Source organism: Eupeodes corollae, chromosome 2, assembly GCF_945859685.1.
Source record: "Eupeodes corollae chromosome 2, idEupCoro1.1, whole genome shotgun sequence".
Classification (NCBI taxonomy): domain Eukaryota; kingdom Metazoa; phylum Arthropoda; class Insecta; order Diptera; family Syrphidae; genus Eupeodes; species Eupeodes corollae.
Window position 1 is genome coordinate 79,555,193 of NC_079148.1, and position 217,269 is coordinate 79,772,461.

The 217,269-nt window shown below is 32.3% G+C and overlaps 10 protein-coding genes, 1 long non-coding RNA gene and 1 other non-coding gene across 26 annotated transcripts; 5 read left to right on the plus strand and 7 right to left on the minus strand.

Annotated features, from left to right (window-relative positions):
• Positions 1-2,814: 2,814 nt before the first annotated feature.
• Positions 2,815-5,901, plus strand: LOC129946588 (mitoguardin). The gene is made up of 4 exons (XM_056056835.1): positions 2,815-3,362; positions 3,904-4,749; positions 4,802-5,110; positions 5,176-5,901. Exons 1-4 carry the CDS (start codon positions 3,291-3,293, stop codon positions 5,482-5,484), a joined length of 1,536 nt encoding a protein of 511 aa, XP_055912810.1. The 5' UTR covers positions 2,815-3,290; the 3' UTR covers positions 5,485-5,901.
• A 7,142-nt stretch (positions 5,902-13,043) lies between these two features.
• Positions 13,044-13,855, minus strand: LOC129948423 (uncharacterized). Its single transcript, XR_008781868.1, has 3 exons — positions 13,589-13,855; positions 13,344-13,526; positions 13,044-13,291 (listed from the first exon to the last, which is right to left on the minus strand). It is a non-coding gene; the product is annotated as an uncharacterized LOC129948423 (long non-coding RNA).
• Positions 13,856-14,392: 537 nt separating this feature from the next.
• LOC129947260 (uncharacterized) lies at positions 14,393-26,186 on the minus strand. The gene is made up of 4 exons (XM_056057762.1): positions 26,026-26,186; positions 15,454-15,593; positions 15,031-15,216; positions 14,393-14,884 (listed from the first exon to the last, which is right to left on the minus strand). Exons 2-4 carry the CDS (start codon positions 15,568-15,570, stop codon positions 14,687-14,689), a joined length of 501 nt encoding a protein of 166 aa, XP_055913737.1. The 5' UTR covers positions 15,571-15,593; positions 26,026-26,186; the 3' UTR covers positions 14,393-14,686.
• Positions 26,187-32,768: 6,582 nt separating this feature from the next.
• On the minus strand, positions 32,769-64,859 carry LOC129948108 (dynamin). 4 transcript variants are annotated; one of them, XM_056058943.1, is made up of 16 exons: positions 64,014-64,859; positions 54,608-54,681; positions 53,779-54,535; positions 53,598-53,714; positions 52,930-53,158; positions 52,710-52,867; positions 52,531-52,637; positions 45,841-46,028; positions 45,649-45,768; positions 44,411-44,422; positions 43,265-43,474; positions 43,093-43,186; positions 42,845-42,981; positions 42,625-42,782; positions 38,135-38,293; positions 32,769-33,139 (listed from the first exon to the last, which is right to left on the minus strand). In XM_056058943.1, the coding sequence occupies exons 1-16, from the start codon at positions 64,157-64,159 to the stop codon at positions 33,058-33,060; spliced, it is 2,748 nt and encodes a 915-aa protein (XP_055914918.1). In that variant the 5' UTR covers positions 64,160-64,859; the 3' UTR covers positions 32,769-33,057. The 4 variants fall into 4 exon arrangements, with proteins under 4 accessions (XP_055914918.1, XP_055914919.1, XP_055914920.1 ...); XM_056058944.1 differs by lacking the exon at positions 44,411-44,422; XM_056058945.1 differs by lacking the exon at positions 38,135-38,293.
• A 10,705-nt stretch (positions 64,860-75,564) lies between these two features.
• LOC129947701 (60S acidic ribosomal protein P2) lies at positions 75,565-76,643 on the plus strand. Its single transcript, XM_056058362.1, has 3 exons — positions 75,565-75,718; positions 75,948-76,328; positions 76,513-76,643. Exon 2 carries the CDS (start codon positions 75,949-75,951, stop codon positions 76,288-76,290), a length of 342 nt encoding a protein of 113 aa, XP_055914337.1. The 5' UTR covers positions 75,565-75,718; position 75,948; the 3' UTR covers positions 76,291-76,328; positions 76,513-76,643.
• On the plus strand, positions 76,368-76,442 carry LOC129948659 (small nucleolar RNA Me28S-Am982). The gene has a single exon (XR_008781945.1). It is a non-coding gene; the product is annotated as a small nucleolar RNA Me28S-Am982 (small nucleolar RNA).
• A 3,332-nt stretch (positions 76,644-79,975) lies between the features above and the next one.
• LOC129944669 (longitudinals lacking protein, isoforms H/M/V) lies at positions 79,976-92,165 on the minus strand. 7 transcript variants are annotated; one of them, XM_056054265.1, is made up of 3 exons: positions 92,024-92,165; positions 85,907-87,445; positions 81,015-81,153 (listed from the first exon to the last, which is right to left on the minus strand). In XM_056054265.1, the coding sequence occupies exon 2, from the start codon at positions 87,207-87,209 to the stop codon at positions 85,920-85,922; it is 1,290 nt and encodes a 429-aa protein (XP_055910240.1). In that variant the 5' UTR covers positions 87,210-87,445; positions 92,024-92,165; the 3' UTR covers positions 81,015-81,153; positions 85,907-85,919. The 7 variants fall into 7 exon arrangements, with proteins under 7 accessions (XP_055910241.1, XP_055910244.1, XP_055910243.1 ...); XM_056054263.1 differs by lacking the exon at positions 92,024-92,165 and adding an exon at positions 91,629-92,003; XM_056054264.1 differs by lacking the exon at positions 92,024-92,165 and adding an exon at positions 91,629-92,003 and having other exon boundaries at positions 81,030-81,166.
• Positions 92,166-100,218: 8,053 nt separating this feature from the next.
• Positions 100,219-102,227, minus strand: LOC129947243 (serine palmitoyltransferase 2-like). Of its 2 annotated transcripts, XR_008781699.1 has the most exons (4): positions 101,723-102,227; positions 101,227-101,587; positions 100,734-101,153; positions 100,219-100,505 (listed from the first exon to the last, which is right to left on the minus strand). XR_008781699.1 is itself a non-coding variant. In XM_056057742.1 (3 exons), the coding sequence occupies exons 2-3, from the start codon at positions 101,004-101,006 to the stop codon at positions 100,386-100,388; spliced, it is 393 nt and encodes a 130-aa protein (XP_055913717.1). In that variant the 5' UTR covers positions 101,007-101,153; positions 101,227-101,635; the 3' UTR covers positions 100,219-100,385. The 2 variants fall into 2 exon arrangements, 1 of the variants encoding a protein (XP_055913717.1); XM_056057742.1 differs by lacking the exon at positions 101,723-102,227 and having other exon boundaries at positions 101,227-101,635.
• An 810-nt stretch (positions 102,228-103,037) lies between these two features.
• Positions 103,038-130,535, plus strand: LOC129948171 (clathrin heavy chain). Of its 5 annotated transcripts, none has more exons than XM_056059049.1 (9): positions 103,038-103,177; positions 108,737-109,115; positions 121,799-122,006; positions 122,081-122,416; positions 123,822-127,787; positions 127,853-128,019; positions 128,114-128,200; positions 128,262-128,473; positions 130,296-130,535. In XM_056059049.1, exons 2-9 carry the CDS (start codon positions 109,074-109,076, stop codon positions 130,303-130,305), a joined length of 5,028 nt encoding a protein of 1,675 aa, XP_055915024.1. In that variant the 5' UTR covers positions 103,038-103,177; positions 108,737-109,073; the 3' UTR covers positions 130,306-130,535. The 5 variants fall into 5 exon arrangements, 4 of the variants coding, with proteins under 4 accessions (XP_055915024.1, XP_055915025.1, XP_055915023.1 ...); XM_056059050.1 differs by lacking the exon at positions 103,038-103,177 and adding an exon at positions 108,487-108,652; XM_056059051.1 differs by lacking the exon at positions 103,038-103,177 and adding an exon at positions 108,510-108,589.
• Positions 130,536-131,876: 1,341 nt separating this feature from the next.
• Positions 131,877-133,609, plus strand: LOC129948172 (odorant receptor 2a-like). Its single transcript, XM_056059052.1, has 3 exons — positions 131,877-132,677; positions 132,751-133,111; positions 133,213-133,609. Exons 1-3 carry the CDS (start codon positions 131,914-131,916, stop codon positions 133,261-133,263), a joined length of 1,176 nt encoding a protein of 391 aa, XP_055915027.1. The 5' UTR covers positions 131,877-131,913; the 3' UTR covers positions 133,264-133,609.
• A 12,825-nt stretch (positions 133,610-146,434) lies between these two features.
• LOC129946975 (putative G-protein coupled receptor F59B2.13) lies at positions 146,435-187,572 on the minus strand. Its single transcript, XM_056057361.1, has 9 exons — positions 187,371-187,572; positions 186,883-187,210; positions 154,719-154,952; positions 154,466-154,638; positions 148,853-148,969; positions 148,632-148,778; positions 148,417-148,541; positions 148,146-148,349; positions 146,435-148,091 (listed from the first exon to the last, which is right to left on the minus strand). Exons 3-9 carry the CDS (start codon positions 154,832-154,834, stop codon positions 147,732-147,734), a joined length of 1,242 nt encoding a protein of 413 aa, XP_055913336.1. The 5' UTR covers positions 154,835-154,952; positions 186,883-187,210; positions 187,371-187,572; the 3' UTR covers positions 146,435-147,731.
• Positions 187,573-196,811: 9,239 nt separating this feature from the next.
• On the minus strand, positions 196,812-206,282 carry LOC129946417 (pancreatic triacylglycerol lipase). The gene is made up of 6 exons (XM_056056598.1): positions 205,750-206,282; positions 199,550-199,815; positions 199,059-199,220; positions 198,521-198,994; positions 198,236-198,404; positions 196,812-198,165 (listed from the first exon to the last, which is right to left on the minus strand). The coding sequence occupies exons 1-6, from the start codon at positions 205,862-205,864 to the stop codon at positions 197,756-197,758; spliced, it is 1,596 nt and encodes a 531-aa protein (XP_055912573.1). The 5' UTR covers positions 205,865-206,282; the 3' UTR covers positions 196,812-197,755.
• Positions 206,283-217,269: the final 10,987 nt, after the last annotated feature.

The following is a 217,269-nucleotide window of genomic DNA, read 5'->3' on the forward strand; positions in this document are numbered from 1 at the left end:
TTCTATAATTGCATTATACTTTTTACTATCATTGAACTTACTATAGCACTTCAAAAGATTTAGTTCACCACTTATTTTATTTTGGCTTTTTATGATTTCTATCAATTCTTCACCTTTCGTTGTCGTTGTCTATGCCAATCACTACTATTTTTGGTTTGACTAGCATGGGTATGTTTACATTATATTTTCCTTTTAATTTATCATTTATGGCTGAAACACATACACACTTCAGCTTCGGTGCCGTCTGCGTTACGTTAGGCAAGCTTCGAGGTTGCTCTGAATGACATTTCTATTATTTCATCCCTCCAAAGAGTAAATATTTTGTTTGTTGACATTTTTTTACAGCTAATGAGCTGTCAGACAAAGCAAATGTTCAGATAATTGAACTAGAGCTTCCGTCTGGAGTCACATTACGTTACATTACGTTCTTTTCCTTACGATTGTCAAACGAAACGTGAGGTCGAAGCTTCATTGTAATGGCATGCATTGAATTCCTATGGCTTAACTCGTAAACGTCAGGCGAAGCCGAAGCTAAAGCGTGTTTGTGTTTCAGCCATTACTTCCTCTTCAATTCTTTTCACTGTTTCCTCATCACCACATTTTATGACGATAGATCCATCAACATTTTTAGAAATATTGTTAACCTGTAGTCCTAAATCAACTGGATTGATTTGTTCTTTTATTTCATTTTAAGTTGTTTCACTGTTTTGTTTACAATTCGGTCTAATTATTGCAGGAGGTATATTTTTTATTGCAATTTCTGCATTTTGATTTCTTTTTCTTTACATTTTTCACCTCACAAGTTACCTCTTTCTCACACATAAGCTTTACACCATTCAATAAATTTTTTATTTCCCCTTCTTGTTTATTCAGTGCTATTGCCCGAGCATTTTGAGCAGACATTTTTTTACAGAAAGCAGAGCACGATGCCGCTACTTTTTTGATGGACTTTTTGCACTCAGCACATTCGCCACTCATTTTGACTCACTAATACACCCGCTTTATATGATATCGGTGTTTGACCACTTAAACGGTGTATTTCTTTGATTTTTTTTTTAAATATTTATTTAATGACAAATTAATTTCAGTTTATTTTATACCACTTTAATTCAGTGTACACAATATAAATCAATAAATATAGTGTTTATTACTGACACTTCCCATTATATAATTTAAAACATATTGTTTCCTTCGTTTTTCTTTAAAATTCACTTAATTTTCACCAGCTAGAATTTCGCACTTGTGCCCTCAACTAGTAGGTCACACTCAAGCTTCGCAATTTGAAGAAGAAAATATCTGTAATAAAAGCAATATTGACATTTACGGCGGAATTAACAAATTCAAATCGTTTTTTTTTAGGTAGAGGCATAAGAAAAATTTTGATCAGATTTGCTGGAAGCAAAGTTTCTGGACAAACTTGTAGCAACTACCAGCGAGTTGCTTGCAACGAAGTTGACTATTGAAGTACACATTAATAGTTCGGAATTGTGTACTGCTCAGGTGAGCATAATGTTTAAATTTCTTGAACTCATATTAAATATTAAAAACTATTCTGCTCAACTATAGTTCCAAACATCGCGCGCATAATCAACTTTGAAAGTACTGAATAAAATAAACCAATACACAAGAAACATTTATTCACCTAGACTGAATTTGTTTGTGTCAAAACACAAACTAGAAGTTGATCGAATCGGCGACAGAACGGTTTCTACATGTGCGCGGACTCTCATATAAGTCTATAATGCTCATTTTACAAACCAAACATTTTCGAAACAAAAAGTTGCATGTGCGTGCCTAGCCTTAAGGTTGTATTTGAATTGTTATCGAATTGCAGTTAAGTAGTATTCACATAAGCGCGACCAACGAACGACCAATGAATTACAAAATGTGAATTTATATACGTTTGAAGACAAATTCTTAACAAAACGATAGCAATATAGTTTCTATTTGATTTATGATGCATACTTTTACTTTTCAATATCATATAGGTATAAATAAATTTAAGAAAACAAATTTATTCTTCGCGAAAAAAATTGTAATTGATACGAATTGTTAAACAGCTAGGTAGCAGTCTCAATAGTCAAGGCGAGGCGAGGAAACAACTTTAAGTCATAGAAAAAAATTTTATCTTTTAACCCTCCTTTTTTGAACCTAAACCAAGTTGTTTTTAATTGACAGCATTGCGTACTAACAGCTAGGTGTATAACCCCCCTGCTATGGGGTGACTATAGGATTTAAGGTGGGTGCAAGTTTGGATATATGCAAAGTACTTTTTGCATTTGAGCACTAAAATCAAAGAAATACCCCCCAAGTACGGCAATAGTGAACAAAAGCAGGGAAGGAATGTCAAAATCAACCATTTTTGCGTGTTTTGTATGTAAAAAAGTGAGCTTTGAACATTAATTAACAAGAAAAATAAATGTTTCCTCGCTCTAAAAATGCTATAGTTATTATTTATTTGCACATATCTATCAAATAAAAAAAAACACGAGTCGAAATTCGTGCTGCGGTAATGGAAAAATGAAGCAAACGAATTGCAAAACAAAAATTTTGAACCTTTAACTTGACGGTGCAATCGTAGCTTAAGAAGTTCTATTCAATTGAATACGCATTTCCTGATTGCAGTTTAAATAAAGGATACCCTTTTTTAGTACTATCTTATTCCTGAATCTGGATAAGACCACTATCTTAAATGCCTCAATTTATGTAACTTTTTGCTGAATATTTCGGGGTATGGCATCTCCGGTTTCAACTCTAAAATTAAGCTACTTCTACATCTGTCAAAGTGAGCAACTTACGCTTTCACTTTTTTTTGAAAAATGTCAAACTCGAAGAGTGCAGCAGGAAAATCATCAAATGAAAGTGGCTGGAATCGGAATTAGTTTGAGTTCAGAAAAATACACAAATTTAATAACCAAAATTTTGATATTCATTTAATGAAATTAACTTTTTAAATCTTCTGTTTAATATATTAAAATCAATCTAAACCATCTCCATACAGTAACATGAAATTACCCCAAAGTATTCCAAGCAATTTTAATACATAATCAATAAACTGGAGACACCACAACCTAATGTCGCAAATCTTAACCTAAAAAAAATTCTACACCCAAAGAAAATGTTCCAAATAAATAAATACATTAAATCTTCATTAACTAGAATTTGCACATAAAGAAAACAATAATCCCTTCCCCCATCACACTTAATTTCTGCATTTTGATGCATGCGTAAGTAGAAGGTAGTTCAAATAAAAATAACAAAACTCCAAGTCAACTCGAACCAGCAAAACTATGCTCAAAGCAATTCTTCCAGCTCGATGGGATGGACGAATTCTTCCTTTTCGAATGTCAACATCACAAAAGGTAATAAATTCAAATCATTTGAGAGGTTTAAAGCATTACAAATTATTATATCATCTTTATCTAGTTCAAGAGTGACACAACAAAATTAGTTGCAGAGCTCCAGTGAACGGGCAGTCATGATATTTTCCATGATACCCAACCTCATTATACAATACTTTTTTGAGCGTTGACCTTTGTCTTTTATGTACTTTTATCGCTTGTGCATCGTCTAATATAATTATTGGCATTATAAATCAAGAGTGGTTATGTTGAACTTTGCCGGCATTTCGTTCATATATCTTTGAATACGACATTTCCAGTAGTGGAGGAAAGCTATAAACTTGTTTACTGTGTCACAATGGCCCAATCTAAGCTCTAGACAATTCTAAAATTAGTTGTGCAGGCATTTGTTGAATAAATCGGCCCTTAATTGTATCATCTTTCATCCACTCTTTCATGTGCATTTACAGCTTTTTTTTAAACCTAATAAATCTAATTTCAAATCTTACAATTGTTAAAGCACTCAAAATGTATTTTTTTATTTTTTGTTTGTTTGTTTTAGATTGTTGTTGTCTCCCTGACGGCCGGAGTTGCACTGTTAGGTGTTCTCGCTCGTTATATGCGTCGCAGAAAGTCCCCTCGCCCACCAAGACGACCGCGTAAGCACGGCGGCCGTCGCACACGTAACAGCATGCGCAGTCCCAATGACCTCATGTCAGTGGCGGGATCAAAGGCATCGGCTCGTTCGGGCAGTCCTGTAGGCTCAACCGTCGCTTTCTCCGACCGCATGTCACTGGCTTCGGGTTCCATCGACTCTGCAGCCATAGCTAATCAACAACTGACCGCCCAACAACTCGGTGTTATGGGCATGGAAGCCTTGGACACAGTAATAAATCATTGGGAGGATGCCCTTGCGGCACACTATTCCCCCGGTGGTATTCCGGCTGCTCTCACAACAACCGAAGAATCGGAATTTTGTCGGGAAATTCAGAACCTCCTCGACATGGCGTACACACTACAAGATCAAAGTGAACTACTCTTCCTCGACCAGAGATCGGTGCTATTCCGTGATGAACCAGCCATTGAAGAGGAAGACGAGGAACAAGTAGTTACAGCCCGTAGTCGAAAATCGACCATGAGTCGGACAGGTTCCGATCCTAATTTTGATTCGGCCGAGAGTTTCGCTTCCGCACTGGACCAAGTCGCAGACTTGAGGGAGTTTGAAGAGTTCACCGAAGCATTTGCCGAATTTGAACAGTATCCGTTGTTTCAGAATGCACTTAAACAGTCTGAAGAACAGCCAATTCCTTGCCGCTGTGTGAGAACCGAATTGGTGCACTGTGCCACTGATTCCGAGTATTTAGCCAAGCTGCACTGTATTCGGTTAGCTTTCCAATACCTCTTCAAGGTAGGTTTTTTTCTTGTTTTGTTTTCTTATTCTAATTCAATATTTGCTACAGGATCCCAAAGTTGGGCAATGGGTAGCTGATACTGGTCGCCAAATCCTTACGGATCTTCTCTGCCTGGGCGACAAGGACACTAAAGACTTTTTAGTCGGCTATGAAGGCATGATCCACTACCTGCAAGACGAAAACAACTGGGATTACATCGAGAAAGAACTAGAAGCTCGAAATGTCAAAGCAATGACATTCTATGATATTTGTATAGATTACATCATTCTAGATGCCTTTCGCGATTTGGATGCACCTCCAGCTAGTGTAACAGCTGTAGTGCAAAATCGTTTCCTTTCCAATGGATTCAAAGAGACTGTAAGTAAAATTAGTGTAAGTTTGATTTATTAACATTAATGTATTTTTTGTTCTAATTTAACCAGGCTCTCACAACAGCGGTGTGGTCAGTTTTAAAAGCAAAAAGACGAATGTTAAAATTTCCCAACGGCTTTATGTCACATTTTTATGTTATATCAGAACAACTTTCGCCTCTGATGGCGTGGGGTTTCTTTGGACCCGATGAAAATCTTCGCAATATTTGCCATTACTTCCGGGAAGAAATACTCGGGTTCTTAACTGACATATTCAACTTCCAGAATAGTCGTTATACAACTGTGGAAGAGCTTGCGGATGATATTATGAAACACATGCGAACGCGAGTCGATAATATTGGCGTTAAATTCTGTCAATAGACTAGCGCCACAGCCACAGTTAAAAATAACAAAACAACTAAAAATAATTCCCTGTTTTTTAACTCAGTACGACAAAAAGTTAGATTCTTAGATCATAGTTTCAAAAGCTAATCTTAAAACACTCGGAATGTGTTTGTTTTATTCTTAAACATTTTTTTTCCATTTTACCTTTTGCTACAAATACAATATTGTTTGTAATTTTCATTTTCATTCATGGAAATAACATTGTTGTTGAGAGTATTCCTTATTAAATGCAATTTTTTTTTCCTAAAATTAATAGAAAAGGTATTTCTTTTAAATTGTTAATACATTTTTTCATTAATTTTATAATATAAGTTGTTATTGAGGAATGATATTCCTTATACGTTTATAAGATTCTTAAAATAAAATGGATATGAGGAGTTATGTTTACAGTAATTGTATTTCTTATTATTATATATTATTTGACTTGTAGGTACTTTGCAGAAATGGTAATACCATTTGGTTTTGATTCCCACAAATTAATTTCTGTGGTGAAGTTTAAAACTAAAGACATATTAAATTTCAAATAGATATTGGAGCATACTTTTAACAGGATTTCTAATTCCACATTGAAAAATGTCAATGAATTGAATGAATGAATTTAAAAATAAAGATTTAAAGCTGAGGGCAGAGTCTTTAGGGAAATAATTCAAGGGATTTTAAATATCAGTTAAGGGATAAATAATAAATATAATGAAAATAAGTGGAGACAAGTCTTGTTTAAACACCCAGTCTTAAAAGAACTTGTAGTAAACGATCTGAAAGGTCATTTCGTTTGAGTTTCGGCAAGCTGTGTTCTGTAAGGATTACTGCATTCAATCTTTCGACTTGCTGCAAATAACTGAGGAATGATATTAATGTTGTTGAATATGTGCGCAGAAAAGATTCTAAAGGGTGATTTTTTTGAGGTTAGGATTTTCATGCATTAGTATTTGACAGATCACGCGGGATTTCAGACATGGTGTCAAAGAGAAAGATGCTCAGTATGCTTTGACATTTCATCATGAATAGACTTACTAACGAGCAACGCTTGCAAATCATTGAACTTTTTTACCAAAATCAGTGTTCGGTTCGAAATGTGTTTCGCGCTTTACGTCCGATTTATGGTCTACATAATCGACCAAGTGAGCAAACAATTAATGCGATTGTGACCAAGTTTCTCACTCAGTTTACTTTATTGGACATTAAACCAACCACACGAATGCGTACAGTGCGTACAGAAGAGAATATTGCGTCTGTTTCTGAGAGTGTTGCTGAAGACCGTGAAATGTCGATTCGTCGCCGTTCGTAGCAATTGGGTTTGTGTTATTCGACCACATGGAAGATTTTACGCAAAGATCTTGGTGTAAAACCGTATAAAATACAGCTCGTGCAAGAACTGAAGCCGAACGATCTGCCACAACGTCGAATTTTCAGTGAATGGGCCCTAGAAAAGTTGGCAGAAAATCCGCTTTTTTATCGACAAATTTTGTTCAGCGATGAGGCTCATTTCTGGTTGAATGGCTACGTAAATAAGCAAAATTGCCGCATTTGTAGTGAGAGCAACCAGAAGCCGTTCAAGAACTGCCCATGCATCCCGAAAAATGCACTGTTTGGTGTGGTTTGTACGCTGGTGGAATCATTGGACTGTATTTTTTCAAAGATGCTGTTGGACGCAACGTTACGGTGAATGGCGATCGCTATCGTTCAATGCTAACAAACTTTTTGTTGCCAAAAATGGAACAACTGAACTTGGTTGACATGTGGTTTCAACAAAATGGCGCTACATGCCACACAGCTCGCGATTCTATGGCCATTTTGAGGGAAAACTTCGGAGAACAATTCATCTCAAGGAATGGACCGGTAAGTTGGCCACCAAGATCATGCGATTTGACGCCTTTAGACTATTTTTTGTGGGGCTACGTCAAGTCTAAAGTCTACACAAATAAGCCAGCAACTATTCCAGCTTTGGAAGACAACATTTCTGAAGAAATTCGGGCTATTCCGGCCGAAATGCTCGAAAAAGTTACCCAAAATTGGACTTTCCGAATGGACCACCTAAGACGCAGCCGCGGTCAACATTTAAATGAAATTATTTTCAAAAAGTAAATGTCATGGACCAATCTAACGTTTCAAATAAAGAAACGATGAGATTTTGCAAATTGTATGCGTTTTTTTTTTAAAGTTCTCAAGCTCTTAAAAAATCACCGTTTACAAACTTCCAGACTAATCGAATCGAATAAAAAAACACGTCCGTTTTGGATGAGAACAAGTTAAAGAGTGATTTATTACGTTACGTTATTTTATTAGTTAACAAAGAGTACTAAGAAACATAGGGTGCATGTACATTAAATAGGTATTGTATACCTATTCTATTTTAACACCCCCACTGAATATACAATCTATTTTTATTTAAGTCCAATAGTTGAAGAGCAAAACAAATGTTTTTGGTGATTAACTGCCTTCGTCAGAAAATCGGCTGACATCTCTGATGTATTGATGGAATTGAACTTCACCTTCGTGGTGCCTGACGTCTATGTGCTTCGTCCGTGAGTGATAAGCAGTAGTCAACGCCAAACAAATAGCACCTTTGTTGTCACAATTAATCGTTGTTGATGTTGAAGTACATGGAACAAGTTCCTTTTCCAAACTCTTGAGCCATATAGCTTCCTGCACGTCTGAGGATACTGCCATATACTCAGCTTCCGTTGATGACAGGGCGACAGTCGGTTGTTTCTTCGTATTCCACGAAACTGCCGCTTTTCCAGAATAGAAAACGTAGCCTGTAGTTGATCGACGGTCATCACTATAGCCCAATCTGCATCGCAAAATCCAATTACTGCACGATCCTTGGATTTACAGAACTCTAGCTTAGCATCAGCTGTTCCCTTCAAGTAGCGTAGGATTCTTTTGACAGCGGTCCAGTGTGGCTTGCCATAATTGTTGCTGAAACGAGATACATTACTTACAGAAAAACTTACACCTGCGCAGCAAACATGATGCACCCAACCGCCTCTTGGTATGGAATATTGGACAATTAATTTCTTTCTTCTTCAGATTGAGGACACATAAGTTTTGTAAGCTTCTGGTTATGGTCCATCGGGGTGTTCACAGGATTGCAGTCTGACATTTCGAAACGTGCCAATATCTCCCTGATGTAATGTTCTTGGTCTATGCTGATAGACCCCTTCACACGATTTCTTTTTATTTGAATTCCTAAAACAAAACGGGCTTCTCCCATGTCCTTCATATGGAAAGAACTGTGAAGATACAATTTTAGTTTTTTCTTTGTTTCAAAATCTTTGGAGAAAATTAAAATGTCATCGACATATACAGCTACAATAATCGGACTTGCATTCTTGTGAGAAAAATATACACACGGGTCAACTTTTGATTTCTCCAATCCAAACTGTAGAAGTGCGGTGTCTAGCTTCTCATTCCAAAGCCTACTAGCCTGCTTTAGACCATATAGAGATTTCTTCAAGCGACATACTTTACCAGTTTTATCAGAAAACCCTTCAGGTTGTAGCATGTAAATCAAGTCCGGTAAATCTCCCTGCAAGAATGCAGTCACTGCATCCATCTGGTCTATATCGAGATCATACTGAGCGGCTAACGAAATCAAAAAAACGTATTGTACTGTAGCGCACCAACGGAGAAAAGGTTTCCTCGTAGTCAATGCCTTTTCGTTGTGAACAACCTTTTACTACCAAGCGGGCTTTATAGCGACAAATTGCACCATCGGAATTGCGTTTAGTCTTGAAAACCCATTTACAGTTTATAGGTTTTTTATCAGATGGAAAATCGACAAGCTCCCAAGTATCATTCTTCTTCAATGAATCTAGCTCATCTGCCATTGCTTGTCGCCAACATTCCGAATCTGCTCTACTAAGAGCTTCATTTAAAGTAAAAGGGTCATGCAACTCACCTGTTTTTACTGCATACGATATGTTGTCGTCTCTCTTTTTCGGTTTCGGTATTCGATTGCTTCTCCTCATCTGGGGTGCCAGTACGTAACTTGATACAACCGAGTTTAGTCGATACAATCGAGCATTGGCAGCACACATTTTGGTTCAATCGAGTGTCCTCGATTGTTTCGCCAGATGCGGCAGCACACAAACTTCAAACTAACGTTTGAAACAAAAGTTTTCACTCGACAGAAAATAGTTATCGTCAGGAGTAATTTTTGTGTTACAAATATGAAAAAACAAAATAATGTCAATAAATAAAAAACAGACTGAGATTTTAACCAATTTTATGAGTTCTCACGTTGGTTTAGGGAGGAAAAATATAAGTATCTACCATCAATGCAGCCCAGTATTCCTGGTAGTTTAAATTTTTCTGTCTTCTGGAAGATCTAACGAGCTGAGTATCTTGTGAAAACATTCCTTATTGACTCTAAACTGTAAAATGTTTTACAAATGTTATACCTACATGATCTTTCTTTTTTGAATATTTGCTCATTTTTACTCAATTCCAATGGGTTGCTATTATCTCTCAAATATCTTCTTTTGATTTAAGTACTGGACACTTCATCGCCTTCACTTTCACTCTCCGAATCAATGAAAAACATTTCGGAAAGGACTTAAAATTGAAAGTAGAATGAAATAATTTCAAAATAAACTCATTTGACATTTCATTTTATAATTCACAATGACTTTTTTAAGTAAAAGTCACAATGGAACTCGTCTCAAATTACGTGCTGTCAAAAATAATTTGTTTCGAGTTGATCGACGATCGACAATCATCGATTGTATCAAGTTACGTGCTGGCACCCCGGTCTGGTGCTTCTATCGTGCTCGAAACTGAATGCGGTAGAATGTATTCGATTTCACTATTCTCACTTCTTTCAATGGTTGGCGGAAATATCTCGTCGATGTTGTTGATCTCACTTGCAGCATCACAATATTCGTCAGAATCACACTCAGAGACCTCGCTGACAACGCCTGGAACTTCACCATCTTTACCTGAAGCTGAACCAATCTCGAAAAAATAGGAACTTGAGTCATCATCCACTGGATATAGATGCTCATCTTCGAAAAATATAACGTAACGGCTAATCACTATCCTGTCTTTGTCTTTATTGTAGAGTCTATAATTTTTCGTGCCATCACAGTATCCAAGGAATACACATGCCTCTGACTTCGCATCCAACTTCTTCCTTTTCTGCTTCGGTATGTGCACCATCGCCTTGCAACCAAATGTTCGCAAGAAACTCATATCAGGCGCAACACCAGTCCACGCTTCCTCAGGGACTTTACATGTTGATGAACTACTCGGAGATCTATTGATAAGGAACACTGCTGTAGAGACTGCTTCTGCTAAAAAATGCTTTGGGAGATTAGCATCAAGGAGCATACATCGTGCCTTTTCGATGATAGTTCTATTCGTCCTTTTAATTAGACCGTTGTGTTCGGGTGTGTAAGGTGCTGTTGTAAGATGCAAGCGTGCTGGGCCCATAACCTGTTGTTGAATATGTGCGCAGAAAAAATTCTACAAACTTCCAGACTAATCGAATCGAATAAAAAAACACGTCCGTTTTGGATGAGAACAAATTAGAGAGTGGTTTATTACGTTACGTTATTTTATTAGTTAACAAATAGGTATTGTATATTCTATTTCAACAATTAAGAGATACTAGATACTTAAGAAATAAATTAAATTGGTTGGCGCAACAGTCCGTTGGGAACCTGGGCCTAGTGACTTACAACTCTCAACCATTCCTGTGTGCGAGTACTGCTGTCAGGAATGGAAGGGACCAACAATTTAAGGCCGAATACGAACGTCTAATTTGAGAAAGCAAGAATTACTTTTGAAGGATTTGTCAATTCCTCGCAAGAGGCAAGGTGGCACAGGAAGGGATTGAACCCAAGACCCCTGGCATGACAATCCAACGCACTAACCATCATACTTAAGAGCATGATATAAATTTCAGTTGCCGTTTTAACAATTTGAAATAAATTTTAAAGTTTAAAAAGGATTCTTAAAATTCGTACGCTCCCTAAGACCTAATATCGTTCCTCAGTTTTTTTGCAGTAAGTCGAAAGATTGAGGTCTTTTTGTTTATCATAAGTTTCTCATTGACAAAAATTCGGCTTAACGATATTTGCTGTAGATTTAAATATTGATGACGGCTTTTTTTAAATAAAAAGAGATATTATATATAGTACCTGTGACATGATGGGTAGTTTGATTTTGTAATTACTTAATTGTAAATAATACATAGATTTTTGTGAGCATTAAATTTAAATTTCAATACTGACCAAATTTAAGTCGCTTCCAGTTCCAATTGAGTTAAAAAAGACGTACTGAATATTTTCAAAATTAACTAAAAAAAGGATCAAAACATTAAATTAAATTTACTTGTTGAATTTGATTTATCACAAAATTTGTTCGAATATTGTGTAACGTAAAGAATGTGAAGTAAAATATTAATATTAATGTATTTATAACAAATTACACTTAAAATTTTGAAAATTCTTGTATCTTGGGCCAAAAGTGCACTAAGAGGATACCACGTTTTGACTACAAAATTCAAGTTTAATTTTCTGGATTTTGGATTGTTCAGGATTTTAAATTTTATTTAATAATACCACCCTTATTATGTGAGCATTAGAAAAGGGGAAAGAGAGGGGTTGAATGGAGGTGTCTGAATACTGGATTGTGCCCGTCTCTCATTCAAAATATTAGGCATGTATAGCAAAATATTACTAAAAAAGTGAAAATTTCTATGCATCGCAAGTAAGTTTTGCTGTCGAAACAATTTCTTTTCCAATGAATTTTTCCATAACTTCATCTTTCTGTTATGAAAAAAAGCCTAAACAAATATGTATAATTTAGCCGATTCCCCCCAGAACTTGATTTGATGTATTATTTGTTTTTGATACCTAGGGGTGGACCCGGCTAAGGTGATAGGGCACTTTCACATTTCTTATAGTCAAATTGGTTATCACCGAGCTTTCCGTCTGTGTAAGATGATACAACTCATTTCAATTGAACAATTTCGAATTTAAATTGTCAAAATTCGTTGTTGCCACTGAGGCAATTTGAAGTGGTTCCTATAAATGTATCAAAGTGGCTGTTTTAATAACATTCTAACTTGTTTTGTTTTTTTCGAATGTCGTAAGTTTTGTTAGTATAAGAACTTTTTTTCTAGCGAAAAAAGGTAACTGAGAAAATGGTTCAGTCGTTTGTGTAAGCTCCTGGTATAACATATTTACATTTACATTACATTTTTGTAGTGACAGCTTATTAGCTATAAATTTTAATTTTGTTCTATAAAAGTTTGACCACACAGAATTTTGTTCAAACAGAATTTTCTAATACAGGATTTTGACATACAGCATTTTATATACAGCATTAAGATATGACCCATACAATATTTCGAACCCATCCCATTAAGATTTCGAAAGAAAACTATCTTTCAACAGCATTTTAATATTTCTATTAGAGTCCAGAAACGCTTATTAGGTCCAAAGTTATCTCAAATTTTAATCGCCACTTCTCGAATTTCTTAATCTCTTGGCATCTCAAATTTGAATAAGAAATAAAGGTAGGTATATTATTGTTTAACATTTTATTCTGGGTTCAAATTTTTTTGAAGTGAAATTATTAAGAGCAAAAATGTAATGAGAAGTACAAAGAAAATGAAATTACCTAAAACATAACAAAAGTTGTACAAAATTAAAATGAAATTTTCCCAAAGATCCGTTTCCGAATCCATAATTGTACTTCCAAGATAAACCACAGAAAAATTGTGACTTGTTACAATCATAATGATGCTAAAGATTACAGTAACTGTAATTCCCTAAAACAAGGCAAACGTTATTGAGAAAAATAATTTTTAAAATGATTTATACAAATATCAATGAATTTCGAATCGATCGCTTGTCATAAGATTTTAAGAAGAAGATTGATTCTGAACTGAGGAGAATATTAATTAGACTCAGAGCTCCACATGCCATTTGAAAGTAAAGCACTGTCAGTTCTTGGGGATATATTCCATAAATAAAGAGGATAACAAATGTCAGTAAGGAAAGTACCTAATTGGATATTGTACTTAATTTGAATAATGTAAAAAAACTTTTAATTATTATAAACATACCGCAGTACTAAGTTGCAAGATTCCTATTGCTTGATTCAAACTCATTTTTTTCGTGAATGCCAAAATATTTGTTTGAACATTTTCAATAAAATTTTAAAAACTACTGGGATTTCATATGTTTTATAGTTGAGATTTTAGAACAGTGATAGCATACAAATACACTCCATAAAATTTACTTAACTGGTAAGAGTGAGATTAGAACAGTCTTAATGCCAAAGAGAACCAAGAACTTCAGCTACTGTAGCATTGTCTCATTAATTTACTTTAAAACTAAATCGGATCCGTAGTTCCCGTCGCGTGTAAGACTATCATGGTAGAGGTCCTGCTTTTGTCAACTTACGTTGACAAGTCCTCCAAGAGTCTCAACGGGCTGTTGCGCCACCTAATCTATTTATTTTTAAATCGGATCCACAAGATTGGGCAACCAATAAATTAAATTATCAATACCTAAGTCTTATGTGTTGCAAATACTTTCTGCGATTAGTTAGAAAAAAACGCAATAAGGGGCCCAAATAATGCAACCATATTCAGCGTATATTAATATCCTCGAATTTTTGTATAAAAAGGGAAGGTCGTTTATTAACAGAACAAAAAACAACGGGCCAAGGTGGCTACCTTGAGGAACACCAGAACTAACAATATATTAATTAAAATGGTCATAACACTATAAGATGTAAGATGATATCTTACTCTATTTGCTCTATTTTACTTAAAAATTAAAAGTAAAAATTATGGCTAAGGGTGTATGTAATAAGTTTCGAGCAATGACTTGTTTGAAAAGAGTCTTTATAAAATTAATAAACATTTTTATTTTATTTTTAGCAAAATATTTATTACAAAAAATATTAAATTAATGGAGTATTCGACATATTTTTATCATAAGTTTATGTGTTATTTTTTTTTTTATTTTCATTCTTTTGGTATTTAGAACACTTTGAAATCTCTTACATGGCTAAATAAATAGTAATTAAAGGAGCATTCAAAAATCTACTCAATTTTAATTTATGCGGTGTTCTCAAAAAACTTTTTGATTTATTGGCTCTTAAATGAAAAATAAAATGCTTTTCACCGCCTTATTAGTATCTGTAGACCTGCAGCTTATATTCCACGGTATGATTTATGTGCCAAATATGTGCTTATGAAGTACAAAATACTATTTGCAAGACCCATTACAGCTGCTGCCATGTACATATCGTGTTGTCTGTAGTTCTTATATCTCGAATCGGTCAAATCGATCAGTATCAATATGGAAGCTACCAACAGCAAAATACCAGCGATACAGTGATATATAAGTTCCTGTTAAAATATATAAGACAGGAAATTTTAGTAGGTAGAGGCTTAAGTATATGTACATGAATAAAATGACTCTTGTACAGTACTGTCGTTGATATTTTTACAACATAATTTCAAAATACTAAATAAATATAATGTACAGTGCTTACGTAGATTGTTTTCGCAATTATTCCACCTGTGCTCAGTGAAGTAAGGCACGCTAGTAAAAGACAAAACGTTCCAATCATAAACGTCGTCACCATCAGAAAGAAGAAAAGGTATATCGAAGAATTAAGGATGCCGCCGTACATGTTATAGTAATAGGCAAAAATCCCAACACATACTGCACCAATAATCTGAAAAAGAGGAGATTTGTATTTAGAAACGCCAAAGGTGCTATATACCATAATAAATAAAAGGTGTTTCCAAATGTACAAAATAAGATCTTAAATTGATGCCATTTGTGTACAAAATTGAAGTATTATTAAAAAATTGGAAGCTTAACAAAAATTTGTCTATAAACAAGGAATGCCAAGCACTTACATTTTGGAAACCCTTAGAATTGAATAAAATTGTAAAAAAAAACAACTTACGAGCTGTAAAAGTTTAAGCATTCCTGGCGCCGATTTCATGTATCCAGTGTTAAGTACAATGTATGAGGTGTTGGTGGTACTGGTTGTAGTCCTCGTAATTGTTACTGAGTGAGACATTTTTAATATTTATTTGTTTTTTCCTGAAAACATAAAAAGAAATAGCATTTTTAGTAAATAAGATGGTATTATAATCATTTACATAAAATTATCATTTAAAGAATTTGAGTCTAGTGATTTACAGCTTTTGACCACTCCTGTATGCGACTAATGTCAGAAGGGGCTTATGGTAAATCCAAACGGTTTATTATAAAAGTCATCGTAACAAAAGTTTCTTTAAAAAGATTCATAAGGAAATGCATTTCAATATTTTAATAGATTATATAGGGCAGTCTTAAACGACATAAAAGACTTAAAAGTAAGGTGAGTTTCTAACGGATGAATGGACAGCTGCCAAAAATAACCTTCTGATTAAGTCAAATTTATTTTAAAGTTCCTGGAAAGTAAGTCAATGGGCATACTATTCTAGACAATTTCAGATCTATCCCAGATGGAAGACGATGCGGTATACTTCTATACTGACGGTTCAAAGACCGATCACGGAGTTGTAAGTGGTATATTTTCAGAACAACTGAATCTCAGTCTATCCTATAGACTTCCCAATCAATGTAGTGCATTCCAGGCAGAAGTAATGGCGATTAAAGAAGCACCATTCTGGCTCAAAGAAAACGTTATATCTTGTAAGGATATACGAATCTTCTCAGACAGCCAAGCCGCTCTTAAATCTCTCGCGTCTGTCTCCACAAACTCTCAAACAGTCCAAGATTGTCAATCATCTCTGAATGAGATGACGGAACAGTTTAACATTCACCTCATTTGGGTGCCGGGCCACAGAGACATTCCGGGAAATTGCAAAGCCGATGAGTTCGCCAAAAACGGAACACTTCTGCTTTATGTTAGACAAAAACATAACATAGGAACACCACTTGCTACATGCAAATATCTTCTCAAGCAATATGCTCTAGAAACAACAAATGCTAGATGGTCACAAAGTACCACCTGCCTAGAAACCAAGCAAATATGGTCAAGTATTGACTTAAAACGGTCAAAAAGCTTAATATCACTGAGCAGACAAAGCATAAACTCTACAATTGGAGTAATAACGGGACACTGCCTCATAGGAAGACATGCTCTGAGGCTAGGGGTCTACACAAATGACTTCTGTAGAAGCTGCTTAGACGAGGAGGAAGAGGAAACAGTCCAACACCTTCTATGTACATATCCAGCACTCTCCAAAAGAAGGAATTACTTTCTGGGTAATCCCTTCTTCGATAACACCAGTGAACTGGCAACGATTGACACAAAACGTCTCTCTAACTTAATTAAAAGTACAAAATTGTTTGTTTAAATTCATTACTCTCCCATGAGTAACCTCATTAGTGGTATCACAATTGACCCTTGAGGTCTACGTGGGTCAATGACATCTGGACAGCCATTCCAACCTAACCTAACCTAAGTCAAGGGGCAGGTTCAAGCAACAAAAGAGACTTCAATTGCAGCCAACTGGTTTCTTTGAATGCAAATTTAGTTAGTTTTTCAAATGCCATATATTTTAAACTCGGAACTTTACTTCACTAACCTCTACCTCTAGTTTATCGTAAAAAACTACCAAAACCAATACTGTCTACAAAACACTCCTCAGGCAAGCTGCAAGTCCATCACGATTTGTACTTTGTATTGTAAAAAATATTACTTATTTCTTCTCCAGTTTGGAAAGGAAAACATTAAATTTAATTGTGCAGAAAATAATTAAATCATATAGATAGACTTGTAACCTATCATGTTAAAATTAATGCTGTTGTTAGTTTCTGCAACTAAAATATGGTGAATGTAAATTCTTAGCTTGAAATGAATGACATCTGAAAAATTAACTATACATATCTGGTCTTATTTTGCGTTTAAAGAATCCAGTTGTTCTCAAATGAAGTAATTTATTAGGTTTGAGCCGACCAATGCAACGTGGACACGTGCATTGTTCCATTTTCAGGAATGGTGGAGTTCATACTAGTCAAATGTCAAAATATGAAAGTTCCAAAAGTGTCAGCTGCTCAAATAGAGTACAATTCAAATCTCTTATTCAAACAATATTTGTTTTATAAAGATTTTTGAATACGTTTTCAGTTTTTCATGTTAACCCAGATCACTATCATTGTTTATTTTATGCCTTAGTATATATTGAAAGTAAGTATGTATGTATGTATATAAGGGCATTTTCAGCATTTAAATTTAAACACAAAGTCTTTAATTTACCAGATTTTTCCGAATCAAGATTTTAACAAAGCGCAGTATTTTATTTGCGAGACGTTAATTTGCTTTCAATAGTTCTAAACTTTTTTTAAATACATATGATATATGAATATTACGGTTTTCAGTGTTGTACTCTTAGCATTAATTATAAGTTAGGAATTAGTTTTAATTAATAATCAAGAATAATACAAAAAAAATAATTTGCATAGTGAGTAAGAATTCATAGCAGAAACTAAATATGACATCAGAGTCATCACCATATCTTTCCAACTGAGGGTGGATTTATATCCACTGTAGATTTATATCTATGTACATATATACTATACAACCAATAATTTCAACCTTAAGACAAAAATATATTTTCAAGCACGTTTTATTTGTGAATATTATTTTATTGAATGAATGAATGACAATTACGTAATCTTTTAAATCCATGACGGCATTTATAACGACTTTACCTATTCGACCTTCATTCATACGTTTTTATTCTGGATGTTTTGTTTACAAAAAATCAGGTATATACCTAATTTGTTACCTCAATATCAAGTAACTCTTCTTTTGCACCAACCTGTACAATGTACACATGTACATATGTATAAATAAAATATTTTATGGGTGTCATCAGCTTAAACGATAAATATTTTTAAATAATAATTTAAAAATTATTCCAAAATTCAAGTTCTGATATTAAATCTTATTTCCGGTGAAGAACTTTTAAGTATTTGTAAAAGGTATATCAAGTTTGGGCGGTAAAAATAGTTTTGACGTAATATTATCCGGAATGTTACAAATGTTGTTATGTTGACGAGACCAACAAAAACTTGATCTTAAATGAAGTAACGTAACTATTTGGTTAGTGATAAATAAATGGTATAGGGGGCAACCAAAACTTTATGAAAGCTTATGACTCATGAAGTTAATTTTATATATCAACGCACATGGATTGCTTGATTTACAATAACAAATCAGAATTTGGCTTATGAATTTAAATTGTATGTCTAATAAATAGGCAGATTCAGACGACTTAAGTGACTTGAAGGCAAGGCAAGTGTATAATATCTGATTGGCCAACTGTCGAAAAGTTGATTCTAATTAAGATTGTTCAGTTCAGACGACATAAGGAACTTAAAAGCAAGCAAGTTTCTAGTATCTGATTGATCAGCTGCCAAAACATTGCTTTCTAATCAAGGCAACTTAATTGAAAATTAGACGGGAAAGTTAGCCAAGGAAAATCTTCCTAACTATCAAGTCAATTCCACTTAATATGTCAAAATGACGGCTAATTATTAACTAAAAGCTGAACTTTATTATTCTTTGATTTATTTATATGTTGCCCAATTCCACTTTATGTACGAGTATTATATACAAGTTTTCCTTATCAAATTGTTAAAGGAATATGTAATATTTATTAAAATACAAAATAAAGTTCGAGATGGACCTGTATCTTGCCTGAGAAGTTTTGTTTAGACAATTGTATTTTTAGTAGTTTCTGCACTATCAACAGAAAGTAGTGGTTGGTAAAGTAAAGTTCCGAATTTGAAGTTTTTGAAACTTTACCAACTAACTAGTTGCCTTGAAACAAAATGTACGTTCATAGAAAGCAGTTCACTGCAAATGAAGTCCCTTATGTTTGTGAACCTGAATGGCAAGTTAGTCAAAAAAATCTTCTTAACTAAGAATTCAAGTTTGCTTATGTCAAAATGACCGCTGATAATTTTTTTTCATTCAACTAATAGTTGAATTATATTAATCTATGATTGATTTATTTTCTGAAAAATTTCATTTAATCTTTTGTGAGTAAAAGTGTTTCTTATGTCAATTTGGAAAATGAATAAGTAATATTTCTTTAAAATACAAAATACAATTGATGATGGACTTCCAGCTTGCCTAGTTTTTTGTAGACAATAATGTTTTTGGTAGTTTTTGAACGATCAACTGAAGTACTAGTACATTTCTGAGTTTGATATTATTAACATCTAAATAACAAACTCATTTTGATCAAAATTTACGTTCAAAGAATGGAGTCCAAGAAATGATGCTTATGATGTCTGAACGTTCTTAATGATACAATTTTAACAACTTAACCTTCAGTTGTTTTTATGACCCGTTAACATGGATGTTAATTTTTTTGTTACGTATCAATTTCTTATTTCCGAGGCTTGTTGGTGCTTCGCAACTAGGAGATTTGTACGTGGTGAGGAAGTCACCCCGACGGCACAACCCCCAACCTGGAGAGCCAGATCCTTAGTATAACTCCAAGACGGGTAGCTGGATAAACCGCTCCTTATAGGCCTGTGCTCCGTATAAGTCGTAGAAACCCTTTAAGGTGTTTTAACTTAGTAGTTCAGCTTTGCTGGTACTGTAGACGCCACCGTTAATTCCATCTCGGTAATTCCTCCGCTGTCGTCTGGATAAGAAGAGGTTCCTCTCTCGTTTGCTGCCCCAACAACTTTCCACTGGGGTTGGAACCCAATCTCCAGTTGAGGTACTAGGCACCCGATATTCACCACGGGAAAGTAAGAGAGGGAGTTGATAGACAGAGGTAGGTTTAGAGAAAAACCTGTGGACGCTTGTGTCCTCATGAATGCACATGTCTACCATTTGAACAGGTGGCGCGCACGAGTGGAAAGTGACCTCACCCAACTTGGAGCACGAAGCTGGAGACATCTAGCTAGCGAATGAGTTAGATGGAGAAGTTTGTTGGATGAGGCCCTAGAAGCACAACTTTAAGAAAGTAAATAAGTCAATTACAATAGTTGTTGTGGGCACGGATTTGGTTTAGTAAAATATATCTTATAGATTAACTAAATTAATTTCTCATATACTCTAGATGGCGGGTTTCAATAAGATATGTGACTTGAAATTAAGCCAAGTTTCTGTGAAAAACTTTTCTAAAAATTATCGTAGCTCGACTGAGAGCTGAACTTTCTAACTCTTTAATTTATTTATTTTTTGCATTGTCAATAAAATTGCAAAAAATGTTACTTTTCAGATTTGTTATGAAGTAAGTAATATTTCATTAATATTTGCAACTCGTTATGGATTGGAAGCTTGTTGAAGAGATTTAATTTGTAGATAAAAATGTTTTCGGTATTTAATGTACTAAGAACTAAAGGTTAGTTAAGCAACGTTTAAAATTAATTATATCTGAAAAAACTAGTTAGTTATCGTTGTCTTAATTTGATTGTGCCCCTTATCATCTGAAAAGTTCCAAATTTGGGGTACGAATGACTCTTTCACTGCCAATAGTCTGGTTGTTGTTATTCCTCTTTGTTTTTATAATTAAATTTTAAAAACTTATTGGCCAGTTTAAGATCTCAGAGAGAGAAAGTACATAACATTTCTCATGCACATATGTTTTATGATCTTGGTTTTGAATTAATCATTTTCAATAAAATTTTTCTAAAATGGTCACGAATATTAGAGTTTAAAACAGAAGTTTTTATTTATTTATCTACTCGCGCTAAATAAAAGCCAACAAATAAGAGACTATTAAAATCTCTCCATCAGTTTTGGAAATGAAAAAAAATGAAGGCAACTTCAATTTGTTTATTTATGAAGAGGCACGTGTGCTTGATATTTAAACAAAAAAACTAAATTTGTAAGGCTAATTAAAAATGTTTAAGAGCGGACAGACAATTTTCGGTTCAAAAATTAATACAACTATACCTATAAATGTGAAAGCATCTCATCCCTAAGGAGATACAAAAAATATCCTTTATTCTATAAATAACCTTGTTTTTTCTAACAAATAAGTAATAATGAGTAACTCAGAAAAATTTTAAAGTTAAACTATGTATTGAATAAATCTTGGGCAACTTCATAACAAAGTTTGATACAATAATTTAATACATACGAGCAAGTACATCTTGCACAATGTATGTTTTTATTATGGTACATTAAGCTTCAGTTTCAGTAATAAATATTGTTTTTGTTGTGTATAAAACCAAAAACTTTAATACTAATTTTTCAAAAAAAAAGCAAAATAAATTTCCACCATACAATTTAAAAAAAAATATTCAAGTGTAATATTCAGTTAATTGTTTTCCAGTTTAAAATTAGCACCCTTCCTTTTTTAAAATTGTGTTTTTAAGCTTTCAAAACTAAAGAAATGAACACATCGATATCAGTAAATAAACAACTACGTATATTTAGATTCATACACAACACATTCCGAATATAAACAAACAAAAAACTAGATATCGCTAGGCGATGATTGATGACGAATATAATCAAAAATGTTTGCCTATCCTATGTTTTAGTATATTCCTCAATTTGTTTCAGTAAAAGGAATGGCTATTTAGGTCATGACTCAAAAGAAAATTCTTTTGGTCGTTAATGAATGCAATTTGTTTCCAGTTTCAGTACACCTATTTATGTATAACAATAAATTTGGAAACCTGTCAAAAAGGGCAACATCTTTCAACTATTATCAAAAAATGAACCTTAATTTTACTTCTTCAACTGCTGATGTGAAAAGAGATACTCCTGGAGGATTTGTCAATTCTTCGCAAGTACCCGTAAATAAAATTAGATACCAGGGACATCCAGACTGAAACAGTAAGTTAAAAACTAGTTCTAAATTTGTGTGTTGATCAGTTTTTAACATCTAGCATTAGACACTTGCACAGTACCTATAGCTTAGTTTACTTTGTTATTATTGCGTCATAATAGTAACCTACATACATATTCAAATTTAAATCCAACGGATATGGAACTACCCGAGTGGCGGTTGAAAAACCAAATTGAATTGTTACAACTTGTTTGCATAATATTATTGTACTCGTATATTTGATAAGAAGTCTTATATCTCTTTTGTGCGTTGAGCTAAAAATCGAAATGCTTTTAAATTTAAATTTGTTTAAATAGAAATGTTTTTATACAAAAATAACTTCAACACAAAAATAACGTCATTCCTCCCTCGATATCCAAGAAGTTGAGATATACATTCACATGTATTTTCAACATGCGAAGTAAATTATAAGGAACTATATTCTGCTTCTTCATTCCTCACATTCCTATAGGAAATGACGTAAGCAAAAGGGTGAGGTCAAAAAGCCTTAAATAATTATGTTTAGCAAGGAAATAAAAGGAACATAAAAACTATTCCCAAATCTGTCGATTTAGTAGAACGAAACAAAAAGTATAGATACAAAATTTGCAAACACACCTTTTTTCAAAAAGTTTTGATTGTTAACAATGACTGCTTGAATATAATGTAGCTTTACTTATAAAGATTAATTGTTAAATTAGTTTTTTCAATGAATTCAGGTATGCATATTGATATGTATACTACATTATGTTGCATTTATTCTGTATCTATAAAAGTTGACCTTATTGATGAAGTTTATTTACGAATATAGAAGATGAGTCAGATTTTGAAATGATTCTTGCGAGACGGTTGTCGCTTACACAACACACATTTACTATACTATTTCAGTTGTTTTTGTTTGTTGACAACTGTAAAAAAAAAAAGCTCAGTCTCAGAATTATGGTTTTTATAGACGATATAAATACATATATTTACACGTGATTAGATTGAATTTGATTAATTTTTGCTAAACTTCAGTTGCATCTCGGTGATGTGTGACACTTTCTTTGCGTATGAATTATGATATACTTATATGTACATATACATACATGTGTACATGCAATTAAGATTAACAGAGATCAAATGTCAATGTCAAAGAATTGTAGAATTTTGAATTTCGTAAAGGCTCAGAATAATTTCTGCTTTAGTAAATTTGAATAAAATAAATAATTTGGACACATTTATCATCACAATGAAAACGCATGTCACTTAACTGAAGATTTTATCCTGGAGTGGCTTAAAAAAGGGTTAAATATCTTAAGAAACAAACTAAAAGTACTTTAAATATCAAGTTCGAAACAACTTATAGGTATCTGAAATTCAGCTTTACAACGTTCTCAAAATGTTTTCTTATCTCTTTTACGAATTGCATTCTGTTGAAAATAGCAAAAACAATACGAAGACGTTTTTTTTTAACTATTGAATCAAAACCTTTTTTGATCGGGCGTGTGTTCAGACTTATTTTACTATCGAAGGTCGTTCCTTTTTAGGTTGTATTTAAGAAACCCAAGATTTTTCAGGCAAACATCACATAACGTTGGTATGTTTTAAACTTTAAATTAAAAGTAAATGTAGACAAAGAAGACATCAAGATCCTAATAATTAATTAAGTTTTGATTTATTTTGTAAGCTTGTTTCTCAAACTATCATAGTAGATATAAAAAGGTACTTATGTAGCTATTATGCTTCTTTGTTTTGACTCACCTACATTAAACCAGTAGGACACTAGGACGTATACGTACTTTATACGTACTTTGTATGTTTTTATTTTTATAAAATTGTCTTCGATATTTGTGTACCAATCATAGACCCCCAAAAATCGGCAGAAATTTACATATGTACGCACATATGTACATACATACAGTAGGTATAAATATACTTTCAATCCCAAACATTTTGGAATTAATATGAAATGTTCTGATTCTGATATTCGAATCATTAATGTAAATTTATTGCCCACCAAATAATACTAATAATTTTTGGTTCTTACTATAGAAATGAATTTAGAGATGATTTTATATTTATGTTTCCTTGTCTGATGCTTATCAAAAAATATTAAACTTATCATGAACTTCTTTTACATAAATATGAGATTAACATTAAGCGTATTAGTCATTGCTTAATTTACAATTTCACAGTAATAATTTTTTCATAAAATTTAACTTTTGCCTCTCTTTGCTACAACAATAACCGCAACTCGTTAATTTTACTCGGATTAAAATGAGCGCTATAGGTTAACTAGGAATCAACCCTCCAAAAATCTTCCCCGAACAAATATCTTAAAACAAATAACAGCCGACAGAAATCTATAGTCAAAATATCCTTTATTTACATCGTAAGCAACAATTTCAATGAAAGATTAAATATGACATTTTTTCATTTTGACCCAGCAGCGACTTTTTCGCTTACTATACAAAATGATTTGTCGGCAATGTCTCGAAGATCTTCGTAAGAGGAAAGAAAAATATTCTCAAAATGTAGACAATATATTTTTATCGATGCATTTCAAAAAATCACCTAGCCCTCTAAGAATAGAACTGCATACCTATACACTAGCCTTATTGTATTTACTGAAGCTGATTACTAAAGTAATGAATACTGTAATACCTACAAAAACAAAAAAAAAATTTAATTAGACACACAATCTGTTTATAAAGTGCACCCACATTAATTATAAGCCTTAAAGTTTTAGTTAATAAATGCTTGTTTTACGTTTTTATTTAAACGAATTCATCCATTTACTCGTAAATTCCAAAAAAACAGTTAACTCTGGGTTTTGTATAATATAGCTACGTGCATAACATTACAACCAAACATGAATGACATCATTCAAGATCTACGGAACAGCACGTCTGTACATCTTTAACATGAATTCCATATCAACAAGAAATAAAAACATTCAATCAAAACAAAAAACACCACCAAAAAGATTGTCGTATAAAAGCTTTAAAATAACGATGGCCAAAAACGTAAACCAATTTCATACCCAAAATATACCACATAATATGTAAACAAACGTAAAATGTAAGTGAAAGTGAGAAGAAGCCAAAGCATATTAAACGTCTAGACTTGTTTGGAATATAAAACATTCACATCCCGATATGGACAGAAAGGGAAAGTTCCCCATCATCATATTCGCCCCATTATCGGACCCACCCTTTTGCAAATATTTATATGAAAAGGTAATTCGATCAAAATAAAAACACAAACAAAAAAATACCAAAAATCACGCACCACTTCTTTGTATATTGTTTAAATTTCTGAACTGAATATAATATTGTTAACCAGTTCAAGGTATATGTTGTACTCATGTTCAATGTCCATTGCAAGGAATGAGATCATTTAAGTAAATTTAAAAATGGATATTGGGGCGAATAGCAACATTTTCCCAGAATCAGAATCAGCAGCAGCGAGAGCACAAAACAGCGAAATAACGAAACAACCAGCCAGCCAGCCAGCTACCACACCCCACCCACACACTTTTTTACTTGTTCATTTCGGCATTATTCTAAATTTCAGAATTTTTATATTTTGGAGAGACTATCGAACTTAAAATAGAATTTATTACAAAATTGCTCATCATTATTGGTTTGAATGTACAGAACGAGTACTATAAAATTATAATTAAAAGAATATTGAAAACTCTTAGAAAATAACTTTAATTTTGTAGGTATTACCGTTTATGTGTCGAAGAATTTCACTACTGCTTTAACGCACTATTCAATCAAGGATGTTAGTACAAAAAAGTATTTTGAATTTTTCTGTTTAAAAATGTAAAACCGTTGGGAGTATAAATTTTAGATGCGCTATAGGAAACGTCGCAAACTAGACTGAACAAACAACTCCAATTTGATATCTTTTGAGTTGGGCAGTTTGCATCGCATATCGCCGTATTTAAACGCACATTAACGTAACCAAAAAGCGAAGATGCTTTAAGCTTTAAATATTTTAACATTTTCCTTAACATAACACAAAACTCAAGTCTTTACATTTGAATTGAACACTACTTGTAGAATTCGTAGTGGTTCGTTGCTCATAGCTCATAGGTATACTAAATGATTAAGAAGAAGAAGCTTTACCTCTTCATGTAGACGCGATGATAAGAAATTTTGTGTTTTCATTTGGAAAGTTGATAGTGGTTTATATGTACGTAAATCAATAAAAAAGAATGAGTAACTTTGTATAAACAAAAAATAATGCTTTTGATGACTCCGTGCTGTAGTTGATAGATTTTTTTTTTAAATTTTATTTTGGAACTGGTTATGTACGTAGGTATTTACTTAGTTAACTTGTTTAAAGTTCATATTAATGAATGCGTAGCTACACCAGTAATAGATCGTTTTTTATTTAGATTGTATGGTTGGTAAGACTTAAGGATGGTAATTATAGTGCATTTAAAGTTTTGGGCTATTTTAAATTTGTTTGAAATAATAACTATAGCGACTTTAATTAAATGTAACGTGATCCCGAATAAGTATAATTTTGAAAAAAAAAAATAACGTTTTCTTATAAATAAAAAAAAAAGAGACTGGGATGCGACCCACACAGATAACTTCCCATCCCGTCTGTCGATTTGTCTTGCTTAAAAGTTTTTATTTTTTATGAAAAAACGGACTGTTGGATTTTTATAAAAAAAATTACTGAATATCGAAAACAAAATTTTCTGTGAAATAAAATGAGTTTGAAGCCAATATTTTTAATTTTTGAAAAGCTATTTGGGTCGAAAGTAAATTTTTAGTTAGTTTTACTATTGTTTTTTTTTAGTGTTTTATTTTTTGTAAAAAAAAACTGTCAAAATTTTCTGTGAAATAAGATAAGTTTGAAGCCAATATTTTAAAGTTTTGAAAAGATATTTGAGTCGAAAATCAATTTTTACCAACTTTTATTAATTATTTTTAGGTTTTTAATTTTTTGTAAAAAAAACTGTCAATTGGATTTTTTTTCATAAAAGTAGTTTGAAGTCAATATCTACAATTTTGAAAAGATATTTGAGTAGAAAATCAATTTTTACCAACTATTATACATTTTTTTTAGATTTTTATTTTTTGTAAAAATTTTTCAGAATGTTGAAAACAATATTTCTTATAAAATAAAATAAGTTTGAAGACTAAATTTCAAGTTTTTGAAAAGATATTTGAATCGATATTCAATTTTTACCAACTTTGAGTAATGTTTTTTTTTAGATTTTTATTTTTTATAAAAAAAACTGTCAATTCGATTTTTCTCAAAATTTGTCCTTATGTTGAAAACAATATTTTTTATAAGTAAAATTAGTAAGAAACTATTATCTCAAATTTTTGAAAAGATATTTTTTGTAAAAAAAACTGTCAATTCGATTTTTTTCAAAATTTCACCGAATTTTGATAAACAATATTTTTTGAAAGATTGAAAGAAATTAAAGTAAAAATTTGTGTCGAAAATCAATTTTTACCTTCTTTTATTAATTTTTTTTTAGGTTTTTATTTTTTGTAAAAAAAACTGTCAATTCGATTTTTCTCAACATTTTTCAGAATGTTGAAAACAATATTTCTTATAAGATAAAATAAGTTTGAAGTCTAAATTTCAAGTTTTTGAAAAGATATTTGAATCGATATTCAATTTTTACCAACTTTAAGTAATGTTTTTTTAGATTTTTAGTTTTTATAAAAAAAAACTGTCAATTCGATTTTTCTCAAAATTTTATCAGATGTCAAACACATTATTCTTCGTTACACAAAATTGTTTTGGAGATGAAATCATATTTTAGTCTTTAAATTTTCGAGGTGACAAATTATTTTTTTCAGTTTTTTTGATTTATATAACAAAAACCGTTAGATGGATTTTTTTTTAAAAATATATTTCTTTGATATCACGTTACAATATATTATATAAAATTTAATTCAAGTCTCTAGCGCTTTGGTTCGTAATATATTTAGGGTTAAAAAAAACACTCACGCAATTTTCCTGAGAGCCCTTTCTGCATCTTTCTGGCTTATTATCTGTGTAACAAAATTTATTTGACGTACGAACGTACGTACACACGCACGCCCAGACATCTTTCTAAAAATCTTTTATTTCGACTCTAGGGACCTTGAAACGTCGAGAAATTTCATTTTCAATTTGACAAATCGGACCCATTACAATAACTTCCTATGGAAAGTTAAAAAACTAAAAAAATGATTTTACCTACAGAATAACTTTTTTTTTTTAAAAAAATAAAAACCTAAATAAAATATTAATTAAAAAATCTTGGCAAAAATAAAAGACATTGCTTTCCAGCGATGTCGTCTTAAAAAAAATTGTTTTTAATATTCTGTAAATTTTAATTTTAATAAAAATTAAACAGTCATTTTTTTTCATAGAAATTAAAATATAAAAAAACTATAACACAAAATTGATGTTGATGATGAAGATGAATTAAAACTTTCAAAAAATGCTACTTAAAGTGATAAAAATTGTGATTCGACTAAAAATATATACATAAATATCGGGAACAAAAAAAGATATTGAACGCAAACTTATTTTGTAATAGGTAAAGTATTGCTAACTTTTAGTACATTTTTAAGAAAAATTCAATTGACAACTTTTTCTTACAAATACATACAAACAAAATACTGATAAAAAATGTCCTTCGAATAAAGTATTATTAAAAAAAAAGAAATATATTCACTTCAAATTTTTGTATCTCCTGAAAATTTCTTTTATTTTCATATAGAAATGTTAATATCGAAACGGTCGAAACATATGATACAAATTAAATGACCTATAGATTTAAAATAGCTTTGCGGCTGGTATGTAAGTTTTCGGAACTCAATATAGGATATAATTTGAATTTGATGGAAGAGGTCATATAAAAGAAAATGAATTTGATAGTCCTTAATATCGCGCAAAATGAGTTCTGCATACTTGGGATCAATATTGTTTAGGGTATAAAATTCTCTCGGAATATTCCACGAATATTGCAAATCTTTGATTAGTTTAAAGTTTCTCTTGATTTATTTACATTTACAAAAATCTTAAAATAAAAAAATCAAGTGTTCTTATAATAATGGGAATTTTTGGCATTAAGAATTTCGTCAATGAGATCAATTTGAGAAGTTTTATATCCGGTAGCCGAAATGGAATCAAGTTCATATTCCACTATTGAAAATTCATTAGATGCCATTTCCTGTTATTGTCATTAAGATAAATTATAAAGAGCATTACAATGCTGACAAAGTGTTTATCACAAAAAATATAGAATTATTAAATAAAACACTGACAAAGAGTTTGTAGCGAAACACATTGGCTATCTGTGATAGTTAAGTTAGTTCTTAAGAAGCAGTAAAGAAATAAAGACATAAAGAGCTCCGCTATTTAATTAAATTTGTATGGCTGTATGGTTACATTTTTATACAAGATGGGGCTCCATGCCACACAGCCCGGTCCATAAAAACTTTTTTGAGGGAAGAAAACATCCCTCTGTTGGAATGACCGGGAAACAGCCCTAATATAAACCCAATTGAAAACATGTGGAAGCTGTTGAAGAGGGAAGTAGCTAAAGATGAGATCACTTATTGAAAGATTAATCCACGTGTGGAATCACAATCGACAAATGCAGGAAACAGTCAAATCATGCTTTGACAGTATGCCGCGCAGAATTGAGGCTCTTATTAAAGCAAAGGGAGGTTCAACAAAATATTGAAAAAAAATTACAATAATAACAACAAAACTGAAAATATTAATTTAAAAAAAAAAAAAATCTGTTGCTTTATTTCTAGAAATTGGTTTATATTCTGCATACAAAGTAATTTAAATGCATTACAAATCTTCGAAAACCTGATTAAAATAGCTGGAAATTAAGATTTTGCACAAAATCTAAACTACGTCTATTCTATTCTATGTAATGAAAAAAAAATAATATCTCTAAATATGTTTATCCATACATGGAGTGTCTTTGTAGAAAACAATCAGTTATAATTCTTATGTACACAATAACAGTATATAATAATTTAGTTCCAAAATAGTAAAGTGATGTAGTTGCTTCAATGTTCAATAGTAGGTTTTAACGTTATGTTAATTTCTTCTGGAGAGCTCTTATTTTGGATTTATACCCGCATAAATTTTGGGGTAATATCCCTCTTTTTATTGATGTATTAGTAAAGAAGTTAAAGGAAACGATTTAATGGCCCCATATCAATCTACAAGCAGGTAAAAAGTCCATTTGAACTATTGGTTGGTTATTTCAAAACTACTTTCAGGCAAATGTTGAACGAAATCTTAAAAAACTTATCTTAACTCAAATATAATTTTAAATGCTCCAACGTACAGCTTAAGACAAGAAACTTATCTTAACTCAAATATAATTTTAAATGCTCCAACGTACAGCTTAAGACAAGAAACTTATCTTAACTCAAGTATAATTTTAAATGCTCCAACGTACAGCTTAAGACAAGAAAGTGAACCTACGCGATAGTTGATTATAAATTGAACACTGCAAAAAACATAAAACATGAAATCAATAGCAATTTTAGGGGCTATCAATTACACGCAACAAAGAAAATTTCAAACTTTACGAGGGGCGTTCAATATATTCTCGGTATCGATATGAAGGAAAATGCGAATTCAATTTAAATTGTTTTTATTTTTCAATATAATCTCCCCTAACATCAATGCATTTGTTACATCTTGAGATAAGCTTTTTTAAACCCTCAAAAAAATAAGTTTCCTCTTTCCCTGCAAAATACCCATTTATTGCCGACTTGAGTTCTTCATTATCCGAAAATCTTTTTCCACGAAGACATTTTTTCAAATCCGAAAACAGGAAGTAATCACTAGGGCCAAGGTCTGGACTATAGGGTGGATGTTGAATTTCTTCAAAACCACAAGCTCGCACAGCAGCCTTGGAAACTCGCGCCGAGTGAACAGGAGCGTTGTCATGAAGGAGCAACACATCCGCTGCGAGTTTACCCCGTCTTTTCTTTTTAATTTCCTCCCGAAAATTATGCAAAGTGGAAGCGTAGGATTTGGCGTTGATGGTTTCACCTTTTTTTTATACTCAATGAGTAAGATTACCTTTGAGTCCCAAAAAACTGTGGCCATGAGCTTCCCGGCAGACGGAGTGACTTTGAACTTCTTCGGGGGGTCTGTTCCTTTTTTATGCCACTGCATGGATCCTTGTTTGCTTTCAGGGTCATAGTGGTGAACCCATGTTTCGTCCCTAGTAACAATCCGATGCATAACACCGTCCGCGTTCTCACTACACATCTCCAAAAGCTCTCTACAGCATGCGATTCTCACTTTTTTCTGAGGCGCTGTGAGCATTCGTGGCACCCACCTTGCACTGACCTTTGAAAGGTTAAGATGGTCATGAAGGATGGTGTGAATGGTACCAGTCGAAAGCTTAGTGATCTCTGCCATCATTTTCACCTTCACAAGTTTTTCGACTTCTTTGATGCTTTCTCCTGTACAAGCACTAGCCGGGGCGCCGGAGCGGGGGTCGTCTTCAATGCTCTCTCTGCCTCTCTTGAACTCACTTGACCACTTTTGCACAGTTGATAATGAAGGTGCGGAACCCTGGTAAACTGCCACCATTTCTTCATGTATAGTTTTTTGACTTTTTTCTTGCTTAGTGAGAAATTTAATTACAGCGCGATGCTCAATTTTCACCATCATCGTCTCAGTTGCCATTATGATTCTGTTTAAATAGAGATTTAATGGTAAATAATAATCACATTTATATGAAATTTTGCATGAATGCACTAAAATAATAGTATTACTTGATAAATAAGTCAATTTATATATATAACCACAGCTTCACCCCGATACCGAGAATATATTGAACGCCCCTAAACTTTATTGATAACATAATACTTAAAATAGAGGTTTTAATGTTATCCACACTTAGAACTTCCCAAACTTGCCTTGCCCATCTCTCGTCAAAGTTATAAAATAGCTACGTTTTGTTTAAATAAAAAAGTTGTAAGCCAATATCTTGATATACTTTATATTTGAGTTTAAACACGTTTTTATCCGTTTTTAGTTGTTTTTGTAGGTTTTCTTCTTTTGGTAAATTAAGTATCTAAAATAGCACATAAATAATTAAAAAAAAAATATTTTGCATATTATTAAGAAAGTCCAATTTCATGTCTGTTTTTGTTTTATTTTTTATTAAAAAAAACCCAAATTGGGTTGTTGCCTTAGTACAACAACTTTCCACTGGAAGTTAATTCCCAGAGTAAAGTCCCAGAAAAGGAAGCAGCAGAAGTTGCTGCAAAACTAAAATTAAAAATATGTGTCTATTAAACAAAGGTTATTTACCCTTAACTTAGTACACATATCCCCTTTTTAATCTATATCTTAAATGTCATTACAAACTTATAAGCTGACGTTATAGTTACCTTATAATTATACCAAAATCCACTCACTGTCCGTGATATTTTCTTCATCATTTAAGTTCCAATTTCTTTTGAATATTAATCGCTCTTGTTTTTATTTTCAATACATACATACATACATATTATCTAAAATTAAATACTAACAATAATTTTATTTCTTCACTGTCGATAATTTTAATTAATTAATTTATAAATTATTTTCTAGTTTCAATATTTTTGTTTCATGTTTTTATTTTTACAGTAAACGTATTATATTATTTTTATTTACAAAATAATGAAAGATGCTATATTCTTAAAAAAAATGTCATTTTTTATGATTTACACTTTAAATTTTGGTTTTGAGTATGATTGTACTTAATACGGTCTACCGTTGGTTTTCGCATTGCCATAATATGGTCGATCGGGTAGTTTTGGTGCGATATTTGGGCCAGGTCGACTAAAAATAAAAAAAAATAATAGAGTCAAAAATATAATAAAATAAAGAAAAAAAAGACGTCACAGATTCCAATCCCAGTCGAAATTTTCCAACGAATTTAAGCAAAGTTACTTTTTTATGCCAATGACATATCATAAAGCCTTCGATTCGAGGTAAAAATTCGATTTCGTTAGATTCTGTGAATAAAGACTTAAATAAAAAAACTTGGAATATATATTAAAATTCATGAAGCATAGTAGATCTTGTGCAGGAAAATTTAGTTCGATTTAGTCCAGCATAAAAGCAGAGTTTAAGCATTGAAAAGAGTTCTGCGATTAAAATATAGTACAAAGTATTTCAATGTTAATAGCACCGACAAATTCCCTAAGTTAGTTGTTATTAAATAACTGTAATTGTGCAGGTAAACTCAAAGTAAAGTGGATATTTTGATTTTGTGTGCACTTTTTTTATGCATTCAATGCGATATATATGCATTAATGCGATATATAAGTATTTTATGACGTTTTTTCAAAAGAGAGAAGAAAATTAGTTATTGAATTTCGTACCACTTGAAGCCATTAAATATATTGTAAAGTTACAGAAGTGGGGCTTATTCTTTATGTCCTATGCATGTAAAATCTATTGCGTTTTTAGGCAGCTGTTTTTTGTAATATTTGCCGTAGCCTTAAGGTGGCGTTGGAAGTTTATCATACAAGGTAAAGTAAAACGAAAAACTGCAGAAGCTAATGTCGCCGTAACCACTAGTCCCTGCCCCCATAAAAACCCACGAAAATAGTACTATAGGTCTTATATACAAAGATGTCACTCAGGTTTTGTTATTGGTACACGCATTCCTTTTTTTTTTGAAAAAAAAAAATATAGTTTCGAAAAATTTTACGTTTCAAACGAAATACAATGTAGCGGACCAGTAGTAAACCTATGTTTATCGCTTCTGAACTGCTTTTTTTGGCGATAAAAACAAATAACGTCTTAAAAGATTAAAATGTGATCACTTACAAAAAAACTTATTCCGTATTAATTAAGTTGAACTTTAAGATATCAAAACAATATAAGCTTAAGAGAACTAAATCCGGAATCTTTGATAATAAGAAATTTTAGATCTAGCTCAATCCTTAAAGTAGCAATAATATTTTAAAACCATAGCTTCAACTGTATTTTTTTGGTCAATACTGGCTTGTCAACACTTTCAAGAAAATCTTTAATTTTGAAAACCCCATTTTGTGTATTAAAACTGTTTGGCTCACTACATGTTTACAAAACCTTACTTTGGACTTAGCAATGATACACGACGACTCATCATCCATAATATATTATCAATTCATCATGCATTATGCATCAGATTATGTATTTATGAGTATCAACAAAAATTAACTCACCTTTTCCTTCCACCACCAATATTAAGCACTTCCAAAAATAATAATAACAAAGAAGAAAAAAGTCACAAACGGAAACAAATACATAAAATTAAAAAAAATCACAAAAATATATGTTTTGGAAGACAGAAACAATTAGTTGATTGTTTTTACAACTTAAATCAGTTAAAATTATTTATTATTTTTATTATTTCTTGTTGCTTTATTTTTGCATAACATAAATCTTAATTTCCAACATATTTCATCAGAAATTACATACATGCACGGTTTTTTCTTAAATTTTAACTTTTACTTAACTAAATAATATATTTTATTCTCATATACATTTATATAATGTATATTCTTTATATATATATATTAGGCATATTTACTGTTCTGAGTTGTTTTTAATTGCGTCGTCGTGTTTTTTATGTACTCTATGTATATTTATTTTTTAGCAAAGGTATTGGTTTTTTAGTTGTCTTTGCTGGAATGTATATACTTATACATTGTTTATAACATTATAAGTTTAATATAGTTATAATTTTTTGAGTACATATCATATATGAATATATATATGTATATATATATATATTATTAGTTGGAGTACCATCAAATGTCTTATACAAACTGTATGTATAATAACTATTCATCTTTTGTTTTTAACCTTTTCATGCTGAATATGGAGATTTTAGTAACTTGGGGAATCTTCTTAAAATCACTATTTCACTGTATATTATTTATATAATGTGTATGTAGGTATTTCATAAGTTTTCTTAAATTTAATTACATGATATTTTATTTTGTTTTTCTCTTTTATTTTTAAACAGCAATGATAGATTTAAATATTTGTATTTGAATTGATATTTTTAATAATTATTTTTCCTTTAAAATCTCATTTCATCCACAGTGAGATAGAGATAAAGAACGCAAAGAACTATAGTATGGTTTATTTATGTAACTTATTAAACCCTTTTACAGCTGGTTTATGTTATGTATATGTATGTTTGTATATAATATATAAATATTATCATATACATAAATATAGATCAAACATTTAATTTAAATTTCGTTTAACTTTATGAATACGGACATTTAGTATAATATATTGTGTTGTGGTAACTTAAAAACAATTAATATCATGGTTATACTTTAAGAGTAAAAGGCGTTTGAATTTTTATACATAAAGAGAGAAGCGATTTTTTGTTTGTCATATGGAAATGCATAAGCAAAAATTAAAGTTTCCAAAAATAAAATGTCATTATAAATCAGATACCTCAAATACAATAAGATGTCTTTTGTGTTGAACTTTCTAAGTTTTTTTATACATTGCTGCAGAGAGCAAATTGACAACCCATTAGTTCTTAACATTCAACAAAATATGCATAGAAATATCTGTAGGTAATATTTTCCACTTAAAGGTATATCATTTGAACTAAATACTAGGTGGTGAATATAAGGATAAGGCCTTGCTGGTATTTGATTTAGATCAATGAAAAAATAAAAACTTAACAAAATTTAAACACATCGGTCTTGTCATCTTGAATTGTATGTACTATCTTAAAAGCACCTTGAATTGGCACAACTCGAGTGAGTCTATTAATTTGCCTTAATTTATTGCAAACTGTACTAGCAGTAGCCACTGATAATAAATTCCTTGTTCTCAGCAGAACGGTTGTTTAAATAGACCAAAGCGTCTGTCGGAAACTGCATTTTTTTATCGATTTTAAAACACAAAGCTTAACAAAAAAAGAGCAGTCTAATCTATAGCAACACCATCCAAACGTACATATCAGCTTTCCCAAGTAAATATGCCGAGTAACACTTTAGGTATTAACTATAAGGCTTGTTCCAAACATTTTAGGTATAACACAAATTCCACAAATAATATGGATATGTTTAAACTTGAAAAGACCAAAATTAATCGATTATCATAGCTTAGCAGATTTAAAACAAGTTTTAACAACAAATAAAAGAAAAACTAATAATCGCTCATTTGCAAAGACAAGTGCAAACACATTAACATTTAGTGATTTTACACAATTGCTCAATATTATGTTTGCTTTTTTGTGTGAATATCATTACAACATACACTTTGTTTGGAATATTTTTTTTATTCATTGTGAATAAAAAAAGTCTTCATTTAAAAATATTTAGTTTTTAATTTCTGTTTAAGCAATTAGTTTGCAATAAACATGCAATTATAATGTTCTCCCTTTAAAAGCTAGGATTTTTATTTTTTTTATTTTTTCTTTAAGTTATAGAATTTTTAAAACTACTAAAAAACAACAACAAGCATTCTATATATTTTAATGAAGAAGAATTTAACTTTTAACTTGTATAATATATTAATTAATTAATAATGACAATCATACATGATAGTAATAAAACAAAATAATATAATTTTAAAGAATATGTTCATATAGGAATGTTACTTTTATTTATTTGTTTATGAATCAACAATTAGTATTCAAATATATTTCAAGGTAAGGACATTCTTGAGAAATTTTAGAAGATATGCATCCGTTAAATTATACGTATACATAAGTTTGTTTAGGTAGGACACTCAGCTTCGTTTCTTTTAAAATAGCAATAGTCTTTTAGCATAAAATCTTAAAACTTTAGCTTGAGTCATAGAAATATGAAGTTTTGCTTACAGTTATTAGAAACACTTCCAGGTTTATAATTTCAAATGAAACTGACAAAATGTTTTTCATTATAGTCCACCAAAGCTGAAGATGACAAATTTGTGAATTTACATACATTTGTATGTCTGACTTTAAGATTCACAAATTTGTGTACAGGAATGTCATTGTTTACAAAAAGAGGACTTACTACAAAAAGACAAAAATAAGTTGTTAAGGGGACATACCCCTATAGGCTCCTTCTTTTTGGGAACCCGAATTAAGATTAATCTCAGAGATAAGAGATGATATTTTAAGTTCAAGATATGACATTATTTCATTATTTATTAGAATGTAACCAAGAATGTCTTTACTATTTTTAATTGTACAAACAATATCGGTTTTATCATTATAAATATATTTGTATTCAAATTATTTTTCACTTAAAACCCTTCAACAATATTACTTTGAAAGTGAATTAAAAAAAAAAACTTACAAGTACAATTATGATTGCTTAACAGTTAATTAATCTTTTCATACTAAGTTGTGTGTATGTTGTGTATAAAAATCATTGAAAGAAATTAAGAAGAAAAAACAATTGTAAAATGCAAGCAGTGACTGGAGCAAAGGGGCTTCTTTATTTATTTTCATTTTTGTTGTAAATTTATCTATCATTGAGCCCTTCAATCTTCTTATGAATAAATATGTATGTTTTTGTATTAAATACTTATTTTGGTTTAAATTGAAAATTATAATACAATTATAAATACATTCGATTTTTTATGTACAAAAAAAGAAATTAAAATTAAAATGAAAATAAAAATATAATAAAAGAACAAAAGGCAAACAAAGTAACTTATTGATTTGTGAGATGTTAGACTTTTTTTTTAATAATACAATTCAAATAATCATGATATAAAAATGAAATCAAACACAAAAAAATCAATCAAAAAATATCAACAAAAGAAACGGACACAAACAAAATTTTATAAACAAAACAAACAAACATAAAAGTTTACTTGAATTTGCTGGCGAAGACACTAGATAACTCATTCATTGCTGCATTCGTAACAGCTTGTCCGACAGCTTGGTTAACTTGTTGTCTCATATGGGGAGGTACATATTGTTGTGCTCCAGATTGCTGTAAGACAGCGCCACCAACACTTCCAACAACACGACTATGGTATATAATACAATTATATATTTGGTTTTTAATTATAGGGATAGAACACACAATTGATTGTAAATACATATATAAAACAAAACAAAAATCGACAAAAGTACAGTCAGCCAAATTTGTACAAATAATAAAAATGATTTTATAATCATTTTTTATTTTGTATATGGATTAAAGAAAAACTAGGACAAATTAATTGATATATACATACATAAATACAAGGTCTTTAGATTCAATGAAGTCAAAAATTCTTAGGTAAAATTCAGCGTTTGAAAATAATACTTTTTGAGTTTTTTTAGTCAAAATTGTGTTGCATTCATTCCATTAGTAATATGACTTTTTTGTGTATGATCCGACGAAAAATGGTTAGTTCATGAAGTAGGTACAAACTTTTTATAGGAAAATTGTTTGGCGTAATTTAATTTAATTCTTACATACTTGAGTGATATTTATTTTTAGCAACGCCCGCTGTGATAATCAAAGGCCTAAAGCGCACACTCTTATTTAATGAACAAGATCCCAAAAATAAATTTAAAACAAAAAATGTTTAAACTGGTATACAAAAAAAGTAACAGTTACACCTTTGACTGACTGTACAAGTAGCTTAAACATAAAACAACATATATAAAACTAAAAAAAAATCGCAGTTTTTTGTTAAGATTACCAACATTCAAAGTATATAAATACCTGCCGACAGAGTCGAATTATAAATAAATTAAATTTTGAATGATGCACTCGTTTTAAATACATTTTTAATAGAACTTGACAATGATGTGGATTTATACCATAAATCAGATATAAAAAAAAGAAAACTTTATTAATTGAGTATTTGAAAACCCAACACTTCACACCCACGGATTGGACCAAACTAATCTAAAGTCACTTTCTTTTTACTTATTATTCGGAGAAATCCTCCATACTTGTTTTGAGCCAACGTTCTGTAACTCTCACTTTAATTAATTAGACTCGTTCGAAAAACGATGAAAACTATTTCTTTTTATCAAAATTTTCCTTCAAAAATTATGTTTACAAGAAGGTTGACATAACGCAAAAAGGTTTGATGCAGAAGAAGTATTATAAAACAAAATCATTTCACGTTTGAAATATAGAAAGTATTGAAAAACTTAAAATTTCTCACTCGAGACCGAAAAATTTGACAATCAAACAAAAAACTGCAATTACATATATACTTATATAATCTCTCTCAATAAATCCGCTTTTTTAAATAACATTTTAAACTACATAGTAAGACAATTTTACAAACAATAACTAATAAGAAAACCAACGAAATAACATACAAAATAAAAGTTAAAAAACAACAAAATATCACCCAGAGCCAAGTATGTTGTAATGAATTTTTTTCTTTTTTAAATGAATGATTATTTTCGATTTTTTACTATTCAATGTGAATAAATATAACATTATATTCTTTATATTTTTATTTTTCTTCTTTACTATTTCTTCGTTGCAAGTTGCGATCGTCTATTTTTGGAATAAATAAACCAATTAAACTTCTTTAGTTAAATAAAAACAAACAAAATAAATAGATATGCTTTTAAAATCAGCTAAACAAAAAAGAATCAAATAATTATGTTTAATTTGTTTATTCGTGTTTTTGGATTTTTGTATATATTTATATATATCTATATAAATGAAATTATAAATGTTTTACATTTCATTTTATTTCAATTTTTCAACAATATATTTAACATTCAAGTGCTTGTAATATTTAATAACACATTTATAAAAGGTACTTCAGTAAATTAATTTTACATTAACATTGATTAATAATAATAATAATTATAATTTAAACGACATTTGCATGATTTAATTAAACTTATAGTTTAAGCTAAAAATTTACTAGATGTTTTTAAGCGCAATACTATTTTTTTTTTAATTTTTATTGCAAAAGAAATGTAATCTTTCTTTTACAAAAAAGTATTTTTATTTATTAACATTACATATTTCTTTTTTTATTTAAGATTTTTGTAACATAATTTAGACTGATTATGAAGTTTGTTTAGTAATAGTAATTATTTTTCTATGTTTGCCGTTTGTGTTAGTTACAGTTGATGAATGGCTTAACGCCGTCTAAAAGTTGATAATTTATAAACCGACAACGTCATAGTTTAAAAAAATGTTATTTTGCAGTATAGACAGAATGGAAAGCAGAAATAATAGAAAGAGAATTTTGTTAGGACATATAATTGATATTTGTATGTTTTTTTTTTTCAATAGATTCCTTAAATAATATAAAACACAAATGAATACGGTTATGAGAAAGAACATATATTTACTTTAAAGTCAATCTAGAAAGCCTATACTTTAAATGCAATGTAAAGCCCCTACTAAACTATTAATACTAAATTTGTTCGTACCGAGTTCAATACTTCTAAGGTAACCTTTAAATCGAATAAGCGATTGAATATTATTTATTAAAATTTAGTCTTATTACTCTTAAAATAATTTAAAATCCATTAATAATCTACAAGCATTGAAAAGGTATTATGAGTGAACAAAATTTACATCACTACCTGGTTCTTAAGTACAATTGTTACAACTGAGGTACGACCAGTGTCGGCTAGATTTTTTTACTGCAAATAAAATTGCAATTTTCCAATGGGTTTGATGGCCTTAATTCAAATCCGACTTAAAAATTAATGTATCACATCAGGGTTGACAGATATTACTTTTTAAAATTCAAACAAAAAAAACTATATAATGCTTTTTGAGGCTATCTAAATTTATGAAGCGGCTTTTTTCAATAAAATCCTGATAGTTTTCTATAATCCTTTCCTTCATTAAAAAATTTAAGACTTAACTTAACTGAATTTCCAGAAACTGCTACTTTGTACTTTGCAGAATCGTCATAAATTTTTTTGTTAAAGAGACATTTTGACTTTAAACTCAGCTCTAAAAGAACCCTTTTTAAAAATCTGATGTGATAGAAAAATTTAATTTAGGGCATCTAAATAATATAAAAAAGGATTGTTTTCTTTGTGGGACAGAAAAAACGTAATTTTGTCCTCAAGTGTTCTTATTTATTTCAACATTTTAAGTACCAGTACAAAATGTGAATACTTTTTCTGGAATTGTACTGGTTGGTGTAATCGCTTCATGTCGACTTTGTTTTCAAAGATTCAACATCTTAATTGTAATCATCAAGATTCTTTGAAATTTAGGAAACATATCTAACTGCATTCTATGAAGGTCCTATCTTACGGTCCCCCTTTATGGTGAACTCATTATAGTGCGAAAATTGTGTAAAGGGGAATGAAGTTTTGAAATACCGATGTCCACGCACTGACAGAATTTAGTTGGTCTAAAAAAAGAATGCATCAAAGCTTCTAATTAATCGTAAAAAGTAAGTTTTTACATTCTTTCTTCCGGCGGGAAGAATTTTGTATTTAAATCCAAATATTAAGTTATGTATATTCAAATAATTTTTATTATTATTTGGGGCAGTTTATTTTCTAACACAACAAAACCTTTATCGTACAAATGAGGATTTAAATTCTTTAATTTCAATTAAATAATACAAATTATAAACCTAAGCTATGCTAAATCATTTAGCTGTAAAATTCGTTAAGTTTTTTAGGCTAACTTACAACAATTTATAAAAAAAGAAAAAGTAACAATAAAAGAAAACGTGTTAAAAATTATTCCAAAATGTTAAATTTTCGTGTTTAAACCCAAAAATTTAGTGTATGATAGATTTTTAAATATCACAAGATAAAAACGAAAAAATAGTTTAGTTTTTGTTTGCAAAATTGTCTTTGTGATCATATCGCTCGCTTTATCGATTCTCTAAAGGATACCTTTTGAACTCACTTAATAAAAAAACAAGTAAAAGCATAAACAACTATGTTATGTAAAATGACATTTCATTTTTCTGCAATTTTTGAACTCAAAATGCACATTTCAATTTATTAAAGTAGTTTCATTTAACTGAAAGTGATCTGTTAGGGCATTTCACTTTCAATTATTTAAAAAACTTTTGGGTTCTTATATATAAGACCAATGCTCAACAAAAAGGATTCAATATTCTGACATCAACTTGCTTAAATGGATTAACCGCGCTTTGAAGCGTGATTTAATTAAAAAAATCAAGCGTGAGAAAATAAGTGCTTACTTATAGTGCACGCGCACATCACAATAAATGAGCGTGACATTTACAATCCTTTTTGAGCTTTGTGCATAATATAAAAAAATAGATTTTTTTCGTTTTGTTCTTCTAAATACAGATATACATAATCCACCCCCATTAAGAGAGATTTGTTTAATGTAACCAATAAATATTTTTTTTAAATAAAGAATACAAAATGTACTTACGATGGAATAAGTGGGGCTGGAAGAGCTTGACCACCAGGTCGACCACCAGGCAAAGGTGGTGCACCACCGCCAGGTCTATTGGGGATAGCTGGGGCTGGTCGCCCACTTGCTGGTGGTGGTGGTGGTCCACGACCTCCAACAGAGCCTCCCAAAGAGCCCTAAGAATGGATGAAACATATTATATTATGAAAATAATACAAATTATTGTTAACTAATTTACCTGTTGCTGGGGTGCTGGTTTCCTTGGACCACCGGGACTAGGCGGTGATAATCTTGGATTATCTAAGCCACTTGGAAGCCAATCGTTTTTGACAGGTGGCGGAACTGGTGTTGAAACTGTGGCCATCGATACATCACCTAAAATAATAATCAATATTTATTATTGTAAATAGAGAAATTATTTTAGTATCAATTTATGTTACTCTGAAGTTAATTGATATTAGACAAAGTTGTAATTGTTTTACATACCAATGATTCGGAGAGCTTCTTTGCAAGCGTGGTACATTCGAAGCATTTCTTCTCGTCTCACTGCTGATTCCGCACTCTCTTCCATCATTTGTGCCTTAAGATAAGATTAAAAAAGTGATGAATTCATTAATATAAAACGGTGTTGTAGATATATTAATAATAAATATATTACTTGATCTCCAGATGCATACAAGTGTGCCAACAGTTCACCATTAATAAAGTCTTTAGCATTATTTATGATAAGCATCATAATAGCTTTTGGTACCATGTCACGTGTTGTCTTTGTGACAATTTTCATATATGAATCCACCAAATTACGAATTGTTTCCACTTGACGTTCCAATTGTGGATCCATTGATGTTGTTTCACATTCACTTGAATCCTGAATTTTAAAAATATTCATTATTATAAAGCTTACCTCATACATTTAATAACTTTTTTAATATTTGTTAACTATGTAGATACAAATTTGTAGCCGTGTGTAGTAAGAATACAATTTTTTGTTTTGTTTTGAACAACATTAACCATATCGAAAATTATTAAAAGAAATTTATAAGAGATATAATTGTATTTATATTTTCGATTAACTACAAGAAAATATCAACTAGTTATAAACTTTTTTGTAAAGATAAAGAGTTTAAGTTAGTTAACTCGAAAAAAATTGTAACATTTAAAATTGTTATTTTTTTAGAAGTAGTATGAATGTAAAAATGTTTTATTAAATGACCAACTACTAAAATCTTAGTATATACAAGAATTCTTGCAACTAGGTATACAATTTGTGAGTTTGGAAGCAGAGCGAGTGATTTCAACAAAAAAATATACTTTTTCTCAATTTAATTTTCAAAAGGAAGCCAAAAACCAAACTCATTTTTCAATGAAAAAAAAACCAATACCAACACAATATGAATGCTTTAATAAAACCCTGTTGGTGTTAGAGCAGAATTGATGATAACGATATTTCAAAAGTTTTATCTTATTGATATAAACATTTTTTAAACAAATTTTAATGATTGAAAACCTCATTTTGTATTAGTCTATTTTAATACTAACAATTTCTAATTGTTGTCTGAGGTTTTCAGTCATTAATTCAATCAAAACATTTTAATCAACAAATTCACTTTCTAACCCCAATTATTTAAGTCCAATAAATTCAATTTCCAAAAAATAAAATAAAACATAAACAATCATCCAAATTAATTCATATAAAGGATTAAAGGAGATTAAGATAAGACAATGAAATAAAAACCTTGCCAATAGTTAAAAAAAAATTAGATACACAAATGTTTGGCAAACAAAAGTTAAAAATGAAACAAACCTCTTGTCCATCCTGTATGATTATAAAAGAAACATGATTATTCACATTTTAATTGTTACATAATTCACAACTTTATATTTTTGTATTTATATTATTATTAAAAGGTTTCGGTTTTCTAGTTTTTTTTTTTTTTTTGTTTCAAGTAATATTCAATGTTGTTTTAGAAACGAAAATCAGAACTAATATCGATATGTGCGTTTATTTAATTTAACTTAGAATATTTCTGTATCAATATCATGACGTACGTAACATTAACACAAAAGTAAAAAGACTGACAAACTAAAATTTAGTACCATTAAGATTTTAATTACCAGCTCGGATCATATATTGCTTGTTTTGAAAGATTAAAGGTAAATATGAATCGATAAATTCAAAAAAAAAATATGTAAATAATCAAAGCTATGGATTATAGGAGTAAATCACTTAAGGTAAGTAAAATACTTTAAGAAAACTGTTTGTTCTAAACAAGTTATGTTATCAGCCACTGTATTTCTATAAAAAAATAAACATTAAAGTAAAAGAGAACCTTGATTGAAGAGTTTATGTATGGAGAATGGTATGGTTTCTAGGTCTTATCCACTCCAGTCTCTACCCTTAATTCCCTATCTAAATAAACTGAGATTTGAAAATGTTTAAGACAAATAATTGATATATTAATTGGCCTACTTTTTTTTAAGCTAGTTACTTATTTTTTAGAAAACTTATTAAGAAACTCAAAGAGAGTATTATTTTAAAAAATAAATAAATACGCTATGAGATTTATTATTATTATTATTAGATTTAACAAAACAATGTGGCGAGCCTAATGCATATATGCATGTATATGGATTTAACCGAGGCTGAGCCTTTCTTAAAATTACTTTGTTCGAGTTTTTTGTTGATTTTATGAAAATGTATTATTTTTAAGTCAGTAAAATATATTAATAATTTATTTAGTATTTCAATATCTCACTTAAAGCCTCCTATTTATTTGTTTTTTTCTTTGAATACACTTCTATGATTGATTATTCTAGACTATCTACTAAAACCTATATTTGTAGATTCAGCACATTCTACAAACGATTCTTTAAGACGGAGATATTCGAGTACACTAACTCAAAAAAAAAAACGTCAAAGGAAAAGGATTAGAGGACATTGAATGAACAAATAAAACAAAAATAAATAAACAATACTTTAACTTCGTACGACAATGAGTGACGAAACGAAAACAGATGCCATGAAAATTTATAAAGTCTTACCTCATCGCCATTTTCTTGTGACACATCCTTTTCTGGATAAACACCAGCACGTAAAAATGATGCTTTCCACGAATCCACTTCGTCAACATTCTCACAAGACAATTCCAATTGTTTATAATCCTTCATGAGTATAGATTCATTTGTTAAATAAATATAATACGTTTTTAACTTAGCATGAGCGATGAAAATTACCTTGTAAACATTGCGACCATCAGGACTGAACAATGCAAAAGTGTGACGTCTGGACATAAATCCTTGTTCGATGTCTCTGAGCTTTAATCCATCAAGGGGCAACATGAATTTCTTTTCTTTTTCATCTTCATCCTTAAACCAGGAAATGCTCTCCGATGTAAGGACAAACCAATATGGCCGGGAACCACCTGTATACCCATACAAACAAAAAAACAAAGCATTGGTATTGGCTGGCGGGTTCAAAATACAGATAGGGTTGGAAAACTAATCGATTTCGTTGTATATTCTAAATTACAATAACAAGGCAAGCACTTTCTATCATGCACATAAAAGATAGATTGCCACAGGCTTAGAAAACGCCAGTACAGGTGGCATGGTTTTTTTAGTTATTAATATTTTTTATAAACTTTGATGTGTGCAACCAACAGCGGTCAATGTTATCAAACTGAGATCCTTAATTCTAAATGAATGAGGAAAGGACACTCGAGTATGAGTCCTCTTTTTCAAACTTCTACTTGGGTAAGTATTTTTATTGCTATTCTAGGTCAATGGATGTGTATATTTGCATTTACGACAATTCTGGATTAGTTTTGTCATGATTTTTTTGTTCTATTCAAGGCACAATAGACTTAATTTTGGTTCACTATAAGGGTGAAATAAATGAGTTTTAAAGAGAGAGATATTTCGTTAATAATGGTTTTTGTTGTTCTTTGCCAGGTGCTCTTGATCTAAATATGAAAGTGAAGTGTGCATATTTGTGTACTTGTTTTTTATTTTAAGAGTTTTAAGAAAAATGGTAGTGCATTATTATTATGACATGTCTCCCACGTAAATTATAATGTAAATGTTTTAGTTATTCAGCTGCACGGAAGACGAAAGACGGTAACGCTTAAATCACCTTGAATATTTTATATTTTTAAAGAATAATGTATCCAGATCTTCGGATGCCTTGGCAGGGTACATCTTATCTTCTGCCTTTCCCAGGTGTATCGGCTCTGCCGGGGCTTTCCTCTTTTTTCCGACCAACTCGTGAGACCAACAATCAAAAAACTTTTACAAAATGGACGAACTAGACATGACAAACGTAGAACCATCCACAGACTTGAAGGATGAACTCTTGGCCTCCAGCCAGAAGACCTTGAATTGGAGCTCATTTAGCGCTGGTAGTTCCAGCACTTGTGACCAACCCAAAACCAAAGGAAGTATAGGTAGTGCTATTCATAGCACTCCTATACTTCCTAAACCGTATACAAAACCGAAACCATCGAGTAGCAGTGTAACTCGAGGAACCAAAAAACCATCGGAAGGCTCTCTTCTCAGTAACCGCTTCAAAACGGCCTCTCACATTCTTGCCAAGATTGCCAAAAATGAAGAGACCGGAGTGATTCATGAGAGGGACGCCCAAGATAAAATAAAGTACCAGAAGGTTGTTGATGAATACAACAACCTTCTGGCCAGCCGTTAAGCGAAACAGATCTCAGGTAGATATCTGCACGTCTCAGGAAAACAGCAAGCTTGACGACCGGACAAAGCTAGTGAAATCACCATCTTCTGGAGCAGCGCAACTGCTTACTCTTAGTGAGGTTGTTAGGGATGACCTCCATGTAGCAGTTGTGGATGAGCTCTCCACAAAAAGCAAAGGTCTGCTGAACGTGTGGAACTCTATCGAGGGCAAGCTCTCTGAGATGGTGTTTTCATACTATATCAAACAGTGAGGGCCCCAACCCTAGTTTTGACTCTGGCGAGATGCTCACGGGGTATAGGGTAATTAAGTGTGCGGACAGGTTTTCTAGGGATTTCCTTAGTGAAAGCATTGGGAGGGCTTGAAGCTCAAGCTTATCCCAGCTAAGGACATCCCTAGACAACCGAAGGCTTGCATTTGGTTGCCGCTCATGAGCATAAAGTCAAGCGGACAGAACCTGATCCGCGGTCTTCAGAGGCAAAATCCGCTAGTTCTGAGGATTAGCGAGGAGAGTCTAGGGGCTCTCGAAAAGGCCGAGTACAAACTTAGTTTTGGCATAAGGAATGCTAAGATTAAAATTCTGCAGAGTCGGGGAACAGACACCGACAAAGCTGATGACAAGGTTGACGATGTTATAAGCGCAGTCGAGATCAACAGCGAGTTGCCGGGCCCCAGCTCTGCAGCTAAAAATAATTAAAAACGCGCTGAAGGTAATCCAGATTTATCTGAAGCATTCTAAGCGTGCTTCAGATAATCTGAGAGATTTCCTTAGGGAGGAAAACTTCGACATTGGCGTTATCCAAGAACCGTGGATAAACGGCCTCAAGGTGCGAGGCCTCCAAGACAACCAATACGACCTCTTTTATAAAACCGCAGATCAAGACCAAGGTAATCCCAGAACTTGTATTTTAGCTAAAAAACATTTAAAAGGTTTTTTATGTCCAAATTTTAGCACTCCCGATCTGACAGTTGTCAGATTTGAAGATAAGAATGCACAGGGTTTGCTGTTGGCCTCTTTTTACTCTGTCCATAATGCACCATCACCTCCGGAGGAGGTATACAAAATCATAACCGAAGCTAAAATCAAAAAGGCAAACCTTCTGATCGGAGGCGATGCAAATGCTCGGCACACCCTTTGGGGAAGTTCTGAGATCAACGAACGAGGTGAGTCTCTTTTTGATTTTATTATTGAAAATAATATGACCATTTGTAAAAGAGGCAATACTCCCACTTTCGTCTCTCCGAGCTCGGAAAATTATGATGGATGGGAGGATGTGCTTGATGTTACTTTAGTAAACAACCGTAATTTATTAGTGGAGAATCGGAGAGTTTCCCCTTTGAATTCGTTTTCGAATCACATGTGGATTATTTTTCAAATTAATTTCGAGTCGAAAAACCCTCCGCATTATAAAAATCCCAAAAGAACTGACTGGACAAAATTCAGTCAAATTGATTATTCCAAACTAAGCAACTTACCGAATCTAACTGAATCGATAGGAGACCTTGAATCAAAGGTGAAAACCTTTGAAACTTCTATAAGTAAAGCTTTTAGAGTCTTTTGCCAAGTTAAATAGCCGTAAAACCCTTCCTTCTTGGTGGAATGAAGAACTGTCCAGTCTTAGAAAAATGACGAGGACAATTTTCAATATCTGCCACAAACATAAGTTTTACCAATCGTATAAAGACTCTCTTCAAATTTACAAGCAAACTCTGTCATCAGTCAAAAGACAAGGCTGGAGAGAATACTGTCAATCAATCGAAGACATAAAGGACTCCGCAAGGCTCAGCAAAATTTTATCGAAGGAACATTGTTATCCTTCATTTCTAAAAAAGCCTGATGGAACATGGACAGCCTCTCTAGCCGAATCTCTTGAGCTACTGATGAAGACGCACTTTCCGGGTTGCGAGAGTGATAACCCCGAACCGCTTGAAACCACAGAGTTAAACGTAGCTCATGTGGAGCAAGTCAATTCCGTTATAACTAGAGAAAATATTTTGTGGGCCATCAATACTTTTTCTCCATAGAAATCCCCAGGCATGGATGGCATACTGCCAGATATGCTTTAAAAGTTGCATGACGTGGCAGCTCCATGGCTGCAACAAATTTTCAAAGGATGCCTCCTTCTCAAACATATGCCCATGTCGTGGAGACAGGTCAAAGTAGTTTTGATCCCGAAAGTGGGTAGGCGAGGTCACGAATCCGCGAAGGATTTCAGACCAATAAGCTTAACATCTTTTGTGCTTAAAACCTTGGAACCCATTTTTGAATACCATATTAGAGAAATCCTAGTTGGACGACCTTTCGAAAGCTATCAGAATGCTTATCTTAAGGGCAAATCTACGGAGACTGCCCTCCATGAGGTAGTGCGTACTGTAGAACAAACAATCCATTATAAAGAATTTACTCTTGCCACCTTCCTTGACATAGAAGGTGCTTTTAACAACGTCCTTACCGAATCCATAGAGGAATTGCTAGTTAAGTTCGGTGTTGAAGACTTCATTCGAGAATGGATTATTTCCATGCTCAGTGGTAGGAAGATCGAGCCACTCTAGGCAATACAATCGCAACAAAACACGTGAGTAGGGGAACACCCTAGGGTGGTGTCCTTTCGCCTCTTCTATGGCTTCTGGTTACGGATACAATTCTCGTTAAATTAGAGAGATGTGGAGTAAAGCCGGAGCTTATGCGGATGATTTGGTGCTATTGGTATCAGGAAAGTACACCTCTGTGATTAGTGAAATCACGGAGTCAGCTTTGAAGAAAGTTAGCAGCTGGGTCACGAGTTGTGCACTAGGAGTTAACCAAAGTAAAACTGAACTGTTGCTCTTTACCACCAAAACAAAAGTACCGCCCTTCACGCTACCTCGACTCAACGGTCAAATCCTATCATTGTCTTCCAGTGCAAAATATTTGGCAGTTATACTTGACCCTAAACTAAACTGGAAACTAAATATTAAAGTACGGGTTAAGAAGGCATGTGTTGCCTTCTACGCCTGCAGCAAAACTTTCGGAAAAAAGATTTTATGGACGTACACAGCCGTAATACGTCCAATCTTAACATATGGGTCGATTGTGTGGTGGCCTGCTCTTAGCAAAGCCTTTAATATTGATAAGCTAAAGAAGGTTCAGAGAACAGCTTGCGTGGGCACCACAGGGGCCATGCGTACTTGCCCAACGGACGCCTTAAACGTTCTTTTGTATCTTCTACCAATCGACCTTTTTATTAAATACTTAGTTTCCTGCACGCTTATAATGCTGAAGGAATCAAACAGCTGGTTGTCAAAACCTTATGGTCACAGCAAACCAAACGAAATTTATTCCCTCAGATATTATCTCGGTAGACACTGACTACTGCACTCCTACTTTGAGCCTTAGTAAGGGTTTTAAGGTTATTTTCCCATCCAGAGAAGATTGGGAGGATAGGTTTCGACAGAACATCTTTACTGACGGCTCAAAGATGGAGTGCGGAGTTGGTTCTGGAATCTTTTCTGAGTCCCTAAATGTAGCTAAATCCTTTAGGCTTCCTGACTTTGGTAGCGTTTTTCAGGCTGAACTGCTGGCAATAAGGGAGGCATGTAAGATACTTTAACAAAGCCCAAACCAAAACCGAAATGCGGCCATGTCTGTAAATATGGCCGCATTTCGGTTTTGGTCAGGCAGCTGTCAAAGCCATTAACTCGGCCACATCCTCATCTAAATTGGTCCAGAAATGTCGCGATGAACTTGCGAGCCTGGATATTAACCTCGGTGTCACCCTGATCTGGGTTTCGGGCCATAGTGGTATCGTGGGAAATGAACGGGCTGACGAGCTAGCCAGGCAAGGATCGGCTCTTCATAGCTCACTTGCGGAAAGGGTTAACATTCCTCTTGGTGCTATGAAGGGTAAAATCTTTTCTATCTACCAAACTGAATCAAACCGAAGGTGGAGCAATTTACCCAACTGCATTATATCTAGGAAGATATGGCCCACCTATAATAAAACCCGTACAAACGATCGTCTTTGCAGGCTAAGGCAAGACATAGCCAGGATTGTTGCGGTTTGTACCGGACATTGGCCTATAGGAGTTCATGCGGAGAAGTTGGGTATCTCCTACAACACCTTTTGCCGTAGTTTTAGTGACCAAAGAGAAAGTGAAACGATAATCCATTTCCTATGCAAATGTCCTGCTTTGGAAAACACTAGAATAAAATACTTTGCAAAAGCATCCTTTCACGAACTTGATGAGCTATCTGAGACAAAGATTAGAAACCTAATCTTTTATCTCAATGCGACAAAATGGATCTAAAATAATCTCTATAAAGCTTCTCTATAAATCTTTCCCTTTCTATCACAGGTCAAACGAGTTTTGGGTATCAAAACGGCGGACTTCTGCGCTAATTGGATTTCAGGCTAGGTTGTCTTGAGATCGCCATTTCTACCTACCTACCTATGCAGATCTTCAAATGATGTTTTTTATTTAAGGAATTTAAATTTGTAAGTAAATTTGTGTCGAAATTATGGATTTAAACTTTTTCTTTTGCTTCCAAGACGTAATCGTGGGTACTTGTTTTTTAAGAGGCAGTACACACAAAGATGGCATGGGCTTTTAGGGCCCAACAGGCAACAGTATATGCTTCTAAAATACCGCTATTTTCAATTTTTCGTAGTCCTAATATTTTGAATCGAAATTATTTTTTTAAATAAAATTTAGATTGCGTTTTTTATTTGATCTGTTCAAAATGCAAACACATCAATTGATATTTTCCAACAAAAATCACATAAAATGAATCGTGCTTAATGCATATACAATATTTTTATGAACTGGAAAACATACAACATGCACAATTTATAAAGGGTGGACTGCACACAGTATAACAAAAAACCATGAAACCTTCGACTAGCAGGAAAATGCAAATATAGAAGACAGGACATCAATACAAACCAAGAATTCGGGGCAAAAAACTCATCAACTCTACAAAAATTAAAATAAGAAAAATAAAATAAAACATAAACAGAAAAACTCAAAAAACAAAGAGAAAAATCTATAAACTTGGAGAATAAAAAAGAAAATCATGCTTTTCTCTAAAACGACGTGAAGCAAATAAGATGGGATAAAAGTATTCTAATTTTCACAAATAAATGTCAAGTGAGTGTGCAAAAACACGTTTTAGTGTTCTAAAACCGTTTAGTAAAACGTATTCCCCGTTTTCAATATGTCTAAGAATGGACATTTATTCGAGGACTTACCTTTCATAATTCCCAAGTTCTGAATGACCATATGTCCTTTTCGAATTACTTGATTTCCAAGCGCTCGCGTGCCTGTCTTATTGGCATTTTCCGATTTACTTTGAGCACTATATGGGAAAAAAAAATAAAACAATAAACACACGCTTACAAAAACAAAAAAAAATTCCACAAATACTCACTTTGCGAATCCAATAAAATCTTCATGATTGGTGTTCATGTAAGCCAACTCAAAATCAATGAGCAAGAGTATTTGTTCTTTGCAATACTGTTCACGTTGGCGGATATGTGCGGCAATAATACTTTCAGTCACCTCACGTAATCTTGGATAGCGAGACATCTTTAAATGAAGATAAAAAGAATTTTGTTTATTGATATACAAAACAGGTGCATTAGGAATACCTTATCAGTGCACATGCGTACAACAGTTGATAGCTCAAGTACGACTAGATCAACACACTTTATCACTGGTTCCTTAAGTTGGGATATTTGGCGTTTAACAATTGCCTCAAAAGCCATGTCAGGTGTGAAAAGGCCAACACGAATACCATGAATATTCCGAATGGCAAATGATATTTCACGGCGGAGTTCCTTTTCGTCACAAGACATTTTTACAATTTCAAAACGTAGTCTGTAAAAAGTTTTAAAAGACAAATTTACTAAAATTGTAAGAAAGTGGATTAAGAAAACGTATTTCGTTCTAATGTTTTGAACATACTCCAAAAGAAGTAAGATTAAAATGGTAGTGTTAAACAGGATTTACATTTCATTTTTTTTTTAATCAGCTGTCAACTGGGGTAGACACAAAACAAGTTGACAAAACGTGATTAAAGATTTGCAATAATAATAAATAAATACATTAAATTGTTATCTCTCTGGCATAAAGGATAAAAAATAAAACAACATGCTAAAGCTTAATTATAACTCGAGGTTATCAAAATCACAACTAACTTGATCTGGACCAAAACCAAAAATACAGTTGATCAATCGTATGTTTCTTTTTTTTAATGTTCAAACAAATGTTTTAAAAAAATTCCTTGATTTGTATAGTTTTTAAAACTCAAGCATACCGTTCATGGAAGATTCGATTGATCTTAGCACCTCCAGATAGTTCATTGGTGTTAACAAGCGCCGAACCTGAACCTTCAATTGTTCTCTCAAAATCGGACTGCAACTGCTGAATCATTCTTTAATAGTTTGATAGATTATATGATTAACTTCTTATACAAAAAAAATATATATTAAACTTACTGCAGCATAGCTTTGGTTTTAATACTTGGATCATCAGGCCTAAAGTGTTTGAACTGCTCAACATCTTTCTCAAGAGTTAACATTTGTTTTTGTAATTTATCTCTCAAGCCTGGCAATGTATCTCGAATATGATTAGTCAATTGCTGATTAAGCACACGTTGAAGATATGGTGTTCCCAAACGATCGGCCATGTGTCTATAAGATGGATGACTAAGGAAAAACTTTCTTTCTCCCGATAGAGCAGCATGAATATCCTTTCGGCCATCAATATCCTTTTGAGAACGATTAACCACGCCAATGTAGCCTCGCCTTAGGGGAAGTAATTTGTTCTCCAAAATATCTCTTGCATCTGTACCTTCGTCCATCAAATCCAATTTAGTGATCACACCAATCGTACGAATACCCTGAGGATCAACCTCTTTAGCTAATTTTAAAGCATCTGAATTTGCCAAATCTGTATTGGCTGGTGTTACAGCCAAAATCAGACAGGTTTCCTTGCGAATAAATTGGAAGATCATTCCTTTGATTTGTTGTTCAATATCGGCTGGCTGATCACCGATTGGAACCTTTGTCAGACCAGGCAAATCAATCAGGGTCAAGTTGAGCACATGTGGTGAGTACACCCGCAGGTTAATGGGAATGTTTGAAATTCCCTTATTGCTTCCGGTTACACGATCAGTTTCAGCTTCAATTTCACTCCGAATTTCATTAAAGTCGGTAAATTTTTTACCCTTGCAATGTAGAAACTCTCCATATTCTGCAATTAAAAAAATATTATTTTTTGTTAATTTAAAGTGTACATTAAAAGATGTATGAATTATTTATGTACCTGCAACTCCATTGATAAGTTGAAGGATCAAAGGTCGACGAGTAACAATTCCAGAACCTCGGGGCAAGAAATCTCTAAAAAGGAGAGTAAAATTGTTTGAATTATTTAAATAAACTATATTTGAGAGATAATATGGCTTTTTTCATGATAATTCATTGTACTATTTTTTAGACCAAAGAGTATTTTTAACTGATCGTAGCAAGAAAATAATACTTATAGAATAGAACAAATATTAATTAAAAAAAAAACAATAGATACAAATATTTGAAACATTTTTAGTTGGTATTATTATTTTATTACTATTATTTTTATTCGGGGCACTAAGGGATACCAATATTGCATTTTTAATATTAAATTCTTCACAAAACATTAAGGAATAAACGACAATCTGATGAGACTCTGAACAAGGCAATCACCCCAATCTGTTAAATAGGAAATCTGTTATGAACTGGTATCCACTATCAACTGACCTCAACCCAATACAAAACCTATAAATGCCAAAAATGCAGTTAAAAACAAACTAGTAAGACAGCCAACTGGAAAAATAGACACTTTAAAATTAATTTAGCTATAAAGCTATAGAGATAAATAGTTTTCAGAACTAATAATTTCGCTTCGTGTTTTCGAAATGCACAACAATGTGTCACAATCGCAATATCTATCTGATCACTGCCTAAGAATGGAAAATAATCATAATTAATCAAAAAGAAAATAACCAAACACATGGGATTATTATCTTAAGTTTATTAATTCAAGAAGTTAAAAAGAAAAAAAACAAAATTGAAGATACATTTTATTTATAGGATCTGAATCATGAAGTTAAACGATGACCACATTCAGTCATTAGTCGTATAAAATTTCATACTGCATGCTGAAAGTGATAACTCCAGTATTTTATCATATTTAAGAAAAATCTTAACTATATCAAATTTGTAGCGTTTCCAAAGAACTAGTATTTCGATAATATTTTTTATTGATAATTTTATGTTTACATATTTCAATAATTGGTAATCAAACACTTATATTTTAATAAGGACCGTGCTGAAAGTAAATTGTAGATTTTTTCCCTATGTGTTCTGTATGAAAACATGATTCAGCACAGATCTGATCTTGGAACTCGGAGTACGGGTGGGTAAAACTATTACTGAGCCTTAAAATCGATCCACTATTCTTGTTGTGAGTATAGGTTGTATTACTTTTATTACAAAAATCTCAAAATCACATGCAAGTACAAACACTGTAACCAAATCATTAGACACAATTCTAAGAAATAAATAAAATCATAACTTGTGCTCATCATAATCTATAAAATATACAAAAAAAACATAGCTAGTAATTTACTTCAAGTATCGTTTATTGTTCACTTCATAAAATTAGAGTCCCAGCAGCGGTTACGCTTTGATGACACACGCTGCTTTTGCTAATTTCCTTTTGCATTTATTCCATATTAGCAACAGGTGAACTTATCACATAGACTAAGTTGTGAGAAACTTGTAAGAATTACCTTGAGTTAGTTACGAAGCTTTTCATCAATGTCGATGTTTTTGTTTAGGGTAATTCATTTCGTATTATCGCTTGTTAAACATTATCCATTCGATTAAAAATACATTCATACCCATGCTTATCATAACTCAACAGCAATGAGTATGTTGTACACTTAAAAACGAAAGCAACAACAAAACTAGAGCAAGAGGGTTGTTGCAGAATTAAATTGGGGTCCGTCCTGATTAGAACAAAAGAACCACTTCCCTTTCGAAATTTCTGTGTGCACCGTTCTTTTCGCAGATCGATCAACTTGTTTTGTGTGCGTATTCAGAAACTTTCTATACAATCCGTAATATTTGTAGTCAGTTTCATTTTTTCAAATCTGAGAATTAAGTTGGGCAATAATTTTCCAAGGTAGGTTAGAATTTTTCACTTTTAGCTGTTTAGCATTTATTTTGGGACACATTTAATAAGAATGGTTTGGTAATTAACTTTTAAATATGTGCTAAAATTAATTATTAGTATTATTTTTTAAGCTAAAATGCTATCCGAAGTATTCAGGTTTCTGAATTTCAACTGTGCATCAAATATCTCAACGATTGGTTTGGCACATTCATAAGTAGTTTATTTTATTTTGGTGAGAGTTCTAGAAAAGGTTTACTTTAAAATAATTAATATTGCCACTCCTTCCCATTTTCGGCTTGAAGAAAAAAATTTTTTTTTGGGTCTAACTCTAAAACTTTCTTATAGATTTAAAGGATGGTAAACCAAAAAAAAATATGTAAGACGACTTAAGTTTTTTATCGACACCCACGCTATGTCAGTATGGGATGACCTATCTATTGATTTCATTTTAAATCATAGCTCATTTTGACTTTGACACAAAATCAGTATTAAGGAAAGGTTTGGTATCAGCCATCTGTTCGATGTCAAATAGCTGGCTTCCAGCTGTGATTTGGTCAAGGTGATGCGCTGTCATGCGATTTTTTTCACATCGTGCTTGAAAGAATAGTGCAGAGTCTGTCCAATTATTAGCATATGATGACATTGACATAATCGGAAGAACTCAGTGTGATGTCAATGGGGCTTTTGTGAGTATTGAGGCAGAAGCGGCAAAAATGGGTTTAACGGTGAATGAGGGCAAAACAAAGTACATGCTGTCGTCAAGAAAGGACATATAACACCGACGTAGAAAACAACACCAGCGCTGAAGTCAAACGCAGAATAACTCTTGCTAATCGCTGTTTCTTTGGGTCAAGAAAGCAATTTAGTGGTAAAGTCACCTCTCTCTCTTATCATCCCCGTCCTGCAATACGGTGCAGAAGCATGGACAAAAGCGAATGAAAGCACCTTGGGTCGAAGGGGAGTGGAGGAGAAGATAGAACGACGACGACTTAGCGAGAAGGGTAAAAGTCCAACGACTAAGATGGCTGGGTCACGTAGTGCGCATGGAAACCAATGCTCCGGCCCGGAAAGTCTTCGAATCCACACCCGCAGGACAGCGCAGTAGAGAAATACCGCGGATCAGGTGAAGTGGAAAGTGAACTCACCCAATTTGGAGCGTGAAGCTGGAGACATCTAGCTAGGGACCGAGCTAGATGGAGAAGTTTGTTGAGTGAGGCCTTAGTTCACTCAGGACTGTAGCGCCACCTTGAGAAAGTAAGTTTATGGAAAACCGTGAAGGCCCTTAAAGCTAAAAGTTTGCTCTAAGGCGCGTTATAGCTATCATTGGTTTTCATCAAAACAAACATTAGAATTTTTTTGACAGATCGTTTATAGCTATCCTTAAAAATGTCTGTCATATACAAAAATTTCCTGATTGGAATTCACCGAAACTTTTTTTGACAGAATCTGTCATTGGAATTGTGTGAAATCGGAACCCAAATCAGTGGAACGATTAGTTTCACTTTTGAAATAATGAATGAAAAAATTCATTTTTAGAGAAAAATAAATGCGCAGCTACACTTTTTTTTGCCAAAAAAATCTTTGTGTGATTTCCAATCGATCAGTATATAATTTTCATTTCCAATCAAAGGGAAACACCGTCAAATCATCGATTCAAACATTTTTCCGGATCGATTTCAGTGATATCTATAACTGGAACATTGAAGACAAAATAAATAGACCAAAATAATTTAATTTAAAAAAAGGCTTGTATTGGGTCACCCTTTATTTGTATGAAATTTGTGTATTTTTCAAATATATGGACACAAAATATTGTTAACTTTTTAAAATACCTATGTATATGTGTTTTTATCTAAATAAAAACCAAAAAGGCACCAAAAATAGCTAATAATTTTTATCTTTTATCAAACGCTATTTTGGAAACGATAGTGCTTTTGGTCGATGAAATAAAAAAAAAACAAATACATTGAGATATGATACATTGAATGGAGAAGAATGCATTCGAACAATAAAGTATTGTAATAATTATTATTTTGAGGGTGGAACTCGCGTGTGCTTTTCCAAATTATTTTTTTTTATAAAAAAAAACGCAACAACAAAGCATAACAATAAGACAAATAAAGAAGAAATGAAAAGGAAAATAAACTAATGAATCACTCTACAATTCACAAGTAGAAGTATAAAATATATAGTGTATGAATATACATTGTGTATATTTGTATTCACGATTTAATATCTTTGTGAGAAGTTAATTAATTGAGTTAAAAAGTAAATTATAATTTGCAAATTGGAGAATTGGAGAACTACCGATGTGAATAAAACAATGTAATGAATCAGAATTGTTGTTATTCTGAGATTTGGTTTTTATTTACTTTTATGATCCAAAGTTTTTATATTTCTGAGCAGCGATTAAATTGTGAGACTTATTTATTTTTTTTTTTGGTAGAATCAGTTGATTAAATTTCATTAAATAAAATCTTAGAAAATGATAATTTAATAAGAAGCCAAAAGCTGTTAATTAGCTACGACAAAATCTCATGCTTATGAAGTATTGCACAAAAACACTTATTATCCATAGCTTTCATTTTGATATGTAATATTAAATATTACTTATCAATGAGACACAAATGAATTAAAAAAATCATTTGATGAATGTTTGAAATGTTTTATCTTCCACCTTGATCTGTTCGCTTTTGTCGGTTAAAGAAACGTGGCTCACTCAAGGTTTAAAACAACAAAAAGAAAAACAGCATCAAATGTGATTTTAAAATTATGTTTCAATGCCAAATCTGTACAACATGCACTTCCGTTCTTGTTCATATGTAAACGATAGCAAGTGCACTAGTGCAAATTTCGATTTACTTAACGAAGCCATAAAAATACCCAACTAATCAATAAGTTCGTGTGTGAGACATCACGAAAATTTAAAGTTTAAATTTTGTAGCGCCAATGCTCTTAAAGAACATGGACTTCGTGAAGTCTCAACCATTTCTATTTGCGAGGAATGTAAGGGATGGATGCACGGCTTATTTGAGAAGTAAATTTCATGATAAAAATCTCTTGGAGGATTTGTCAAAAACTATCAAGTGGCACATCCAGGTATTAAAACCATACCTCTGGCATGACAGCCCTACGCACAAACCCTCGCGCCACAGATACGACCAACACTTGCTTAATGCTCCTAAATTTATTCTTTTAATAGGTCAACAGCCAAATTTAGTTTTTCCTAAATATATTATTATATACATATACATACATACATAAGTGTAGCTTTAATTAACAATTATATTTTTTAAAATATGTAACATAACATAGAAGTAAGTAACTTCTATGTTTTTGCTATTTTATAAATTTCTTGTTTATAAAATATTTTATAATCAAAATCTAACGAAAACCTACATACATAAATACGGAATTCGAATTAATTTTCAAAGGTATATAATTATGATATAAAATACTTAAAACATGAATGGAAACTATCAATGAAAAATCACCTTTAATGATTTTTTTGTGAAGTAACAGCACAATTTTCTTGAGCTCAATTTCATATTCAATAGAAATAATGTACTTTAATGTCTTTTTATCTTCTACAAAATTATCTTTCAAAAATCCACGTTCATCAATTTTTATTATATGTATATAATAATTTTCATCAGGACATAAACTTCAATTAAAAAACAAAAATACAAATTTTAACAGGAAAACACAAAACAAGTCCGAATAGGTTAGGGGTATACACAAAATGTTATACAATTTTTCATGTGTGTAGACAGAAGAAGAAAATTGATTTTTCTCTTGGTTGTTCATTTTTAGAAACAAAAAACAAATTGAGAAGGAAGAGTAGCCCCCTAAACATTATCGCCCAGAGTTTTTTTTTTTGTTTTTGGTAAGAAGCATTTTTAATGTTTACAAAACAAAGTTTTTCTATTATAAACAAAAAGGTCGCTCTCTTGTTTTTGCGCGAGAATGGTTTTTTGTGTGTTTTGCAGAGCGCAGTCCAAATTCTATTGAAAGGTCAACTTTCACTAAAGAGACACATAATTTTACTAAATAATTTCTATAAAAAGAATTCCTACTACAAAAACAATAATTTAAATAAACAAACAAACAAAAGAAACGCATAATTGGAAAGGATACAAAAATGTGGTACAAAAGGATATATTATTCTGACGGGTTTCATTGATTTTCTTTTTGTGTTTATTCTTCATTCATAAGATACAAAAGAACAGACCCAAACAGTGTTTCCACATGGATCCAAATGAGTACAATTTTATCGCGTATTAGTTCGATTAATTTATAAAAAATATATATTTTATATATATGTAGGTTATATACCTACATACATATTTCAACTTGTTTGTAACGAGGCATTAAAGTTCGATTGTTATTATTTATCGCATACGGTTGAATACAAAACTAGAATTTACAAAAATAAACTTTTTCTCTTGTATGTAGGTAACCGTCACATACGGATTCAGTTGTATTTTCTAAGATTGTTATTGTTATAATAAAACTTGAAATTTTGCCGGAAATACAATTTTTCTGTATGGTTACATAAATGTTTCAAACCCCATACATTTTTTTAATTAAACTGTTGTATTAACAACAATTAAAATTGAAATATAAAAATATAAACTACATGGTTAAATACTTTAAGTAGAAATCTATCCTTAACAATTTCCACTTGGCTCAAAGTCAAACAAAAATTTATCATAAGAAATAGTTTTTTGAGAACAAACAAACAAACAAAATAGGAGCTAAATCAATTTTTTTAAATTTTCCGCATGATTCCCTCACAACTTTTTATGCAACACAAAATAGAAAAATTCTGGGCAAGGATTCTAAGACGTTTCAAAAACAACTTTTACCATTGTAAAGATGACGCAAACTGTCTTAGGTCATCTTCAGCAAATACAATAGAAAACACAAAAAAACATTGACATCACAGAAATATTTCCTGACTTAAAAATTCTTTATAGTAATTTACGTGCAATTCTAAATCAATGTGCTTTGCTTTCTATAATTAAATCCTCATTCATTTAGTAATATTTAATCCAAAGAAAAAAATATGTTTTTGACTTAGACGGAAGAGACTTCCTCTATTCATACAAAGTTTAGCTCATGAAATTCGTTGAGTTCATTTAATTTGTTTAATTCAGAAAATTTTGTTACTTTATTTATTTAGTCTAGTCATTATATTAAATAAATTTCCTATTCTGCAAAACCGATCGTAAAAATGCTTCTTTTAAATATTAAAATGTTTGTTTCAATACAATTTTCTTTAAAAGAAAATATAAAATTTTCAGATTGGGCAACTTAGCTGGAGCCTTTGCAAACATTCAAAACTGCATCTAACCGATAAAACTAACATATAGTAAATGGGCCATATGTAATTATGTATCCTTATAGCTCTATAGGTATACAATACAATCTGAAAACTTACTTATATTTTAGTTGTAGTCAGCGGAAATAAATTGTATGTTTATAAGCGTATAGGTAACAAACAAGTAGTTTACGTTACCCTCAACACCCAAAAATATACAGTTTGTTTTCACAGAAAAGGAGATAGGATGAAACAATTAAACCAAATTTGAACAACTTTGTGTACTGGGAGCGTTCTACTGATACAAAATATAAAAACGAGCTAAGAAAATCACAAAAGCTTGTGTTCTACTTTTTCGTTAGCTTAATGTTTAGCAATATTTATGTTGCTCTTCAGGTTGTCGAGTTAAATATTTTCTTTTTCAAATTGAACGTTTTACAATTTATAAAATATAAAACATAAAGACAATATTATATAATGAATACATTTAATAATAAAAGAACAAAAAATGAAACGATACATACAGGAAAAGTACACTCATGAGCGGATGAACTTATTAACAGATAAATCAATGTATTGCTTTCCATTAATAATAATACTTCGGAAGTATTGTTTTTCAAAGAAGAACAGTGTTATTTTGGCGAAAGGTCATAAGTTCAAAATTGGGTTTTGACCTACATATAGTGACCTCACAGGATAGTGAGTCTTAAGCACCTATCGTAGAAATGTCAGAGATCAAAATAAAAAGTACGCATAACAAAATCAATGCATTTTTAATTGTTTATCTCCTCCTGACATAATATACATATTATGTACAACAAATAAATTATGTGTACACATACATACATATGTATGTATGTATGTACATATCAAATTTAAAAGTACATAATTGTGAATCGAAATTAGATGATAGGTTTAACTGCATTGTAATTACACAATTAAGTTATGACATTCTTTCAAAATCATTGTTAATAATTTAAGGTTTATTTGAAAACCACTAAAGTAGGTCAAAATATAAGAGCCTCTTTTTTTCTTAGGTTTTTTGAGTACCTATGAATTTATTTGTAAGACATCTTTTTCTTCAACTTTAAGAAAATTGATATGTATGTAATGGTTTTTAATAAAAGAAAAGGTAGGTAGGTAATATTGCATATCCTTCGGTACCTAGGTATACAAACTTGGTAGATTGCATGAATGTATTAACAACCTAAATCACGTTGGTAGATGTATACCTAAGTACATATGAACCTACAAATAAGACACGAAGTGGTCCTAAAATTAAAGGTGCTTTTTAATTTAAAATTTGTAAACAATTTAATATAACATCTACATAAAGTACCTTACCTACATTAATACAATTTTTGCACAAAAGTCGAATTTAAAGGTCAAATAAATGCCTTTATAGATAGGGCAAATCAAGTGCTCTCATTCTTTTTATAAAATGTACACAAAATCATAATTGATTATGAAAATAACTTTTTTTCATGCTATTCAAACTAATAAGGAAGTAAAAATTTTAAATCAAGTGAATTTCAAAACTTGAAACAAAAAATACCTTCCTAACCATTTGTAAAGGAACACCCACCTACATACAATTTGCTTTATTAGTTAAGACAAATAAAAATAAGTCTAACTAAATACGTAACGTAACATATTACCCCTAAATCCCAATGCCCTTTGACCTAAAACTCCTCCAATAAAAGAAAAAAAACACTTGATACATCTTTATCGGGACAATTTATTGGATGTTTTACAGAAAAAAAAACATTTCCCCCAGAAAAATTTCCCTTAGAACACTATCAAATTGCCCAAGACCAAGAGCATGACTCAACATCTGTCCTTTTCGAGAAATACCCGCATTCTTTCTCTTTCGCACTCATCGCAATTTGGCTTATTTTGACACATTTAACAAGAAAAAATGTTTTCTTGTACAAATCGATTGTCACTTTTGTGTTTTGTCTCAGAGACAGAGAGAGCCACTGGCACCAATACGTGCACACCCATTATCCTGTATGTATACTCCTCTGCTGGTGTGTGGGGCATTGATTTTTCTTTGAGAAAATTCTTTTAAAATTTTCATTGATTGATCAGACCAGCAAAATTCTTTTCGTTTTCAGTTTTCACACCCAAAACCAAATCGAAAATGTATTTCATTTCCCATCAAATTAGAATACTTCCATATAATTCACTTACTTCCCAACAAAATTCTCCAGCACAGAAGACTTTCCAGCCGATTGTCCGCCCACCACAGCAATCTGAGGCAAATCTAACTGCATATGCACACCCAATTGGGTGAATGCATCCTGCAGCTTATTCACAATTGGAATTAACGTATCCATAATTGTTTCAGTTTCAGATCAGTGTTTTGCACACACTTTTCCAGCGGACGACGGTTGTTCTTTCCGGAAAAGTGTGGAACCCGAAAATAATTGATCTTTGAGATGTTTTTTTTTTTTAATAATGTATATAGATTTTTTCACTTCTATTTAAGCCCGTATCAGACCGTCGCGACTCGCCTTTCGATCCCAAGAGAACTTTACTTGACGAAAACACGAAGAAAACTACGCTCTACGCGATTTCGATTCGATTATCAAAATTTGTTCTGAAACTGAAAGGGAATTTTTCTTGTCAGTCAGAAAAAATTGCAAACTTATCTATCTCTATTCGATAAGAAGCAGTTGGCCTTTTCTTTGTGAGATAGGGTTATCTTCGTCTGCGACTGCGTTTATTTCACCAACTTCTCTTCAACACCAACACCAAACACATACAAAGTAGGTTGCCAACAAATTGATTTTATTTGGATTTCTTTTCTTGTTCTTTTTTAGATTCAATAAAAAGGATTTGGCCAAGATTTTAACGGTAGTAATTGATTGAGAATGAAGGATGCAATTTCTCTGTAATCACAAAACTCGGTAAAACAATTAAACAGAAGTTTTTTTTGTGTATTTTCTGACGATTTAGCAATTGCTAAGCAAGACGTAGAGACCGACCGTCGGTCTTTTATTTTTTATGAATGACTATTGATGAGAGAGTTGGGTACTTGTACTAAACGAAACGGTGGTACTGTGAAAAATACCTACAAAACTAAATGAAAGACATTTGAAAAAGAAACAACAACAATGCAAAACTTTATATTATTTCAAAAAGCTTGAGCGAGACAAATGTACTTTCATACAATAATTCAAAAATCTATTACAATATCTAGTGACAAGTGTTCCAAGACTTGCTAGATTGTTCCTTCAGTTATTAAGTGAAAATAAAAACTTCACCTTAAAATTGAGCTTGGGTTGTGTTGACTTTTTAATATATAAATATTTGCGCTGAATTTTGATTAAAAACCTGCTTGTGGAACCAATAACATTTTAGAATAAAATAAATGTTGGCTCAACTTTCCATTACGAATTTTAGGTAGGAGTCTCAATAGAACATGTTTTAAATATTAAGGCTAGGAAACAATTTTAAGACATAGAAAAAAATATTTAATTTTTCGGACTTAACTATAGGATTTGGGGTGGGTGCGAGTTTGGCAATATGCAAAGTACTTTTTGCATTTGAGCACTAAAATTAAAGAAATCCCCAACAAAAAAGCAAGTATGGCAATACTGAACAAAAAACAGGGAAGAAATGTCAAAATTAACCATTTTTGTGTGTTTTGTATGTAAAAAAATGAACTTTAAAAATTAATTAAAAATAGAAATAAATGTTTCCTCGTTCTAAAATTGCTATAGTTATTATTTATTTGCACATATCTTTCAAATAAAAAAAACATCGAGTCGAAATTTTTGCTGCGGTAATGGAAAGTTGAGCTGCTGTTAGTATGCCATGCTATCAATCAAAAAACTTGTTTATGGTTTAAAAAATGCTATACAAAAAAAGTAGGGTTAAGTCCGAAAAAGAAAATGTTTTTTTCTATTAAAGTTACTGTACAAAAAAAATCTGAAGGAAATTCATGCTGCGGTAATGGAAAGTCAGTCGTTCCTAAATGTTATTAATTTGTATTCTTCAAGTCTGCAAAATAAAGTAAATTCATCTTACAACTATCCTAAAGATGACTGCCATATAGTTAGCAAATGATATGAAAAACATTTAGAAACATTTAGAGACTCATTTTCAGAATTTGAAGAAGCCTAGGTAAAAAGTTATTAGCAATTAAAGAACCTATAATTCATAAAAAGGAAAAAATTTAACAATTTCATAAGCCATTCAAAAGTTTTTCCGTATTTTCAAATAATTGCTTCAATACCGGGGTTGGAACTCGTAGCAGCAGTCATTGGAACCAGATTCGCCGATATCATTCGTCAATCACTTTCGTCATCTCAACAAGATTGTATTGTGATCAGGCTCTGCAACTGTTTTGAGTTGGTTGAACTCCGATGCCAAAGCAGTAAAAGGCCAATTTGTAGCGTTCAGAATAGCAGAGATCCAAGAAATCTCAAACATTGCTGATTGGAAAGGGCCATCACTAGATATGAATGATCGATGAATGCATGGTCCACAATTTCTGTACATAAAGGAAGAAGATTGGCCATATCCATCTCCAGAAAATTATCATGCTATTTCCGAAGTAGTGTCAGTAATCTCAATAAGTAAATTTGAAAGCTGCAGCAAGTTGGTAAGGGTCACAGCATATGTTTGCCACTACATGGACGCATTACGTGGTATAAAAAAGAAAACCTAGCTTTGTCTTCCGAATAATTCGAACGAGCAGAGCGTGTCGTCTACAGGCATATTCAAGTAGAATCGGTATCATCGGAATTGGAATTCGCAAATCTTGGCAAAGAAGACAGCCCAGTGTTCGAGTATCATACTCTCAATGAAACCCTTTTAAGACGAAAATGGAGTAATGAGATCCATGAGTCGAATTAATAATGCAAAGTAGCTGAACATATACACAAGACGTCCAATAATACTCCCCGACAATAATCGAGCAACAATATTCTTTATACATCATTATCACGAGAAATTTCGACTTATCAACCACGAATCTGTCGTGAACGAATTAAGAAAACAATATTTTATCCGAAACTACGACAACTGCTGAAATGCGTGAGGAAACACTGTTTTCGCTGCAAGATGAATTCAGCCAAGGCTACCCATCCTGAAATGGCAATTTTACCAGAAGTTCGAGGATCAGCATTTACACCACCCTTTTCGTACACTGCAGTTGATTACGGTGGTCCATTTGACATTGTCCATGGTCGTAAGTTAGTGTCATGGATAAATGTGAAGACGAGCAGAACAAATTAGTACCGACATCGAATCTATAAACAAACAGAACAAATAGTTCCTGCAGAGAAGGAAGGTGGCGTTGCAGCTGGCGTGGCGGGAATTTCAAATCAATTTTCATTCGAAGAAGAAAAGAAGACTAAAAGGAACACTTTTTTCCACTTAAAAGTAAATTGAATTTAATGTATATTTCTTCGTTTTAAAAACAAAAAATATGTAAGCTATTAACCGAACTGTTTTGTTTTTCATTAAAACTATTTTACTCAGTGGGAAGATTCTGTCGTAGTTCACGTCATTTTTACTTTTAAACGAACTACATATGTACATATATGTATCGTTGTTACAAAAGTTTTCCCTTTGCGTGCTTCTTCAAGTACCTACATAATTTACTCAAATAAATATATGTATGAACAGAAGAAGTTCACGTAAGACAAAACGATCTACACAAATAAATTTAAAGAGTTTGTTGCTTACCAATTGAAGATGGCACAAAATTCGGAATCAGAAGAAGAAATTAACCTAGATAAGACCATAAAACCTGACGAGCGGAGAAGTAAAGCTGTGGTAGACGACTTATCAAAGAGATTGGCTGCGTTGGAAAGGACGTCCAACGAAACCCAGGCACAGTTGGTTGAGAGTGAACAGAAGTGTAAGTATCTACAGCGTCAATTTGATTCTTGCCATGACATCAAGGAATTGGGTTAGCAAAACACGTCTGTCACTCAAACTACATCAACTGCGAACGTGCCAACTTCAAATAGTTTATCTGAAACACACCAGCTCAAATACCCTTCGCCAATGCAGTTGGTTGTGTCAACTACTTTGCCACATAGTAGAGCAATGGAAACTTCCAGGCTGTGTGCTTGTACGGATTATCAAGGGGTATATAACAAACCACTAGTGTCGCAAATAACAACGAATGTGCAGCAGGTTCCATTGTTGACAATTGCGTCTGGTTTTCAAGGGGGATATGCTTTGCCCTCTCAAGCGCCATGGCCAATGATGGTAAATAACGCTTCACATAATATATATGGTTGCATGCCTGCAACCTCAGTGAGTCAAGCTACAGCAAACATTTGAAAAATTGGATGACTGCATCGAATGTGTATCCCAACAATGTCAGTCAAAGGAAACTCTACGATCTACCAGAGGTTAGCTGACGTCCTGAGGAATGGCCGCTCTTTATGTCGACCTTTGATGAATCAACAGTTGCGTATGGATATACCAACTTAGAAAACACCATTCGTCTTCAAAAATGTCTCAAGGGAGAAGCGAAAGACGTAGTTTAAGACCGGAATGCTTAGTACGAAGCCAAATACTGATAGTAAAATCACTACCAATCCAATCATAAATGAATCGGAAGTACACCAGTTAATCCCGTTTGCTATAAAGATTAAAAATTTAGTGGCTTTCTTGAAGTCAGCTGGAGCGCAACCACACCTAAACAATCCGACTCTTTTGACAGAGTTGGTGCAGAAACTTCCTCTCAGTAAAAGACTAGAATGTGCACGATATTCTTCAGGCGCTGGACCATATCCGACTGTTGAACTTTTAGCGCAGTGGGCAAATGAGAATGCCAGGCTCATTGCCACCATTTTACCAGTTACTACAAGCACAGACGTTCCAGGTTCATCGATACTTTTTACGGAAGGTAAGAACAAATCACTGTTGCATATTGCTCCTGACGATAAATGTCCAAAATGCAAAATGAATCATAGTCTAGTAGAATGTTCGCAGTTAAAAAGTATTCCCACTCAAGAAAAACGGGATTTGGCAGAAAAAATAAACTGTGTTTATCTTGCCTCCACCTTGGGCATACAACACCCCGATGCCGGAAAAGAAAGAAGTACGGCATTAATGACTGCCAACGCTTCCATCACCGTATGTTGCACGATGGACTGAAGGTAGAAGCAAGTGCTGTAAGCAGCTCGTCAACCGAGATGGCACCGACGAATTCCAAGAAACCAAACGAAGAAATTCAAGAGTTTGTCAGTTGCTGTAAGTCCAATGAATCAGTCTGTCTTTTTAGAATTGTTCCAATAAGACTCCATGGTCCAAAAGGGGAGGTCGAGACGTATGCTTTACTGGATAAGGGCTCATCCGTTACATTGTTGGAGGAAGATTCGGCGATGGAATTGGGAGCTGTTGGTACTGAAGAATCACTGACTATGGTACTGAGTATGGTACAAAACGACCTGAAAATTTGGTTGACTAAGCTGATATTGTAAGAGCTCGTGAGATCCTCGACTCGACTACTCGCCGAATCGATTCCAATAGGTTTGAAACTGGCTTATTGTGGATTGAAGATTCCGTGGTGTTGCAAAGTAGTTATTCAATGGCCCTTCGACGTCTGGAAGGTATTGCTGAAAAATATGAACGTAATTTAATGAATTATGTTGAGAAGGGCTATGCGAGAAGAATGCAGCCAGATGAAGTGAACAAAATTGGAACAAGAACTTGGTACTTACCTCACTTTGGGTTGAGAAATCCTCATAAACCGAAAAAACTTCGGACCGTCTTCGATACCGCTGCTACCGTTCAAGGGATATCATTAAATTCTGTCCTGTTGAAGGGGCCAGACTTAAATCAGCCATTGCCAGTCGTACTTTTTAAATTTCGAGAAGGTGCGGTGGCAGTCTGTGCTGACATTAAAGAGATGTTTAGCCAGATTCAGATTCGACAAGAAGACCAGCATGCTCAGCGCTTCCTCTGAAGACACGGTGACCCTTCAAAGACGACAATTGAGACCTACGTCATGCAGTTCTATGACGTTTGGTGCTTCGTGTCCTCCTTGCAGCGCCCAGTTCGCTAAGAATCAAAACGCCCTAAAGTTTGAAGAAACCCATACAATTGCAGTTAAGTACATAACCGACCAACATTACGTTGATGTTTCCGTCGCCACCTTTCGAGATGAAGATGAAGCTATTGAGGTCAGCAATGCTGTTAGGGAAATCCATCGAGGCGCTAGATTTGAACTGCCAGGATTTATGTATGTACTGGGAGACCTCTTGTGATGAATTTGTGTTCAGAATTCGACGGCATCGCAGTGATCCTGATGTTCATTCATTTAAAGGTAAGCCAACAAAAAGAGAGGTTTTGAGCATTGTGATGTCGGTGTTTGAACTTTTGGTTTACTGGCCAAATTTATAATATATTCAAAGGTGATTCAAGACTTGTGATGAAGATCTGCCAGATCACCTGCTCGTCAAGTGGAACAATTCCGAAATATCGAACACATACAGATGCCACGCAACTACTTACCAGAGAACAGAGATGTTTCACGGTTCCAGAACTTTAGAGTTGCACGTATTTGTCGACGCAAGTTAGGTGGCATACGCTGCTGTTGTTGTGGTCTCATTCGTTGCTGGAAAAGTTAAATGCCTTCCAAAAAAGCTTTCTTCAGTACCTCGATTGGAACTTACTGCCGCCGTGTTAGGAACAAGATTGAAGAACTCCATTCTGATAAGCCATTCAGTCGTGCCCGATAGATGTTTTTTGTGGACGGATTCAGTTGCCAGATGGATACAATCAGAAGCGAGAAACTATAAACCATTCGTTGCTCACCGTATAGTTGAGATCTTAAACTCGACTAAAAAGGAGGACTGGCATTAGGTACCAGCAAGCCAAAATGCCGCTGATGAAGCGACGAGAACTATTTTCAGATATGTGTCAAATCTGAAACATGTGGTGTTAAGTGAACAACTATCAACCGAAGAACTATCTTCTCGGAAACTCTACAAGGCCGAACAAATGTTATGTCGAATCGTACAAAAGACAATATATGCGGACGAGATTATTGCTTTGGAAAATGGAAAGCTATTCAGTAAATCAAGTCCAATATTTAAACTAACCCCTTTTCTTGATGAAAACACGATGCCCTATAATACTACCAGTAGACCATAGATTGACATTCCTTATAGGAGATAGATACCACCAAAATCTCCACCATCAAAATCAAGAAGTCATGAATGAAATGAAATCCGTCGACGTTTTTGGGTGACAAATATCCTGAGCTTGGCGAAGAAAATCAAGAAGCAGTGCCAACTATGTAAAATAAATAAGGCTACTCCAAGACAACCATTAATGGGACAAATGCCTATTGATCTCTTAACTCCGTTTGTCAGACCGTTTAGTTATGTTGGCCTCGATTACTTTGGGCCAATGGAAGTGACGATTGGACGTACCCGTGTGAAGAGATGGGCAGCAATCTTCACTTGTCTAACCGTACGTGCCATCCACATTGAATTGGCTGTGGATCTTTCAATGGATGCATGTTTAATATGCATCAGAAACTTTGTTAATCGAAGAGGAGTGCCTGTGCGCATTTGCAGCGACAACGGCAGAAATTTTGTGGGTGCCAATAGAGAGTTACAGAAAAATCAATACCAATTCGACTCAGATGTTATCCAAGCCGGGATGTCATCCAAGGGTATTGAGTGGTTATTTAACTGTCCCTCTAATCTTAATGCGGGTGCCAATGACCATCGTGTTGGCCTTCGTAAGCAACATCAAATATCCCTACAATTGAAAAACAGCTTCTGAAAACGGCGAATGTTAGAATATTTGCTAACTCTGACGCGCCGCACCAAGTGGTTCTGCCGAGAGGCAGCCCTTAAGGTTGGAGATTTAGTTTTGATTTGCGATACAGATCTTCCTAGAAGTAAATGGAGAAGAGGAATCATTTCTGCGACATATCCAGGAAAAGACGGCCACATTCGGGTTGCAGATGTTCGAACGAATGGCGGTATACTACGAAGACCTACATCAAAATTAGCTGTTCTCGATGTCGAAAGTGGTAAAACACCGAGGGAATTTCACGGGGGCCGGTATGTCATGGATAAATGTGAAGACGAACAAATAGTTCCTGAAGAGAAGGAAGGTGGCGTTGCACCTGGTGTGGCGGAAATTTCAAATCAATTTTCATTCGAAGAAGAAAAAGAAGTCGAAAGGGAACACTTTTTTCCACTTAAAAGTAAATTGAATTTAATATATATTTCTTCGTTTTAAAAACAAAAAACATTTAAGCTATTAATAAATAACCAATCCCGAACTGTTTTGTTTTTCATTAAAACTATTTTACTCAGTGGGAAGATTCTGTCGTATAGTTCACGACAGATAGAAAAGAGGTGGATTTGCCTTTTCAAGTGTCTGATAACCAGAGCAATCCACATTGAAATTGCCTACACCTGTAGTAGGGACTCATTCATTCTCTGTTATAGAAATTTTGTATGTCGGAATTTTTCATTGGATCGGAAAAGTTACTGAAGACAATCTTAAAATCAGTAGACCATCTGGGGTGGCACTTTAACCCTTCTGCCTCCCCACATATAAATGGATGCTGTAAGAGACTCATAAAATCAGTTAAGATAACAGTCGGAAGCACTAACTCCCAACCATTTTCTTCGACAGTTACCTGGAGGAATGGTTCCATTGGGAGATTTTAGTGATGATGCCAAGTTACTCAAGACTAACGTACTAATGTCTCAGCTCCACGAAAGACACTTTTGGAAGCGCTGGATAGTAGAATACTTACCCTACCTAACTAGAAGATAAAAATGGAATTCCCAGGTAAGGACAACCAAGTTTACAGTGCCTCAGTACAAACTATGACCGGCATATATGAAATGAAATATGAAATGCAATGAAAAGGGTAAACTTAGCAAATGTACCGAGGGGTAGAATGTAAGAAAATAACACAAACAAAACCAATTAAGACTCTTTGCCTGGCTGCTGCCATTCTTCACCAATCTAAATAAGCCATTTTTTATTTTATGTTGGCACAACATGCCGGCCGGAACCAAGAAACAGACATATTGTATTTCTATATTTTCGGACGAAAATACAGCACCAGTGCATACATACATACGGATAAAGAAATTGATTTAGTCTTTTAAGTTGTAAAATTAAACGAAAATTTAAGCCAACTAAAACACAATAAAGTTTGTTTGAGCCTAAATTGCGTTAGTATTTAATTTCGTGACACTTTCTGAAAACATTGTCCGAATATGGAGAACCCTGCATTTTAAATATCAACATTTCAAGAAAGAACTTCCCGAGTAGGTCAACTGAACTTTTATTGTTAATTACTTTTTATTTGCGCTTTTTACAAATTCTGAAACTTGTGTCCGAATATCCGTAGTAATTAAGCTATTCAGAAACTCTTCTCTGAATTAGGAGAAGCCTAGGTTTCATATTATGTGCTGGAAAATATAGGCTTTTGCAAATTTCGAAAACTATTAAATGCAGATTGAACTTTTTAAATTTAAAAAGCACAAATAAGAATTTACAAACAAAATAATTGATTATTTAAAAATAGACACATTAAGAAAATTACAAAGCAAACAGTCCTTGGATACGAAAAGTGTACTACTTACACCATAATACAAATATACAAGCTGCTGTTCCTGTCTTATTACGAAACGTATATGCGTAAATTGTTCATAGTGTATGGAACTCACTTTTTTTTACTATTTCTTGTAGTTAATTTTAGTTTAAGTTCTTCGAAGCTAGACAAATACGCTTGTCAAACCAGCAAAATACAAAAATACTTTGATTTCCATGCAGAATATTTGACAATACATGCGGTAATTTGTTCACATTTTTAAATACTAGGTAATCGAACCTCTTTTGTCAAATATATGCTTATGAATATATGAAACCATTATTCAAAAACGTTTGTACATATTTGGATATTTATTTAAGAACATTTTATAACTTTTCCCAAAAATGTATTCCCATCTTTTGCGCAATATTATAAACACAATACTCTGCTAATAAAAGTTTCTTGCCCTTCATTTTTAAATGTGAAGGATTTCATTTTCAGAAAAATTTAAAGAAATTTCAAAATAATTTCAAGACCTCAGAGGTTTACATATATTAAGAAGTCTGAGAACAATACAAAAAGGATGAATACAAAGCTATTTTCATTGATTGCTTAGTGAGTATCAATGTACTCTCCTGTTCTCTCAAGCTATCTAAAAACATTCTATGAAATAGTTTGTATTTATGTAAATATTTACTCTTTGAATATGCTATTTTCAATTTAATTTTTTTTGGACCTTAAACCAATGATACAAATTATAATATACAAATCATACCTATTACAGAATCCCACGAGTAGTCAACAGTAAATTTTGACATTTCTATTATATTTAAAATATCAACAACTTGCTTCGAATCCATTCGCAACACATACGACGGACTCTGTAATCGGCATGAATATGTATAAATTTGCAAAACTAATTAGTTATAGACTAGACGCTATAAAAATAGTGAATTGTTAGTGATTCCAAGAAGTGTATTTCCACAAAAGCAAAAAAGGACGATAGAAATGTGTATTAAAATCACAACTGCAAATTATTGGATAAAATATTGAACCTTCTAGCTCACCTAATAGTGCAGAGCAGTGAAGGGAGGCAGATGTATGTCAAAACCCGAAAGTGGGAGTGGTAAAAATATTTTCGGAGGATCAAAAAATATAACTTTCAAAGTAAAAAGGTAGCTGTATTTTGACACACATTGTTTTTCGGAAAAGTTCATTACTAATGGAAGACAAATATTTTGAACTATTTACATTAATCAAACGACTAAAAGGAAATTTTAATGAACACTTGTAACATTGTGGCAATACTGATGCAGGCACAGATTCTATGATAACCATAAACATGTTCGTCTTCACTCAAGTCTTGAACAAAATACTTTTATAAAAACATAATTTATTGGCAATATGGATTTCCCTGAAATTTAATCAAGCCAAATTGATTGTGTGGATTTCTAATTTTCTAAAATTCCTACTGCATCGTCCGAGCTATTTTACAACTGAGTTCGTCATCATTTTGACCTATAAGTATCTTCCGTGTCGAGAAATGTAAATGAAAATTTGGTGTACTCATAGAGAATTACTAAAGTCGTGACTTCTTGATCTATAGTTTAAGGCTTGTTGATTTAATAAACACAGCTCTTATTTTATTTTCTTCAATTGCGGTATCAATCGACATTTTTATCTGATATTTGATATAATATAAGCTTTTCAATTCATAAACAAAAATCAAATATGACATTTGGCTGTGATAATAACAACTTAAGCACAGCAATTGTTCAAGCCCAGCTCGGGCAAAAGTTCTTCAAAAATTAAAATTGAACAAAAAAGCGATTAAGCACCACTAAAGGAGTCTGATGATCGGGTTGGCCCCCGTGAAATAGCTATAACTCCAGCCTATGAACTTGGTGGTAGCACACACAAGTTGTTGTTGTTTCATTCTTATATTCAATAATTATAAATTCGGCAAGCAGCTGCCTTAAACTGTGAGTATAAAATTTCATACAAAAACCTCCTTAAAATTGCTAACTTAATTTTAAATTAAATCTATTTTAATGGACTTAGCAAGAGTTTGGCAAACATCTATGAATATGCCCCAATAATCTAGTGCTTTCATAATCTAGTGTGTCCATGGACTTAAATGATTCCATTCAGTACCTTATTTTCGGAACAACTTACAGAAAAAAAAATACAACCGCTCAATTTAGTTCTGTGGAATGTGGATGTACGCCAAACGGAAGTTGACGATAGTTGTCACTTTGCTGTCATCGCTCTTTTCGTCTTAAGTTTCTTTAAACGAAAGTTGTGTTTTTATTGCCGTTCACGTTTCGTGTCAAATTCAAAGGACTTAAAAGTAAGTTTTAATATAGAAATAAGCAAACTGTATCAGCATTTAATATTCTTTAGTAATATGTTAAATTAATTCAAAAACCACAATGGATTACTTTGATTTTGTAAGATTTACTTTCGATTTATATCGATTCGCGCTCGAAAACGTCCCGTCCAATAGTGTTTTTTTTTTCTTATTTTTGTTAATAGCCAATTTAACATCATTTTAATTTTGCCAATTTTATTTATTGTAGAATGCGTTACGTGGCTGCATACATGTTGGCTGTCCTCGGTGGACAAGAAAGCCCAAAGAATGCCGATATCGAGAAAATCCTCAGTTCGGTTGGTATTGAAGTTGATTCTGAGCGCCTTACCCGCGTCGTCAAGGAACTGAGCGGCAAGAGCATCGAGCAATTGATCAAGGACGGTCGTGAGAAGCTCTCCTCAATGCCAGTTGGTGGTGGCGCAGTTGCTGCTGCCGCTGCTCCAGCAGCTGCCGCCGCCGGTGCTGCTGAAGCCAAGAAGCCCGAAAAGGAGGAGAAGAAGGAAGAGTCTGAATCCGAAGACGACGATATGGGCTTCGGTCTTTTCGAATAAGTCTTCGATTCCAACCGGAACTTGCGTGGAAAAACGAGGTGAGCATTAATTCAATCCAATCCCAAGGATATTGCAAATTTACGTGATGAATAACTTTTTACCATCTTTCGACTGAAAATTGTTGATGTCAACTTAATTTACTGATTTGTCTTCCTTTAACTTTGAACTAATTTGCATTTGACTTTTTTAAAATGCTTATAACGAATTTCTTCAATTTTATAGATATTAGCAGAGGGCGACCAACACAACAAGCCAGGTCGTGATGTAGTTACAAAAACATCCGCAAACTACTACTGTACAAATTTTCTATTTCTGTGAAATAAAGCAAGAAAAAAGTTTTACACGTATAACTATTTATTTGTATTTTTTTTAAATTTCTTTGAGGCAGATTGGGCACATAATTGTGATGGGGTGGAACAAGTTTTCTTTTGATTTTAGGTAATCAGCGGAAGTTTCATATAAACTTCATAAGAAGATGACAATGAATTAATCGTATCCTTGCTGATCAAAAGACTTGTGAGCGTTCCTTCTTGATGGTACTACGGTGTTCTTTCATAAGAATGCATTATAATAAACAAAGGTAAGAATTAGTTACATTGTCCTTTCAACGTTCTTCATGATGATCACAATTTAACCATCTTTCGACTGAAAATTGTTGATGCTAACTTTATACTACTGATTTGTTTTAATTACGACTTTGAGCCTTTACTTACATAATATTGGATAGAGTTCTTATATTTGTTTTTTTTTTTTTATTTTACAGATGGCAGTTTTCATTCGATCAAGAACCTAAATAAATGTAAAGGCTGGACATGGTTATAAAGTAGTTTACACATTTAATTTATTTAAAACCTATTTTTTTTCTTTTTAAAATAAAGCACAAATTTTTTAAGTCAAATTTGTTTGATTTTGTGTTTTTTTTTTAAAGTACCTATGTACGAATGGCTTTCGAAAATATATTAGTAGGTTCTTGGACTTGTACCCAAGCGAGTGCAACGGTACAACATACTCGTTGTTTTTGGCAAACGAAACATTTTGGAACACCTCGGCTTAAAGTGCTAAATAATCGGTTATGACATCGTCGACAGCGGAGTTGCTAACGTTTTAAAAAATGGTTTCCACTTGTAAATGCTGCAGAGTGGAGGGAACTATGAATTGCTCGGATGACGCTTAAGGCTGTGTACAATTTCTCAACGAACCATAGCACGATAAAAATGCAATAAGTATGCTATTGTTGTATGCATGCATTGACCGTCATAGAATTTATCATTACTGTAAAAACTGTTTACCACTTTTTGTTGTTGCGATATTGAACTGGGTAATTGTTAATGGCTTGGTCATGAAGGCCAAGGTCAACGCCTCCCAATTTTGAATTGTTCACTGCTTACATTTGCTTTTTCCTTCGAACACCATCGATCGGTTGACGAAATTGATTAAAATGTAATCTGAAGGATGGGTAACTGTCCAAAATATCAACCAACAACCATCAGAATTTGTATCGTTTTTGCTTCCACGATTGGTTTCATATCGTACATATGTACATACTTATTCAAACTGGCAACATTGTTCGTTTAGAAGGAATAGTTATGGACCTTTAATGGGTTTTTAGAACATTTTGAAAAATATTCTATTCACAATGTTTTGTGATTGCATTCCACTACTCTAGAAGCGATAAATCGTCGCTGCTACAAACTATCTCTACTTCGTTTGGAACATCTTGTGGCATAGTGCAAGTAACAAGATCTTTAGCACCACTCTCCTCCCATTTGTATTAGCTATATGAAAACACAAACTGTTAAAGTTCTAAATTCAGTTTTATTGCTTTCAATTACAATAGCAATTTTCTTTGACGTTGAAATTGCCCAAAACTTGCTCACACAAAGTAAAAAAAAACAATCTAGAATATAACAGTTTTCGCTTTGGTTGTATTGTGTAAGACGAAGTTGTAAAGCACAGTTGACAAAAATATCTGTTTTTGCTTAGGCTTGACGGTTGCTTGAAAATTACTATTTTTTGTTACCACTTGGGTACAATACCTAGTTATTAATGGTATACACTAGCATTTGGTGGAATTTTGTTAGTTTAAACTTATTTCGGATAGTAAGTCCTTTACAAAACCGGATTCCTATATAATACAAAAAAATAACTATTGTTATGCGGCATATACATTGTTCAAATGCTTGTCAAGCATATGAGAGAGTATTCGTTAAAATGAAACACGTATACAATGAGTGTATGCTTGAAGCAAAATCATGTTTTGATTTTTCTTCAATCAGATACTAGATACCTAGTCAGCATTGACATAATGTATATTCGAAATTGATTGCTTGATCAAGAAAGCTTATTTTTTAATATTTGTCGAAGACGAAACATCGGGTATCGGAAAAAATTCCTCAATTCGATCAAATTCGCAACAAATTTTTTTCCGGATAAAACAACCGCACCTCGAAATTAAAATAAATATAAAAGCTTAATAAAAGTATAGGTATATGACATGTCAAACAAAATTTACTTGAACAATGTATATGCCGCTTTAGACTCAAAGTTACCGTTACTTCAACCAGCCTGCTTCATGCCACGAGAGAAGAGAATTAAGAGGGCAATCAAATTATACTTTAAACAAGTATCTGTTTGATTTTCGAACATTTAGTGTTTTGACGGCATGTAAAATGTGACCATATCAATCGAACTAAATAGAATTCAATGCAAGAGTCTGGGCAAAATGTATTTATTTATTTAAACATTTAGAGATTTTAAATCTATAGTTCGACTACCGAATTCGAATACATTACACTATTAGCGTAATACAATCAAATTTTTTTAATAAAATAAAAATAAACATTAAAAATTTGACAACAGTAAAATTATATTGTAAAATTAAAAATCAATTAATGAAAATACAATAACAATCTATTTTTTAAAGAAGATCTACTCGGATGAAAGTCAAATTCAATATGAGACACAATAAGAAGTTTCACTGACACAGCGGGTTATAGGTTAATTTTTTGCACGGTTAACTCTATGATGAGTTGTCCCGATGGAGCATATAAATTAATTAAGGACAAAAGAAATGGGCACTTAATATGGTACGGTAAAATATCACTTATAAACATAACTGAATACAATTTTCGTCCATTTACAAGTGATTGCATACCTAAAAGTTGACATCTGTTAGTATATGATGGAGTTTCGATGTTCAAACGTAATTTCCGAATTGAGAACATAGTAAATTTATTTGTACTCTTTTCAAGGTGCTCTTAAATCTTTTAGTTTTTTCCTAACGCTTTCACTATGTAAACAAATTTTAAACACTTTAAGGGCAGTCATAAACCTTTTTATGTGCGCAAAATGTATATTAACAAAAATTGTACGTTTATATCTTGCATTAAAAACATACGAAACCTGTTTTAATTGTTTTAGTTTAGTGTAGAAAAGTTTTGGGTACATTTTAGGGTTCTAAATTGAATTAGTAATGAAAATATGAATAAATAAAATTTGTTCCTGATTTGTTTTAAGCACTTCTTGATTAAGAGGTACAATTATTTTGTAAAACTAGTTTTTTTTTTTTTAAATTAAGAAACTCAGAAATTGACTCAAATTATTTTCACAATGCAATGAATGCAAACCAAACTAAGTCTTATACAATAATTTAATACATTCAAAATTTAAATCGCACTTTTCTGCATTCATTTTAAAACATTTATTTCAAACATTAAAACTTTAAAAATTTGTACCTATGCAAATTTACTTTTTCTTCTCATCAAAGTCTTCTTCAATATAATCTCCATCATCAAGTTCATCGTAATCATCTTCGCCAACTCTCCGGTAATATTTTTCGTTAGGTGTGCGATACCTTCTCTTGTTCTTTTGGCGTACTTCAGCCTTCTTAGCCTGTATAAATTTACTAAACGACTCATCGCTTTTCAACAGCTCTAATTTCTCATTTATTGCATCTTGTTTTTCTGTGCACATATGTTCTGGCTCTAATACTGTTGATTGAGTTTCACCCATTTCAGCTTGCTTGTGTTGCTGCCAAGCTTGTTCGGATTTTTTTAATTTGGCTAGAACTCTTAGCATAATTGCTCGTCGATCTACACCGAAAACATCGTGACGCATTTCCGGCAATGGTTCCTCATCTTCGTCCTTAGCTGCAACTGTTAGTTTACTATCAACTTTCTCCGGCACTCGATATAAATCATTCTTCACTTCAAAGCTGGGATCCATTTGTCTGTGGTCATCACCGAAGTCGGCAGTTTTTAAAACTGTTTCCACAGTTGCAAGGTTGGCGAATGTCTTATCCTTTACGAAATGAATTCGTGGAACTTCCCCCATGAGCCGCAGTTGCGATAGTTCATGTCTCAAAATCCCACCACATTTTTGTAGCTCATCCTCCAGTTCAATTTCGTTCACGTCACCCTTAGCCATCCAGTACACATTGCAAAACTGAAAATTAGGCGTCACCTTAACTCGGGTTATTTGCAAACCTTTACCAAGAATCTTTTCTGATGCTTGACCCGTGGCTAGAAGATCTGTTATGTGTGTCATAAATAGTTTGTTGAGTACATTAACACGCCTTAAACTTCCTTGGTCACTTTTCTTTGGATTGTTGAAATTGAACGGAGAATCCAAAGTCGGTTGGCCAGTCGAATTCATGGGATTTTCAAACCACCGTCTCTTACTTCCTGAGACACGATTTCCGAAGAGTTTGCCTAAAATTTTACCTTGACGATTGTTGGTTGCTTTGTCATTGAAATAAGTAGTTGTAGAAAAGTTGTTAGTAGAATTTGTTGTTGGGATTATCCTGATGGCGGATTTTAGTTGAACAGGAAGGCGATTCATTTTGTTCTTTAAACAGATGATTGTCTGAAAGAAAAAGCTTTTTAAGAAATTAATTGCAGCCAGTTTTTGTTTACATCTTTATGAGAAAGTTCAAGAAGTATTTTGTAGCGTCAGTATGTCTTTTGTCTATACGACTTGAAAATTTCATAACGCATGCGCTAAGATTCATATGTACTCATAAATGGTGAATTTCTTCAATTGTAAAAATGATTTGTATTTATTTATTCATTCCTTTAAACCATCTTTAGATATGAAAGCTAAAGATGACCAATATTCTGTAAAGATATATCCTGAATCGAGCAAAAGATCACGTAATAGCTTACCTGGTTATTCAAATGACCGAATATAAACCTAGCACAATTGCAGTTTCAATTTCATGATAAAGTAAGGATCAAGCCCTTGGCGATTGTTGTTTTTTAAAACTTATCAATTTGAAATTTTCTTTCTTGGAAGGTTATGGGTTTAGGTTAAAATTAATATATTCATGGGGTTTAATATTGCCCTTTAGAAAGAGAAACAAAGAAACGTATTTCAAATAAAGATAAAGATGTACAAAGATTTTCAAACAATAATGGTTCACGCCAGACAAACGGATAGTATATTCCATCCACTATTCCATAACTTTTCACTGCAAAGCAAACTTGGCTTCCTCCTACATGGTACGGAAATGTTTAAAGTTTTGTTTTATATTGTTATAGGTAGTCATCAAACCAAACAAAAAATTTAAAAAAAAAATCGAAAACTACGAAATAATTAATTGCTACAGTTTTTTGTTTTGTTTTAAATTTTCTTATTTTCTCTGTTTTATTAAAACTATTTGTTGTTAATATTCTAAAATACTTTTCCTTTCGAATTTCTTTCTGTTTCTTTACTTAAATAACACAATTCAAATATTAACTCTGTCTTTTATAATGTTGCGTTTTTTTTTGTTTTTATTTTGCTTTTGCAATATGTTCTTCTAATATCTTTTCCGAAAAAGTTCGTTTAAATTATTTTTTTTTAATTATTTTTGGTTACGATTTTGACACGATTTTTTTTTTAAATAAATAATACACACACAAATTATGAACAGTTGTTAATAGGTTTTTTCTTATTTTTATCAAAACTTTTCTTTTTGTTTTCAATTATTCATTTAATTTTATATAAATTAGATCCTCATTCCTTTTATGGCTTTATTATTACTTTTTTTTGTAAAATGTAGAAATAAATTCTTTACCACTGGCTTTAACTAGATATTATTTTAGTAACATTTATGTGGTTGTTTTGTATAGAGTAGCGAGTGAACTATTATGTAAGTCACATATGTAATTTGTTTTATATTTTACAGATTTTCTGTTTTATTCTTGGAAATGAGCACACAAATAGAAGGAATCAAGAATTTTTCTTAAAACTATTTTACAAATACTAGTTTTTCTTTTTGAGATTTCTCTTATGCATCTAATACCTACGTACATATTAAAATTATGATGGTGTTTCTTTTTTTTTGTTTTGTTTTCTTTACTTTGAGAAATATACATCTTACAATAATATTTTATATTTAATGTTTACAATTTGGGAATTAAGTAAACAAATAATTTAAAAAAATCAAGTCTTCAGCAAAAGTTCTTTTGTTTAAAATAAATTCAACATAATATATGTATAAGTGTTATTGTTTTAAAAGAACGTAAGTAAGTTAAACTAAATTGGCTATGGCTTCTGATTTTTATATCGAATATAAACTTGAGACTTTTGAGCCTTACTTAAAAATAAAAAAAAAAAACTCTAACGATAATTCATCTGATCGGTCTCACACACAAAACTATTGAACATAGATATATATAACACGCAATGGTTGATTAAAAAACTGTTGCTGTGAACGTTTTCTTTTGCAGAAAATCAAGATATCTTCAACTTAACTCATAATTTTCAATTTGGAAGACTTTGAATCTAGATTTAGTTTGATGTTCTTTAAAATCAATTGTTAATAAATGTGTACTGTTAATTATACATACATGACTACTTCAGAACATGCGTCTTGAAGGAATTTTTTTTAGTTTAAACATTTTTGATTTAAATTATACTTATATAACATTATAATAGTGGATCTAAGATGTTATGAGTTTAGTACATAATTAATTTAAATATCTTGAATTTCAACTGATTTTTTCGGACTGATAAGACTCGTGAAGTCAATAAATTATATTCTCTGTCTGCAAAATATAACTTCGTTTTATAATTAAAATGATAAGGCGACAAAGAATAGGTATGAGACAATGAAAACCGTCGAGTAAGATATCCATCAAGATCCAGTTCCTGCCCGGACCAAACCAAATCAAGTTACATCGATAAAAAAAATCATTTTGAATTTAGCATTTATACTTAAAAAAATAGCCTACTTAAATATATGCATATCTGTTAGCTAGATTCTAGAACCTTATAAAGTTATAGGAAAAAAAAATACTGCGTCAGCTTTGGATTAAACTAAAAATTAATGAGAATTTAATTTCTGACAATATTGTTTGAGATAAAATATATATTTTTATGCTGTTTTTATATTATTTAATGATATATACAAACAAATAATACTTAACATCTAAATAGGGATAGTATTTCACTGAAAAAATATTAAATGTTATGTACACATGTTGCTCCTGTTTAAAACGAATACAATGCGGAATTTAAAGCTAAGGGCAAATTAAAATAAATTCTGTTTGTTATAACGATAAAAAACAATAAGTATAACACGCGATGCTAATGTAAATCAATATCTACTGATTAGTTATGGCACGATTTTGTTGTCATCTCGAGATGCTGGTGAAATTTAATGAATAAAATAACACATTAGGTGGCGCAGCACAGCTCGTAGAGAACCATACTTTTAGGTGGCACAGCCAAGACCTCTATTTTTAATTGTGAGCAGCCATTTGACTTTCAATTCGATAATAAGAACCTAATAGCAATGTAGAAATCCTATGTTTCTGAATGTTTTAGAAGGAATAAAATGTCAATGATGACCTATTAATTTTTCATATATTTGGGACTTACAGCAGGTCATAGAATTTTCAGTTCACTGTGACGAAATTTGCTCCTATCCTTTAAACGACTTAGATTATATTTGATAAAAAAAGCCTCACAAATATATAATTTGAACAGATGATACTCGCAATAATGTTCTTATGGCTAATTGAAAAAGTTTTCAATATTTTATTATATATTTTTAATTTCTAATTGAATTTTATGGTTTATCATGCATTCGACCAGCGAACGAGATCTCATAAATAGATTTCGAATGGAAACACACATTTGGAAAGAATTGTTTTGTTATCTCTTTAAATTTTTGTTTATCTAGCTCTTGAATATAATTTTCCAAAAAGGTTAAACGAATTATTCTGTTTTTTGGAATCCCTTTGACGAAATTGATAGATGAAGCACGTGTAACTTAATGCGCTGGAAAGCATAAGGTATATTTATAGCTTTTGGCATTACCACATTGTATTATTTTTTTCGAAATTCATCGAAAGTGTCAATTGGTAGCAATCAAAAGTAGAATTGAGTTACATAGTAGGGGGGCTGATTTGTAATGTTTTGAGAACAAGTGAAGGTTAAATATAGTGAAGTAAAGTTCCAAGTTTGAAATTAACGAAAAAAAACTAGTTTCCTTAGTCTAAATTTGCGATAAATGCAAATGAATTTTCACATATTGTCTGAACTTGCCTATCGGATTTTTATTCTCAGGAAGTTTATACAATAGTATTCAAATTTTATTTTCCCATCATTGTTTCCCTGAAGTAATTATTAAGCTGTAATCCCCGAATTGTGTAAGTATGCGGGAGAAATTCAATTAAGACTTGAAACACTAGCCATTTTGAATAAGTAAACATACATATAAAGGTAAAAAATATATAAAAACAAACACTACAAACATAATTTGATTTGAGAAAAGAGTTCAATCTTCAATGAGCCAGTTGTATTAAAATACAACAATGTACACAGTAAGAATCAAAACGAATAGAACACAAGTACTATGATTGAAAGATCTTGAGCAATTTGTTATTCTTAAATTAAATCGAAATTCTAAGATACGGAAAGTGTCCCAAGTGGATCACAACGATTAAACAAAAGATTTGTATTAACAAATAGAAAACGGAACCAAATTCTTTTTAAATATTTGTTTTCAATCTAAGAAGAATTACCAAAAATCATATGGCCAAATCATTGGCTTTTCCATTTGTGCGGTTAATCTCTAGGAATCCTATATTGGCCTACCCTAGCACCCTAACCATTAAACCCACTTAAATGTTGATAATGATTCTCATGAAGCATGATTTAGATATTACTATGTTTATGAGTGACATTACAATAACATTGAGATCACCAACAAAAGAATGCATTTTTTTTAAATTATGATTTGTTATTAATGAAATATTTCAGAAAAAAAATATTTAAAATGGCAAACCATGAATATTGTACTTAACATACCAAATATACATAATGTTTTACGTTATAAAAAATATATGCAAAAGTAATATTTTAAAATAAAAACAAAATATTAAAATTGTATATAAAATTCTTATAAAATCCCTTATTTCAAAGCATGTGCATTCAAACCTGTTTCAACAATAAGTTGTTACAATATCTCAAAAAATTTTAAATACATTCATTGTCCTTTACGCATCGCATTCAATTCTTCAAATAAGAGCCTTTGAACCTATTTTTATGAATACTAGTAGTTATGTATGTATATTATGTTATTTTAATTTTGTGTGATTTTTTTTCATAATATTATTATTGAACTTACATTTTTACTTAAACTAGATTAGATTTGGTTTATGCGCTGGTAATTTGTAGCCAACAAACTGGAACGGTGGTTCCATTGGAGGACTGGATGAACGCTTAATATGATCGAGAGCATGAGTCATTACGGCACCTGTCATGACGGCGCTGTTAGATGATCCACGTCCGCGTTTTCTTTTTGGAAGGATGCCTTTTCTTGCCATGTAAAAACGAATAGTGGATACTGGGATGTTGAACATATTGCTGACAGTCTGGAATGTTTGGCCTTTCGAAACACACTTGGCAGCTTGAGCAAGAGACGCTTCAGATCTTCGGACACGTTTGTACGAGTTATTAGGGCTGTCCATGTTCATTTGCATCATCATACTCTCATCGTTGTCGCCTGCAAAACTGTCTTCGTCATTTACCGATGGATAAGCATCATCTTCGGGCTTGGGATAATCTTCAAAATTGTCGTAAGCGATGGTTGAGTCATCGAAGGGTTCTGTAGCGACACTTTCGGTTTTCATGATGTTCGATTGGTTCATAAAATTCGCCTGTTCGACGACATTGAGTGCTATCGTTTGATTAGATACTGATGCGGTGACAGTGCTGGTGTTGCTACTGCTACAGCTGCTGGTAGTTGCTGTACTGCAGTTGGATGCTACAGGAAGATCATTAACGTTAGGAGCTACTTGTTCTTGGCTTTCGTGTGTACTAGGATTGACATCTAATGGGCCGTTAGAGTTTGAGGCTGTCGAGTCTTGTGGTATGGAATTAATTTTTGTTTGTTCTGTAAACTCTGTGCTTTGTAGTTCTTCAGTACATTCTGTGTTTTCCATTGTCGCCGATGATTGCTGCTGTTGTGATGCATTTGCAGACACACCAGTCGCACTAGCTGTTCGAGCTGCTTTGGCCATCTGTCTTAATTGATTGAGATTGAGGGCTGCATCAGATCCGTAAAGCCCTCGAATGCGTAGAGATTCGGCACATTTCAGTAGATTTGGCAAACCGGCCTGTGTAACATTAACTTCGCCTTTGTACATAAAATCAACCAAAGCCTGAATCTCCCACAGTTTAATGTCCCTTGGCAAGATTATTACGGGATGTTTGCAAGGATTTTCTGCCAGAATGCTTTCAAAATATGAGGAACATGCAGCCAAAACCAGCCGATGACAGTGCAGCTGATGGCCTTCACAGGCCAATGTAACATCAACGAATCTTTGGCCAGCAAGGAGCTGAGGAAATGCTGCTCCCAAACTTCCCAAGTGACTGTTCCACCGTACACAGAATTCTTGTGAATGTGCGGACGCCATTTTTTCAGTCATCTTCTGCTTCACGCAAAAGATTGCTTTTAAGCCAGGGTTAGTTAATCACAAGTTTTAATATTGCGATACTGGGTATGTTCTGTTCCCGGGATGAGCAATGGTAGTTACTTATAAAATGAATGATTATTTACTTGAGATCTGTAATAGTGATGTATGCATTGATGTTCAGATGATTGTGAAGATGGTTTTATACTGTGTTTCTTCAAATCACTTCCACATGTATTCGTTTAATTGTTCTACATAATTTGTATTTATCGTTTTTTTTTATATAAATATAATCCAGGTTCCCACAGCAATTACGCCGAGAAAAAAAAGAGAAGAAATAGAAGATTTGATTTGTGTCTTTCGTTTACTTTTGACTAAATATCTACTTCATAATTAAATAAAACAAAAAAAAAACTACTTAGCCTCACTTAATTGAAAGGATGCTTATTTATAATAATATCAAACAAATTAATAATTTTTAGAAAACTCCTACAAAATAAAGGTTTATTTTTCAACGAGGAATTATATGCTCCTTTGTTTTTAAAGCATACTTATTGTGAGCGGATTTATTCAAATTAATTTTGGTTACGAAGTTTATTTGAAGATTTTGTAACAAAATAAAATAAAACTATATTCGTTATTGTAAATAAAATATTCATCATGGGCATATGATAATTTTTAATTCAGGATCTACTCATAACTCTAAAACGAAAAACAATTTTAAAATTTTCTCAATATCAAATAAATAAAAGAAATATAAATTATTTAACTAAGTGTGTTCATGTTTGTTAACACTTTGTTCTCGGGAAGTGTAAAATACAATTCATTACAGTAAAGGAATATAACGAACAAATATTAACTTTTTGATTTTACAGAGAAAACACTAGCAAGCATGGGGGAAGCAGACAAAATTCAAGATATTAGTGTTTTCATAAAATGCTTTGAAAGCTCTAACTTGGCCTTTTGAAAAACGAAAAAAATTCAAGAATTACTTTCACTTTTTTTAACTTTTCAAAGTTATTTGGAGAAAGTTATTTACTCACAACATTCTTACTAAATATTGTTTGTTTTTGACTTCTCATCGGTTAAAGTGTTAAACGCTCTAACTGAAAAGTTATTTTTTAAGTAAAAATAAAGTAATGTAGACCCCTTAAAAAACTTTAAATTTATATATTAACGATGCTGAATTTCCTTTGGTTGAAGAATTTTTTGCAATAAATAAGAGAATGTGAATTTTTTTACACTTTATACATCTCTCGACATCACTAGATTCTAGATAAGTGTAAATATATGTACATTGTAGTTCTGTTGTAGAAAATGAGCCTTACATATTTCTTTTTACAATGAATGTTATTTATGAGTCATTTAATCTTAATTAAAAGCATGTACCATGTACCATAATGCATGAAATGATTAGTCGAGGTAACCCATTTCAATTTCTTCAAATGTTCATTGAAAACAAATAATAATCGTTTTAATTTGTACAAAAAAAAACGAAAACCAAAACAAATTAATATTTACATTTTTCGACTCAAAACCATTTCAAGAATATGTGGGTCATATATGTGTTTTTATTTGTCTCTAAATACTTTAACGGGCTGCTATTGAAATTAAGTTGGATCAAACTATCCTGGGTTTAATTAACAAATTGTTGGCGAGTTTAATGAGTGAAAGTTATTTTTTAGAGTTTATGTTCATAATTCAATTTAAAAGTGAGTTTATTTGATATTAGAATATAGCTGATAGTATAGTATAGAATATGAAAATAGTCAAGGCTTTTTTATGGTTGTAGCAATTTTTAAGGTCTGTAATTTTGTTAAATAAATACAAAAAAATTAATAAGTTTGGCTTAGGTATTGAAAAATACCAGTCTCGTTAAAAATGTGTAAAGCCTTTATATGCAGTAATTTGTTTGAATGTCGTAAGCTTTGTCAGTCATAAGAATATTTTTTACTTGCGACTAGGAACTACCTAAATATGTACATCCATACATATATGGCAAGTTTTACATTGCTTAAAAATCAAAACCATTATGACGATTGAGTTAAAACTTGGAAATTAAGGTATTGAGCCTTTTGTTTTAAGACTAAAAATAACAGTAGTCCTCATACAAATTTGTTGGTCAATATTTATTTTCTGTACAAGGGGTGGTATTATCTTAATAATATTTGATGATCAAAAATGTAAAATTTTACTTTTTGGATTTTCAGAAAAATATTTAACATTTTTTTTTAATTCGATATCTCAAAACCGGATCAATATTTTGTAGCAAAAATTAAATGTATAACGTATACTAGTAAGCTCTACAAAACTTAATTCTTAAATTATTTAAAAAAAAATTGAAAAATTTTATATATGTATAAAAAATTAATTAAAACAAACGCTCTAACGATTTTCGAAATAAAAATCAAGGTTTTTTTTGACAAACTTATTTTATTGGTAAATTTTAAATTTTTAAGTTTTTGAATTTTAAATTATAAGTCTTATTTGTATACACTCTTTCGATACAGGAGCAAGTTTGTGCGGTCCAGTTGTGCACTCTATTTTTTATAGCAAAATTCAGAAACAACATATTTGTTGGAAAATGACTATCACATTTTTGTTTTGACAGCATTCATGAATCAAATTCGTTTATTCCGATTATTAATCAAAAATCACCTTGGTCGATGCCACTGGTCACAAGGAAAAGATTTTAAGAAATCGAAAATTCCTTCATCATTTTAAGGAAGGAATAAATTTGTCATTGCGGTGAGTTTTTTTTTTCAAACATTAAAAATTTGAATCTGTACGAAATGGTTAGACAAAACGGTCTAAAATGCAAACGGCCCGAAATGCATTAAGAATGAAGACCATGAAGAGAAATCGGTATTTTAATAAATTGCAGTCAATCAATAAAAGAAAAAGTAGGAGTAGACACATTTTTTATGATTCTTATAAAAGATAGATTATACGAAAAATTAATTAAAATTCCAAAATAAATGCTCCAAAACTGATTAAAGAGGCTGAAAAACATCTGAAGAAGAAAGCCTGTACAGAAAGTATTGCAAAGATTTTACCCATTACATGTATTAAAACTTTCAGTCATGGTTTAGGGTTGTACGAAATTTACATTTCATCAATGGTACTTACAAGATAATCTCAAGTTCAAAGCCAATTGAGTGCATTCTGTCCAAAGTGCTTGAGACACTTTGTTTCTAATTTAATCTTAAAACTATGTTGTGTTTTTGTACTTTCACTTAAATTGGAACATTTTGAGTTACCATAGACGGTAACGCAACAAAATCAGCTTTTAATGAAACATAAACTAGGGTTATTGTACGAGTTTTTCTTTGATACACTGTACTTCAAATTAAATTAATGCAAAAACTAGAAATTCTTAATCGCTTGTATTCAACGACATGAAATTAAATTTGCAGAGTCTGGCAATCTTATACCTAGTAAGGTTACAAAAATCTAGGAAAAAGGACCATTTACTTAAACATAATAAAGAAAAAACAACATTAAACTAATCTACTTAATACATTGAAAAAATGTTTAAAATAGGATCGCACTCAATTATTATAATTATATTTTTAAATTTAAGATTTTAAAACTGATAAGGATAGGGGCGGTAGGTATACATATTGCCATGCTGTCAAACAACATGCTCACGATATTTTGCATAATTCTTGTGGTATTCTGCATGACTAAATTTAAATTTTGTTGCACTGCAACGCAAGTCTGCTCAAGGTTTCCACACTATAATGTTAACTAAAAATACCGACTAAGGTATTAACGTTGAAGAGTTTTTTAACTTAGGTATTCCGGACATCGGAAATCAAACGTTTTTGAAATATTTTATAAAGGTATACATTTTAAGACAACATATGCACTTTTAAAAGCCGACATAAATACTTCCATTTAAGGAATGAAACAAAAACAATTTTATTTTGAGCAAGTTTACGCTTTGATCTTCGGAACCGAAAAAAAGACACATATTGCAAGCATTGTTAACAACTATCCTGCTTATTTTTTAAGGAGTCTTGATATGCCCACTATACCTTATTTTAAGAACCTAACTCACAGACCCTACGCAAAATTAATTATACCGAAAAAAATCAACAATATAATTGCAAACCACACATCTTTGGCAAATAGGAATGTTTTATTTCTTATTCTTTCAACATTAAATTCATATATTTGCATATACTCCCTCAAATACGTATAACACAAACTAGGTACCTATATAAAATATAAAAAAAACTATTTTTGCTTTTGAACAAAGAACTTACTGAAACTATAATTAAAATTGTCTGAAAAATATACGCTCTCCCACCACTTCAAATAAAATACATATATCTGTATATATACGTCTCCTCCACAAGGAGTGTGAATATAATGAATATTAAATTAAAACTAAATCTTTTCCAATTAAACAAACATCGAAAAAATTACCAAATAAATTATGTCCTGGCAGAGTATATCACAAACTGGACTTGATGATTTTTATTTTAACACACAATTCAGCGCAAAAAATGGCTAAAAATCGTTAAGTTTATGGAAGTATGGTGATGCCATTAATAAATTAACAAAAAGAACTGAAGAACAAAAAGGACACACAAAAGTGAAATAAAGCCAACAATTTTTTTTGTGTGTTCTCCTTCAACAACAGCAGCAGCAGCGTTTCCAATTCGTCGACAATAACGACGTTGACGACGGCGGACGGCTGGCCGTGGGGTTGGAGTTTGTTAAATTGATTTTTGTATAATTTTTATTTAAATAAACCATAAGATGATTGAAGAAAAAAATATTTGATGATTTCAATTATTGATTTTTTGCAAAATACATACCGTTTTCAGTCTAGAATTTGGCGTAAAAAAATATATAAGAAAACTTTGCAAATTTTTATTGTTTACATGACTTTCGATTGGTACACACACGCGCGGTTTTGAATAGTTTTTTTTTTGTATCAATAATGACATTTGAGGTGAATTAAAATTAACTACCCTACGCCATGGTGAATGAGTGCTGCCAAAAGTGATTTACTAGCGTTGTACTAAAAGTGAGGATGAAAGGCCTGTTCTTAATTTTTGAAAAATCAATGTTTTCTCAAAACTATTTTTAAGTATTGAATTGTTTAAATAATGAACTGAATACTAAACTACCTTCTGTACTTTTTCAAAACGAACAGAACAGACCACTTTAGCAACAATTAGGCATAATTGAGTCTCTGTCTGTTAGCTCTTAAGCCGTTGACTAAGATCTTGTTTCAATTATTAAAATTGTGTAGTTGTATACATTTTCCTATAAAGTTACCGCCAGTGACTATTTCAACAGTATTCGAAATTTGAGGTTCTACTTTCTATGACAAATATTTTTGTTAAGCAATGTGTTACGCCATTTCTTATTTTGCATTCGTCTCCAACGGGGCCAGTAAATGAAATGTTTTTTTTTAAGGTTCTACTTCATTTAATGCTTAAAAATACAAAAGTGAACAATTAAAAGTAAGCCTAAATCATCTCAAATGCCTTTATGAAGAAATGCATATTTGAAACGTCAATTCTTAAAAAGTTAGATATATCAGGGGGTAATACATTTAGTTGAGTCTTTTTACTGCATATTTATTTATATTACAAATATGCTAAAATAATTTTAAACTTGGAGGTTGTTAAAGTTCTTTTCCATTTAACCAAACATTTAGGTCAGCTTTTTTTGTAAATAGCATTGTGTTGAAACCAAGTGGATTAAACCCAATTTGTTCAAACTTATTCAGCAAGTAATCGGAGAATTCGGTTGTTTAATAAAATTTTAATCAAAGACCCGATGATTTGAGCAAATTATTTAGATTTCGTTAATCAGCCACTTTCGCTTGATTAGCTTAGATCAATAAAAAATGTACTCAAGTTCAGTTTTTCCATGCTTGATTTCTGCAGCATACAAAAAAACATGTACTTATTGGGATTTATATTAATGGTCTTCTTTTTTTTTTTAATTTAATTATTTAACTAAGCATTAGAATAAATTATTTTCATCTCATTAGAAGTGTTTCAACATACAAATTAAACAATACGAACAAATTAGTTTAAATAAATAATGCAGATCCGCAAAAGCTGCCATCGATATCCTTCAATTTTTGTTAAGTGTTGACAACTGAACTGACAGATACACTCATTGCACATTAAATGTTGGGATCATGACGAAATCTAGAATGCCAAAAATCTCGAATGCCAAAGATCTCGAAAATAAAAAAAATATCTAGAACGCAAAAATCTCGAATCCACAAAAATCCAGAATTAACAAAAATCTCGAAAGACTCTATCTAGAAAAAAATCTCGAAAAAAATATAAATTATAGATTTATTTTTTGTATTTTTAACAGTTAAAAGTGAATAAAACACAAATACATCAGTTTACCCAATATTTCTGAGCATTTCTGAGCAAGAAAAAAATTTTTGCAAACAAAGTGCAAGTGTAGCAATGTGCAATTGTATGATTGATAACTTTACTTGTCAACTTTAAGTTTGTTAAGGAAAAGTAAGTTATCCAGAATGTATGTTTAATTTGTTTAAAAATTCAAACATACATTCTGGATTTTTGCATTCGAGATTTTTTTTTCTAGATTTTGGCATTTCGAGATTTTATTTTCTAGATTTTTGTTTTCGAGATTTTTTCCATTCTAGATTTTTGTTTTCGAGATTTTCATATTCGAGATTTTTACTTTTTAGATAATTAATTTCTAGATATCGTGGTAGACCCTTAAATGATAGATCTACATAGTTATTCTTAAAAACAAATGTGAATTTCACTGCTGGTTATGGTACTATGACTTTACTAGGCGCACACTTGTAACTTCTTCGAAACCAAATAGTTCCATAATTAGTTGCACATAAGCAACTCCGAAAGTAATCAACGAAATAAAGCATTTTATTTCCCTTGACTACATTTTTCTCTCTCTCTCTCTTGCACTAACAGAAAATTATTCAACGATTTTAGTCGAATGTCCGCGCAGTTAAATATTATTCCTTGTGACACAAACTAAGGAATTAGTTTAGAACACAAACTAAAAAGTTGCTCTAATAGGCGACAGAATGGTTTCTGCATGTGCGAGGACTCTCTTATAAGTCTATAGTGCTCAGTTTAGAAACCAAACAGGTTCGAAATTAAAAGTTGCATGTGCTCGCCTAGCCGACAGCTTCTTTAAGAATAGTGAGTAATTGAACGATCAGCGTATTTTACCCAATGAACTACTAACTTGTGTCCCTTTTTGGTGATAGCTCTTTAGGCTAGGCGCGCACATGCAACTTTTTCGAAACCAAATAGTTTGATCGTCAGTTGCCCAAACATCGCGCACATAAGCAACTCCAAAAGTAATCAACGAAATAAACCAATACACTGTAGTATAAAATTAAGGCAACTATCATTAATAATGTGTAATTCCCCTTATGTTTAGGTTTCAGAGTTTCGTAGCTAGATGTCGCACGCTGAGCGCGAAACTCTGAAACCTGAGACATAGAAGCGAGACAAAAGGTTGTTTGGCTCGCTCTCATAAAAATTTGTATTCTAACGTCTATTCTATTCAACGGACGCGCCCAAGCCAGTCGAATTAGATTTGTAGTCTTTAAATAAGAGTTATATTTTAATAAAGAAATTATATACCACAACGTCAGATGTGGGGTAATACACCAAAAGAAAACTAAATTATTGTGTATATTACCTCTTTTTGCGGATTTAAAGCCAGCTATGACAAAACTCAACAAAGCACAATTGGTTGAAGCACTTCAGAGCGCTGGAGTAGATGTGCCAGACACGGCTTCTCTAGCTCAACTTCGGGCATTGTATGAAAGTACAGTTACAGTGGCACCCCAACAACCTTCTGGTGAGTTAACTGAGAAAACTCCACCTTCTGCTGAGCTAACCGAGGAAACTCCACCTTCTGCATCTCCGAATGGAGAGAATACTTCCGAAACACTGGCCGCTTCTGATAACAGGCACAGTAATACAGCTTCTGATGTCCAAGACTTGGAAGAAGAACAAGAGCTGGCCAGACTTGAGCGTCGGAAAAAAATCCTTGAGCTAAGGAAAGAATTGGACCAGATGGAAGCGCCCACAACATCTTCGGTTGCACCATGGCGTGCAGTGGACTTCTCAGACATCGAAAATGCTGTTCCTGCATTCAACGGTGACGATCCATACAGCATCACTAAATGGATAGTTGACTACGAAGATGTGACCGACTCGCTGGGATGCGATGACCGATGCAAGTACTTGTCTGCACGCCGTCTCATGCAGGGAACTGCGAAAATGCTGTTACGCACGGTCTACGTTGACAACTGGGATTCTTTGAAGCAAATACTTATCAAAGAATTCGACCATAAGATGAGCAGACAGCAGGTCTATCGTCAACTGAGTGAGAGAGTACGTCGTCAGGGCGAGCCACTTCTTCGATATGTCATATGTATGCAAGAACTTGGGTCACATGCTGAAATCGATGAGGCAGAGTTGATCGAATTCATTATCGATGGTTTGAGGGATTCACCAGCAAATGTCTCTATTCTTTTTGCCGCCAAAACTATAGTAGAGCTCAAAAACCTCTTGCCACGATACGAAAAAAGAAGAGTTCCGAGGACTATGGTTGCTAGGGCAACAACTTCTGGAGGAAATATGGTTCCCTCAACTTCAGCATCAAACAACGAGCAGTCCAAGAGATGTTTTAATTGCTCAAAGTATGGGCACATCGCAGCAAAATGTCCAAAGGAGCAACGACCAGCTGGATCCTGTTTCAAATGTGCTGACGAGGGGCACACTTACAAAAACTGCCCTTATATTGTGAAGACCAGAGTTGGAGCCGTGAACCGGGATGCCCTACATGATGACACCAAGGAGCTGACTCAGAGTTTGGATGCTGTTCAGATGGTGAGTGTCGCCTTTATGACAAATAAGAATAAGTGCACAAAATTTATCGATTGTTGTTCTCTTTTGGATACCGGTAGTCCGATTAGTTTCATACGAAAGTCTGTTCTGCCTGAAGAAATTAACGTTCAAGAATCATTAACGTATTCAAGATTTAAAGGATTAGGAAACATTAAACTCTTTACGTACGGTACGATTAATTGTTATATTAATATAAAAGATAATTTAAATCTTGTTTCCCTTATGGTTATTCCAGATGAAGTAACTCCTATACCTTTACTTATTGGTCGTGATCTCCTTGAAATCTTTAATATAAAACTTAACATGAACTGTAATAAAGTTAATATAACTTCTGAGCAGTGTCAAAATGAAATTTGTTCGAATAAAGTTTTTCTTTCTAACCAATTGTATATGTGCACTTATTCTGATGAAAAAACCGAACCTTCAGAGTGTAGTCATTATAAGAACAACATAAATGATGTTTTTGGGAGCAGCGTATTAGCCGGTGAATTAAAGATACAACCTAAAGAACTTAGTGATTGCTTCAAAGACAAGTTGAATACATTTGATCATGATCGGATTAAGCTTAAAGACGATCTTGATGTGAAGAGAGAATACAATAATGTTGAGGTAGATAGTGATTTATTTGGCTGCCATGCTTTTGAGATTATATGGGATAGAAAAGATTATATAGATATTGATTCAAATCTTAGTTTAGACATTTCAAAAACTATTAAAAATATAGTATCTCAAAATTATTTGAATTTTGATAAAACTATGGTTTCACCAAAGGATTTTGAGATGCACATTAGACTTACATCTGATATTCCTGTTTGTTTTGCTCCGCGAAGGCTATCAGTCTCAGAAAAAGGTACTGTGAGTGAAATAATAAAAGACCTATTGGAAAAACGAATTATTCAGCCAAGTAGTTCTCCGTATGCTGCACCAATAGTTTTAGTTAAGAAAAAATCTGGTGAAACCAGAATGTGTATAGACTATCGAGCATTGAACAAACGTACAGTAAGAGATCCTCATCCAATACCATTGATAGACGATTGCATTGAATACCTGGAGGGGAAGAAGGTTATGACCTTATTAGACCTTAAGAGTGGGTTTTACCAGGTAAAGGTAGCAGCAGATTCAACACAATTAACATCTTTCGTAACCCCGAACGGTCAATGGGAATTTCTTAAAATGCCTTTCGGCCTTAAGAATGCGCCCAGTGTTTTTCAGAGATTCATAATTCAAATTTTTCGTGAATTTATAGACAGAGGAGATATAGTTGTCTACCTAGATGATATATTAATTGCTAGTAAAACTATTACTGAACATTTTGAGATACTTACTAAAATTTTATGTTGTGTAGCGAAGAATGGGTTGGAGCTCAACTTGTCAAAATGTCGCTTTGCATATTCGAAACTTGATTACTTAGGGTTTAAAGTAACGGAACATGGCATCCAACCTAGTGATTCCCATATTCGAGCGATTGCTCAATATCCTGTGCCTAAAGACAGAAAGAAATTGCATTCATTTTTAGGACTTTGTTCATACTTTCGCAGGTTTGTCGAATCCTTTTCAAGAATAGCAAGACCTCTTTATAATTTATTAAAAGCTGAAACTCCTTTTAGATTTACTTCCGAATGCGAAGATGTTTTTCAGACTTTAAAGGAACGGTTAACATCTCCACCTGTATTGGCAATCTATAGTCCAAGGAAAGAAACAGAACTGCATTGCGATGCAAGTTCATTAGGGTATGGTGCAGTTCTACTCCAACGACAAGAAGATGATAAATTACATCCGGTAGCATTTTTCTCTAAAAGCACCACTGATCAAGAGGCCAAATACCATAGTTTTGAATTGGAAACTTTAGCCATAATTTCAGCTTTACGTCGGTTCCGTGTTTATTTGCAAGGTATTCCTTTTACAATCGTAACTGATTGCAGTTCTTTAACAATGACACTGAACAAAAAGAATGTTAATCATAGAATTGCTCGATGGGCCTTAGAGCTGGAGGATTATGATTATAAGGTCAAACATCGTAGTGGTGCCAATATGAATCATGTTGATGCCTTAAGCAGATGTAATGTTATATCCGTTATTGACTCTGAGGATGTTGATTTCCAACTCAGAGCAGCCCAAAATCGAGATGTAAAGATTTTGGAAATGAAAAACAAACTATATTTAAAAGATAATAATTCGTTTTTAGTTCAGGATGGTATTGTCTTCAAAAAAAATAAAAATGGTAAACTTCGATTCTATGTCCCATCTGAAATGGAAACTAATGTTATAAGAATGATCCATGAGAAAATTGGGCATTTAGGTGTAACAAAAAGCTCTGATCAAATTGGCCGTCACTATTGGTTTCCGAATGTTCAGGAAAAAGTTGAAAAATACATTAAAAATTGTATCCGTTGCATAATGCACTCAGCACCAGTTCGATCTAATATACGCAATTTGTTCAATATTCCTAAGGAGCCCATTCCATTCCATACAATACACTTGGATCATCTTGGTCCTCTCCCTTCAATAAAGTCAAAGAGAAAACATATATTAGTGGTAATAGATGCATTTACAAAGTTCACTAAATTATACCCAGTTGTATCTACAAGCTCAAAAGAAGTATGTGCAGCACTAAGAAAATATTTTGAGTATTACAGTAGGCCATCAAGAGTAATTACTGATAGGGGAACCTGCTTTACATCACTAGAGTTTAGTTCATTTGTTATAGACCAGAATATAGATCATGTTAAGGTGGCAGTTCATTCGCCACAGGCCAATGGTCAAGTAGAGCGAGTCAATAGGGTATTAACTGGCATGCTTGCTAAGCTTTCGGAACCAATCGAGCACTCAGATTGGGTTGTTACTTTAACACAAATAGAATTCGGACTAAATAACACTATACATCGCGCTATTCAAAATACACCAAGTCAATTGTTATTTGGTATTAACCAAAGGGGAGTAGTAATCGACAAATTAACAGAATTTCTTGATGATAAACAATTAAGTCAACTGGAAAGAAATCTTGAATTGTCAAGAGAAAAGGCTTCAGAAGCAATCACTAAGATTCAGGAATATAATATTAAATATTTTAATGAGCATAATAACCCGGCACGTATATACGATGAGGGTGATTATGTAGTAATAAAAAATGTAGATACAACAACCGGTGTAAATAAGAAATTGGTTCCAAAGTTCAGAGGCCCATACGTTGTTTACAAAATTCTACCTAATGATAGATACGTAATACGCGATATCGAAGGTTGTCAAATCACACAGCTGCCATATGATGGCATTGTCGAGTCTCGAAATATTCGACTTTGGAAGAATCGAGACTCTGAAGGTTCGGTTGATTAAGGGCGACACCTACCATCTCATGATTATAACTTAAGACTTGTTTGTTTAATTTAATCGTGGGCGATCAAATTGTCAGATTGGCCGAGTTGTAGTATAAAATTAAGGCAACTATCATTAATAATGTGTAATTCCCCTTATGTTTAGGTTTCAGAGTTTCGTAGCTAGATGTCGCACGCTGAGCGCGAAACTCTGAAACCTGAGACATAGAAGCGAGACAAAAGGTTGTTTGGCTCGCTCTCATAAAAATTTGTATTCTAACGTCTATTCTATTCAACGGACGCGCCCAAGCCAGTCGAATTAGATTTGTAGTCTTTAAATAAGAGTTATATTTTAATAAAGAAATTATATACCACAACACAGAAAACATTTATTCACTATTTCTATCTCATATACACGAAACAAAATAGTTTCAAATTTGTCCTACTCTTTTGCTTATGAAAGAAAAGAGTAGAAAAAAATTACAAAATTATATAAAATATATTTTGTTTTTTGAAAGGCAATTAAATTTTCTGGGCATGGATTTTTACGAAATGGCACTGATATGTGCGTTTGAATTAAAAAGAAGGAATAAACCTGCAATCAAAAGGCAATATTGGGTTCACCCTTTGAAGTCACAACGCCTTGTTAAAGGGCGATTTCAAAAAATTTATCTAGACCTCCGCTTTTTTCTACTGCGATGAAAATAAAATATCTTTCAATTTTGCTTTACTTATTTATTTTAATTGATAGAAATATAATAGATCTTTAGTATCTAACTTTATACTTATATATATATGGAAAGATACATCAAATAAATGAAATTCTTATTAAACGAATTATAAAATGACCTTATTCATTTATTTATTATTATTTATTTATTCCTTTTAACTTAATAAATAATCGGATTAGAATTTCTTACTTTACATGAATGCTTTAGGCCAACTCATTACTGAATCACTTATTTCATCAATCACTTGTAAGGCATAATCAAACTGCTCTTAAGCGTATATGTACGTCCTTCCACAATTGGAGTGGCAGGAAACCCAACTCCAACAACCGCTACCTTACGGAAAGTTTGTGTAGTACAGCTCTGTAAAATAAAATAATAAAATTTATATAATTCACATTTTACAAATAAATAATCAAATAATATTCGACTCAAAGTGAACGCTTGGGATAACTAATATATTTTAGAACAGAAAAGAATTATATTTGTTTATTATAAAACCAAATATTTAACAGACCACCAAGAAAAAAAAATATTTAAAAACAATGAATTTGTTTTGGATACGATTGACATCTATTAATAAATCTTTACCTTTGTTCCATCAATAAAACCACCAGCACTGCCAAAGCTCTTTTTAAATTTTCCCATTAGAATATCAACATCTTTTGGATCGGCGCCATAATAGTCGACAATACCGCGACCATTTGGTCCCATCGCTACCACACTATGCGTCTCATACAAATACAAATAAGGTTTGTATTTCTTTTTCAATGCAATAACTTCGGACAATCGAACACTCCAACATACTTCATAACGAGGACTGCCTAAAGCCAAGCCATCTGTTCTGCAACGCTGTTCAAGCATCTTGTTTATTTTAAAGTGAACTCAAATGTCCAACCGTAATCCTTGGTAATGCGATCTGCAAATTGGGAAATTCCAGCAATCTCGGACCTTCCGATAGACATACCCTGAATAGAAGCCCTCGAAGGCATCGTATAGCGTAACATAGCCCTGGAAAAAAATGGAATTTCAGACTCAGTCTGTCAGTTCGTGAATTTCAAATCGATTCAAATCGTCATCTTACCTCTCGATTATTTTCACACACATCAATTGATTGATCAATTGAAAGGTAAAAGCCAAGATATACTAGGAAGGCTGTGTGTAGAGGATCCTTTTCGAATGAAGATTTGCTCCGATTAGGATCATCATAGAATCCTCCTCTTCCTGATACTGCTGCTCCTGTGGGTGCTTTTCCGTTTCAGTGTTGTTTATGTTACTCTTTATTATATACATTTCCATTTGCAGTCTGGTTGATAGCATTCGACGGCGACAGCGTTGTTTTACTCTTGACATTCCCATTTGTGAGACGCGAAACTTCATTTGAAATAATTGTGCTTTATTCCATTTTTTAAACGATGACGCACTTGATTGAAGTACATAATAATCTGAAAATAAAAAAAAATAAAAAATGTTTTTTGTTTTGAGTTACAACTTACAAATAATAATGACCATCGCCTTTCAGTGCATAAATACATTTGACGTTCAAAAAGTAGCAAATTAAATTATGAAAACAAACTTACGAGAAGGATATATTATTCTGCGCGTATGGAAGTATCCTACTAACCTCGTCACACTTTAAAGAATCATTCGACTGAAATGCACTAATACATGCATACCAAAGAAACTATTTAGTTGCATGTGCGCGCAGTTACGTGTATCTTAGAAGGATACAGACATTTTTTATGGGTTTAAGCAACTAATAAATTTTCGCAATCAATGTATGAAAGAGAAAACTAGTGAAATTGAGATGTAAGGTGGTACTCTTCCCTCAGAATTTTTTGTGAAAGGAAAACATTGACTCATTTTTTTTCTCTCTTGCACTTAAAGAAAATTGTTCAACGATTTAGTTGAATGTGCGCGCAGTTACCTAAAATTCCTTGTGACACAAACTAAGGAATTGGTTTGGGGTGATCGTTTAGTTTGTGTCAAAACACAAACTAAAAAGTTGCTCAAATGGGCGACCGAATGGTTTCTGCATGTGCGCGGACTCTCGTATAAGTCTATAGTGCTCAGATTAGAAACCAAACAGTTTCGAAACTAAAAGTTGCATGTGCGCGCCTAGCCTTATAGTTATTACAGCGATTCTACACTTATTCTAATACAAAATCCCCATTAAAAATAATCCCACCTCTTTAGCTATGCTGGCCAAGAAGTACTTATTATAATAAATTTAAATTTCAAACGCCATCTGTTGTTCATTTGTTATAAATTTTTTTTTGTTAAAAAATAAGGACATCTATTATTATTAAGTTTGACAAAATAAACAAAATACAAAAATTAAGTTAAAAAGTTTCTCCCTCTACTAGCTGAGCAGCCCATATCTTGTCGGCCAATGGATGTACAATATTCTTAAAGCAATGTACTTTCGATTCATTGACATACAAGATAAATACTACTAGTCGATTCACACGTCATCTCTTATTTTTTTGCCTTAATAATCTTTACTTTTTTTAAACTAAGGCAATTAATTATTATAACGTTTGGAAAAAGAAATAATGTACACAAATTAAGTTCAAAAGCTTCTGTATATTTTTACTGAACCTACAGATGGATTGTAGTTTTAAGAATTAGTTGGCTACTAGCAGTCTACATAGAATAGGCCAATGTTTGTATCCCTTTTATGAAAATTGGTTGTATCCTTAGAGCTAAAAATAGTTTTGTTTTGTACAGCGGTATCTACCATGTTTACAGCGGCATCCCGTCAATGTGCACCCTACCTAAATGCATATCCCAGTACTTCTCAAAATCCCGAATTCGATTCTCCACGACATCTTACGGTTACGACATCATCAACCAAGTTCAACTCTTTCCTATTCCCCACACAAAACTTCAAAATTATTTTCGCCTGTCATTTTTTTATCGAATGTAGAAGTTTTCTTATTCGGTGGTCAGCAGCAAATTAATTTTACTGTGTGAGAAAAAAAACGACTCCCAAAAAATCGCATCGAAATATTCCAATAATTGTGACTAATTTGGTAAATACAATATATTCCACCATCCTGCGGCAAGTGCTAGGTATTTAACTTTCCTACATTTTTATCAATTAAAAATATACTTTTGATGGTTCTGGCTCGGTCAATTTCATGTTCATTTTGTATTACATTCTGTTTATGTGGCAATTTTTTGTGATGAAACAAAAAAAAGATATTCCCGGTGTTTTGAAGTCGCAGTATTAGTTGTTTAGGGCCTTGAATTTAAAAAACCAAAAGCTTGATACTTAAGTCGACAAATTTGTTGTTTTGTATTCAAAATATTAAAATAGTGAGTCAGATTCAAGATGATAGGAAAAGAAGAGAAACAAGTAAATTAAATTTAATTTGATATGAGGTCGATGGGCGTATTAAGTTCTTATCTTTTTCTTGATTCAACTCAAATTTTGGGTAAAAGTTTAATTTCATTTACAACAATTTTTGATAGAATTTGATCAATGGAAAGTTGATTATTTGTCTCACACAACTCTGCTACTATAAGTCTCTAAATTGTACATAATGTACATGAATTGTAATTAATGATGTAGGTATATACATACATTTGCTATGTATTTGACGTACCTTTGTTGTGTGTATGATGAAGTGACGAAATGCAGCAGCGAATCTGCACAATGTGTCTTGAAATGTTTTTCATAAAAGTTTTTAAATAGAAACATGTTAATATTGTAAAAATAAAAATGGATACAAGAGTGTCTAAGATCCTTTTTAAACACTTTGTTTGTTTTTCATTATGATGTATATTTATGCTGAAAGTTTTTTTTTGTATCAAGTAAAAGAAATTGTTTGTTAGATCTTGCATTTGCTTGGCCACATACATAAGTCTATGTAACTAGCTTAGATGTTTTTTTTTTTTTTTTAATTTGAATCCCTATTAATTTGTTTGCTTTCTCATTTAAACTATCAGCTTATTAATAAGCAGATGTGAAGCCATATCCAGATCGATACTACGGAAAATTAGACGCTAACGAAATAGTTAAACACGGAAAAGTAGTTTTACGAAGTAAAGTTAAGGGAAACAATTCTGACAAGTTTTACTTCTCAAGGCATGAACTATTTTTCCAATGATATTGATAAGAAAGGTGGTGGTTTGATTGATGGTAAAGGTCTTAAGGCAGAATAATTTCTTGTTGATCAACAAATGAATGATTAAATAATGTTTGTCATAAGTGCGCTAGGACCATTAAATCTATTGTGTTCTCTTCTAGAACTGGATAAGGATCTCAGTGTACTATTCTTCCTCTAAGTTTGTCTTTTGTAAGAACCCAGAAGGATCTATTTCACTTGAACAATAACATATGCTTCTAGATTTGTGTCGTTTTCATGAGAAAATAATAGTATTTCTCATTAAAGTGATAGACCCGCATTATAAATAACAAAACAAAGTTTCGACTCAAAGTGAAGCATTGAATCGCGCACATAAATGATTTTTACTAGTAGTTTTCAGGCAAAATTCTTCGGGCCTAAACTCTGTAGGTACACCAATAATAATAACATCATCAATGCCTAGCAGTTAGTCTTAATTTGACGACAGGTCCCCTATATTACTGTCCCAATACAAAGTGATTTTGCTTGATTTTTGAAGAACAGTTAAATTATTCAAATAAATGTGAATTTCTCTTTTTAAACAACCAAAACTAACTAAATTCATTTCACTGGAAGCCTTTGTTTTTTGATTACCTAAGTATTAGTAATTCAAGTTAACGAACCAATACTCGTATCTTCATATATGTATGTCCCTGGTATCAACCAATAGGGTCTTAAAGGATTATTTCTTATCAGTAGTCTTTTAAACGTCTGAACCCAGAGGGCCGACGAGACTCCGCTTGTATACTATCTTTCGGAAAATTAGAGTCTTTTGATCGTCTGAACCCAGAGGGCGGACGAGACTCCGCTTGTATACTATCTTTCGGAAAATTAGAGTCTTTCGGAAGCAGTGTAAGCTTATTGCGTTAGCTCACATAGTTGTGTTAATCAACCGTCAGACTTTTAAGTGCATTTGATTGTAACAGAATTACTAATCATTTAGCGTGTACTAACTATGCTATTCAGGAGTCACCACGAGGAGGTGCTTTAAGCGCATCCTGTTTTCAAAGTTCAATTTGCTTAGAGCACACTAAGATTCCTTCCGCGTCCCTTCACCTATATGAAAACGTGTTTGACTTCCACTTAGCATTTAGATTTAGATATGTTGCAGTTACATATATCATGTCGAGTGAAACCAGTCTTATTTTTTTTTTAAAATATCAAATCATTGAATTTTGTTCGTTTTTAAAAAACTAACATTCATTTGGGTTTCGCTTGTTATAGAATCTGGGTCCTGATATGGCTGAGATCCAAGGTACCGGGTTCAAGTAAGTAACAACCAACACGTTATTAAGTTAAATGTGTTTACTTCCTCAGTCACAAGGTCCGAACTTACAAATGTATAGGCGATACATTGTTTAACTGTCTTTTATCGTTGGTGTCCATACTTTAGATTTTATAAATTATTTGGTAGGCGTATGTTCAAAAACATTGCCCATATTGTCACTCCAGATTGATAAAATGACATAAAAGTGCATAAATGAATAATAAAAGCACTGGATTATAAATTCAATCAGTAAATCATTAGCTGTTTGCAGACATTATTTGAAAATAAGTAGCAACACCGTTAATGTACAGTCAAGAGTATCATTGATGTTAAGTATTTACTTGAAATCTTATTGATTCAAACATTTATTTCACTTTAACGTCTACCCTTCAAATCGCTTTTTCTGTAAGACACTTATGTATAATTTAAGTTGATATGAAATAAAGACAAACAAATAAAATTTTACCCAAATAGGATTTATATTTTAGATTTGGAATTTTGGGTGTTCTTAAATATGATTAAATCTTGCTTCGATATTTTGATTGGCTGTTATTAGATATTTTAAAACAGATCTCTTAGAGCGGTCATTAAAAATGTCTATAAGATGCCACTTGTAGATAGTAATCTTTGGTTTTCATAATTGAACATTTTGTTTCGAGATTTAAAAGCGTTTAGAAAAGTAAAAATTCACTATTAAAATGAAGTTGTATAATTTGTTTACAAACAAAAGACTTTATTCAAATAAGTATAAGCCGGTTACAGTAAGATAAGGTGAATTTTAAAGTCAAGTACTTTTTTCAAAAAGAAATAATGCAATTGAAGTTAAAACTTATATCTACGAGTTCGTTTTCTCTTGGTTGTCCTCGCAAAAAATCTTTAAGTGATTTCCGATCGATTGTATATCGAAAAGGCGCCGCGCTGTCTACAGTTATCATTAAAATCCTTCAGTAAAAATTGAAACAGCAGGAATTTGAAAAGTTTTGCTGTTGAGCGTTTATAGCATTCTGTAAGGGGCCAGTTATAACTATCATTAAAATCAATCCGAACATTTTGTTGAATGGATATTTGCCGTGTTTTTTGTTTACGTTTGATTAGGTAGTACCCGTGGCATGATGGTTAGTGCATTGGACTGTCATGCCAGAGGTCTTGGATTTAATTCTTGCCTGTGCCACCTAAAGTTTTTTTCACGGGTACTGACTCTAGCGAGGAATTGACAAAGTCTCCAAGAGTAATTCTGGTTACGACAAGTGCTTTCTCAAATTAGCCGTTCGGATTCAGCTTAAAGCTGTGGGCCCCCTCCATTCTTGAGAACCTTACTCGCACAACGGAATGGTTGAGAGTTTTAAGTCACTAGGCCCTATTCCTCAACAGACTGTTGCGCCCCCTAATTTATTTTATTTATTAACACTTGTCGATGAATTTGAATCATTTTTAATGATCGTTATAAACGACCTGCCAAATAAAACCAATGATAGCTTTAATTCATCTTATTGTATAGATCTTTTAGTGAAAATAAACTCTAAAATGTTCAAACATATGAAACAAAAATTGTACTGATAGCTATAACTGGCCCCTAAGGGCGAGTAATAGCTATAACTGGCACCTAAGGGGTGAGTAATAGCTATCATTGCGTTTCAGATTAAAACTAACCATTTGTATTTTTTGACAAGTCGGATATAATAACTATCATTCAAAATTTCTACAATTTTAAAAAATTCCCTGAAAGTTAAATTGACAGTTGGGAATACAAAGAAAATGAAACGCTTTCAGTGGAACGATTATATTCCAAAATGTAAAGTTAAAAAAATGTTTAGAACAAAAAACAAATTCTACAAATCTTCATTTTGACACCAAACATAACAAATTTGAGTTTCTTAAACGCTATTAGATTCGAAAGTGGTCCATAAAGAACGCCAATGTTAGAAAGAAATACCGAGTCTATTTTTTTAAATATAAATCTAAAATTAGATAACGCAGAATAAGAAAACTTTACTCTATAAATCTTTTTGAAATCCGAGATAAATTTTGAAGTTGAAGAAATAAAAAGAACTCTTTTTTTCAACGCTCGCAGATACAAATAAATAAATGGGTCTATTTTGCCCAATCTATCCTCCTATGAGTTTCCTATTATAAATCATAAAATACTCTCATTATAAAATATGTTTCAAATTTGACATTTAGTAGTTCGATCTCATTGTTAGATGTTGATATAAAAACAAATATGTTGCCAGACAGAACTAAAATTCTGTTATTATGGCTACATACATCGATATCCTATATTTTTTTTTAAATGTTCTCGTATATCGAATGTCGAATACTTTCGCGTAAATAGTTGCAATTTAACCATTATTATTGTAATTTAAAAATCTACAAAGTGATACGAAACGCACATGCGGGTACTTACTTATTTCATTCAAATTAAAGTTTTTCTTCTTGTACTCTACTAAAATGATCCCTTCTTTTAACAAGATTTCGTTGACCAGATTTTAGAAATGATTGTGTCATGCTAAATACTAAAAACGTTATTTGTAAAATTGCTGACAGTTCTTAATAAATTCATACAAATTTTGTAGATAGTTTATACTTTATCCGAATAAGACTTTATGCTTCCAAAATTATATTCTGTAAAAATTATGTGAATACTTTTATATGCCTATGCGCGAACTGAAATGATTACTTTCCTTTTTTGTGTTGATCGTCATAGAAATAGTTTTCATTTAGAAATAAGTAGCAAGTGTAATCGATCCATAAATAAAATATAGAACATTTCTTCATCTCTGAACACTGCCATCAAACTAACACACACACACTTACGCAACACCCGCATTTGCATTCAAGAAAAAAACAAAAAATTGCACATTTATTCAATTTTATCGAGCTAGAAAGAGTACGATGTACGATATAACATAGAGGTAGAAAACTAACTGTCTGTCAGCCATGTTGGGTGGTAGATTTTTTCGAACACAGTTAACTCTGGACATCGTACGTTGATTAAATAAAAAAACCTACTTTTTCTTTAATTATTTCAAAGAAAAATACTTCCCTGTGTCAGTTTATTGTTTAATTAATCATTTATTTATAAATAATTTTATCCCAGTGCCGCAGGAAATGTAAAAACAAAGAAAATACGTTGCATAAAAAGTATATTCTTCCAATTGTTAATTTTTTCGTTTTTTTATGTTTTTTCATTCAAGCTCAACGCAACGAAAAAGAATAAATAATTTAATATATATTATTTTATGTATATGCAAAGAAAATCTAGAAGCTGCACATTATAATAACAAATAAGAAGAAAAGACAGCATTATTAATCACACAAAAGTAAAAAATCCATCGATTTGTGCACCAAGAGCATTTTTCTCTTAAACTCTTCTTCTTTATATATGTAATAAAAGAATCCATTGAAAAATTTGTGTAAATTATCGACATAACCGGAAAGTGAGTGGTGGGTTAACGTAATTATTAAGAGAATAAAGGTTAAAAAAAAGTAAGAAACGTGAACAAAAATTAACTAATCAACGAAACATCCAAAATGACGCAAGTTCTGCCCATACGCTTTCAGGAGCACTTACAGGTGAGTTTTCTCTTATTTTTTTTTATTTTCTTGTGTATTTTTTTTTTTTGTATTTTGAAAATATGTTTGGTGTGATGATGATTTTGTTGTTTTGTACGCCCCCCTTTTCGGTTTCTCTGCATTCTATTGGGACGGGACGGGAGCTGGAGTGACTTTTTTCTAATAATTTTGTGGAATAATCAATGATAAAAGCGATAAGAATTAAAATGGTTATCCGATCCGAGTGTAGCTGGGGGAGGAGTGGACATTATGTTTATTTGCACCCCATCTTATCTTTAATATTAATGTATGAACAGAAAACGAATTGATAATAATGCTGTTTTTGTTGCTATCGCACAGCTTTTAATTTAGTATCTTTTCGGTTTCACTTTGGTCTGGTCTAAGCTGTGCTGAGACGTTTTTGGAAAAGAGAAGTGAGTCATCATGTGCCCTATCTGGTATTCATGCTATCAAATAAACAGTGCTGTCGTTGTATTGAACGCTATAAGAAGCACGTTACAACTTGTATGCAATACACTTTAAGAAAATAATGACAATAATTTTTAATATTGAAATAGAAAAAATTGAGAAAATAAACTATTCGTTGTAAAAGTAAAATAGGGGCGACTTTCCTTAACCGCAGCACGAATTTCCTTGTGATTTTTTTGTACGGTTATGTAGAGGTCTCAATAGAACATGTTTTAAATATTAAGGCAAGGAAATACCATTAACTCATACAAAAAAATATATACTTTTTGTATTTGAGCACTAAAATCAAAGAAATCCCCAACAAATGGAAGATGCTAAACTTACTAAAGCATTTGAAGCGATTGTAAAGTTAAAAGTAAGCTTTATAGTTTAGTTCGAAATCACATTTCCCAGCGTCATCATGGCTAAAGGAAATGTATATGCATAGACGGAAACCAATATATCAATATTTATATTTATGTATGCCTGTTTTTAAAAAGGCATTTGATCGCATGCAACCCAATGTTCTTTTAAAAAAAAACTTCAGTTCCTTGGATTTCACTCTAATCTACGTAGTTCGATTAAAAGTAATTTGGTGGAACGTTGCCTATATGTTAAAATTGGTGATGCATCAACAAGTGAAACGAAAAACTTTTCTGGTGTACCGCAAGACCACCATCTTGGACCACTCCTCTTCATTAATTAAAAAAAGTGTTTCAAAGTATCTTTCATATGGCGATCATCTCAAGATTTTGAAATGTGTAATGCTTAAATTTGATTCCAGTAAGATTCAAATGTATATTTACTGCATTGTTAACTGGTGAATATACTACAAATGGATTATATTTCCATATGATACAGTACTATAACATATTTTAAGATGTTATATATATCTAATTGTTTACATATACAATATTTAATGATTAACGAGTCAAAAATATATGCAGTTATCTTTTACGCTAAAATTAATTTTTAGCTTCAAATTGACATTTTATTTCTAGAGATTCTTAGTCTGTGGAGATCCTTATACTCATAATGCCTTTTATTTATACCTTGTAAGACCTTTGCCCATGTTTTGTTATATAGAATCGTTTAACTCAAACATCTATTAGGAACTTAAATATTCCATTTCTGTTTTAGTTAATTTGAAATCTCTGATGTTTGCTTTCGATGTTCTGAATTCTAACATAAATTGTTCTATTTTAATATCAATTTTTAATATTTATTTACCTTCTCGTAGTTTAGGGCAAAGAGATGGAAATTTTGTATATATTCCTTTTGATTGTAAAAATTATGCCAACAATGCAATTACGCTTATATTAAATTGGATTTTTTTGATTGATTTTAATAAAGTAGGTTAGATATTAAGAAAGATTTATTAAAATTACTGTAAACTTTATTATAGGTATACAATGTTCTTAGTTATTTGAAGTTACGTATTTTGAATCATGTTATTATTTTGATTTAACTGTAGTCTTTATAAAGTTATGTAACTTGAAAAGCGATATAAGCATACATATATGGATTTGATATTTTTAGTTTGACAAGAAAACAAAATTAGACCTGGGAATCAAGACTTTGACAAGATCCGATTGCTGTATATTTCTTTGCTAACTTAATAAAGTTAGTTTGCTTTTAGTAAATTTAATTTTTATTTCATAAAAAAGAAGAGAAATGTTGTTTTCCCCTGTCGACGAAGTGCCCTTTATTCGTGAATCAATAAGCGCTGGAAAACGCCACCGCGCCCCGGTCTTTTCGATACCATAAACTCATTAGACTTGGTAATGAGAAATTAAATCCGATACTATAGCCATTTCGTAGCGTTCATAAAAGAAATCTGTTGTTTGATTATTATTTATCCTACCAAAGAATAGCATTCTGAAACTGGTCAGGGCAGGTATACTTTTCTTTGTGATGTCCGAAACGATAATAATTGTAAGGGATGCTATTTATTTCAGTCATATTATATGTGGGTCTGTGTGAAATATCAAAAGAACGGGTTTGGTTTTTGGTAAGCCATATTTCTCTAAATATAATACATTTGCTTAGACTGTCCCACCTGTGGTTGAGATCTGTAAGAAAAATTAAGTCATCTTGCCCACAAGCACTAAAAGGAATATTCGGTTTTTGAAAAGCCAACTCAGCAGCCCTTTATGCCAGTATGACCTAGAATTCAAACTAAATTTAAATAGAGTTTAATGCTTAGACCATTGTAACACTATTTAAAAAAATTCTATTTACACACATTTAAATGCTACTGTACTGGATGAAAAACAGAATTTATCTCTTGTCTATAAGAAACTATGATCACCTTAATATTTTGCGAAGCTTTAAGACGTCTATAACAACCTGTAATTTGGTTTTCATATTTAAAAGTCCATTGGTTCTCGTTTAGAGAAATTAAGATAACGATAATATACTTAACTTGTATTTGGTTAAAGCTGGCTGGCCAAAAGTGCTAAGTATTATAACAAGAATTAATTTTTCACTTAATTTGCTGTTAACAATAATTGGTATACAATGAAAATCATGACATTGACAGTATACAGATTTTGGTTGCCTACCTTTTTCTGACGAAATCGTCTGGCTTAAAGGTGTGGATTTGGAGTAAGTATGTATGTATGTATGTATGTATATCCTTAACTGTTATTTAATGGATCTGAGGGTCAAATGAAAGAGTTTATAATCTTTTTCGAACGGTGTTGTCTGCACTTGAAATTGTTGAGTATTTGGTAAGAGTAAAAAGTTCATTCAATGTGACAATGCTTCACAATTCATTCAAGATCTTAATGATGTAAAATATTAAAAACATACAGGCGCAATCGGACATGGAAAATCATCTTTACATCCATTGATTTCTCTAAGAAAATATTTACTTTTTTAATCAGAATGAAACCATTTATGGGAAAACAATGTACTTCAAATTTAAAATTGAAGAAAAACAATTTTTGGTTCACAGATTTTAGGGCATTGTTATAAAATGCATTAATGAACTAATGAAATGTAGTACCCGCGGCGTGAAGGTTAGTGCGTTCTGTTGAAATAACAAAGTGAACGTCCTTTTATATATAAAGTCACTCATGTAAAGTAGAATAACCCAAATATTTTTGATTAATATTAAACTTTATTGCCATAGAGCAAGATAAAAAAAAATCATGTAAGAATTAAATTTAAAATAATTGCGATTAAAAGCAAACTCAAAAAAGTCATGTTTTTGATACAGGCCAGCATTCTATTCGTAGAGCAGTTGCATTTTTGCATGAGTGCGTCTACTTTTTGATAAAATTTTCGGTTGTGAGTTGTATGTTATAGCTTTAAAGTATTTATATATTATTTTAATTATGAGTTTTCTTGACCTTTTTGTTATTTTTAGTTTGATATGAGCTTAATTATGTGATGAAAGCATATACCTACTAAATGCGTTATATGAGTGTGAAGAGGTTGTCGTATCAATAATTTTTTGCAAACAAAATCTGTACGAGATTCTAAAGGGTGAAATTATTTTTATTTGTTTTAAAAATACGCATATAAAAGTAACTATATAAATAGTTATACATACTACACAACTCAGACCTGCGATGACCTATTTGTTCAAATGTAGTCTTATGCAAAAAAGTGTATGTGGGTTTTATACAATATGCATATATACATACATACATACATATCCATCCGAGGAAAATTTTACTAAAAATGCTTACAATAAAGTGTAAAAGTTTTCATTTGTTTAACTCATCGAAAAATGACACGAAGTTGAAATTGAGTTACTGTTTATCGGCTACATTCACATGTACGAAACGAAATGCTAGGATGAATAAACGGTCCTCTTTCAATTCGTGAAGGATTTTATCCACAGCATCTTTATCGTTACTTTCTGCATTCTCAGAAAATAAAATATTTGTACTTAAATATACAAATGTATGTATGTATATACAAACATGCATACGTATGTAGCTTTTTTATGGTTTTCGGTGTGAATTTCATTTGATACCTTTGATCCACATTATTTTATCTGCAGCATCTTCTATTAAAAATTCAGTTATATTTTTTTCCGTTTTTGAACAAACTTTCATTCTCATTATTTATGTACATTTTCAAAACATAAATGCCAAGATCATTTTGAAAAATACTTGAATGTTGCAAACAGATAAGAAAAAATGCGTTCAAGGTCTTCTAAAAACAATAAAACTTCGCATTTTTTCTAGGCTCGTTGCACCAATCAGGAATACCCCTCCCCTAGTTACTCTAGTTACTTAATGTAGATATGTATATGTGAAAATCACTGTATTTTATGTTCATGAACCACCGACTAATCTTTGTATAACATTTATCAGTGACGTAAGACAAAACATACATACAGTTATTTCATTTGATTTTCGTCGCAAAAATAGTCTTGAAGACTTATAATCCGCCTTGTCCAGAGATGAATCAGTTTTCCGACTATTTAATTTTGTAGATTTTATAACGTTTCTATAGAAACAAAATAAAATACTGTTGTATCGAACTGCATGAGTCTGGCAACTCTGCATTGGATGTTTTCTATATAGTAAGAAAGAGTATAAGAGAATGTAGAGCCAATAAGAAATGCAAAGAAAATCAGAGACTTGGATAGATTTCGACCGAGACGGTCGATCTTAAAAAAAAAGAAAGAAAGTGGTTTTTGATTAATTTTCCACTTTAATATCTTTGTGTTTTTATTTTAATATAGAAGTTGGAATTTCGGACAGAACTCAACACTGAGTTGTCGATACAACTGTAATTATAAATCAGCTTGTAAGACTTATGACATAGAATTGGTCACCATGAACAATTACACATTGGTTTAATTCCAAAGGAAAATAATACAATATAACAGTATTATTACGTATTGTATATGTATCTCATAAGATTATAAGCAACAATTCTATGTTTATAATAATCCTTTGGAATAACTTATACAAAAAAGTATCAAAATTATATATAAATGTGCACTTATCGAACGCAACTGCTGTTTGTTGGCTAAAGGCATGACAATATGTTTATATAGGCAACAGAACTTGGATTTCCAGTGTATATTATAATAATGAAACATTTCATATTTTACGGTCTTTCTAGACAAATAACGAATTTGTAAAATTTCAAAATCCTACCTTACAAGAAACCTTTATAATGGCTGTTTTTTTTTTTAACTTCAATCTGGCACTACTTTTTTCAAAGTTGGTGCGATTTACAACCTCTGGACTATTTTGTGTTTGGTTAAGTGAAGTTGTTTATCCACGCAGATAAGCCCTAGATGACTGATGCCTCAGAATGAATATTCAGCTTTATTGCTGACATACGGCTGAAAAGTTGCCCCATATTGCAAAAAGTGATGGAAAAATGGTTCAAAAGCTATTTATCAAACAGAACTCAGAGAACCAAAGTGTCAAGTAATTTATCAGAAGTTTTGGATGTAACGCTGGGTGTACCTCAAGGAGCGGTGTTGGGAACACTTCTTTTTATAATTTACATAAACGACGTGGAAAATGTATTAAGACATGCGAAGGCTAGGCTGTTTGCGGATGATACATTGTTATATGTGTCTGGAAGATCTGCAGAGGAGTGTATCGATCAACTGAATGCGGATTTAAAAAACATTGAATCTTATTTTAAAATGAATAAATTAAAGCTTAACACTTCAAAAACAAAAGCTATTATAATTAATGGAGAGTCTGTACAAAATATTATTATTAATGAAGTGACAATTGAAAAGGTTGAAGAAATTAAGTATTTAGGAGTTATTATTGATAAAAAATTAAGTTTCGAAAATCACATTAACAATATATGTAATAAAATTGCTAAGAAAATAGGATTTTTCCAAAGAATAAGAGGTAAAGTATCTATGAATTGTGCAATTAAAATTTATAATGTAATGATCAATAAACATTTTAAATATTGTTCAACAATACTGTTTTTGGGTTCTAGACAAATGTCAGAAAGGTTGCAAAAATTACAAAACAGGGGAATGCGCTGTATTCTCATGTGTAATAGGTTAACACCGATACAACTTATGTTAGATACTCTAAAATGGCTAAACATCAACCAAAGAACATTTATGAATGTACTAATGTTTATCTTCAAAATGAAAAATAATATGTTACCTAATTATCTTTATAATGAAATAGTCTATGTATCTAATGTGCAAACACATAATTTAAGAAATGGTGGTGATTTCAGGCTACCATTTTTTACAACAAGTAGATCGCAGAATATATTGTATCATAAAGGTTTTAAATTATTTAATAACTTGCCTTTTGACTTAAAGTCAGAAAATAATTTTATTGTTTTTAAAAGAAAAATAATATTATATGTAAAAATGAATTATATTTAATTAAAAATATTAGTTTTTATAACTTAAATTAGTTTTAAGTTAAAGATTGTTAAAATTTAGCAGAAGCTAAATAAAGAATCAAATCAAATCAAAAATCAAATCAAATCTTAGGTATTCAGACCTATTAAGTCCGTTGGGGACCCCTTAAAGGGCATAGGGCCTCGACTATGTCTACGCGCGTGCGCTTTCCGGAGATATATTTTAGCTCCCTCCAGCTCTTGCCTAGTGACGCTGACTCCTCTTTGACTGTCCTGCGCCATGTGCTTCTCGGTCGTCCAGCTCTTCTTCCTTCTTGTGTAAGCGGATTCCACTGCACTGCTTGGCCTGCAATGCAGTCGTTACCTTATCGAAGCGTATGTCCAATCCATTGCCACTTACGACTTCGTATAATAGAGCCAGATTCGACATTGTGATTTGAGTCGTAGTTTTGTTCTTAATTTAATTTTCAGCCCCACGTTTTCTGCTTCTCTCTTCACACTTGTTGTCATGTGATGGAGATCCAATGAACTTGTGAAAGAATAAGCAATCATCCACATATTTAAATAGGATGTCAAAGGCCATTTGATCCCTCCACTACCGGCCAAAACTGGGCGCAGTACATCGCTTATCACCAACATTCACATTAAATTATATGCATTTAATTTTTTCTTGAAACCAAACGTCGAAAGAAACCCTTTGCTTGTCTGTTACGTTAGGTCAGTTATTTATTTGTTGCGGTTGCTTTTATCTTAACCAAATTTGTATTTTAAAAATAAAGAAGGAAACGATAATGTATTGTGTTGAAAGTTTTACAAATATGTGCTAAAAAAACTTGTCATCCTTTGCCTAAAACAAGGAAACGTATCGTTTATGAACATCTATTCTTCACACATACCACTTATCTACTAAATTTAATTATTGTATGGTCGGGGGCGTTTTTGGATAACGTTTCTATCTCCATCCCAAAAACAAACACTTTGACTTTTTTCTAGGTCACTCATGTGCCATTATATAAAGCACATAACCTAATATTTGTTTTTGGAGTAGGTACTCCATGTACTGTTGAACTCAAGAATTTAATTTATTTTTGTATGTTAACGCGTTTATGGGAATACCGAAAGAACATTTGCAATTTAATGCATTTCTACTTGACGATAAATCACTTAAAATAAGTCCTCTCTTATATTTAAATTTCTTTCTTTTTTAATTCATGTAAAAAAACGATGATATGCATTATGATTGAAGAAAGAGAAGAAAAAATTTAGGAAAATAGTTAAATGTTCAATGACATAATACTAGAAGCGCATGCGCTGATTTACTTGTATCATTGTTACCTCAATATACAATCGTCTGTGTTATTTTATTCTATTACTTCAACGACCTTTGAGAAAGTTTTGAATTAAAAATACATGAAGGGAAGTTATGGTGCCTATGTATATGAAAAAGTTGCTGTTCGGGAAATCTGAAACAAATTACAATAACAAGGGCAAACATTTTTGTTATTGGAATTAAATTAAATTGTCTAAGACATACCCAACGTCTAGAAAATTTATTTTTCGGTTGATAAAAATTCAATGACTACTTAGGATCAGTTTTTCATGGAAAGTTTAATTTAAATTTCGATTTAATCAGTATTTAATAAGTTTAAACTCTTAATTGAAAGGTACTCAATTCCTACAATATTAAATCGACCACCTCGAAAACTCGTGTAGTCGTTGGCTATTGGTTCTAAGCTCCTTTAACGACACTGGCTTGTTGTTATCCATATACATATGGACGTACATACTAATGATTCAACGCAGTGTCAAAGCAGAAGTCTTTTTCAAACAACAAATTGGTTCGTCAATTCAATTAACTAAGGAAATTATATTGAAACATATCCATTCCAGTTATTTTTTCTGGATGAACTGCCGAAGATTAACACGCCAACGCGTAGCAAATGCGAATAATTTTTGTGGCCTCCTCCAATAAATATGCTTAGATTTATTAACAATTAATCAAAGAACATTTAGTAAAAATACAAAAAATCAACTCTAATAACTAATTGCAAACATTTTCCTTTGAAAAACACCATCCGTCAAATTGACATCACCGTTGGCGGTTTAGTATCAAGCATGTTGCACAACTTCCTAAATTCTTAATGAATTTTAAAAAATCGTTTAGTTAGCTTTTGTTTATTGAAAAAAATAGGCCGAGGTATTCACTGTAAATTCTTTATCCGCCACCTTAAATTCATATCCTTAGCAACGAAATTGCCGATGAATCGTCTTGCTATGTTTGGTCCAATTGAATTATGGGTCGCTATTATATAAACCATAAGAGTAGTTGTAATATTTTTACATTAACAAGTTACTCGTCTTGACGGACATAAAAACAAAATGTTGGTTTTGATTTCATACGAAGTTCATAGCGTTAATCATGTCATACGTTTAAATTTCGCTCACTAGAAATAAAAAAATTGCTCTATACTATTGCTTAAATTGAAAGAGAATCCAGACTGAGGGTCGATAAGTCACTTTTTTTTGTCATCCTGTCGTCGTGATATTAATTTAGATTAAACAACCTAGACTTGCTTCCTTCAATGTTTGTGTAAATCTGTTGCATCTCAAATCCTTCTTAAAAGATTTGATTAATTGATTAAGCTCCTCATACTTTTTTTGCACTAGGTAATATGCATATCGTTATTCTGTACTTGGTGGTACTTCGCTGAAGTCATTTATCTTGTCTTTTTCTCCTTCTATTACAATGCAGTGGTTCATTTTCTTGGCCTGGCGCCTATTGTTAAAATAATTTTGTTTTCTCTTGATTCTTCCCTTTTCGATAGCGTACCTCGTTTTAATATCTTCACCAGAGCATGTTAATCTAGCTTTGTATCGTCTTATAGTATTTACGTGGGTTGCGCATGAAAAATTTTCTATGCAAGTCTACCAAGCGTTATGGGATGCTTCAACTAGGTGTTGTCCGAGGTGAATTACTAAACCTTTGTCGTGCTCTGAGTTTCATTTTTCTTTAGTCAAATGAAGGTTGCATTTTAACAAAACAAAAAACTGGCTTGTTGAAGAAAAACAGAAAAGCAGAGGAAAAGAAACCAACCGATGCCCTCGTAGTTAAAGGGTCAACAAACTTTGGTTGAATTAGTGTTGAAAGTTACTTATGAAGTATGCTGTATAAGAATAAAACAAAAATATTTATGAAATTACTTGAAGACTCAAAAACAAACAAATACATAAATAAATAAATAAAATGTCAGAAAAACTGAAGCGTATTTACTTGAACGATCACAGTGTTCTAAAAATATCTCCTTTTCAATCAGTAGACATCGGCAGTTTATCAGAATTGGCGAATATTTAAATAAAATTGTGAGTTCATTTGTACAATAAAGTTCACGTGGACATAAAAATAAAATGCGCTTCGATAACATAAAATGAAATAAAAAGCGAAAATTAGTTTATTGATGAATGTTGCAAGCGAAATAAAAAATTATTTACAGTATAGCTTTTACTGTGTTGGATTGTGATAAATTCAAGGTTTTTTGTTTGTTTATTTACATCACACTAAACATTGACATACTAACACGTGCAATGGCTTTTTCCGGCTGATTTAGAGGAGCTCTTGCGTGATGCATATCTAAATTTGAGAATTTAAAAAAAACACACAATCTTCAAGCGTATTAATACCGAGTTTAGTTATCTTGCATTCATAGCTCTATTGCACACTTAATTTTTGTAACTTACAGGAATGTATGTATGTATGACACGAATATTTCCAAAGAATATGTGGTATGATTTGCTTAGTTACAGATTATAACTCAAAGACAACGCTGCAAATAAAAGGATTATATGAATGAACATTTGTCTGGTATATCCTGATAACTTAACTATTGCTAAAAATAGGTTAAATAAAATATAAAACTGATCCTACAAACTTTTTATTAGTTTAATATTTGGTATTATTTATGCATGAAGAGAAAGTTATATTTTTCTAGGTATAATGGGGGGATGGAATTCATTTTGATATTTTTGACAGTCTTATTAAATAGAAAATTTTATCAAATTTGTTAGTCATTTAACAAAAATAAAAGTCGTTGTAAGGCAGCTAATACATGCAAATGTTTAAAAAATAAATTTACATTTTAGGAAAATCCAAGGCTGTTTCTGAAAAGCTTTACTAATTTCTTTGTCACTTTTTGAAGTATGTTTTATTTCTTAAAAAATAATCACAGTTGGCTACCGAAATCTTATGATTTGATACCATAAGACTTTTCCTTGGGAGCACGGATTAGAAAGATAAGGTCAATGCCATTTTTCCATTTCAATTTACTTAAGAAATCATTCAAGTTAATTCAACAAAAGTTTTCAACATCCTTTAAAAAAATATAATCATTATTATTATTTTTTTTTCTACAAAAGTGTTTTATATTTGAATAAAATAATAAATGATCCACCTTATTTTCATTAAAACTACAGTAGTGCACACGAAAATGGCAGCTTTAAAAAAAATTAAAGTAATATTGAAACTAAGGTTATAACTCTTAACTAATCAAAACACAAAACTGTTCTATAAAAAAATTAAATAAAGTGGAACTTAATTTAGTTGCAGATTTTTTTTTTATTTTTCATTATTTAGAATAGATTTAAAATTGAATATTTGTTATTTTTCTTATTGACTGGATTGGAATCAAAATCTGCTTTTTTAAGGTCTCAACAAATATTTTTAATGGGGTTCAAGTCATGGGATTGTGCCGACAAATCCATAACATGAACCCGACTAGTAACCATTCTTGCCTTGCAAGTAATGTGTTTCCGGTCATTATCTTGCTGGAAGACTCATTTTAGAGGCATTTCTTCTTCTGAATGCGTTAACATTACATTTTAAATAATCTCGTCAATTTTGTGTATTGAACCTTCATATATTTTAAGATGAGAAACATCCGTATAACAAGCGATTGTCTGCCGTGAGCCAGTGCCAACGTACAGAACAATTTTGGATTCATCCGTCCATAAAATATTTCTCAATTTTTCCGAAGGAAGCTAATTTTCTAAGGAACTCCAGCCGTTCTTCTTTGACTGCCAAGTGACCGCCAAGTCACTCACTTCTCTTGCTCTTGTCTGATATGTACAGCCGGCTTGCCGTTATGCCGTTAATATGCAGAATTATCTCATCCTTTAGCTCTTGAATTGTTGCTGGCTTATCGGCGTACATCTTTTCTTCGAAATAACCCTAAAGAAAGGAGCTTTACAGTATCAAATCACATGATGCTAATTTACATCATCACCACGTGAGTTAACACGGCCAAAGAGCCATTGTTTCGTTAGCTTGTACTATCCTGTTGTTATCATCTCACGATAGCGAACACCATTCACAGTAACTGCCTCTCTCACACACTCTTTGTGGGTGCATTGGTTTTTCGACAATCACTCTTGGACTATGTTCAGCCCAAACGGCAGTTTTGCTTATTGAATCCATTGAATGGAAAATGTGCCTCATCACACACTCATCAAGATGATTTTCTTCGAAAATTGATCATCCACTGTCGGCATTTCTTGCCACCATTATAACTATCGACTTGAATGGTAAAGAGGCTGTAGATCTTGAGTCAATTCAATTTCACCTTTTAGGCGTGTAAAAGCGAGTCTGTATGCATAATGTTCATCAACGACTAGCATGAGAGGTGCAATTTTTGGGCACACACTATTGCGAACAGCAGCAATATTTTAAGCAGTACTAGCATGCACTTAACTACTCAATTGCCTTTAAGCCCAAAGAGGAAGTTATTTTCCGTTTAAATTCATTTATTAATTCATTAATTTTGCTTTAATGTTCAGTGTTATGTTTGTTCTTGTACAGTTTTTTTTTTTGATATTAATAATATATATAGTTTTTTTTTAACCTTTTTTTATCCTTTTTTCAGCTCACAAATGTTGGGATCAACATCAGTTCAATATCATTCAGCACTCTTACCATGGAGTCTGATAAATTCATTTGCGTGCGGGAAAAGGTCAATGAAACTGCACAAGTTGTTATTATCGACATGAACGACTCGAGCAATCCAACTCGTCGTCCAATTTCTGCCGATTCAGCTATCATGAATCCAGCTAGTAAAGTTATTGCCCTTAAAGGTAACTTGAACAAATTTTAAACCTCATCAATAATGTTTTGATTAATTGTTTTTTTTTTTTTATTTAAATTATAGCGCAAAAAACTTTACAAATTTTCAATATTGAGATGAAATCAAAAATGAAAGCTCATACAATGACTGAAGATGTTGTATTTTGGAAATGGATTTCCTTAAACACATTGGCTTTGGTAACAGAAACTTCGGTTTATCATTGGTCAATGGAGGGTGATTCAACTCCTGTTAAGATGTTCGATAGACATTCCTCATTGAATGGTTGCCAAATCATCAATTACCGGTGTAATCCATCACAACAATGGCTTCTTTTAGTTGGAATATCTGCATTGCAACATCGTGTTGCTGGTGCAATGCAATTGTATTCTGTAGAACGGAAAGTTTCTCAAGCTATTGAAGGTAAATTTTCAATTTTTTCATTTTTAAAGTAAAATATGTCATTACATTTATAATAATTGTAAGATTAATTAGCAAACAATACAATTAGCAAGCATCCATACATATTATGAGTACATTTTCAAATCAAAATTTTATCATAAGTCGATCGAAGTTTGGATCAAATTTTGAGAAGGTAATGTATTGATCTTCTATTAAGAAGACTTCTATCTCAGATTTCGTATTTTTCGTGCCTATTCAGACGTTCGGAAATTGTTGTCAGTTTTTTTTTTATTGTATTATTGTTAGCGGTTTAATTTAATACAATTTGTATAATATTTGTTTTGTATACATAATAAATACAATCATGTTTTGAAATGTTAACACTGACTTCTTACGTCAGATGAGAAATGGTGCAAGAAGGTGTGAATTTTGCTTTAGACATTGAGACTGATATATGATATGAAGATTAGTTTTAAGAATCCACACCGAATTAATACAAATTATTTTGCGCCAACATCATTTAATTCACTATTACTGATCCTACAATTTCTAAAAATGTAAGACCTGTAAATAAGTTTATTTTTGATGTTTTCTGGTTACGATTGTATATTGAAAGCAGATACATTTTGATGTATCAGGAAATATCACTAAAAGATTTTGTAAGATATACAATTTACTCTGTCTTGGGTTTAAAGTTACATACAACTACATTTACTACTTTTAAAAATGAAATATATTATTGACGCTATTGCTTGGCTTAAAGAGTTGAAGGAGTACATGAATGTAATACAACAGTCAATTGGGGTCAAGTTAGCAATTTTGTTTGTATTATGTTACAAAATTTGCATGAAAATGGTACATTACCAAATTTGAGTATTTTGCGTGCTATTAAATTCGGGTTTTACCCACACATTCAAGAGCATTCGAAAACCAATATCTTCTTAAGCATGCAAAACTATCCATTAGTTTTAGTTGATCATCTGTTGAATCAAATAGAAAGATAGACTGCCAATCTCATATCTATTTTCGACCGTCCGTAATTTGAATTTTTCGAAAATAGATTAAGGTTCTCTAAATAAATTTGTATTTTTTGGACATGCCCTATTAACATCGTTCAACAAGGTTTTCATATTTAAACAAAATTGTCCTTCATGTTTTTTTAAATTTTCTTTGTTCTGAAAATTTGTTCCATGTTTTTAAAAACGATTTCTTTCGTTAAACTTAGAACAAAAAGTTTACAAATATTTGAGCTCTCTTTAAATCAAAAGATTATATTCCATAATTTATATTTATCATTTTAAATAAACGTATTGGAGCATATTTTAGGGAGGACATGGGCATTAAAGCCCGCAATTACGAACTTAACCATAGTCAGCACTTCATATACCACAATAAAATGTAATTTTTGTTATTTACTTACTTATAGGTCATGCAGCTTCATTTGCCAGCTTTAAAATGGAAGGCAACAAGGAAGCTTCAACACTTTTTTGTTTTGCTGTTCGTTCAGCACAAGGAGGAAAGTTGCATATTATTGAAGTTGGTACTCCTCCAGCAGGCAATCAGCCTTTCCCCAAGAAGTCTGTTGATGTTTTCTTCCCACCTGAAGCCCAAAGCGATTTCCCGGTGGCCATGCAAGTTTCCGCAAAATACGATACTATCTATTTGATCACCAAATATGGTTATATTCATCTGTATGACATGGAATCGGCTACATGCATCTACATGAATCGTATATCAGCCGATACGATTTTCGTTACAGCTCCGCATGAAGCCAGTGGCGGAATCATTGGTGTAAACCGTAAGGGTCAGGTGCTCTCGGTGACCGTAGATGATGAGCAAATCATTCCATATATTAACACTGTGTTGCAGAACCCGGATCTAGCACTTAGAATGGCAGTAAGGAACAATTTGTCTGGAGCAGAAGAACTTTTTGTGAGGAAGTTCAATAAGCTCTTCACTGGTGGGCAATATGCCGAGGCGGCTAAAGTAGCTGCCCTCGCTCCAAAGGGTATTCTTCGAACACCTCAGACAATTCAACGTTTCCAACAGGTGCAGACACCAGCTGGCTCAACAACACCACCTCTTCTGCAATACTTTGGAATTCTTCTAGACCAAGGAAAGCTTAACAAATACGAGTCTTTGGAGCTTTGTCGTCCAGTTTTGGTGCAGGGCAAGAAGCAATTGTGTGAGAAATGGTTGAAAGAGGAGAAACTAGAATGCAGTGAAGAACTTGGTGACTTAGTGAAGAATTCTGATCTGACGTTGGCTTTGTCGATTTACTTGCGTGCCAATGTTCCTAACAAGGTAATTCAGTGTTTCGCAGAAAGTGGCCAGTTTCAGAAAATTGTTCTGTATGCAAAGAAGGTGAACTATACTCCCGACTATATTTTCTTATTGCGTTCAGTGATGCGTAGCAATCCAGACCAAGGGCCTGGGTTTGCCTCTATGCTGGTCGGAGAAGAAGAACCTCTGGCGGACATTAACCAGATCGTGGATATTTTCATGGAACATTCGATGGTGCAACAATGTACTGCTTTCCTGCTGGACGCACTGAAACACAACCGTCCGAACGAGGGTCCTCTACAGACCCGTCTCTTGGAAATGAATCTGCACTCAGCTCCACAGGTGGCAGACGCTATCCTTGGTAATGCTATGTTCACTCATTATGACCGTGCCCACATTGCCCAGCTTTGTGAGAAGGCAGGTTTACTGCAACGTGCTTTGGAACATTATACAGATCTCTACGACATCAAGCGTGCCGTTGTCCATACTCATCTCTTAAACGCTGACTGGCTTGTCGGATTTTTCGGAACTCTATCAGTAGAAGATTCTCTGGAGTGCTTAAAGGCGATGTTGACCGCTAACATCAGACAGAACTTACAAATCTGTGTCCAGATCGCCACTAAATACCATGAACAATTAACAACAAAGGCGCTGATTGATCTCTTCGAGAGCTTCAAGAGTTACGAGGGTCTATTTTATTTCCTCGGCTCAATAGTGAATTTCAGCCAAGACCCTGAAGTCCATTTCAAGTATATTCAAGCGGCATGCAAGACCACACAGATCAAGGAAGTAGAAAGAATCTGTCGTGAATCGAATTGCTATAATCCCGAGCGCGTTAAGAATTTCCTCAAAGAAGCAAAGCTCACCGATCAACTACCACTGATTATAGTGTGTGATCGTTTTGACTTCGTCCATGATTTAGTTTTATACTTGTACCGTAACAACTTGCAGAAATACATTGAGATCTACGTGCAGAAGGTTAATCCCTCTAGGTTGCCAGTGGTTGTTGGAGGATTGCTGGATGTCGATTGTTCGGAGGATATTATCAAAAACCTTATACTGGTAGTGAAAGGACAATTCTCCACCGATGAACTTGTCGAGGAGGTTGAAAAGCGCAATCGTCTTAAGCTACTCCTTCCCTGGTTGGAGTCTCGAGTTCATGAAGGATGTGTCGAAGCAGCCACCCATAACGCTTTGGCTAAAATTTATATTGATTCAAATAACAATCCTGAAAGGTTCCTTAAAGAAAACCAATATTATGATAGCCGTGTTGTTGGGCGTTATTGTGAGAAACGTGATCCTCATTTAGCTTGTGTGGCCTATGAACGTGGGCAGTGCGATCGTGAATTAATCGCCGTGTGTAATGAAAATTCCCTATTCAAGAGTGAAGCTCGGTACTTAGTGCGTCGTAGAGACCCTGAGCTTTGGGCTGAGGTTCTGGCTGAATCGAATCCCTACAAGCGCCAACTTATTGACCAAGTTGTACAGACTGCTCTTTCAGAGACACAAGACCCCGATGACATCTCTGTTACTGTTAAGGCATTTATGACAGCTGATTTGCCTAACGAATTGATTGAGCTCCTCGAAAAAATCGTTCTCGATTCTAGTGTCTTCTCTGATCATCGTAACTTGCAAAATCTGCTTATATTAACGGCAATCAAGGCTGATCGTACAAGAGTCATGGACTACATCAACCGTTTGGACAACTACGATGCTCCTGATATTGCCAACATCGCCATCTCCAATCAATTGTACGAGGAGGCATTTGCTATTTTCAAGAAGTTCGATGTAAACACATCGGCCATTCAAGTTTTGATCGAGCAAGTTAACAACTTGGAACGCGCATATGAATTCGCAGAACGTTGCAATGAGCCAGCGGTATGGTCTCAGCTTGCTAAAGCACAATTGCAACAGGGGCTGGTTAAGGAAGCTATTGACAGTTACATCAAAGCCGATGATCCAAGTGCATATATGGACGTGGTTGAAACTGCTTCGGGAGTTCAATCGTGGGATGACTTGGTTCGCTATCTACAGATGGCCAGAAAGAAGGCACGAGAAAGTTATATTGAAAGCGAGCTCATCTATGCCTATGCTCGAACTGGCCGTTTAGCTGATCTCGAAGAGTTTATTTCAGGTCCAAACCATGCCGATATTCAAAAAATTGGTGATCGTTGTTTCTCCGATGGAATGTACGATGCTGCGAAGCTGCTCTATAACAATGTTAGCAACTTCGCACGTTTGGCCATCACATTGGTATATCTGAAGGAGTTCCAAGGTGCTGTTGACAGTGCACGGAAGGCAAACTCCACTCGCACATGGAAAGAAGTTTGCTTTGCATGTGTTGATGCAGAGGAGTTCCGATTGGCACAGATGTGCGGCCTCCATATTGTGGTACACGCTGATGAACTGGAAGATCTCATCAATTACTATCAAGACCGCGGTTACTTTGATGAGTTAATTGCTTTGCTAGAGTCTGCATTGGGTCTAGAACGCGCCCATATGGGAATGTTCACTGAGCTTGCCATTCTTTACTCCAAGTTCAAACCATCGAAAATGCGTGAACACTTGGAACTTTTCTGGTCACGTGTAAATATCCCAAAAGTATTACGTGCCGCCGAATCAGCACACTTGTGGTCAGAGTTGGTGTTCCTCTATGATAAGTACGAGGAGTATGACAACGCTGTGCTAGCCATGATGGCTCATCCAACAGAAGCATGGCGTGAAGGACACTTCAAAGACATTATCACAAAGGTGGCCAACATTGAGTTGTACTATAAAGCAATTCAGTTCTATCTAGACTACAAACCATTGTTGTTGAACGACATGTTGCTGGTATTGGCTCCACGAATGGATCATACACGGGCTGTTAGTTTCTTTTCGAAAACCGGGCATTTGCAACTCGTCAAACCATATTTGCGTTCAGTTCAGAGTCTCAATAACAAAGCTATTAATGAAGCTTTGAATGGTCTGCTAATTGAAGAAGAGGACTATCAAGGACTGAGAAACTCAATAGACGGATTCGATAATTTCGATACTATTGCACTTGCGCAGAAACTTGAGAAACACGAACTTACCGAGTTTAGGAGAATCGCCGCGTATTTGTATAAAGGTAAGTTTTTTCTTTTTTGAGAATGTTTCATTTAAATTTAAATTGGGTTCGTTTGATGCATCTAGGAAACAATCGTTGGAAGCAGAGTGTGGAACTATGCAAGAAAGACAAACTTTTCAAGGATGCAATGGAATATGCCGCTGAGTCAGGCAAACAAGAGATTGCCGAAGAGTTGCTCGGATGGTTCTTGGAACGAAATGCCTTCGATTGCTTTGCTGCTTGTTTATTCCAGGTATGTTTTTGAACTGCGGCCTAATTTTGAGCTAGTGTACATTGGATTCTGAACTTTTTTTTGTTGATAATAACAATTATTTTATTAACTTTAGTGTTACGACCTCCTCCGACCGGATGTTATTCTCGAATTGGCCTGGAAACACAATATTATGGACTTTGCAATGCCATATCTAATTCAAGTGAGTCCATTTAAATAGATTTTTTTTAGAAAGTTATTTTAATATGATTAACTTCTTTTAGGTCATCCGTGAATATACCACAAAAGTGGACAAACTCGAACAGACCGAAGCCCAAAGGGAAAAAGAAGATGAAACTGTTGAACACAAGAATATTATTACAATGGAACCGCAATTAATGATAACAGCTGGTCCTGGAATGGGAATTCCTCCTCAGTATGCCCAAAACTATGCACCTGGATATGCGCCAAACATGACATACCAGGGATATGGAATGTAGGCACTTAACAAACAAACCTACAAAACTTTAACTCATTTCTTCTACAATCCAACAAAAAAACAAACAAATTTATGAAATTAAATGAAAACAAACAATAATCAAACAACAACAAAAATACATCTTCTCTGTCCGACAATTTTATTATGCGAGTTGTTTTAAATGTCGCAACTGTACTGTTAACAAAAAAAAACGAAAATCAATTCCAGATGAATATAAAAAAATACATATATACGTCATTTATATGTTTATGTTGATTGATCTGTGTTATGATGTGTGCATAATGCTAGATTGCACTTTTTAGTTGAATAACTATTCGACTTGTTTTGGTTAGTTCATTTTTTCATATTTATTTTATTTATACATACCTTTACATTTTATTTTTATTTAATTTTCTTCTGCTATTCTATAAAATTTGGCTGATATCAATAGATAACGAATGAAGTGCATGAAATCCCTTCCTTTTAGAATAGAAAATACCCTACCCACCAGTTTTTTGAAATGAAAAATTCCTCAAGGTTGACATTTCATAACGCTGGGGTAAACAACATAAAATAAATTAGAAAAAAACCACGAGTTCTGTGAATGCTTTAAAATACATTTATTTCATTTTTTATAAATTGTAAAGTTTTTAATTTCAAACATGGAGATGTAAGTTTTCAATGGTCATTAAGTATTAGTTTGGATATATTGAAGCATGAGTATTGTTTTGTTTGTATTCGAGGTTCATGTTTTAAGTTAGATCTATGTTAGTTTTTGTGATTATTGTTAAAATATATGTTTTAGAGATTCACTGGGATTTTCTAAACTGGAATTTAATTTCGTAAACAAAATAAATGTTTGTATAAACCAACCACGAGAAGTATCATTATGGACAGTTAATTATTGATAGTAGACTATTCAACCTAATCACACATATAGTAAATGAGAGCTCAATGACTCTCCCAATCCAATAATTTCCTTCTTTGATTAGGTCAATATTCATAGAGATTGAATATACTCTTCAAGAGTTTAATCAGACGAACTGACGTGTTCCCTTAGGTGGCATACATTTTTCTATTTATCCCCAAGTAAAAAAAAGTTTAAAATAAACTGAATGTCTTTTTTCAATTTTATTGGAATTGTTAAATAAATTATATTATTATTTTAAAGTTGGTTTTCAGTTATAACACAATTATACAATATACAATAGATAGACCAATAACAAACTGCAATAAAGTTGGAACTAATATTGATCAGATGTAGAAATACGAAATAACTTACTACTTTTCAAAAAAGAAAATATCTTCGGTTTTTTTTAACAATAAACATAGCTCTATTTTCACTATCGTATCGAAGTTTTAAAAAGAAAGTTTAGTTAATGAGGATAACTTTGTCCACTTTAGTTGGGATAAGAATTCTTTTCCTATTTTTATTTGTACCTACAAAAAGTAATATTACGTAGTTATCTTTATCTATTTTCACAAATAATAGATTTTAAAATCTTGATACTTATTGATCGGAATTTTTGAAATTTATTTTCCAAGAGAATGTAATATGTTTTTGTATGAGATTCTCTGCATTTGTTTGTTACTTTCTCTTATTTTAAAAACATTGAAGTTAATCTATTCTTGTACCGGTTGTTTCATTTTTAACTCTGTTAGGTTCTGTTTGTAGTGACCGTAAATAGGATGTTTCGCCATTTTGCTTGATCCTCCAATCCCCCAATTGAAACTAGAGTTTTTCTTGATTGAATATCCTTTGAACCCTTTTGTAGAGTTAAGAATTTACGATCTAAAATATATGTTATTAATTGTGTTTCTTTCTTTAATTCTGTTTCAGGTATAAATAAGTTAAAGGAGCTTGAAAACACACGCTGTAGCTCGTGAGTAAGTAAGTGTTGTAATTAATTTATCATTGAAAACATCTGCGAACATCCCAACTATAAAGAAGTTAACTTTCTGTGTAACAAGAAAACCAAAATAAACAGATGCCGTTTTTTCGAAAAAAAAAAAATAAAATAAAAATAAAGTAATAACTAGCAAATATAATTTACCATCAACCTAAAACAAAAAATATATATTTAAAAGAAAATTTAAAAAAAAGCATAAGAAGAATTGTTAAACAGTTAAATTCTATCATTTTCGCTTACTATTATATTATTCTTTATTTCTTTTTATATAATATAATTATATCAATATAAATACATTAAACCTATGTTATATTATAAATCGATAAGTAACAGTAAAAAATGTTAGAATATGGTTATTATTATTATTATTTTTTAATTATAAAAATAAAGAAACAAAAATATTATTTCGTATTAATTTAATAAAAAAAATTAAACAGAAAAATGCTTAAACATGTTGTATAATTTAAAACTTTCTTATTCTTCGTAACCAAGGTCTACACTAAGAGTTGTAGTTGTGTCGTCTTCCACTTTGGGTAATCTTAAATATTTCGAAACTTTTGCCTGATTGAAATCATTATCTTCACGACTTTCTTTTCATGGTATAAATATGTGAATTCACACTATGGGTATTTAAATTGTTTTAAAATTTTTGAAATAATTTTACTTAATTGCATTCCAATTATTTTAACTGCAATTGCACTCGGAAGTTTAAATTGCTTCGAAAAACATTTACTTTTCATTTGTACCGTTGAATTGAAGTGGTTTAAGGGACAAATATAGGTTTTCAATAGCCGACACTACTAAATTCAGTAGCATCGGAGACTAAATTTTAAGAGTAAGGTTTGGTGCTATTCATTTCTTTAAAAGCCAAAAGAATGAGTAAAAGTATGCGAAAGTTGTTTCAGCAAATGCTTTCTCTGTTTTCACCTACAGATGGACTATCGTTTTATGGAAAGAACAGTTGAGCACAATTGCAATCATCTATTTAACACGTCAATCATCAGTCTCCTTATCACCCATGTCGTGTAAGAAAACGATCGTTAGACAAAGTGATAGTAGTTTAGTCAAGACAAAGTGATAGTAGTAGTAGTCAAAGAACTATCAACAATTTGACAACCATTTATTACTTTATATCAATATCAATAGGAGTTCTACCCATTTCATGTTCTATCCTAGATTTGAATCTTTCTAGGGGGATATTACCCTCATTAATAACCGCAAACTCCCTGCATAATCAGGCCTTTCAAGAATTCCATCGGAAACTTTTACGAATTCCGAAAAATCATATCAAGTAATCGTTTCACAAAGCCAAATTTTACGAGTTTTTCCACTGCAAACGCATTTTTGATAATAGTTTTTTCTTCGGGATTCGTCAAAGTTTCAGATTACGATGATATAAAGTTGAAATTTTGTGTGAATCTTCGAGCAAATACTTTGTTAAATTAAGAATTTCATCAAAAACGCACTTCAGATGTTAGTATAAAAAGATGCAAATCGAATTTCTTCAACACTGTGTTCTGTGCAAGTCTACTTGACAATTCGAAAACCATGTCAACTGAAATAAAACTAGATTCTTTAGACAAGCCTACTCTTCATACTTATGAAGCATTTAAGTATCACTGGTATGTTTGGCAATTTTGTGGCCTTAAATTTCCGAAAAACGCCAAATGGAGAGTTCCATACATTGTATATGCAATTGTTCTTAATATAACGGTTACTCTCTTTTTCCCTCTAACATTGATTGTAAATTGTTTTCTTTCCGAGAATTTCACCATATTATGCGAGAACTTATACATCACCATTACAGATGTAATTTGTAATTTAAAGTTTCTTAACGTCTTTATTGTGCGTTCGAAGCTTCTTGAGGTTGAGCATATTCTAGACAGATTGGATAAAAGGTCAAGTAGTGAGGATGAATTGCAAGCTTTGAAGAATGGAATGCGATCTGCTCGCAAGTGTTTTAACATTTTTGCCACAATGTTTGGATGTGCAATAATCACAAGTCAATTGGTCGTCTATTTGTCCAAGGAAAGAATTTTGATGTATCCTGCTTGGCTACCTTTGGATTGGAAGAATTCTTACAAAGATTTCGTGATTGCACATTCTTACCAGGTTTATGGGTTGACAGTGCAGGCAATTCAAGATTTGGGAAATGATACTTTTCCTCAGGCATATATACGAATTCTTTGCGCTCACATTGAAGCTTTGTCGCTAAGGATTTCAAAGTTAGGCAAAAATAAAGGATTGGGTTCGGAAAAAGTCAATAGAGAGTTGCTGATAGAGTGCATAAAAGACCACCAAGTTATAATTGAGTTGAGTATACAAACTACAAATATTAAAAAATTCAAGTTCGTAATAATTGTTCTACATATTTATATTTCGAAGGTTATATACCACTATACAGCAGAGCATTTCAACAGCTTGTTTCGCTCAGTTCATGTGCACTGGACTAGCTCAATGTACAATCGGTGTTTACATGCTCTACATTGGCTTGGATATCTCAAAACTATTGAACACCATTATATTCTTTACTGCTGTAACCTTTGAAATTTTGATTTTTTGTCTTTTTGGCGAACAGCTTTGCCAAAGAGCAGAACAACTTACTGCAGCTATATACTCATGTAATTGGATGGATCAAAATAGAGAATTCAAAAAGGCACTTTTATTGCTATTGAAACGATCACAAAGGCCACTTGTAATTATGGCTGGTGATATAATACCACTTAAATTACCTACTTTTGTTCAGGTAAGATATTATATGACGATTGAATTCATTTACTACATATGTAATGTTTTGGTAGCTATAAACTATTTTAAATACATTTTAACTACGAAAATTAATTTCAGGTCATGAAAACTGCTTATTCGACATTTGCTGTATTGAGTGAAGTTAAATAGATGGTAAAATAAAAAATGAAGAGCACATTTATAAAATACTGAAACTATGGTAATAGATACATGAACATAATTAGTTGTATAAATTTTACTGTTTTGAATCGTTTCAATAAAGTGTAACTCAATGCTGCGTCTGTAAGGAATAAAAATAAAAATATATACTTACCAAATGCATTCGTCATGCAAAATTGTATAAAATTTTATGTTGGGATTCGTAAAGATGCCCATTACGATGGAAATCCTGATAAAGCTGATTAATTACAAAAATATTGAAAAGCTATCAACTAAAAATTGCAAACAAATATCTGATTTGAAAAGCAAAAGAAAAGACGAACAATTTAAGTTTCATTTTGGTTTCAAAAGTAATTGATACGATTAACTTTATACAAAGTAAATAACTTCCACATACACTGCGTGTCACATGGAATGAATAAGGTATATATTAAGTTTATATTGCAAAAAAAAGTTTGGATTAAGTTGATACATTCAAGTTTTATCGCGATTTTTCCGAAGAAGGTCATAAAAAGTACCTTTTTTTTGTGTCACACGAATAGGGACAAGATCTAAATTTACATACATAGTAGCGTGTTTTGAATCAGATAAAAGGATACTCTGTTTGAGAGCTTAGAACGAGTAGTAATTTGATAGAATCAAGAAGTATGGGTAGAAGTAAGGGTCTAACCAAGGAGGGAATAGGCCAAATTTGAGCTTACCTGTATCTCGGCAAAATCATCGGTTTTTTAGCCAACAAAATAAGAAGAAGTTTAAATGTTGTATACAACTACTAGAGGTATGGAAAAAAACACAAAGGAAAGGGTCAAGAAAGGCACATCATTTCAGAAAAAGCAGACGACAGTAAGAGCTGCTTTAAATTCAATACTTTTCATTAGTAAATTCAAGACAGAAGCTTGGCTGGATGCTGGTAGATCAAGTGTTGCTCGGGTGATACAAAAGGCAGACCATATACAACACCAACAAATGAATGCTGCACGCAAGAGCACTGCACGATGTATCGTCATGTCTACGCTCAAGTGAACTTCTATTTTTTGCTGACGATATGAAGATTTTCAAAATAATAAAGTCCACTCATGATCGTATTCTTTTACAAGCCAACATTGATAGTTTCACATTTTGGTGTTGGGAAAATAGCCTTTTGCTCAACCCTTTAAAATGCCAGACTATAACTTTAACTAAAAAAAACTAATCAGTAACGTATTTGACTACTGTATATCACAGCAAAAACTCTGTCGTGTCTCCACATTTAAAGATTTTGGTGTACATTTCTGTTCCAACTTAGAGTTTACACATCACATTAATTTTATTGTTAAAAAGGCAAGTTCTATGCTTGGTTTTATAAAACGCTGGGAAAAGGAGTTCAATGATCCCTGTGTTACCCTTTCTTTGTATAATTGCCATGTTCGTCCTCATCTTGAATATGCTTCACAGGTATGGACTCCCTATTACGAAATTCATAGAAAACGTATTGAATCAATTCAACATAATTTCATTCGCTTTGCCCTAAAAGGTCTTCCTTGGGAAGATCTCTATGACCTGCCTCCCTATGAACATCGTATTTTACTTCTTCAAATGCAATCTCTCCATCAAAGGCGTGTTAATAATGACTTAGTATTTTTTCATCAACTCATTAATGGTGAGATTGATGCACCTTATTTGCTATCTTGTGTACATTTGAATTACCGGGGCGGAACTCATCACCTGCACACATTTGATTTTATACATATTGACTTCCATAGAACTAACTATGGGAAGAATGAAGCTTTAAGTCGAATGAGCATTTTATATAACTTAAACTGTTCATCGATAGATTTAAATTTAAATAAGGTGGGATTAAAATCATTGTTTAGAACCAGTGTTCCACTATCGTAAACGTTCTCATTTTATTTTATGTTTTGTAATAGTTAAATGCTAATTTTGTTTTGTATTTTGTGCGTGTGTTAGGCTATATTTGTATTATTTTTTACTAACAACTAACACATGCACTTATGATGAGCCTCTGACTGATCGTAGTTTGACGCTTGCTATAAGCTTACTACTTTCTGCAATTCTGAAGTGAAAAAAAGAACCAACGCCTTGTCATGCCATCGTAATATCATGTTTGATTAAAATCTCGAGTTCGAAATTTTGCACGAATGTAAAACTTGCCATATAGTTCCTATATGTCGCAAGAAAAATGAATGCTGCAGGCAAGAGTCAACGCCCTAGTTTTGCAACAAAGGCACAGTAGGTGGATTCGAGCTTGGCATACTGTAGCCTTTTCCAATACACAAAAATTAATTTGGACAGACCTGTACATATTTACATAGCTGCTATTTTCATGATTTAAGAAAGGAAGAAAAGTATCTTAAAAAACGGAACATCAAAGGAACGGGACAGTGGAGCCGGATTTTCAAAGCTCTAAAATAACGGCAATCACTTAAAAATCGATTTTGGAACTAGCTTTTTCGCAGTTTTCTGAATTCTTTGGTGGACAAAGATGGACTTCCCAACAATATAATGCACCAATACGTGCCCAGAGGCAACAAAAGCTTGGATTCAGGGGCAAAATGTAAACCTTCTACGACTGCCCCCATATTCTCCTGACCTGAACATCATGAAAAACGTGTGGATATGTCTACGAGTTATACCAAACAAACAATTATTGAAGCCATAAAACGTGTAACAAGCATTTTTAAAGGAGTTATGGTTCTTAGTTTTAAACATTTTCGTGCCATACAAATTTGTTTTCGATTTAACATGTTACGAGTAATTTAATATGTGAGACGCTTTACTAGAGTTTGTTCTTTTAAAATAAGATAATTTCAAGACAATAGTAAAAGTCCAATAACTTTATACATTATACGATGCATTAAATCCTGTAGTTCTGATTTGTTGGTTACTTGTTTATAATGTTGTATTTGTTGTATTTTAATTATCTCAAAAAATAAAATATATTTGTAAATATGACTTTTGTATGTACGAGTACATAGCTTCATAAATAATTATTCTGTTGTTTTTAGCTTTGAAAAATAAAATTATTTTTGTCTGAAAATATATTAGAACATTTTTTAAAAAGCTACTGGAAGAATAGGATTTTGATTCTTAGATTTTGAATGTCAAATCACTTTTGTGAATAATTACCCGTTCTGCGTATCGGGGGGATATAGATCACCATCGATGCCATTTTTTCTTTTTTTTGGCATATATGGTAATACCTTATGACAAATTGTATATCTTTGATATTTTGGTATCAATTCGTCGATTTTTTTGAACAACTTTAGGCTAAAATTGTAGTTAATTTAATTGTATTGATTGTATTAAAAAAAGTTCTCCTTCAGGGTAAAAAATACTGTTTTTCTGATTTTTGGACATGTTGCGTTTGGTACTAGAGGTCGGAAACTTGGATTATTTATTATTCCAACATCATAAACAGATATTCAAATGTTATACATGTGCATTCATAAACAAGTAATCAAGAAATCAGAAATACAGAAATTGACGCAAGGTAGGTATTCTTTCTAACATCCCATAGGAAGTTATTGTAATGGGTCCGATTTGTCAAATTGAAAATTTTGACATTTCTCGACGTTTCAAAATAGAGTCAAAATAAAAGATTTTTAGAAAGATGTCTGTGCGTGCGTATGTACGTTAGTACGTCCGTACGTTCGCGACGTTTTTTTCTTCGTCCATAGCTCAAGAACCAGAAGAGATATCGATTTCAAATAAGTTTTGTTATACAGATAATAAGGCAGAAAGATGCAGAAAGGGCTGTCAAGAAAATTGCGTGGGTGGTTTTTTTTACCACAGCAGTTTGAAAAAAAGGTGAAAATGTTGGTTAACCCTAAATATCTTAGGAACCAAAAACACTAGGAACTTTAATTAAATTTTATATAATATATTATAATTCCCTAGCTAGCTGTCTCCAGTTTCGCACGCCAAGTTGGTTGAGGTCCTCTCCCACCTGGGTGCGCCACCTGAGTCGCGGTCTTCCTCTACTGCGCCGTCCCTCGGGATTGGATTCGAAGACCTTCCGGGCTGGAGCGTTGATGTCCATCCGCTCTACATGACCTAGCCATCTAAGCCGTTGGACTTTAATTCTGCTAACTAGGTCAGTGTCGCTGTACAGCCCGTACAGTTCGTCGTTATATCTTCTCCTCCATTCTCCATCTATGTGTACGGGACCAAAAAGCACCCGAAGAATTTTTCTCTCGAAGCATCCTAAGACGCTCTCATCTTTCTTTGACAGGGTCCAGGCCTCAGCGCCATAAATGAGAACCGGGATGATGAGTGTCTTATAGATGGTGATTTTACATGCTCGAGAGAGGACTTTACTTCTCAATTGCCTTCTAAGTCCAAAGAAGCAGCGATTTGCAAGAGTTATTCTTCGTTTGATTTCAGCGCTGGTGTCGTTGTCTGCATTAATAGCGGTGCCTAGGTAGACAAAGTCCTTAACTACCTCAAAGTTATAGCTGTCCATGGTGACGTTTGGTCCAAGACGTCGTCGTTCAGTGTCCTTTTTTGATGACAGCATATACTTGGTCTTGCCCTCATTGACCACTAAACCCATCTTCTTCGCTTCCGTCGCAATGCTCAAAAACGCTCCACTGACATCACGCTTTGATCTTCCAATTATGTCAATATCATCTGCGTATCCGAGTAATTGGATGGATTTTTGGAAGATTGTGCCTCTAGTGTTGACGGTTGAGTTTTGCACAATTCTTTCCAGAACGATGTTGAAGAAGTCGCATGACAGTGCATCGCCTTGTCTAAAACCTTTTTTGACATCAAATGCATCGATAAGATCTTTTCCGACCTTGATAGAGCAGCGTGCATTCTCCATCGTCATTCTGCACAAACGGATAAGTTTGACAGGGATGCCAAAACTAGACATTGCTCGGTAGAGCTCTTCCCTATAGATGCTGTCATACGCGGCTTTAAAATCGATAAAGAGATGGTGGGTATCGATTTGAAGCTCCTGGGTTTTTTCCAAGATCTGCCGTAGTGTGAATATTTGGTCGATAGTGGACTTTCCTGGTCTGAAGCCACACTGATAAGGACCAATCAGGTTGTTGACGAATGGCTTCAGACGTTCACATAATACGGCAGAGAGGATCTTATACGTAATGTTAAGGAGACTGATGCCTCTGTAGTTGGCGCAGTTTAGAGGGTCTCCTTTCTTATGTATCGGGCACACTATGCTGAGATTCCACTCATCGGGCATGCTTTCTTCCGACCAAATTTTGCAGATGAGTTGGTGCATGCTCCGTACCAAGTCATCGCCTGCTGCTTTGAATAGTTCGGCGGTGATGCCGTCAGCTCCAGCAGCTTTGTTTGACTTAAGTTTAGATATAGCTATCTTCACTTCGTCAAGGTCGGGTAGGCGGAATTGTTGATCTGCGTCGCCGAGGTTGAGTGGTTCTATCTCCCTTACAGCGGAATTCGGTTCTTCATCGCCGTTATATAATTTGGAGAAGTGATCTTTCCATATTCTCAGCATCGACTGTGGTTCTACTACGATGTTCCCTTGATCGTCTTTACAGGCTTCGGTTCGTGGCTGGTACCCTTGGGAGGTTTTTTTTACCTTTTGGTAAAATTTACGAACCTCATTCCTGTTGTGACATCCCTCTATCTCCTCGATCGCGCGCTTCTCATGCTCTCTTTTTTTTCCGCCTAAGAAGCCGGTGTTCCTCTCTCCTCTTCTGCTCGTAGAGCTCGCGAGCAGCTCTAGTCCTTTTGTGCAGCGCCGTTTTGTATGCCTCTTGTTTCGCTGCGTGAGCTTGCCGGCATTCGTCGTCAAACCAGGGGTTTCGCTGTGGTGGCCGTGTGAAACCTAGCACTTCAGAGGCGGCATCTCTGATGGCTGCAAGGCAATGTTGCCACTGGTTTTCAACGCTTAATGCAGGAAGCATAGGACTCCTTAGGAGGTTATTAGAGACTCGATCGGAAAAGGACATGGCAGTCTCTTGCGATTGTAGCCGTCTAACGTCGAATCTTCTCACGGTACTTCCTTGTTTTGGCTTGGATCGGGATATCCGTAGCCGTACCTTGGCTACAACGAGGTAGTGGTCCGAGTCAATGTTGGCCTCTCGGAATGTTCGGATATCCTGGATACTGGAGAAGTGCCGTGCGTCGATCGCAATGTGGTCAATCTGGTTGACGGTTGATTGATTAGGAGATTTCCATGTCCCCTTGTGGATATTGAGATGCGTGAACTGCGTACTAGCTACCAGAACGTCTCGCCCCGCAGCGAAATCGACCAGCCTGAATCCGTTGTCGGAGGTGGTGTCGTGCAGGCTGTATCTCCCGATTATGCCACCAAAGATGTCTTCTCTTCCTAGCTTGGCATTAAAATCTCCTAAGACAATTTTAATGTCATAGCCAGGGCACTGCTCATATGTCTTGTCCAAGAGCTCGAAGAATATGTCTTTGGTGTCTTCATTTTTCTCCTTTGTTGGGGCATGCGCGCATATTAGGCTTATGTTGGCGAATTTAGCCTTGATGCGGATTGTCGTGATGCGCTCGCTCACACTGTTGAAACTCAAGACTTTTTGCCTGAGCCTAGTTCCAACAACAAATCCACACCCAAATAGACACTGTCTTTGTTCTCGGTAGCAGTCGCCGTAGTAGATATCACAGTCTTTTAGTTTGCGTTTGCCCGGTCCATCCCATCGCACTGTATATGTATACATACATTTAAAAAGTGATTCTAATAGAAAATACATTTTACACTATTTTAAGATTCAAAATTAACCCGAAAATAAGTTTGTTTTCAAAAATTTAAATGCTTTTTTATATATCATAAAACCCCTGATTTTTTAATTTTATTTTTTTTTGAAAATCGTTAGAGCCGTTTTTTTTTTTAAATTAACTTTTTTTTATATAAAATTTTCCAATTTTGTTTTAAAAATATTGTTGGTATGCAGTTGTTTAGTGATTGTAAATTTGCGCTTTGCATTTGAATTTCGTAAAAAACTGTTAACCCGTTTTTGAGATATAGAATTTTGAAAAATTAAAGTTCAGTATTTAAAAAAAAAAATCCAAACAATAAAAAATTGCATTTTTGATAATCAAACATTGTTAAGGCAATATAAGAGCTTATTCAGAAAAATCAGTTCATAAGTTGCTGAGAAAATTAAGAAACGAAATAATGGTTCTATGAGCGGTGCCTTTTCGGAGCAAAACAAAAATATGTTTTTCTTACAAAGAAAAGCTAAGTTAAAAAATAAAATTTTAGAGACAATTTAAAAAAAATCTATCCGTTTGTTTTTGAGAAAATTCGAATTCTCGTTTTTTGACCAAAAAAAATGTATGGGGGCCACTGTTAGTTTTGATCTAAAAAAAAAATGAAAAAAACGCCTAACGCGAATCTGCTCAAAACCTTAACTTCCAAGTTTGAACTCAATACGACCAATGGTTTAGGCTGTAGGAGCGAGGACAGACAGACAAAACTGACCGGACGGAATCGCGGGACTCACTTTTTTCGACTTCTCTACCATCGAAATATCATGTTTGATTAAAATCTCCAGTTCGAAATTTTGCACGAATGTAAAACTTGCCATATAGTTCCTATATGTCGCAAGTAAAAATGAATGCTGCAGGCAAGAGTCAACGCCCTAGTTTTGCAACAAAGGCAAAGTAGGTGGAATCGAGCTTGGCATACTGTAGACTTTTCCAATACACAAAAATTAATTTGGACGGACCTGTACAGTGTACATATGTATGTACATAGCTGCTATTTTCATGATTAAAGAAAGGAAGAAATGTATCTTAAAAAACGGCACATCAAAGGAACGGGACAGTGGAGTCGGATTTTCAAAGCTCTAAAATAACGGCAATCACTTACAAATCGATTTTGGAACTAGCTTTTTCGCAGTTTTCTGAATTCTTTGGTGGACAAAGATGGACTTCCCAACAATATAATGAACCAATACGTGCCCAGAGGCAACAAAAGCTTGGATTCAGGGGCAAAATGTAAACCTTCTACGACTGCCCCCATATTCTCCTGACCTGAACATCATGAAAAACGTGTGGATATGTCTACGAGTTATACCAAACAAACAATTATTGAAGCCATAAAACGTGTAACAAGCATTTTTAAAGGAGGTATGGTTCTTAGTTTTAAACATTTTCGTGCCATACAAATTTGTTTTCGTTTTAACATGTTACGAGTAATTTAATAAGTGAGACGCTTCACTTTGTTTGTTCTCTTAAAATAAGATAATTTCAAGACAATAGTAAAAGTCCAATAACTTTATACGATGCATTAAATCCCATAGTTCTGATTTGTTGGCTACTTGTTTATAATGTTGTATTTTAATTATCTCAAAAAAAAACAAAATATATTTTTAAATTTGACTTTTGTTTATACATAAATAATGTTTCTGTTTTTTTCAGCTTTGAAAAATAAAATGATTTTTTTCTGAAAATATATTAGAACATTTTTTAAAAAGTTACTGGAAGAATAGGATTTTGATTCTAAGATTTTGAATGTCAGATCACTTTTCTGAATAATTACCCCTTCTGCGTATCGGGGGGATATCGAACACCATCTATGCCATTTTTTCTTCTTTCGGCATATATGGTATACCTTATGACAAATTATATATCTTTGATATTTTAGTATCAATTCGTCGATTTTTTTGAACAACTGTAGGCTAAAATTGTAGTTAATTTAATTGTATTGATTGTCGGAAACTTGGATTATTTATTATTCCAACATCATAAACAGATATTCAAGTGGTATACATGTGCATTCATAAAGCAGTAATCAAGAAATCAGAAATACAGAAATTGACGCAAGGTAGGTATTCTTTCTAACATCCCATAGGAAGTTATTGTAATGGGTCCGATTTGTCAAATTGAAAATTTTGACATTTCTCGACGTTTCAAGGTCCCTAGAGTCAAAATAAAAGATTTTTAGAAAGATGTCTGTGCGTGCGTATGTACGTTCGTACGTCCGTACGTTCGCGACGTTTTTATCGTCGTCCATAGCTCAAGAACCAGAAAAGATATCGATTTCAAATAAAGTTTGTTATACAGATAATAAGGCAGAAAGATGCAGAAAGGGCTCTCAAGAAAATTGCGTTGGTGGTTTTTTTACCATAGCAGTTTGAAAAAAAGGTGAAAATGTTGGTTAAACCTTAATATCTTACGAACCAAAAACACTAGGGACTTTAATTAAATTTTATATAATATATTATAATTCCAAAGAAGTATATTTTTTGAAAAAAATAAAAATCTAAAAAAAACATTACTCAAAGTTGGTAAAAATTGAATATCGATTCAAATATCTTTTCAAAAACTTGAAATTAGGCTTCAAACTTATTTTATCTTATAAGAAATATTGTTTTGAACATTCTGAAAAATGTTGAGAAAAATCGAATTGACAGTTCTTTTACAAAAAATTAAAACCTAAAAAAATTTAATAAAAGTTGGTAAAATTTACTTTCGACTCAAATAGCTTTTCAAAAATTAAAAATATTGGTTTCAAACTTATTTTATTTCACAGAAAATATTGTTTTCGATATTCATTAATTTTTATATAAAAATTCAACAGTCGGTTTTTTCATAAAAAATAAAATCTACAAAAAATAGTACGCAAATTCAGTAAAAATTGATACGAGTACAGATAGACAAACTTTTAAGCAAGACAAATCGACAGACAGGATGGGAAGTTATCAGTGTGAGTCGCATCTCAGCCTCTTTTGTTCAAATAAATATGTAACTTGACTATTACTGTTTATTTCGACTATTTAGACACAAATTTCCATTCATCAAATAAATACTTAATTAGTTCTCAGATGACAGCAACGTATTATGTTTGACTAATTTGTTCGTTGTAAGCAAATGTTATTAATTGAACTATTTTCATAGCCCAATTTAAAAAAGTAGCCCAAATAGTAGCCCAATACCAATAAAAAACAGAACATTTCTTATAACTTCAATCAAAATTCATTTTTATTAAAAAAAAATATTATAATACATTTTTATATAAAAAAAACAACGAAAAAAGAAACATAAGTCCATAAAAAAAAGAAGAGTTAACATATTATCACATTTAACATATTAGGGTAACTGCTGCAAATCAGTCTAGAAAAGCGATATCTTATCAGAATTATCGTCATCGTCACTGTCATCGTCACGGGCATTTTTATCACACTGGTACTTATCATTTCATTCGAGGGTAATAAATCTTTACAACAATTTTTTTTAACTATAGCATCAATACGTAAGCGCATAATTGCATCGAGCGATGCTATACTCAATCGATTTCTTGCTTTTGTTTTGACACAATTCATGAAAGAAAATGTTCTTTCTACTACAGCGTTGCTACAGCGTAATTGTATTACGAAATACGCCAAATCTCCGAAAACTAATTCACCCGAAATGTTTTTTTACATTCAGAGCCAACTGTGTCCAAAATTCTTCCAATTTTGTTGGAAATTTAGAGGGAAAAAACGGAGTCCAATCGAATAAAGGGAGCTTATTCCATTGTTCTTCCAAATTTTGAATATTCTGTACTGTTTTCTTTGTTTTTCATGTGTACGGAATATAAAATCGTCAAAGATTAGATTTGGGCTATTTTTAGCCCAATTATGATTGGGCTGTCATACTGAAATTGCTGTCGGCAATTTTGGAAAAAGATAGGCCAATTTCCGATAAATAGCCCAATCTGGAAAGCCTGCAATAGACCACAACAACGTTGTATGCAAAGGAAATGATAGAGAGCAATGTTGGAGAATTTACATTGGTACAACAAAGAGAAAACTGAGTGTGAGACTACTAGAACACGAAACAGATGTAAAAAAAACAGAACAAACACATCACTCTCACAACACATGAAAGACAATGACCATATGGCAGATTTTGACAATGTTAAAATACTAGACAAAGAAAAGGGCATGACCACCCGCTTCACTCTGGAGAGCTTGAGGATCCAGCGAAAATTGATAAGACGATGAACCAACAGGAAGACGTCGACAACATTAGTGGTTTGTATAGTGTTGCCATATAATAGTTGTTAAATACGGTGATACTAGTGTTGTCCATAGTTAAACTACTTTTCGCACTTTTTGTGCAACTTTAAATCATGTTTTTTTTTTTTTTAATATAAAATAGTAAGTTTTTAATTGTAAAATTTTGTTATAAGAAATGTTTTGTAAACGGTGATTTTTTAAGAGCTTGAAAACTTTTTTTAAAAAGAAAAAGCATAAAATTTGCAAAATCTCATCGATTCTTTATTTGAAACGTTAGATTGGTCCATGGCATTTACTTTTTGAAGATAATTTCATTTAAATGTTGACCGCGGCTGCGTCTCAGGTGGTCCATTCGGAAAGTCCAATTTTGGGTAAATTTTTCGAGCATTTCGGCCGGAATAGCCCGAATTTCTTCGGAAATGTTGTCTTCCAAAGCTGGAATAGTTGCTGGCTTATTTGTGTAGACTTTAGACTTGACGTAGCCCCACATAAAATAGTCTAAAGGCGCCAAATCGCATGATCTTGGTGGCCAACTTACCAGTCCATTCCTTGAGATGAATTGTTCTCCGAAGTTTTCCCTCAAAATGGCCATAGAATCGCGAGCTGTGTGGCATGTAGCGCCATCTTGTTGAAACCACATGTCAACCAAGTTCAGTTCTTCCATTTTCGGCAACAAAAAGTTTGTTAGCATTGAACGATAGCGATCGCCATTCACCGTAACGTTGCGTCCAACAGCATCTTTGAAAAAATACGGTCCAATGATTCCACCAGCGTACAAACCACACCAAACAGTACATTTTTCGGGATGCATGGGCAGTTCTTGAACGGCTTCTGGTTGCTCTTCACTCCAAATGCGGCAATTTTGCTTATTTACGTAGCCATTCAACCAGAAATGAGCCTCATCGCTGAACAAAATTTGTCGATAAAAAAGCGGATTTTCTGACAACTTTTCTAGGGCCCATTCACTGAAAATTCGACGTTGTGGCAGATCGTTCGGCTTCAGTTCTTGCACGAGCTGCATTTTATACGGTTTTACACCAAGATCTTTGCGTAAAATCTTCCATGTGGTCGAATAACACAAACCCAATTGCTGCGAACGGCGACGAATCGACATTTCACGGTCTTCAGCAACACTCTCAGAAACAGACGCAATATTCTCTTCTGTACGCACTGTACGCATTCGTGTGGTTGGTTTAATGTCCAATAAAGTAAACTGAGTGCGAAACTTGGTCACAATCGCATTAATTGTTTGCTCACTTGGTCGATTATGTAGACCATAAATCGGACGTAAAGCGCGAAACACATTTCGAACCGAACACTGATTTTGGTAATAAAATTCAATGATTTGCAAGCGTTGCTCGTTAGTAAGTCTATTCATGATGAAATGTCAAAGCATACAGAGCATCTTTCTCTTTGACACCATGTCTGAAATTCCGCGTGATCTGTCAAATACTAATGCATGAAAATCCTAACCTCAAAAAAATCACCCTTTACTAACGATGTATTTAAATATAATATGTAGGTAAATAAATCCCCTGAAGAAGCTGGAAAACAACTGGTGAAACGTAGGGTAAAACCAAGATGGATTCGTTTTATTTTATTATTAATCGCATCCAACTGATTGATCATCAAAGCCCAAGAAACAAACAAATTTCTCACGCCTAAACGGGGGGAGATAGACCCCCCTCCCATAGTAAAAATGCTTGTTTGTAACTGTTCTATAGAAATCCGTTATAATATCTTGTTGTCTAAGTTATCGTACTCTTGCCAAAATCACCATTATAGTGCATTCCACGTTCTAATGTTCTAATATTAGGCCCCTAAGGTGTATCCTCAAAGTTTGTATGAAATTAAATCAGTTATCCACTATTTTTTTTTTTAGAAAACTTAAGCCAAAAGTAGGACATTCAAATTATATAATTGGATCTAAATTGTTTCCCTACTTAATATTTGGCTAAGCCACTAATGGAACCAATTGTTCGTATTCAACTTTTAAAAATGAAAATAATACAAATATTTAGAATAACAAATATTGGACTTAAGATAAAAGGTAGGGGTTACCTGGAAAGCCAAGCTTTAGATGACATAGATAAATGTGCTTTGTTGCTATAGATTACTAATTTATTTATAATTTTAAAACACTTATTATTTTCTTACTGTTTCATATTAACATTTAAAGTTAAACACAAATGAAAAATATATGTTCTGTTTTTAGTTTACAAATGGTTTCATTTATTTGTTCTATCACTTAAAATCTATTTTGTTATATATTTATTTAATTAATGTTGTATGCGTATGCTATTTTATTTTAACTTTTTATAACAATTACAAATTTATTATTTTTATAAAAAAATGTATGTATGCATGTTTTACATTCTACTTTGAAATATCTTAAATCATAAAATAATAATAATAAAAAAATATAATCTACATCTAACAACACTTATTTAAGATCGGTGTCATAAAATAGATAATATAGCATGCACTTAATCCATAGCCACAGTATTGAACTAATTATGTTTATGTTCTTAAACATTTTAAATTAAGTATGCATAATTTTTGGATTTGATATTTATTTTAAATATAAACACCAGTTTAAAGGAGTCCAATTGTAACTTCGATACCTTTGAAAATTTGATAAAAATCATAAAGCTGTTGGTAGAAAAAAAAACGGCACGCAAAAGATCATACTTATAGAATGTATGGCAAAACGTTATTTTAGCTCAGAATAAAACTAGTAAGGCTAATAGTTTTTACATCAAAATATTTCCACTAATCAATGCGAATTTTATTATAGCGCGACTGTTTTGTAAAACAAGTGTTTACAATTATCTGCTATTAATTTTTTGAAACACAAGTAAAGTTTAAAAGTACGCAGCTTATTCTAATTAAGTGATTAATCGTCAAGCAATCAATTTTACTTTCAGGAGTTATACTTGGCCAGCTAAGTTCTTAAGCGTTAATCAAATGTCAAAGTAGATAAACTTATGATTAAAAAAGATTGCTTTATTTATCTAAAATGATAAATATATCCGTAGTACCTAAACCTCTTTAAAATTTGAAAGGTTCCATAAAATATACACTATAAACTTAGCAACGCGAATATTAAACCTTTTGAGATTGACCGAAGGAAAACGAGATCGACTTTCAATGAAAATTTAAGCTTTCATCAGGGAATGGAAAAGACAAACTGTGTTTTTTGTGTTGATAATCAGATTTAAAATGTATGTAGATGACAAAAAACCTCCTCTTAAAGAGGTAAACATAGCTTTTATGTTTACAGCCGTGGTATGTAATCATGGTTAATAAAACTAAAGTTCAATTTGGGCTTTAGAAAATTTGGCTTTGGAATTAACATAGCATTAGCTAAATATTATCTGATGACACCGTAAAAATCACATGGCACAACAAACAGAGCATATTCGGCACGGTCTTATAAATAATGTATTACGTAGTATTTTAACTCCTTCTTCGCCTTCTCCAATGGGCACAAATATCCTAAGGATTACTTTTTTTCATTTGTAAGGCAGGCCGATACCTCCTTGTGCTTGGCGCATAACTCGTACTTGTACTCATATTTCTTTTTTTATATTTATAACCTACAATTAATTCTTTCACAGTCTTGCGATACTTATCCGATAGAACGCAGTACAGAAAGAAATTAGAGGCTGCATTGAGTGCAACTAACAAATTGAAAATATTTCCAATTATCGTTCTGAGATTATTTTCGATTTGTATTATTTCAGCTACTATTAGATATATTGCCCATGGTAGTTGACATATGATAAAAGAGATCACCACTGCAATCAGGGTGACTGTTACTCGATTTTCTTGAGATACACTATTTGAGCTTTTGCGCTGTAAATAGTTAGAAATTAGTTTAGAAAATTTCAATTTATTTTGTTAACTCACTATTGTTGATCGACGAACACTAGCATTTGTCATTTCACCACGGCGATGTTTCGATCGACGAACTAAGACGATAAGAATAAAATTAAATGTTGCCAAGATGGTCAGTGGGATGAATACGAAAACTGTTGATGTAAAAAAGAAAAAATATTTGATATATGTCTCATTTGCACTGAGACTTGATGAGCCGTGTTGATAAAAAGTGACCTGAAATGGTGATGTAGTCATTTTTTTTAATTTGTACAAGTTAATTAACAATTTTTTCTGAACATACATTATGACAATGATGATTTTCAGTTGAGTTGTAATGATCCGTTGTTACGTTGTTGTTGTTTTGCCATGATTGGGCGAACGTGCCAACTGAGTTTTCAATTTGCGATTCATTGTTTGGAATGTTTTCTAGTTGATTGACGAAACAAATCAAAAACGTTAAGGTCAAAAAAAGAGCTTGACATTTTTATTTTTTAAGTTTTAACCAATTTTGTTTACCTTGGATTTGTATTGTATTTACAAAAGAACTAGGAAGTATTGCTTCATCACACCATTTGCCAGTATTGTCCATTAGTTTTTGAACACTTTCCGCCTTATGCTCAAAGGCTGTTGTAATTGTTGAAAGAAGGCAAAAAATTGCAACCCCTATTTTCAATACAAAAAAAGTATTAATAAAACCTTAAATAGGAAATCAATTAATTAAATTTTAATTTTTTTACCTGCAATTACTCTTTTTGCTAAAGAATCTGTACAGAATGTCTGCCTCTTCAAAGGATATCGTATTGCAACGAAACGTTCTATCGTAAAACATACTGCGATGTATATTGAAATGTAAGCTGTTACAAAAAAGAAAATTATTAAAATGTTGCTGGAAATAATATTATAATTTCTTAAATATTTTGTTTTTGTAAAATACAGAAAAATAAGTAATGTGTACGTTTGTATCATTCTAGTCAGAACTTAATCTTTGAAATCAATTATTTTTTAAGTATGACTTTTTTGTCTACACAAAAATAATAACTTCTTCAAAAAAATCATATTGCATTTATTTTATTAACACAGCTTTATATGTACGTAAAGGGTTGTTGTTTTTTTTTTGAAATGGGGAGGTATGCCATTAACAATTAACCCTATTATAGCTATCAACTATCAACTAGATACTTGATACATAACAATATTTTTCTTGCATTGGTATTATATCAGCTATCAGTTTGTTGATGAATTGTGAATTTTATCATTATTGTGAATGATTTGACTTTTTCATATCGTATATCAACCACAAATTCTGGGTTAATATGTCTCAAATATTTTCTAATTTAGAAAAATAATTATAAAAGGTACGTTTTTTTCATTCAATTCATAAAATAAAATATAAATATAAGGAAACAGCGATTTCTATGCATTTTATTTTTAAAATTAATTTTTATTGACGATGTTTAATTCCGTTGCTACAGGTATATAAAAAAGTTATATTTCAGGATTTCCACGGAATTGTTTTTTGAAGGGAGTTATGATGAAGTTGACGCAACTTAAGATACGCAGAGCGCTACGTTATTCTTGCAACAGAATTTATTTGGGCGTACACATGTAATACGATACTTTTATTTAATTCTTGCATTGTATGATGAAACTTCATTGCAGATTCATTTAAAACTTCAGGCTTTTCAAGCCTTCCTGGAGGTGTTAAACGATATTCAGGATAAACTTAAACCGATCAAAATTCAGCAATCCATTCGAAGTGTTTAAACTAGCAGCGGTTTTAAAATTCTTTGCCCAAGGAAGTTACCAATTGAGCGAAGAAAACTTTGCTTATTATTCTGTCCTTAAATCCAAAAATTTCACATAAAGAAACAGGGTACTTTTTTACTTGCGACATATAGAAACTATATGGCAAGTTATGCATTCGTAAAACATTTCGAACTTGAGATTTTAATCAAACATGATATTACGATGATAGATGATGATGATGATCCCGCGATTCCGAACGGTCTGTTTTGACCGTCTGTCCACGTTCCTACAGCCTAAACCATTGGGTCGATTGAGTTCAAACTTGGAAGTTAAGGTTTTGAGCAGATTCGCATTAGGCGTTTTATCTTTTTTTTTTCTTAAGATCAAAACTAACAGTGGCTCCATACAATTTTGTTGATTAAAAAACGAACATTCGGATTTTCTCAAAAACAAACGGATAGATTTTTTTTTTAATTTCTCTAATATTTTATTTTTTAACTTGGTTTCTTTTAATAGGAAAAATATATTTTTATATTGCTCAGGAAAGGTACCGCTCACAAAACCATTATATTGTTTCTTAAATTCTCAGCAACTTATCAACTGATTTCAATAATTTTTTTTGAATAAGCTCTTATATTTCCTTAATAATATTAAATTATCAAAAGTGCAATTTTGTACTGTTTGGATTTTTAAAAAACATTGAATTTTTTTTGTCAAAATTCTATATCTCAAAAAACGGGTCAACATTTTGTATTAAATTCAAATGTAGGGCATACCAAAAATATTTTTAGAATAATATTAAAAATTATTATTTTGACTAAATTTTAATAACATTCCTATCTTTTATCCAAATGAATGCATTTGGTACATATTTATGTATTTTTATAGGTAACTACAACAATTTTAAATACCAACGATGGCCGTGTAGCGTCACTGCATCGGAATAACGAATATTATATATTTAATCAACAATCTATTTTAAAGAGTCTATCTAGACGTAATATCTTGGTACCTTTGTATATATGAATTTAAAATATTATTCTTTTACTTGCCTTCGCCTAAATAAAAGAATAAATACTTAGTACAATTTAAAGAAACGGGCCGGAAAGAGTATATGTATTTTCTAATAGAATCACTTTTTCAACGTACACCTATATATTGTATTTTTTACAGCCTCTACAACTACTGCTTACATTTCACTTCATAACTAAAATCCAAAACGCACAAGAGCCTGACTGTAAACAACACATGATATGCAATTTTGTATACCTGCTCGTATGCCTGTTTTTTTAAACTTTAACGAAAAAATAAACTGAACGTAATTACTCCATGTTTGCTATGAAAACTTGTAGGAAAGAAGGAATGGGATTGGATTATAGGAGGTACCTTCTACCAACATTATAAAGATGTCTTTATCTATCTATATGCATAAAGATGAGCACGCCAATGATCTATTCTTTATCCGTCGCTTTACAATTTAAACATACATACATACATGCTCTGGCTCTTTCTTATCTTCAGATAATTTATTTTCCATCCTGGTTCTTCTAATATGAAATTTAATTAAAGCTATCCAAAGGAAAAAGCTTTGAAGGAACTAGTTGCATACACAAACAATTTTTATCGTTAAGTATGCTTACAAGTATTTTTCATTTCCGGGATGAAATGTCCTAGGATGAGTTGTGTGTTGGGATGAATCGTGATTTTTTTTGATAAATCAAATGACATTTATATCTTTGAAGACAAACTTATTTTACAGGTATATTTTTAAATGTTAGGTACTTTTAAACAGATCGCAAGTTCGTGCGATCCAGTCGTGCATTTTATTATAAGAGCAATTACATTTACGCACAAAGAATTATTCCTTTAGCGCCCAAAAAACAACAAATACTTTACATGTGAAGCATCAAATAAAATAAATAAAACTCATTCAATGAGCTTTTGATAAATATTCACAATCGGTCTAAAATTACCAGTTGATACTGATAATATTGATTTATCAAATAATTGATAGAAATTTTCGACTATAAAATTGATACTCATAATAAGGCTGAATGTAATCAAGACTCTCAAAGTAATCTATAGGTCACAAGATCTCTATGGCTGATTTTGATCACCTCTTCGAAAAATAACTCGGCCATTAAACTATTGTGTGTCATTATTTGCAGTAAACTTCACCAATTTCAAAACATTGTTAAACCGTAAATCGTTTCATTTTTAGTATTGGTTTAGTTTTATCTTGACAAATTAAGAAAGCTGGACAATAGAACTCTATTTTAAATGAAATCTTTTATTGGAAAACATTATATGTCCTACATGTAGTGACATAAGAATAAACAAATTGATTTAAAACATTATTAGAATTTTCTTTGAAAAGGACAAAAAACGTTACAATATCTAGTTACATACATAATTCTACAATCCCTAAAAGATTTTGAATGGTGATGGCCCATATTAAAAAAATGCTGAACATTTTATAACACAAACATAAATATTCCATGATTCATGATACAAATTTGGCGAAGTATGCATATGAACATTTAAAAGGATATATTCAGAAGAATGAATGGTATGTGTTGAACTTACCACACTATAGAACTTTTGTAATTGTTCTCGAAAATTTCGTGAGATTGGGGCATGCGTTAGCATGAGTTGCATCCTTATAGGTAAATGGTGCATGAACGTATAGATACATAGATGTTTTTCTAAAAATATTTTACAAACAATTGAATAAAGCTGGTTTGAAATTATTTTTGACAATCACTTTAATTTGCCTGTCACGAAACTTAGTAAGTAGATTAAGTTACATATGTATATGTACGTTGATTAATTGATTTATTATAAGGTTGCGATATTTAATTGAAGCTTTTAAGAAGATATACTTATAAGTTTGAGTATCATCAGTAGCCATTAAAAATTCTAATAAAGAGACTTAATAGTAGTCAATAGCTTAGAAAATAACCACAGAGTCGATAGATATAAATAAGAGCATTTCTGATAATTCTTTCAAAATCAACCTTAAAATCGATAAAAGAGTGGAGTTTCTTCTTCTGGCAGAGTTTGACTTTGAATAATGCATCAATGATTATTAGCTTGGTCCAAAGGAAAATAGTTGAACATTTTATAATCAAAAAAGATTTGTTAGCCTAAAATACCAAATAATTCGAAAACCGCTTAAAAAGCTCCCATCAAACGTATATGGAGAGTCATAAATCTATGAATACGAACCCGAAACAAAACAACAATCTCATGTTAGGATATTTCAATATGAGTCAGATGTCAATCTGAGACAAAAGCTAACACCTGTTTTTCCAGAATATTTGAACACATCCCTACCGCGTACCATGAGATTAATATAAGATGATCAACTATTGTAAGTGTAATAATGTCTTTACAAAAGTAAGAGAAAAAGAGGCTGGGATGCGATCCACACTGACAACTTCCTATCTCGTCTGCCGATTTGTCTTGCTTAAAAGTTTGTAGTTTTTCGTGTTTTGTTAAAAAGGTTTCTGTTGAATTATTTTAAAAAATTTTAAAATTACCAATATTTTTCATATAAAAAAATAGTTTAGTTTGAAAATTTAGTTTTGTTAAATAGATTTTTAGTCGAAAACAAATTTTTACTAATTTAAGTAGCATTTCTTACACTTTTACAAATTGGATGAACAAATTAATTTGAGAGATATCAAGATCCGAACATCAATTTTGAACCAAATTTGCGTACTATTTTTTTTTTGAATGTAAAAACGGACTGTTGGATTTTTATAAATAAACTTCTGAATATCTAAAACAGTATTTTCTATGTAATAGAAAAGTTTGAAGACAATATTTTTATTTTTGGAAAAGCTATTTGATTCGAAAGTAAATTTTTACCAAGTTTAAGTATTATTTTTTTAGGTTTTTATTTTTTGTAAGAAAACTATCAATAAGATTTTTCTCAAAATGTTAGTGAATGTTAAGAACAATATTTTTTAAAAGTGATTTAAAGCCAATATCTCAAAGTTTTGAAAAGATGTTTGAGTCGAAAATAAATTTTTACAAACTTTTATTATTTTTTTTTGTGTATTCGTGAATTCGTTTTTTCTCAAAATGTCAACAGATTTTAAGAACGTTATGAAATCATTTTTTATTTCCAAAATTTTCGCGGTGACAATTTTCACTTTAGTTTTTTGACTTATAAATCAGCAATTTGATTTTTTTGTATCCAAAAATATACTGGATTGGTATCACGTTACAATATAAAATTTAATTCAAGTCTCTAGCGTGTAGCGTCTTCGGTTCGTGAGATATTCAGGGTTAACCAACATTTTCACCTTTTTATTAAACTGCTATGGTACAAAAAACTACCCACGCAATTTTCTTGAGAGCCCTTTCTGCATTTTTCTGCATTATTATCTGTATAAAAAAATGTTTTTGAAGTCGATATCTCTCCTGGTTCTTGAGCTATGGACTACGAAAAAAACGTACTTACACATGCACGCACAGACATCGTTCTAAAAATCTTCTATTTCGACTCTAAGGACCTTGAAACGTCGAGAAATGTCCTTCACTGTACAGTCATGAAATTTGCACCAAACAAAACATTTGAAGACAAAAATTCTTACCACATCCATCTGACAGCCAAATTACAAGACCATACACCTTCCAGTAAATTTCATAATTTAAATGAACAGTATCATAATGTTCCATTGACAGAAATAGAACTGTTGTTAAATATATAACATCGGTTACAGCAAGAGCAGCCAAATAAATATTGGTTGTACTATGCATACGTTTTCTGCAATAAAAGTTGTAAATTTTCAAAAAAGTTGTCAAAATGTATGTATGTTGATGCAATAAATTAAAGTATAACCTTACCTTGTCAAAACGACTATGCTAACAGAGTTTCCCAGAAGCCCTATCACAACAACGCAAGGCACCAAAATGCCTTGTACTATTTGACGCACATAATTAACATCCCCCTGAGTTACCATTTCCCATGGATTTTTTTGTCTTGTTGTATCATAGGATTAAAAGTGGTGTTAAATATTTTCATTTACATATATCATTATTTCTATGATACCATCATTATGCTGATTGTTTAGGGACTTTCTGAAAATTAAATAAAAAAAAATAATTATTACAAAAAAAAAATAAGAATAAATTAACAAAGAAATTAAAGTCTGAAGTTGTATGTTTAATTAAAACGGCTGAGGATCACTTCTTTCTAAAAGAAGAGGACTTACCACCTCTTCGGAAGAAAGAAATTGCTAGTAAAAGAAAATCCAGGCTGCAAAATTGGCCTCATCAGTCCAACAATATGATGTTAAGCAATTGAAAAATTATCATTTAACAATTAAAAAATTCAATACAAATGAATTTAATGAATTATGGATGTATAAGAGCATTCACCTTAAAAGTTAAAGAAACAGAACTTGACAGTAAAAGTTGAGTCTTTAAATTTTCGAAATAAATTCAGTTATAATCATCGATCAATCAAAAAGAAAATTCCCCAAAAGCTTTCAAGAACAAAAGGAAATAAAAATTCGTAAATGAGAATGTTTAATAAATTATTTTTAGATTATTATCAACTGTAAATATGTATATCCATTATAATTTAATTTGTTTCATTTTCATTGCTGTTCATAAACTTTTTATGAGCCAGACGTAAGAAGAAGACATTTTTTAAACATTTCATTCTAAATGGCCAAAAAAATGTATAGAGGAACATAGTTTATTTGAAATAAATTATTATGATTTTATAGGTTCTACTTGTGTACGTAGTCGTGCCATAAGTTCTGTTCCAAAACTTCTAAATTTTGTTGCTAAAAAAATCCATTTGTTGTAAGCAGTTAATAAATAGCAATAGTTAATTTGGATTCAGTTTCACTTCTGGCAACATAAAGAGGGGCACTAAAAAAATTTAATCGCAATCGAACTTGCCTAAATAGTTACAGTATGAGTTCGGGTAAATTGTCTAATTCAAAACACACTGAAAGACGAGTTTTTGGACATTGCTTAAAAATGTTACTAATGGGCTGAATTGACCACTTTAGTTATTAGATTTTTTATGTTCACTTTTTTCAGAAAGGCGTACTACTAAATTTTTTGGACGACCAGGGGCGTCTTTAGACTTTTGGGGGCTCTGGGACCAATAGGATTTGGGGCCAAAAAAATAGATATAATATATTTTTTTAATGCTTTAGGTAAGGAAAATCATTTTAAAATTAATTTGTCTATTATATGTATATAAATATTTTTACTTTGTAAAAAGAACTAAAAAAAAACAGATACTTTTATAACTTTTTTTAAATTTACCTTCAATAGTTGAACATTTTTTTATATATATTTTTTTTTAATATTACATAAGTTTATTTCTTTATACATATTTGTTTTGATTTTTTTTCTTTTTTAGATAAACTTAAACTTACATATTGTCGTCGTTCTATAAAAACTCCTTAAGTCAATTTTCAAAATAAATTATTATTGAAGGCATACTTTTTTGACTTTGTCAGTTGAAAAATCATGAATTAAGTCATCAAACTGAATTTCCTGCAGTAATTCATTTTCAATTGATGAATTCTGTTTAGTTGAAGCATTGTGCTTCGAAGTCAATTTTGTATCCGGTTCAATTCAAAAAATCTACAGGCAGTTTCTACATTTGGAAATGAGTTCCCAATTTCATCCACTGTAATAAGATCTTCATTTACATCTTTATTGAATTTTAAGGTTTAAAGGTTTAAAAATTCATTTATTTCTTATAATAAGTTTAGATACATCAAGTTCAATAAGACTAAAATGTAAATACAAAAATTTTGAAATAAGTAGTGGTATTATTGTTAGAAAATAAAACAGTATTAAATGCCACTTCGATAATTAACAAAAAATCAAATAAATAAATTGGGTGGGGTGACCCTTAATTTTAAACTTCAAGTATAAATATAAATATGTACAATTGGAAGATAAATCAAAGAGAATCACAATTAAAAAAATAATAAAGCAAAGTCCAGAAAATCTTAATGAAGGAATTACAAAAAGAACGACCAGATACAAAAATTTCAACAAATTAGAAAACCAATTCCTAAAAATTCACCAGAAATTAAAAGGAAAATACAAAAACATTAAGTTTATGAAAACATAATTTTTTCCAAATCACCGAAATCAGATTCAAACAACCAACTCTTAAGATGTTTCATAAAAAGATTTGGTAAAATAAGTGACCTTAACATACAAGGTAGTTTATTAAATAATCTAGAAGAAGCAACAGTATACAAATTTCGAAAAGTAGTAGTCCGGAAGTTAGGAATAGATACAAGATATTGCAAGTTGTTTCGTAGGTTATGACTGTCTAAAATTCTAAAATTTAGATTTCCTGAGCGCAAAAAAAAGTTTTTAGGACTTTGAAACAATAGAGGTGACGAATTGGAAGAATTTTTAGTCTCACAAATAATGGAAAACTGTGATGCAGTCGGCGTTTTCTGCTTATTATTCTAATAACATACTTTTGGAGAGTAAGAATTGGTTTAACTTTGCAAAAGTGCGTTCCGCCCCAACAGGCAATTCCATATTGTAGTTTAGAGTGGAAAATCCCATAATAATTTTTTTTAAGAAGGTCGGGTGAGCAAACTTTTTGGAGAAAGAAGAAGTGCCTGAGTGTAATACGAAAATATTTTTGTAAATTCTCAGTTTGATTACTAAAGGTCATCTTTGAGTCGATTAGCAGTCCTAGATATTGAAAAACATCCACTTTTTCAATTTGAAAACAAAAAACACTACAAAATAGGTGGTCACAGTAAGTGATCGTGCTTGTTTCAGAAGAGCAAGAGCAACTATGTAGTTTAAACTTTTTGCACTCAGGCTCATGAAAAAAGATTTCCGGTTCGAAAACATTCTGAGAAGAAAGGCTGAAGAACATAATTTTCGTCTTAGAGCTTATTAATAATTTATGTTCAGCAAACCACGACCTAAAAAGATTCAAATCCCAATTTATGTCTGCAACAAGATCAAGGGGACTATCAGCACCATAGGCACAACCAACATCATCTGCAAAAGCGGTAATTTTCGACTTGAATGGTAATTTAAATAAAGAGTTAATGTAAATTAAGAACAATATTGGACCAAGCACAGAGCCTTGTGGTACTCCAATATTAAGAAATTTGAAGCCACTTCTAGTATTGTTAATTTTTACTCGTAATGATCTATTAACAAAGTAGGATCCAAACCAATCTCTCATAAAGCTTCGAATACCAGCATTTTCCAATTAAATACTGTACGAGGTGCAGGTATTCTACCTTAAGTTTTTCTGCATTAACATCTCTATGATTTGTTTGAAAACTGTTAGCAAGAATTTTGCAACTCCACTGAAGTCAAATATTGCAATCGACAAAAAAGCCAAATGAAGCATTAATTTCTTGATAGCAATTGGATCGTATTTTTAATTGCAAGGTAATAGTGTCAATAATTGGATATTTTGAACTTTTCTTTCCCAATTAGCTGGACGGCTGGTGCAGGACCACCAAAATATGTGGCACGAGAACTTCGTATCGTTGCGTGAAGTCTTTATAATTAGGATCCGCATTCTGAATTTTGGCACACGCTTCAAATCAATCAAATTTCTCCCTTAGATCATCTATGAAAGAACATAGTGAACAAAACAAATTGGTATCAACGTCAATCGTTATTGTTTCTCTTTGAATGATCTTGCTGGTTTTATTAATTCTTTCTAATATTGTGCTCCAAATTTCTGTTAAAATGAGGAACTCCAATTTTGACATTTTCTTAGACAGGCTGTGTCTGGAGCTTGCTCTGGGCCTCTAGAGATAGATGTGGAGGCTTCAGTACTTTGGTTATAATCATAATAGAGCGCGTTAACTGCATCAGCTCGTGCAGACCAACTTGTTTCAGAAAGGCTTTAAAGAACTCTATGTGAACCTAACATTCATTCTATTTATTTTAATTCCTTGCCATTTCTACAAATGGACAAAAATAACTGTTTTGCGTGAATATTTTGAAAACCAAATTGATCAAAAAGGAGTCAACAAAACTCAAAAACTATAGAGAGAAAAATCTTTGATTCTTAAATGTAAGAAAATAGGTGCATTAAGGTACATAATTTCACAAAAAAATAAATAAAAACAAATAAGGGTAAACAAATATGTTTTAAGAAACTTTACTGTGGCGCTCACGAATTACACGTTACAAAATCTCTTTTTACTTAAGTTTTCGAGAGATTCAAAGCTTTTATCTTTATTTATTAGAACCGAAACGTACATTATATTGTATTTCAATAACCCATTAGTTTATCGAAAGATGAACTTTTACTATTTTTGGGACATTTACGTTTCTGTTATTCATGTTTACATCGCAATTCTAGAGCATTCAAAGACTATTCATATCAAGAAGTAGATTTTGTTAAGCTTATTAAAATGTGAAAAGTTTTTACCTTTAATAGACAATCCATTTTGGAAGAAAAAGTAAGAAAGATGGAATTTAAGACGAGTTTTAGAAATTTGAAGATGTTAAGAAAATAAAAAATGCTGTTTTCTCAGAACATATAAATAACATTGACATTCTCTTATTCGAGGTTTCTTCTTACAAATCTCAATATTTCCCCTTTCTTTCAGAAAAGGTCTTATTAAAGTAATTTAAAGCATTACTAAAGTTTTTCAAATTTAAAATTAATACAAAGATTTTAGTTGACTTTTTTGGTGAATATTGTTAAATTACTAACAAATCTGTAGATGGAATCTTTGCTTACAAACTAATCTGTATAAGCTTCATGGCTCATATGACCCTCGTTGGATTTTTAATTGGTTAAATGGTGATTGAAATACAGCTGGATTTCTGATTCATATTGTTTTTTTGGTTAGTGGTAGTTTTTTGCCAAAAGTAGGACTTTTGCAACTTAGTGGAAAGCACTAAATTACAAATTTTATTTGTGTTCATAAAAAATAAATAAAACGCAATACGATTCATTTTGACATCAAAGGTGGTCATGACCACTGCGACCCCATTGATAACACCTGAAATCTACTACGCAACTTTAAGATGCTCACGGCTTAAATTTGGCTTCAAAACCACACCAAGGAAAGAATTCAATACACGGGAATTCGAAAGATATTGTCAAAACTAAATAAAATAATTCTGAATTTTCGTATTCTATGTTGAGATTATTGTTTCTAAAATATGAAAATTGTCTCCGTTTAATGTAAACTAGAAATCACCAGTCAATATCCATTCACTGAATCTTAAACTTCATCACCCCTTACTGTGGAAGCTGATTTCGTTATGAGACAACAATGCCAAGTAACTAGTATAATAATTTCACTCAATCACTTTCGCAACTAGATAGTCTTGTAGCTTGTTTTATTTGTGGATCTTCTCAATGCTCTCGTATAAATCTCAGAATATGTATTAGTCTTTAGGACTAGGTTGATCATCTAAAGAGAAATAAAACTTAAAAACAAATACAAAAAAAAAAACAATATAAAACAAAACGCTCTATTATTCAATTTAAGGCAATTTAAAAACGAAGTGTTGAATCATTTTAATGATGTGTATGGCTTTCTTGGCATTGCTTTCCGCTTAGCATTGACTTCGACGATTTAAATCTTCTTTTTATATGTAATATTCTCTTATGTACATTTGTACATCGTTTCTTGCTTGCTGATTCGATTAAGGTACTTAGACTAGGAGCCGCCGATTATTTAAGTGTTTTTTTTCTTGTTTTGAATTTGATATAAAGAATAATTCTGTTAGGCAAAGAGTTCTAGAAAAAAGTTTAATACAAATATAAATACTTTTTAAACGTCATCTCATAACAGATAACATAATAACAGCATTTAAAGAGCTTTTAAACTTATTTTTTCTAAAGTTGATTAACTTTACCTTTTAACTTTCCAAAGATCAAAAAGAGATATGTTAATGTACTTATGTATATTTTAAAGCCACGAAATATTATTGCATTGTGAGTTGCAGTAACAACCAATTATGAAATTTCCAATGTCTTGATGGTTTTTTTCCTAACTAGTGTTGTAAAAAACCTAAGGTGATATCGGCTAAGGTGATTTGCGATAAATTACAATCACAATTGGCCAATTCAGCTTATGTAATAATCAATAGTTAGTGTCACTTTCCAACGAATTTTCTAAGAAAAGTCTTCAATGTCAGTATCATATTATACCACTAGACCAATTTCACAATACAACCCATTATTTTGACAAAACCCCTTTTGTTGAATAATTGAATTGAATTAATTTAAATCACCTTACAAGACTGTAAGATCGGCTACAATCACTTATCATCCCGTTGTTTTTCAGTTGCGGTTCTTAAACAGCATCAAAAGTTCAGAACATTTGCTTCTTTGATTTATTGTTTTTATTAATAATAATTATTCAAGTATATGAAACTTTTTTTTTATATATATTTTTCTTCTGCAATGCCATTACAAATATGAACTTGTAATATTGTGAAAATGTTAATGCTGATTTTGAATTGTAAGACGAGAATAACCTTTTACAGTGAGAAACACTTTATGCTAAGCCTTAAAGAAATATAATTATTTGAACTTTAAGACACTATTTGTTATTATGATAAACATTAGATATAGTTATTGCAATTCGTGTTGGTGCTTCTATCTTTTAGATTTTATATTTTTCTTGGGAAAACTTAAACCTACAGAAATTATAACGTTTGTATATAGAATAAAATAAGCTTTAAAATATACTAAAACGTCAAAAACTTGCATTATACCAAAGAAGATTTAAAAATTAACCGTCTAGATATACTTCAGGATGAATTTAAAACAAAACTTATGAGATCAATAGATTATTTATAAAATTTACCTCACGATCAAGCGACGCACGAGTTGTATTCCTAAACTATTTTGATTTAAAAATGTTTGCATGTATGTACATATGTGTGTAGTATTCGATCCATAAGTTTTGTCCCAAATATAAAACACAATAAGTTCTTTTTTTTATTAACTAATTTTTTGAACGCAATATTATTTTATTCAAAATCATAGTTTCACTCGAAATAACAACCTTCAGCTGTAATTCAACCCTTAAACGTTGCAGCCATTGACCTATAGTGGCACGCACTATTTCTATTGATATTTTTTGCGTTGTTTTGGATACTCTATCTTAAGATTTTAACAATTCCTGTAAAAAGTCTCACATGCACATTTTTCAAGTTTGACCCTTAAAAACAATCTAAAGGATTCAAATTCAAATATTAACCCTAAAGCAGCCTTGTGATGACTTCTTCAGAGTCTTGTAGAACAATCCATTTCTATTTATTTCCATCTCTATTGAAAGGGGTATTTGTTAAACCCTTTACCAAACACTTTACCAAACCCTCTACCACATCTCTATGGTACAATTTTTTTTTTGTTTTTTCAAAAATTTTAACACTTTCCGTTGAGACTTTTAATAAAGTCAATACATAATCATATCAAATTAAAACTAATACTACTGAAGAGTAGTAAGTATAAGAATATTTTTTATTCTAAAACAACGTCTTTCCACAATAATTTATTACAGTCGAAGTATTAACCACTGATGTAGAGAACAAGTTCGCGCTACGCGACGTACGGATGGCTCTTTTAAGCTTCCATCTACTTTTGATGATATTCTTTCAACTTTCCGTGATCTTCGCTTCGTGTTGCGGTTCTTGAGCCTTTGCTTGTTTTATTGAGCTCCTGTGACAGCAACCGTTCCTTCACAACAAACGAGGTTTGTTAAGGTTCGTTTTCTTGTTGCAAGTAAATTGTTGCTGGAAAATTCAGTTTTTTCAGAAATTTCTATTTGCCCATCTCTCCAATAATTACATTACCTTCTCCATCTTTAACAGTGGCAAGAAAATTCTCTTTCTTCAATTTCGTTTTGGGCTTTCGTTTGTCCCAAATAAGTTAATTTAAAAATAATAAAAAAGTAAAAAGAATATGTGAAAAACGTCGCATCTTAATTATTAAAAGTAACGAATTACTTGCTTTCATATGAGTGTACGCTCAATTTTGGTATAACTGTATGTTCGTTTATTATACCAGAAACAAATTTTAATGAAAACGTTAAAAAAACGATTAAAAGTGTACTTTCTGGCAATTATTCTACACATAGACCTAGGCTAAACTCACCCCATCTCCTTGAGAAATATTGAATTGAATCAGACTAATTTTAAGTCAATACATGTTATTGCAAAAAAGTGAAGCTTTCTTCAAGCTTACCTTAGACCCTCGTTCAGACAATTCGTTCTCTGCAAGTTGGTTGTGATCTTTTGCATTTGAAATTAAATAAATAAATTGGGTGGCGCAACAGTCCGTTGAGAACTAGGGCCTTGTGACTTACAACTCTCAACCGTTCCTGTGTGCGAGTAATGTTGTCAGGGATGGAGGAGACCTACAGTTTATATGCCGAATCCGAACGGCTAATTTGAGAAAGCACTTTTCATGACAAGAGTTACTCTTGTCTTTTTTGGATGTTTTTTTTAAATTTTTTTTTTATATTCCATGTTTTTGTGTTTTTTTTTCTTTTTTTTTTAATTTTTTTTTGTGCCACCATGCCTATTTTACTTAAAACTAAACCCTTAAACTATAAAACAAGTATGTAAGCCGGCCAAGGCTTAAAACCCCATCCCAACTACCCACTATAAAGTGCCGATTGAAGCCACCAAAACTGGTTCTTCTGCTTCACCCTATCAGTTCCGTCCCGTTCGGCCTAAGCGCTACTGAACCGAAAGAGCTCTGCTCCGCCTTGTGTAATGACATCCCGATTGTACAGGAGTCGCCTATCCACGGTTTGTCGTCTGACGTGGTAGATTAACGGAACTGCCAATCTATACTGTATCAAACCGCATCTATCTAAAAAGAGAAATGCCTCTGGTGAAATGAAGCAGCTTAAGCGTGCACTTTCAAAATACTCGTCGTTCGGATAGAACGCCCCGAAAATTAAATTGTTGGTCGAAGACATAGCTCTTGTAATGTGACCTCGAACGAGTTTTATCACGAAATTATGACTGCGTTGGAATAGTAATGCACATAAGAAGATTCGGCTGTTGGATATAAGCCGGTACAGCGTCGTAAACACTGCCGCTCGAACACCCGAAACTTCTCTATCTTAACCACACAGGACAACCATAAACGATCATTGGCCGTATGAGATCCATGTAGCAAATTACCTTCACTCTGGGGTCAAGCCGACTGCTAAAGTCCAACGCACTAACAACCATGGCAGGGGAACTACCTGCATTTGGAATTATGCTAAATAAAATGAATGTGTGAAAAGTGACTCTATACGATGATCAACATGTTCGTCTTTACTTTATCAAGACCTCTACTACTTTGGTCTGTTATATCTATCCAACTGATATGATTTCAACATTTTTCATCCTCTTTTTCTGCAGAAGAAGAAAGTAGTATAATAATTCAAACGCATTTACATATTATCATCCTAATTTATTAAAACAATTTTCTTAATTACGTAACTTAGATTATCCATTATGATGTAATGTAAACTACTACATAAATATGTACACATGTACATATGTACGTTTTTGTTAAAATACATAAGTTCGAGTAACTTTATCACGGCCTTTTAATAGAACTCATCTCATCACACTAGAACTGGTAAAAATTATTGAATTTGTAAATCAATTGTAAAAAGTCAAATCTTGTTTAATGGTTGCGATACGAATGATTTGGGGTAACTTTAACATAGCATTCATGAATTTCTCTCATCTAGTTTTAATGGCCACTTAAAGTCCCTATAAAACTATGTCTTTGATTAATTCTTCAGTTGTATATGTTTTTTTACATTGGTATAATGCGAGGAATTGTCAAATCCTCCAAGAGTTATTCTTGGCATGGAAAATGCCGTTCGGAATTGGCAGAAAATCTGCAGGTCCTATCCATCACTGACATTACTAGCACACAGAAATCATTATTCCCTATAGCTCTTCACGATTTGTAGAAGCACCAATTTTGTATTCATAGGTTAGACTGATTCATGTTATGATGAACAAATCTTGAAGCTATTGAGATTGTGACTTTTATTATGGGAACTAATACACCTTCACATGTGATGTTTCAATATTTTTTGTGCTCAGCTGTCATGTTTCATAGGTTCCAGGGTCACTTGAGCAGCCATTTTCAGAGAAGAACACTATCAATTTTGCAGTTTGTGCATTTTTTCATTTAACAATAATTGCTTAAAAGAAAACTCAAAATGCAACCCTCTGTGGAAAAACCTACACAGAATTATAAGATATCACTTACAGTGCCTATGTACATTGTACATATGCCGATGAAAAATATACACAATTGCTTGAAGTTTCCATTAATAATAATGGCAATCGGTCATCATCTTTTTTTGTTTTCTTTTTAATAAACAAGAAAACTCAAGTTTCAGTAAGTAAAAATTCAACAAAATTATTTATCTTCAACACACATCACATGAAAGAAATGAAAAATTACCTTTCAATATAAATTTTGAGTTTTCGAGTTCAAAGAGGAGAGTATCTAGATATAGGAAAAAATACTACTTAAAAGCTTATATTTTTATGATGAACTATTATGCGATAAATATTATGATTAACACAGCAAGAGCTGAGTGAGTAAGATCATAAAGAAAAGAAGAATTATTTTCAAGTGAGCCATGACATTGACGTTTCTTGTGGTTGTGACAGGAATTCTTATACTGAAATTTGCCATCTTTGCTACTTTTCTTCATGTTTTTAAGAAGCAAGCGGGCACGCTTTTTTTTGTTTTTAGTGACGAAATGACGAAAAAAATATAATTCTAGTTTCGAGGCCAAAACACCGCTATAACATTTGTATACATATGTATGTAAAATTTTGACTCTTAAATTAACGTAAAATGTTTTAAAATACACACTAAAATATATATGCATACATACATAGATTAAACGGTAACAGCTGTCGTCATTTTATTGTTGTTTACTCAATTAATAGCCAAACGACTATTTTTGTTCAAACTATATAAATGCAATGTTTGTATAAATAGACCATTATGCAGGCATTTAAAAACGTATATTTTCAAAAAAAAAATAATAAAAGAGTTTTTGAAAATTGTATAAATGAAATATTTTTGGAAATTTAATAAAGCTTGCCAAAAAAGAGCCGGGGAGAGAGAGAGAAATGGCAGAAAAATATAAAAAAAGAAAAATCATTTTTATAGTTTATTGCAATCATCATTTAACTTCAAAAGCTTTTTCTATAATTTACTCATTTTGATTTTTAAGTTAAATTAAAAAATAAATAACAGTGATGGTGTACCAAAAAAGAGCAAATCTGGCAATTTCCGGAAATGGAAGCATCAGTTTCTGCGGATCATTTCACGTATATATTGGAGTAAGGTCCCATAAGGTTCCATCTTTCGTATCATTCTTAAAAATTATGAATATACAATGTATCTATTCAAACTTTAATGTAAAAACCAAACTATACAAGTGACACACATATTCCGTCACAAAGTTACCACAAAAAAAAACTGTTAATGCAGACTATAAAAACTAATGAGTTTTTTTAATTTTTATTTCAAAGTTAAAAAGTTCTTTTTCGAAAATTTTAAAATCTAGTCTAACGTCACAGCAGTATGTGAAATGAAAGTTGGTATATATAGATTTTAATATCTTCATGAAAATTAAGCAAAAAAGCTATTGATCTTCCGTTATTTTAATGTATTTGTATTTAAGTCAGAATCTCTAACTTTATTATAGCTAAATAATAAAAAAAAATCTTTTAAATTATTTTTACAATGATTTTTTTTTATCAAGGTAAGCCATTAAGATTCCTAAACTATGTTCATGAACTTGTGTAGTTTGCTTTTCAATAGTGAATCTTCATTAAATTGTGTGTATGCGTATGTATGTAAATATACAATTGGATGCATTCCAAATATTTTTTTTTATAATTTAAAGGGACAGCATCATGAGCATGATCTGTTTAAAAAAGATCTTTTTCTTAACATTTAAATTGAGCGAATATGTAAATATTGTAGCAGGAAGACCTTTAGGATTGGTTATCAAGACACTTTTGCAGGGTGACTTCGACAACATTCAGCAATATTGCGATGACTGGAAGGTGAAAATCAAATTTCAGAAATGCGAAACTATTCGGGTAAGGATTTCGCTGTATGGAGCCTCAAGGGATAAGAGAAAGAACTTGAAAAATCTAGTGATCGTTGGACCAAATTGACAGCTACTCTCGAATAAAAGTGTAGTAAAGTACCTTGGCATCAGCTTGGATCAGTACCACAGTATTTCGACAGAGATATGTAAATATGAGTGTTGCTCTGGCCAGGGCTAGAAGAGCCTTGGACCTGGCAGTAGGGTGAATATCATTTGCTACATGGCCCTTATCCGGCCAATGATTGTCTATGGGTGCCCGGTATGGTTTAACGTTGCCCAAATCATATGGAAAAGATTCGGGTGTTTGAGAGACAATGTCTGCGACGTTGCCTCGGACTACACAGAACACCAGAGTCGGAGTACAAACATAACTATGCCATACAACAGAGCCAGCATAAACGGAATAGATCATTTCTTGCTGAAGTTTGGTATAGGTATGACAGCGATGTCATCGACTAATAGCTTAATTTTTAGTGCTTACTACCCCAACAATGAGTACTACGAAAGTGCACGTTTAAATGGCAACATTCCACCTGAAGCTTTCCTGAGCGCCTTCGGTTCAGTAGGACTGTTTCTGATTGCGACCGAAGAGATAGGGTGAGGCAGGAGAACCTGTTTTGGTGGCTTCAAATTGAGAACGTCATTTAAAGTTGTCTAGGGCGTTTGGTCTTGGCCGGCGCGTACATAGGTCTAAGGATAAGGTTAGCGACGCTCAGGGTGGCTGTTCAAGTTTTGAAGTAGGTTTAAGTAATTTTAAGTAGTATAATTGATTTTGGTTAGTTTTAAGTAGCTTAAATAGGGTTGGGATCGAAATACTGTATGGATGAAAATACTGTATCTCAAAATACTTTATTTCAAAATACTGTATGTACAAAATACTGCATGATCAAAATGCTGTATCTCAAAATTCTATATATAAAAATTCTGTACCTATACCAAAGTTCTGTATTTCAAAATGCAGTAAATAAGGCTAAAAAAAATATAAATCTAAAGGGCGCACTTTTTTACATTGTCAAAATGATTTTTATTTTTTAGTCTTATTTACATCATTTTGAAGTACAGAATTTTGAAAACAAAATACTAGTTTTAAGAAAACATAATAATAATTTTTCATTAGCATTATTTTCCAATTCATAAGTCTGTGAAATAATAAAAACAAAAATAATATAAATGGTATCTTCTTTTCGTTTTCTCTTTCTTATTTTCTTCTTAGTTATTTGTATCTGTTAAACATTAGTACATGAATAGTTGTTTTCATCATAATCTACAAATTCATAAGCACTTGCACCAAAATAATTGATCTATAAAAACTTCCAGTATTATACAGTATTTTGACAATACAGCATTTTGAGAAACAGCATTTTAAATGTACAGTGTTTTGAAATACAGAATATTACACATACAGTGTTATGACCATATAGTATTGTACAGTATTCAAACAGAATTTTGACCATACAGTATTTTATAATACAGCATTTCAACCCGCTCCCGCTTAAGTATTATAATGGCTTTCGGTTTTTTTATTTAGTGTTTCATATAAAATAAAAAATAGTGATAAATATACCAAGTTTATTTTTTAATTTGCTTCGTTTTAGATTAAGTTATTGTTATTTAGTATTAAAATTGTTCTTAGGCCAAAAGGCAGTACTTATAAGATAATCGATTAACTTAAAGGGCCAGTATATTTTTAAGTGTTTTGAAATGTACGCTAGTTTTTTAAGAATTTTTGTCCAGCTTTAAGATAGTTTTAAGACAAGATTGTAATAATTGTAATTAAGTATTAAAAAATTCTTGGTTCTATAGATATATCGTCTTAAATATTAAACAAAGAAGGTTTTTGAAAAGTTTACGCCCAATTTGAATTTGCCAACATAACTGTAGTAAATTGTTTTATGAAAACCATTGAGGGAGGACAATTGAAAATTAAACTTTACACGCAAGAGAAAATGGTTTTCATTGTTAAACAATATTACAAAACTGAAACTTAAACGAACGCCTCTAGCAGAGAATTTAAACTCAATCCATGTATATTACTTCTTTATTTATGAATTTCCAATCGAAGACAGTATAAATAAAATAAAATCAAAAGAGCCAAGTACTGATGAAAATTTTAAAATGTTAAAGTTGATTGATATATATACATATGTGTCATATCCTGATGTATTTTTATGCAATGTCAAATGTTATTTACATAAATTGCTGGTGTTGCAATGAGATTACCAATTGCACCAATAGTTACTGGTATTAGGGATGCATGACTTTAAAGAATAAGCATTAAAAACATCTCCAAAAAACATTCGATTTAAAAAAGATACATGGATAACACGATCTATGTAAGAGGTTCATGTGAAGAATTTTCTGAATCACCTTAACTCATTTCATGTCAAAATTAAATTTACAATGGAAAAAGAAAACTCATTAGTGTTCTTGGATGTGCGAATAATGAAACTGCAAAATGGCTCCATCGGCCATCGGGAGAAAATCATACTGAAAGATATCTGTATGCTATATCACATCACCACTCAGCTCAATTCATATCTGTAGTGTCGGCTCTTGTTAGCCAAAACCTCAAAAATGGCAGTGTTTAACTCACATTAAGTGAAATTACGGTTGGAATTGGACACATTTTAAGGAAATTTGGTTTAAGGACTATTTTTAATCCACCAACTTCTGAGGTCACCGAAGGACAGAATTTGACTATAAAATTATGAAGTGTACTCGGTTCTATATAGTTGTTGGTTAATATGTATTGGTAAACCCAAGAGAGGTACACAAATTCGATAAAATAAACATATTAAACCTATCCGAAAGTAGTACCCGTGGCATGATGTATAGTGCCTTGGACTGTCATGCTAAAGGTTTTGGGTTCGATCCCTGCCTATGCCACCTAAAGTTTTTTCACGGGTACTGCCTCTTTCGAGGAATTGACAAATTCGCCAAGAGTAATTCTTGGCATGAAAAGTGCTTTCTCAAATTTTCCGATCGCGTTCGGCTTAAAACTGTAGGTCCCTTCCATCCCTGACAACAGTTCTCGCACACATGAATGGTTGAGAGTTGTCAGTTACGAGGCAGTAGTTCCCAAACGGACTGTTGCGCCACCCAATTTATTTTTTTAAACCCATCCAAAATAATGCATTCACAAAATCTGCGATATGTGAACTTCTAGTCTACTACGAAGTTTTTTTTATTCGGTTTAACAGATTTTATATGTTGAGAATTTTTAGAGAGTTAAAGAAGCAAAAATACTTGAACAGAGATTGAAGCTTCAAATTATCGTGAACATTAAATCCTTTTAAAATATTACAAAATAAAAAGAAAAAGAACCTTTAAAAAGCCGAAACCTGGTATTATAAGTTTGCGTGTACCCAGGAATACATTGACTTTATGCAGCAACAACCAATTACAAATACAATACTCACAAATAATCAAAGTACAATAACAACTGCTCACCGGTACTGTTTAAAAACAAGAGCGAGTACCAAAAAACAATAAAATGTAAACCTAACAAATGTCAGTCATATTCCGTGACCACGAGCAATGAAACACGCTCGAAACTTTAGGAAAAAGAACGTATGCCTTATTATTTCTTAAGACAAAACGCGGTAAGTTCCGAAAAACTTTACTATCTAAAGTAAACAACGTCCGCCAAAAGATCAACTTAAAATCTCAAATATAATTCAGTCATTTTAACAAAAATACTCATACCAGTTATTGACAATTGATTGCTAATCAAGATATTGCAGATACAAATGGTTTACTTTTTTTGTGGTTCCTTTAAACTTCACTTCAAGTAAGCAATAATTATTCTTAATAACATTCAAATAAAAATGATTTATACGTGTGTCGTAGTTCCTATTTTTTACACTATGCATCCATTGTCAACATTAACGACACATTATGAGATAATGTGGTTAATTATTCTTGAATTAATAATTCAAGAATATTTTTAATTTTGAACGCTTGGCATTTGCTGTTGGCTTCGTGTTTTTTTTTTAATTTAATTTTGCAAACAACTGCCATATATATACATACATGTCAGCAACTGTAACTACTTTTCGCACAGTTCACGGCTATCTTGGCTAATGTTGGTTTACCATGTGTCTAAAGTTCGGGAACTATTCTTGTGAATATATTCATTGACCTAGTCGCATGACATTGGTGGACAGTTGAGTCGCTAAAACGCACAATTTCGCTGCCTTGAAAGTTCTTACGCAATAAAACCATAATTAGACGTGATTTATAGCTTATTTCCTTGACTTTTTGGAGTTACATATCGTCCAAATCATGATCTCGAATAGAATCGATATCGATAATTTAAGATCATCATTTACATTTGCATAATATTTTCGGCTGAGCGTACAGGCCTTTACGACATCAGTATTGCCTTCACACCCGTCAAATGTCTTCACAATTTTACCAATTTCTTTTCGTCGTTCGATTGTGATGGCCAGATTTTATAGCGTTATGCGTGAAAAGCGGCTTTGTTTGATTAACCACTTTCTATTGTTCAACAATGTTCAAATAGACATGTACATTCAAGAGGACACAAGCATCCACAGGTTTTTCTCAAAACCCACCTCTGTCTATCAACTCCTACTCTCACCTCCCCGCGGTGAACATCGGGTGCCTAGTACCTCAACTGGAGATTGGGTTCCAACCCCAGTGGAAAGTTGTTGGGGGCAGCAAACGAGAGAGGGGGGAGAGGTGTTTCCACTAAGGCACCTCTCCTTATCCAGGCGGCAGCGGACGAATTCTCGAGATGGAATCAACGGTGGCGTCTACAGTTCCAGTAAGGTTGAACTAATTAGTGAATACCTTATAGGGCTTCTTCGACATATTCGGAGCCCAGGCATGTAAGGAGCGGTTTATCCGGCTCCCTTTCCTTGGAGTTATACTAAGGATCTGGCCCTCCAGGTTGGGGGTTGTGCCGTCGGGGTGACTTCCTGGCCACGTAAAAATACCTTTAGTTTCGAAGCACCAACAAGCCTCGGATACGGACGGATTCACTGTTGACAACCCACGCAAACGAAATAAGGACAACGAACTTCGGATATGTACGTGGAATGTTAGGTTCCTTAACAGACCACGTGCAGCCGAACAATTAGCGGAAGCCCTAAACTGCTGCAGAGCAGATATTACAGCCATCCAAGAAGTGCGATGGGATGGACCGGGCAAACGCAAACTAAAAGACTGCGATATCTGCTACGGCGACTGCTACCGAGAACAAAGACAGCGTCTATTTGGGTTTGGATTTGTTGTTGGAACTAGACTCAGGCAAAAAGTCTTGAGTTTCAACAGTGTGAGCGAGCTCATCACGACAATCCGCATCAAGGCTAAATTCGCCAACATAAGCCTTATATGCGCGCATGCCCCAACAGAGGAGAAAGATGAAGACACCAAATACATATTGTTCGAGCTCTTGGACAAGACATATGAGCAGTGCCCTGGCTATGACATTAAAATTGTCTTAGGAGATTTTAATGCCAAGCTAGGAAGAGAAGACATCTTTGGTGGGATAATCGGGAGATACAGCCTGCACGACACCACCTCCGACAACGGATTCAGGCTGGTCGATTTCGCTGCGGGGCGAGACGTTCTGGTAGCTAGTACGCAGTTCACGCATCTTAATATCCACAAGGGGACATGGAAATCTCCTGATCAATCAACCGTCAACCAGATTGACAACATTGCGATCGACGCACGACACTTCTCCAGTATCCAGGATATCCGAACATTCCGAGAGGCCAACATTGACTCGGACCACTACCTCGTTGTAGCCAAGGTAAGGCTATGGATATCCCGATCCAAGCCAAAACAAGGAAGTACTGTGAGAAGATTTGGCGATCTGATCGAGTCTCTAATAACCTCCTAAGGAGTCCTATGCTTCCTGCATTAAGCATTGAAAACAATGCGCAACATTGCCTTGCAGCCATCAGAGATGCCGCCTCTGAAGTGCTAGATTTCACACAGCCACCACAGCGAAACCCCTGGTTTGATGACGAATGTCGGCAAGCGCACGCTGCGAAACAAGAGGCATACAAAACGGCGCTGCACAAAAGGACTAGAGCTGCTCACGAGCTCTACGAGCAGAAGAGGAGAGAGGAACACCGGCTTCTTAGATGGAAAAAAAGGGCATGAGAAGCGCGCGATCGAGGAGATAGAGGGATGTCACAACAGAAATGAGGTTCGTAAATTTTACCAAAAGGTAAAAAAAACCTCCCAAGGGTACCAACCACGAACCGAAGCCTGTAAAGACGATCAGGGGAACATCGTAGTAGAAAAGCAGTCGATTCTGAGAATATGGAAAGATCACTTCTCCAAATTATATAACGGCGATGACGAACCGAATTCCGCTGTAAGGGAGATAGAACCACTCAACCTCGGCGACGCAAATCAACAATTCCGCCTACCCGACCTTGACGAAGTGAAGAAACCTATATCTAAACTTAAGGCAAACAAAGCTGCTGGAGCTGACGGCATCGCTGCCGAACTATTCAAAGCTGCAGGCGGTGACTTGGTACGGAGCATGCACCAACTCATCTGCAAAATATGGTCGGAAGAAAGCATGCCCGATGAGTGGAATCTCAGCATAGTGTGCCCGATACATAAGAGAGGAGACCCTCTAAACTGCGCCAACTACAGAGGCATCAGTCTCCTTAACATTGCGTATAAGATCCTCTCTGTCGTATTATGTGAACGTCTGAAGCCATTTGTCAACAACCTGATTGGTCCTTATCAGTGTTGTTTCAGACCAGGAAAGTCCACTATCGACCAAATATTCACACTACGGCAGATCTTGGAAAAAACCCAGGAGCTTCAAATCGATACCCACCATCTCTTTATCGATTTTAAAGCCGCGTATGACAGCATCTATAGGGAAGAGCTCTACCGAGCAATGTCTAGTTTTGGCATCCCTGTCAAACTTATCCGTTTGTGCAGAATGACGATGGAGAATGCACGCTGCTCTATCAAGGTCGGAAAAGATCTTACCGATGCATTTGATGTCAAAAAAGGTTTTAGACAAGGCGATGCACTGTCATGCGACTTCTTCAACATCGTTCTGGAAAGAATTGTGCAAAACCGTTAACACGAGAGGCACAATCTTCCAAAGGTCCATACAATTACTCCGATACGCAGATGATATTGACATAATTGGAAGATCAAAGCGTGATGTCAGTGGAGCGTTTTTTGAGCATAGCGACGGAAGCGAAGAAGATGGGTTTAGTGGTCAATGAGGGCAAGACCAAGTATATGCTGTCATCAAAACAAGGACACTGAACGACGACGTCATGGACAAAACGTCACCGTGGACAGCTATAACTTTGAGGTAGTTAAGGACTTGGTCTACCTAGGCACCGCTATTAATACAGACAACGACACCAGCGCTGAAATCAAACGAAGAATAACTCTTGCAAATCGCTGCTTCTTAGGACTTAGAAGGCAATTGAGAAGTAAAGTCCTCTCTCGAGCATGTAAAATCACCATCTATAAGACACTCATCATCCCGGTTCTCATCTATGGCGCTGAGGCCTGGACCCTGACAGAAAGATGAGAGCGTCTTAGGATGCTTCGAGAGAAAAATTCTTCGGGTGATTTTTGGTCCCGTACGCATAGATGGAGAATGGAGGAGAAGATATAACGACGAACTGTACGGGCTATATATAACAGCCCGGAAGGTCTTCGAATCCAATCCCGAGGGACGGCGCAGTAGAGGAAGACCGCGACTCAGGTGGCGCACCCAGGTGGGAGAGGACCTCAACCAACTTGGCGTGCGAAACTGGAGACAGCTAGCTAGGGACCGAGCTGGCGAAAAACGCTTGTTGGTTGAGGCTCAGGTCTGCCCCGGACTGTAGCTCCACCTTAAGTAAGTAAGTAAGATTGTTCAACAAAAACAATCTCGTAAATGACGCACATAATTTTAATTCTAAATGAAGCTAGTCGAACACAATTTCGTTCTGGAATTAAGGGATTCAAAAATCGATGCAACTTTCAAACATTTAAATTTATAAACTAGCAATTACTTGATTTCCAATTAAGTCTCACTATGAAGAGCGGAAATCATTTTTTAATGGACAAGGGAATTAGGGAAGACATAAAATCGATAGTTCATCATCATTAACGACTGCAAACAATCCGGTTTATAGAAAAAGTGTTGCACAAAGGCTCCCGCTGTAGAGAATTTAGTCGTCTAGAGATTTGATATTAGATCCTTTTCGTACATATGCATGTATCTCTGCCTAAAAATATTTTTGTAAGTACCGCCCTTTATCTGGATAAACCACATATTCTATCTTTTATTTTGTTTGACGATCGATAATAATTGTTCATGTTTTTAACAGACCTTAAAGAAAAAATGTATCTTCTAAGTTTTTACATAATTTAATTTTGTAGATATGTAACTCAAGTAGAAACTGCAATAATTTCAGTCTGCTTTTTTCATAATCGTATACACGGAATAACCAATTAAGATGTCATTTCCTTTATCGGAACCACATAATAATTTCTTCTATAAATCAAACCAAAATTAAAACAAAAAGTAATAACCATCAATTCTTTTTCGATGAAATCCACTTAATAATTTCTTTAAACAAAACGATATAGACTAAACATCAGGTCAATATTATTGTTCCTGCTAAGAACGGGCACATATGGAACCATTTTTGTGATGTCGGAAGTCCATTCAAAAACTCTAAGCAATTTTAACTAAACTGATCTGGTCAGTACACAATTTCAAATTCAAAAAAGGAAAATAAACGAAATCTTCCAATTTACGTTTGTATATAAACATTTCCGAGGTAGTAAATTCTCAAGTAGCTATACTAACCATCTTGTATTCGGGTAATTTGGATGCTGATGAAAAATAAGAAATACATCGGTTTTAGCTTAATTGCTTCTGGTTAAATGTTTTCAATCGACCTAAATGCTTTTAAGAATTTATGAATTCGTAATACACATTAGAATTTTTATTTGACAGAGTACGATACGAATACGGTACGACCGGTCGGTAGTCATGGTGAGGGCCGCAGTCGTAGCGCCTACATACCACATATATGCGACCGCTAGCCGGTCATTGTATTTAGTTCGATCAATGCACTCAACCGTTTATCTTTGTTTAAGCCAAAAATTAATTTGAAGAAATAAAAGAACAACAATAATATTTCCCAAAATGGCTAATTAATATCCATATCGTTCGAGCGGGAATTCATAGATAACAAAGACTTTTATGTATTATGCATCATTCGCAAACACATTTTCACAATTTATTGGTATTCTTAGTCAGCATTAAAAGTTTTTATATTGTGAATTATTATTTTGTATCCGCAGCAGCTGCTACATATATTTTTGGCGCAAACATTGAGATGCATTGCACAAGTGTATGTACGTAAGTATCTTGAAAGATAATAATTTGACTTTAAACTATAATCTTTCAATCTTTGATGTTGCCGTTTCTGTGCATAAATTTAAAATTAAATCAATAAATTCCTTAACTCGATCAGATCACTATGCCATAGCCAGAAGTCAGAAGTCAGAAACCTAATGTTGTAGATAAATGGTGGAGATGATAATATTAATTTAGAAGGTGTTTATTTTTGTTTTCTTAGCACGTCGCAATCTACCCTTGTTGTTTTATTAATTAGTGCTTTGCTTGGATTTGATTAAATATGTCAAACATGTTAATCTTTTTATTACTATATCACTTATTAAGTTTGGAAGAAGAATATTATTGCATATTTAACAATAAAATGCGAATGTCTACCTTTGATTGACAATAATAGGAGACGGACAATATGGCGCACTCTCTTGACAAAAGTGGCAGAAAATTCGTGACAGTTTTACTAGAATGGTAATAAATCAATATTCATTGAGTAAACGATTGAAATTCAATTCAGTGCAGTTCAGCTGGAGCCGATTTTTCATTCAATGAAAATCATAATACGTACCCATTGTTTTGGACAGTTCCCTTGAAATAAAGTATAATATTTTATATATAACGAGTCATTTTTCTTGTCTGAAAATCGTATTTATTTTTAAAAGTGTTTGAAAAGTGGATCTTTTCTGGGGTAAATGGTATTTTTCACTTATGGCTTATGGCAGGCAGTTAAAGGATATAATGAAAAACAGTCTTATGTTCTTATGCCGAACGTACAAAATCTACACATAGAAATGTGCAGAAGATTTTCCAGCATATTTTAAAACTTAATTTGACCACCGTTTATTTATCAATATATTAACTATCAATTCAAGAATAAAGTCTCTATCAACTGGTAATTAAAACTTTATTGCGAATACTGCTGCAAATTGTGCTGCCACAGAGTTGAACTTCGATGTAAAATTTTAGTTTTGGTATTATTGGCTTGGTTTTAACTTAAATAAAACAACTTGCATGGCAATCATTTTATAATAACCCTTTCTGGATCCGATCATTTTCAAGTAGATCCCATCTAATTCATTTCATTAATCATTTTTCGGAAAAAAGTACATCTTTGGTACTGCGGTCTTCTTTCTGTGTGTGCTGAATCTTAATGCCTTTCGGGCTAAATCTTTACAAAAATTGGTTTCAAAGATGTTGAAGTGATTCCTCGAGCAAATAATTTTAAAAGTCAGCTAGTTCAAGTAAATTAAGTATGGATTGCTGACTTTTGATCGGTCTCAGCTTATTCTCGATATCGAGTCCGGGTTCTTCATCCTCATATTTCTGCAAATATGGTTGCACCCATGACATTTTACCGTAACTTGTGGAAATCATGAGTTTCTTTAAATTAATTGGTACACATATTTTTCAACTGATATAATAATTTGATAAATGTCAATTTTTGAAAGCTACAATACCAAGTTTTTCAACCAAAATATTTTTTAATTTACAATGAATATTGATCAAGAATATTCAAAGTTAATAACCATTACACCTATGGATTACTTTTGTGGAAAACCTCAAATACTAGCCGTGTTTTTTTGGTATTCCATATAAAGTACAGTGAGGCATTACCAAAAACCTATCCCCAGCAGTTCAGTTTTTATATTTAAAACTTATACAATTGAATATTTGCCAGAATAATTTATCAAAAAAATAAAAAAAATAGCCAAATTTAGACCAGTGCGCCGTGAAATCGAGTAAGCTGATTTTTATTAGTTGACTACGAAAATTAAGAAAATACGTCTGTGTAATGCGATAGTCGGTTTCAAAGATTTAACCGTACAATTTGACATACAATTAAAACTTCAAGAAGGGGCCTTGTTCGTAGACTACTACAATAACGTGTGGTGTTGAAGCGAGCTTGAAGCTTGCCTCAATTTTGTGTATACCTGAATAGAGTAGAAATGAGCTTTATTCCCCCATTCCGGTTGGGGATCGGAATCGAGTCTAAATTTCTTAAATTAAAGTTGGTTTTACAGATAATGCATGATGGTCTGTTTATTTGCATGTTTGTGTACAAAAAATATAGTTTTGTGTTAATCAAATTTAAAAAAAGCAAAAAAGCAAATGGAGTAGGTAGCATATTGTTATATGGTGCTGAACTATTCAGATCTTCATTGTTTAACAAGAATCAAACTATCTCACTTGCCTTCATAAGAAACATCGAAACACCATTTGCATTTTAGAAAGTGCTGTCATACTTTTAATCATTTTTAAATCTTTTTGTGCGGTGGAAACACCAAAAAGATTTAATTAATCTGAACTGAGATAAACTTTTGGTTTAAACATAGCCAAACTTAATTATCGTTTCTTTGTAAAATAAAAAGTAGCCCAGTTAGTCCATTTTCACTAATAAAACTAAATAATATCATCAGTAACAGATTGATTTGTTCCCCAATGGAAAACACATGATTCAAATGATGCACAACTACTCAACGAACACAGCCATCGAGATACAAATGCAATATCAATCATACCAACATTTAAGAAAAAAATCACATAAGATCCATTCGAGACTCGTATAAATATCAAAAACACATCCATAGTAAGATTATACTTTAGCTCTTATCGATGTTATTCATACTATGGATATTGTTTTTTTTATTCGTGTGAAATCTAAAATCCTATACGGGTATTATCAAACATATTTTTGGTAGCCATAACAATGCTATTAGTTAAACAAACACATATTTTTTATTCGGCTTTGTCATATTTTTGTGGTGATTATTCAAATATTTTTGAACATGTAAGAACGTAATATGTATGTTGGAATACACTTTATTCAAAGGTTGGGGCTAATGTACATTGTACAAAGCATTTATAAAATAATTCATATTGGGCGTTTAGAAGAATAGTTAGTTAATATGAAAAGTCATTTTCAACTTAGCCGGTAATATCATTTACTACCACAATTTTAGCTAAATTTAATACAATATGACCTCAAAAGCCATGTAGGGTAAATATTTACGATTTAATGAAACAAGCTTAGTTTCTTATTTACATTTCATCATTATTTCAAATTATTATATTTACTACATATTTAGGTAATGTCATCAATGACATCAATATTATTAACAATAAACACCATGGTAACGATTCTTAGTGCCAATAATTTTTCTTATACCATAACTTAAAATGAGTTTTAATTTTAATTGGATAATATTAATGAATATGAATATATGTATGTGCATGTGTTAAGATAACAAAAATCGTTGATTATTTGCATTCATTTCCTTATTAAGAAAACGATGACACACATATTCTAATTGAATAAACTAATTGGCACCAACTAATGCCAACTATAGTAGGTACACTAAAAACCACAACATACCAAAATTGTTACCTTATTAATATACATAAATGAGTTTTCCATCCGAAATAATAACCCAACAACCACCGCATCGCAATGTAGGAAAAAATTAAACCCAATATGTTTCGATACACAAATCTTCACTGCATGCATAAGTTGCAATGCATAAACTTAAGCACGCTCGTAAAATCATTGCCAAGATAATTTTTGCATCATTTATGTAGGCATGCATGTCATTTTACAAAAGGTCGCGCAAAAAGAATTTCTTTGAATGTATTTCAATTTATGGTGATCAAAGCGGACTTAAAATTGATGAAACATGATGGTTTTTTAAGGTTATGTGAAATATTTATCAAGATGTATTTTAAGTCAAGGCAATTTTAAATCTACGTAATGTATAACATATATCTGCTTTTAAGTCACCGTCAGATGTTTTGAGTACCTAGTATGTTTCTGACTTCATTAAGAAAAGTTCTTGAAGTCCTCAAAAATATCTCATTAAAAACAACAACAACATAACTTAGATTATATCATTTTGAAATATATAAAAGTTTTTAAAAAGTTGGCGTTTGCTTCAAAAAAAACATTTTCATATTTATATGGAAGGCCATATTGATGCCAATAATTCAGACAAATTAAGCTTAAACGATTATATGCTACGTTTACATTACTTCATAGTCTAAAAAAGATACTGAAAAACACAGGTTTCCCTTTAATTCAGCGGATCAAAAAATTATATTAAGTGGTTAAAATAAATTAAAGACTTTCAGTATTATGTATTTTTTTCGATCGATTCAATTTGTTTTCCTTACAACGAGTTTTTAAATACATTTTAAATGAAACAATGAAGTTACCCTTCAAACATTGTCCTAAGCTTAATTTAACCGATTTATTTTTATAATTTGAAGGCAATTTAGATGTTTCATTCTCTCACAGTTGAGGAAATCTTACAAAGAAATCATATTTTCGGTTCTAAACAAAATAAATTAGGAGGTGCAAGAGTCCGTAGAGAACGAATGCCTAGTAACTTACAACTCTTAACCATTCCTGTGTGCGAGACTAATTTACGAAAGCACTTTTCACAAAAAGAAATACTCTTGGCGGATTTGTAAATCATTCGCAAGAGGCCTCTGGCACGAACGGTCCTACGCAATAACTATCACGGCACGGGCACTACAGATGTCGGTGTTATCATTATTAAAAGTGACATCTTTGCAGAACTCGCAGCTGATATTTTGTTGTATTTGTACATATTTATATAACTTTTATAAATATTTTCTTTTTACAAAAATAACCCCACACAATACTTTTAAACCTATAACAAAAATACAAGTAAAAAAAAAATCAATAACTAGCTTCAGAAGGAAAAAGAAGTTCTAGACTTGGGAGCGGTTCAGATTCAGCAATTTATGGCGTTTTCGATTGGTCGTTTAGAATCTTCCTGAACTCCTCAAAATGACAATGCCTTTTCTTTCATTAATGTAACCACAAAATTCTGAAATGAAACCAAATTTGAATGGCAAAATATCACACAAACTTTAATCCTGGTCAGATATTTCTTGATCTGTATAGACAAATAAAACATACTTTTTTTAGAAGAATGATTATCAAGGTGCTTCGAAAATTGAAAAACAAATATAACTTCCATTAAGTCCTATCCGATAGTACACTGTCTATATGGCTAATATAAATAAATTTAGTAGCACCCTGTTTCTTTACCAGGAAAAATAATGGCAAAACAGAGCATGAGTAATCATTGCCAAAAATACCAATACTACGTGCGTTATTACAATATATTTAAATTATCATCTTTTTTCTACGTAAATAGGTATGTATGTACCTACTTAAATACATAATGTACATAGCGTAAATGTTGGGAGCAAAATTGTCATGTGCGCTTCTATCTTGAATATTTATTTTATTCGATGGTCATGATTTATTTAGGCTTGTATTGTTGTTAAACATAATTTTAAAGAAAATAAATAAATATACATGTGTACAATGAATGATTTGTTATTATTTTAAGAAGAAAATATGTTTTTTGTTTAATACAAAAAAGAATTAGATGTGTTCATAATGGCTGAAATATGGCCAAGTGCATTAGAACACATCAGCAGCTTGTCCTAAAATATTATTATTTATTTTAGGAACCTCAATAACTACAATATAAAAAAAGTGAATTTCGTCTATGGACAAAATTAATATTTTATTTCAACAAAGACTTGAAGGCTTTTACATACATATATTAATTCAAATATGAGTGGTGTTAAGATTAGCCTCACTTCAAAAGATTTCATTCTTTTTACTTTACTTTTTTCAGAAAGTTTTCAGTTTGGGTCGCGTCTTAACCTCTCTTTTAATATTCTTTTTAATGTTATCTAACACGTCTGAAAAAATAATTTATAAACAATAATTTATACTGTTCAGTGTAAACTTTCATGGTGTGTTACACAGTGGTCTCTCTTGAGCCACAAGCTATTGGTGGCCCAATTGTGCAGGATCAGCTTTTGAAGAACTAAGAGGGTCAGGAAACTTTATATTGAAAATTGCGATTGTTTCGTTGATTGTGTGTATGGAACGTATTCCTTCTTAGAATTCCTGCAGTCCCATATATTCACTTTATTTTTAAATAAATATAGAGTCCACCACTTATCCACAAACCGCAACGAAAATTGATGCAGTGTAATGTCGTTTGTGAAATGTCTAATTCGAAACATCGACGAGGAATAAAAAGACCTGGGGCGTTCGTCAACACTACAGGCTAAAATAATCTCAGTTGTTCTTTGATTCTTCACATCGTTCTGTCCCAACAGCTATATTTTGTGGAAAAACCTGCATCACTATTACTCTCTGAGAAGATGCTTAACTACAATCCAAAAAGTCTTTACGGCGATTGAACGTTCATCAATCTAGTAATAGCATAGTTTAAACTTGTTAAATGTTAAAAAATAGCAGATATTTATAAGACTATTTGAATATTATGTGCTTCCTTTTAATGATAGCAAGCTTGGCTACATTTTATTGTTGTAAAATATATAATATGATTAATATTTTGTTGTTCAGGTGTGTTTCAAAAGGTTAACTTTTTAATGAGGGCCATGTTAATCAATGTGGAATTATTGTTCATATGTATGTCGATGAATTGTATACCAACCCATAATTGAAAATACTAACGATTTTTTAATAACAATTTGAATAAAATGTCATGCTTCTAAAATGTTCAAATAATTCTACAAATATATACAGTCATGAGTCACGCTACTGTACTTAATTCTCTTGAAGCAGCGCTTTTATATTCTGTTCACTAAATTCATCAATAATGTTGAATCAAGTGCCAGGATAGCTTAGGTTAACTTCATATTAACAAATAAATAATTATTAAAACGGCTCTAAAAATGTGGTATACTCGTGCGTACACTCACTTTAATTTGATGTTTTTTGTTGAACTATGCAAGATTTAAACGCAAATGATACAATTTTTGGGTGGTGCTCTCTTGCTTTTGTCTGGTGGTTTCCGTCAGACCTTACCAATTTTTACTCCCTCTACTTTCGAGGATGAGATTAATCTATGTAAATAATTCTTATGGTAAAGTGTTGAAACACACAGACATTGGGAACGGTAAAATAAGAACTGTTACCAAATATGCAATGCATTAAACTACCATAAAATTTCTACACTGTTCTTCAGAAAATGACTTGATTCAGAGTATTTTTGTCGGATATACGGAGTTATTACTTGAAACATAACTGCCTCAGTCATCTGGCTATTTTGGCAGCCAAAAACTTTGATGTCGAAAAATTAACTTCCAGATACAGGAGTCATTACGAGTCATATAAATCAATCGATTCTTTTTTTTTATTATAAGCGCACACTCAAGGGGATAGTACTTCCCTTATAATGTAGACACAGTGTGAGAACTAGGAAAATGAGTGAGGGGTTGAAAGGAGGTGTCGGTGCACATTGGTTTTGAATTCCTGAATATTGCAATGGGTGGGAAAGACAGAGTGTGGCAAGGCATTATACATTCGCGTAGTACTGCTAAAGAACGAATCTTTGTACTTGACAGTACCATCGAAGTTGACCTCGAGGAAACATTGATGGGAATTCATAGAAGCGCAAGTATTACGGTTGAACTGTCTAAGTGAATGCAACTGGTTAGCTCTCTAAAGCATAAACTTTTATAATAATGGTAAAAGAGGGTGAGACAAGAAACATTTCGACGATTTTCAAGCGACGTAAATGATCTTATGATGGTAATATCACCAATCAATCTATATGCTCTACGTTCAATACTGTCTAAGCGGCTTTAACGATACAAGACAAGATTGAGTTAGCGAAAATGATGGAGTACCTTTTCCAATTGAATTCTTAAATCACTAGATATACCTGGAGTACCGCCACATAATCTTCGTTAAAAATTGGTTTATCTTTTATTCTCCTGCCTAATTTGAATCCACCTCAATTCAACAACAGTACACGTTTGGTCATCAAAAAGATCACCGGAAGTATCCTTGAAGCAAGAATTTGAACTAAAAAGTGTAAAGAAAAGTGATTAAATAAATCGCAAATCCAAACAATGTCCATTTGTGGTTTACATTTGGAAAATCGATGTTTTTTCCATCGAACCTATTTGTTTTAACGAAGTTATCAAGAAAAAACAACGTATTCTTAAAAAATAAGATTTTAGAAAAAAATAAAAAGTTACCAGGAAGGAGATTCCTTTAATATTTTCCCACATTATTTATTTATTTATTTACTTTTACTCATAATTTCTAAATAGTTGGTAGATTTGTACATAGTTACTTTAATAAAACACAATAATGAAAGTCCCAATTCATGTGGAACCGTAAAGAAAAACCAATAAAGTATTGAAATATTTAATATAGGTTTTATTTTTAAATTATGTTCTTGGGTTAATTTTTTGTTAAAAATATATGGGCTAGTACTGGTACAAGAAATTATTAGGGGAAAATGCGAGACAATATCCGTAGGTATTTTATATTTTACAGTGAAAGCCTTGTAAAATTAGAAAAAACCGAGTGATAGCTCGCGAGGACGATAAGGTTTAACTTTGTAAGTATACCTGTACAAATACTGGAAGCAATACAGTATTTCAGTATTGAGCAAAAGTTTCTGCTATAAATTATGCCATTACACAATAAATTGTATTGGAAGCGGACTTACAAGTTTTGTTTTGGAGTTCTTACTACAGTAAGAATTGTATATTTTTTATTATATTTATTATAACATAATAATTTAAAATAGTTTTTTTTTCTATTTTCCATAGGATTAACGTGATAATTATTTCTCCACGTTTTGTTCTTATTGCTAGCTCATAGTCAATCTTTCCAAAAATCTTTTGTCAAATGTTTGTAAAGAATTTAACGTTATAAAAAATCATTATATAACGTAACTATTTTAATCTTTCCGAATTATCGAATTGAAAATGTTGACATTTTTCGACGGTTAAAGGTATGTAGACCCTAAATATTTGTTTGTCTGTTTGGGAACATTTTTCCTTCAGCTATAAGCGGGAGAGATATCGACTTCTAATACATTTTGTTTTTCAGATAAAAACAAGAAAAGATGCAGAAAGAAAAAACGATACAAAATTGAGTACTTGTTTTTTCACTGTAGCCACTAATAATAAGGGAAAAATAATAAATATCTCTCAAACCAATGACACTAGAGATTTAATTAAATACTAAAAAAAGAGGCTGGTATGTGCATTTCACTGATAACTTCCCATTCCCATTTTCAACTTGTCTAAAACTTTAACAAAATGTTAATAACAATGTCTTGTGTGAGATACAAAATTTGTCAATACCTTTCTTTGTTGTCCTAATACTTGGGTCGAAAACCATTTCTTATCAATTTGTTTTGTTGTTTTTGTAAGTTTTCGTGTTTAGCGAAAAAAAGTTGTTAATTCAATTTTTCTAAAACAAATAGCAGTTAGCAACAATGTTTTGCATATTTTAAAATAAGTTTGCTTTAAATATCTGTATTTTTTCCCGAAATTTATAGTCAATAACCAATTTTTACCAATTTAAGTAGCATTTTTGTTGTTTCTTATATAAAAAATACAGGGTGGATTTTTCTAAACCCATAATCGTATGTTGACAACTTATACTTCGCAAAATTGGTAAAAACTTATGCTCGATTCTCGAGAATATATGAAGGAATTGAATTCCAAATTATTTGAATTTAAAATAATGTCTTTAGAAAAATTCAATTCGTACTTTTTATAAGAAATAAAAACTTAAAAAAAAATTCTCCTAAAATTGAAAACAAAATTGGGATTCTATGTACTAAAAATGTTCGGAACAAACACAGATATTAAAAAAAAACTTATTTAATGCAAAATATTGTCGTTAGTTTTAACTCCTTTTTTTTTGAAAAACAACAAGCAACAATTATTTAAGTTTGAATAATGGTTTTTAGACTCAAGTTTTATGAAAACAAAGATTGATATTGACTTACAATTTTGTATCTTATAAAAAATGTTGTTATTAATATTTTGTAAAATCTTAAAGAAAATCAAAAGATGTATGGTGATGGGAAATTATCAGCATGGGTTGTATTAAAGGTTGTTTTTTTTTCTCAATTAAGTGCACAAGGGCATTGTGAAAATGTAAGGGGACAGGGGGTTTGAAATAAGATGTCATTATGTATGTCACTAAAATCTCAAAAAAAAATAAACTTAAGTTTAAGAATATGAAGATGAAATGTATGCAAACAAATTTGTTTTCGAAAAATCGATCTAATAACAACAATTTTATTAATCAGTTACAAAAACAAATACCCCAACGTACAAAAAATAATCAAGTTATTGATGTTTGCAAGGGTAAAATGGTTAAAGTTTATTTATATTAAAGTGTTGTCAAAATCTAATTTATACAAATTCTACGAAGTCACTAAAGTTTATCCATGCAATTGTAATTTTGAGCAATCACTTTAAATACTAAATACTTGACCGTCGAATGTCGGTTCACTTGATAACATTCATGTATTATGTATTTTGGCATTGTACCAAAACAAATGCTATTAATTTTTTGTTGTAGTTTAGATATTACCTACAGTACACCATTAAAAGATAAAACGCGTATGCCTTTTTGCACCTGCAACCAAAAAGCTACTTTTGTTTTTTTGGAATTATAAACTCACTAACTCACCAATAATAGTAATTTTAATCCTCCTGCTTTGATTATCTAATCCTCTTTTAGATTATTTATGTTACGTTTAAAGTGTCGTCGTCACTCTATGTATTTAACAGTATATATATACGAGTATATACCTTGATCTACACAAAATAAAATTATATACTTCACAGCACCGCGCCGCCCTCCTCCGTTGTCCGTTGTCCGTTGATGTCGTTTAGTTTCTTCTGCTCGATCGTCGTTTATTCGTTTTATTTTTAAATTTTGTTGTGCAGAAAACCAACCAATTTTGTCGCACTGAATTACTTATATATTTATTTATTTTGACACCGATTTATTTTCACTGAATAAAACAAAAGAAAAATGAAGGAACATCTACAAATCCAACAACTTGATTCAATTTTTTGGTTTACTTTTTATTTATTTTAATATATGTATATTTTTTTAAATATGAACGCAAGTAAAATAATTGCAAGTTTATTTTTTAAATTAAAAAAACGCACTTAAGTGTAGTAGAGCTGTTGAGCCTTTAAGCCGAAACTGACCGAAATAAATTAGAATACAAAAACGGCCCGTATTGTATTGTTTTCTTTTCTTTCGTGGCGCCAACTTCACCCTCAAGGCACTCAGACTGACTGTTGAGCGTAAAAACAAACGTTCTCTGGGGATGCTAATTGAATGTTTTAACGGCACGATCACATTAGATAAGCTATCTGAATCGTTTGAGTATCTGAAAGCTAGAGAAAGAAGCACTAGAGGATGATGAATAAAAGTTGCATATAAGATGCTTTTCTTTCCGCAAAAGATCAGCCGGAAAAGCTCTTTTGTCTTGTTTCTAGATTTGTATTGTTTATTATGTTTTTCATATATGAACTGAGCACAAATTAGGAAACATATTATTAGACGTTAATCCGATGCAAATTTATAAGCTCAATATCAAAGGTATGTTTTAAAAAGCTTTCTTGGTTTTATCGACCATTGAATGAAATACATAAATAAGTTGTATATTTTAAGTGTTTAGTATTGCATGCAGGTAAGTTTAAAAATCAACTTGAATTTGTCTTTTACACATTTTTTTTTAAATTTCCATTCTCCTTTAATCAGATTGTTCCACTTTTATTTTATTATTTAAAAAAACATGACTGAAGTACCAAATGAGTGTTGATTCAGAAGTTAATACCCTGAACGGTTTTGTTTGTTCAAATGGCGTATAATGATTTATTAGTTAGACTTTTGACTACCTACGTTGTATAGCCACATATGTAAATAAAGAATGTTATAACTTTACTTGAATCAAAACCAAATTTATTGATGTTTTAAATTGTACCCACACCATTCGCATTTGTCAAATTTTTGTGTTGTAGCATCCACTCATTGATGTTTGACAGATAAAATAAGAGGTTTATAAGAACGATGCAAAACTTACCCGCGTTCAAGTACTTATCGAATGGGTTATTCAATAGGGTGGTGTCGAAGTAGCTATAGTATTTTTAAGTTTTTTTTTTGCAGACAAACTAACCTTTATGAATTATGAATATGTCTGAATATGTCTTATGAATTGGTCTGCATTTTGTACTATTATAGCCGCTTACATGTTAGGGAAGGATGATGGCCGTTTGATAGATTTGTAAAGAAGCTGTCAAAGTTCCACTGTCGAAGTATCCAGTAAATATCAATATTTTGTCTGACAACATTTCTTATTCTTCGAATCTTAAGAAATTATTGAAAAATATAAATAGTTTTCCTCAGTCAACCACATCAAACCTTCTATGCACAAACAATTTAAAAATGCTTTCGACAATTATTTGCACTTAGTTTCAACACTGCAAATACTTCAATTAAATTATAAATTGCATCTCATTGATATGAGCGTTTTAAAGTTAAATATGGATTTTTTGTTCATAAAGTTGTCTAAAAACGCAAAATCTCTACACAACAATATTTCACAATTTCCGCTCTCCAAGTGGTCTAGTTCACAAGACATGGAAGTACAAATTTGTTTATGGTATGTATCTAGAACGAGATATGAATGTTTTAAAGTCGAACATCGATTTTTGTTAATAAATTTTTTAAATTGATCGTTAATGAAAACGCCAATAATATAATCTCAAATCAAATCAAATGGGGTGGCGCAACAGTCCGTTGTGAACCAGGGCCTAGTGACTTACAACTCTCAACCATTCCTGTGTGCGAGTACTGTTGTCAGGAATGGAAGGGGCCTACAATTTTGGGCCGAATCCGAACGGATAGTTTTGAGAAAGCACTTTTTCATGACAAGAATTACTCTTGAAGGATTTGTCAATTCCTCGCAAGAGGCAGTACCCGCGAAAATTATTTTTTTTAAATTAAGGTGGCACAGGCAGGGATTGAACCCAGACCCTTTGCATGACAGTCCAACGCACTAACCATCATGCTACGGGTACTACAATAAAATAATCTATCAATCAATATCAATAATATAATCTACCTTCAAAAATAACGCTCGTGGTGTAAATATATAAATATATAAGTGATTTTTTTTCAACAGCGGAAAATGCAAAAAATTTTAAGAACATAGTATAATTTGTTAGTATTTAGTAGTATTTTTAATACATGTTTAAAAGTTCCTGATTCCAATAAGCTACTTGTATACTTATCATAAATACTTGCATATAGTTTTTTGGATAGTTGAGCTTAGTGGAAGGATTTTTTCTCAAGACTAACGTACCGTTTATTTTCAGAAATGAATATAACTGTCAACTTCTATGGGCTACATTAAAAGTAAATAAATTAGGTGGCGCAAAAGTCCGTAGGTCACTAGGTCCTAGTGACCAACAATTCTCAGCCATTTCTTTGTTATAGTAATTTCAGGGGTTGAGAGGAGTTTTTATGCCGAAAACGAAAGGCCTTTAAGAAAACGTTTTCATAACAACATTTACTTTTGCAGGATTTGTCAATTACTCGCAAGAGGCACTAAAACACTGCAATGCGAAAGGGTTTAGTTCATTTTATGCCCTTGGTACGAAACCAGAAAATAATCGGTGCTTTATCTCATGGCTCCAACCTATGTCCGTGAGTTCCTTAGATGAAGCTTATCATGGAATAAACGTTTGGGACTGCGTTGCTTTTCCAAGCAGTAAACTAGTGAATAAACGAGTGGCCTTAGGTTGTTCGTCATACGCTTGAAAAAGTGGAGTGTAGGTTATTGGAGGAAAGGAAGAAAGTATTTTGAGACCCTACATTTTAAGAGACGGACTTATACCTGAGGTCATTAATGTGCTCAGAAATTGTTTTTTTTATTGTAAAAAAGATTGGTAGGTACTCAAATTGTTTAAAGGTGCTGAAATTTGACCTACCTATATTAAATATTTTGTTAAAAGTAATTGCGTCTTTATATGTGTATGCAATTCCTACTGCACCCGAGGCGTGATGGTTAGTGCGTAGGACTGTCATGTTAGAGGTCTTTTGTTCCATTCCTGCCTAAATCATCTAATGTTTTTTTCACGGTTCCTGCCTTTTGCCAGGAATTGAAAAAATAATCCAAGAGTAATTCTTGTTATGAAAAGTGCTTTCTCAAATTAGCCTTTGGATTCGGCTTAAAACTGTCCCCTCCATACCTAACAACTTCACACGCAGAAAAGGAGGGTTGAGAGTTGTAAGTCACTAGGCCCTTGTTCTCAATGGTCTGTTGCGCCACCTAATTTGTTTATAATATTCATATTTTGTTAAACAAACTACATATTCCATATAATTTAAACCTGTCATCAAAAGAATTAATCACAGTGTGAAGTGTAAGGAATTGTTTCACATTTAATACTCGCACAGCAACAATTTTGGATCGTTTATATAATCATATCATTTGCTAATGCTAAAATTCGCTTTCGAAATGATAGATAGATAGATAGATAGATAAATTTTATTCATGAAAAACAAATTTTTATACATTGTATTGAATAGTGAACATGAATAAATTAAGACATGACAAAGTTTGTCGTGTGTCTGTAGTATACAATATTTTGTGATAATAATTCGTTTATAAGTTTCAAACATTAATTTGATTTTTAATGATACATTTTGCCAAATATTTGTAATATTACAATTTTTAAAACAATTTTCTTGGACTTTGAGTTTAGTTAAAACGGAATGACTTTTAGCTTAGTTAAAACGGAATGACTTTTAGTTTAGTTAAAACAAAAATTAAAATTTTAATTAATGCTAAAACATACATTATTGCATTGCTGATTAAAAACTTTCGGTGATTATCCTTGTTCTATAAGCAAAATATTTGAGAAAGTTTATGAAATTTAATACTTTTATAAATTGTATCCTTTTAGTTTTATTTTTAAATGTTAACTCTAACTTGTGCCATCAACTTGTGTGCTATATAGCTATTAGATGTGTTTGATTCATATACAACTTTATATATACACAGCTCATGCCGAGACAGCACATTTCGGAAAAAAAAGTTTTAAAATGGTGTTCAAATTTAACGAAGATTAATGGGTTGTGTCTTTGCTATTTCCGTTTTCGATCATTTTAGCCGTTTGTTTAAATTATTTTTGAATATTTTATTAACAACCATGAAAGATTTTTTTAGTAGGATTTTGTTGCGAATTTTGTGTTTGGCTGCATCTATGGATAGATTTTATACTGGAGGAACTAGAATGCACCATAGGTAATCTGCAAAATATTGTACCTATATATGTAATTTTTAATTAAGTATTAAATTCCACGTAAAAAAACACACTTGCTGTTCTTTCGAACAGACTTTAAATAAAATATCCGTTCCCTTACCGTTGGTCGGAGGAAATCTTCAGCTATAAGTTGCCTTCAAACTAAGAGTTTCCTTTGTCAAGAAATGTTAATGTTGGTGTGACCCTTTTATAAGAATTTAAAGTTTACACAGCAGATTTCCAGTTCTTTGTCTTTTCATATCTGTATGTATTATTTATGATTGGATTTTAAGTCATAATTATTTTGTTTGTTGTTTTAGGGTGCACAAGCAATCCCTATTCAAACTCGATCGTATTATTTAGGATTGAATTGTAAGTCTAAGTTATTTTGTTTACTTTGTGAGGGCGCGCAAGCATTCTCTGTTATAATTTGTGTATACCTACTAGAGTGACCGCAATAAATCGATTTTCGAAATTGGGTCGGGGGAACCCCATAAAATGATCAGTCTTTGCAGATTTTTAGCTAGCCAAAATTTCAGCTCGATTCGATAACGCTAAATGCTGCCGACACGTGCTCAAAGTTTCAAAAAACTCTTTTTTCTCTGTTTTGCGAAGTAAACTAGCCCTAGATCCCAAACAACTGTCCCTATTCTCATTATTTATACAGGGTGTCCCGTAAGTAATGGATAACCCTGAAATGCCTCATAGTAGACTTTATGACCGTCCTGAAAACTGATAAAAAAGTTCTATTCCAACCACAAGAAAATTTATATGCATTTTTTTGTTCTGTGCTTTATTTTTTTTCTTACTTTACATTTTTGAATACCACGGCTACAAGTGAATAAGTTCCATCATTTTTTTCAGGAATATTTTACATTACTTGTGCCAACACATAAGTAGAAGAAAATTATTATAACTGTTGGACTTCTTAGAGAAACAAATTATTTAACATTGAATTTCAATGCAAAATGTGAAAACAAATAGTTTTTGAAAAAGTTAAATCATAGCTGGTATAAAAAAAAATGCATGAACTGAGTGGCCAACTATTTTAAAAAATGCGCGTTTAATGCAGATTTCAAAATGGTATTACCTATTATTATATCTAGAGTCAGTAGCAAGTTATTGGTAAAAATCTGCAATACTAGAGTAAATTTAGCAAAAACAAAAGTTTTCAAAATTAGCACAGTAAACGTTAAAATAATACCAAGCGTTGAACATAGCAGACTTTTAATTTATTGGCGGTTTCTACGATGTTGTCCTAATGATAAATCCAAGCTTTCAACTTCTAGGGCCGAATACATTATTGATAAAAATGTCAAAAAGTGCAAAAAACGGTTACATTTTCTAGCTTCTTTGGAGCGATGAGTCGACATTTAAAAGAGATGGCTACACTAATCTCCATAATCTCCACTTCTGGGCACTACAAAACCCAAACATCATGAGGGAAGACAGGTCTCAATACCAATTCAAAATAAACTATTGCACTATGATTCTCAATGGGAAAATAATTGGACCCTTTGAGTTGCCGTTGATTTTAACTGCCCAAGGTTATTTGGAATTCCTCCAAAACGACGATCTCCCAACCTTGCAAGAAGAAGTGCCTCAAGGACAAAAGGAATCCCATTGGCTTCAAAATGATCGTTGTCCAGCACAGTTTGCTGTGCCTGTACGGGTATTTTTAATGCCAGATATCCAGGCAGATGGATATTACGTCTGGGACCAATTTTATGGCCACCCCGTTCACCAGACCTAAATCCACTTGATTTGTTTCATTGGGGATGCATTAAGGAAATCGTATACAGCAAGCCGATGAGGTCTTTAGAGGTAGTAAGAAATCGTGTGGAGGCAACTGCACTTTTTTGACATTTTTATCAATAATGTATTCGGCCCCAGAAGTTGAAAACTTGGTTTTGTTATTAGGACAACATCGTAGAAACCGCAAAGTCCAACAGTTATAATAATTTTCTTCTACTTATGTGTTGGCACAAGTAATGTAAAATATTCCTGAAAAAAATGATGGAACTCATTCACTTGTAGTCATGGTATTCAAAAAATGTAAAGTAAGAAAAAAAATAAAGCAAAGAACAAAAAAATGCATATAACTTTTCTTGTGGTTGGGATAGAACTTTTTTTATCAGTTTTCAGGACGGTCATAAAGTCTACTATGCGGCATTTCAGGGTTATCCATTACTTACGGGACACCCTGTATAAATAATGAGAATAGGGACAGTTGTTTGGGAGCTAGGGCTAGTTTACTTCGCAAAACAGAGAAAAAAGAGTTTTTTGAAACTTTGAGCACGTGTCGGCAGCATTTAGCGTTATCGAATCGAGCTGAAATTTTGGCTAGCTAAAAATCTGCAAAGGCTGATCATTTTATGGGGTTCCCCCGTAACGAATTCGACAAAAAAAAATTTCTTCGGGAGTTGCGGTCACCCTAATACCTACTCTTAGTGTTTGCTTTTTTAAATAAACTTAACATTTAATTAAATACAAAAATAGAAGTTAGGATGTGACCCACACTGATAACTTCCCATCCCTTCCCATCTGCTTTTTTGTCTTGCTTAGGAGGTTTTTAAATGTTCGTGTTTTGTTAAAAAAGTTGTCAGTTGAATTATTCAAAAAAATTTAAAAATTACGACCAATTTTTTGCATACGAAAAAATATTATACTTTAAATTTTTTATCGAGGTTTTCAGTCGTAAAGCGATTTTTACTAATTTTAGTAACTTTTTCGTACTATTTTTTGTTAAAATGACTGAATGTGGAAAATAGTTTTATCTATGAAATAAAATAAGTTTGAAACCACTATTTTTGATTAAAAAAATTGAGTCGAAAGTAAATTTTTACCAAGTTTCAGTATTGTTGTTTTTAAGGTTTTTATTATTTGTAAGAAAACTGTCAATTCGATTTTCTCAAAATGTTACTGAATTTTGCAAACAATATTTTTAATAAGAAAAAAATCATCTGAAGCCAATATCTCAAGTTTTTGAAAAGATATTTGAGTCAAAAATCATTTTCTACCAACTTTTAGTAATGTTTTTTTTAGGTTTTTAATTTTTGTTAGAAAACTGTCAATGTGTTTTTTCTCAATATTTTACCAGATGTCAAAAACGCTATTCTTCATTGTATCCAATCATTTTGGAGACAAAATCAGTTTTCGTTCGTAAAATATTCAAGGTGGCACATATTTTTTCAGTTTTATGTATTTATAAAAAAAATCTGATTTTTTTCCCAAAAATATACATGTTTATATACATTATATCAAATTTAATTCAAGACTCTAATGTTATTGGTTCATGAAATATTTTGGGTTAACCAAAATGTATCCTTTTTAAAAATCGCTATGGTAAAAAAAACGACTCAATTCTTTTGAGAGTCCTTTCTGCATTATTATATGTATAACAAAATTTATTTGAAGGCGATATCTACACCGGTTATTGAGCTATGGAAAACGAAAACAACTTCCCAAACATACGAACGTACGCACGCACAGACATCTCTCTAAACATTTCAATTCGACAAATCGGACCGATTACAATTACTTCCTATGGGAAGTTCATAAAAAGCTTTTTCGTGAAGTTGACTTATCCGGTTCGTTTACTACGGGGTGTCGTCGGTTTGATAATTAGTAAAAGGGTGTGTTGACAAATTAAATTAAAAATTATCAAAACCGATACTATAACTATAAGTTTAATAAAAGACTTTCAAATAGATTTTTTAATGTCTTTGTTGATTACAAGCATTTTTTAACAAATTTGTGGAGAAATCTATTTCTTTTGTTTCACAAAATTTTGGTATTAGAAAATTGTACTTGTTGTTTATAAAGGGATATTTTTAGAAATGTCATTATTTCCATTTCACCAAAAGTGAATTTTGTTTATTGATTACAAGTACAAATTTGTTAAAATGCATATTTTTAGAAATTTTGTGTTTCACGAAATCAAGAAATTTTACAAATTTGTTCGGTTACTGAAAATGTATTACAATAGAAAGATCGTATGTTAATAAAATAATAATCTGTAATTTTCGAAAGAAATCGCATTTCAATCCTAATAATGTCCTTACGTGGAAGGCATTATAGCACCGATAGCAATATACGTAAGTGAACATTTTGTGTTGAATAGACGAAGACAAATATATATTTGTTTTCAACGAAAAGTTTCGGTTACAACGTGTTAAGGCAGAGGAAATAAGACTGATTGGACCTCGGATTGCAAATGAGTCTAGAAAAAAACTTTTCACTGACACCGAAACAGCAATTTCTCATAGCTTTACATTGGCTTGGAAATGGCGGATAGTATCTACGTTGGCAAAGAGAACACGGAAGCATTCGTGAATTCTTCTTTAATATTGCCGGTAAATTTAATCTACCAACTTAAAATTGTGATTCATTTTTTTTTAGGTATGCCATTTGTTTATGAATGTATCGATAGAACGCTAATTAAAATATAATAGAGCAAACAAATCAACTGAAAGAATAAAAGAAAATGCGATTGGTATTCTAAAAATTAAATTTTCTTACCTCAATCATTTAAGAGTGTAGAAGGGCAATTAAAATAATAAATAATACATTTTTTGTATCACGTATCAAATCGGAAGAAAAAGAAACAAATTTGTTCTACTTCTTCATTTTGGTCTTTGATTTTAGCACTAAGAGAACTAACAAATTTGTGAAAAACAGTTGTTGTTTACAATTTTGCAAAATAAATGGTGAAGCGTTTGTGAATAACATAAATACAATTTCCCTTCTTTTATTTTCTTTTTTACAGATTTGTTGGAATTAAGTTTGTACTTTGTAAAACAAAAAATCTGAAAACAAATTTGTAAATGTAATCAACAAGTACAAATTTGTAATTGTAATTTGATGAAATAGGCCACTGGTGTCAACTAAATTTGTCAATTTTTGTATTACTACCTTTTATTGGTCCTTAAGATATGGCTGACGAATAAAGGTACCTCGAACATATAAGCACACACACACAGTAATTTCTTTCAAAGCCATTGATTTAGATTAAAGGCACTGATACATCAGGGAATTACAATTTGATGAATGGGATCTATTACAAAAATATCCGAAAGAAAGTTGAAAAACTATTTCATAAGCTTGCAGTGGTAACATCAAACAGGGTTTGCTTGAGTTTGAAGTCGGGTACCTACATTTCAAGTCAATTTTAAAAGAATCTTTGATTCCAGGAACGTGCACTTCTTATAATTCGTAACACTAGAAGATTTGTGCATGGCTTTGATTTCCAATATTGTTTTTTTAATTATTTAAAACTAAAACTAAAACCAATACTTATTTAAACTGTTTCGTTTATTAAATTTTTATCAACTAAAATACAGTTTCATTAAATTAACTTTTTAAACTATTACAACAAAATTAATTTTAAATCTTTTTTATAAATTAAATCTTACAATATAATATTAATATTTACGAATATGTATATGATCTACATAAATTATAATATTTCTTCAATAGTTTATTTGTGTACATTTTAGTGTATTGATAATGTCCAGAACTAAATGTTATGTGATGAATTTTATGAAAACCAAAATTCAAAATAAATTAATGAACTTAAATTATCTCTTTATCAATAATAAATATATATTTATGAACTTTTGGAGGGACACAATTTAATTGTTGTATTTTTCAATACCTAATAAAATAATAAAAACACTAATTCAAGCAAATAACATCCACTTTGGGGACCCTTACTTTTCTTTTTTTTTTTTGTTGCTTATAGTGCAATTATTTATATTTTATTGTTACTTAAATCCTTAAAAATGTTCTCTCTGACCAAACAGATTTATTTTTAAGATTAATTGATAATTTAATTTATTCACATTTTGGATAGTTGCGCTTTTAAGCGCCTTTTTGCATTTTTTGTCTTGGATAACACTACATTATCCGGCTTATTTTAGTGATTACATTCTACCTAAGAGTATATCACAAAGAAAAAGTGTTTCAGAAATTGATATATGATTTAAATAATTTAAATTATGAGCATAAGAAAACATTTCTCGACGTTAGATCTTAACTTATAGTAAGACGAGTGTTTAAATAAACTTTTGTCCATAAGTACCAAATACTGTATGACAAACCCAAAGTACAAAAACTTCGAACTGATAAGAAAATGAAAATGCCCATTATTTCTGAAACCTTCTTTTCAAATTTGATGGTTCAAGATCTTTTTCTAAGAACATATTGATGCATTGCGGAAAGAGCATTACCTTCATCTATTCATCACAATATTTTGAATCCAGAATATTTTCGCTGCCCGATAAAACAGGTGCATTCCGCCGTGGACACAGCTTTAAATAAAGATCCTTCTCCATAGATTCTATTATAATGTAATCCAAATAAATTCGTGGTGACGAAAGTATTCGCCACGTTAATGGATTCAATAGATTAGTTTGATATTCCCAATAAACGGCGGCATATGTGGGATTATTTAAATCACGTCCAGGTACCATTGATGTATATTCGACACCTGGCTCGAAATAACGTGGTTCGTCAGAGAATTTGATTTTATCTGTAAATCGTTTGCGTTGAGAATGTAGACGAATGGAAAGTGTTCCAATTTCACCACCATGAAGGGTACTTTCGTCGGAATTTGAAATTTTTACAGTGACTTTATAGTGAACCCCTGTTGGTAAAATCATGTAAATATTAGAAATAGCTACAACAAATACATAATGTGAATTCTTATGACTTACGACAAAAAGGCTTCTTTTCACCAGTCATTAGATAAGCTGTCAAAGTTGAGTTTTCTTCGATTTTTTGTTCCTTTAAAAGATCTATGTAGTCTTCATAACTATGGAGACCCATTCTTATGCAGTGTAAATCATTTGTATCACATTTAGAGCATTTGCCAGCCTTAAGACTCTGGAATTATTTTCAAATCGAATGCAAAGGGTTTAGAATAAATTTACAAAATCAAAAATTAGTTAAATATGAGTAGCAAGTCTTTTACAAGAAGAATTTCTAAAGAAGAAGCTCACCTCATATGAATCACACGTTATTCCCACAAACGGACATTTCGTCCTTACGCTCTCCGTAAAAAATTGATAGCTTCTAATGTGATTGCACCCCAAAAATTCTTGCATATTTAAGAAAAATGATTTTTCTTTATTATTTATGTACTGATGAAGTCCTTGACCACAACCAGGATTATCAAAACCTCCATTTGGGAAGAAATCCATGTGCCCAATACTTTTGTAAATGCCCAATCCGCCTTTCATCAATGGATTTGCGTCTGTATGAATGACATCCACATATTTTGCATCAGTCACATCCAAACGAACTATTGGTTCTGTTTCGGAGAAAAGCGGTGCCGCTGGGTCCATGCCAGTGATTCGTGCTAATTTAAGACCGAAGTCTCTTTGCAAATGATAGCCAGCATAACCGCCCATATGAGCACCTAAAGAATGGCCAATGAAGTGAACTTTATCTAAATTTGGCATTTCTAGTTCTTCCTGTAAGTATTCAAAAAATTAAGTTCTAGGTCGATTTGAAGAAATTAATTTTATATTAACTTACGTAGAGCATATGAATGACATGAGCAGCAATATTCCCAACAAGCCTAATATTAGCCACAGCTTGGACATATGGTGGGATCGAACCACCACCCCAATCGATCAAAATCACGGATGCACCGCCTTCTGGCTCGCTTAACATTAAAGTTTTCCCCAATTCAATCATCTGAAAGAAAATTAACAATTTTATTATTGAATAAAGTTTGTGAACACTGTTTGTTTAAAGTATGCTCTGCTATACCATATTCTAATGAAAGAATGCAATCTCTTAAAACCTAAAGAATGCATCTAATGAATTAACATTTAAATGAAATGTTTGTATCAAATGACATGCTGAGCATTCTTTTCAAGTGATTTCATTCCTTTTTCATTGTTATTGATTGCAAACTTTTAAAATCCAATCTTTATGTCAAGTCAATGAATGCAATCTTAAAGATTATGTTAGGACACAAGTGTGAGTAAAACTGAACCTCTTACTATCCTTTTTTAACTCACCCAAGGAATATCACCACGTTCTAGATATCCGTGGGCTATAACAAATATTTTTCCCTCTGGATTAATTCCCATGCTCCGCACTGATTCGGGATCATTTAAGTCTATGAAAAGTGGATAATCAAAACTTCTTCTTGTATACAATGTGAAGTGTGGCTGAATTTCTGAGGGTTTCTGTGGATGAACATTTATTTGGCGAGTATTTGTCGTCCAAGGGCCATTCAACGGAAAACACCCATATACACCGTAACATTTGACTTCATTAAGATCTGAAAAAAAAAATAGATAAGAATTCCAATCGAAAGACAATTATTTGAATACATTATAAATACAAATTAAGATTGAATTAATATTTGATATTTTTAAAACCTAAACTAATAAATCATAGTTGCGATAAGATTGTTTTCTAAATTGGTTTTCAAAACATTTATCTAGGGGAGTTATCTTTTAAATAGAATTATTTTTTTTTCTTAAATTTTTGTGAAGAAATCATCAAAGGTACCTGAATGGTTGAAATTTTTAATCAACATGAAGAAATGCTATAAGAGAATACCTTAGGTTCGTTGTTAACGAATCGAAACAAAATAAACTCACGTTTATGCTAGAAAATAAGTTGGTATTGTTTATATGACCTCAAAGTTCAAATTCATTATTGCAAAAATAAAGAAAACAAGTATAATATGGAAATTGTAATGGAAGGAAACTAGTGAAACTTCTATATGGTGCAGTTAAAAATAATATGAGATATGTATGAGGAAACAATTCTTGATTTTCAATGAAATCTTCTCTATTCGTTTATTTGCATACGGTCTTGGGTTTAATTTCTTCTTTATCCAGGTCAGGTTAGCACAATAACCTCAACTCGTTTCCATAAGTTATTATATTTGTTTACATTTATATTGTTAGATCTTGCTCTTAATGAAAACAGTTATTAGTTGAATTAACTCAATAAAAAAAATTCCCATCTCATTAACAGAGACATGTGGAACGCCTTGCCACGTTCTATCTTTCCCTGTCATTGCAATGTTCAGAAATTTAAAACCAATGTACACCGACACCTCCTATCCAACCCTTCCCTCTTTTCCTAATGCTCACACTGTGTCTTTGGAATATTAAAGGTATAAAAACCCTTTAAGTGTTTGTTAATTATAAAAAAAAAAAAAATGCTATAAAGATATCTTAAAATGCTGTCAATTTATTAGGAGTAAGGTCAACATTTTTTATCATATGTATTTTTAAGTTCCTGGTTAAATAATTGCACTGCACTTTCAAATCCTATTTTTAAATTTACATAAATTAAATGGATGATATCACACATCATCCATAAAACATAGGTTATCAAAAAAATATAGAAAACATTATAACTTAAAAAACATATTCGACCTACCTAAAACGACAAAAATATGACTCATAATATGCAGAACAATGCTGGTACTGTAATAATGTCCTTCGCTGAAAATTGTTCTACTGACAATAACAAGATGAACAGGAATACTATAACTTTTGGAAATTAAGAACACATAGTTACTTCATTTGGGCACCTTACCACAAAATACTAAAACCAAAATAAGCTTGTCACTTGGAAGTTTGTATAATTCTATGTAGTTGTGCAAAAGAAAAATGTGTGAAGTTAAGTATGGAATCATGTTTACAGAACCTTTTTTTAAACCTTATGCCCTTAGGTGATATTTCAACAAATGTACACTTGGGCGTATACGCACTTTCCTATTTGAATGATTGTTAATTTTAAAAGGGAATTAGTTCGTACTCGTTGTATCGACTACTTCTACTCAGCTTAATAATTTTATGAAATGTAAGGTTTTCTGTTGATTATACATACATTTAGTATTTCAATGAACCAGTAAGCCAATGAATCCACATGGCACTGGACGATTTTATGGTAACATAATCAATTTCCCTTTTCCATCTTAAATCAATATCAATAAGGTCAAATTTCCAATTAATAACAATGAACGCCGTAGACTTTCTCACTCAAATATAAACTCACTGACAGATTATGAAAATGCTTGTGCCTTATTTTCGTAAAATCTTGAAGTTTTGAGCAAATCTAGGCCCTCTAGTAAACGAGAAATGGAAATTAGCTATTACAAACTGTAAAAAGTCTGTCACATTTTACCAAAAGGCCAACGAAGAATTTTGTTTAAAATTTTATCTTGATCTTCATAAATTATAATTTATTCGGAGTCTATGAAAATAACAAACAAAATTTCAACTTGTTGTCTTGAGAAAAAAAACTACATGCATAATACACTGGAACTTGTCTAGACTGCTGCCGCGCGGTTGAAAGCTGCACACAAAATTGACCTAATTTGAATGTTGAATCATACAAAAATTGCCACATACATATTATTTTTTCGCTCTGATTAGATTACTCGTAGATGCATGTATGCTGTTATTTTTATTTAATATTATATCAAGTCGTTTGTATTATTTGGCGATGGTAACTATTGTGCCCTATTGAAAATAAAAAAAAAAAAAACATTTTTTTAGAAAAGACCCTGTACCTAGATTTGTTTTAACTTCCTATCTTTTTACTGATTAAAATTAATCCTTACCAATTTTTTATAATATTTAAACAAAATTAGATCTTGAGACGTTATGTTAAAAAATGTGATATTTGAAAGACACATTTGCATTCATAACGGTTGGAACTTTGCAGACTGAAAGCTTTTCATTGGATTTCAATGTATTTCGGATCGAATAAGATTCGAGAAAAATAACTATTCTGGTCACACTGCCGATAGTGCTTGTGTAAATGTATCTTCTGGAACTTGCTTTTGCTATAGCAAAAATGCTCATTTAGACAGTAGCTCAATTACCAATATCTCGTATGCTAGCTCATTTCTAAGCGTGTAGTTAATTCTCATAATATACTATTTACATACATATACTTAAGTACTTTTGTGGATATGTTTCTTGGTACACTTATTGGCCACTTTGATGACAATTTGTAAGATTCTGCAATGTAGCCTACTAAAAATAAGTATTATTTCAACAAAAAACGTAAACTGTTGTATATCATCCAATCTTCTTAGTAGGGCGTCTGGGGTCGGTAAATTTTGAACTCTTTTTGCTTCGCTTATCTCTATTTGGCATGTGGACAGTGGCATGAGAGAGAGTCTTGGCTATATAAATATGATAATGTTATTTTACTATATTCCTTTTGAACTGATAAGATTGAGTACGGATTAATTATTATTTCAGGATAGTAACATAATATGATTTATTAAATCATATGAAATTGTTAAGATTTGATATGGGAATGTAATCTATTTTTGTTTCACTATAGAAATTCGTATGATATACATATGCATATATTTAATTGAGATTTAATGAATTAATATTTTTATTATGTCATTACAATCATACTAATATAACTCTTTAATTGTGTAAATTATGATAATGATAAGACCCTAGATGCCATAGTTAGAACGCTGATATATCGCGTCGGAAATGAGCCCTATTATATTTGGTTTCTCTCGACGTTAAATTAAAACAGTGGATAATCATGGATTGAAACCCCGTCATCTTCTTGAGTGGAAGAGCATTTTCAGAACATTTGGCGAAAAAATGACCAATGAACAAAAACAGATTCAATTCAAGTTTTAAGTCTTTTTTCTACTACTAAAAACGTGGTACTAACTAATGATTAAAACTAAGCCTTTGTTTTAGTTCCCTTACGGAATTGTCAGATCTTTAAATAATCTGATAATAAGCCCATTACAAACAAATAGAGTTCAAAAAAGAATAATACAGACAAAACTTTACTTTACAACAATAACCTTTAGAGTGCTTATAAAAATGCTAGTCTGTCATTGGAATTGATAAACATAAAAACTTGCATTGGAAGTGTATCAGCTTCGTAAGCTACTTGAGGGTTCGAATCTCAGTGGCAGTAGAAAAGTTTTTGAATTAATATGGTTGAGTCAAAGACTAAGTAACATAAACGGTTTGCACCCATGAAACATAAATAATTCCAGTCTTGTGATAGCATAATTAAGTTCTTGTTGCAGTATTCAAATTCTACTAATGTTTTAGACATGAGCCCGGTCATTTGCTCACGTGTTAAGTTCAAATATGGGTAAATGCTACAAGGAATATTTGTTAAAATAATTCTTGGATCAAAGAAACTCTGCTGTAGCCATTTTTAGCGATCTAAAAATAAGAACATAGATACTCCAACACTCGACTCTGCTATCAATCATTGATAAGGAACTATGTATGTATGTACCTTACAAGACTTTTATTTTATAAACGGACGCTTAAGTTTAAACGCATCTATGCGTAAATAACGAACTTAAAAAAAACATAAGGAAGATGATAACAACCTTGACCCTATTTTTGTCAACCATACAAGAGTTAAGTAACTATACTATTTCAGAAACAACAACAATAACAAAAAATATTAATTTTTCATTCACCATGGTTTCTGCAATTTATCTCGACCTCTTAAAATTGGCCCGGTCGTGCGTTGTTCGTTAATGTTTGTCGTCAAATTGGTCGGCGCAGCGGCAAAAACAAGTTGTTGTTTTTTTCTTGTTTTGTTTATTTTTATATGTTGAAACTTTCTTGGTTGGTCATCTCGAGTTATTTAATAGTTATATTTTTGTTTATTTGTTTCTCTTCCCCTCTCCACCTCTTTGAAGAGTAAAAAAATTCCATTTAAAAACTTAAAATAATTATGTTAGCCTTGCAATGTTCGTTGTAATTTAAAAGTAAAAAAGATGTAAGGCACTCTATAGTAATTTACTCGAAAAATAGGTAAACAAAACTAAATAAAAATTTTACCACGAGGTTAAATATTATTTGCCGGCTGTTATTCCTCTTTCGAAACTGGTTGTCTTCATTGAAAGGTAACATTTTTGTTTTTTTTTTTACCTTGGACTGCTGATATGCTACTTTTATTTACATAAATAATTTATTTTAGAATCCTTAACATACTCAGATGTGTCATTGTTAAAGTATTTATTACCATTTCCTTATTTTAGTAAATAAACATGGATTTTAAATTTTAAATGTAAATTTTGTTCTGCTACAGGATTGATTGAAATTCATAATTGATGTACCTGGTTCTCCACAGAAGGTGGTCATCTTTAATAATTTTAAGACAATTTTATGTATTCAAGGCCATACTCTTATAAATGCGTAGACTTTACTTATACAGAATTTTGTTTTATTATTTCTTTCATTTCCTTGCAAGACTATATCTTGTTACAATTTAGTTCTTTTCTGACATTATATTGACATCGACAAAAGTACTACTCAATGAAAAAATGTCGGTCGGTCATATACATAGTTACTTAAAGAGAATTCCTATTTTGCTTCGACTAAATGGAAGGTAAAATATAAGGAATTAATGAAATCATGCATAATGTTGGCAATCTTGTATTGCAGCATTAATTGACTCAGGGGAAAATTAAATGTGTGTTGACTATATACTTACCACCGTCTACAACTTAAGCATTTGTCATTAAGCATTTCTTAGAATCGAGCATTTTTAAGCTTAAATCCAATTTATATAAATGTAAACTTTAAAATCGAAGTGTAAGAATATTTCTACTTAAGAACATAGTAGATTCAAGCTTTTTTTTGGTTGAAAAATTAAGTTAAATTAATTTATTAACATAATTTTTGCACTTTTCTATTATCAATTTATAGGTTTGAGCAAAATAAATCTGTTAAAATATAATTTAACGATGCAGATGTGATCTTAATATGCTAAAATATACATTTGTATGTTAAAAATTGTAATTTTGTAATTGTAATATATTATTACACCCATAATAAGCAGCTACTTTGGTGCTAAGCTAAGCTAACTTTGACTAATTAATCTTTTCTTCATAATCATACGAGTATGTACTCTTAAATACCAGCCTTTACTCTTCCTTCCATCAAAGATGCTGTTTCCAAACTTGTGTATCGCTTATACAAATTCGGGTACTTTATTAGAGCATCGTAAAAAAAAGAAAAAGCTAACTTAATTCTGGAAGTAAAAACAGCATTCCTAAGCTCTTATTCTTATTCATCTTTTTTGGGCCAAAAATACCGGCTTTGTTTTTCTTAATCGAAATTCCCTCAAAGAAATGAATAAACCTTCTACTTTCTGCATTTCTAATACGTTACGATAGGTACTAATGGACTAATACCATAGTGAAGCATATCTTAAAGACTTTTTCACTTACCACTTTTAGGTGCTGGTGGAAAATCATAAAGTGTGTTGACAGCTCTGCTAGAGTGATTGGCTAGATAGAGCATGGTCTGAAGCATAAGTCCTCCAGTAGAGTTTGCGATATACATGATTGGTTTCTTTTTGGTATTCGAACATACAAAACAAAAAAAAACAGACACACAAAACTTAAACAAATCTCGCGAATCTTTTTACAATAAACCAAACAAACGGACGGTCATGAATAAATATCACTATGTACTTTATTTTAGGATATGGGTAGATAAATAAATAATGGATTTTCACAGTTAATTCAACATAACAAGCTAATTGAAAGCAATTAATAAGCAACAAAGCAAACAACGCACATATAAATTGCTCAATTATTAAATTCCGTAAATGTTTATAATTTATAATATTTCTTGTAACTTAAACTTTTTTTTGTTTTTGACTTTTCAAAAAGGCAAAATGTCTTCTTTTTGTTTAATTTTAATGCGATGATCCGTCGCAGACCAATATCTGTGCTTAACTGATCGCTTTGGATGCAACGAATGCGTCTTTTAAAGAATTTCAAATTTGACAGATTGATCTTTGAATTGACGTCATCGTAGGTTGAGTCTCAGCTCAGTAGTCAGTTCCCGCTCAGCTAATGATCAAAATACGACTCACGAGAATGATGAGCTTAACTTTGTCATTTGTTGGTTTATGTAAGAAGGACTGAAGTAAAAGAGAATTTAAAAAAGCACATGGATCATGAAGGAAAATACGTATACGCAAACAGATTGATAACAGTTCAGTGTTGCCATTTTGTTGCTTATCAAACATAATCATATGTGTCTTGTATTAATTTCGTATTTGTTTTAGTAGCGTTAGACGGTTTTCAAGTTGGATTTTTTTAAAAAGACTAATTTTGCCTAATTTGACTAATTTTATATAAGAAACAATTAACAAAAGTTTGGTTGCAAAGAGTATTGAATCTGAGACTTGCTATTCTCGACCATAAAATGATGACATTTAAATTAATATGATAAGAAAATGGCTACATATTAGATATTCTTCCTTTCCTTTTGTATCCGTTATAAAATCATGAACTTGAATCGTAATTTTGGACTTTGAACTTTTAAGCTCTTTAGTGAGTAAAGTTTTGATGAAAATTTACCCAATCTAAGAAAAGATGATTGTCAGATCTTACAATATTTTCAGATTTGTTAGTTGAAAAATTGTCGAGAATGTTTTCTAATCGTGTGAAGTTACAATATCACGTAAGTATGTTTTCAAAAAAGTCATTGTCAGCGTTTGTCAGATGTCGTTTGAAGATTTCAGATGTCTAAAAATTGCTGACAATTTGGCTCAGATGCAAAGTAAAATCAGCAAATTAAGAAAATCTAATGCTTCATTTCAACTAGAACAAATTCATTTTCCGAAGCTTATACAGCCAATCTGGTGTGAAACATCAACTAATACAAATAGACCATTTTTACCAACGATATTTCCGGCCATTAAGGGCATGGTGCTTTCGTTGAAATTAAAGAAAAAAATGTTTCTATTTCGTTAGATCGTCTAAGGCTTGAATATGTGATAGAATAATCTGAAAAATCGTAAAAACCCAAAAACATGTATCGTTTTCAAACTTGAATAAATAATTATAATTTCTTTCAGCTGTAAGTTATCTATGATGCATAATTTGTAAACGACTAACTTAATCGGTACTAACTGTTAACTCAAGTGCCAATTCTCAAGAGAGGATTATTCCGAGTAAGTTAAGCAGCAGCTTCTGTCGTTTGCGGTTAATATACTTCAAATTTAATATTGATTTTTTATATCATTAATAAATATTGAATATATAAATATTTAATATGTAAGGTGATAGTCAAATTGATTGCTGCGATAGTAGTTTTCCTACAATGTATTGTTTCTGAATTGAGCTACCAGAAAATTTGTTCAGTTACGCATTCTTGTAACCGACAAAGCTTACGAAATTCGAAAAAACACAGCCCATTTGATACCTTTATTTAAATATTTTATAGGAATCATTTCAAAATAGCATACCACAGCAACAATGAATTTTGAAAATTATAATTTGAAATTGTTCAATTGTTCAATCGAATTGAATTGAGTTGAATCATCTTAAACAGGTGGAAAACTCGATGATGTCAATTTGACTATCAAAAATATAATAGTCAATTATCACCTTCCACCCATTTCAACACTGGTCAAATATTTACCTAGTATTTAACAGCTTACAGCTCTTTATGAGATTCCGTTTTGGTGTGAAAACTGTGAGAATAGATTTTTGATTCTATTTCTCAAGTATTGTTTATCTTACAATTAAAAAAGGAGCAAAGAAATAAAGAGCAAATTTGATTGATTGTTAGGTGAAAATTCATTTTGAACTCTAGGGACTTGATTTCTTAATTTGTTTCCAATAAGAGGTTTGATAAAATTAAGTGTCAAACAGTTAATTTATTTTTGTATTGTATGGTTTATTAAACAATATGAAAAATCAATTAAAGAAATATGTATGTAAATTAATAATTTTTGAAATTTCTTTTTTGTAAAATTAATCCTACAGCTCTGTCAATCTATGCAAGATGATTCTGATACATTTAAGGAACATCAATTAGCCAATCATTAGGCTGTAATTTCGATCATAGTTGAAACTTGGCGTTTTAATATCGAAAACATTTTGACATTTTCCATGACAACTGTCTTAAAATGTTATATTCAAAATAACAATGGCATCACCGAAAATGGAATTTAGTAAAGAGATGATTTGAGTTAAGATTTCAGTTTTTGGTCGTCTTGTCACTTGTAAAGGAGGCAAACTCAGAGAGTAACTATTTGCAGCAAATTGATAAGGTATACAGACACTGCAAATGAGCTCGGTCACTCAACATGTAGATTAATCAATAGTCAGACATTTACTCTTATATTGCGTCTGTTTACTTGTTTGTTCATCTCAATATTTTTGATAATGATAAGAGCTTCTTACCTAGGGGGTTGTTGTTACCATCACACAATCCTACAAGACACAATCTTCTTCCATCAAAGTATATTTACACATTTGTTATGAAAATTTTGATTATTTCAATTTAATTACTATTTGTTGTGTTGTTGTTGTCAGTCGCGTCGCTGTTCTGATGGTCGCTTCGGTTGGTTGTTCAGGATAAGCTTATCATTAATTGCGGATTGGTGCGGATTTATAAGTTCAAAGTCGAATGCAGGCTGTGGAGCGTCTGTACCTTTTTTTGTAATTTTTCTTATCAACTTTCAATTAAAAATAAAATGGGAAGGGGGTGAGGTGGTGAGTTGTAGTTTGCAAGAAATAAGGAGACAAGCAATATTGTTTCAGATTTTTTTTCTCTCTTTTTCTCTCAACGTGTGAAGGACTAACCTTGCCCGACCCACTTTGTTAAGAATATTTTTTTCGATTGACGTCAATTGATAAAGTCCAAGTCTATTAATGAAAATAAGTCTAATATTTTAAAGAATTATTGTAAACAGTTTATGTTTGTATGTATTTTAATATACATATATGAATCATATGAATGTATAATAATTAATAGTAAAAATAAATTGTCTATATTATGATTATAGATTCAAAATATAATTTTAGCTTGCAGGTTTGTAGAAAAAATGACACCCATGTTATATTCGCTATACGATTAAAGAGATATAAAGGACTCTAAAGAGATATAAGAACTACATTTTAAGGCAGAAGTGTTCTAAATGTTATCCAAGGTTTTTTTTTTCTTGCAAAAAAACATCTACAAATTACCAATTGCACACATATAAATTAAATAGACCACAAAGATAATTCTGACCTTTGACCTTTGTTTTAAAGCAAACAAAAGACACTTTTTAAAAAAATAATATTGAAACAAATTATTTTTAAGCTTGAAATTCACCTTTTTTAAGTTATAGAGGCAAAGCATATCTTTTACTATTTTTATCAATACATATATATAATTTAATTAAAAATATGGAAACAACAATTATTTGAATAGAGGCATTTAAGCTTAAACCATTTAGACGTTGGTTAGGTCCAACATAATAAATTTTTTTCCTAACAAAAAGGCATTATTAAAATAAATTAATAAATAAGGTGGGGCAACAGTCCGTTGAGAACTATAGTGACTTACAACTCTCAACCATTTTTGCCGAATCTGAACGTCTAATTTGAGAAAGCACTTTTTATGACAAGAAATACTCTTGGGAGATTTCTCAATTCCTATAACAAGAGGCAGTACCCGTGAAAAAAAAAAACTTAAGATGGTACAGGAAGGGCTTAAATCCAAGATCTCCGTCGTGACTAAGTAAGTAATTCATTTAATTATAAATATTTTAATACAGTTTGAATAAACATAACGAACTTTGTAAAGCTTTGGCATATCCGTCAGCTCAGTTGGCAAATTATATGAAGCGATTTTAGTTTATATATTTAAATGAATTGATTTAAATAAATTCAGTCTTTAGAAGATTTGTACTTATAAATTGAATTTAAAAAGCAGTTCAATAATTTTCAATTTACACCATTTAAAAATTCTATTGTTTCTTGCATTGTAAAACTGTTTTTTTCTGGAAAAATTTTTGTCTTTGGTTTTGGTGTCTTCACACTGGGCAAATGCTTATAAAATGGTAGCAGTCTTCTTTTGCTTTTATGTTGCATAGAGTACAGAATTGCTGGAAATTTCCGTTGTATGGACTGGCATTTAAGGTTAAGATTTTACATCTGGATTTGAATATTAACGATATTTCTTTATAGCTGTATGAGTTTTCAAAATAATTATTACTTAAAAGATTATGATTTAGTTGCGAGTAAATTATTCTGCTCCCAGATTGCTCGAACTAAGTCTTCGTGTTTTTGAATTATCTTGTAAAGCTGCTCCTTTAGTTGAGCCAAGTTATTCAAATCAAATTGGATAACTTCTCCAAAGCTATCGCCAATAGTTTGCCATTTGCAACCCACCAGTCCTTATTCCGCATTTCATAAAAGAGCATTTTCTTTGTCAAACGAGCATCTGAATGTGAAGCAACTTTACTGATGTAGTTGACCTGCATCTTAAGGGTGCTGGTAAACGGTTTTGCAATCCCCGTTTCTAAATAAATGGTTAGGTGTTCGATTTGGCAGATTAAAAAGTTTTTTTTTATGAAATTTGTTTGGAGCTTTTCTATTGCTTCAAATTCCTTTGGGGAATACTTGAGCGCGTAACAAAGACATGGTTTAGCAACACATTCAAATATTTTGTGTTGTTTGACAGCAACACATTTTGGTTTGAGAAAATATTCCTCCATGTCATTCAGCAAGCTTTGTGAAGACTTCGCCTTTTCAATGAGATGATTTTTGAAATCCATCGTTTTGTTCAATTTCACGCACAAATAATTGTAATCTTTAGTGATTTCAAGACGATGGCCATTGAAGAACCAACCTTCTCTAACCAAACTGTGAAGAAGATCTTGTAAATAGGTACCATGATTTTGGATTTTTCAATATTTATTGCAAGTCCCCATGTGTTGCAGTATGTTGACAACCGATCCATCATAAGCTGCACATTTTCTGGTGACTCTGAAAGAATCACTAGATCATCTGCATAGAGTAGAACATTGATTGTAGTGACAGCTATCCGAATCCCACCAGGAAGATATTTACCAATATCGTTAATGAACAACGCAAACACCAAAGCACTCAAAGGGCATCCTTGTTTAACACCAGTTATTATCAAACCATTGTGATAACGTAGATCCATCCCAAACCGCTGCTTCTGTACCAGTACACATATTTCTTAATACATTTAAAAGTTTTGAGGAGATTCCGAGTTGAGAGAGTTTGAAAAAAAGTGAATTTGTGTTCACAAGGTCGAAAGCTGCCTTAAAATCAACAAAAAAAGAGTAAATCTTCTTTTTTCTGGATTGGAATGCTTTGACAATTGACATTAAAACAAATATCCGACAGTACAATAGTTTTTCCTGAAACCCACTTGAAAGCAAGATAAAATGCTATTATTATCAACCCACTTTTCTATTCTGTTCACTAAAACACCGCAAAATATTTTTGCCATAACATTCATAAATGATATTCCCCGATAATTTTCGATGTTGTTTGGATCACCTGTCGTGACTATTCAAAGCACTAAACCATCACACCAAAAATACTGCTGTATACATACATATATTATGGACCTGAATACGTTTTTAACATTTACAGGAACAAACTCAGATGGGTTTTGGCATCCCTCACACTGCAAAACAAACCAAGCCAGGAAATTGAAATTTTTGACACTTACTAAACTAAATATAGTCAATGGCTTATCTTTCTTTTAATTTATTATAGTATCCATGTTTTAGTATTCTACAACTTGATGAGTTAACCCATCCAGTTTTAGCCAGCAATCGTTCAATAGCTATTATCTATCAATATTAAAACGTTTCTTCGATACATACTTTCAAAATAAATTGATATTAAACATTCGCATATTTAGAACTTAGTGTATTATTAAATCTCATTACTTTTCGTAGAGCAGCAGATATTGGATCCTTTTTTGTTAACATTTAAGTTTGAAGTGTGGTATACTCGTAAATGTTGTAAAAATGACTGTTAACTTTTTGTTTACTAAATGAAAAAATATATTATTTTTTTTGGTAGTCGACATTTTGATCTAATACATTACTTCATAACAATGATAAAAAGAAATCATGAGCTAGTACATACTAAGCAACGAACTGAACGGTTTTTACAAAATTTTTGAAAGATTTTTCCTTTACGATTACTTATCATAAATATTTTCCTGTTCTTATACAGAAATGAAAATAATTTAAGTCTTTGTTAAATGCAAGACACTCAATTTGAAGGATAAACCTCAACTGAATTTTTAACTTTGTTTCCAACTCTTCTTCAGTTCGATTCGTCAGATTGAACATTTTGACATTTCTCGACGTTTCAAGGTCCAAAGAATCTAAATCAAAGATTTTTAGAGAGATGGCTGTGTGTGAATCTCTCGACGAACGTACATTCGTACGTCCGTACGTTCGGGATACCATTTTAAGTCGTCCATATCTGATGAACCAGAAGAGATATCGACTTGAAATAACTTTTGTTTATTTTTGTATATATGGACGTGATACTTCATAAGTATAATTAAAAAAAAAACACGTAACTTTTTTGTTACAAATTAAAAGAAGTAAAAAAAAAATACTTTTCACCTCGAATATTTTTCGAACAAGGAATTATATTAATTCTAAAATTATTGTATGCGGTGAAAAATAACTACTTAAAATTAATTTTCACTTACATATCTCGGAAGTAAATAATTTTGCTGCATTCAAAATTACTTAACTTAATACAAAATGTTATAACCAATATTATGTAATGATTTTAATAAAATCCAATTGACAGTTTTTTTGGTAGTACCCGTGGCATGATGGTTAGTGCGTTGGACTAACAAAAAAAAAATAAAAAAAAAATAAAAAACATTAAAAAACATTAAAAAAAAAAAATAAATAAAAATAAAAAAAAAAAAAGACAACGAAATATGAAAAACAAAAATGTGAGATAGGTAGATTTGCTGCTGTGGTTGTTCTAGTTTTAAGTAGTTTATAGGTAGAATAGGTAGTTTAAGTTAGTTTTTAAGTTTTATTTAAGGACCTTATTTTAAGTAGTTTGTAAGTAAAAATAAATAAAAAAAAGGTTATTGATATTAGTTTTTTCTAAATTTTCTAATAAAAACAAAACAAATAAGATTTAAGTTGAAGTAAAATAGATCATAAGGCCGAAAGGCATTAGTAATTAGTGTTATAGTTTAGCTTAGAGTGTCCATATGGGACCATTAAGTTAGTTGTAAGTTATGGATAATTAGGCTAGTTTTATGAATTTTTGTCTAGCTTTAAGATAGGTTTAAGATTGAATAATAAAAATGAATTTGAAAAAAAAAAAAAAAAAAGTGCGTTGGACTGTCATGCAAGGGGTCTTGGGTTCAATCCCTTACTGTGCCACCTTAATTTAAAAAAAAAAAATTAATTTTCGCGGGAACTGCCTCTTGCGAGGAATTGACAAATCCTTCAAGAGTAATTCTTGTCATGAAAAAGTGCTTTCTCAAACTAGCCGTTTGGATTCGGCCTTAAATTGTAGGTCCCTTCCATTCCTGACAACAGTACTCGCACACAGGAATGGTTGAGAGTTGTAAGTCACTAGGCCCTGGTTCACAACGGACTGTTGCGCCACCCCATTTGATTTGAATTGACAGTTTATTTTTATTAAAACAAAAACCTTACAATAATAATACTTAAATTTCGTAGAAATGATTTTCGCGCCGAATTCCCCAAGAACAAATGAGAGCATTTCCTCCTACTTCAAAATTATTTAATTCTCCACAAAATATTGTATATGTATATTTATTTTTTTATTTTTGTTTTAAAATAAAAATATAATATAATTTTGTAGAGCTATTTCCAAATGAGAGAATAAAAACCTGAAACAAAAATTATTAAAAAGTACTACAAATTAAATGTTGAGCTAAGAATCTTGAAAATAAAAGAAGAAACTGACTTTTAAGTTGTTTTATGTGATTGAAATATTCTTGTTAATTTATGTATATATATTTAAAGATAGTCTTTCCTACAAAAATATATTGAAAATAGCTTAAACTTAAAATTTTGTTACAAATAGGATGTTATCAGATTGCGTTGCATCCCAGCATCTTTTTTAACTTAAATGGGCTTTGTTTCCAACTCATCTCCAGAATATATAAGTTAGATATAAGTAAATAACCTTAAGTAACTTTATGTTTAGCCAATTACTAATACAAAACTTAAATATTTAAGAAGCACAAACTGTCTAGTTTTTCCTAAGCAACAGTACATAAATACTTAAGTTACGTGTTAAATTTAAAATTAGCTTTTAATGAGTTTAAAATTAATATGTTATGTTCATTTTCTTTATTTTCACACTGATTTAGTAACACGATGACAACTTAAATATTTTAACAAACAAATACATATGTATGTAAGTATGCAGGTGTTGTGAAACCCTTATACCTAAATGTGCATGAATACATTTCAAGATATTTTGTTTTGCTAGCTTAAGTCATAAATAAGTCAATTCTTATACGTAAGCTTATTGTGAAAAACAAGTTCTGCGTATGTTTTTTGAAAAACAAACAACGTGTCAAAAACAACATTTGTTATATGATTAAACCAATTTCTAAAAAATAAAAAAATCATATTTTTTTATAAATATTTCTTTTAAGGAATTTTTAGTGTAACGTAATATTTCAAATAACAAAATAGTATATCGTATAAATATAACATAATAATGTGACGATTTTTTTTTTGAATGTTTAAATAAATCTCAAATAAAGAAATTTCCCACTTTTTTAAGTTCCTAGATAATTCAAAGCTGAAAATATTTGCAATCAGTTTTCACATTATCTTACCTTCTTAAAAAATTGTTATTATACTATGCAACTCTTATCATCACTTTAATTTAATAAAATCACAAGATAAATAATAATAGCAAGAATAATAAATTTCATTAGACATTCGAATTACGTTTAAAGTATTAAACCTAGATCAAAGTCAAATCTCCAGATCAATAATACATTTCGTAACAATTCAGGGAACTTTTGTTTGTTAATAATTTCAGAGGTATAGTATAGATATTTTTAGATCAAATAATATTACTTTATTCTTACATAATATGTACATAAGTAATCGCATTGACTAATTTCCTTGTATATCTAAATTTATTTTAAACGTGATGATTGGAAAGTTCCTGGCAATTAAAAAATCCATTAGTGCGAATTATTAATTTGTATTCGATTACTCAGTTCTATAGAACAATAATAATTAACTTTTGTATGGTCTGTAATGATAATATCTAATGATTCGTAAGAAACGTTCAAACTTACATCTAATGTTTTTATTAGAACCTAGCAGACGCGATTAATCATCAAAATGTGATAGTAACAAAAATGTGTACATATTTATATGTTTTGAATAATCATTTCACTTATCAACGACAAGATCATCGAATTCTCGTATAAATTTTATTTTCTTATTAATAAAGTAACACGAGCCGACAAAATGACGAATACTCAGTAAAACAGAATCGGAAGAATACAAAACAGACCCAACTCAAACAAAATCATAAACACCTTTTTTTTGGTTGCAAATTCAAATTATATTAACTTCTTATCATTTTACAAACTACACTTTTCTGCCTATACACAATTGTCAAGGTTTATCATAAAATAAAACCAATTAATATAAATACTGATGTTCAAGAGGACACAAGCGTCCACAGGTTTTTCTTAAAATCCACCTCTGTCTATCAACAACTACTATCACCTCTCCGTGGTGAACATCGGGTGCCTAGTACCCCATAAAGGTTGGAAGCAACCAGAAAATTTCGATGTCAAAAAGGTTTTAGACAAGGTGATGCGTTTCGGATTCTGGTTTGTGTTCTCGTCGTGTTAAGACGTGTGCGAATAATTCTCATAAAAGAATTTTATCTGAATCTAAAAAAAAAAGTAAATAAAAAAGAAAAAGTTCGAGTGGGTGCTCAGAATGGAGGAAAATAACATTCCTTCCTTGCGGCCATCTGTGCCGCCTGATAAATTTATGAAGACAAATTTAGTGCTACCATCGCAACTACTAAGTAGAGATGATATCTCCGAAATTCAAAGATCCGTTAGCTGGGCTGATGATGACTACGATGGCGACGCCGCCGATGCAACACCACACACAAACCAATCAAGTACCGCTGCAGTAAGTGTGAGCGAGACAGTTCCGGCACCCTATGTCTTTGGAAAGGGTATGACCGAAAAAATAGTGTCTAACGTGACAATACCCATGCCGCGCTTCAACTGCGTGCATATCGGTGTGACCAACGGGGCTTCAACGGCTTCGTGCAAAATGGATGCTAAATCAGCAAATGAAAATGTACTCAACGAGCTCCTTTCAAACGACAAGGATTTATACTCCAGCATCATTGCTCGAAAGAGGCGACATGCAGCTCCAGTCAAAGGTGCAAAAAAAATGGCTGTTGAGCCAAATACATCAAATCGCTTTATTCCTCTGGACATAGAGGATGAGAACGACGAAAAAATGAAAAGTTCCCTGGGTAATCCAACGGCCAAGAAGCTCATCCATACGGCTAATGTCTCGGTGGAAGCAGAGAAGGACGGAAGCAACAAAAAAGATGAAATCAAGACCTGGTGCCCACCAATCTTCACTAAAGGTGTATCTTCAAAAACTCTAATGGATTTTATAAGTAAGTCTAAGTTTAGTTTAGATAATATTAAGTTTATTTCAACGGGTTTTGGTAAATTAAAAATTTTTGTAAGGGATGTTGAGTTACATTCTTTTTTTATGAAACACTTCACTGAGTGTAAGATTGAAGCTTTCTCCTTCACTCCTAAGCAATTGAAAAAACACAACGTTATTTTGAGAGGGTTATCAGGAAATTTCTCTCCTCTTGAAGTTCAAGAAGAGCTCTTAAGGCTGGACCCCTCACTTAAGTTAATGGTTAAAAAATTCGAGA

Bases quoted from the DNA above. Each gene is read 5' to 3' on its own strand.
- LOC129946588 (XM_056056835.1), top strand. From the start codon at position 3,291: ATGCTCAAAGCAATTCTTCCAGCTCGATGGGATGGACGAATTCTTCCT. The intron at 4,750-4,801 runs GTAGGTTTTTTT...TATTTGCTACAG, and splicing joins CTTTCCAATACCTCTTCAAG to GATCCCAAAGTTGGGCAATG. The intron at 5,111-5,175 runs GTAAGTAAAATT...TAATTTAACCAG, and splicing joins CCAATGGATTCAAAGAGACT to GCTCTCACAACAGCGGTGTG.
- LOC129947260 (XM_056057762.1), bottom strand. From the start codon at position 15,570: ATGTCTCACTCAGTAACAATTACGAGGACTACAACCAGTACCACCAAC. The intron at 15,217-15,453 runs GTAAGTTGTTTT...CCTCTTTTTCAG, and splicing joins TGCTTAAACTTTTACAGCTC to ATTATTGGTGCAGTATGTGT. The intron at 14,885-15,030 runs GTAAGCACTGTA...ATATTTTAACAG, and splicing joins TAATTGCGAAAACAATCTAC to GAACTTATATATCACTGTAT.
- LOC129948108 (XM_056058943.1), bottom strand. From the start codon at position 64,159: ATGGATACGTTAATTCCAATTGTGAATAAGCTGCAGGATGCATTCACC. The intron at 53,159-53,597 runs GTATGCTTGAGT...AACTTTTTACAG, and splicing joins AATCGAATCTTCCATGAACG to ACTACGTTTTGAAATTGTAA. The intron at 43,187-43,264 runs GTAATATATTTA...TCTTATCTTAAG, and splicing joins TGTATGCATCTGGAGATCAA to GCACAAATGATGGAAGAGAG.
- LOC129947701 (XM_056058362.1), top strand. From the start codon at position 75,949: ATGCGTTACGTGGCTGCATACATGTTGGCTGTCCTCGGTGGACAAGAA.
- LOC129944669 (XM_056054265.1), bottom strand. From the start codon at position 87,209: ATGACTGAAAAAATGGCGTCCGCACATTCACAAGAATTCTGTGTACGG.
- LOC129947243 (XM_056057742.1), bottom strand. From the start codon at position 101,006: ATGCTTGAACAGCGTTGCAGAACAGATGGCTTGGCTTTAGGCAGTCCT. The intron at 100,506-100,733 runs GTAAAGATTTAT...TTTATTTTACAG, and splicing joins GTTTTATTGATGGAACAAAG to AGCTGTACTACACAAACTTT.
- LOC129948171 (XM_056059049.1), top strand. From the start codon at position 109,074: ATGACGCAAGTTCTGCCCATACGCTTTCAGGAGCACTTACAG. The intron at 128,020-128,113 runs GTATGTTTTTGA...TATTAACTTTAG, and splicing joins TTGCTGCTTGTTTATTCCAG to TGTTACGACCTCCTCCGACC. The intron at 128,201-128,261 runs GTGAGTCCATTT...AACTTCTTTTAG, and splicing joins CAATGCCATATCTAATTCAA to GTCATCCGTGAATATACCAC.
- LOC129948172 (XM_056059052.1), top strand. From the start codon at position 131,914: ATGTCAACTGAAATAAAACTAGATTCTTTAGACAAGCCTACTCTTCAT. The intron at 132,678-132,750 runs GTTGAGTATACA...TATATTTCGAAG, and splicing joins GACCACCAAGTTATAATTGA to GTTATATACCACTATACAGC. The intron at 133,112-133,212 runs GTAAGATATTAT...AATTAATTTCAG, and splicing joins AATTACCTACTTTTGTTCAG to GTCATGAAAACTGCTTATTC.
- LOC129946975 (XM_056057361.1), bottom strand. From the start codon at position 154,834: ATGGTAACTCAGGGGGATGTTAATTATGTGCGTCAAATAGTACAAGGC. The intron at 148,779-148,852 runs GTAAAAAAATTA...TATTGAAAATAG, and splicing joins AGCAAAAAGAGTAATTGCAG to GGGTTGCAATTTTTTGCCTT. The intron at 148,542-148,631 runs GTAAACAAAATT...TCAATCAACTAG, and splicing joins AAATACAATACAAATCCAAG to AAAACATTCCAAACAATGAA.
- LOC129946417 (XM_056056598.1), bottom strand. From the start codon at position 205,864: ATGTATATCGCAAACTCTACTGGAGGACTTATGCTTCAGACCATGCTC. The intron at 199,221-199,549 runs GTGAGTTAAAAA...ATTTTCTTTCAG, and splicing joins AACGTGGTGATATTCCTTGG to ATGATTGAATTGGGGAAAAC. The intron at 198,166-198,235 runs GTAAGTCATAAG...TTTTACCAACAG, and splicing joins TGAAAAGAAGCCTTTTTGTC to GGGTTCACTATAAAGTCACT.